This window comes from Brachycentrus maculatus, unplaced genomic scaffold (genome assembly GCF_059751285.1).
Source record: "Brachycentrus maculatus isolate JH-2025_06_01 unplaced genomic scaffold, ASM5975128v1 h1tg000055l, whole genome shotgun sequence".
In the NCBI taxonomy this organism is placed as follows: Eukaryota; Metazoa; Arthropoda; class Insecta; order Trichoptera; family Brachycentridae; genus Brachycentrus; species Brachycentrus maculatus.
Window position 1 is genome coordinate 3762630 of NW_028280809.1, and position 279871 is coordinate 4042500.

At 32.5% G+C, this 279871-nt stretch overlaps 12 protein-coding genes across 19 annotated transcripts; 9 read left to right on the forward strand and 3 right to left on the reverse strand.

The window, feature by feature from the left end:
• The first annotated feature begins 284 nt into the window (after window positions 1-284).
• LOC148311908 (retinol dehydrogenase 13-like) lies at window positions 285-19161 on the forward strand. 4 transcript variants are annotated; one of them, XM_088278193.1, is made up of 7 exons: window positions 285-611; window positions 1981-2100; window positions 10607-10728; window positions 14668-15030; window positions 16189-16310; window positions 17719-17933; window positions 18873-19161. In XM_088278193.1, exons 1-7 carry the CDS (start codon window positions 580-582, stop codon window positions 19000-19002), a joined length of 1104 nt encoding a protein of 367 aa, XP_088134319.1. In that variant the 5' UTR covers window positions 285-579; the 3' UTR covers window positions 19003-19161. The 4 variants fall into 4 exon arrangements, with proteins under 4 accessions (XP_088134319.1, XP_088134321.1, XP_088134322.1 ...); XM_088278195.1 differs by lacking the exon at window positions 285-611 and adding an exon at window positions 1053-1187; XM_088278196.1 differs by lacking the exon at window positions 285-611 and adding an exon at window positions 1136-1246.
• An 11284-nt stretch (window positions 19162-30445) lies between these two features.
• Window positions 30446-35149, forward strand: LOC148311909 (retinol dehydrogenase 11-like). The gene is made up of 5 exons (XM_088278198.1): window positions 30446-30835; window positions 31590-31952; window positions 32837-32958; window positions 33727-33941; window positions 34708-35149. The coding sequence occupies exons 1-5, from the start codon at window positions 30718-30720 to the stop codon at window positions 34838-34840; spliced, it is 951 nt and encodes a 316-aa protein (XP_088134324.1). The 5' UTR covers window positions 30446-30717; the 3' UTR covers window positions 34841-35149.
• Window positions 35150-39362: 4213 nt separating this feature from the next.
• Window positions 39363-43937, forward strand: LOC148311910 (retinol dehydrogenase 12-like). The gene is made up of 6 exons (XM_088278288.1): window positions 39363-39560; window positions 40334-40696; window positions 41159-41280; window positions 42526-42740; window positions 42983-43114; window positions 43235-43937. Coding segments are annotated over exons 1-6 (951 nt in total). The 5' UTR covers window positions 39363-39442; the 3' UTR covers window positions 43236-43937.
• Window positions 43938-44503: 566 nt separating this feature from the next.
• Window positions 44504-53741, forward strand: LOC148311911 (retinol dehydrogenase 11-like). 2 transcript variants are annotated; one of them, XM_088278199.1, is made up of 5 exons: window positions 44504-44733; window positions 48625-48987; window positions 49968-50089; window positions 50982-51196; window positions 52475-53741. In XM_088278199.1, exons 1-5 carry the CDS (start codon window positions 44616-44618, stop codon window positions 52605-52607), a joined length of 951 nt encoding a protein of 316 aa, XP_088134325.1. In that variant the 5' UTR covers window positions 44504-44615; the 3' UTR covers window positions 52608-53741. The 2 variants fall into 2 exon arrangements, with proteins under 2 accessions (XP_088134325.1, XP_088134326.1); XM_088278200.1 differs by having other exon boundaries at window positions 50982-51202; window positions 52475-52589.
• Window positions 53742-55964: 2223 nt separating this feature from the next.
• Window positions 55965-63767, forward strand: LOC148311912 (prostatic acid phosphatase). Its single transcript, XM_088278204.1, has 6 exons — window positions 55965-56326; window positions 57147-57242; window positions 57346-57585; window positions 58595-58895; window positions 60131-60345; window positions 62402-63767. The coding sequence occupies exons 1-6, from the start codon at window positions 56108-56110 to the stop codon at window positions 62546-62548; spliced, it is 1218 nt and encodes a 405-aa protein (XP_088134330.1). The 5' UTR covers window positions 55965-56107; the 3' UTR covers window positions 62549-63767.
• An 837-nt stretch (window positions 63768-64604) lies between these two features.
• Past1 (putative achaete scute target 1) lies at window positions 64605-86717 on the reverse strand. 2 transcript variants are annotated; one of them, XM_088278201.1, is made up of 4 exons: window positions 85406-86717; window positions 72590-72760; window positions 70776-70974; window positions 64605-66143 (listed from the first exon to the last, which is right to left on the reverse strand). In XM_088278201.1, the coding sequence occupies exons 1-4, from the start codon at window positions 86628-86630 to the stop codon at window positions 66125-66127; spliced, it is 1614 nt and encodes a 537-aa protein (XP_088134327.1). In that variant the 5' UTR covers window positions 86631-86717; the 3' UTR covers window positions 64605-66124. The 2 variants fall into 2 exon arrangements, with proteins under 2 accessions (XP_088134327.1, XP_088134328.1); XM_088278202.1 differs by lacking the exon at window positions 64605-66143 and having other exon boundaries at window positions 70772-70974.
• A 291-nt stretch (window positions 86718-87008) lies between these two features.
• LOC148311914 (uncharacterized) lies at window positions 87009-104563 on the reverse strand. The gene is made up of 11 exons (XM_088278289.1): window positions 104343-104563; window positions 102853-103185; window positions 100806-101084; window positions 93971-94234; window positions 92663-92852; window positions 91731-91894; window positions 90710-90865; window positions 89838-90002; window positions 88851-88967; window positions 88590-88778; window positions 87009-87343 (listed from the first exon to the last, which is right to left on the reverse strand). The coding sequence occupies exons 1-11, from the start codon at window positions 104395-104397 to the stop codon at window positions 87162-87164; spliced, it is 2094 nt and encodes a 697-aa protein (XP_088134415.1). The 5' UTR covers window positions 104398-104563; the 3' UTR covers window positions 87009-87161.
• A 17961-nt stretch (window positions 104564-122524) lies between these two features.
• Window positions 122525-223965, forward strand: LOC148311915 (dual specificity protein phosphatase 10-like). 2 transcript variants are annotated; one of them, XM_088278219.1, is made up of 5 exons: window positions 122525-123660; window positions 139546-140214; window positions 191252-191392; window positions 195020-195253; window positions 220725-223965. In XM_088278219.1, the coding sequence occupies exons 2-5, from the start codon at window positions 139677-139679 to the stop codon at window positions 220949-220951; spliced, it is 1140 nt and encodes a 379-aa protein (XP_088134345.1). In that variant the 5' UTR covers window positions 122525-123660; window positions 139546-139676; the 3' UTR covers window positions 220952-223965. The 2 variants fall into 2 exon arrangements, with proteins under 2 accessions (XP_088134345.1, XP_088134344.1); XM_088278218.1 differs by lacking the exon at window positions 122525-123660 and adding an exon at window positions 138891-139064.
• Window positions 223966-243490: 19525 nt separating this feature from the next.
• Window positions 243491-248098, forward strand: LOC148311916 (uncharacterized). 2 transcript variants are annotated; one of them, XM_088278291.1, is made up of 2 exons: window positions 243491-243586; window positions 246506-248098. In XM_088278291.1, exon 2 carries the CDS (start codon window positions 246517-246519, stop codon window positions 246799-246801), a length of 285 nt encoding a protein of 94 aa, XP_088134417.1. In that variant the 5' UTR covers window positions 243491-243586; window positions 246506-246516; the 3' UTR covers window positions 246802-248098. The 2 variants fall into 2 exon arrangements, with proteins under 2 accessions (XP_088134417.1, XP_088134416.1); XM_088278290.1 differs by lacking the exon at window positions 243491-243586 and adding an exon at window positions 245333-245596.
• Window positions 248099-248684: 586 nt separating this feature from the next.
• On the forward strand, window positions 248685-252781 carry LOC148311917 (dnaJ homolog subfamily C member 17). The gene is made up of 3 exons (XM_088278206.1): window positions 248685-248863; window positions 250155-250776; window positions 251436-252781. The coding sequence occupies exons 1-3, from the start codon at window positions 248789-248791 to the stop codon at window positions 251630-251632; spliced, it is 894 nt and encodes a 297-aa protein (XP_088134332.1). The 5' UTR covers window positions 248685-248788; the 3' UTR covers window positions 251633-252781.
• Window positions 252782-254437: 1656 nt separating this feature from the next.
• Cog2 (conserved oligomeric Golgi complex subunit 2) lies at window positions 254438-261153 on the reverse strand. The gene is made up of 6 exons (XM_088278205.1): window positions 260995-261153; window positions 260689-260916; window positions 258941-259787; window positions 257604-257830; window positions 256223-256692; window positions 254438-254932 (listed from the first exon to the last, which is right to left on the reverse strand). The coding sequence occupies exons 1-6, from the start codon at window positions 261070-261072 to the stop codon at window positions 254656-254658; spliced, it is 2127 nt and encodes a 708-aa protein (XP_088134331.1). The 5' UTR covers window positions 261073-261153; the 3' UTR covers window positions 254438-254655.
• An 892-nt stretch (window positions 261154-262045) lies between these two features.
• alphaSnap (Alpha-soluble NSF attachment protein) lies at window positions 262046-272223 on the forward strand. The gene is made up of 6 exons (XM_088278220.1): window positions 262046-262253; window positions 264169-264365; window positions 265877-265956; window positions 266319-266504; window positions 268751-268924; window positions 269408-272223. The coding sequence occupies exons 1-6, from the start codon at window positions 262162-262164 to the stop codon at window positions 269555-269557; spliced, it is 879 nt and encodes a 292-aa protein (XP_088134346.1). The 5' UTR covers window positions 262046-262161; the 3' UTR covers window positions 269558-272223.
• Window positions 272224-279871: the final 7648 nt, after the last annotated feature.

The following is a 279871-nucleotide window of genomic DNA, read 5'->3' on the forward strand; positions in this document are numbered from 1 at the left end:
GTAGTATTAATATTATAATTTTGAAAATATGTAATACAACAAATTTCAATATAAATACCATTTAACCTGAAAAATTAATGATAAATATTTCGGCGGGTGGATTCGACATTCAGCCGCGGCGAAGTCACGCCCAGCCGGGAACTTAGTACTTCTAGCCGTTTACGTCACTTCTGGCCGCTGGCGAATATCACTTCTAGCCATAAAAAATCGAGGCAGTTGGCGGTCTTTATATAAATTAGTTAGTCTGTGGTTCAAAGTAAACGTCAACGTATACGTAAACTTGAAAGGGGTTAATGTCAAGTACCGCGAGTATACTATAATTTGTGTTGACGTTTGTAATCAGTTTATGATGTGTAATATGTTGCCTTTTCATGCGGCTTGAATTGAATTTCAGTTAGAACAGGACGCCGATTTCTATTTTAAAAAAAATATATTATATTATATCATAATAAATTGTATTATTTCTTATATAATATTTTGTACTTATAAGTATTTTTCATATTTATTTATAAAAAAAGAATACTATATATTTTTTAGTGATTGCAAAGAATTAGTCGTTCTACATATATTAGATCTAAGATGTGGACCATATTTACATCGGCTTCTATAAGGTACTTTGCAAAATAATGTGGACAAAATTAAAATTTGTTTTGATAATAACCAATTCTTTAATTTTTCCTTAATTAAAGCCTTTTAAAAGAGGTGGTTGGACTTTCTTCTGTATTTTTTCCGTGTTCCTATAAAATAGGGCATGTAACGGCCTCAAAACCACAGTTATTGGGCTATGCAATCTTGATTTTAATTAAACCGTTTATCAAATCAATGTTAATTTTATTTTTTATTGTTCAGTTAATTCTGAAGTATGTATTTCCTATTTTGAAGGTTTTTTTAAACTTTAATAGTAATAATAATAAAATAATTGTAAAAAAATACTATATACCTTTGGTTATGGGATCTTTGACTAATTATTGGCACAGTAAATGAGTTGTTGGCACCTTTTTCCTTGCTTTTGAAAATGGAAAAAACGTATTTATTTGTTTATTAGTCAGACAAAGACATAAAACATTTTTTAATAGTTTTAATTTTAAAATTTCTGCTTGACAAAGGCTGTATTGTTTAGGGTTTATAAATGCCCATAAATTTTATGCTGCATATAAATGGAACAATTGGAAATACCTTAATCATTGGTAGGTAATATAGCCATCCACTAATCATTCAGCCTGGTGCCAATCCCTTATTCCATTCGGTAATTTAATTTAAAACAATTTTATTTATAAAATTAGAAAATTTGGTGCGTATTGTGCATTGTACCACTCACAACATAGCACACAAATCCTTGGGCGACGAGGACTATAATACATCATATTTAAAAGTATTGATAATTGTGAAAATTATTAGTGGAAAAAAATAACATTTATAATACAAACTAACATTTATTTTCTGTTTGATTTTATATGTGCTTTTAAAAAACAATTCAAACACCTTGATTGCAAAAAAAAATCATAAGAATATCATAAAACCATGGTCAATGTGATATATTAACAAATAATTTTACATAAAGAAGGATATCAACATTATAATAGTCCAGTTTATGTATCTATTTTGTTTTCAATAGTCGCTGTAATACTTTTTTGGTTTTGATGTAATTAGTGTGAGAAGGAGGACAATACATCACAGTTTCTCCTTTGTCGAATTTGATATCCCATCTTAGTGATAATGTCTCTGTGAGATGTATCTACATCTCCCTGTGAAAGATCATTCGTTATTAATTTTAAAGAATAATCTGAAGCTCTGCCTACTTCCTTTCTATCGCTTAATAAGCTCTTTTTTATTCTATTCCCTTGGTCGATCTCTTTAAATTTACATGAATCAAGTATTGTAAGTAATAATGAGTATTTTGTATAATAGGATTATAGGTTTTGTTTATGTCTGTGCTTGTAAGAGTATTGAAAAATATAACATAATGTTGAATTCCTCTAGGATTATCTTATCACCGGGTCATTTGAAAGGTGCTATGGCTTCATCGAAGTATATTGTTCTACCAATGAACAACCTACAAATTCTACAGTATTCCCAAAAAGCAGGTGGATTTGTGAATAAGTATGAATTTTCAATATCTTTAAAATAAATGAAGATTTATCAAAAGGTTTAGCAAATATAGCTTAATTTCACACTAGTCTGCCTTAAGACACTTGCACTTTTAAGTAAAATAAATAAACCATGGTTTATCGTGTTTCTCTAAGTACAGTTGAACTTTGGATTATATAATCCAAAGTTAGAGTACTTAAGTTCCACCAGAAAAGAAAGACATTTATAAATAATATAAAAGTTTTTTAAATTCTTAGGGACAATTATATTGTAATTATTGTTTCTGGGCTTAATATGTCGTAATATGTTATGTATCTACTCTTATTAGTTGATTTCAGCCGCATTGCAGAGTCTCACGATAACCCCGCAATGGCGACTGAAATGTCAGCTATTATGTATTTTGTAATAGCTTTTAAGAGTATTGTAAGTATCTTAATAGTTAATATTAGTCACCGTTGTGGGGGCTAATGGCAACCCTTACACGGGCAACTGAAAAGTCAGCTTTTGAGAGTATTGGCTGACAACGACATAATAACATAGAAACAACATAATTGCAAGGTAATGGGCCCTTTTTTATTATGAGATCAAGGGATCTTGCATCCTTTATGTCACTGTGACCATATTAGGTCTATTATGACCTTGCCAAATGGGCCCTTACTAATTTTTTTTTACTTGACTTGTAAACGAATAAGACAGAAATTTTTATCACTAACCTTATGATGATTTGAACCCAAAAAACGAGCAAAATTACCACTTGGCTCTTCTAGTGTTACAAAATGTGTGGTTTTTACAACTTTGAATCCATCCGATGTTTCATAATGAAAAGAGGTCTAGCCCACTGTGCCAAATCAAAATATGGCATGATTTTAAGGACAATCGTAAGTTAATTTCGGAGCAAAGAATAACTAATTTGTATAGTTTGGAGTGACTTACGTCAAGTTACATTTTTACAGTACTTTTAATAACATAAAGATTGAAAGTTAAATAATAAAAAAATAGGATGGCCAAACGTCGAAAATAATCGTTTCTCATTGGCTCTAATATCTTATTTTAAAAAGGCCGCCAAACAACCCCTCGCCAGTGTGGCCATCCGACGAAAAATATCGCCGTTTGGTGAAAATGCTTGATAAAATATTAATAATGTAGGTAGATAGGTAGGTATTTTGCTGCACCTTTATTTTATTTTTATTTTCTCCAAAGGCACTCACACATGGTACTTCGATTCGACACACATTTTGGTGTCCATTAACCTTGGCCATGGTTTTCTTTTATTCGCTCGGTACATTCACTGGAAATTAAAAGATGATCAATCGGATTTTTTTTGTTTTTTAGTGATTTAAAAAGTTTTTTTTAAATAACAACTTGAGCCAATTCTACAAGATGCAAAGCTGTATAAAAAATACTTAACTTTAAACTTTGAGTCGGGGTTTTGGGTAATTTTCTTTTCGCTGCAGTTCAGGAAGTAAGACAGAACACCTTTTGACAGAAAAATAAAAGTTCCTGTGCTCGTAGAAAACCCATTCCAATCGGATTTTTTCATACATAACCAAACACCTGATAGGTGACAAACTGGCAGTACACAACGCGGTCCTGGTTCCAACCCTAATGTATAGAAGCGAAGCATGGAGTTGGTAAAAGTAGGATGAAAGTAGGCTAAATGCAATCGAAATGCGATCTCACCGACGAATGTGCGGCAAAAGGATGTATGATAGATGTTCGAATGGTTGGTTTGGACACGAATGAGTGAGGAAAGCATGATGAAACAAATTTATGAGGCGAATGTAGTTGAAAAAAGGAGCAGAGGAAGACCGAGGAAAACATGTCTAGATCAGGTATGTCAAATACTTGAAAGTGGCCTGGTCAGGTGTCGAAATAATCGGCGGGTATGTATGAGGAGATGCATGAATATGGAAGAGGCGAGGAATGTTTGCAAAGACAAACAAGGTATGGCATTCTATTACCTCTGCCTACCCCTGCTGGGTAGCGGCGTGATGGTCAATTTAGTTAGAACCAACAAAACCAACTAATTTAGTTAGAAACAAAAATGTCAGCAGCCATCAAAATGTAATGTTAGCATTTTATCATTCTTGAAAAGTTTTTAAGCTTCGTAAAATTAGTAGTTATCTAGTGCTTCGAGGTAATTTTAGACGCGTCTATTATTATGGTTGGTGACTGTAGATTACAAATAAATTGTGATGTGGTAGTACATCCGCCGCGCGAGTATTTGTCGGTACGTCTCGCGGTGCGGTCGCCTCGTCTGCCCAACTTCCAACCGGTCAATCAACATTTCGGCCAATTACAAATACGCCGAATGGAAATAAAACAAAAAAGTGAAGACCACGTTATTTCGGAGTTATTTTACTTTGTTAGACAAATATAGCAACGTAGGCGTGTTTACGTTTGAAATTTTTATTTGAGTCAATATTTGGATGGTCGTGATTAAGTTGGTGTGATCTACAATTTTTTTACCGGCAATAAAAAAGGTTCGTGCATTTCATACATACTCATGTACAGTTTTAAAAGTTCATTGCCAAACTCTGTATTGAAGCTATATATTTTTTCATTTACAAATTAATAGAAGTATTGTATTATGAAAAAATCTACTAACGCCGTAACTAACATAATATGTTATAGTATATTTTATTCATAATATGTAGTTTAATTCGTCTTAAATAAACTTACTACATATTGTATACATAATTTAAAATGTTCGCAAACTGTTGCAATCGCAATATCTCTTTTTACATATTTAAAAAAAAATAATTTCAATTTTTTTATCTTTTTTTTTTATCTTTCAAATTTTTTTTTATTTTTATCTTTCAAAACTCTAAGATATGAATAAGATAATTTAAAAAATCTTCCTTTTAAAAATAAATAAGTGCATTGAGTAACGTATCTTATCAGCAAAGTTTGTACGTAAATTATCGTGAATCGGCATATTATCACTTCATAGTTATTGTTTTCTAAGGGCGAATCAACCAGACCTCAAATTTGGATAATCCTGAAAAACCAAAAAGTACACTGTTAGATCCGTGCTTATACATGTGATTAGTTTTTTTACAAATGTGTTGTCATGTCGCTCACTCCTTTCAAGAACGTCATAAATTTAAAAATCGTCAATTTTCAGTTGTGCATGTTTTTGGAATGCCCATAAAATGTACTATATCCCAGCAAAAGAGGCATATTTTTTACTTAATATTTACCCGCTACAGGGCAGAAAGTATTTTTTTGCATTTTGAAGAAAGGGTATTGTTTTTTTTTTTTTAATATACTAAATATTTTTCAGATGCGGAAAAAAACTTCAGGTTTTACCTAAAAAGATCTGTTGCATAGTTAAAAGTTCAATAAGTGGCTTGATATTTATTTTTAATACATTACGTTTTATTTTGAAACTTTAAAAACGTTCTCCTGAAAAATCAAGTTTTTTTATTTATGTATGACGTTCTTGAAAGGAGTGAGCGATGTGTTAATAATATCTTTACTGGTTAAGCATGAAGTTTTTTCTCGTAAACTAGTTTTAGTTTTCAAGCTAGTATTTTTATGTCCAAGGGTGTCATTTTGTATCTTCGTAGGCTAAAGGGTTGGAAGTGGGGTACAGAATAGAAGAACATAGTCAAACGTGCGCAAAAAAGTATTTACGCGGGACATTTTCTAGTTAGATACTAGCTCTATATATTTAGCAAACGAAGAGAGAAAAATCACTATGACAGTATGAATTCATCATATCGCAAGAAAAATACTGTTATATAATACTGTTATCCGGATTTGAATCCAGGTCCTCTGATGTCCGGTCAAGTGCTTTCATCCGCTAGCTACCCAGTCTATCCTACCCCGACTGATTCCTACATTTATATATTTTTTTAAAGTTTAATGATAATGATTGAGCTGGCAAAATAGGCTCATATACAAAGAAAAAAAACATTGCGCCATTACTAATTTCTCCCTTTTTCAAGACCCACCCGCAATGTCATGGAAATTTCATCTTATTTAAAAGTATCAAATTGATTGCAATATTTATGTCAATAATCATTCGTTTGTTGACATCTTGAGGCCAGGGACACAAAGTGGGTACAATATCGAACAGATTAATTTAAACAAAACTTTTTTTTCGCATTTTCAACACCCTCTAAACAAAATGTTTTGGGGGTGTTCCTCGTATTATTGACCAGGGCTGCTTCTTTCAGTGACTGAGATGATGAATAGCGAGAAGTATCGTCCAATTCTACTGGAAAAGATACAACCAGAGATACTAAAACGAATGTCAAATGGTAAAAGAATATTTCAGCAGGATTTAACCCCCTGCCACAAAACCAAAAAAAATATGAAATTTTTCACACAAAAACAATGAACTGTGTTGGACTAGTTAAGAATTTTGCCAGACATAAACCTAATTAAAAACCTATCGGCAATCTGTAAGAATCGGCTCTCCAAAATTGATTGCACAACGGTGGAAAAGCTCATTTTGTCCATAATTCAGGTATGGTTTCGAGACGAAAAAATTGCACCCACGTGCCAAAACCTTATATAATAGATGCCAAGAATAGTAGAATCTTTGATTGAGCCCAAATGAGATCATATTAAATATTAATTTGTGATATAATCTGTTCGATACTGTACCTACATAATCATCACCCGCTCTAAGGGGGCAATGAAATAAAACCGTTTGAGAACGAGTTGTTCAGACGATTATTTTATAGATTATTGTACGCTTTATCTTAGGTTACGTAACACTTTAATCTTGAATATGAATATCCACATATACTTATTGATAAATTCTCAACGATGGAAGTTTGTTCTATTTTCAATTAGAATAAACAGTTTTAAATAAACCTTATTTGGTGTTACGACTTCATCTGCTGTTGTATATCTATTTATACAATACAGACAGTTGCATATTTTAAACTTTTACCTACAACGGACGTGCGCCCTCTTTTTACTCTCGACATTTTAATTTAGAAACTTAAATTTAGACCACATTTAATATTATAGTTTCCTCTCTAATGCAAAAAAAATCAAAATAATATATATTTTTATTAAAGACTTAAGGTAGGTACTTAATTTGCAAAGATCATAGATATTTTATATTATTTATTTGACTAACCTTTTTAAATACACATTAAGAAACGATACTTAGCGAATTTGTTGAGAATTGCATTTTGTCGATCCAAATTATCAGAAAAATAATGTAACCAATAAAACAGATTGGTTTTTTACCAAATAGAATTTAAGCAAAATTTACAGACTCATGCAGATAGATAACGCCTTTCTAATAGACTTGAAATAATATGCAATGGATCATTCTCATGATGTGTTCTTATTGGCTAATAAATTAATATGAAAAATCACAAGACTATCGGTAGGTAACATTCTTATTGAAATCTGTAGAGAACTAAGGGAGATATGAAGGTTTAAACTTAAGATATTTTAATAAAACGAAAAACGGACACCGTCATCAAATTTTACGTCATCGGGTGTGTTATGGGGCGTATCTTATTATGTATCTACTTTATAGAGATGTAATAGTAGTAGTGCGGATACGTTTCTGTGACGTCATTCGTTACCAACTTACGAAAACAATGTTTTTATAAAAAGCGAATTTTGCAAAAGAAAATGCTGAATGAAAATATTGATTATATCGGCTGTTATAAACACAAAACGAGTCTTACACAATCCTTTATAGGTTGAGTATGTTAAATTAGATATTCCTCCCGAGTGATGATACCCTATTATTCCGACATTTACAAGAACTAAAGAAAATCTGTTTTGGATAAAGATCATCATTCTCTGCATCGATAAATTTTGAATTTAAAAAAAGTCTTATTATATGCATTTGACGAATTTATTTCAATAATGTAATGTGCTAAATTTAAAAACATTTCTGAGTATAATTTATTGGCACGTAGTCCAAAGAACAGACAATGTCTCTATTTTAGATTATTAAGTCTTAAAAGAATATCACAAAAATTATAAGTAGTAACAAAAAACAGGGGATTGTAAAAATTATCATGTACAAAGATACTTCGAAGAGTTTATTTTGTAGCAAAGTCTTCACAGTAAGATAGTGAATATTCAATTGTATGAGTGCAAAAATCTATTTTAACGATTTGTTGTAATATGTTTTATAATTATAATTTTCGCAACCCTTATCCGTACCCAATGGTGCACAGGGCACCGCATCTTATAGAAGCAGTGTTATCTTGATAGTAAATACATAGAGAAAAGATGATCAGTCCTGCGCTTCAGGAACCAGCCCAAAGTAATATTAAAAAAATACACGAGTGAAAAATCGGCTTTATTTATTTTAACTCCCCTTGGGAATCGAACCCAGGACTTCCAACATGGTAGCCACACTACCGTGTAGACAGACAATAGGGTATTATCATTCGGGAGGAATTTCTAATTTATTATACTCTGCCTATAAAGGTTCGTTTTGTGTTTATAACAACCGATATAATCAATATTTTCGTTCATCGTTTTCTTTTGCAAAATTCACCTTCGTGAAAACGTTGTTTTCGTAAGTTGGTAACGAATGACGTCACAAAAACGAATCCAGACTACTACTACTATTACAGCTCTATAAAGCAGATACATTAAGGGATACGCCCCATAACACACCCGATGACGTAAAATTTGATGACGTATAGCAGTGTCCGTTTTTCCTTTTATTAAAATATTTAAAGTTTAAACCTTTATATCTCCCTTACTTCTCTACAGATTTCAATTAGAATGTTACCGATAGTCTTGTGATTTTTCATTTGAATTTATTAGCCAATAATAACACATCATGAGAATGATCCATTGGTACGGTATTACCTAGTTAACTAACATTTATATAGTTTATAATCATTCATAAGAATGCCAAAGGTGATCTAGCTGGGAATCTTTAATATTAACGATGTCTCTTTCAACGTTAGGTATATGGTCAATGTAAAGGATTTTTAGAAATGCCGCAGACAAAATGTGGATGTGATTTAATGTGATGTGTTTAATATTCAAATCCGTGGTTCACAGGAATCACACGGCAGACTAAGCTCCGATTCCCTAAATAACTGTTTAACATAGAGAGACTTACTGTGTTTTTTATTGTCAGATTTTGGTGTTTCAAATGATGAAACGATGACTCTATTCCCTAAAATTCAACGAAAAAAGCTTACCTAAAGAAAATTACAACTTCTAGGATTTTTTTACAATTTCAATGATAATTTTACTTGCGATACTATGAAATTGTAAGAGACCTTTTCACTAATTACTTTGTTACATCATATTAATATAGATATTTATTTTTCTCAACTTTTCCAATGGAAAGCTTGGTAATGAACCGTTGATGGAATATTAAGAATTCGAAAGTTTTGAGTTTTTTTGTGACATGCGATAGGTACTATATAAATATTTACGTGAATTTTTAGAGGTGAAAATATTCATGAAAGTGTATTGTCTGTGTCAACATTTTTAGTAGCACACAGTTACCAGTAACTTTATAATGACATATTTTATCATTTTATTTTCATTTTATGCAATTAATCACGAATATCTTTAATATATACAAAAAACCATTTTTTATTTTTATTTTTATGGCTGATATTTGATTTGATCTGGCGTTTGGTAAAATATACATACTTTTATTTTTACCAGCGTATTTAAAGAGTGGTAGGTACGTATCTTGATTTCACCGAATAAATAAGAAAATAAAATGGCTGTTAGCGACCTTGTCACGAACGCGCTTTACTGCACGATTAGCCATGCAAAACTCAAAAAAAATACCATGTATTTTGTCGATAAACAAAACTACGTATGTCGCATTTTACACAATACGCACATTCCTATGGCATACTAACAATACTTGGGCGCGATTGTACAGGCGCGTCTATATTGGCAGCCGGACCCACATTATCTTTTCAGGGAAACGACGTATCTTGCTATCTCCTTCTTTATACAAGCTGACGGGCATATCTCGTAAAATGTTTTTAGTTGTTTGTCAATCGGGAATAGACGGCCGGCAAGAAAAAAATAAATAATCCTTTGGTTACCAGGACTTTTGAGGTTACTATGCTAGAAATGCTGCGACTTTAATTTTTGTAATATTACAAGTAATTTTAAGATATAAACGATCCTTTAATCCTAAATATCGATGTATAACTTATTGGAGAAAAAAAATATGAATCGAAATTTTAACACAACCCTGAAAAAGCCCTTGCATACTGTCCAAAATGTATCTGATTTATTTATAAATCATGACATCATATCCAACGGATCAAGTATTTCTCGCTAGAGTACCGAAAGCCGATATATCGGATTTTGATAGTCAAAGGGATAAAATAGGATAGCATGATGATTAGAACGTCGTATTCCTGAAATGCGTCTGCACAATCACTCCCTTGTTCCTGTATTCATGAACAACGCCATATTTCGTGTGCGTCTGAAGGCGTTATTATTTTTTATATTGTTTTTATTATCTAGTTTAGCGATGTCCAAGTGTACGCTTTTATTATTACATTAATTGTATTAATTCATTTTGTAGAGTTCGAGAGATGTTCAGCGGAAAGTGTTACAGCAAGGCTCGCCTCGATGGGAAGACGGCGGTCATTACAGGATGCAACACGGGAATAGGGAAGGAAACAGTGCTGGATATCTACAAAAGGGGTATAATAATTATTATTTTATTTGTGATTATTCAGTGGAATAATTATGTCAAATGTCCATAAGTGCCAGTATTTTTTTGTATGCGGAAGCAATAAAACGAGGCACTGTGCATTGTGATTCGCTTGTAGAGGGGAATGGTTTTTGGAAAACAAGACTCACAAACCAAAATACGATTATTTTTTCAATATTTATCGTTGTAAAATATGATTTGTAGAAATAAAAAGACTTTGTTTTTTGATCCATACACTTTTTTTTTTATTAAAAACCAATTAGTTTCGGAAACAACCTGTTGCCCTCTTCGGGGTTTGTTTTTTTTAACTAAAATATATAAAACAAACCCTGAAGAGAGCAACAGGTTGTTGCCGAAACTAGTTGGTTTTTAAGAAAAAAATGTTATTGGATCAAAAAACAAAGTCTTTTTGTTTCTCCAAATAATACCATATACGATACTTACACTTTATCTTTATAAATTAGGACTATTGGCGAATGTTTAAAATACCTCAGATACGCGAGATACGAAAAGTGTTTTCATTTACGTGTTCAATAAGAGGCTGAAGTACCACTAAACAAAAACGGTTTTGAAGGAATGAACAAATCGTGTTGAATTTACATAATTTGTTCTCGATTTGTGCACGTGTTTGTAATGACATGCGTGTAGAACGCCATAATACCGTGATTATCAAAATAATCACGGCTTTTAAACGGCACAAAAAGCGTTAATACGATTGTGACGTAGGTGAAATATACGATTTTCTTAGTTGATGTTGCTAATGAAACCGTACTTGTTTAGTGGTACTACCCTTTTTATAGAAGACGTGTACGGAAATACGCATACGGATTTTGGAAAGCGACAATCGCTCATGGCGAGTCGTCGTTGATAACTGCAAAAGACATGCGGTCGAGTGTGGGCGGAATGAAATTTGTGTGTTGAAACTGCAAAATGTTTGACTCCGACTGCTTCAAGCTGCTACTCTGTTTTCGGCCTTAATTGAATCAAAACAACACAAATGTAATGACTGGAATTTCCACTTTTAAAATATATTTACGTCGCAGCTTCAGAATGTTTATGATAACTCCTTAAAATGCCAACATCCACCTTCCTCTAAATTGTTTTTGATTGTCAAAACAAAACAGGTTGTATTATTTGGAAGTAGGTACCTAGCTGTTCCAACCCGTTTCGGCATAACAATTATGTTCAAACAAAACAACGCGTTTTATTTATTAATCCGCCATTTTTTTTAATGGCGGATTCTCATCCGAGAGTTTCCGCAATAATATGGTGTAGGTACCTATTTATTACATCATAAGCTTTTTCACGTTTTTGCGCATATACATGTATTATCATAATTTTCCGATTCCCAATAATATTTGAAACATAAATTTAATTTTATAGGTACTTATAAAATTTGCTTAGTTAATTCCTTTTTTAGAATTTGCCGTGCAAGAATGCTGTAGGTATGTTTGTATTACCTCTTTATTTGTTTGTAAACGAGGCTTGTACTTCCAATACCCACTATTTCCATCCGCTGCCAGCATTTACATTTATTGAAATGAAAAAAAAAACTTTATTACGAATGGTTTAAAAGAAGTTTCCTAAAGAACTTGTAGATGATTCTATAATATAAATGTGACAATGATATATTTTTAAATTAGTTAAACTGTTTATAAAAACGTATCCCAATTGTCTCGTCGTCAACTGTCATTATTCTCTCAATTATCGCGTTATTTTCGTACAGATATATCCCGTGTGCTAAAATTTTTCAAAGCCATTGAATTTTTTTACATCTTGCATGCGTTTAGCTACCGTGCTGGAAGTCCCGGTTCGATTAAAAAACAGCTGTTTTAACCGCTATGGCTGCGCCATCCATTGAACGTAACAGCAACACACGCAATACTGAACATTGATCATGGCAGACAGCTTGCTTCTTGACAGATGCTGTCACATAGCATATTATCATTTTTGATTGTTGTTGATTTCATTGGTCCACAACCATTCTGAAATGAAATATATTAGAAATGTGTTTCCTATTTTCTTTCATTTCCATTTAAGTAGTCTGACTAACAGCGACGCGTGTCTGGGTAAAGGTAGTTTAAAAATAACAGGTTTTGTGACATTCCTGGTTTTCGTCCCAGTGTTTTAAATTTATATGTATAACTTGTAATGATTGCAAATTTAAGTATTTGCACGGTGAGAATAATACATGATAATGACTTACTATGGTTTCATCATTATAATCTCAAGGCTGTCAGATTTACCTAGAACTTGGAGCTTGCGTAAGTACTCGTATGGTGGGATAATGGTCGCGTGTTTACGAGTAGGTACACACTGTAATTACAACTTCAATGTCAACAGAAAATAATCAGGTTTCAGAGCTAATTATGGTCATTGTAAATATGAACATTATTTTACAATACGGGTTTTTCAATTCAAATTCTACGTTTAACAAACCAAATTGGACGTCTAAGTAATCAAATTTTGTCAAACAAATCAAATCAAAAAGATGTTTTACAAAAAAACGTTATTATGACGTATTTTGTAAAAAAAAAGTTTTTAAATATATTTAAAGTAGTACTCATGATTCAAAGCAGTGTTAAAAATCTTGTCTGAAAACTCCAGTACACATCGCGCGCACAGACTATGACAGCGCGCCGCGCAGGCTTGCCAACTTGACGACCAACGCACTTGCTAGTCTTAGGTATAAAATATGTGGGCAGCTATTCACACTGACTGTACCTATATGTAGTACCTACAAATATGAATATATTTTGAAAAATCTAACTTTGTTATAAAGTACAATATAACAATTAATTTGATTTGTAAAACGTACAATTTGATTTGTTTAACATCCAATTTGATATGTTAGGCGGCCTATTTGGTTTGTAAAACGTCCAATTTGAAGAGAAAAACCTGTAATAGTGTTTTTTTGTAATACCTATAAATTATGTTACCTATAAATCTGTACACGGGCCTCAAAATAACCTGATTAAAATATGAAAAATAGGACCCGTAAGGGTTATTAAATATTCTTCTGACTCTGCTTGCTCCCAATGGTGGCAAAGGGCACTAGTTACTTGTGTGCTAACTCGATCTTTGATCATATTAATACAGCATTATCATATGATCAAAGATCGTACTGCGCCCCAGATTCTTGAGAGGTGTTTTAAGTTAGATATATTTGAGCTTAAGGCGAAGGACGTAAGTGCTATTTGGGAAAAGAATTGGAGGAGGAATAGTAGATAGGAAACGAAGAATAGTAAATAGGAGGATTCAGTTTATCAAATGTCGTTTTTTAAAATTTTACTTCATTAAATTTAGATAATTAGACCAATATTTTTAAATGTTAAAATGTGTAAAATAAAACACTTTTGACTCAAGTTATTGTTTTGATAATAGTGCGCTCAAATATAAATATTTTTAGTTTATTTACCATTTAGAGATTCCTCACCAATTCAATGAAAAAATAAAAATGTATTCTCATAATACTTTGCACATTGACAGCCACCAACAAAATGACGGACAACACCTGGTATCAGGTAACTATAGAATGACAGGTCATGGATGTGTTTGAAAGAATTCGTTACTAATTTAATTAATTTATTGTAACTACAGACAGTTGGAAGAATTCCATATTGAATTGTTGGGTAATGTATCCAAAATTAAACAAGGTTTATTGGATTGAATTCTACATTTATTTATGTATATGTTAATACGTGACGCGTTTCGCCTTATTAAGACATTATCGAACACGCGAGTGTCTTAATAAGACGAAACGCGTCACATATTAACATATACATAAATAAATGTAGAATTCAATCCAATAAACCTTGTTTAATTTTGGATATATTACCCAACAATTTAATTCAACTCAAAAAATATTAAGGTATGTTTTGAGTTAAAATTTCTTGCATTGTTTAAATTATTGATGTTTTTATTTATAGGTGCTCATGTTGTTATGGCATGTCGAGATCCGTCCAAAGCCGACAGTGCTATGAAAGATATCCTCTCGAAATGCGAAGGAGAACAGGGTCTGGGGTCCATCGTGGTGACAAAGCTGGACCTCAACTCTCTGGCGTCCGTCAGGGAGTGTGCCAAGCACATACTTGAAACTGAGCCCAAGATCAACCTTCTCATCAACAACGCCGGGATCATGGCATGCCCGAAGGGCACAACCGAGGATGGGTTTGAAATTCAGATAGGAACCAACCATCTCGCGCACTTCCTATTCACGCTAATGCTGCTCCCCAGAATAATCAGCTCCAAGCCGGCTAGGATCGTCAATGTCTCTTCGAGAGCTCACGAATGTAAGTGTTCAAAACTCAAACCAAATTCCTTCCTCTTTACAACATTTTGAGTGTGTCCAAATACTTGTTCACAAAATCCGGATTATCTAGATTTTGTCAACAAGTATTTGGACACACTCAAAATGTTGTAAATGAATTATCTGGTCAAATTATAAGCTTAAATAATAAAAAATGAAAATGGCATTTTCTGGCGTTTCTCGTGTGTGTGATTATAATCCAGGATTCGGACCTCACATACTAATATAAGAGTTTCTGCTTAGTAAAAAGCTTCTTTACATCTCACCAATATATGTCTGTAGTGAAGTTCTAGTGATTCAAGAACAAGGTTTCTAAATTGGTTCATATATTTATAGAACTTCCAAGAATTTGAGTAGTGTGGTTGTCAATAATGGGTAGAATTAGTGAATGTTACATGTGTTTAAAGTGATTACTTAAACCAGCCTATGACGGTCGTCAGCCCCGTAAATGCCCAGACTTCCATATTCATCTTCATCTTTGATGAGATGTCAAAAAATAATATCCTTCTTCTTTTTTCATACAATCACATTTACAAATATTTTGAGTCATTTTATCCCATTTTGTTTTACGGCTAAAAATATTACACATTGTATTAAATTATTGTCAATCTCTGTGTAGAAGTGGTTAGTGCTGGAGATTCCGGGTTCAATTTCCAGAATGGTCAAAATAAATATTAGTATTTTTTTACTATTATAGTTCTCAACTTAAGATGAAACATCTACCGTTTTCATAAAAGAAGGTGGAAGTCTGGGCATTACAGGGCTTACAACCTGGCATTTGGGTGACATACATAATCACTTTATATGCTTCTGTAACGTTTACCATTTTGCCCATTATTAAACATCTATATTGCATTAATTTTTGCTTAATATGCATTTAATGGGTTTGGACTAATAATTAAGTGTAGGGCACAGCAGGATAAACTTTTCTTAGTCTGATTGATTATCATGATAACATTGCATCAAGTATATAAAAAGAAGAAAAAGAAGACTAAGTTTAAAAATATCTACTGGATTGTTTTCAAATAATACCAAATATTATAGAATTGCAATTGTGTTAATTCTTTTTTATTTTATTTGTTAAAGTAGTAACATAGTACATATTTTATTGTATAATATTTTTTATATTTTATTCTTTCAGATGGATCTATTAACTTCGATGACATACATTTTGAAAAGAGAAGTTATAATTCCGTCACGGCCTATAGTCAGAGTAAACTTGCCAACGTTTTGTTCACAAAGGAACTAGCTAACAGATTGAAGGTTATTAATCTATTCTCTTACTTAAAAAAAGACTGATGAGAAAACAAAACAATGATTGATCAAATGAGGTTCTGAAATTTTCTGCTCTGGAATAGCGTTTTTTTCATCTAGGGGCCACAGACAAAATTCAACATTGAGTGATAACACAAGAACCATGACATATTCCATATTTTTTCTTTTAATGTACAATGGGTTTAATTTTTACATTCAAATTCCTAATGCTCTAATTTTTACATTGATATAAATTAAATACGAAGTTGGATAACTAATAATTAAAACATGTCATAGAGCATAATGTCAGCATTAATTTTTTTAGTTCATAGACAATTCTTCATATAAATACAATGAAACCTATATCTATCATTCCTCGAATAATCGTTTTCCCGGATATGTCGTTTATTTCTTCTACCCCAAATTCATTTCACACAAAAATAGATCACATCGATCGTTTCTTTATCACCATTTTACCGCATTTATCGTTTAAATTACGCTTCATATTTGATACATTTTGTTTATGTTTTTTACATTCTTCATTTTCTCAATTTTGTTACATTTGACGACAATATTCCAAAGTGTGGGATAGAAACTATCGAAAGCTTGTATAACGCAAGGTTGACAGATACAGCGGAAGAGGTCAATATTGACGAAGAGAAGCCGCTGCCTGTGTCTTCATTTTCAGAAGCATGCACACTCTTTGAAAGATGGAAAACTTTCTACTACGCACAATTAATAGCTGATGCCGAAAAAAATATTATTTTCATAGCCAAAAATATACCATTGGTATCAATGGTTATGCAGATTGGGAGAACGGTATCATTACTCGATCGTATCTCCTTGTGTACTGACTTCTTAATCCTGGATTCATTGTTTTCCCGCATTCATGGTTTATTTCTAAAGGTCCCTTTAAAAGATATGGGTTTCACTGTATTAGAAAAATGGTTATTAATTATGCTCTCTCATTGTTATGGTTTCTAGCCTCTGTTTCTATTCATAATACTATTATTAAAATTTTGATTATGGACTAGTTATTTTTAATCACAATATTTATTTTCAATGTTGATGATTGAAATATGAAAAGTATGTATAATATCCTGGAGTAATGAATATGAAAAGGAAAATTAATATGAATATGAAATGAATATGAATATGAGTAATAAATATGAATATGAAATGAATATGAATATGAGTAATAAATATGAAAAGTATGTGTGATATAATAATCTGAAGCGCAGGACTGATCACTTTGCCTTTATGTAATTAACAATCAAGTTCAAGAAATAATAAAATAAAAATTCCGGCTAATGGCAAGTGATTCATCGATAGTGGCAGGGGTAGCACTACAAGCAGGTAGAGGTCCAGTGGACCCTTCACTCACTTCAACTCTGTGTGACTGTTTACCACATTGCAGGCCAACAACATAGAGGGAGTGAATGTTTATTCCCTCCATCCCGGGGTGGTCGCCACGGAGCTGGGAAGGCATCTGGACAAGTCGCTATTCCCTGGAGCAAGGCTGTTCTTCAAGTTGCCCAAACTCTTCATCAAAACTCCCAACCTGGGAGCCCAAACCACCATCTACTGCGCGGTTGACGAGAAGTGCGCTGAAGAAACTGGACTTTATTATAGGTAGCATTTTAGCTACATTGAAAATCCATTTTAGCTACATATCTAAAAAAAAGCATTACATTAGGGCCATTCCTTAGAAAAGCAAAGACTGGTGCAAGAACTTTTGTAAGCCAGTTAGAATAAATATAGGAATAAAATGCTTTTTTGAGATATTAAAAATCTTAATACTTCTTATAAAACGATACATAATTTCATTAATTGATTCGGCAGTCACTTTGTGGTAATATCAATCCATCTTCATTTAAGTTTTACTGGTAAATACCGCTATTTCTTAAAATGTATTGTGACACGTGTTTCGATACATTCCGCATCATTTTCAAACACCGTGATGTGGAATGCACCGAAACAAGTCTCACAATAGATTTTAAGTAATAGTGACATATGAGTGATCGAGCGAGCCAAGTAATTTACTCTAAACAAATTTAGTATGTTAAGCCATGTCTAAATTTCATAAGTCTAAATAAATAAAAATAAGAAACAGCTCCTACCTTTCTTCATCTTTCAACATCCCAAGGACACAAGTTTAAAATTTAGACTTAGTTTCACAAACGGTGTTTGAAAATGATGCGGAATGCATCGAAAAAGTGTCCAATAGATTTAAAGAAATAGTGATATTTACCAAGAAAAATGTAAATTAAAAAATGGATACATGATTTCATAACTTTCTACCGTATGCTGGTCATATAGTTTTGTCTCCTGCTATCACAAAACAGTATCAGGTATCGATGCACAACTGTAAATAAGCATCCGTAGAAAAATATTGAATAAATTTACTTATACCTGCTACCTTTATAGATGGGCGCCCATAGAGAGATACCTACTAAATTGCCATTAACATTTGCACAAATTCTTGCTACCAGCTAGTAAATAATTGACCTGTTGCCTGTACAGGTAATTTTTTTTTCATTTTTATCCTTTAATGTTTTTATTTTATTTCAGTGACTGCGTTGTAAAGAGGCCGAGTAAAAACGCTCGTAAAGCGGACTCAGCTGAAAAGTTATGGGAAGAGTCATGTAAAATGGTAAACATTGGCGACTGGAACCCCTTCACGGCTGAAGATAAAATTTGAAGAGAACCAAAATAATATTATGCTGATTTTTTTTCTTCGCAGGAGATACTCTACCAACTGTTTTACAGCACGAATCTCAATATTACTTAATCAGTTTCCTTACTGACTCTCATTATTAAATAGTCCCTGATTGGTTATAAGACCCGAAAACCAAACCAATTACAGTAGAATCGCGATATAACGAAATCCAAGGGACCAAAAAATATTAATTCGTAATAACGAATTTCCACATATAACGAAATTTAAAAAAATCATACTAGGTATGTATATGTTACGCGCCGTCGCAAAAAAATGTTGCGCGGCTTCACAAAAAGATCTCAAGTTCAGCAAACAAAGGAGGAAGGGGGCCATAGGGAACTGAATACCTACAATTTTCGTCAGTTTTCTTATTAACCTTACGGTGATAAAAGAGCCGCAGTAAACGATGATACTCGATGATATTCCTAGTTGTTTTTACTGATCATGTAAAAAGTTGAAATATAACAATTTTGTGATGTTGGGTTTGGTAAATATGTATCTGAAAATGAGAAAAATCATTTTCAGATACATATTTACCAGTACCCGCCATAGCCGAGAACGAGTACGGCTTGTGCGCTTCTGACGGCCAGTGTTGTCAGACGTCTAAGAGTAGTTTTCGGTATTGAGATTGCGAAGTTACGAAACTTGCTGAAGTTTTTTTTTTTATTTAAACTTTTTTTTCAAAATTTACGCGATGAATTTATTTTCCCCGTCGCCAAAAATTTCCTAAAACCCGTTTAATTCCTTCGTAATCCTTCAAATTCCATTTCATCTCTTTATTCCTTCAAAATCCGTATAAAACGGACAATACGTATTTGTCCAAATTTGTCCGTCATACTTAAATCCGTAAAAAAACAGACAAATCCGTATGATCTGGCAACACTGCCGTACGTACTCTGCAGTATTCGAAGGTTTTCCTTCACGCGCGCGCTTGCATACATACACACGGACACACTGGAAAACGTTTGGTATTGATGATTCTATCAAAAGTTCGCAACTAAAATGAGATCGTCCGCAGCGAGTTGTTTTTGCCTAGAATTTCCACTCATGAATTACATGAAATTATAGTAACTTTAAACATAAAGAGTAAATCCACTCACGAGTAGGCATAGGCTATGAAACTTATAAAGTTGAAGCCTGAGTAGGGACATGATAAACGGTGTTGCATAAGCCGTAGCTAGATTTCAGAGTCACTTGGACGTTAGGTAATTCAAAAAAATAAAAGAGATCGTCCGAAGCCGAGTGCGCGTGTACGTAAAGTGCAGCACACAAGCACACTCTGAGAAACGTTTATGTATTGGTGATTCTATTCCCAATTATAATGCGATTTATTTATTTCCGTCGCTGCAAATGAATAACTTTATATTATAATACTTTTATATAACACGTAAAAGTATTACGGAGGAACACAAAAATTCCGAGCCCGTATCTATTATATTTTATATTGATATTCTATTATATCCCGTATCTATTATATTTTATTACATAAAATTATAGTAACTTTGAACATAAAGAGTAAATCCACTCACGAGTAGGCATAGACTATAAAACTTAAAAAGTTGAAGCCTGAGTAGGGTCATGATAAGCGGTGTTGCATAAGCCGTAGCTAGAATTCAGAGTCACTTGGACGTTAGGTAAATAAAAAAAATCGCAGCAAACTCACTGGTGTCCCGCAGCGGGCAAAAATCCAAATTTTACAAAAATCGCTAAATCTTCCAAAGTATCAATTATTTTTAGATAAAATATCGAATTCACACTTACAAGATATTGTTCCACAGTATTGTGTCTTTTAAAGTATAATTTTGTTTAAATAACGAGAGTACTCCGTAATATCATATTTAGAAGAAGGCCTTAAATATCATTCTAATATCTGGATAAGTATGTACTTATAAAATCACCTTTGTGTAGGGCAACGTTGCAAAAATTACTCTTATAACTTATAACCAGTCGAACTTTTATTTTTGTGCACTAAACTTACCCGATACTGTTTTGGTGGGTGTTTTATTTAAATTTTTAGATCAATGAAAATTTAATGAGATAAAAAGACGGGTGCAATTTGCAGATTATTATTTTATACCATTGAAATACGAAGGCGGACTGTAATTTGAGAATTTTAATAGCCCACGGAAATAATTTCATTGAAATAAGAAGAGACAGATTACAACTAAAGAATTATTATTGCTAATGTAAACCATTTCACTGACTCGTTGACTCTAATTACTAATTACTCAGGATGACATTTTTATAAAATGATTCGTATTTAAATTACGAAGGAAGGTACTTACCGGGAACAGCGGCAACCACTTCAAAATAATCGTTAAAATTGTTCACTTAAAAATCACCATTAACATTATTCACATAAAATAATCTTTAACATTGCTGACTTAAAATAATCTTTTTCATTGTTACTTAAAATAATCGTTTATTTTCCCCTGTTTAGTTTTAACATTTCTTTCACAGTCTCGTATAATTATTTTGGCCAATGCATCAGAGTGGGAAAATGCATCTTCCGGTAATTCTGGTCTTCCTGATACGTATCGTTGGAGAACGTCTAAGGCATGAAAAACTTCGGAAGTTAACGGTAACGAAACAGACGAGGTTTCATTGCTTTCCTCATTCAATGTTTCATTATTGTCCTCATCACTCGTCTCAGATGCTGTAATGGGAGGCACGGGAACATAAACATCAGACGTAATCACTTCACGGTCGCAAGAAATAAACTCATCGTAACTTGTAGATCCCAACAAAACTATTTCACCCGTTGTTAAGTTCGCTTGGGGGGCGTCAATTTCATCTACGGGCAGCGAAGAAAATCCGCATTTTTTAAAACAATTCGCGATTGTTGTAGATGTTACCGATTGCCATGCTAAACTCATAGCTCGACATGCATCCAAAACTGTCCATTTTCTTAAGTTTTCCGCAGAACAGCCATTGTTTACCTGTATAATACAGGAACGCAATAGACTTTTTCTGTAATGGCTTTTGAAATTCTGTATAATACCCTGATCTAGCGGTTGGAGTGCACTCGTAGTATTGGGAGGTAGAAACAAAAATTCTATGTTTGGCGCAACAATTTCCGGCGCGTAATGTGCTGAACAATTATCCAAAATCATCAGTATGTTACGATCTTGTGCTGCCATTTTTCTCTGCATCATAATGACGAAGGTCTTAAATATTTCCCGCGTCATCCATGCTTTTTTATTATGGAAATAAGTAACTGCGGGAAATGTGCTAAAAGTAAGGCCTCTGAAGCATCGTGGTTTTCCATATTTTCCGATGACTGTGACCTTTACTTTATCGGATCCATCCATATTTGTACACAACGCAGCCGTCAGGCGTTCCTTGCTACGTTTTCCTCCGTGGCATTTCTCTCCTTTGAGAGCTAGTGTTCGATCTGGCATCATGTTATAAAAAACACCAGTTTCATCCATGTTGTAAACATTTTTTGCGTCGTATTTCTCCCAAATATGCCGATTGTTCGTTATCCAGCTCGAAACTTCCTCTCCATCAACTTTTTGGGAATCGCCACAAACCGCGAGGGAAACAATGTTGTGTCGCTTTTTAAAGCGATCTAACCACCCAATTGATGCCTTAAAATCAATTCCCATCTGATGAGCCAACGACTTTGCTTTTTCAATCAGCATTAAACCAGATGTAGATATATTCGCTGATCGGATTTGGGAGAAATACTCGAACAATTTTTCTTCCAATTCTTCAAATTTGGCAGGCCGTACACGCTGTTTGGAACCGTTCGCCTTACATCTATCAAATGCATCTTCAATCTTCTTCCGATTTTTAAAAATTGTAGAGAGAGAGGAAACCGGAATACCATATTTTACGGCTATCTTGCCTTTACTGTCCACTTTGTTGTCGATGTCCTTCAATATCGTAATTTTTTGTGCGATAGTTAAAGTTTTGCGGGAATTATTACGCCCTGAAGCCATTTCAAGTTTCACAAAATTTTGGGAAATGTACTTTAAATAATAAATTACGCTACACTAGTATATGTATACACAGATTACACAAAATGCCGTACGAAAATAGTCCACTAAATATTTGAATGAATTTTAACGATACAAGTTTACGCGAAAACAATCGTCAAGCGAAAATGAATTTACGTAAATATGCGTTCCGAAGCGGAACAAACTTAACCCCACAGACGTCACACCGAGACTGACATTCAAAGATTAAATCACGTTCCCAATAAGTACATATTGTAATTTTCGTAGGGATACTGTTTATTTTTCTCAAATTTTGGCGGGTGGATTCGACTTCCAGCCGCGGCGAAGTCATGCCCCGCCGGGAGCTACGTCACATCCAGGTGTGGATTTTGGGCGGACTCGGCGGTTTATATACAATTAAGCTAGTCTGTAATAGAAACTTTTAACCGTTCTGGGTGTCAAAATACCGCCGCGCGCCGCCGAAAAGGCGATAAATGTGGAATTGTGTACTTGGCTATTTTTATTTTCTTATTATATACTTTTACTAAATGTAAAGCTGTACAATAGGGTGAGCCGATGACGTTTTTTGGCGAATTCAACAATGAAAGCAGTCTAAAAATTTGCATTTTGTATTGCACATAACGAGAAAAATATTTTTTTAAATATTCGATACTACTTTTGGCCCTCAACCAGAGCTCAAAGTTTTCGGAAAAGCCATTTTTTGCGCTTTACCAGCTGTCATTTCGTAATTAAGTAATTCTAATTAAATGTTACGATATGTAATATACTTTACTTAAAAAGCACATAAAGGCAAAAGTTGCAATTTACATTGTTATAAATAGGTAGCGTTGTTTTAGTAAGTCATTATATCCATCAGTATTTGGCCGGCGCGCGGAGCTCTAAGGAATCGGTAGCGCTGTCCGTAATTTTCTTTAGATCCCTGTACTATAAAAATGAATTTTAGAATATTTTATAATTTAAAAGTTAAAAATTATCTTAACAAACGATTAAAGTTATTATGAGTTCATCTAAACCCTGTATAAAATAATACTAGATTTTGGTTTTTAGCCACTTTTATTTTTGAAATTTTTCTCGAACCGGTTTCAAAAAGAACTTTGTTATCTTCAGGGATAGACATGTACATGTATATTCCAGAAGACAACAAGGTTTTTGCCGAAACCAGTAGGAGAAAAGTACCAATAATGGATGTGGTTAAAAACAAAGTTCTAGTTTTATTTTATAAAGTTTTATAAAATGTGCCACAAAATATATGCCAAAAATATTCAAGAAATAAGCTAAACCCGCTACTACCATAGACGTAGTGATGTAGATTTTCCCATATTTGGCGAGAATTTTTTCATCGAAAAAACAGATGAATTTCAAAAACAAATCGAAAAATTATCGATTATCAAAACAAGGTTACAACACCTTTGTCTAAAAGAAAATGGAATTAATATTTACAGGAAACTACAGAATCAGTGAGTTTAAAATCATTTCCTGAACCCACACCATCCAAGAGGAAAACTTTACAACTTCCTGCTATAACAGGTGTGTGTAAACGATTTGGTTTTTCAGACCGATGGGTTGCAACTTTGACTTTGTTGTTCAAAAGACTACAAGCCATATGTACTTCACCAATATTTGGAGCTGGCAAATATATTTCAGATTCAATCTTCAATGATTTTTTGAGCAACAGTTTGGAGCTTGAAAATATTCAATGCCTAAGCTGCGATGGGATTGTATTTAATACGGGCTCGAAAAATGGAGCAATTCAGCATCTATAATAAATATAGAATATACCATTACAGTGGTTTATTTGTGAATTACCTACATTCTAATGCATTACCGTTTTGACATTTATTTACCCATGATGGTCCCACATCTGATCTTCGGGGAAATTCTAATCCAACTGGAAAAGCTTTAAGTTTTGTGAATGGTTATCTATTATAGATTTTTTACTGTAACTGTAAACCTACTACATACTCTAAGCTGGGACCATATGTGTCAATCTATTACTATCGAACATTGTTCACCTGAAATCGTAAACCAACAACCTGGAAAAATGGCACACTCTCGATAACTGACAACTGTTTATTTTAAAATACACAAATAATTGTCAAAGTTTACGCTTCAGTGTGGTTAATTGTAATAAGAAAACCATAGGTTAGTGCAATTTATGTAATTGAAATAATAAGTATATCCGGAATTTTGGGGATGATTTAAAATCAAAAAAGATTCTGTCATTCAAAGGAATGCTTTTTTGTTCATCCTCGAAACTCAGTTTCAACATTGTTATCGGATACCAGAAGCTATATCGGGACCTAAATTTGAGAAGAATCATCGAAACTCGGAAGAAGACAGATGCTAACCTTAAGGTTATTTAAGTTACCAAAGCTCAATTTTCAAGCTACCAACTACATAGAAATAATAATTAGGGTTAAATCATAAGTTACACAACCACCAATCTTAATTAAAATATCGGACAGCTTTTAAGAAATGATTTTAATAAATCGAAGATCAGTTTTTACTATATCCTCAATCCCTTGTTACATGTAGGCCTTGTGGAACGCCGCGTAAAAATGGTGACAGAAGCCTCGATAACAGTAACTGGCCCGAAAGCAAAAGATGGTGTTATACGAACGAAAATGAAGTACAGGACTAAAATACCATCATTCAATAGTAATAAACAGTGTGAATCATAAAAATTACTTTTATTTTCGCACTCTGCTTTATATAGAAAAATCTGTGAATTCCGTTTTTTTTATGATTTGAAAAATAAATATAAAGCCAATTTCTAAATTTAAAAATGCATTTTTATTGCGTAATGACTCTTCTTTTATTGATATAAAATTTTTTCTTGTAAAAATTAAATTTCATATTTTGTGGAAATTGAGGATATCGCTGAAAAATATCAAAACGTAAAAATTTCAATCTTGGTGTGTTTGTCGTTTTTAATTAACATAATGTATTTAAAATAATTTTAATTGTTTGTAAAGATAATCTTCAATTTATACTTAATCACACTTAAAATTCTAACACATTTCAAAAGTACCAGGATCTAAAAAAAACACAGAGAGCGCAACCAATTCCTTTGAGCGTTTAGGGCCAAAAGTAGTATGGAATATTTTTTTTATATTTTTACGTTATATGTAATCCAAAATGCAACTTTTTAGACCAATTTGTCTTTGATATCTAAATTAATATTTTTTTTCATACATCAACGGACCACTCTACTGTACAATTCCCGAATAAAAAAATAAAAAATAAAAAAAAACCGTCTGCATACGGCAGATGCTGCGGCGCCGGCGCGGCTTTGAAATATTTTTATATTTTAACATTTTTATTTCGTTATAAATGTACATAAATGTATTGGCATTTGTTTGTACGGGACAAAAGTGATTTTGTTATACATACATATTAATCATTATATAAATGCATTTTTGTATGAAAAATTGGTTTTAGGAATTTTTTTTTCGATGTACGTCATTAGATACGATAGAATTTTCACAGTTTTCTTATTAACCTTACGGTGATAAAAGTGCCGCGGTAAACGATGATACTCATATGTATTTTGTACACAATATGAGAATGTGATTTTAAAACCGGAAAAACGTGAATATTCCTAGTTGCTTTTAATGGCCAAAGTTGAAATATAACAATTTTGTAATGTTGGGTCTGGTAAATGTTATCATAAAGTTATTCATTTGCAGCAACGAAAATAAATAAGTTGTAAAAAAATCGGGATTAAAATCGCCAATACACAAACGCTTCTGTGTTTGCGCGTGTGGCGTGCTTTGTAAGTATGCGTGCATGTCGCACGTCGTAACACGTTACTCCGCCAGTACTCATAGACCAGTAGATTGTCTTGCACGACACTACGCTTTTTTTTAAATTACCTAACGTCCAAGTGACTCTGAAATCTAGCTACGGCTTATGCAACACCGTTTATCATGTCCCTACTCAGGCTTCAACTTTATAAGTTTCATAGCCTATGCCTACTCGTGATTGGATTTACTCTTTATGTTTAAAGTTACTATAATTTAATGTAATTCATGAGTGAAAATTCTAGGCAAAAACACCCGCTAGCGACATTACGCCGCGTTTATAACGGCCACTTAGGGCGCTTGTCCACAACCCGGAATTCCGTGTAATTTTACTGTCTGGCACGTCAGTGAGCGTTTTAAAATGACGATTGGCTTGTGACTTTGTCCATCTTTCTTCGGATCGGAGCTCTTGATCGGTGCGTGAACACGTTGCGCGTAAATTCGATCGGAAAATCGTAGTTTTAAAACGCTAACTGACGTGCCGGACGGTAAATTTTTGACGGTGTAATTCCGTGTAGTGGACAAAAGCCCTTACGATGTAGATAAAAGACGGATACAATTCGAGGATTATTATTGTCAACAGAATCATTTCATTGAGATAAAAAGATGTCTACCATTGAGATAAGCAGGTGGACTGTAATTTGAGAATTTTTATGGCCCACGGAAATAATTTCATTGAAATAAGAAGAGACAGATTATAACTGTGTCGCCTACTTTCAAAATCCGCCAGATCCATATAAGTCGAGTTTACAAAAATATGCCTAATTTATGTCTCAAAGATTTGTCTATCTTTAGATAAAATATTATAAAATAAAGAATTTCCCCATTTTTTTGGAAAGTTTTTCAGTATTTAAAAACAAAAAAAACACGAGACACAAACCGATAATGACATAATCTTAATTTTTTACCTATCCCCGCTCTCTGATTGACCGATATAGGTCAGAAGGCGAATTTCATGAATATATCGGAATTTGAAATACAACACTGTTTTTAAGTATTTTTTAGCGGGGTTTTCAAGTACATAAATTTTTTAAACAATGAAACCCAAAATTGGTATTCCGATAGAGTATTTATTTTAAAATCTTTTAAAATTGGATTTGGCGGATTTTGAAAGTAGGCGACACAACTAAAGAATTTTTATTGTTAAAGTTAATCATTTCACTTACTCATTGACTCTAATTACTAATTACTCAAGCTGGCAGGATATCGTATTGAATTACTTTTTAAAATCGCCATAAAACCATCGGTATATGGCGCGGCGCCGTGGCGGCGCGACTTTGAAAAATTTTTATCTTAACATTTTTTATTTCGTCATAAATTTACATAAATGTATTGGCATTTTTTCGTACGGGACAAAAGTGATTTTGTTATACATATTAACGGGATTTCGTTATATAAATGCATTTTTGTATGAAAAATTAGTTTTAGGGAATAAATTTGGTTTTTTTTTTCGATATACCTCATTTTTCGATATATCGCGATTCGTTATATCGCGACTATACTGTACATATTTGACAATCTGATGTATTGATTTTTTCATGGAATTCTGTGTGTTTTATCTGTATCTGGTCATCGCTTACAGTGGATAGATAATGCATTAACTACGTAGTGACGATAACTTTTAGATGGCTTCTGGGTATTTTTTTCCAAGATAAAATTATCTTTACTACACACATAGCTGAAATTGGCCCCCTGAAAAAAAAATACCATGCACAGTTTTTACAAATATATATATATTTTTGCTGACAAGTTTGTTTTATGTTTTTATAAAATCACCTATATGTTTGATTTGAGAACTATATAAAATTTTATTATCTTATGTCGGAAATGATTTTTTTCTTTTCCTACAATATTGCTCCCGGCTGAGTGCAGAAATCTGACATTATCTATTGTATCCTTGAAAGCTAATGATGCAGTCATATATACTTTGTCACCCATGTCAATTTCCATTTTTAATTTCAAAGGCATATTATTTTGTGGTATAAAATATTATGTTAGATACTTTTATGTACTTTGAAAGTAATAACATAGAATAAAAACTCAAAATATTTAAAAAAAACATCCATAGCAATTGTATATTTGATTATTATACAAGTTCTATTACATATTGTAATATATTTATAATTATTATATATGCTTTTAAGTTGAAAACTCGTAATTGTCAAGTAAAGTGTATACATTTATAAATTTTTTCATCATATATTCATATTCTGACTATTTTAAATGTCAATATGTAGACATCAAATTCCTCATAATAAACATGTGTTATTTTTTGTTATTCCCGATACCCATTTTAAGCTTTACTTTAAAGTTAACGAAATGCATTTGGGTGTCCTATTGCACTATTGCTGAAAAGTGTTATTAGTTTTTTATTATTATTTTGATTCAAATATTGTATTTAAATGTTCAATTCATTATACTGCTATATGTTAAACATGCAAAATAAATATATATAATAAAGTATATTAATCAAGTAAATTTATTGTAAGGAGTTGATGTAAAATAAAAGAACAAATTAATTTTATATTTGAAAAAGAAAATGTAAGTTAGTTTTACAATAAGCTTTACAAATTATGGGTTTAGTTAGAATGGTGCTTTACACGTTCCAGAGTGTGTTATGAATAAAATTTAAAGGATTTTTTACAATTTAAAAATAAAATCGTATTGTCACATTTAATGACTTTCTTTTCACAAACCTATCTATATAATGACAAGGTTAACTTAATTTTATGAACCTGTTAAAATGGTAGGTAAACGAAATTTTGATACAATTATTTTGCTATGGAAAATAATATATCCGTAAGGTGTGCGTGCGTGCGCGCGAATGTGCGTGCGTGGGTGTGCGTTCGCAGGTTAGTGCGTGCGTGAGTGAAATATCTTAGAGGCGTTCTGAAAATTTATCGCGTAATACCCGTATCGTTGATTCGATTGGAGAATGACATTGCCGACGTCATTTTTTTTAGACAAAAAATGTGGGGGCCGATGGACCTGGTGAAGAAATAGGTCAAAAGGGTAGAAATGTAACTAAATACAGGTTTACCGGTTCGCTACCGCGAGCGCGTTAACGATATTCTTTAATAATAATGTATAGAAACATTTATTAGGAAGATCAAGAAGTACTAAAATATCATAACTCACCGATATTATCAAATTTACAGTCATTTTTCTAAATGCTTTCACATTTTTGTTGAAAAAAATCACGGCCTGCTGAGTACGGTACCTTCTGGCTTGAAAGGGTTAAGCCAGGAGACCATAGCAAAATGGTTGATATGTTTTTTTTTATAAATGTCGCGTTTTTGACGTAAGTAGCTGCGGCCTGGCTTCCATTTCGAAGTTTAGAATGAAATGTATACATCAGTTTAAATACCTGCTTCGTTTGAAATTGATATTATTCTAATTTTATAGTAAATTAAACAATCATTTGAGTTGAATGAGTAGTGATTTATTTTTACTTTCGCCGCCCGTTTTCCTATTTGCTGCTGAATTTTCATTTCTAGCCGCGGGTTTTTAGAGGAGTCGGCGCTCTGTATATAATTTAGTAGCGTGAATAGTAATAGTCTATGCTAGTCTATGAATCTGTGGTACATAATCTTTGTGTCTGTGGTGTGGAATTCGAATCGATTCGAATGTCATGTGGGTGTGTCTGAGTATCTATGGCTTGTTTTTCTAAATATTATTATCGTAATCAGTAAGCGATGTCTCATTGAACTATATAAATTAGTCAAATTAGTTAGTCTGTGCATTGAACGTCACTAATTAGAAAAAATACCCACGCATTTCTTGTTGGAATCAAGCATGAAATTAATACGAATCCTACGCACTTAGAATATAATCTAGTAAATTAGTATAATTTGACTAAAATACTGCGTTTGAACGCTCATAATACAAGCTTGTGTTGTAGTTTCTAACTAAAAGTATTAATAAGAATTATAATGCCGTTCTTCAGTGGGAGATGTTATAGCAATATTCGGCTGGAAGGGAGAACTGCGATAGTAACAGGGTGCAATACCGGAATAGGAAAGGAAACTGTTTTAGATTTTTACAAAAGAGGTGAGAAAATTTGAATTATTTATTTAATAAATATTCGCTTCCTTTGTGGAGCATGTGGAGGCCACAATCTGGTTCTCGGCTTTGCTGTCGGCTGATATCTCTTTTGCCACTTATACCCATACAAGACAAAACTGTGTCTGAAGGAATCTAGGTTTTCCCTATTCTTTTTTATGATTACACGAAATCTTATCATTAGTGGACTATGATGAACTATTATAATCATTCTATATATTTTTTAGAACACTAAGTTCGTAAGATTTGGAAATATCTTGACTTTTCCTTAAATTGCTTTGCCAATGTCCATATTACCGCTAGAATGGATCCTTGATACGGTTATAGGCCATACTGTGTTCGAATCGCATGAATGTATGTTTTTATTTAAGAATTATATTTATTATAACTACATGTTATTTCTACTTTATAATTACTATGTGGTTTATGCATTTACATATTATAAAAGCATACTGATTGCATATAAATAAATAAATAAAAAAACAGACATAGACAGCTATATTTTTGATGTATTTAATTATTTAGAATTATTTAACACAATAAATTTTTGAAACAAATAAAATTTATTTTGTAATAAATTTTTTTTTTGTATGTATATTGATAAAATATTTTCATGACATTAGTGGCCTGTTGCAAAATACAGGAATAAAGTAGTGGCATATTTCTTATGACTCGGAAGTTAACGACACTACCACATGACCGCAATGTAAGTAATATAACCAAAATAAAAATTAATTTTTAGGTGCCCACATTGTGTTGGCTTGCCGGGATACAGCAAAAGCGAACAATGCCATTGAAGATATACAGAAGGCGTGCGAAGGGCAGGAAGGGCTGGGATCCATGGTGGCCGCCAAGTTGGACCTAAACTCCTTGGCCTCGGTGAGGCAGTGCGCACGACACATCCTGGACACGGAGCCGGCCATCCATCTTCTCGTCAACAACGCCGGAGTCATGATGTGCCCGCAGGGGAAGACAGAGGACGGCTTCGAAACTCAAATTGGGACCAATCATTTAGCGCATTACCTGTTCACACTTTTACTGTTGCCGCGAATGATCAAATCAAAACCTGCTCGGATAGTGAATGTCTCATCTTTGGGACATAAATGTGAGTTATATGACGACATGATCTTTTTAAGTAAAATTACAATAAACCATAATCATTTCCTTCATTTATATATTTCCATTTTCATAAAATACCTCAAGGGGTCTTTGATTAAACTTATATAAAAATCTGTGATTCAGTTCAATTGAGAACAAAATTATTTGAATGAAATTGCAAACAACTGCGTTTTTTTTTCTTCTTATTATCCAACTCTCACTGTTTCCAACTGATGGTGGAAGAGCATTCTATGCCAGTAGGCTAGAAATAGCGAAGACACTAGCCAAATTTAGTTCGCTGATTACCCATGGTGATTGTTGTAACTGATCGACCCGTGAGACATATTGCTCGCTCCTTTCAACAATGTCACAAATCAAAAAACTTGATTTTTCAGGAGAATGTTTTTAAAGTTTAAAAATATAATACAATGTATTAAAAATAAATATCAAGCCACTTATTGAACTTTTTACAGTGCAACAGATCTTTTTAGGTAAAACCTGAAGGTTTTTTCTCCATTTGAAAAATATTTAGTATATTTAAAAAAATAATTAAACAATACCTTTTCTTCAAAATGCAAAAACAACACTTTCTGTTCTGTAGCGGGTAAATATTAAGTTAAAAATATGCCGCTTTTGCTGGGATATAGTACATTTTCTGGGCATTCCGAAAACATGCACAACTGTAAATTGACGATTTTTGATTTATGACGTTCTTGAAAGAAGTGATCAATATGTCACCGTCATGGTATTCAATGTCCGGGGATACAATATAATTACTGTAACATATACCACAGGACTTGTGCCTCTCTTTCTCGTACAACAGATTTAATGTTTATGTAAACATATAAATTACGTTTAACAAAAAAATATATTTAATGCTTTTGTTTACAGTTGGATATATGGATTTCGAAGATTTGTTCTTTGAGAAAAGATTTTATAGTTCTATTGCAGCATATAGTCAGAGCAAACTAGCAAATGTATTGTTTACCAAGGAATTAGCTAAAAGACTTAAGGTAATTCTTTTGAACATTTGTTTAATTAATTATGCACATTACATTTTAATATTCACATAAGATGTGTGACCAATATACAGAATGACAACATTATATCATAGATGATAACACATAATTATGATTTTTTTTAAAAAGAGAATCTTTTTGTGTTTTTATTATTTACACAAATATTACAATTTTGTGAGCCTAAGTGGCTTTTTATTAGAAATAGGTATCAAATTGTGGTAGAGTGGGTTCGAACCGAGTAGCTCTGACTTAAAAGTCCGCAACACTAACCACGAGACCACAACCCGACCATGTCGTAAAATATTATGCAGCAATGACCATTCTTATATACAAAAGAGACATAATAATGAATTTATACTATGGACATGTAGAGCGAATGGATAATTAAGAAAGTATATTTTGCGAATGTGAACGGGAGAACAGAATGAGGACGTCCTAAAAAGACTCGGCGTAACCAGATCAATCAGAACCTTAAATCTGGTGGTGTCAAAAGTCTACGTAATCATAGTGCATGTATGACGAGATGTATTGATGTAAAGGGAGCGTGGAGTGTATGTCAGAACAGAAGAGTGTGGCATTCCATCCTTTCTGCCTACCCTTGCAGAAAAATGGCATGATAGCAGTCATAAAAACAATATTATCTACTTAGACTGAGATATAATAACTTATGCATTATGTTCAATTTATTTATATTCTTATACATAATAACCCTAATACCCCATTTGAGGATAACAATGATGGTTTTTACTTCTTTTTGTCCAGGTAAATAATGTGGAAGGTGTAAATGTGTATTCCTTACATCCCGGATCTGTGAATACAGAGCTCGGGAGACACTTGGACGATACATACTTCTATGGATTGAGTTTCCTCATGACACCCATCCGATATTTCCTCAAGTCACCGGAACTCGGAGCCCAGACTACAATTTATTGCTCTGTTGATGAGAAATGCGCCAATGAGACGGGACTGTATTACAGGTAGGGGTAGTGTTAATCCATTACAACATTTAAATTTATTTTCTAGACATTTCTACTTTTACTATCATAAAAAAGAGACTAAGCTCTTGTGCTCGGAGAGGGACTTACACTTACTATTTATTATTTATGTTTGTTGGTAATTAAATTTATATTTATTATAATTATTTTTTTTTGTTTTATTTATATATATATATATATATATATATATATATATATATATATATATATATATATATATATATATATATACACATATATATATATATATATATATATATATATATATATATATATATATATATATATATAAAAAACAAAAAAAATATATCATAGTCGTACAGGAGGAAGTGACCAACTACTAAAACGTAAAATGTTCAGGAGGGCCATTTAAGTCACTTTTGCTTGGCAAGAAAATAAACATCAATGCAGTTAGTTATTTTTAGCAAATCAATATATTATACTTCCATGTTTCAAATCCTTTGGGGATTTTTTTCAGGGCTATATTAAGCTAGTAAGATATCAAATAGTCAATGATCACGTTTTTTTTCAAAATGCACTTGGTCACTTTCTCCTGTATGACTACGATATATGTACATACAAACTTTATCATTAAATATATATACAAACATGAAACATATTACTAGATTGCATAATAAAGTGATAGAATACTACTAAATCTTGGTCAATATTAGCACTTTTAAAAATAAAATAAAATTACTGCTATTTGTTGAGTAATCTGTACATAAAATATTCCTATTCATTTCAGCGACTGTGTGGCAATAAATCCCAGCAAAAATGGAAGTGATCCCGTGTACTCAGAGAAGCTTTGGAACGTATCATGGGAATTGGTGAAGCTTGGAGATTGGAATCCATTTACCACTCAGGATAATACTTTCTAGTCATTTAACATGTTTTTCCTACTTTACCAATTATTTTTATAAAAGTACTTTTATAATTGATTGATTTAAAATTATACAAAAAATATTATGATATCCATGTTATTTTTTTACCTTAATGTTGTACATACAATACATAAGATATTTTTTATAATTATTTTTGTTACATTTTAGACTTAAGTAATTGTTTATTGGCTTTATTTTAATAATTGGGTTGTGGTCTGTGTCATGTTTTATTAAGAAATTCCTACTGTACCAGTTATTTTTATAAAACTTTTATAATTGATTGATTAAAAATTGTTCAAAAATGAATTGATTGTATTGTTATTTTTTTTACTAAATATGCATACATAGGATATTTGTTTGAATTATTTTTGCTTCTGTCCGCCTCCGTAGTGTAATGGTCAGCACGCTCGGCTACCGTTCTGGAGGTCCCGGGTTCCGTTCCCTAGGGGGGTAAAATAAATATAAGTGATTTTTTCACTGTAATATTTATTCAATATTACCATGGACTGTTATCTGAAGCGGAGGGCTGATCACCTTTCCTTCATGTGTAAACGATCAAGATAACACTGCGTTTATATGACACAGTGCCCTATGCACCATTGGGGTGCGGATAAGGGTTTTATTATTATTATTATTATTATTTTTGCTTCATTGTAGAGTAAATCGATTGTTTGTTGGCAATATTATAGCAATCAGGTTGTGGTCCTGTGTGAGTAGTGTCCTAAGACAGGGTTTTTGAATTCAACCTCCACTGTCATGTCTCAATTCCTATTTTCACACACCTGAAAACATGTCAATTTAATTTATTTTTTTCTTTTTTTTTTTCAATTTCGGTATATGAATTTAAGTAATAATCTTATTGAATATAATGCAAATAAATGTCTTTTTCTTCTTCTTTAGCTAGAATTGTGTCCTTTTATTCTCGGAGTCCGCTCCTGGGAGGTGGAAGACCAGCTGTCTTTCCATCGTTTAGGTGGTCTTTTACCTCTTATGCTGCTGTCTGCTATTCTCACCACTCGATCCGAACTTGCTCTTCCCACATGATTTCTCCAGAAACGTCTTCTTGCTCTTCCCCTTTGCACAACATCTTCGACATCGCAGATTCTTCTTATTTCAGAGTTTCTTGCTCCGTCGCGAAGTGTTAGGCCCGCAATGGGTCTCAAAGGTAAATGTTTAGCAATGTAATACAAACAATGTAATAAAAGCAATGTAATACAAACCAATACATATTTAGAAAAGCAAAAAAAATCACCAATCATCATAACATTTTGAGTGTGTCCAAATACTTATTCACAAATCTGGGCTATCTTCAATTATAGGAGTTATTTTTCATATTAATTTTTGACATCTTAACAAAGATGAGGAAGAATATGGATGTCTGGGTATTTACGGGGCTTACGACCGTCATAGGCTGGTTTGAGTGATCACTTTACACACGTGTAACATTTACCAATTCTACCAATGATTGACAACCATACTATGTACTCAAATTCCTGGAAGTTCTATACATATGATCCAATTTCGAAACATTGTGCTTGAATCACTAGAATTTTAATAGAGACATTTATTGGTGAGATGAAAGGAGCTTTTTATTGACCAGAAACTCTTTCATTTGTATGTGAGATCCGAAAACGTAAGGTCGTAAGCCCCGTAAATGCCTAGACTTTCATATTCTTCTTCATCTATGTTAAGATGTCGAAAAATAATATCAATCATCATCACCAAGTGTTCCATACCCCTGATGTCATCTCATTAGTCAATTCCTAAATAAGTTTTTTATTATTATAAAGTACCTACTGTACATATTTTATGTATGCTATCAAATCATGAGTCATATTAAAGACATTGTCAAAACATATGAACACACATACCTTATTTATGTTCATTTAATCCATTCAATAAATCAGTATTTATTTTTTGTGTAATTAACTTTTGGACCTACAAATTCATTGAAATGCGCATGTGTCTACTAACCCTTTGGCTCCATGTTTTTTTCAGAAAATTTCCCATCAACTTCAAGCTATTTTTAATGTATTTCCTGAAAAAATATTTGTGTGGAAAAAAAAGATAAAATTGGGGGTTTATGAATAAAATATATATTTTTTGTTATGCAAGAGATTTATTGACAGTATTAATTTTTTTATTTAAGTTATTAATTTTTATGATCATGAATTGTATGACATTTTTTAAAGCAGTCTTCGACATGAAGCCCAGGTTTTCTTTCGTAAGTGTCACAAGCGTTCGCTTTCTCCCTTTTTGGCTGTCACGGTCTGAACACACTAGACAGTCTCTATGATTTCTCGAAATGAAGAAATAAACGACACATCCGGGAAAACGATTATTCGAGGAATGATAGATAGAGGTTTCACTGTAATCTGAAATTACTACTGGTTTGTTTCTTATATCATTTGAATTGGATTGTTATGGTGTCGTCCTTTCTCTTCTTATCATTGATTGGAAAGCTGACTATTGTAACATGCTTTTTACCTGCACCCACCCCAAGCGACTCTGAACCATTTCCCCCACATTCCTGATAACAAAGGAATGGTCAGATAATAAGACAGTATTTCTAGAGTATTCATTTGATTCTTACATTAAAAAAAATAGCTAAACCCTGTTCATAAAAATGTCTGAGAAAAAAATGGCCACACAAAGTGGACATAGGAGTTGGTGGGAAAAACCCAATAGCCACAAAGTGTGGACATAGGGAGCTGTAAGGGTTAAGCTTCAATGCTTGTTTTCAATTAATTATGTTATTCTATATTGACGTAAAAGTTGCGTATGTTTTTATTATAAAGGTAAATATGTAAATAAATTACCATGTTTTCTGTAGGGCGTGCATAAGTTTAGCTTTTTAAAACGCTCAATTTATTCCTACATGTATTTTTATACGTATCCTAATTCTTCCTCTCCAACATAGAGTACGTAAGCACTCAGGTGCATATAGGATGGTAATATTATCTGGATCATTAGTAAAATTATATGTTCAGGTTCTCCTCTCAGGATTACGTAATTTCAATAATCTGAACAAAAACCCATATTTTTAAAAAAATAGTTATAATTTTTTTTAAAATTGTTTTGGTTTGAAAATTGGAAATAATTTCATTTGACAAACATTTTTACTTAGCACGGATTTGGATTTGAGAAGAGCATTCCGAAAAAAAATTTAGAAAAACAGAAATAAACAAGGAAAATTGTTGTTGAAAATTACCAGACAGCATTACGGACTGCATTTGCACCAGTTACACATAATGATAAAAGCTCGTGTTGAATTTACTAAGTTAAGGATAAGAATGCAGTTTTTTAGTGACAGATAGCTTATAGTAATATTCGACTGGAAGGAAAAACTGCTATAGTAACAGGGTGCAATACCAGAAAAGCAAAGCAAACTGTTTTATATTTTTACAGGGTAATATTTTCAGACTTCGTGGCTACCGTGTATGGGCTCCCTGGTTTTAATTTATTTAGAATGTATGTATGTATGGTATTATACAATTTTATTTTCTAATTCTAGTGAGAATGTACATACATATGTATGTACTATAGCAGCGTTTCCCAACCTTTTTTGACTTGCGTACCACTTGGTAGTACATCATGCTTAATTGTACTGCTTTGTTATTCTATTTGCTTTATAAATTTTCTACAGTGACTATATTTCCCAAATACCCAATTTATTTAAGTTTTAAAAAAACAAATATTCTATGTTTTTTTATAAAAATGAGATATTTGAACTTTACATATTACAAGGTTTTTTCATTTTTAAATAATAGGTGCCGAAGGTCATTTCTTGTCGAAATTTTAAACCAGGACATTTAAAGAAGTATTTTTTTTAACAAACTAATTTTTATAAAAAAAATAACAGAATAAAATTAAATTATTTACAAATAATAATAAAAATTTGCCGCAGCAAACTTTTTCCAAAAATTACCGATATGAATAGAAAATAGACGTATATTTCATTTTTGCAAATTTGCAGTAACGCCTCAGGCAAAATTTTTGTTATAAATATAAAAATATTAATGAAGTTGTATTAAAAAATTATTTGATTACCAAAATTTTCTATTTATTATCGAAAATAATAGTTATAAAAGTATTTCTTAAGATTGTAATACATTGTTATCAAGTAAGAAGTTTTTAAAATTTTTAAACAAATTTTACGAAAAAATAAGCAAAATAATTTGAGGAAAATAAACTTAATGAGATCCTTGTGCTTCTTGATATTTTTTTCTGATTTTTTAGAAACTTTTTATGTCTGCCTTTACTGATTATTTTTCCCATATCATCAACTACCTACTCGCGTACCACCAGTAGTACGCTGCACTATTGAATTCTATTATAACGAGTATGCATAAAAGTTTTTTCAGTTTTCTTGGTAAAGAAAACACGTAATGATTTCATGTGAAAAACATTTTATTTATCTATGGACTCAGATTTGACAAGAACATTTCAGAAATTAATTTTAGAGAATAAAAAAATTGTTGTTGAAAATAACAAGAAAATTATACAAATCAAATACTGTGTCAGTACCAGTTAGTACGCTTATGATAAAAGCTTGTTTTGTTGTTACTAAATAAAAGAATACTATTATTTAGAATTAGAATGCAGTTTTTTAGTGGGAGATGTTATAGTAATATTCGGCTGGAAGGAAAAACTGCTATAGTAACAGGGTGCAATACCGGAATAGGGAAGGAAACTGTTTTAGATTTTTACAAAAGAGGTGAGAAAGTTTGTATAATTTACTTAATACATATCTACCTCCTACGTGGAGTCTACAAGCTGCCTCCTGGTTCTAGTGTCGGCAACTAGTTCCTGTCTGCTCTCCCGAGTCATTTCCACATTGGGAGCTTGATTACCCTTTTAGGAGCGTGGCATACCCATGGGTTAAACAAGCCCTCTCACCCGGGAATCAAAACCGGGACCTTCAGAAGAGTAGCCGAGCGTGCAGACCATTACACTACGGAGACGGAAATTATATTTACATTGTATTGCCTACAGATATTGTTATTGATGAATGATTCCGTGATACGGTTATCGTCTATCCGGTGTTCAAATTGTGTTTATAAATTATCTTTCTTATAACTACATACATGCTTTTTCAATACATATTAACTGCATTGATACATATTATGTGTACAAAGCATATTATGAAAGCTTATTGAGGGCATATAAAAAAAACCCAATATTCGTTTGACGTTTTTATCCTCAATGACTAACTAACTAACGTAGTTAGTCATTGAGACCATATAAAAAAACCTTACAAAAATTTGAGTAGAAAGTCATATTTGATATTATTGTAAGAATTTTTTATCAAAACAAATATTTTCATTCTGTTCTGTATACAAATATTTATATGTTATGATATTTCCATTGACATGTGGCTTGTTAAAAATATAGGAATCAAGAATGTGAGAGTGAGTGACTTGGATCTTGACAACACTACCTCAGGACTCTAATGCGTATAATATTGCCAAAATAAATATTAATTTTCAGGTGCCCACATTGTGTTGGCTTGCCGGGATACAGCAAAGGCAGACAATGCCATAGAAGATATACAGAAGGCGTGTGAAGGGCAGGAAGGGCTGGGATCCATGAAGGCCACCAAGTTGGACCTAAACTCCTTGGCCTCGGTGAGGCAGTGCGCACGACACATCCTGGACACGGAGCCGGCCATCCATCTTCTCGTCAACAACGCCGGAGTCATGATGTGCCCGCAGGGGAAGACAGAGGACGGCTTTGAAACACAAATTGGGATTAATCATTTAGCCCATTACTTGTTCACACTTTTGCTGTTGCCACGAATGATGAAATCTAAATCTGCTCGGATAGTGAATGTTTCATCTATGGTACATAAATGTGAGTTATATGACGACATGATCTTTTTAAGTACAACTACAATTTACAATAATCATTTTGTTAATTTTTATACATATTTCCATTTTCATAAAATACCTCAAGGGGTCTTTGATTAAACTTATATAAAAATCTGTGATTCAGTTCAATGGAGAAGAAAATAATTGAAATGATATTGCAAACAAATGCATTTTTAATTTGCTTCTTACTCTCACTATTTCCAACTACTGGTGGAAGAGCATCCTATGACCTTGGACTTACATCAGCAAAGACGAATTAGTGGGCTGATCATTCATAACTGCATCATAACATAATGATGCAGTTGTTGTAACTGATTAGCATGTGAGACGGATCTGTCACCTTTACGGTATTGAATGCCTGACGATGATATATATTTTTTTATTAATTTAATATGTATATTGCTAAGTTTAAAAAAAAAAACAATTATTTAATGCATTTTTACAGATGGATATATGGATTTTGAAGATATGTTTTTCGCGAAAAGATTTTATAGTTCTATTGGAGCATATGGTCAGAGTAAACTGGCAAATATATTGTTTACCAAGGAATTAGCTAAAAAACTTAAGGTAAAGAACAAAGTTTTGGATGTTTGTTCCATTATTTATGCACATAAAATTTCTATATTCTCATAAATTGTATTACTAATACACAGAAAGACATATAATATAGAGTCGACCATAATTTTTTGTTCGATAATTGATCACTCACATATCGTGAAATCAGTAATTGCTACATTTAAACATTATTATTTAAGGGCTGTAATGAAACAAGCCATCAAGGCAACTGACAGAGAAAGTGGGCCTACACTTAAAGATTTTTGGAGAAATTACATTGTAATTGTACAGCATGCAATTAACAAAATAGGAGACTAACTTGGAAAAAATTATGCCCACAAATGATTCGCGATTATCTAAACCCAGAAGATTCTCAGGAAACTATTACAAATTAAATAGTTTCAATCACGAATGAAGTAAACTTGGACATTAACAACTAACATGTTGATGAGTTAATCCAATCGCATTCAGAGTTTTCGTCCATTGAATACCTAATTGAACACCAAAAAGCAAATAAAAGAAAATAAATGCGAAGAGATAGTGAAATTATAAAGACTTTGACGATAAAATATATGAACCAAGCCTTCATGCATCTTGATAAACTTTTGGCTATCATGGATGAATATGATCCCAATACAGAACGCATATCTCAAGTACGTAGGGCAATCGTAAAAGTCACAGGATGTTATAGAATTCTCTATAAGGAAAAGAAAAAATGCGGGGTAACAATCTCTGATGAATTTGAGAAACAGATTTCTGTGTCTCAATTCGTTTCGTTATTCAATTATGTATGTATTTATGTGATTGATAAGCAAATACTTAACTGAAAATACTCACACCAATGAATTTATAGTATGGACATGTAGAGCAAATGGATAACGAGAGAATGACTAAGAAATATATTTGGCAAATGTGCACGGGAGAACAGAATGAAGACGTCCAAAAAGACTCAGCGCAACCAGATCTATCAGAACCTAAAATCTGACGGTGTCAAAAGTCGTGGGTAATCGGAGGACATGTATGACTAGATGTATGGATGTGAAGGGAGCGTAGAGAATAGAAGAGTGTGAATTTCCATCCTTTCTTCCTACCCCTGCAGCTAAACAGCATGAAGTTAGTCGTAAAACCGATATAATCTACTAAGACGGATAAAATATCGTCTCATTTGTTACATTCAATTTCATTGTTTTCTTATTCACAATAATCCTAATACCCTATTTGAGGATAACGATGATGGTTTTACTTCTCTTTGTCTAGGCACATAATGTGGAAGGTGTAAATGTGTACTGCGTACACCCCGGTTGTGTGCAAACAGAACTCGTAAGGCACTTAGATGAAACATACTTCAGAGGAGCGAGATTCCTCATGAGAACTATCCAAAATATTTTTATATCACCTGAACTCGGAGCTCAAACTACAATTTACTGCTCCATCGATGAGAAATGCGCCAATGAGACAGGACTGTATTACAGGTAGTGTTAATTTTAGTCCATCGTAATCACTGAACTTACGTCTAAGAAAGTCTATTATTAGCAAATATATTACTACATTTCATTTTACAAGTAAAAAAATACATTTAAAATCTTGGCTTATATATCAGGGTAGCAAATATAAGAATCCTTTTCCAATTTAAAGTGCAGGGTTTATACCATATATAATAAATTGCTACCGTTTCTTTAGTAAGCCATATTTCAAATATTCTTATTCATTTCAGTGACTGTGTGGCAACAAATCCCAATAAAAATGGTAGTGATCCTGTATACGCAGAGAAGCTGTGGAATGTATCATGGGAATTGGTGAAGCTTGAAAATTGGAATCCATTTACCACTCAGGATAATACTTTCTAGTAATTTATCACGTTTTTCCTACTTTACCAATTATTTTTATAAAAGTACTTTTATAATTGCTTGATTAAAAATTGTACCAAAAATATTACGATATCTATAATCCATTTTTTTACCTTTAGGGGATATTTGCAAAGACAGAACTCGTTCGCCGGCCACCGCCGAAGAGGTATTTCCACGCTCGATTAAAAAAAAATGTATTACAATTTTGTTTGTTTTTTAGAATATATATAGAAAACAAACGTTTTTATATATTTTATTAACTCCTTACCTTTCAATAACTCTTTTCTTCTCAAAACCATATGATTATTTCGAAAAAAACGTATTTTTTCAATACAAAAACGTTTTTTTAAGAAAAAAATCTAGATTTTAGAGAAAATTAAGTTGTGAGTTGTCGAATACTGGGCCTTAGTGTTGTAAAAACATAGGTTTTTTTTATAATTATTTTTGCTACATTGTAGACTAAACTAATTGTTTATTAGCATTATGATAATAATCAGGTTTTGATCCTGTGGTTAGCGTCCCAAGGCAAACTTGATTCTTATTTTCTAACAGACCCTTTTATTCTTATTCATCGGGAATTATACTGATTAATTTTTTTTATTAAGTACCAAATACTGACATGTTTTATACAAGTATCTGTAGTTTTTGTTGTTGTATTCAGCTTTGGACTCTCAAATTAAATAAAATATGTATGTTATCTTTATTCTACATTGACGTAGAAGCTACCTTTATTTTCAATAAAAAAAATGTGTTCTTTGTCACAATCGCAAAAAAGTGTTAAAAACTTACCTTGATATTTTATATTAAATCAATTATCATAAATCCACTTTTTATTCAATTTTACTTCGTAAAAGTATTTCCACATTTGTCCAAAGAGTGGTTCTTCACTTGAACCTTATTCACATCCAGTGGTGCATAGGGCACTGAATTGGATTGATGCAGAGTTCTTACCTGATTGTCAGGGCAAGGTGATCAGTTCTGCAGTCAAGGTGCCAATATCTTCAGCATTGTGGTTTCAGATTTTCTTTCAAAGCCTCTTCTTTTAGATGCTTGTCTGCAGGTAGGATAGTAAGGATAGGGAAGGTAAATGTGAAAAATACATCACAAACACCCAGACCGATTGAAAATAAATCTATCTTAAAAAGAATTCATTAAGCAATTGGCGGAAATCGAGCCCGCGATGCCAGTTTCTCAGTCGGGCGTCTACCAAACTAAGCCACATCGCCTGTACTATAGAATTCTATTCTATTGACTATGTATACCAGGTGTATACATAAGTTTTTGCCGGTTTTCGTAGTAAGGAAAAAACGTAATAATTTCACATGACAATAATTTTGTTTACGTACGGATTTGGATTTCAGAAATAAATTAAGAAGAACATTAAAAAAAACTGAGGAAAATTGTTATTGGTAGAGACTGGGTCAGTACCAGTTAGTACGCTTATGATAAAAGCTTGTGTTGTATTTACTAAATAAAAGAATACTATTATTAAGAATTACAATGGAGTTTTTTAGTGGCAGATGTTATAGTAATATTCGGCTGGAAGGAAAAACTGCTATAGTAACAGGGTGCAATACCGGAATAGGGAAGGCAACTGTTTTAGATTTTTACAAAAGAGGTGAGAAAGTTCGAATAGTTAACTTAATACATATCGGCTTTCTACGTGGAGCCAACAAGCTGTCTCCGGATTATACTGTTGGTTGCTAGTTTTCGTGCACCCTTCCAAGTTATTCCCACATTAAGAGCTTGATAACCCTGTTTAGGAATATGGTATACCTATGGGGTACAACAAATCTCTGTCTAGTTTTTATAAATCACATTTTTAATCAAATTAAATATAACCGATATCAGTGGACAATTTCCTATGATTTTACAGGAAATTGTCTCAGAAAGATCTCATAAAACAACTAATGACTGGTTATAAGCCCAGGAAATGCCTTGATATTCTTATAAATTTCTTCATCGCGTTTGTTTGCTGTTAAAAAATACTAAAGTAAGATAGTAGTATATGTAAAGTACTAAATAAGCAGTGATGGGATTCAAAATTTTCAAGAACCGGTTCGCTCTTTAGGTACTACCCTTAACCCCCCCCCCCTATAAAAAATAGTTTTATATTTTTTATTCTGCACATAAACAGAATTACAACTGAGAATGCTCTAAATATAATAGTAAAAAGCGAATGAGAATGCTTCAAATGACAGTCGGTGCGCAAAGATATAGAAAGATAGAAAGAAAATGACAGTGTACAAAAAGTTACATAGTTGTTCAAGCACATTCAATTATGTACTATCCAATATGCACCCTTTTATAAAGAGCAACTTCATTTCTTAACTAAGGTGGGTGACCCAAATAAGGCCTATGTCCTAATAAGGCCTATTTTTTAAATTTCCCGCTTCACGATTTCAAATGGCCATCAATGTTTGTAGATGTGTGCGTGTACATTAACTAACACCCCTAAGCACAGCAAGTGGCCCGTGCCGCGAGCATGTTGGAACCTACAGTCCAAAACAACAATGATGCGGAGCGCGCGCTTGTTTTTATAAAATTCTGGCAGATTAAGCAGTAAGTATTTTTATTTTTATTTGTACACGGTGTGCTGTGTTTTGTCTATAGGATAATTATACGTGTAGCCATCTCCTCACATAAGTCAAAAAGCTGTAATATCGGTGTATTCCATACAATTGTTGTTTTGTTTACCCATGTGCCATGCCCTAATAAGGCCTACAAAAAAAATGTAAAGGCCTTATTACGGCACAGGTACAGGCCTTATTAGGACAATGTTTTATGTCGGTGAGAAAAGTATCACCAAGTGTGACTTGGAATTGAACATAAACCTGAAAGCATTTCAACATCGATGAAAATTAATTGTCGCATATCTTTGCATCATCAGCAGGAAGTTCTGACAGCCAAAGGAAGAAAGAGAGTTCATCAAATAGCGAATGAGCATGCTGAAAGTGTGACTGCGGAAATGCTATAGGATCAGCTATTTCGCCAATGATATTGTTCAAAGGCAAGAGACTAAAGCCTGAATTCCAAGACAATTTACCTCCAGGCTCTCTGGTGAAGATGACGCCAAAAGGAAGTATGACGACAGAAACTTTCGTAGAGTTTATTAATCATTTGCATAAGTACAGAACATCAGGGCCATGTTTTCTCATATTTGACGGTGCAATATGCCACCTGGACTTTACTATTGTCGAGGAAGCTGAGAAATATTGTCTTACGTCAAATACAATGCACGAGTTACAGCCCATGGATAAATCTGTTTATCGTTCTTTTGAGCATCATTGGGACCAAGAGTTGATTAAATACGTGAGTCAGCATCCCGAACGAACCCTTAACAAGACAAGCTTCAACGTCATTCTCTCACAAGTATGGCCGAAATGTATGACTGTTACCAATATCTCGAATGGTTTTTGCGCTACAGGGTTATTTCCATATAACCCGGATGCTATTCCTGAAGAGGCGTTTGCGCCCTCTGCGTTGTCAGAACTTCCAAATCCTACAAACAGTGAGAATATTGCTGTCTTATCTGATGAATCCGGGGAACAGGAGATTTCAACTGCAAATGTCGAGATGGGCCAGACACAGATTCTGAGAATTTGCCACTGTCCTTGCTCTTAAAAAACAATCTAAATGCTGGAACTCCACAGAAGATAGACTATCAATCAACCACGTGTGAGATTCATGAATTTTTACCAACTCCTAAGTTTAAAGTTGTAGCGACTGCTCCACGCAAGAAGTCTCTGAATTACAGGGCTCAAGAGGTTACAAAAGATTTGTTTGGCGACAGTGCTACGAATTCCATAAAACAGATTACTGTACCATCGTCAAGAGTAGAAGATATTTCTGGTACTTCATCCATGATAAAGATTAACATAAAGACACCTAAATCAGCGTCAGTTACTCCGAAAGCGAACTTCAGTAAAGACTGCTTCTTTGACAGCAGATAAGCTTACGGAATCTAAACCAAAACGTCACGATAATAAACCTTCTTGGTACTGTCCAGCTTGTAAAGAAGATCGAGTTGATGATATGCGACAACGTCTTACTTGTGGCGTTTGGTATCATGAGCTGTGTGTTGGACTCACACCCCCTGATCAAATATTTTACTGTTCAGATTGTTTAAAAAAATATGAAAAAGCTGATTAATATAGTACTTTTACATGATAAATAACTCGTTAAATCTGATCTAAAATGATAAAAAGTAATTAATGGGATCACATAAGATTTAATATACGTATTGAAAACGTTTTTTATTCATTAAGAAGTTGAATGTTTACTTGTTTTTAATTAGGCTTTATTAGGACACAGGGTTCCCAATAAGGCCAAAGTGACATTTTAGTTATTTGTGTTCACAAAAGTGTGATTTTTGTGTTTAAAGCAATTTGGTTTCAATTATTACAAAGTTAAATAAATAAATATTTATACTTTAAATTATCAGTGGATTGTTATTATAAACCCACTAGTTAGCCTTATTTGGGTCACCTACCTTACTATGAGTTATGAAAAAGATGCTGGATTTTCTATCGTATTTTTTTATGTATTAAATGTTTCTATCTCCTTCTGGCCCAGTGGGAGACCGGTTAGTTATAGAAAGGAAATTACTTGTACATTTTTGAATATATAATATATATCTTTCACAATATTCTTTTATTAAGTGCAAAATCTTAACTGAATTTTTCCACTATTTAATTTTTCATCTTTCCGATATTTTTTCTCTTCGTGAGGTTCAAATATTTTTACAATGTGGCGGACCAAGTAAACCGAGCGTACTCCGATACATGATCTCAATCAGAATATTGTGGACAACAAAGGGTTAAGGACTGGTTCGGCGAACTCTAAAAATTTTAGGCACCGGTTCCGTTGTGAACCGGCTGAATCCCACCACTGTGGCGCTGTGGCATAGTTGGGTAGACGCTCGACTGACATCGCAGGTTCGATTCCTGCCAATTACAAAATGAACTCAATCTTGAATATATCTATATTTACATATAAAATTGGTCTGGTTGTTTGTGATGTATTTTTCACATTTACCTTTCCTATCCTCACCATCCTACCTACAGACAAGCCTCTAAAATAGAAGGTTTGTGGATTACTCCTTAAAAAATTGTTATTTCTAAATAATTCTGTGATAGGGTTCTGTGTTCAAATCGTGTTTGTAAATTATTTTTCTTAAAACAATATGCTATTTTCAATATTTATTAACAAAGCAGTTAATGTTTGTACGAATCATATTATAAAAGCCCGTTGAGGGTGTATAAAAAAACGTTAACAGAAAGTCATATTTCAAATTATTGTAAGAATTTTTTTAAAAAACATCAAAATAATTCAGAACAAATATTTTCATTCTGTTATGTATACAAATATTTCAATGTAATGATATTTCCAGAGACATGTAGCTTGTTAAAAATATAAGAATCAAGTTGTGAGAGTGATTTGGAAGTTGACGACACTACCACAGGACCCCAATGCAAATAATATTGGCAAAATAAATATTAATTTTCAGGTGCCAACATTGTGTTGGCTTGCCGGGATACAGCAAAAGCAGACAATGCCATAGAGGAAATACAGAAGGCATGCAAAGGGCAGGAAGGGCTGGGATCCATGGTGGCCACCAAGTTGGACCTAAACTCCTTGGCCTCGGTGAGGCAGTGCGCACGACACATCCTGGACACGGAGCCGGCCATCCATCTTCTCGTCAACAACGCCGGAGTCATGACGTGCCCTCAAGGGAAGACAGAGGACGGCTTTGAAACACAAATTGGAATTAATCATTTTGCCCATTACCTGTTCACACTTTTACTATTACCACGAATTATCAAATCTAAACCCGCTCGGATTGTGAATGTCGCATCTAATGCATATAAGTGTGAGCTATTTATTTAATAAAATTAATCTTGTAATAATGTTTTACTGAAAATTCTTGTTTTGTCATTTTTATATCTGTATTTTCGCTAAATAATTCCAGGGTTCTATAATTTAACTGAAACAAAAATCTGTGATTAAGTTGAATAGGTCCCTTCTGATCACTACCTTGCCGTGGTGTGGGTTTTGCGAGTTTTAATGATTTACCGGGCTACATTGGTAGTACTGTAACTGCCAAAAGAGATGCTCTTTTGGTGGTGTTGAGATGACAGACAAAGCAAAAAACAAGGTTGAGCCGACCTCTGAGTGGTCTTTAGACTTGCCCCGGGAAGGATTAAGGTTTTGGCCCAAATATGCAGTTGCCCCAATAAAGTGTTGTACCAATAAAATGGAATATACTGACTTTACAAACTGACATAATAGAAGTATGACATATTAATAACAATGATTTTTAAATAAATACTGCGAATAAAGCGTTTTTTTGTAGAATTTAACGGAACACGTGTTTTAAAATACACACAATTACAAAAATGTATTATTTAATTAAAATATCAACTATATAGTTTTTACCACATAAATTTTTTGTGACCAATGACCGGGTTTCGGCATAACTGACATCATCGGACTGGTCTGATGATGTCGGTAAGGACAAAACCCGGTCACTGGTAAAATTAAATTTATTATGTGGAAATAACTATATAAAGTTGTTATTTTATTATATAAAATGCAGTTCCACCAAGAAATGTCAGCACAAAACTTAAATCTTATAAAAATTTCTTAATTCAAAAACTTCATATATTAATTTTCAGTTTGCTTTATATCCTGCTTTCCCATTTTTTGTCTTATTTACACAACACTTTTGAGTTTTATACTTTTACATCCTTTTTATGGCATGTATCACCTGACAATGGTGTTTTTTATTAATATTTTTTAAAAGTATGTACCTTCATGATTCAAATATTTTATTTTATGCATTTTTCACAGATGGACATATGGATTTTGAAGATCTGTTCTTCGAGAAAAGATTTTATAGTGCTGTGGGATCATACTGCCAGAGCAAACTGGCTAATTTATTGTTTTCCAAGGAATTAGCCAAAAGACTTAAGGTAATTCTTATACATTTTAATTTGAAAATCTCTGTTGTAGATGGTGGCATGATATCGTTGCCAATAATGCAATAACAGGTAACTCATTTTCCTAGGGTCATTTCCATCTGAATTATTTTTCATTTGCAAAAATAACATTAAAAAACAGCATGAAGTAAGGAACATATTGCAACATTATTATAATTGATTTTTTCAGATTGTTGTTACTGATGCCATTAAGGCAAGTTCAATAATGATTTTATTTTTTTTCCTAGGATTTTCATTTAATTTAATCGCACTCGAGTTATGGTTCTGTACCTAGTGTCACAGAGTTTGAGTCAGTGACTCTAAGTTTAACTCAATCCTGATTTTCAAACACAAAGCGCTTAGGCTTATCTGAGAATGGTATTGATTTGACTTCTTCTCTGTCTTATTTCTCATTACTGAGGTTGTGACTCCTGTGGAAGCAATGACTTTTCTCTAGTTATCCCTTGACTGCGCTGCACATAGCGCTCAAACTACGAGGTGTGGGGATCTTCCTCTCCCTCTCTTCATCTCCAGGCTACCGATCACAACCAGTCGTTCCAGGCTATCCTCGTTGCCACGCTCAACGTGTCCAAAGAACTGGAGAATCTGTCGGGTATAGACATTGGCATACAAATATTTTAAATTGAATCTATTTTAATTCATGTAAAAATATAAATAAATTCTGCATCAAATACTAAGATCTATCAATGTCTGATGTTATTCCTATTGAACCCCATTAACGGGATTTCAAACATCAAAAGGGAAATCCTTTTTATCCCCCTTATTTCATCATAGATTTCTACCTACGGATTGTAATTAGTTTTATTTTATGTGCTTATTAAATAGATGCTCTATTATGATGGATGATTGTTTTTCTTTTTGTTAGGCAAATAATGTGGAAGGTGTAAATGTGTACTCTGTACACCCTGGAGCTGTGTACACAGAGCTTGGGAGATACTTGGACGCAACATACTTACGTGGATTGAGTATTCTCTTGATACCTGTCAAATATTTCCTCAAGTCACCGGAACTCGGAGCTCAGACTACAATTTATTGTTCCGTGGATGAGAAGTGTGCTGATGAGACCGGACTGCATTACAGGTGATGGTAATGTTAGCCCATCGTAATCACTGGACTTACAACATGGGCACGATGTGGCGTAAATTCACCTACTTTTAAAATCTCCTTTATAACTTGCACTTCTAAGGTGATGTTGATGCAAAAACTTAAAATAATTATTTGTTTAAAAACTCTATGGCCAAGTTCAGTTAAAGAACATTGAACACATTCATACATAATAAGGTGTATATGTAGATTTCAATACTGCAATAGTGCTTCATATTTCTTATGGTGAACTTAGATGCACGGAACTAATATATGTAGATCGCACTTTCTCAAAGTTGCTGTATGACATATTTTTTTTTTCCAAAATGCAAACTTTATCGTTTTTATCACAATTAAAGAGTGCATTCAACATTTAACAAACTCTTATCATGCACACATCTCAATGCACTTTAAGTTGCATTTAATCTTTGCCATCTAAACATGTGACAACAAAATAAATATGTTCTCAAATTTAAGATTAGCCAAAACCACTTTAGAGAATTTCTGTTTTATTATATTTGTGCATTTACTATCAAAATTCCATTATAAAATTTATAACTTGTTGCATAAGTTAAAAAAAAAATTATCTCATGTTTCCCATTCATCAATAAATATGTATATTCCATCAAATTTTATATTGTATATTTAATTTGATCTGTACCTAAAGTATTTTGTCACATGTATTAGCAGATCTCGTTTTCACAAAGTGAATAAATAATTTTAAAATATTGGCAGAGCCAAGATTTTAAAATAATAATACATAAAATCCTAGAGACTACAACTAGGTAACTCATTAATAAGCTCTGTTGAGAAAAAAAAAATTCAATGCATTAAGATATTCATATATTTGATGCATACACAGACTAGAAAATTAAGTTATATTATGGTTTTAGTGGTCAACCCTTAAACATAGATTTTGAAGTTACCTAGTTGTAGTGATTATCACACTGTGAATATTTTTGTAATTTAAAGTGCAGGGTATGGGGGCCTGTGCACTACCCGGAATTTCATCATCCGACAGTCCGGTTTTGAAAAATATAAGCGACCATGACAGTTTAGCGTGATCAAATTTGCGTTGTTCACGCACCGATCTGAAGAAAGATGGACCAAAGCACAAGGCAATCCAAGCCAATTACCGTTTCAAAACGCTAACTGAAGTACCGAACGGTAAAATTGCGTGTAGTGCACAAACGCCCCATATGTGCATAACAAATCGCTGCTTTGTATTTATTTAGTAAGAAATACAGGTTTTTCAAATATATGTATTCATTTCAGTGAATGTGTGGCAATAGATACCAGGGAACATGGTAGAGACCCTGTGTATGCAGAGAAGCTGTGGAACGTATCATGGGAATTGGTGAAGCTTGGAGATTGGAATCCATTCAGCACTCAAGACAATATTTTCTAGTTATTTTTCATATATTTTTAACTGTTAAGGTATATCTATTGTGCCAATTATTTTTATATTATTCATGTCACAATAGAAATGAGGTCTAGGCATTAACAAGGCTTATGATCTATCATTGACATGCTTTGCTTTGTCATGTTAAGTGGTCATGTACAATTTATGGTATGAAGCCGAAAGCTATTTACTTTACTAAGTTCTCAAACAATGATAAAAAAAGCATAAACAAGGTTGTTAATTTTATATCTTTATCCGGACCTTGACGACAGTTGTGACCAAGATTTGCTGCGTCCTACGCCTTATCTCTTCATTCTTCACAAAGTCAAACCACCGCACGCCTAAGATTCTCCGCAACTTGGTCACAACTGTCGTCAAGAAAAGGCGATTCAGTTGGCTTGGCCATGTACTCCGCATGCCTCCTGAGAGCCTTAATCAAGCTTGCCTCTTTTACAAGGCATCAGGTTCGCGCCGCCCAGGACGACCACTGCTGACAATTCGTCGGCAGTTCTCGTCAGAACTTCGGGAAGCGGATCTGACTTGGGAGGATGCAAGGGAGCTGGCAGCCGACAGAAAAGCCTGGAGACAGTTTGTGGACTCCATATGCTCCACCTAGGGAGCGGATATGGTTATTATTATTATTATTATCCGGACCTAATGATGGTAAGAGCACGCCATCTAGTTGATACAATGCTGATTTGGTTATATGAAGTGTATTTATTATGTGAAGGTGATCAGTCCCATCCAGGGTAATATTGAATAAACATTAAGGGAAAAAACACTTAATTTAAATTTAAATTTTTAATTTCCAGGGGTAGTAAGGATTGTTTATTTAAACCCTTCTGTAAATTGAACCCGGAACCTCTAGCAAGACAGATGTGCTAACCACAACACTGATGAGGCGGATAATTCCTATTACTTGCCTGATAAAGTGATAACTTGTAACTAGCCTGAAAATCATATCAATTTTTTTTTTTTAAGTACTTATATTTCTTTTATTTGATTAGTTACTATTTTTTGTAACTCACCTTTGGATGGATAAATTATTAAAATATGCACGGTTTTTTGTTTGATGACTTTTTTAAGACATAGCTTTAATTTCAGTATCATTTTCATTATGTTTAATACGTTAACGTTATGGGGAGCACCAGTGACCTCAATCAAGAGCTATATAAAAAAAATAACTATGGAACCCATTGTGAAATAAAAAAATTAAATAAATTAAATGATTAAAATACATTGATCACCGTTTTTTTTTGTGAATTTCAAAATTGACAAATTATAGTGTTGGCGTTTAACGTGTTAATGTTTATGTATTACAATAATAAAGACAAATGTTGAGTTGAACATTAGCACTGGCAACATATTTAAAAACATTTTTTTCGAGTCCCCACCTTGCTAAATTATTATTATTCTTCTTATTGTGTAGGCCTTGTGGCCTGTTTTTAAGAGGGATTAGCCTCTTGCGATGTCGATTCCCAGGTATTGATCCATCTCTTTGGTGGTCTGCCCGAGAGGCGTCTACCATGGGGTTGGCCGTACAGTGCGATGTGGGGGAGTCTGGATGGTTCCATTCTCCTCACATGCGTGTACCATTGTCTTCTTTGTTGCCTTCCCCACCTAACGATATCTTCGATCTCGCATATTTCCCTGATCCTGGAGTTTCTTATTCTATCTCGAAGACTCTTGCCTGATATGCTTCATAGAGTCTTCATTTCTGACACTAAGCGTGTTTTTTGTGACAATGGTGTCAGCTCTACTTTCGATCCCATATGTCATGATGGGTCAGACATATGTAAGTTTAGTTAAATAAATTATTTCTTTATTTATTTACTTAATCTGTTCATCGAGTTACCCCAGACATCATTTCGCTCACTCCTTTCAAGAACGTTTTAAATAAAAAAACTTGATTTTTCACGAGAATGTTTTTAAAGTTAAAAAATATAATACAATGTATTAAAAATAATATCAAGCCGCTTATTGAACTTTTAACTGTGCAACAGATCTTTTTAGGTAAAACCTGAAGGTATTTTCTCCATTTGAAAAATATTTAGTATTTTAAAAAAATAATTAAACAATACCTTTTTTTCAAAATTCAAAAACAACACTTTCTGCCCTGTAGCGGGTAAATATTAAGTTTAAAATATGCCGCTTTTGCTGGGATATAGTACATTTTCTGGGCATTCCGAAAACATGCACAACTGAAAATTGACAATTTCTGATTTATGACGTTCTTGAAAGGAGTGAGCGATATGTTATAAGCATGTTTTGGAATGCATTATTTATTTAATTCAACCTATTGCAGTGGCTGGCCATTGTTATTTTTGCTTTATTGTCTTTAGAAATCAAACATTGAGATGATACCCACTAACACCTGTGCTACAAGGCGTATTGTACAACAATAAAATCATGATAGCGAGAAAGTATGTATGTATGTACCTATAGGTAAGTATGTAAAAAATAAACGTGATCTCTGTAGGGTAACCACAAGTTTACCTTTCTAAAGAGTTTCTAAGTAATTTTTTTATTGATTTTAATTGATAATGGATGTCTGGCTATTCATTCTGGATGGTTTGACTGGTTTCAGTAATCACTTTACCCATGAATGACAACCATATTACTAAAATTTCGAAAGTTGTGTATATTTTAATTGATAAAAGTTCTTTTCAAACACATTTTCCAATACAAACTTCAGGGTTCATATTTAAGTTTAAAAATCAATTAAATATAACAGAGACTTATACATGTCAGATTCTTTTTTCGAACTATTCCACTTAAGTAAAAATATCTGAAAATATAAATCTCATTAACTTATATTTTTTACATCGGTTATTTCATTAGCAGTATTTTTAGTGTGTATTTTTTTTGGTACTTATTTTCAACAAATCACGTTTCTCGCACACATTATATACCTTTGTTAAACCTAAAAATTAATGGAGTAACGACTTTCCACAAGAAGTCGTTAGGAAATTCGGATTTTTAATTCGATTAATAAACGCTAAATGGCGAAATAACCAGGGAAACGATTTCGACCCGTATATATTTTATAACCTACAAAAAGTATCAAAATACTATTATGAAGGATAATTATTTTTGAAAAAAACCGTAAAATATGTTCAACTGAAATTTCCATCATGTATTTGAAAGTATATGAAGTACGCAGATTTAGATTTGAAAAGAACGTGTCGAAATCGTAATAATGTAATATAATGAAACGTTTACATTTAGAAGAAAATTGTTTTTGTGCAATAATCCACTGTTGCGGAGTGATAAGTAGTTTTGTCCCGCAGCGGAGATCAAGAATGGCCAGCCGAGCGTAGCGCTCGGCTTTACCGATTGCAGTAGGTAACTTTCAACTTCGACGAGTAAAATAATAAAAACGTCATGCGCGAGTGAGGTTTATTCTGTGCCGCCTTTTAAAATATTCATATTTAATATAGGGAAAAGCAAAATGCGGTGATCCTTAAAAAAATATTGACGTCAACTTAAATAAATTATAATTTATTATGAATTTGGAGTTCGATGCGGGTAACAATTCGTGGAACACTGACGGGACGACCGGACAGCAGACTTGGAAGCGGTTTGTGTTCGGAAAAAATAAAGTGATGGTATTTGCCGTAGGGACGTTCGGCTTTGCCGTTTGTGTGTGTCTTCTCGGATTTTTAGTGTATTCACAAGAGCCGGAGCCACCAAATACAAAAAACACTTTACAGTTTGCTAGCATAGTAAGTAGTAGTAAATATATATCGTTACGAAATCATACGTTTCGAAACATGATCAACACGCGCCAAAACTTACAGCTGACAGTTGATGTCGTAAATAAGTGCGGCAAGTTTGAATGAACCGCTGCGCTGTTTACATTATTGACATTTGATAAAAACAATAAAAAACATTGTCAAATATAATAAAAAATGAACCAAATAATTTTATTTTATTTTAACACACGAACGTCCGTCTCCGTAGCGTAGTCGTAAGCGTGTTAGTGTTCTATGCTAGAGGTCCCGGATTTGATTCCCATGGGAGTCAAATATCAGGGACTTTTCACCTAAATACTGTATTTATTTTGTATCAGCAAAGGACTGATAAATGTACTTTATTGTAATTAACGATCAAGATAACACTAGTCGGTGCGTTGACTCTCATCTATCAGGCAGCTTCCCATTAACTGATAAGTGATGCACTTTTTAGGTTTGTTATACCGTATTTATAAGTATTTTATCTTGAATTTAATTGTCAAAATGTTTTTTACACCAAAATTACGTACGTAAACAAAGATGGCTGATAACAGTAGTCAATTTTTCGGTCCATAGATGTCAGGCAAAAATGTGTGATTTTTCAGTTTTGTACATTTACATATTAATGAATTTGGTTCAATTTCAATAGAACGATTTTCATTTTAGTGAATATTTGAAATTAATATTTTTATTGAATTTGAAATTCATTCAACTTAATATTTATATAATTTCCTTCATGAATTATTAAATCCAATGTTAATGCAAGTGTTCTGCACTAAATGCAAATTATGTACTTTTAAAATGTTTCCAGATTTTCAGACATGGCGCTAGGAGCCCAACCGGCACCTACAACAGTGACCCATACAAGTATTATCATTGGCCAGGTGGTCTGGGCACCCTTACAAACGTGATTACAATTTATTTTGCTTATTTTAAACAGTGAATGAAGAATCCAATGGATTCCCAAGTAAGCCCAAAGTTTCCTTTAAAATTTAATTTTTTTATTCCAGGAAGGAAAGCTCCAACTGTATAATCTCGGTCGTACATTAAGGAAGGAATATGGTTCCTTTTTACCGGAAGAATATCTGGAAAAGGATATTTATATAATAAGCAGTGATTCTTCGAGGACTATATCCAGTGCATCCACATTGCTCGCCGGGCTGTATCCACCAATAGCAAGTCAGAAATGGCATCCTTCAATTCCGTGGCAACCTGTTCCTGTGCACACACTTCCAAGAAATATTGATAAGGTATTCTGCCACTTAAAGAATTTCCCGGCAAAATATATCAAGAATAATAGGAGCTTGTGTAATTTTTATTATACATATTTCAAGATGTAATATGTATATTTTCTTCAATGTGAAAACATATGCAGTTGTATTTATTATTGTCCTCACATTAGTTCATAGAATTCATTATGTTTCCCTTATTGAGCTTACATAATTTCTTAATTATGTTTGTCAAATTGATCCCTAATTTTCTGTATTCAAAATAAGTAAGAAATGAGTATCTGATTTTTCCTGATTGCAATCTACACCTAGTATGTTTATTGTTCATCTTCTGTTGCTTAGTCAAAAGAGCATATGTGACAAATTGCAACATTTCAGGAAACAGTTTTTATGTGCTATAAACTTAGTTAAGTAGTTTTGTTGCTATGCTATTTTAAAATAATTAAGTAGGATAAAGTCTTGCCAATATGTTGATGTACATGACTACCTAACAAAAAGTTAAGTGCATAATGGGTCTCCTGAAAATTGGCCATTTGTCACTCACATCCTTTTGGATGGCAACGGTTGATATATATTAAAAGTCTTAATTGTCTGTTTTTTAGTTAAAAGTTATGACTGCGTGATATATCTTAAAATATTATGTTTATTTTTATATCCATAATATAGTACACTTACTCCCTTTTATAACATTGAGATAAGTACCGCGTTGTTGGAGAGAACGTTTTAAAGGGTAAATGTTTTAAATTGTGTTTTTATTTAATAAAGACTCATTTGAGTCATTCCCGCTGGTTAAAATGTAAAAATAAAATTTAAAACATTAAACCCTTATAACATTCCCTACGATAACGCGGTACCTATCTAAAGATTAAAGGGGGGTTTACTTTGTACACAGTTTCAGTTACAATAGCATTACTAAGAGTTTCTTATAATATTCTGTATTTACAGCATTTAAAAAGACTTTTCTCCATCCTCCTTGTAATTAAAGTAAGTTTTATAATATTGAATATTTAAAAAGTCGTAAAATCTCCAGATTTTAGCCATCAAGAAGCCTTGCAAAGAGGCCGCAGAGCAGTATGCGGAAATAAATAAGTTACCGGAAATTGTGGATCGTTACCAGAACCTGTTTGATAACTTGACTTTCAACACAAACCAGACCATTCAAGATGTCTTATCTGTAGAGTTGCTGTACAGCGTATTGCAAATTGAGAATGAACACGGAATGAAACTGCCCAAATGGACGAGGGATCTATTTCCCGAGAAACTCAGAGAAGCTACCTGCACCAGCTTTGAAACATTCACCTTTAACGCTTCATTAAAACGGCTTCATGGAGGTAAATCTGGTCCATGATAAAACTCTCAAATACTTTATTGTTCTTCAAACCTTCATCCGCACCCCAGTGGTGCATAGGACACTGCATCATATAAACGCAGTGTTATCTTGATCGTTAACGCATGAAGGAAAGGTGATCAGCCCTCCGCTTGAGGTACCAGTCCAGGGTAATATTTAATAAATATTACAGTGAAAAAATCACTTATATTTATTTGCCCCCCTGGGAATCGAACCCGGGACCTTCAGAACGGTAGCCGAGCGTGCTGACCATTACACTAGGGAAGCATTTTTTTTTCAAATACTATTAAACTGTTACTTCTAACTTACTTTTCATTTGATTCCCAATTATTTTTCTGCTACCAGTATCACTGCTTATTTTATCAATTTTTGAGGGGTTGAAATCACACACATTTTGAATTCATTAGCTTTTATATGATTTTGCATGATTATCATTATATCTTACAATAATTAAAGAAAACACTTCGTTTTTTACCACTTGAGTTTAATTATAGACTACATGTTTCAGAAGCTAAACTTCCATCATTCAGGTCTGTATAATAACTAAAATATAAAATATAAAATATAAAACAGACATACAGACCTGAATGATGGAAGTTTAGCTTCTGAAACATGTAGTCTATAATTAAACTCAAGTGGTAAAAAACGAAGTGTTTTCTTTAATTATTGTAACATGTCTTACCACAAAGTTAATGCCGAAACAATAAATAAAATATCATTATATCTTCATTTATAATTGACATCACATGCAAAGTAGATACTTATGAGCTTGATGTTTTTCAATCGTGTGACATAAGTGCTTGTTTGACCAAGTCAATACATTTAGACCTCACTTTGCTTCGTAGATACATTCCAAAAGATTCCTCGAAGTTTAAACAAAATTTAAATTTACAAAACAAGAAATTACCTTTTAGAAAATTTAAAAATGATTCTCTGAATAATAAAAAAATACAACACAATTTGAAAAAATATGAGCCCGGCGAAAATGAGTCTTAATTCAGTAACAACGCAAAGCGAGGTCTGAGTGCATTTATTTACTCTGAGTTTGATATTTTGAATATCACAAGTTGTCAATGTATAAATTATTCTGTTGTAGAATAAAAATAAAGCATATTAAGCTATCTGAACATCATCTAATCCTACTATAAAGACTCTACGTCTTCGGTTTGTGTGATCAGATGAAGCTTATTTAAATAATATTCTATTTTTCCCATTCAGGACCACTTCTAGGTGAGATATTAACAAACATGAAGAAAAAGCACGAAGGTAATCTGCAGCCAGATCGTAAAATGTTTTTATACTCGGGGCATGACCTGACTATTTCTGCTCTGTGGAGAACACTTGGATTTGAGGAATGTTTGCTTCCGGAGTATGGAGCAGCTTTAGTTGTTGAAATGCACTCTATGCCGGATACACTGGATTCTGAGATCAAGGTAGGTCATCTTATTAACACATTTTGTATGGGTATTTTTTAAGCCTGCAGACCGCTGGGGACGGGATTTTATAGTTGTGTTCATACAGTTAAGACCTTAATAAAGAGATAGGTACATAATATTCATATAAAAACATTGGATAATTCCTTCTCTTCTACCTTTGAAATGAGGGTGGCGCAGAAGATAATTATGCCCTTGCCATCCTTAAGCATCAATCGACGGAACGGATAGAAATACCATTCCCATCCTTAGGGCATTTGTGCACTACACGAATTTTTACCGTCCGGCACTTCAGTTAGCATATAAAACGGATGATTGGCTTGTGCTTTTGTCTTTCTTCGGATCGGTGTGCTCGATCGGTGAGTGATCAGTTTAGCTTGATCGATATCACGCACACTGGCGCGTGATATCGATCAAGCTAAACTGTAGTAGTAGCGTAGTCGCTTTTATTTTTCAAAACCGGACTGTCAGACGGTAAAATTCCATGTAGTGCACAAGCTGCCTTAGGGCATTTGTCCACTACACGGAATTTTACCGTCCGGTTTTGAAAAATGAAAGCGAGTACGACAGTTTAGTGTGGTCGAATTCACGTGGTTGGTTCACGCACGAAGAAAGATGGACAAAAGCACAAGCCAATCATCGTTTTAAAACGCTAACTGACGTGCCAGACGGTAAAATTCCGTGTAGTGGACAAACGCCCTTAGTGTGTTAATTTAATTATTAAACTTGACTACCAAATTTGAAAAAAATGCAGAAGGAGTTCTACAGACTCTCAGCGGACTCCTAATTGATATAGTCTGTTGCCATGTTTGTTAGCATACAGTACCTACTAAGTGTTAAACATGTTTACCAGTAACTCACTCTGAGTTGAATATATGTTCATTTGTATGCATGACATAATTTTGCTACCTTTTTGGGTAATTTTTAAGAATTGGCACAAAAATTACAATAAAAAAAAATAATAAAATCTTCATTTAAATGCATATTAACACAATGTCGTCGGGACACGGCATTTGCCATTTTTCGCGGACTGTCGATCAACTGCGGGACACGTCAAATGCCGTTTTTGTCGATTGTCAGTTTTCGGCAGGAAACGGCAATATACGGGTTTGTTATCAGCGTGAAATAAACGCCTTGAAGGGTAATTTGCTATCTGGGTTCTAGTCTGTCGACGTTATTTAAGATGTCTTATTTGAATTATTTGTCCGGATTGGCTAGTGTGCCGCATGTAAAGGCATCGTCAGAAATCTAAAGTTTTTATGCGATCTCAATCTCCAGTTTAGTGTGAGTCATTTCACGTATTGGACTATTTTTCAGACCGCTCGCACTGTTTTGTTTACTGTTTGGTATTTTATTATTTGAATATATTAGCATTGTATAGGGAATGATAACTCGGAGGGGAAGACTATTTTTTAGAGTTTACAATGCCTCTAAAAATTGTGAAATACGGAATACTTAATTAAAAATGATGATATAATCAAAGCAATTATAATTTATTTTTGATGATCAAATGTCATACATGATTTGTTTGAAAATTTGAATCGAAAATATTATTTGGTTTAGAAATTGTGTAAATTTTAAGAAAGCGATATATTTTTGCGCTAATCGCGAAAAACATCCGCTATGGGCTAGAGTCTATTGTTCAAAGCGCCCGACTACAATGTGTTAATGAGGTTTTCTATTTTTCATTTTACAAAATGTTACAATATGATACATATGAGACATCTATATGCAGTTAACAAATAGTTGTTGCATCTGGATGCTATATTTTAAATCAAGATTGAACTTTGATTAAATATATTCATATATGAGATTACTATTCTTCTCATATCTTTCATTTTTGTTACATGAATATATTAATATATTCATGTAACAAAAATGAAAGATATGAGAAGAGAAAGATGCATATGGGTCTTTATAGAGTGAATATTTATATGTATGTATCTAAAAATTAAAGGTTCTTATTACTCCGTATTATATTTATGATTCCGTTTGCATTATTCCGGCTGATTATTTTAAATTCATATTGTATTATAAGTTGTATTTGTTTTTACAGATGCTGTACTATAATAACACAAAAATAAAAGCTCGCGAACTACAAATACCAAATTGCGTTCCTCCGTGCACACTGTCTCAGTTACAAAACGCCACTTTAGACCTTATACCAACTGACTGGGAAAATGAATGCAAAAATAATAACTAAGACCCATTTGATTTTATTAAGACGACATTTGTGATAAAATAATTATAAATGAGATTTTATTTGAAAAAATAATGACAGAAGACTGCAGTTTTATAAAGTATTACTTAGTGAAGTTGATGAAGTTACTATAAATAATTTTAAACCAAAAAAAAATTGAGGTTTTTTGGTTTATTTTTCGGTTTTGCTGGTTTTGTAGAATTGTGTACTTCAATTTTATAGTTCAGTGATCAACTCTTCACATTCTCATGATGTATTTCCCAAATTCATAATTTATAACTATTGAGTAATTTTGTTAAACAGATGACAATAAATAGAAAACTATCAAAATTATATGTACCGAAATTGTTTGTGGCAAGGGTGTAGAAAGTAATAAGGGGAGTAAGTCCTAATGATCTCTGAGTCAGACAATATATCTGAAGACCATGGCCATCAATAAATAGACATTTGTGTCAATGAATGCTGTCTGCAATTCCCCGTCTGCTGGATCCAAAGGCTTCCCAAGAGGGGCAATTATACCGAGGGCTGGGGCCAGTCCTCCCATATACTCCGCTGTCGTCATAAAGTGCCTGGCTGCTGAGGAACACCTCCAAATCCAACAGGATTTGGCCGGCAACGACACCAGAGTCAACAAGAAGAGCAGGAGCACTGGCCGCCATCTGCAGCTGGCCATCCACAGATGCTGCTGAGGAACACTTCCAAATCCAACAGGATTTGGCCGGCAACGTCACCAGAGTCAACAAGAAGACCAGGATCACCCCCCACTATCTGCAGTTGGCCATCCACAATGACGAGGAACTCAATAAGCTCCTCTCTGGCATGATCATCGCTCAGGGAGGTATCCTGCCCACATCTTGGCCAAGCTCCAGCCCAAGAAGACTGAGAAAAAGGTGCAAAAATCCATCGGCTCATCTTTTCCCCCCCAGCCTCCACCTACTGGACAATCCGAGACAGATTGACATTTTATTTTCTTATCTATCATTATCATTATCAAATCATTATTCACATCTTTATACCCACGCCCTTGAGGTAGCATTTGAGTCAAAAACTAATCATCTAATTCATAAAAATCACTTGATTCACACATCATTATTCAAAACTTTTTTTCCAAAATTCATCTTGTTGGTTTAAAATTATTTTTCAAGTACTTATGTTTTACTATGCTTACCTTTTATATACCTATGAATTTTTAAATAAAACAATGTTACTGTGTAAAGAAAAATATTTTATTTATATAACAACATATTTATAATTTGCATAAAACTAAAGTGAATTTATCATGAGGAAATGCTGTTCAACTGAACTTCTCATAATATTACATATATAATATCAATCTAGTATAGAATTATGCCATGATTTTTAATGAACAATTTAGACAACAATGAATGACACAGAATTAGAAAAAAATGGTCATTAAATTTGAATATAAGGCAATTTATGAGAGTGCGGTACCCTTCATATTGATTGTGTTATTTTTTTATATATCACAGTCGTCGACATGATTTTATCACTCAGGGGAAATATTTGATTTAACAAATTTAATATTGAGAAATTTATTTCTATTTTTCTTTGTTCATCAAATACTTGATTTATCATGATCAAATGAACGGGAAAGTCGATTATCCGCGATATCTAGTATTTTAGAAAAAAATTCTAAGTAGCTTCAAAAATTATAAAAAACAAATATTTCTTATTTTTATGCGCAGCTAATATTCTCATGTCCTTTTAAAAAATGCTGTTTGATGTGTGCTCGAAATAATAATGCTTCGAAAATTTTTTAATATTATTTGACTAACCAGGAAAGAGATTATCCGGGAAATTAAAATTGAAAATAAAAAATAAAATTACAAAATTGGTGATAAAATTTTGTTCCAACTTATTTACCACCCATCTCGGTAAACAGAGAGTTTGCTATATTTTAAAATTCAATAATTTATTCATGAGTAAACGCATTTTTGGGAAATTGTTTGAAGCTATGCTAGCTTGTAATGACTTCCCATCCCTAACACATAATGGTTAGTCCGTTTTCATTTAATTAAAAATATAGATAGTTTGATAATTTTTATCTTCCTTATTTTATTACAGATTTTAATTAGAATACTACCAATTATTTTGTATTACATTTTAAATGAAAACCCTGGCTTAAATATTACCATCGAAAGAACTGTAAACTTGAAATTTCAAAACGCATAATGTGACTTCTGAATAATTAAATTGAATTAAAGACGTTTATTTTCTCTTGTGATTTTTTATTTTTAATTAAAAGTTGAATACTTTGATTGGCTTTAAAAATAACTCGTATTTTAAAATACCGAGTTAATAAAATTATATTTAGTAAAATATAACACGTAATTTATACTAGATTGATGATAAAACATAAATTTATATAAATTTAAACAGTGAATTAAACTAAGAACGCATTGATACTCGAAATAAAGATACTTTATCGTGTTAACAATGGATTGTCTTCAATTTAGGTAACAATCAATAAAACTAATTAAGAATAAATAATACAGATAGTTTGGCTAAACAGATTTGTGAAGCATAAAACCAAAAAGGAACGACAAAAAAGTGATATGCCAGAATTATACATATAAAGTAAACGTAGTAATATATTTCTTAAAACTTTTTTATTATTAAGCGATTTTGTCTCTGTAAAAGCTCTAATATTTTAAATATTACCATATAAAAATTGGTGTCAGGATAAAATTACGCAGGAAGATATTACATATGATAAAAAATGAAGGAGACTTGAAAATGATGAAGAAGACCTGCGTTCAAAAAGTCATTTAAAAAAATGCTATTATTTTTATAAGGTCTTCTTTTGACACTATCCGCACTCAACATTGAATAGAGGACTGAAAGGTATTAAAGCAATGCTTATTGAAAGCGAGGTGATCAGTCCAGGATGATATTAAATACATATCACTTTGATTTATTTTCAATCACTCGGAATTATACGCAGGACCTACAAAGTTCTTGATAAACCAATTTCCCTTTGCGGCAGTTAGATTAAAAATTTCTCAGATGCTTTTGAGCAATTTAAGTAATATTTTTTTACCTACGCAGTGACCAAATTTTTATTCATTTCTTAAATACAGTAAAAACAATATTATATTATTGAAAAAAAAAGTAAAGTACTAAAGTCCCAAAAGGTTGGCGAATGGAATTTATTCCTGCGTAATTGGATCATATAACCATAAAAATTCTATAAGTCTTCACATATGCGATACCGACCTGAAATCTGTCATGTATGTATTTACTTAACACAAATTTTATATACAGGAGTACGATTCATCAATCAATATCATCATCCACAAGCGGTTATGATTTACTTATCAAAAACTAAATATTTTTACACAAACATATTCAGTACGTAAAGCTTTATCCAAAATATATTACAATCTGTTCCGTACATGTAAACGTATCAATGAAATATAAATGGCTAAATTACAAATGAAGTGTGTATGGGATCAGCCTCTATTCATGTATATCCATTGTGAGAGTCGACACTGTTGTCCATTCGTAGTGAATTCAATGAGTCCCACTCACTGACCACTCCAACATACTCCTAGTCATCTATTCCAATACTTCTTGTCTGCGCAAACACAATCCACGTTAGTCATCAGTCACAGAGTAATTTACAGGGGACAATCTCCTCATGCCAGTATAAACACATTATTATCATAATGTACCTCGGTCATATCATAACTGAGGTATTAAAGCAATTTTATTCAACATAATTTTATTCGAGGGCAATTTTTAAATAAAAAACAAAAACAACAAAATTAATTTGCAAAACAAAAAAAATAATTAATTGTGCGCTTAGGCATTGCAACATTCCTCATTTACATACGAAAATTACTGCCATTAAAAATAAGGGCATATTAAAAGTAATTAAATATGGTGATTCATAAAAATATAAGATAAAATTAGTACAGGAAATGAGTCAATTCAGCATTATTGTTAGCAATACGAATGATTTAAGTGCGATATATTACTATTAAGTTAGATTAGAAAAAAGCAATCGATACATGCGTGTTTCCAATAATGTGGAAGTTTATTATCAGCGATGGCTACTTACTATGAGGATGCAGACGATAACCTTCTCATACTTAACCGTTTCAAATATGCATTTCCTAGTGAGCTATTATGTGGCCGACAAGCAAGCGTGGATCATTCATTACAATCTGGAGCAAACGGGGACTTCCTGACCTGTTTGTATTCATTTTACATCTGACCATGGCTCATTGTGCCGATCCGCAAGGTAGGTAGTGGTCATTTTGCATAACAAATCATTATATCCGAAGGCGAGACCATATCATCGGCGTAAGGTAGATTGTACAACTTCTAATGTGTGCATAATCAGAAGATTACCAACAGCAGTAGGCACTTAAAATAATAGAGACTTAATTCCGTCTTGGAACCGGTAAGCATTAAGCAGTAGATGGATATTAGTTGTGTATTACTATTTGTAATCTACACAATTTTATTTAATAATAATAAAACCCTTATCCGCACCCCAATGGTGCATAGGGCACTGTGTCTTATAAACGCAGTGTTATCATGATCGTTTTACTTATGAAGGAAAGGTGATCAGCCCTCCGCTTCAGGTACCAGTCCATGGTAATATCGAATAAATATTACAGTGAAAAAATCACTTGTATTTATTTTTACCCCCCTTGGGAATCGAACCCGGGACCTCCAGAACGGTAGCCGAGCGTGCTGACCATTACACTACGGAGGCGGACAATTTTATTACTAACAATTAATTTTATTTACTAAACAAAAAATGTATGTATAAAACCAGAGTTTTTTTCTCCATGTAACGCGGTGGAACGGTGTTCCGGCACCTTTTTTCAGACATTTTTTTTTTAATTATCAAAATCAATTAGACGAAACAATGTTTGCGCTTACGTAATTACAATCTTTATTTGTATAATTCGTTGAAATGATAGGAAAAGTTGCTTTAAATTTAATTTAAATGATATGCAAATATCAGGTTGTGGTCCCGTGGTTAGTGTCGCTGACTCTTAAGTCAGAGTTTCTCGGTTCGAACCCACTCTACCACAATATGATACCTATTTCTAATAATGAGCCTCTTAGGCTCACAGAAATAGTATGAAATCGAAATATTTGTGTAAATAATAACAAACAAATATTTATCTTTATATAAATAAATAAAAAATTGTTTTAGTAAAAAGCTTGACATGAAGTGAGTTCCGGGACCTTTTTTGTTTAAAAAAAAAGCCCTGCATGAAACAAATACATTTTTATAATCATAAATTATTTCATCTGCATTACTAATCAACAGAAAATTTCAGATTAAATTATAAACTGTCGCAATGACTAACATTACAATAATAATAGTAATAAAAATACAAGAGAGAAATAATTATATAATACACATACCTGTTTTATATGAATGTGTGATTGAATTATTGAACAAAGTGTGTAGCAAATATAGTTCATGCAACATGCAAATGACCCTGGTGTATTGTTAGCTTCACCCACATTCTGCGCTATGGGAAGTTGGTCATTTGAAATTTGTATCGTTTGTGGTCAGCAAAAATATACCAATCTGCATACAATAATGACTAACTGAATTCGTAACTTAACCATCTTACAACTCCATTCAACTTTGCACTTCCCATTACTTTACGAGTAGTTTCTATATCCTTAAAATGACATCTAGAATATATTGTACGGCTATAAATGCAATCTGTGTTCAATTATTTATCATTCAACAATATTAATTTCTGTATTGCGATATATATAGTGTATTTTTACGTTAAAATAATAAACATTTTTAAATATTGCTGTTTGGTATCCAATACCATAAATGAAAAAAAAAACTTAAACAAATAATTAAATGAACTAAACCTGTTCGGAAGACCTATGTTACAAAATATAGTGACCTTGGATTTTTGTACAGATTCTGCATTATTTTAAATACAACAAAACAATGATTTTGCAACTTATATAGTTTGAGGTAAAAATATATAATTTTGTATTTACACATAAAAATATAATTGCTTAAAATAAAAATGGTTTGAATGGAGAAAAAACTTTTTTTCTCTTTAAAAATTATTTATTTATTGTGTTTGCAATGCCTGATAGCAAACAATGATATTTTAACATAACGATAAAACAAAATAATAAACAATTTGTGTAACTTTAATCGTTAAACACAATGGAAAGTTAAAATACTTGTAAAGATTATCAGCAGAAGAGCTTGAAACAGGTAAAATAAAACTATTAGAATGTTTTATTAGCATTTGCACTTAGAAATAAGTATATGAAAACTACAAAAGCTTCATAATAATGCAATAGTAAGCAAAATACAATATTCAGAAAAACAATTACTATTATTAGTTAAGATATCTACAATTAATTATAGTTGATTATATTTTTTCCTTGTAGCATTCTTATTTAATGATTTTTGGGAGCAATTTGAGTGAAACACGTTGGACTATTCTTATGAAATCGAAAAATTGGTGGAGATATTGTGCCGTTTTTATTTGCTTGCTTTTAGATGGCAAAGATGGTACAGGAAAATCAAAAAATGACTTTGCCATTTAATTTGTAAAAGGCTAAGCCGAAGTTGAACACCACCTTCTGCTCAAAATTAATGAAGAAACGCATCACACCATATCTTATTCTTAGCACATTGTTTGCGGGAAATGCTTAAAAGTGTCTTTTACATACTGTTGGTAGAGAGCCGGATACTTACTTTTGGTAGATCGCGAGATGCCAAAAAACATTGTACAGATCGGAAATGCGTTTGTGGTTACTTGTGATCAGTATACGACCCTAATTAGTATACCAATTAGTATACTAGACCCTAATTAGTATACCAATTAGTATACTAGACCCTAATTAGTATACCAATTAGTATACTAGACCCTAATTAGTATACTAATTAGGGTTGGGGTTGATGACAAAAATCACCAGACAACAATGTGACACAACCATAAAAATGTTTTGTACTTATATTTTGAAAAAAAAATCTAATGAATTATGCAAATACAAGGAAAAAATATAATTGATCCTAAACGATGCCATAAAGATGGCTCTTCCATGATTTTGGACAAGAATCCTAATTATTATAAATTTTCGCTGAGGTACTAATAACTATGATACATAACTGTCTATGCACAATTGAATGCAGTTGTTACACACATGTGTTACTGTTTAAATTATACTAGGTGATTAAAAGCGATTAATGGTAATTAATAGTACAATAGCAAACAATATTCCCAATCAACATTTTCATATTCAAACCACCACTGATTTTATAAATAATGTTACGTTTTCCTTTAAACTTTTTTGTGACAAAAAAAGAGAAAACTATATTGCAGTACAATAGGGTACACATTATCTGCTTTGAAAACAACTTCAGATAGTAAGAAAATAATTAAAATACTATCAACGCTTTTCTTGACAAAGTACAGGATACATAGTTTTCTTATTTTTTCTCTCTTAAACTAACACATTGAGAAGGCAGAAATTGTTTTAAAATATTTAAGAATATTCTTAACATAAAGAGTTAGTACCAATGGAGCCACCTCCTGTTTAATTATGAAGTGTTAGTTAAAGCAAATACATCAGAGTATATTAGAGAAAGATACAAACAAAAGATCCAAATATCTGTATTGCCTGGGTCACAGGTATTTTATACAGTTATTTTAGAAATAAATGTGTATTTATTAGAGTTCAATATTATACAATATGAACGCAATATTGTATCTCATGAGACAATTCTCAATTACATATATGGCGCAAAGTATATTATAAATGTAGCTCCAAATAAAGTGCCCAGATAAGGGTTAATTAGTATTTATTTATTTTTTTAAATTCAAATATTGTCTGAAAATGTTAATTTCAGGTTAGTAGTAGTTTAAACGTTTGGTTTTGTGAATTTAAATGCTGATAATGAAATAAATAATGAAGGTAGCACTTTTATCGAAAGAATGAAGGCAAAATTGACATTTCTTCCGTTCTTTGTAAGATATATACATGTATTGGTATACACCCATGTATTGGTAGGCTCTATAAATATATAACTGGAAAAATTATCAATAAGCTTAGTAGAAATTGTAAAAATAATGATTATTAGTATTATTCATCAGTGGCAAGGAGTTAAATATGAAAATTTTGCTATTAAAATATTAGTATGTATAAATGCGTGTGATGAAACTGGTGAGGTATGTTTAGTGAGATGTCTTACTGCTTTTTGGATGGCGGAACAAGATGGCCCGGCAACTCCGTGGGCAGATCGTGGCCGTCAATCTTTACGCCGATGAGATGCATCGCGAGCGCAAACTCATCAATGTCCAGATGGCCATCCTTGTCGATATCGGACAGTTTCCATATTTTGCTAAGGACCGACTGGGGTAATTTGGACTTGACCATTTCCGACTTTGCCGCTGGAAATCGTTCATTCAAGATATGAGTCAACACAATAGAAATTAATTAAACCTATCAAAACAAGAGTAAAAATGAGAATACAAATATGAACAATTTCAACAATGGGAACACAAAATTTGTTATCTTGTATCATTCGTATTGGAATTGTAAATACATTTGAGCATATCATAGCTATTATGTGTATGTAGTTGTTTTTGTATAATTTATATTTGAAGCACTAACCTTGTGATTTTCCATTTTATAATTAAAATGTAACTTTGTTTTAAAATCACTATAAATATTTATAGTGATATTCATAATTACAAAAAGTTGTTTTTGTAATTATGAATATGAATGCTGCCATAGGAACTACAACAGCATGCTTAATTATTATCTACTCTTTTGTGACAAGCTGTTTTTGAGGGGTATAAAAGAAAAACCGCGACTTTCCAACAACAAATTACAATTATACTTCTATTAATTATACATATTTATATTTTAAAATATGAATCATTTTTCAATATAAAACTGCTAAAATATGCTGTTTTTATTCAACATAAATATAGAGATAAGTATTTACTTTATTTATAAAAATTATCAATTTGGGCGTTGCCACCAAGGTTCCTTAATCTTAGGTTTGTCAGTATATAGGAGTGGAAATATAAACACATCAAAACACCCAGAGTAAACGACTTCAGCAAGGTGCCTATCAAGATTATAAACATGCTAACCTAATCTATGCACACATAAATGTGTTTTGAAGTACTTAATCTCTTCATGTGGCAAATAAAAAGTTCTGGAAAATTTTTGCAGATTTTTAAAATTTTCATGCATCGCCACTAATGTCCGCACTTAAAAGGATTTGAAATCAAATATCTAAGAATAAGTTCAGACAGTATTGTCAGTTAAAATATTTCTGCTGCCCCAAAGCAAAACCAAGTACAGTGGAGGTTGGTTATAGAGCGGGTTTGTGAGGGTCCGATCTGATCCGCTTTATATGATCACTGCGGTATAAATGAATTGTCTAAAACTTTGCCGAATTGCATTCACCTATACAGATTTTGGGACATGCAGGGCTGAAATTTGATATATTTTAGTTGGAAGCCCACCAAAATATTACTTAATATATTAAATGCTGAAATCAAACACCGATCTTTTGCGTCTACTAAGTTGCATTTTATTGTAAAAAAAAACACATTAAAATCAACTTTATGACAAATGTTTCACCTAGTTATGGCATTTTCAAATGAATGAACGACATTCGTTTGAAAATACCATAACTAGGTGAAACAACTGTCACAAAATTGATTTTTTATGTGTTTTTAAAAAAAAAATTAAATGCAACTTAGACTCAAAAAAATCAGTGTTTGATTTTAACATTTAATATATAAATTAAAATGGAGTTCTACAAATTAAACTCCAAATGCATAAATAAAATATTACTTGACAAGTACATTAAACTTTGTTTCTTTAAGGGTCAATTTTAATTTGCCTTGCAGTACTTGTATATGGCAAAAAAGACCTGCGGTATATCCGAATGCGTTATAAAAGACATGTTATAACCGGCTTCTACTGTATTTACACTTCGTACCGAAATTTGATATTAATTTAGGATTAAAATAAATGTGAGCTTACCTCCGCCGGATAATTTCCCGTCGACTGGTCCCAGAGAAAAGAACAAGTCGTCGTATTTGGGTTTTTCTTTATTGACGATCCATTCCGCGTCACCGTGTCCAGCGTCCACACCCTCTCCTCTCTTGTAACCGAATGGGGAGACGGTGTCTTCAATGCCTTCAAATGCTCCACCTTTCAAAGTGTATTCAACAATTAAAAATCTGAATGATTCTGAAGTAGGATGATTCTGAAGCAACATGGGTGGCCAACCTTTTCAGCAGCCAGGCCAGATTTTAGAAATGAGATTTCCTACCAGGCTGTAAAACATTTCTTTTATTTTTAATTAATGTTTTACTTAGTAAATAACACTATTTCTTAAAATCTACTGTGACACGTGTTTCGATGCATTCCGCAGCATTTTCAAACACCGTAATTACGGTGTTAAAATATTAATTAAAAATGGATAGATTTTACCACAAAGTGACTGCCGAATTAATTAATGAAACATTTCTTTTATTATTCAAAGCAAACAAGAAATATAAAAAAATGTGTGATATGCTACGCGGGCCACAAGTAGACATTTTGAGTGTGTCCAAATACTTATTCACAAATCTGGATTATCTCCAATTACAGGAGTTATTTTTCATATTATTAATTCCTGTAATTGGAGATATATCCTGTAATTGGAGATAATCCAGATTTGTGAACAAGAATTTGGACACACTAAAAATGTTGTAAATAAAACTGTTCAAATTATAAGCTAAATTTTTTTTAATGAAAATGATATTTTCTGGCGTTTCTCATGTGTGTGATTATAATCCAGGATTCGAACCTCACATACTAATATAAGAGTTTCTGCTTAATAAAAAGCTTTTCTTCATCTCACCAATAGATGTCTCTAGTGAAGTTCTAGTGATTCTAGAACAATGTTTCTAAATTGTTTCATATATATAGAACTTCCAAGAATTTGAGTAGTGTGGTTGTCAATAATGGGTAGAATAGGTCAATGTTACACGTGTGTAAAGTGATCACTTAAACCAGCTTATGTCGGTCGTCAGCCCCGTAAATGCCCAGGCTTCCATATTCTTTTTCATCAAAGATGAAATGTCAAAAAATAACATACATGATAAATTTTTAAATCACATTTTACTGATTCTGTGACAAATGTAAAAAAAACAGAGTATCATATGTTTTGACACAATGTTCCCAAATGTAATTATTGATATCGCTCACTCCTTTCAACAACCTCATATTTCGAAAATCTTCAATTTTCAGTTGTGCATGTTTTCGCAATGCCCAGAAAATGTACTATACCCCAAAGTTGAAAGCGGGATATAGTACAATAATTACCCGCTACAGGGCATGTTGGTGTTGTTTTTGCATTTTGAAGAAAAGGTATTGTTGATAATTTTTTTAAATAAACTAAATGTTTTTCAAATGGAGAAAAAACATTCAGGTTTTACCTAAAAAGATCTGTTGCACAGTAAAAACTTCAATAAGTGGCTTGATATTATTTTTTGACATCTCATCAAAGATGAAGAAGAATATGGAAGTCTGGGCATTTACGGGGCTGACGACCGTCATCGGCTGGTTTAAGTGATCACTTTACACACGTGTAACATTCACCAATTCTACCCATTATTGACAACCACACTACTCAAATTCTTGAAAGTTCTTTATATATGAACCACTTTAGAAACCTTGTTCTTGAATCACTATAACTTCACTAGAGACATCTATTGGTGAGATGTAAAGAAGCTTTTTTATTAAGCAGAAACTCTTATATTCGTATGATAACTCCTGTAATTGGAGATAATCAAGATTTTGTGAACAAGTATTTGGACACACTCAAAATGTTGTAAGTGGCTTGATATTTATTTTAAATACATTTTATTATATTTTTAAACTTTAAAAACGATCTCCTGAAAAATCAAGTTTTTTGATATATGACACTTTGAAAGGAGTGAGCGATATGTGTAATATACATTGTCGATTTTATTTACACACATCCAATCATTACGTTACTCATTTCTTACTTGACACAATGTACTCTAGTTTATGACATGAGTCCAAACTCTAACTTATTAATTTAGATTGATAAATGTTATGTCCCAGGAGCATTTAGAACAGTGGTTCTTTAACCTGGGTTCGAATGAACCGCAGGGGTTTGGTGAGTCAGTCTCCTGGGTTCGGCAGATGTCAAAACACACTTATTAAAAAAAAATGATATGATGGAAAGATTGATAAAGACATAGAAAGGAGAGTGAATGCTGGGAACAAAGCGAATGGTTCACTGAAATCAGTTATACCAAATAAAAACCTATCAGCGGAAGCTAAACTGGCAGTGCACAACGGAGTCCTGGTTCCAACTCTAATGTATGGAAGTGAAACATGGAGTTGGCAAAAGAAGGATGAAAGTAGACTGAATGCAGTCGAAATGCGATCTCTCAGAAGAATGTGCGACAAAACGATGTATGATAGATGTGCGAATAGTAAAATGAGGAAGTAATGCAAAGCTGATTATCGATAAAATTAAGAAAGGTGTGTTGAGATGGTTTGGACATGTGGAACGAATGAGTGAGGAAAGAACGGTAAAACAAATTTATGAGGCAAATGTTAGTGGGAAAAGAAGCAGAGGAAGACCGAGAAAAACATGGCACGATCAGGTATGCCAAATACTTGAAAGTGGTCAGGTTAGGAGTCGTAACAATCGGCGGGTATGTATGAGGAGATGCATGAACGTGGAAGAGGCGAAGAATGTTTGCAAGGACAGAGTGGTGTGGCGCTCTATTCTCTCTGCCTACCCCTGCGGGGAAGCGGCGTGATGCTTAGTTAGTTTAGTTAGTTATATTAATTTATCCAGTGGCGGGATTCAGCAGGTTCGCTAGAACCGGTGCCTAAATTTTGCCGAATTCCGATTGAGATCATGTATCGGAGCTCGCTAGGTTTACTTGGTCCACAACGTTGTAAAAATATTTGAACCTCACAAAGAAAAAAAAAAATTGGAAAGATGAAAAAAAAATAGTGGAAAAATTCAGTTAGCAAAAAGAATATCGTGACAGATATATACGCTTCAGCATTTGGAGCATTCTCAATTGTTATGTGAATGTTATGTTTATGTGCAGAATAAAAAGCAAACAAATGAATAAATGTAAAAACAATTTTTTTATACAGGGGGGGTAGGGGTAGTGCTCGTAAAGAGCGACCGGTTCTTGAAAATTTTGAATCCCATAACTGAACTTATCCAATATATCTAGTATATTATTTGAAAGGAATATATCAATCTAGCAATAAAAATAATACAAGAGCTCAAACGCTAAAACAATGCCCGCACTACGCATCGTACATTTTTTTTACTGGGATAGGACTTCAAATAAAACTAACTAACTAACTAACTAACCATCACGCCGCTTCCCCGCAGGGGTAGGCAGAGAGAATAGAGCGCCACACCACTCTGTCCTTGCAAACATTCTTCGCCTCTTCCACGTTCATGCATCTCCTCATACATACCCGCCGATTGTTACGACTCCTAACCTGACCACTTTCAAGTATTTGGCATACCTGATCGTGCCATGTTTTTCTCGGTCTTCCTCTGCTTCTTTTCCCGCGAACATTCGCCTCATAAATTTGTTTTACCGTTCTTTCCTCACTCATTCGTTCTACATGTCCAAACCATCTCAACACACCTTTCTTAATTTTATCGATAATGCTTATCTCAGCTTTGCATTCCTTCCTTATTTCACTATTCGTACATCTATCATACATCGTTTTGTCGCACATTCTTCTGAGAGATCGCATTTCGACTGCATTCAGTCTACTTTCATCCTTCTTCTAATAAGTCATAACAAATGTACTAGATCTATTGTCATAACGTGTCATCATTGCGAAATGTGATTTACGAAATCGGAGAATCACACAGAATAGGGAAGTGATAATTTCCTGGCTACACTGCCGCCCGATTGTCGAATTTTAACTGTCGTGCTGGTGCATTGTGATGATACCTTTCTTATTATTTTAATCTCTTCATACTATGTCGAGCAAAAAAATAATTGATTTTCCAATTAAGGGTTTGGTGAACGCGCATATGAAACTGGTGGGGTTCAGTACCTCTAACACAGTTTAAAGATTATTTACTGTTCTTTAGTAGAATCCATATAAAGATTTGGAATTTAATCTTTGGGACATTCGACGGAAAACAAATTTAAAAATGGTTTAAAATCTGCACTATTCCATAATCAAAAAAATTGTACCCAGTCATATATATAATCAAAGGGACAATCCAATCTTGATATATATATAAACATTTAAAATTACTGCCGGTACGTGGAATATTGTGGATGAGTATCATCGTTGAACAACAAACTAGACAAAAATATCGAAATCTTCTAGTACACAACCATGATACACGATTTACACACAACGAGGGTTTGATAGTCCCGAGAATTAACAGTAAATATAGGAGTCGAACACTGCAATATATCGTTCCGAACATTTTTAATTTGTTGCCGACGGATGTTAGAGGTCAAAATAAAATATGGAACAAAGGCAAAATAAAGGAATGGGTAAAATAATAATGTAAAGTAGTTTAAATTCTTAATTTTTCTCTCTTTTTTGTGTGTATATTAGGTTAAAATGGTTAAAAACAAAAAAAAAATAATGCAACAAGAACTCCACCGACAAGACACACAAGGTGGCTTGGTGGGTCTTTGCAATTTAAAAAAAAATGTTTAAAATTGTTCTGTAAATAAATGTATACAATTAATGTTAATAAAAAAAAAAAAAATACAAAAAGTTAAGGACCACTGATCTAGAAATATAACCTAAAATTAAGATAGTCGGTATTATTAAGATCGTATCAGGACTTACGATAAAGTCTAATAAATAGCAACAGGTATTTCAATATCTACATTACCTCATATCGAGATAAAAAAAGTTTAAAGGTAGGTAATGTTATCAATCACGAGACATCAATAGTCATATTAAAGTAGATAGTGATTTAACAGTAGATGAAGTAGTAAAAATTCTCTTAATATCATAATAAAATGTTCAGACGTATTGTAAAAAATGCACCTAATTATTTAGCTACCGAAACACCTACATAATTGCCTTAGTGTGAATATTAAAAAAAATGCTTAAAAGTAAAAAAAGTAAAAACTCGGTTCTTATTTTTTCACAGGATTTGATTTTTATTTTTTTAGATGCGCGTTTTTTTTCCTTGGTTATTATGTACACGGTTTATAGATCAATTAGTGGATTTTTGTTTCTTCAGAAAAGGAAAAGAAAAATTCTCAGTTAAAGAGAAAATATATAAATAACACGAACCGTTATTTACTTGAAACATTACTAGTTACTATAATAATTTGCTTTGTATATTGTTTCAAGAACTTAATTAGTTTGGTATTCTATCCTTTCCGCATTTGCCGCGATGCGCGACGATTAGTTGTTGTTTTTTTATATTTTTTAAAGGAATAACCCGCAAAGCATGTCATAAACACCCAGACCAATTAAAAATAAATCTTTTTAAAATTTATTTTGCCAATCAAACCCACGACGCCAGTTTCGCAGTGGAGCGTCTACCCAACTACACCATAGCACCTGTTAAATTTTTTCAGCAAATTGACAGAAATAAAATGATTCAAACTTAAATATAAATCATGTCGTCATGCAATATTGGGGGCATTAGTAAATGTTAGGATTTATTGAAGAACGTAAACCAGATAAGATAAAAATATACGACTACTGATTAATATTACTAATAGATAAAACGTTACATAAATGCGTATCGTATGCAAGTACCTTTGGGCGACGTTATCTCAGAGCGGGCGTCCCATCAAACGCCGTATTACGTATGTTACAGTTAAATATCAATGACAAATCAATACTGAACGAAATCATATCTGCAGAAATTATATTTCACAAATGAGTGATTCCATGTTTCAAAAATATATTTTATTATTAAACCATATCCGCTCCCTAGGTGGAGCATATGGAGTCCACAAACTGTCTCCAGGCTTTTCTGTCGGCTGGCAGCTCCCTTGCATCCTCCCAAGTCAGATCCGTGTCCCAAAGTTCTGACGAGAACTGCCGACGAATTGTCAGCAGTGGTCGTCCTGGGCGGCGCGAACCTGATGCCTTGTAAAAGAGGCAAGCTTGATGGCGGCTCTCAGGAGGCATGCGGAGTACATGGCCAAGCCAACTGAATCGCCTTTTCTTGACGACAGTTGTGACCAAGATTTATATACCCTTGTTAAACACTTAACAGTCGAATTTTGGCAAGAAAATTAGCCAGTGCAAGAAATCGTCACTAAGTTGAAACAAGACTGCCCAAACACTGCTCGGGTTAGTCAATAAAAACAAATACATAACATATTTGGCTCGGGCAAATCAGAACCGAGGAGATGGAATACGATTTTCCCAAGCAGCACTCGGACTTATCATTACAATGCAAATTCCTTGCCCGAGTCACATTCGGGCTAAACTGGGTACTGGTTAGTAAGTAAAATGATAGGTATGAAAAGATAAGTATGAAAATCGGTATAAAAATTAATTTTGATGGGCACTAGGTTTGCAATCTTAATTTCCACTTTAAATTGTTTGGCCATTTTTTGTTTCAAGTCAAATATGGATAGCTAGATTAATGTTTATTTCTTCATTAACAACTCTGGAAGAAATTCCGTTATAATGGTAATTATTTGTAACTAACTAAAACTAACTAACCATCACGCCGCTTCTCCGCAGGGGTAGGAGAGAGAACAGAACGCCACACCACTCTGTCTTTGCAAACATTTTTCGCCTCTACCACGTTCACGCATCTCCTCATGCATACCCGCCGATTATTACAACTCCTAACCTGACCACTTTCAAGTATTTGGCATACCTGATCGTGCCATGTTTTTCTCGGTCTTCCTCTGCTCCTTTTTCCAATTACATTCGCCAATTATTTGTATAAATTAAATTCAATTATCTGGTACACTTGCATCAAGTGTGATCAGATAGGTACTATATATATTTTTATTTTATTAACAAAATTCAAATATCTATATGAAAATACAGAATAAAATTGTGCTGTTTTTCTATACAATTCTGCAGAGTATATTATATTATTTTGCTCAAAATAATTCAGATAAATAAATATAAGAACATATTGTTCTACTAATATATCTTTCAGTTCACTTTAGTGACGAAAATTGGTGTTTATAAAAAAAATAAGTTGAAATGAATAAGGAAAACTAATGATTAAGTAAGGAAAACTAATGATTAAGTAAGGAAAACTAATGATTAAGTAAGGAAAACTAATGATTAAGGAAGGAAAACTAATGATTAAGTGAAATTAAATTCAAATAGTAAGCAAATATTTTGGTCACTGTCTATCTTCACTAGGTACTGTAAATATCTGAATTGTGAACATTATTAAATTGACTTTGAAATAATATTCTTGTTCATGAATTCCTTATTGATTATTTGCAATATAAACTTACTTAGCGTTTCTAAAAATTATGAATAATTTAATGAAATATTGATTTTTTGTTATTTTTGGATGAAATTTAAATAATACTATTTTTAAAGTATTGATAAATTAAATATTGGTAAGTGATTAGCCAATATAACCGTAGGGATGTGACGTCTGGACCCTTAACGGTAACAAAAAAGTCATGGGTATATTGTTTTATATCAAGATGTTGCGGATATTTTGAAAGGACTGAACAACAAATAAAGAAATATTAGGTAAAGGCGTGAAAACCTCAATCGAGTGAAAAAAGTGGAGTAACTGCCTGGGACGCATCATGAGATATGACCAGTATTATTTTTTCTAAGAAATAAGGACATCAGATTACCAAGGATATATCGCTCACTCCTTTCAAGAATGTCATAAATCAAAAATCGTCAATTTTCAGTTGTGCCTGTTTTCGGATTGCCCAGAAAATGTACCATATCCCAGCAAAAGAGGCATATTTTTAACTTAATATTCACCCGCTACAGGGCAGAAAGTGTTGTTTTTGCATTTTGAAGAAAGGGTATTGTTTAATTATTTTTTTAAATATATGAAATATATTGCAAATGGAGAAAAATCCTTCAGGTTTTACCTAAAAAGATGTGTTGCACAGTAAGTTCAATAAGTGCCTTGATATTTATTTTTAATACATTGTGTTATATTTTTAAACATTAAAACGTTCTCCTGAAAAATCAAGTTTTTTTCATTTATGACGTTCTTGAAAGGAGTGAGCGATATTATTAGTCCATATTTTATTTAAATTTAATGAAAACGTGATAAAATAGTGCGTCTTCTAATATTTTCAATAGTTATTCGAGGTTAGATTGATATCTCAACATAGATTACAAATCAAATGACTATCAACTCAAATTACTTGTTATTAACCCTTTGATGGGCGCAATTTAAGTGCTATTTTTCGATCCTTCAAACTGGTTTGATGGCTATTGTAAAAAAAGTGTGTTAATAGCTGCAATACAATACAGAATCGACTGGAACCCGCTAACGCATTACCTAGGTTCAAGGCTATTGAATAAAGTAATGAACACATGTGGTATATTACATTCTGCAGATGGACATGTGGAGGATACTCAAAGACAAAAAAAAACTGTTTACTATTATGGATATTGCGTTTTTATAGCTAAGGTGTGTTGATATTATGAAAAAATTTAATAATACATAGGTGAATTTTATACTGAAACTGTTTATACTTATGCAAATATGACCTTAACCTAGTTGTTGCTTTGGCTGTAAGTAAGTTTTGCTGTAGTAGTAATTTGATAAGGAATATAATTCGTAATAGGTTTCCATTCTTTAGAATTTTATTGCATATTATTCTTACTATGATGAGGAAAAACAATGTTTTGTTTTGAATTTATTTGTAAATAGCGTATTAAATAGTCCAATCGCAGTATAAACAGCCTATTATTAATAGCACGCTAATTAATAGACGTTATAGAAAATAAGTCACTATTTAAAAATCTGAATTTTCTGGTGTATTACTTTTGCCCTGTATTTAATTAATGCAACCCGTTTTACAATGTTCAATGAAATTTCCAAGAATAAATTTGGATAAGCTACATAACTTCTTGAGTTTTTCAAATCTGTCGCTTGTTTAAGAAACGTCACTTTGTCATTTGGTTTTTTATTTGTGCAAATAATTGCTTTTTATTGATTTCATTAAATGTTATTGTTTTTAATCGTTTTGTATAAAAAATATTGATTAAAAAATGTAATTTTACTCTTTGAAAATGTAACACATGATACCTGAACTAAAAATGAATGGCACAATAACAAGTTAAAAATGCGTGACAAAACAGGAAAATACTTTTTTTCACATTTTAGAGATGTTTCTGATAAAAAATTACCATGAATATTTTTTTTAAAATTCAAATATAGGTAGCATTGAATTTCTTCATTAAAATCATAATAACAAACAATTTGGTTTGATAAAATTAAATTTAGTGAAACATGCCCTTCATAATAGTAATATTATATGACTAGGTTTTCACTAATAATTATTGGAACAAGGCCTTGAAAAATAGATAATCTGCTGGACACATTTAACTGTGATGTAATTGAGTATCACAGATATTCAAACATTGTAGAGCTTGAATAAGATATATGTTATATTAACATACAATTACGGTCATCATAGACAAGAGTTAGTGATACGAGCATTTAAATTATCTGCTGTATCAAAACATATTATATACTGTCTCTATTTAAAGATACGAGTTAATATTATCACGAGATGGTACATAAAACAACATATTGTTACAGTTACTGTACATTTTCTACAGCACAAATGGGTCAAGTAGCAGAAAAGCAGTGCAAAAAGCAGATGGTCCGAATCGATACAAACATTTAAAATGTATAATACCGTGAAAGTGATTATGGATTTTCAATGATTCTAAGTACACCTCTATATTCGTTCATGTAAAAAAATGTTGTTTAATAATTCAGTGGTGTTAAGCCGTAGTCAAACAATTGCCACATTTGTATTTTGTATAAATAATAAAATAAAAAAAATTGCAGTTCAATTCTATTCATAAATTGCAACTATTCATAAATTAAGATACTAGAAGAAGAGAAAAATAAAAATGATCTCTCTGTAACTAAAATTTGATAAATAAAAAAAGAACAAAATGGTCTGCATTAAAAACATTTTAATATGGCCCATATTTTGCACAAAATCGTAAAATAAAGTGTGCAAAACTGTGTAGGTTTGTATAGAGTCAGATATACTGATGTTAAAATTTTAAATTTGATATTGTAACTACTCTATCTATGTAAAAGTTTTCATAAAAAGAAATTCAGTTTTATGCAACAAAAAATAACAAACAAAAAAAACGATTTGATTCATTATTAATACTAAAAATGTTGTTAATAGTAATGTGCTAATAGTAATGAATTGAGAATCACTGAACCCTGTAGTGGGTGGAACTGATTTAAGGCATTGGAACAAAATCAGAATGTTGAAATGGAGAAAATCTGTACCGAAAACAGACAACAAATTAAAATTGGTAAGAAACAGTCCACTTCGATTAAACGCTGTAAAATTCTGGAAACTATAATTTAAAAAATTATGTGTCACACATGAACAAGCAGCTACCTAGAAAACGGTGTTAATGGATTTTTAGAAGTAGCCAACTCAACGGGAAACTTACCCATATCTTAAATTTATTCACATAAGCATGAAAACAATATAATAAAATCGTCAAAAATACTTTTTGATACAAAATTATTCAAAAACAATAACATTGCTAAACAAATTAGAACACGTATTTTATTTTTTATTATTTTAATGGCTGTTGCGTTAATAAAAATCCAAATAATGAAAAGATGTGCTATAAGCAATATTTTGTGAATTTTAAAGTAGAGAAAGAAAGCTCAATGTATAATAAACTTTTGAATATTTTGATTTGTATTTTTCAAATAGTTACATTTTTTTATCCAATTTAATAAAATTTCTATACATTTCTACTTAATACAATCTTATAATTTTAGTTGTGCTGAGCCTATCCAAAAAAGAGACTGAGCTCTTATGCTTGGAGAGGGATATATATATATATATATATATATATATATATATATATATATATATATATATATATATATATATATATATATATATATATATATATATATATATGAAATTATTATAGAAAAATTAACAACATATTTTTAAATTCTAGAAGGGTTCCATTTATGTTATATTTTTGTGTTTTCAGAATGATATTCTCACTATTCACTTTGTTTAAGTCACTCAAACTCTAGCTGTTGACAACTGGTTTCGAAATCTGTTCATCTAATTGAACCATGCAGGTCAATTATACACTATAATTGGCTTGAAAAGGGAATGGATGTTCCGAAACTGGTCGCCAATAACTCGTGTTTAAGTGTTTAAAAGAAAGTAAATAATGAATAAAAGTGAAAATATTACATCATACTACAAAATATAAAATACTTTTAAAATATGGCCTATTTTGTATTACTGAGAAAATTAAAGACAACATTCAATGCTTTGCTTTATGATCCATTAGGTAAGAAAAGAAAAGTCATTTACATAAAATAAAACATTCTATTCAGCCAATTTTAAATAAAATGAGGTGACTATCTGAAGATGAAGCCAACAGATCTAATCCGTTGCAATAAAATTATTGAAGTCATTAAAAATCTAAAATACAGATAATACGAGCATGTTCATATTTCATATATGGGTAACTGCTAAATATTGTATGTTCTTTTCATACTTCAGAGAACACAAAAAGAAAATGACAAGAAAGAAAGTACTCTGCACAAATGTAATAATGTTTGCTTGTGACCTATTTTTTTCATATAAATATTTATACCAAATCCATAATTAAATCGGTGGGGTCAAAAATTAAAAATGCCAGAAAGGTAGAGTAAATTAAATTAATTTCAATTTAAGCACAAACAATAAATATATTTATTTAAAAAATTTTCAACCGTAAAATAATTTGGGGTGGCTATGGTTTTGCCCGCCTCCGTGGTGTAATGGTTAGCGTGTTTAGCTACCGTTTTAGAGGTGCCGGGTTCGATTCCCAGAGGAGGAAGTGAAAATAAATATTATTAATTATTTTATTCTAATATTCATTCAATATTACCCTGGACTGGTACCTGAAGCGGAGGACTGATCACCTTGCCTTCATGTAAGTAATAATCAAGATAACACTGCGTCAATACAACGCAGTACCCTATGCACCATTGGGTATAGATAAGGGTTGGAAAAATTGATTTTCATATGTATTGTAGTGTCTCTGTTTATACGAAGTTGCACAAAATTGCTTTGCTTTATACCCTCATCTATTTCTGTATTGTATAATATTTATAATTATACAATACAGAAATATATTAACAAAAGAAAAAATATATTTATAACTGTCCTTGTAAAATCACCCTTCATAATTTACGAAGCAATTTTTCTTTCTTCTTTAACCACCCTACCCTCGGGTTATTTTCTTAAAATCATATTTTTTTTCTACAGAATTAAGAAAATATATATTTTTTGCCATAATAGGTGCTTTTAGGACGGAACTGATGCACTTTTTCATTATCGTGTTCCCTCCCTCTGTCTCGCATTAACTATTTTTGGCACAGGGTTTAGTGCAATGGTGCGGAAAAAAGACGCATATCACGTATGTGTAGGGTGGTTGAGAAGCTAAGAGGTATTTTTTCGATCCCCCTGTATATCATTGTATTAAATATCAATTACATTAACAGGATAGAAATGAAGTGGGTAAATACACCAAAGTCTAAAGTAGAACTGTCATGCAAATATTTGCTACGAATATGGTGAAGTGATAGATAATGAATACACAAACCTTTGATCATAGGATCCGTCACCGTCTGGGATTCTTCTTGAGGAATCATGTCCATGAGGTGCGCAATATCATCGGCTAGCATTTTATCAACCACTTCCAAGAGTTTTATTTTCAGAGTATTAAATTTAGTAAAGTCATGGTGCATCAGGTTTTCTTGCATTTTCTTAATTTCGGGGAAATCTCCCGGTGATATTTGGTGTTCCCTTTGTATTTTATCATAAATTTGTCCTAGATTTTTAATTAGCTCCTTTTTCTTTCCGTCTTTTCCGAATACAGATGGCATATCTTTTCGTAACTCGGATATGATGTACGCGTGCACTTTGGCTAGCCTCGCTCTCTTGATGAGATCGTTCAGTTTGCGGAGAGCGGCGTTTCTGGGCAGACTCTGCATGTCTTTAAATAAATCGTGTTCTTCGTCCTCGAACAGGCGACGGTTGACATCGTACCTGAAGGGCTGGTCCCAGAAGGAACCGATGTACACTCTCGCTACTTCCGGAGTTTGAAGGACTTTCCCCAGTGACCACATGAGAGCTCCGTACACTCTCATAAGCTGCTGATGATCCACCATATCGGCTTTATTTAGAACGATCCGGATTTTGTCATCGTGCCCCCTCAAGGCTTCGATGGATCTGCGAAACTCGTCGGAAATATCCAATTTATGTGCATCGAATAGTAGAATAATCCTGTCCACTCTTTCCGCGAACCATTCTAGCACACCGGTGAAGTCGTAACCTCGGTCTACTCGCTGCTTTTCGCCGGACAAAATCCCGGGAGTGTCTATAATAGAGATACCGTTCAACACGGGAGAATTTAAAGTCGAGCACTGGAATCGGTTGAGAAAAGCGTTTCCGAACTTGCTTAATGGTCTGAACTGTTTTTTGGGGTCCACTACGAGAGCATTTCCAGGTATTATGCCTTCTTTATCATCGTACATGACCGCGATAAAGCGGTCGGTTGTCGGCTCGGGACCGATTCGGATCCCGGGAAAATCTCTCTCCAGGAGGTATTTAATGAACGTCGTCTTACCGGTGGAGTATTGTCCGACGAGGAGGATCATCGGTTTGGCGACGAAGTCCGGATCCTCTAATTGGGGTGAATGAAAGTCGTGGAATTGGTAATGGGTTTCCAACGGTAATAACTTTGATTTATAAATTCTTTTGAGTCCTTCAACCACATTTTCGATGCTTTCCGTTTTCGGATTTTCCTTTGATAACCAACTAAACATATTGAAGAAACTTTCGAACACTGCTCCAGATCTGACAAATGTTTGACGTGACTCAACTGCGTTCCTTCCGCACTAACTTCACACTTCTTCAGGCTAATCGTAAATGATCTCCAACTAACTTCACGTTGATGATAAAAATGGGCGTGCTTGCTTATCTGACAGCTGGAAAAGTACCTACCTAGAACTATATTCGATGGAGCTTAGGAAGCTAGTACACGGGCGTTTTCTGCTTTCGGAATTCCGAATGGATGACTCAAACAAAAAATTCAGATTCGAAATATTTTCCGTCAAGAAAAACGACTATGTTTCATGCATCAGGCATTCCTAAAATGGAATATGCCCATGTAGATCACAATACAAGAAATAAATAAAAATAAATGTTTTTAAAAGTGGATTTATTTTGCTTGTACAATAAATGTGCTTAGTTTTGTTATGTATTCATTTACAAATAATTTTTTTTAAATCAATATCTCAGTAGATACAAATTTATATTTTAAAAAATGTTTGAACTTAAATGATGATAAAATTTATCTATGCTGTAGTTGTTTCTATTTCCCGTTCCTTGGATCGAAATGAATTTCTGATAGACTTTGCACGGTACCGAATATGTTTTACAACTTTGGTCCTGTGTATTAATGATATCATTATAAATGACAATGTTATAACAATGATAAAATAAAATAGCCAGGATACTGCATTCCAACCAAATGAACCTGAAAATGAATGAATTAGAAAAACATATTCATACCATGTTAGTAAATAAATTTATGTCTAACATCTTGTACATTTGCGGGATTGATGCAAAAAAGCAATATTTCTTAACCAATCGAAACAGTCTTGCAAAAATAACTTTATTCATACTTATTTTATCTGTTTGATATGCTAACAAATATTAATAATTGACACATTTTGATTATTTAAACGAGGAGAGTAAAGGATAAGAAATCAGGAGATGAGTTGTGATGAGGGGATTAAAAGCAGTGTTAACACTTTAACGACCGCATGTAAATGTATGAGATATACACCTATAACCACACGCTTCGGTAATTTTGTCGAAAAATTAATCTGTAATAAACATAAAGGCAAAACCATATATATTTTCAGAATTTTCTGGATTTTTTTAAACTCCTGGAGTTCCACAAAAGCTATGATTGTTTCGTGGAGTGTCGGTGTCTGACCAGTCCATACCATCAACATCCCCATCAGAATCACTCAAAACCATTCACATAACCCGAGAACCTCTAGCTTTTTAACTATTTCAAAACCACTATTGGAATCACTATCTACTTTACTGTCACTTCTCTCAATATCACTAGGATCTTCTGAAAAAATATCTAAATAAATTCAGTCGGACCATAACAACATATCACAGACTCTTAAGATAAGATTTTAAAAGAAACAAACATTCATGAAATCAACTCGTAGCCATCACAAAAACCTTTTTAAGTAGCGAGAATTTATTTTCAAATGAACAAATGTCTTGATTTACTCAATAGATCTCATTGAGTAGGACGACTTATAAACCAGCGTTAACGCGAGACCAGTCTTTAGTTCAAATTTTAGTTCAAATTTCCACGCAAACATGGGACTGGTCGTTAAGGTGTTAAGATGGATAGACATAAATATAATTTAAAAGTTGTACACTCTATTTAAAGAGAATAAGCAAATTTGTAAAAGGGCAAATTATCTTTAAATCCAGTACTTGGTTAATATAACAATGTTTTAACCTGACCAATATTTAATATATTTATTTAAATTTCATTGTTTTTTTTTGTTGCAAATAAACTGTAACAGAATATATATATATTTATCTTAAAATAGTATTGCATCATCTGTCTGAAGACAAAAAATTATGTATTAGTAGCAAAAATCTTTCTACTTGTATACTTTTTTTATGCATGTTTATAAAGGAATTGAAATGAAATGAACAGATAAAATTTATTTAAAAAAAGTTCTTACTAGAATATGTCTTTTTAATGAGTGTCAGTGTATCACTATATTCTTCTGCAATTATATATGGTTTCCCGGCACAAGTCCATGTTCCAAAATCCAAATTATTTTTAGTATCTATAGTAATCTGGCAAATCCCACGTTCTATATCAGTACCATTTCCGTAATATTTGTGGTCTCCATATACTGGCCTAACTCCTGTAAAATGCATGCAGAAATATTAAATATGTTCATATTTTCTAATACTATACTAGAAGCCTAAAGTTTTACCATATCCATCAGGGCGAACGAATCGACAGTATTCCAAAGAAGAGTTATCATATGTCCTACAACCAATAGTAAGGCTGTTTGAAACTCCGTATTTGAAAAATGCTACAAGTTTTGATTCTGAAAATAACAATATGAATATTAAATATAATATTTTTTAAATGAATAACTATTTTTAGTAGCTTGTCTGCAGGTAGGTTAGTAAGGATAGGGAAGGTAAATGAAAAAAAACTTATCACAAACACCCAGACCAATAGAAAATAAATCTTTCTTCAATTAATTTTGCAATTCGCAGGATTCGAACTATGCCACGGCGCCTGTCAAATTGTTGCTTTGTTTTTTAGAGTAAACCATACTATCTCAATGATATGATATAACTCTCAGATTAGACTCTCAAATGTCTCAAGATAACACTCAATGCAAAATCAGAACAAAATAATGATAAAAAAATTCTTTCAAGACATGGGGGGCTAGTGGGAGTAGCGTGAGTAGAGGGGCCATATACAATTGGAGTTCAAGAGCACCAAACAAAAAATATCGACATTTCTCAGCAGTCAGTATCAGATGTAATTAAATAACACATCGACAAAAAAATCACTAGTACTATTCAATTTAACAAACGACCATCGCAAGTCTGTCATGTATGAAATGCATGTCTTGGTGAACAAAATGCTCATCTCCATGTGAATAGTTCAATAGATGGGCTTAGTACTTGTAAACGAGCATCAGCTAGCCGTCCAACTATCGAGTGACAGTCGGTTATGATGTGTATGAATTCTACATATCTAAATGACATAGGTGCAACCAGTGCCCTCTCGTACTCTCCCGTCTGGGATTTTTTCTCAGATACTGAAAATGTAAGACGACAACCTTATTTGCCATCGGCTTCGCATAAGTTTTTGCACTTGGTCAACCTCGCGAAGCTTGCGTCAGCGGTGATACTTAATTAAAACTATGTATAAAAAATATATTCTTTTGTGAACTATATACCGAAAATCATAACTGGAATTTCTTGCTTGGTATCTTCAATACCCGAAACTCCCATATTACAGGTCCAATTTCCGGAGTGTCTTAGGCTGGCGTTGTAAATTTTAATCCCACATTCTCCAAAATTAAAATCGTTTCCTATAAATTCATAATCAGGATAGACGGCACCTAGAAATAAGCAATATATTACAATAAAAATAATACAAAATGTAAATAAGCAATTTAAAGGTAAACAGTAAAGATTCAGTATACAGTGTCTATCTTCAAATGGTTTTAATATTTTATATATGAATTTTTCATTTTCATTTTTCAACACTAAGGGTTTTCTGGGCTATTATAAAATTCATGATATATTGATACTTATCCAGTTTTATATAAAAAATCATAGCTACATATACTGTTAATATTCCATTTACCATATAAGAAAGGGTAGACACTACCACTGTCAAGTGTATTTCCAAAAACTGTTATTTTGGTAGCTTTCAGTTTTATCTGTCACTTTTTTGTGCTAGTTTTAATTACAATTTAGATTAATAATATAGTGCAATTCTTTACACCCTGTTGCTACATAATCTGTGACACCTTTAATAACGTTTACAATGCATTTGGCACACAGTATGTGGCAATATGTATTTCATGTAAAATTTAAAATATTCTTTTTTGATAGAAAGTATAAAAAAATGTAACAATGATGAATATTGTAATTCCTTAATAATGTAATTCCTTCTGTTTGCAGAAATGTTTAAATTTTTCTTTTTTGAGCTCAACATAGTAACATTAATAAGTATGTGTTATTATGTGGTGTCTAAATAATACTTTTTGATTTTTTTTTAAAAATAAAATTAATGCATTAGAATAATAATTAGTACATTTACCTGGTATGGCAATAAACTGAGTTTTGTTAGGCGATTGGAACCAGCAGTATTCAATTACATTTGAAGTTGAACAACGCAATTCAAAACTTTTCCCCACAGTTTGCATAATGATATTGTCATTTTCTGGGTTGGTATCAGTAGAATTTCCATTGAAATCTTAAATTAATAAAAATAGTAAATACATATCTGTAGTTTAACATTTTTCATATATTTAGGAGTTACTTGTATGGACACATATTATCATTTTTATTATTTCAATAATAATATTTCTGACATTTTTGATGATTGTAAATCCAAAAGGTCTAATGTTCAGGAGAGACAGATAGTAATTTTGAAAAAAAAACTTATAAAGTAACAGTAAGGGCATTCCGTGTCCACTACACGGAATTACACAGAATGTTACCGTCCGGCACGTCAATTAGCATTTTAAAACGACGATTGGCTTGGATTGACATGTGCTTTTATCCATATTTTTTCGGATCGGTGCTCTTGAACGGTGCGCGAACATGTTGCGCATAAATTCAATCACGCTAAACTGTCGTAGTCACCTTCATTTTTCAAACCAGACTGCCGGAAGGTAAAATTCCGTGTAGTGCACAAATGCCTTAAGGAGGCAGTTTTTTTGTTAAGTAAATGTTCAATAATTTCATACGTATTTCTTTAAAAAAGTTGCATTGAAATATTTGAAACGTAACAAATCAACTATAACAAAGAAAAGTCACTGCCATTTCATTTTTTTTAACATACACCTATTGATATTTTATATGATGTCAAAATGCTTTTTCTTACCATATAATTTTATGTAATATCTAATAATCTAATCCATGCGGAATGATATTTGGTTGACAGTAAAAGCTGTCATTTCCCTAAAGAGGAACATGAATTTTATGGGTATGGCAGTCATAAATAAATTTTATAAAAAAAACATTATTATAGAAATTACAATAATGATTAAAAAATAATTGTGGTAGGAAGCCTTTATAAACTTTACATAGATAGCTTAGAAATAAAATAAAAATACCTATAATATTGGGGTCATCGTGTTGTAAAATATTCACAATTCCTCCTACGTCTTGCTTATCAGCTCCATGATTGATAACACATTGCCAGTTTTGAAGATCCATTATCTCTGCATCTTGTATTTTTATCCCGCAATCGACAATGGTTTTATTTTCATTGTTAATACTATAGGAAGAATATTTGATCAGCTACATATATTTTATTCCATAATATAAATAATAAATCATGTTTCTGAGTTACCAACTAAGTATAACCATATTATAGTCTATATAAGGATAAAATGTACCCCATATCAATAGTAATGGTATCATTAAATCCTTTATATTTTTATTTAAAAAAATAAAAATGCTAATTCATCAAACTGTTCACGGTCTTATTAATTTAATTTCCCAACAAAGCTAATATGATTTAATTGATTCAGCAGTCACTTTGTGGTAAAATCTATCCATTTTTAATTAATGTTTTAATGGTGGTATTTACTAAGTAAAACATTAATTAAAAAAAGCTAATATGTATGTAAAAGAGTTGTAGTGATTACCTTTCGATATATAGTTTGAATTCAAATCAAGTTGGCCATTTACCAGTTTTTTTATGTATTTATTTAAACACACACATTATTGTAAATAACATTTTGAGTGTTTCTTTCTCTATTTTCCCCCATAAATCAGTTTTTTTTCCTACAACCTGAGTTCTTTATAGTCCTAAAATATAGATGTGTGTTGCTCTAGAGGGGAATTGCGAGCTAATAATACATCAGTAAATCAATGAATCGTTGAATCAGCAAGCCAATGATCACTTCAGGGTTTGTGAATAAGAGTCACTCAATAATATATGAACTGATTACTAAGATCTGGTTTATGAAGTACCCGTGTCTACTCAGAACAATATGCTACTGTGAGATAATAACCCGACCTTTAAGAATCAAATACTTACTATTTTCCTTTTCCAAAGTATGTGTATCGTCCATTTCCATAACCCGGCGCCAGCATAAAGATTTCTCCATCAGCTCGTACCATCCTACAACTGTTTAATGAATCTGCCATCAATGAACACAAGACCTTTACTTCCTTATTTTCATAGGATAGAAAAACTTGTGTTAGGACCTTGTCGGAACTAATTTCACCTGAAAATAGAAATACACATCAATAGTAAAAAAAAATCTTCTTCTTCTGAGTCGTCCATAAACAACCATATCTTATCGATGTGGTGATTACTCAATTGTGATTATGTGAAGTGCTTAGAACAATGACATTTCTATTAAATATGAGAGAAAATAGAGGAGGAATATTTGGAGGTGGAAAAAGAAAATCACAACAATGGCTAGGGTGCTAACCCTAGCATACCCGTACTCGTACTAGCTTGTGTGAGTTGTTTACTGCTAATTTATATGAGTACTTTTATTGAGTATTAGAAACAAATGTACATTTGCCTTTTCTGGGGCTAAGTCAAAACGGACTTCTTACGGAACTTGTACACATTGCTGTGTTCAAATCCCTAAAAATTGGAAGAGCGCTGTTTTACATCCTTGAGTGCCCTAGAATTTTTTTTCTTAGTTTCTTCTCCGAATCAGTGAATTTGTGAATCAGTGAAACACTGAGTAATGAATCAGTGAAACACTGAGTAATGAATCAGTGAATCAGTAAGCCAGTGAACAGTTCAGTGTTTGTGACCAAAATTCCCCAAGAGTTGGGATCTGGTTACTCAATCAATAAAAATGGATCATTTAAATCTGGCCGTTGCAAATAGGACAGAGTTTTTTTTGCAGACTTAACCTTTCCTAGAGTATGGACGTAAATGAACGTCAGTGCAAATTTTTCGCAAAGAAGTATCAACGTTGATGAACGTAGAAGTCTGTGTGTCAGTTGGATGATGTAACTTGTATAGCAATGACATCTGTGGATATTTGCATGTAATTTTGTCATATAATAAAACCTAGAGATGGTAATTTTTATTTTATTATTTTTACATAATTCTATCTTCATAATAAATACATTTTGTGATTTTTTTTCGCTTTAAAAGAACCCACTCTTCCAGAGAAAGTCGGACATAAATTATTGTACTCCCGGAAAGATTAAAAAGAAATTTACCATAGAGTAAAAAAAAAAACATACCATTGTATTATTTAGTTCAATTTTAGGTGATGGTGACTTTCTTATTATCTGTTCATAGTAAACAAAAAACAATATAAGTCAATTAGCAAATGTAGTTTAATTAGATAATGATGAATTGTAATCAAGTTACCTGGCTGATTCATCTTGACAGAAACATTATAGGTGTAAGTAAGTAGTTTAGTCAGGTTTGGCAGACCCACCAGAACCTTCCATTGACCGTGATGGGCTTTAGTAACTACATTCAACTTGAATGAACATTGTTCCTTCATTCTCACTTGTACAACACCAGTTGGATCCGTCGCTTGACAGTATATAGCAGATTCGGGACCAAATTTAATCAACGGAGAAGATCCAAAGGCCAGATTGTATTCAGCTTCCACAAACTTTGGAATTTCTGCAGTAAATACATTGTAAAAATAACAATATTATTGATAAAATTAAGAAATATGTGTTGGATGGTGTGATCATGTGGAAAAAATGAGTGAGGAATGAATGATAAAACAAATGTATGGGGCAAATGTGAGATGGAAATAGATGTAGCGAAAATCCGAGTAAAACGTGGCATGATTAAGTACTTCAAATACTTAAAAGTGGAAAGTCCAGGAATTGGAGTAATTGGCGGTATGAATAGGTCCACGAATGTAGAAGAGACGAAGAATGTTTCTAAGCACAGAGTTGTATGAAAGACGAAAATATTTGTCTATTCTAGCCCAAAAATATACATATATCAGAGCCTAATTCTACAAAAAATGTATGGACAAATTAAAGGATTTTTAAAAATGTATTTTTATTTTACAAGATATATGAGATGTCTCAACAATTTTGATGGAAAATCTTTTTTTACAAAATGAATAAAGATATATGAGAATTTAATATATGAGAGTAAAGATAAATGAGAAAAAAGCTATGGAAGGTCTGAGTATGGGGTAAGCAGTAAACTTATCCAAGGCATAGCATCCTTGTACGAGGATAGCACTGCATGCATAAGGGTTAGTGGTTCATTTTCATCCTGGTTTAGCATCTCTAAAGGTGTTAAACAGAGATATGTAATGTCACCGTGGCTGTTTAACCTGTACATGGATAATTACATGAAAGAACTGAAAGATTTAAATGTTGGAGCTAGAATGAATGACTGTCTGTTGCCTTTTGTATGCTGACGATGCTGTTCTTCTTGCTGATAGCAGAGAAGACCTGCAGGCGTTTTTTTTTTTTTTTTTTTATTTATTATTTATTTATTTTTATAAATCACAATTTTTAACATATATTAAAAATAAAAATAAAAAGTAATTTTGCAGAGACCCACCAAGCCACCTTGTGTGTCTTGTCGGTGGAGTTCTTTTTGCATACATTTTTTTTTTGTTTTTTAACCATTTTAACCTAATATATACACACAAAAAAAGAGAAAAATTAACAATATAATCTTTTTTACAATGTTCATAAAATTAACTCTTGATCATTTACCCATTCCTTTATTTTGCCTTTGTTCCATCTTTTATTTTGACCTCTAACATCCGTCGGCAACAAATTAAAAATGTTCGGAACGATATATTGCAGTGTTCGACTTCCATATTTATTGTTGATTCTTGGGACTATCAGACCTTCGTTTTGTGTAAATCGTGTATCATGGTTGTGTACTAGAAGATTTCGATATTTTTGTCTAGTTTGTTGCTCAACGATGATACTCATCCACAATATTCCACGTACCGGCAGTAATTTTAAATGTTTATATAACAAGATTGGATTGTCCCTTTGATTGTATATATGACTGGGTACAATTTTTTTGATTATGGAATATTGCAGATTTTGAACCATTTTTAAATTTGTTTTCGTCGAATGTCCCCAAGACTTAATTCCATATCTTATTAAGGATTCTACTAAAGAACAGTATATAATCTTTAAGGTTGGTTTAGGCAGGATAAAGTACAACTTATAAAAAGTACTCCCTAGAGCCCGCAGACGATCACAGAGTTTTATAATATGCGCATCCCATTTGAACTTATTATCTATACATAAACCTAAATATTTAAATTCGCCCACAAATTCAATCCTATCGCAACTACAATTTTGTTGCTTTTTATTGTGCAAACAGTCAAAATTGTGTGCAATAATATTACCTATCTGTGCAAATTTGTTTGCAAAGTGAGGTGAACTAATAAACATACATTTAGTTTTCTTTGAATTGATTAAGAGTCCAAAATCATGCGCCCATTTTAAAAGCTGATTAAAATCATATTGTAATTTTTCTTTAGCTTCTAATGGATTTTCACTTTCTATGACTAAAGCTGTGTCATCGGCGAACACAAATCTATTTACATATTTAAATATTTTTTTCATCAGTGAGACATATATTATGTACAGTTTTGGTCCTAAAATCGAACCTTGTGGAACTCCCGATAAATATTTTTTGTCTTTACTGAGAACATTTTTGATTCTGATTTTCATTTTTCTCCCCGTAAGATAATTTTTAAAGAAGTTTAGCAATTTTCCCCTTATGCCGATTGATTCTAATATACTGACCAGTTTTGCGTGACATATAGTGTCGAATGCTTTAGTAAAATCTATGAAAATAACAATAATGTGCTTTAAGTTATTTAAACTACAATTAATTTTATCGGAGAATTTTTGCAGCAGGTCATCACAACTGTTTTTCTTCTGAAATCCAAATTGATACTTGTCTATTATTTCAAATTTTTCCAAATATACGTCTAGATGAATCGATACATACTTCTCCAAAATTTTTTCAATTGACGATAGTAATGAAATTGGTCTATAATTATTTACGCATGAGTGGTCTCCTCCTTTATGTATAGGTCTTATTATACTATATTTTAGTTCGTCTGGAATTTGACCACTGTCCATTATTAAATTAATAAGGTGAGTTATAATAGGAGCTAGAAATAAATTATATTTTTTAATGTCGTACATCCTAATGTTATCTATACCTGTTGTTTTTGTGTTTTTCATTGATTTTATAATAATTGCGATTTCGGGCACCTTGGCTCTCGGCAAGTACATGGAGTGTGGTCTATGATCGAGTTCCATCTTGCTAGTTTTAATTACACATTGATGAGTTAGACTATTAACCCCCTCCTCGAAGAAATTTGCGAACTCTTCGGCTACTTCCACAGCTGACTTCGTTTTCATAAAATATTTTTCTAAGACAGTGTCACAGTCCGCTTTATTTTTTCTTCCCATCGCTACGTTTATTTCATTCCATGTAGCTTTGATGTTACTATAGCAGTTTTTAAATTTTTCATTGTAATACGCAGCTTTTGTTTTCAAAATAATCTTATTAATTTTATTTCTATACAGTTTGTATTGCTCTTGAAACCTTGTGTTTTTTGGTGAATTTTTCCATCTTTTCCATAACATATCTCTTATTTTGATTTTTTCTATTAAATCAGGATTTACCCACGCTTTTCTTCCTGTATTATTATCTTTTCTGCTCTTCAATGTTATTTTGCTATTTTCGTATACTTCATTAAAGAATATTTTAATTTTATTATAAAGAATACTTGGATCAGTTTCCGTTAATAAGAGATGCCACTGTATTTTCTTCATATTTAAATCGATATTTTTTTCCGTGAGGTATACATACTGTTCGTGTTTACTTTCTTGTTTTTTCCTGGAAGTAGAGATGGAGACGGCAGTCATGTAGTGGTCAGCAATAGCGCACTCCAGAACACAAGCTTGTAGTAGTACGCACTCCCTATCACGCACATAAATATGGTCCAAACACGAGCTAGTCGTGATCTGTTGTATGACAGCTTCCCTAGTTGTGTCATTTATGCATCTTGTCATGCCATGTGATGCCATCATATTTTCATATGTCATAACAACGGCATCCTTAGAGTCCATCAAATTTATGTTGATATCACCAATAAATATTATATTTCCTTTTTCTTTAATATTTTTCAACAGGTTATCAATTTTGTTGATGAAAATTAATTTATTCGTTTTGGGTGGCCTATAAATCGACAACAAAGTAAAAGTTTTTTTGTTTTCTAACGTTAATGTGCCCCCTACGCACTCATACTCACTTTCGAGATCATATTTTGTTTGAGTAAATATTATATTATTTTTTATATAAATAATAATTCCACCACCCTTTCTTTTTTTTCTGCAGTAGTAAAAAGTATTGAATCCTTGAATATTAAATAAGTTAATATCAGTTTCTTTTATGGATATTTCGCATATAGTAATAATATTAATATTATTTATACATTTATTCAAAATAACGTTTAATTCATCCCAATATTTAGCAAGCGATCTTATGTTTAATTGAATGCACGTGATACTATTACTCTGAGTATTTTGAATCCATTTATTCAGACAAGTTGATCGTTCAAATTTCAGGTTACTTATTTCTGCCTCATCCATATAGTCATATAACCAATTGTCAATATTAGCAATATTGTATTTTTGCTCTCGCCCTTTGTTCCATCCTTTTCCTCAACGGGCATTCCGCACTGAAAGCCGTGTGCCCATTTAGACCTTGTGCACAGTTTACACATTTTGGCGATGTCGCCGCATCTTGCTTGCTTTTGCATTCCTGCGCCTTATGTTCCCCTGCACAATACGAGCACGTCAGTTTGCGCTCACAAAATCGTCTAGTATGTCCGTACATTAGGCACTGTAAACATTGCACCAGTGGCGTCTCGTCTTGTACCGTGATTCTTTGGAATCCTATGTTTACCTTTTCCGCCTGTACAAGATCTTTCCAAATAGTTGGATTAGTTTCAGCAACAACATGACATAATAGATCATTTCTAGTGCGTTTTTTGTATTTAATTTTAATGTCCGTTTCACTTATACTTTTTAACTGTTTGTTTTGTTTTATCAAATAATTTATAAAATCTTCTTCTTTGGTGTCATTTAGAACATTTTTAAAAATCAGCAACGGTTTCCTCTGTCTGGCTTCTTCCACTTTGATCTTACTGTTTGTGGATTTGTTAATGGCTTGTTTAAGCGTTTTACTATCCTCTTTACTTCCACAACTCATAATAATTTTTTTATTGGCCGTTTTCCTGAACTCTTCCACACCTACGCCTAGTTCACATACATTAATATTTGTTTTTATGACCTTGGCAATTTCGCTGCTATCGTCTTTTGGATCAGTTGATGATATTATGAGTGTGTGTCTTGGTTTACTTACATATACTTTTTGGTGACAAAAGTGTATAATGTGTGCAAGGAAAGTGATTTATTGATGAATGGTAGCAAATCCAAGATTATGGTTTTTGAAAGAGTAGAATGCAGATCTGAATGTGAAATATTGGTAAACGGAGAGATTTTGGAACAGGTAGATGATTTTGTGTATTTGGGTAGTATGTTTTCTAGGGATGGAAAGATTGATAAAGACTAAGAAAGGAGAGTGAATGCTGGGAACAAAGTTAATGGTGCACTGAAATCAGTTATAGCAAATAAAAACCTATCAGCGGAAGCTAAACTGGCAGTGCACATCGGAGTCTTGGTTTTAACTCTAATGTATGGAAGTGAAACATGGAGTTGGTAAAAGAAGGATGAAAGTAGACTGAATGCAGTCGAAATGCGATCTCTCAGAAGAATGTGCGACAAAACGATGTATGATAGAGGTACGAATAGTGAAATAAGGAAGGAATGCAAAGCTGAGATGAGCATTATCGATAAAATTAAGAAAAGTGTCTTGAGATGGTTTGGACATGTAGAACGAATGAGTGAGGAAAGAACGGTAAAATAAATTTATGAGGCGAATGTTAGCGGGAAAAGAAGTAGAGGAACACCGAGAAAAACATGGCACGATCAGGTATGCCAAATACTTGAAAGTGGTCAGGTTAGGAGTCGTAACAATCGGCGAGTATGTATGAGGAGATGCATGAACGTGGAAGAGGCGAAGAATGTTCGCAAGGACAGAGTGGTGTGGCGCTCTATTCTCTCTGCCTACCCCTGTGGGGAAGCGGCGTGATGGTTAGTTAGTTAGTTTTAGTTTATGTCTATTATTTAATTTGTCTAGAATGCAGATCTTTTTAAAGATACTCTGGAGTCATATTATGCGTTGATTTATAACATAACCAGAAAGCATAACTCGTGTAATTCGTGAATTAATCACACAATTCAATATAGTTAGGCCTTCACATTCATTAATGCACAGCTTCATCCTCTTCTCCTTATTCTAACCTTTATCCACAACCAATTGTACATTATATGTACCATATTGAGAGAGTATTATCTTTATTGCCACATAAAAGTATATTGATCAGTCCTGCACTTTAGGAATCAATCCAAAGAGTAAATAATACTTACAGTAAAAATTACATATATATATATATATATATATATATATATATATATATATATATATATATATATATATATATATATATATATATATATATATATATATATATATATATATATATATATATATATATATATATATATATATATATATATATATATATATATATATATATATATATATATATATATATATATATATATATATATATATATATATATATATATATATATATATATATATATATATATATTTTGACCCCCCCTAGGAGCAAAATCTGAGGCTTCCAGCAGTGTAGAGAAATGCGGTAAACATTACATAAAATAAAATACTTACCCATTTCAATCATTTTTATATAATAAACCTTTCCACCTCCGTAGTGTAATGGTCAGCAAGCTATGCTACCGTACTGGAGGTCCCGGGTTTATTCCCAGAGGTGGGTCAAATAAATATAAGTGATTTTTTACTCTAATATTTATTCAATATTACCCTTGACTGGTACCTGAAGCGGAGGGCTGATCATTTTTCCTTCACGTGTTAACGAGCAAAATAACACTGTATTTATATGACGCAGTGCTCTTTGCACCTTCGGGTGCGGATAAGGGTTTAAAAAAGAATAGAAATGAATAAAATAAAAACTTTTCCTTAAACCTGTTTGCAACATTTGCATATTTTAACAAAAACATACCCTTCACTGAAATTTGCACGAGGCTTCTGTAAATGATTTGTTCCCCGCGAACTCTGATTATCCACGAACCATCTATATCGCTTTGTACATCACTGAATGTAATATCACATTCGCTACCGATGTCCATGTTTAACCTTTCATCCGGAGAAACTCTGTCACTTGTACCGGGAGCATAATATTCACACATTTTAATTACGGGAGGAACCTTTGACATAGTTAGGTGGACGTTTTCTCCTCGGTATACTGATATTGAATTTGCAGGAAGCACATTGACATTTTCTGAAATAAAAGCATAGGGTACATATGTGAAAATTATGATACATACAGGGAAACTGAGGTTAATGCAATTATTTTGAAATTTATATTAAATAATTTATAATCACAATATCATGGGTGTGATGGTAAAAAACGTTAAGTCGAAAATATGCAATTTTGACTTGATAATGCATATTATAAGGTTTTCAATGTTCTATAAACTGGCAAAATACACTAAGCAGTTTAAAATGTCATATTTATATGGTTTTACAAGTAAATTCCACTTTTAGTTAGAGGGTACTTTATTCAGGCTAAAAACTTTAAATAACAGGGATTATTAAAATAGGAGTTCTTTTTTATTTTTTACCAGTATACCCACGGTATGTTATAGCTCTGGCTAGAACACAAAATAGGGAAAAACAAGAAAATTTGAAACGGGATTTGCACAGCTTTTTCTACCTGGAATTTTACACTTCTTTTTCAAATCATAATGCGTTTGAAATTTGTGCATTCATAAAAAAATATGGCGGTGCCAAGTTGTTAATTTGTATGTGAATATTATCAGTTTATAACCAAAAGATAGAGATTCTAGTTGTATAATGTAGATAATTACATTTTTATAAAATAATTGTCGGTGGATAAAGAATCAAGTATTCTTCTTTGAGTCATTTGAACCCAAATGATGCTTAGGGTACCGCATCGAATCAATACAGTGCCAACTTGATTGGAAGGTGGGGTGATCGTTTTGTGTTTCAGATCTGAGATGGCATTGGTGGAAAAGTTCAGGGTGCAGTACATGGAAAAGAAAATTGAGGAGGAATAGTAGCTGCTACTGGAAAGGAAATGGAGAATAGCTGTGTAACTTGGAAATAGCCATTTTGTATGAATTTGCTTATACAAGTATCTTAGTTATTCGCATATAAATTCCATCTATGATTTTAGATATTTTTACTTATTTGAGAAGATAATTACCACCTATAACCAGCTCTCCATTAACAGTTTAACAATACATACATTTTGAAGTTAAAATCTAAATTATGAAATAAAGAGTGGTAATAAACATGCTTAAGTGTTTCATTGTTTGAATAAAAGATACAGAAAAAATAAATGGCAGGTAAATGTATATGTATAGTATTTAACCACTTAGCAGTCGAATTTTGGCGAGAAAATTCATCGGTGCAGGAAATCATCACCAAACAACTCCAAACAGGACTAACCGAACACTGCTCGGGTCAGTAATAAAAACAAATATCGCTCACTCCTTTCAAGAACGTCATAAATCAAAAAACTTGATTGTTCGGGAGAACGTTTTTGAAGTTTAAAAATATAATACAATGTATTAAAAATAAATATCAAGCCACTTATTGAACTTTTTACTGTGCAACAGATCTTTTTAGGTAAAACCTGAAGGTTTTTTTTCCATTTAAAAAATATTTAGTACATTAAAAAAAATAATTAAACAATACCTTTTCTCAAAATGCAAAAATAACACTTTCTGCCCTGTAGCGGGTAAATATTAAGTTAAAAATATGCCTCTTTTGCTGGGATATAGTACATTTTCTAGGCATTCCGAAAACATGCACAACTGAAAATTGACGATTTATGATTTATGACGTTCTTGAAAGGAGTGAGCAATATGTACATAAATATATTTGGCTCCGGCAAATCACTACCACCAAGTTTGAGTACGATTTGCCCGAGCAGGACTCGGAATCATCAATGCACCACAAACTCCTTGTCCGAGTCACACTCGGGATAAACTGGCAACTGGTTAAAGAAATACTTGACTTACCTTGGACAAATATGTTCAAGTCTTGACTTTCATTGACCTCCGATACATTATCCTTTCTGAGTGAAAACAATGTCCATGTCCCAGAGTATGACACATTCATCCTGTATATACTGAATCCACAATTAGAAAATATGGTAAAACTGGATGTTTCAATATTTGTGTCGGTCAAATTTGCTTCACCACCGGGAAATAATTTATAAACAGCTCCTTGCGGCGTTTTGAGATGACAAGTTTGAAGTGTTTCGGTTCTGTTTGTTGGTAGTTTGTGGGATATTTTATCTAGTTGACTTGATGTCAGTAATATGTCTTCATATTCAATATTTATACCGGAAACTGCCAACAAAAAATTAATAATTAAAAATTTCAACATATTAAAATAATGCAGTAAAAATTTATTAATTCACGCAGTTATTATAAATTAAATGTCGTCAAAGTTAGAAAAATATTTCCAAATTCTAGTTCTCCTTTGCGATAATTCGAAATAATATTTCGGGCGAAATAAAAATATCTGAATATTAACAGAAAAAACGTGTTTTTTTTCAAGTTTTTTATTCAACTGATAAAATTTTCCGGTTTCTTTTGTTATTTTGTTGACAAAAAAAAAGGATTTTTGAAATATCGCCGGATATCATTTTACCTATAAAAATAGAGTGATTTAAAAAAATATTGTTAATCATTAATAACTAAACATTCGTCTGGCGGACTACGCAATGAAAAACGTGAAACTTGATCAAAAGTATTTATTAAAAATAGGAACCGGCTACATGGCACTTAAGTTTGATTTATTAGGAATGAATGTAAGAGACATTTAACAATAAATCACTATTCCGCACAGCTACTACATATGTCAATATTGTGCGATCCACAAATGGCATTGTATCTACAAATATAATTTAGTTATCTAAGGTTAATTCGAAAATGTATAATTTTTTCAATTTGGCCCCCTTCCATTTCGAATTAATGAGCTTTAACTGTATTGAACACAAAACAAAATTTCTTTTAAGAATGCATGTTTTCTTTATTTAAAGCATCAACTTTGCGATCGGACAACAGAATGTTACTGAGACTTTTGTCTACCTGTTACGAGACGTAACCGTCTCTTCGCCAGGACAATCACTAATCCCGCATGCACCATTCATACACTATACCATTAAACTATTTACACACTTACACTTACACAAAATATTAATTATATGCGTTATTAGTCTGTCCGAAAATCAACATGCTCTGAGGGTGTCTGCTAAAAATATCTCAATGAACTGTGAGTAGGGGGACTAAAGTGGGTAGTGACAAGTCTTGTAATTTACCCAATGATAAAACGATGAAACGCAGTCACTGGTCGAATAAAAAAAATATGGAAAAAACTATATGGTTAATATTTTGTTATGTAAAATTCAGTTTCACCAAGAAATGTCAGTACAAAACTTGAATCCATCAAAATTCTTATAAAATAGATTTCATTGGAGATATAAAAAATAAAATCAACTCACCGTTCATCCATAATGCTGTTAAAATAAGAAATTTTAATATGAATTTAGTCTCCATTTCTTTGCGAAAAATAAAAACTACGATACTGACCAAAAAATTAATACGCAATAAAAAGGAAATCCAGCAGTGACTGATAACCACTTCGAATATATGATACCAAAATCATATTAAAATGAACGTTGTGTGCTTTGTTTTATTATCTTTTTGCTTTTATCTTTTAGTTGGAGATTATGATAATATGTTAGCTGTAAGGCCTATATGGCTTGAACACAGTATAATCAGGTATACTGAATTCAAGCAATTTTTGTAATAATTTCATGTAGGATTTTACCAATATACCTAGTGCGTCATTGTTCTCTTCGTAAGAGTATACTTGCAAGCCTAGTGCGTCATATTACTCTTCGTAAGAGTATACCAAGCGCCTAGTGCGTTATATTACTCTTCGTAAGAGTATACTTGCACGCCTAGTGCGTCATATTACTCTTCGTAAGAGTATACCAAGCGCCTAGTGCGTTATATTACCCTTCGTAAAAGTATACTTGCACGCCTAGTGCGTCATATTACTCTTCGTTAGAGTATACTTGCAAGCCTAGTGCGTCATATTACTCTTCGTAAGAGTATACCAAGCGCCTAGTGCGTTATATTACTCTTCGTAAGAGTATACTTGCACGCCTAGTGCGTCATATTACTCTTCGTAAGAGTATACCAAGCGCCTAGTGCGTTATATTACTCTTCGTAAGAGTATACTTGCACGCCTAGTGCGTCATATTACTCTTCGTAAGAGTATACTTGCAAGCCTAGTGCGTCATATTACTCTTCGTTAGAGTATACTTGCAAGCCTAGTGCGTCATATTACTCTTCGTAAGAGTATACCAAGCGCCTAGTGCGTTATATTACTCTTCGTAAGAGTATACTTGCACGCCTAGTGCGTCATATTACTCTTCGTAAGAGTATACCAAGCGCCTAGTGCGTTATATTACTCTTCGTAAGAGTATACTTGCACGCCTAGTGCGTCATATTACTCTTCGTAAGAGTATACTTGCAAGCCTAGTGCGTCATATTACTCTTCGTAAGAGTATACTTGCACGCCTAGTGCGTCATATTACTCTTCGTAAGAGTATACTTGCACGCCTAGTGCGTCTTATTACTTTTTGTAAGAGTAAACTAAGCGCCTAGTGCATCATATTACTCTTCGTTGGAGCATACCGACATGCCTAATACGCCATTTTTACATCCTTAAAGAGAATGTCGACCGTTTAGTGCGTCAATTAGTCATCATAAGAGTATGTCGACCGTTTGGTGCGCAGAATTACTCTTCGCAAGAGCATACCGCCCGCCTCCGTACTATAGTGATTAGTAGGTTACGCTACCATGCTGTAGGTCCCGGGTCCTATTCCCAGGAGGGGGGAGGGGTCAAAATAAATAAAAGTGTTATTTCACTCTAATATAATATGTATATATTTAATATTACCCTAGACCGGTATTTGAAGCGAACCTTGCTTTCGTATAGTAAACGATTAAATTAAATTTGAATAAATTTTATGCTCTGCCCTATACACTATTGTGTGCGCATAAAGGTCAGAAAAAGAAGAAGAAGAAGAGTATACCAACATATAATTTTTTAAATATTTATACCGGCTATATTTTCATCGTATGCTGGTACGGTAAGAACACCAGCTTTCACTTGTTAAATTATTCAATTAAATACATTTACAAACATTCCACCTGATGCACATATACAGTAAACCCCCCTATAACGTTGAGATAGATGCCGCATTACCGGAGGGAACGTTATAGGGGATAATGTTTTTAAATTATATTTTAATTTTAAATGACTCATGTAATTTCCGATGGTTAAAATGTAAAAATATAATTTTAAATATTAACCCCTCATAACGTTCCCTCCGATAACGCGGTACGTATGTCAAACGTTATAGGATAGTTTACTGTATTCAATACATGTACACTTCGACATATTGGTTAGGGGGAATACCTTCCGCTATTATTGTGAAGTAAATAGTTCACAGCTTTTTATTATTGCATGTGACATTTAATCACGCACAAGATATTAATTACCATTAATAAATAACCTTCGTTTGTTATTATCTCGTAGTCATACAGGAGAAAGTGACCAATTGCATTTTTTTACAAAAACGTGATCATTGACTATTTGATATCTTACTAGCTTAATGTTGCCCTGAAAAAATTCCAAAGGATTTTAAACTTGGAAGTATAATATATTGACTTGCTAAAAATGACGAACTGTATTGATGTTTATTTTCTTGCCAAGCAAAAGCGACTTAAATGGCCCTTCTGAACATTTGACGTTTTGTTAGTTGCTCACTTTCTCCTGTACGAATAAGATATGCTTATTAGACAGGTTCAATATTGTTTTTTTTTTTAATAATATTATTTTGAGGTGACTAGACATGGCCAGTACTGAGGAGATCATTTAAAGTTGTTAGTCGGCATTGATATCGTGGTGTGTCCTTTTATGCGTACAATTTGTCTTTGATTTGAGCTTTGATCATCCTCCTTTCCCCTTTTATTCTCTCCCTTCCCTCTTCCAGGTATTTTTACAAATCGCTCACTCCTTTCAAGAACGTCATAAATCAAAAATCGACAATTTTCAGTTGTGCATGTTTTCGGAATGCCCATAAAATGTACTATATCCCAGCAAAAGAGGCATATTTTTAACTTAATATTTACCCGCTACAGGGCAGAAAATGTTGTTTTTGCATTTTGAAGAAAAGGTATTGTTTAATTATTTTATTTTAAATGTATTAAATATTTTTCAAATGGAGAAAAAACCTTCAGGTTTTACCTAAAAAGATCCATTGCACAGTAAAAAGTGTAATAAGTGGCTTGATATTTATTTTTAATACATTGCATTATATTTTTAAACTTTAAAAACGTTCTCCTGAAAAATCAGGTTTTTTGATTTATGACGTTCTTGAAAGCAGTGAGGGATATGTAAAAACACGGTTTGCAAGATTTCCAGCTTTGACTCTTGCGGTCTAGAAACATGTCACATTTAAAAACGTCATTAATTGTTTTTATTCGCACAATACAATTACAGATAGTTTAAGCCTCATTATCTCAATTATTAATTTACTGATTTTAAAAAGAATTTTACCGATTGTCTACAGATTTTTGTATTAATTTACTAAACAATAAAATAACACGATAATAGCCTATTCTTATCGTGTTATCTCTCTACGTGATGTTTGATAGGATCTTGAAAACGTTGATTTTTAGAAATAACAACGTGATTTATTTTGAAGCCTGAGAATGTTAGTTTTCGATAATAATATTCTCGACGAATAAAGTCCGATCTGAGTCAAAGTCAATATTTGAATTGAAAATGACGTTTTTTGATATAATGAAATAAAATAACCCAATAATTTGGTAATGTGACACATTTATATATATATATATATATATATATATATATATATATATATATATATATATATATATATATATATATATAATATAATATATATATATATATATATATATATATATATATATATATATATATATATATATATATATATATATATATATATATATATATATATATATATATATATATATATTTACTCTATAGTTTTCAATAACTTTTTTCTTTTGAAAACCATATAAATATTTCAAAGAAAAACTTTTAGTGTTACCTGGATTTAGATAAAATAAAGTAACGATTTAATGAATACAGGGCCTTAATGAAAGGTTTATCATATTTTTAGAATAAATAGGCATCGACAGTTGAACACATTTGAAAACAATTTTATTTATTTATTGAATTTCAAAATGTTGCCTCCAACGAGTTTTCCCGTGCCTAAGGCACATTTTCAAATATATCTATATTTTTTAAATTATATATATAAAGCTGTGCCTAACTATCCTAACTTACCCGCGTATGAAAACGTAACTAGTACCTACCCTACCTTTCTAAGTAGTACCAGCTTACCTTACTACCTACCTCTACTGCCTCCCCTAGTATACCTAGCTTACTTTACTACCTACCCTAATTAATGCAAGCCGCTGCATATATATGTAATACCAAACAAACCATTTGAACATTCCTATGATGTAGAACCGCGTTTAACCAATATACTTATGTTATGTACGAGTATATACAATATTATTTTTGATACCTATGGTAATCGAACCCTGGGTCTTCTTAGCACAGTAATCAAAAGCGTTAATTACAATACTAAAATTATCAATAATTCGTTCTATGTCATTTCATTGAAGTATTGTAAGTAATAAATGATTCCAAATATAGTGGTACTAAATCCATCCATGATGGCTACGTCATCATTTACTTTCCATGGGGTGTCCAGACTTCCCGATTTCCTGGAATGATTTACATGAATGTTAAATAAAAATTCTTTTTTTACCCTAAGTTTCATTTCTATTTCTTGAACATTTATTAATTTATCTATTACATTCACATAAAAAAAAAAACTGTAACTGAAAATATATTCGGGAATTAACAATTTAGAAAAAACATTAATTGGAATAAACTTTCTAAAAGTACAGACCATATTTAAAAAAAAATGCACACCTACAATTTAGTTTATAATAGACATATAAATCCAGAACCCATGTTGATTTTATTGAGATTTTACTTCTTCTTAATTTCTTGAAAAATCAAAAATCGCCAATTTTCAGTTGTGCATATTTTCGAAATGCCCAGAAAATGTACTATATCCCAGCAAAAGCGGCTTATTTTTAACTTAATATTTGCCCGCTACAGGGCAAAAAGTGTTGTTTTTACATTTTGAAGAAAAGGTATTGTTCAATTATTTTTTTAAAATATACTTAATATTTTTCAAATGGAGAAAAAACATTCAGGTTTTACCTATCTTTTGCACAGTAAAAAGTTCAATAAGTGGCTTGATATTTATTTTTAATATTTTTCACCATATTTTTAAACTTTTAAAACGATCTCCTAAAGATGTTTTTTTTATATATGACGTTGTTGAAAGGAGTGAGCGACATTCTTGAAACATTAAAATGTTAATTAATTAGGTACATGAAATTATACTTGTTTTTTTTTCTTTCTATATGACTTTAAATTACAAACTTCAATAGTATTGTGAAAACGTATCATTTTTATTTTTATTATGTCCAGGGAAATATGGTAACCGTAGTTTTTTTAACGACATCCCATTCCACCGCCATGCCGTGAATGGAAGACTTGAAAATAGACCTTACGTGAACGTACATAGTTATAAAAGGCACTAGGGTATATTGTAGTACATAACAGGGGTAGTTTAGCGCAGCCTAAAAGGAAAACAAAGGTTACTTAAATGTCTACAGCAGGGATTGGTTCTCAAACCAATGGAGGCAAATTATTCAATTTGTATTTCTATAAATTCGTTTACTTATTTTCGTATAGCGATGATAATAAGAATGCTATAAGAAAATACATATAGCCAAGTATCTCATTCGCTCTGTGAATCAAAATGGCTTCGTGAGCAGCGCATAAACCTACAATATCTCTCACTTGTGAGAAAAACCAGAAGAGACACACACACACACATATATATATATATAAATATAATATATATATATATATATATATATATATATATATATATATATATATATATATATATATATATATATATATATATATATATATATATATATATATATATATATATATATATATATATATATATATATATATATATATATATATATATATATATATATATATATATATATATATATATATATATATATATATATATATATAAGATTGATGGGAATGAATTTTACTGATTTATATTTATAAACATTAAAATAACTTACAATTATTCAGTAACAGGTTACGGAAAAAATTTAATCTTTTTGGGTTTTGAATCTTTTAACGACGTAGATAGGTCTTTACCTAATAATTATTTTATTGTTTATTATTGAAATGCTTTATTTTAAGTTAAAGAGTCGGTAATGGAAATAGCTGACTTAAAACTAAATACTTAAATAATTACTTTTATTCGTAAATGAACTTATCTTTAAAATATCTATGAAATAAACTCGCTTTAACATCTTTCGAAATGTTATCGATAATGCTTATCTCCGCATCGCATCCTTTCTTTATAGCACCATTCGAACATCTATCTTGTTTCGTTTTGCGACACATTGACACATATCGCTCACTCCTTTCAACAACGTCAAATGTCAAAATACTTTTCATAGATTTTTCAGGAGATTGTTTTTAAAGTTTAATAATATAATGAAATGTTTTAAAAATAAATATCAAGCCACTTTTTACTGTGAAACAGATCTTTTGGGGTAAAACCTGAATGTTTTTTCTTCATTTGAAAAATAATAAGTACTTATATTTAATTAAAAATATTAAATAATACCTTTTCTTCAAAATGCAAAAACACTTTCTGACCCGTAGTGGGTAAATATTAAGTTAAAAATATGCCGCTTTTGCTGGGATATAGTACATTTTCTGGGCATTCCAAAAACATGCACAACTGAAAATTAACGATTTTTTTTTATATATGACGTTGTTGAAAGGAGTGATCAACATGCGACACAGAACGAGGTATTGTTTTTTTTTCTCCATAATTTCAGATGGTCATGTTTTTTTTATCAATATTTATCTAATTCAGTTTTAATGATTTATAAAAAAGGCAATAATTTATATTCTAAATTTATTATGGGAAAAATTGAGCACCTTATGTATCATGTTGTAAAACGGTGAAACGTATTGATTATTTTACCACAGGGTAGGTTTTCATGGGGGTAGGAAATAAGCCCTACTTCTGCGGCTTAGTTCGGATTACCCCACCGTGGATAACACACGCTGTTAAAAAAAAACCCCGTGCATCAAAATAAAATGTAACTGAAACATTTTTGTTATAAAAACACTGGAATAATCGATTTCATACTAAGGAAAATAATTTTATCTCATAGGTGGGTACCTATTTTACGTGATATTAAAAGTACCTACTTTATTATAAATAATATTATTCGTGCGGCAATACAATATACATACATTGTATAAATCAAATAATATTCGAATTTCAAATTGTATTTTTTTGTAACAGTACTTATTTACTTAAAACATTTTGAGTGTGTCCAAATACTTGTTCACAAATCTGGATTACCTCCAATTATAGAAGTTTTTCACATTATTTTTGACATCTCATCAAAGGTGAAGAAAAATATGGAACTCTGGAAAATATTATCACATTAAATCTACAATAATGGAATTAAATCTAACTGGAATATCCCGTGTCGAGGACATATTTTGTGTTAATTATTTTATGATTTCATTTTTATTTGTTTGTCACGCGTTCAAGAATCGTGCAATCTTAGATGATGTGGCCGAAGGACAAGATGTATTTCGTTTCTACCTATTTTCATTTTCGATCGATTGATACCACTTGACTTTATGATTTTTTTTTGCTAAGTATTTAAAATACTTAGCAAAAAAAAACTTAGCTTCTCTCCTTTCAACAAAAGTCTATGTGTGTATCAGGACACACGTGGTGATTGTGGCGTTCCATCCTCACTTCCTACGTCTCCAAAGAAGAGGCGTAAATGCCAGGCGATCAATTAATTCTCTAGATCTAGATCTAGCAGTACGATATGACGTAAGTGACGGAGCTCAGGATAAAGGATATAACTGCTATATATAATAAAGGCAATCGGGGAAGAATTTTAGATAATATAAAGAAATTAGGAAGAGGAAATCGTGAATTCCGGCATTTTAAGTAACTAACATTCGGAAATATTTATAGTAATTATAAAAAAAAAAACAATTAAATATTTATTCAATAAGACCCTGGACTGTTACCTGAAGCGGAGGGCTGATAACCTTTCCTTCAAATGTTAACGATCAAGATAACACTGCGTTTATATGATGCAGTGCCCTATGCGCCATCGGGTGCGGATGTGGGTTTGGAGAAGATGATTTTTTTATTTATTTATATGATAGATACCTTAACAATGTCGCTGTGTTTGTAAACCTTCGCAAAAATAGCAAGTAAAACTTCAGTAGTAAGTTAAGAGAGAAGAAAGACTTAGAATTACCAATAAAGTCTTCATCCTTACATATCTCTTAAATTTCTCATTCCATGTAGCAGTGATATCCATCAACCTGAGAATCTTTTCTTGTGACATCTCTATTCCTGTCGAATATATTCTAATCCTTTATTCAAAATATGGGTCGTAGCACTGATCAACCTACCTTCAAGACATACCTACTCCTATATATACGGGGGTCCTCACCAAAAAGTTTCATTTCCAATATCGCACAAAAAAATCCAATTTGTTTTGTTTACTGTATTCTACAGAAATCTTAATTAAAGTTGCGACAAAACGTGATCAATACTGAGTTGAACCAATATGAAATCATAAAAACGCAACAAAATGTAACAATTTTACTAGCTAGAATTCCTGATTACTTAAAATCATAACTAACTAACTAACCATCACGCCTCTTCCCCGCAGGGGTAGGCAGAGAGAATAGATGCCACACCACTCTGTCCTTGCAAACATTCTTCGCCTCTTCCACGTTCATGCATCTCCTCATACATACCCGCCGATTGTTACGACTCCTAACCTGACCACTTTCAAGTATTTTGCATACCTGATCGTGCCATGTTTTTCTCGGTCTTCCTCTGCTTCTTTTCCCACTAACGTTCGCCTCATAAATTTGTTTTACCGTTCTTTCCTCACTCATTCGTTCTACATGTTCAACTTAAAATCATTTATAATGGAAATGTAACTTTTTAGTGACGACTTCCACATATGTACAATCAAGTTATTGCTATAAAAAATGTGGTGCCTTGTTGCTAAGTTACTGAGTTAGCCAATATTACTTTTTAATTCAAAAAAATATATGTTACAAATAATATATTTAATTGAATAATTTACTTATCTCTTACATGAAGTTATGACAAAAGTAAACAGTACCTACATACACACCTTACTCATTCGAAATTCATAGAAAAAATATTTCAAAAACACATATCGCCCACTCCTTTCAACAACGTCATATATCAAAAAACTCGATTTTTCAATAGATCGTTTTTTTTAGTTTAAAAATAAAGTAAAATGAATTAAAAATGAATAACAAGCCACTTATTGAACTTTTTACTGTGCAACGGATCTTTTTAGGTAAAACCTGAATGTCTTTTCTCCATTTGAAAAGGATATTTAAAAAATAATTAAACAATACCTTCTCTTTAAAATGCAAAAACAAAAAAACAGTTTCTGCCCTGTAGCGGGTAAATATTAAGTGAAAAATATGCGGCTTTTGGTGGGATATAGTACATTTTCTGGGCACACCGAAAACACACACAGCTGAAATTGTACGATTTTTGATATATGACGTTGTTGAAAGAAGTGAGCGATATTGCACTAACTGTCATCCGCATTGTGAAATAGTTCGTCAACACTATTCGGCGATTGCTCAATGTTTGAACATTTATGTCGGTGGAATTCATCGAGTGCTTCTGAAATGGGTGATATTAGCAGAACCGTGAATTGTTCGACGATGAAAGTTGGTGATAAAAGAAAGTGCTCGGCTCTCGAGGAACTCGGTGAAGAAGAGTTGGCTAAAAAGAAGGCGAATGGATGGATCACCGACAAATGCTGCCAGCCCCCCGCTCAGACTTGTAAGTATTGTACCATTTTTTAAAAAACCAGTCTTATTTTTTTCAATACATGATTATTAACGAAATATGTATTGACTCACTCATAAAAACTCCATCGTCACAGACATTTATATAACACAACGTACTGATGGATCACTGAATTTGCCTTGCACTGACTTGTAAGTACAGTATAACCTTGATATAACAGACTAATTGGGGGGAGAGGGTGTGCGTTCAAACCGAAAGTCAGTTTTATAAAAATACTGTATTTAGACTACCATAAATAAACCATACAAAACGCAAACACAATTTTATAGATTGTCTTCAAACACTCGTGAAGTGACGCGCTTGCTTTCGGTAATCCTGCTTTGAAAAAGGAGTAAAGTTTTGTTTGCACTTTTGAAGTATGCTGTTTTTTTTTAAACTCCCTAAAATTACGAAAAAAGCTTATAATATAGTTCAACTTCGTTATCTGACAAATAGTCATTGGATCGTCGGATGTGATTTTAACACTGATAACTTCATGACCGCTTAAAATTGTTTACATGCGGTGACATTTCAATTTAAGCATGTTTAATTTTTTTTAAAAATTTTGGTCAGTTATATCCAAAGTTCGTTAAATAGAGGTCCGTCATATCGAGGTTTTACTGCATTGTATTTAATTTAATTATTTAAAAGAGTCTTATATTTTTAAATACTTTATTATTATTATTAACGAATTATGTATATGTTGTAACGCATTCATCATCACTTATTGATATAAAAACTATTATTTATTTTATAATATTTAAATGATGAAAATATTGCTCAATATATAGTAATGTATATTGCGGCTTATTAGGCATAGCTTGGTTAAACTAAATGCGGCTAAATTTGAACACAAACTCAAATGTGTATTAACTATGAAAGTTTCAGTAAAATGTATGTTTTAACTTGCGTATGTTGGAACTTCGTAAATTTGATGAATTCTGTATCAGTATCAAATATACCTTTTTTCTATCAGAAATTGGAAAAAAATTCACTACCCAGCTTCTTGATAAATTACGGCAATATTGAATACTATTTTAAATTGTTATGAAATTGTATAGTTTAATTTATGTAAGTTATAACGATATGTTTGTAATCAGTAAACTTCATAATTTCTCTCTTTTCCTTTTAAATAATAAAGAAATGTTAAAAAATCGGCACCCTTACCAAGTTAAAAACGCATAATGTTTCGACTCGACTGTTTTTTTTAACGGAAGACCAATAGAGATTATTACAAACTGATACTTTTTTGTATATCATAGAAAACTAATACATTGTAATTTAAGGCTTTTATCAGGGATATTAAAATACGAAAGTAAAAATTTACTAGATTTATATTATCCACTGACACTTCGTGATGGAACTGCATCCCCAGTCTGATGATGTCGGTAACGACGAAACCCGGTCGCTGGTCAAATAAAAATAAAGTGGAAAAGCTAAAAATATTAGTTTTAATCTAATAATATATAAAAATTTACTATAAGTTTGCTTACGAATTAACAATCTTTTGTTGCTAACCGTTTTTTTTCTTCATTTATATGTAACAAGCATTTAGGATATATATAAATGTAAAAATATATATACTTCTATATATATATATATAAATATATATATATAAATACATATATATATATATATATATATATATATATATATATATATATATATATATATATATATATATTTATATATAAATATATATATATATATATATATATATATATATATATATATATATATATATATATATATATATATATATATATATATATATATATATATATATATATATATACATAATGTGTATATTTATTTATTAAGAATTTGCTAAATCACTCTTATGAGGTATATCAAGAATCTAATACTATGCAAATACTGCCACATTGTTGTTCCAGCATGATTAATTAATTATTATAATTTTATCTTCGTTAATCAAAAAATTATCCATCAGTAAAAGTGATAAGATATTAGAGAATCGTATAAAAACTTATTAAAAAGAGTTTTTTATTGATATATGTACTCTCAATGCCAAATGCACCATTGCAAGCGGATAAGGGCCAGAAGATGAGAGAAATGCCTTTTTGTAATGTTACAGGTTTTTTTAAAACTTTAAATTAGACGTTTTACAAACCAAATTGGTCGATTAAAAATCAGATTGGATGTTACATTGTATTTTATAAAAAAGGTATGAATTTAAAAAATTATTTTCAAAGTAGTACTCATGATTCAAAGTAGTATCGAAAATCTTTTCTGAAAACTTCAGTACACATCGCGCGCACAGACTATGACAGCGCGCCGCGCAGGATTGCTAACATGACAATGAACTAACTTGAAATATGTCGGCAGGTATTATGCAGTACTAATATGAATGTGTATTTTTAATTTATTTTTTTAAATACCTTTTTTTATAAAATACAATATAAAGTCCAATTTATTTTAAGGCGTCAAATTTGTTTGAAAAACGTTCGATTTGATGTGAAAAACCTGTATATAGCAATGTGTAAATAAAATGGAAATAATCTAGGAGTCAGTGGATTTAGGTTCGATCCCACTCTGCTACAACTTGGTTCTTACTTTCAAACGCAACCTTGCCCGTAAATAGCACGGAATTGAAATGTTTATGTTAGAATACAAATGTAGGTATGTTTTGATTAGACTCAAACACGGGGGAAAATATCGAGCGCCTGTGGATAGGCAACCTGCGTTGCAGCATGACTCACTCCCGTGGACGCGCGGAGTTTGTACCTGTACCTACCGTTTATCAAACATACGTATACACACCTACATTTTAATACACAAGTACCTACTCTTCGGGTATAAGTAATATATATCGTGAATGTATTATTTTTCCAAGTAATTTAAAAAAAATATATTTTATTTAATATAGTTACATTTTTAATACAATTTATACAAATGGAAAACTTATAATTTTAGTTTCGCTGTGCCTCTCCAAAAAAGAGACTGCGCTCTTGTGCTTGGAGAGGGACTTACGCTCAAAGTTTATTGTTTTATTTGATTAATGGTATAATTGTCTTTAAATAATAATAATAACTACATTTTGAGTGTGTCCAAATACTAGTTTACAGATCTGAATTATCTCCATTTAGGAGTTATTTATACATTTTCACATGTAATTTATAATAATAAATAATAAAACCCTTATCCGCACCCCAATGGTGCATAGGGCACTGATTAATATAAACGCAGTGTTATCTTGATCTTTTACATATGAAGGAAAGGCGATCAGCCCTCTGCTTCAGGTACCAGTCCAGGGTAATACTGAATAAATATTACAGTGAAAAAATCACTTATATTTATTTGACCCCCCCCCCTGGGAATCGAACCGAGAACGGTAGAAGCCGGCTACAATGAGCTACATAAAAAAATTAAATCGTGTTTTTAGGCTGGTCTAAGTATATGAATATTATCCAGGATTCGGACCTCCTATAGAAATATAAAACGTCTCTGATTAATAAAAGCTTTCCTTATTTCAACATAGATGCCTGTTAGGAACTCACACATTTTTAGTGTGTTCAAATACCTGTACACAAATCTGAATTATCTCCACTTACGATTTATTTATAAAAAAAAAATATTTAAAGTATAAACTACATACTTTTTTTAAAAATCATTGGGTCAGGCGGGTCTTAAGTTTTTTGAATATTATCCAGGATTCGGACCTCCCTTCCAATTATACAGAGTCTCTGATTAATAAAAGCTTTCCTTATTACAACAAAGATGGCTATTGTGAACTCATATGTACTGTGTCACGAGATTGATCAATATATCTGAGTTCCAAAAATTTAAGTAGTGTGGTTATCAATTATGGGGAGAATTGGTTAATGTTTCACGTTTGCACAAGATTCTGATGAGACTCATACCTTGTCCTCAATACGAGGAACTTTGTCTTTTCTTGTGCTTCTAGACACTGCAAGAAACATAAATTATGATTTTATTCATTTTAATTTAATTTGTTTTTATTTTTTAACTATCGCAAGATGTGTAATCACAGAGTGGAAGGGCATCAAATAAAAAGAAGAAAAATAATTCCTTTAATTGATTCGACAGACTCTTTGTAAATTAAAAAAAAAAATTAAGCCGTTTTTAATTTAAGTTTTACATGGTACAAATATACCGCTATTTAAATAGTGGTATTAACCAAGTAAAACATTAATTAAAAATGATAAAAACAATGTTTTAAAACATGCCAAAAATAAGTGAAGACAAAGTATAAGGAAAACTTCGCAGATGTTGAAAACATTCAAGCTCTAGTATCTTACTTCTAGTACTTATTGATCATTCATTGTTATTTCCGTTCATTTTTTTCCTCAACATAGTTTAGCATATAAAATAACGACATAAAATTTACAATAAAAGAAAAAAAATATTTTAAAACATAAAAATCCATATTCAAATCCAAAATGTTTTTCATTTGGTCACTATTTGTGTATTTAGAAGAACATTGTTTTATATTATATATTACAAAAGCAAACAGATAAAACTTCAAAATGGTGATGGAGCCGTGTTTATTTTAATTCGATTTTGTCAATTATTCTTTACCCAATAGATTATCCTTTAAAAACAAAACAAAGTATGACGAAAGTATCGTTTTTTATATTGTTTTTTTTTTTCGATTAAAATGTTTTAGAATCGCTGCTTTCGATTATACACCAAATTACTGTATAAATATTAAAGGTTGGTTTGATATTCAGAAATACTTATACTTGAAATAGAAAATGTATCGCGTGACTTGGAAAGTCGGTCTAGAATTGGAAAACACGAAACCAAATAGAGAATTTCTTTTCTTTATAATTTACGGCAATCTTTGTAAATTAATAGCTTACGTTAAATATTCAGTATACTAAGGAATAATATTATATTGAGTTGTATTGTTTTACATATTTCCTAATGGACACGGTCAGTAAAATATTGTCAATTTGCTTGCATAATTGACAGTTTTTAATTATTTTTTTTTCTCTTAATTTAATTTCTTTTGCATTATACAAACCTGACATAAATTCAAATACAAAAAAATATGAATAAAATAAAAATACAAAAAAAGATCCCACAAAGGCATGGCCCATGTGTGGGTATATAATATAATTTAGGTCATAGTAAAGGGCACTGGCAAGAATACAATAGGTATTATAAGTAGAACTAGAATAAAAGTGTTAATATAAAATAATAAAAAAATACTTGACTATCAGAAAACAAAAACAATATTTTTTTTTTTTAATTCAACTTTTTATCAACATTTTGTAAGTATTCTGAAAATTTAATTTTTCTACTACCCAAAGTTAAATAATTTGGATCGAAAAAGCTCAAACGAAAAAAGTTTGGAAAAAAATAAAAGAGGCCTACTTCCAGCAATAGAGAGATAGCTGACAACGAAAAAGAAGAATAATGTACATACATGCGTAGAGTGTAGGGACAAACCCATAATCTTTTAGTACACAACCATGATACACGATTTACACACAACGAAGGTTTGATAGTCAGAAGAATTAACAATAAAAATGGGAGTCGAACACTGCAATATGTCGTTCCGAACATTTTTGATTTGTTGCCGACGGATGTTAGAGGTCAAAATAAAATATGGAACAAAGGCAAAAAAAGGAATGGGTGAATGATCTCTTGATCATTATGTGAATTTTGTGAAAATTGTAAAATGTTTAAATTCTTAATTTTTCTCTCTTTTTGTGTGTATATTAAAAATTATTATTGGTTAAAATTGTTAAAAACATTAAAAAAAATGTGTATATATTTTAATTTTTTTTTTTAAATAGTGATTTAAATAAAAGAAAAAAAAACTCTCCAAGCCGCCAGACTATAAAATGAATTACCTACCTCTTGTAAAAATGCTTCTTCTCCAATAACTTCCTGAGACATTTTTATCTATCATTAGAATCCTAACTGTCCCTAAACTCCCTTTTTCCTTTGCCTTCCTTATTATCATCTACTACTACTACTACTACTACCATCACGCCGTTTCCCCGCAGGGGTAGGCAGAGAGGATGGAACGCCACACTCTTCTGTCCTGACATACACTCCTCGCCTCCTTCACATCCATACATCTAGTCATACATGCCCTCCGATTACGCAGACTTTTGACACCGCCAGATTTTAGGTTCTGATTGATCTGATCGTGCCAAGTCTTTTCCGGTCGTCCACGTTCTGTTTTCCCTCTCACATTCACTTATTATCATCAATTTGTTATTTATATATTTTTTAAATGTTTAAGTAGGTACTATCTACCCTCTGATTGCAAACAGCTATATACGGTATCAAACGTTTTGACCAATATCACAAGTCTGTTTTCGGTTAATTTTGACATATTTCTTTTTGGCAATAAGTCTGCCAATGTACTTATTTCTTTTCTGTACATGACGTTTAAATAAATAAATAAATAAATGAAGAGAATACATTTTATTTACATGGGATAACACCTCTGGATCAACGATATTCCACGTGGGCTGAAACATATAATATAACTAAATGAAATGTCTATAGATGCGCACTGCACATCTTTTGCATTTCTTAGGATGCATCATCGATAGAACATGTGGGATCAATCAATCTGTAATCGATTAAATTACTCCTGCGAGTAGGAAGAGTTCGGCAAATGTATTCTCGACGCGGAATATGCGTTTATTTGGCTGCTCTCTTTTGAAGAACTGTTGAAACCACAATTAGCAGCTGACGCGAATCTATTTGTATCTTGGAACATAATGTTGTGAGGGAGATATATCTGACTAGAGATGGCAGAGGAGAGGAAGGGATCGGTGGTTTCGGAACTATTCACCTACTTGTTCGTTTATATTTTAACGAAAAAAAACAACAAAAAATTAAGCTTGACGAAGAATAAATACATGTATGTAGTAGCGTGCACAGATAATTAATTAAGTAGGCAGTAGAGGTAGGTAGTAAGGTAAACTGGGACTACTTTCTAGGGTAGGCAATAGAGTTAGGTAGTTAGGTAAGCTAGGTACTACTTAGTAAGGTAGGATAGGTACTGGTTGCGTTTTTATATGTCACGCGGGTAAATTATATAATCCTGTTCTTATAATCTCTATTGTAGATCTAGCCTTAGATATGTGGAACTATAGTTAGGTAGACTAAAATATCATATATTTTTTATCATTGTTTTGATAATAATGTGATCGTTAAACAGCCATTTAGATAACTATTTACGTCATTTTATTAAATTTAATAAATATTTATTAAAGTTTGTGTTACACATGTGTAATGTGTAAGTATCTGTCTTCAAAATAAAAAAAATGAATCGGAATCTTTCGCATAAGGTAAGAGCGGTAATAAATAACGATCAAGCGAACACTGCCACGGCATCGCGTAGGTCCGATAAACCAAACTAGGACACAAAATGACAAACCCTCTTCTAGTGGAACGGAAGGTCTATTGATGACAGTCAACAGTCCGGCTTCTCCTGAGGAGTTTTACGTGGTTTTCTCCTTGCAATTATGAGAAAATGCTGAGAAGTTCCCGATTGGCCTACACTTGATTATCCCTTTTGTTCGAAAATATTAAAATAAAACTTTTTTTTTACTTAGAAATAAAAATCCACTTAATGATCTATAAACCTTGTACATAATTCATTCATTTCATTCAGACCATTATCCGCACCCGATGGTGCATTGCATAATATAAACGCAGTGTTATCTTGATTATTAATACATGAAGGAAAAATGATCAGCCCTCTGCTTTAGGTATCAGTCCAGGGTAATATTGAATAAATATTAGGGTGTTTTCACTCAAACAATCACTTATATTTATTTAACCCCCCTGGCAATCGAACCCGACACCTCCAGTACGGTAGCCGAGCGAGCGACCATTACACTACGTAGGCGGACCAAAACATTTTTTTTGTCATTTGTACATAATAAGCAAGATAAGTAATAGATACAACTCCCATCTAAGAAACAATCCGATGCGGTTTGTGCACTAGGAGCGCATAGGGGCTACAAGAAAACGGATTTTTTGACATCTCATCAAACATGAAGAAGAATATGGAAGTCTGGGCATTTACGGGGCTGACGACCGTCATAGGTGATACTTTACACACGTGTAACATTCACCAATTCCACCCATTATTGACAACCACACTACTCAAATTCTTGGAAGTTCTATATTTATATTTATTTATTTATACGGTACTATTATACCATTTACATAATAAGAGTAAAGAACACATCAATTCATCAAGTTGTTTTAAACTACTTACATGTTATAAATGTTATAAAAAGAATAAAAATAAAATAAAACAATAAAAAAAATTGTTATAAAAATAAAATATTATATTGAAAGTAAACAATAACATAAATAAACTAAATTTTCAATCAAAAATGACTTTCTCTGGGCCAGGAGCCAATCCTGAAACATACGTATTTGGACACACTCAAAATGTTTTTAAAAAACGCATTTGTTGGAGAATAGCTCTCATTGTTGGCCGTAACGAGGTAATGTAGTTCGAAATACTGCAGCCAGTTAGTTCTCTAGAAACAAGTGCATTCTGCATCGAAAGTCCCCGTTACCGCCCGAGTGCACGAATCCCCGAGCACATTAGCGCTTATCAGCGCAGAGATAGCTGCAGAAGTTGTGCGGATCGGCCATGCACGCGGCGGCTCCGCGGTCCGCGCGCCGAATGTGTCTCGCGGTGTATTTTTATCGCTTATATTTATTCGTTTATTACTGCCGGTGACGACCGCCAGGGCCGCCTTACGTCACCGTTTGTAAATACACATTTTAGGCGCGGAGATTTTTAACCTCAACTATCGCAGAACTTCGCGTCCCCCGTCGGAGGAGCATTATTCCGTTTGTTTTCGCCGTTTCGCTTTCCGTTTTGCGCGTTTCGAATCCGAATAAAGTGCGACCCGCGTGAATTACGGCCGGATTGTCGACTGTTCACTATGTCCGAGGAAAATAACGCAATTTCACGACTGTGCGCGGTGTCCACGGCGGGAAAAAGTGTGGAAATTCGCGGAAATAAATCGCCCATCGACTCCGATGGTTCCGCGAGAAGTAAATACTTCGCCGCTTTCAAAAAATAACTCATATTTCACCTTTCGAGATTGTATAAAGTTGTGAAAATTTAAATCATATTTATTTCACCCGTTACGAAGAATGCAAAGCATAACTTTATTGACCAATTGCAAAGAGAGTATTGTGAAGAGATACACGCCAAAAATAGATCAATTATGTAAATCACCATATCAGCTGTGTGCCCGATGACGGAATGAACTAATAATTTTTCATAGATAATTGAATATTCTCCGATTAGCAAATAAGAGTAAATCATATTATTATGTTAGATAATGAATATAATAGGTAGCAAATTATCGTACAACTCCGAACAGCGATTATCGGCAAGAAACCGAATGCGACAGTTCTCGAAAGTAAGGGAATAAATGTATAAAAAAACGAACGAACTTTTACGATAAAAATTAAATCATTCAAGTTAAATATTTCAACAGTCATTAGACGCGTTGGAGAAATTTCAAGGAGGATAAAGGATGTCCAAAGTTTTGGAGGTGCCAGGGTGCAATAAAGTGAGAGAGGTTTCGTTTGGTAAACAAAGTGACGTCATCGGTATCACGTGGCGCTAAACCCACAACAGCCGTGGATTTCAAACAGCCTCTTTTGGGTACGTAGAAAAGCAAACACGCAATATTTTTTAATACATTGTATGACACCTTGATGTTTCACGTACTTATCTTACAGGCTTTACACGTATGCAGAATTTAAGCAGTTTAATATAATGTGAAGTAAAATTGATATTTGTATAATTTTGTGTCTGTGTGTCTGAAGGAAATTTCCAACAATGGTCGGTTGAAGAGCGTCAACTCGGAGCAGCTGTTCACACAAAACGTTTTTTTTTCTTCAATTATAAATCCAACAACGTTTGACTTGGCTTCACAAATAGCTGACGTTGATTTTTTTACTTAAATCTAATACTCATAAAAAAACAATCAATAAATACCAAAAAACCTTCATATCACAACTATTTTTTTTTTATCTTTGACTCGAATATTTCGAATATTATACTCGATTATTGCCTAAAAAATTCTCCTTGCCTACTATGTACAAGGATTCAAAGCATATTCAGTTTATATATCTTAAAAACGATAGTGAATGTGTGTGGCAAATCATAAATGGATAAGGTTGATTCCTAAAAACTATACAATAAATCAAATGAATTCAACATCTTTCTTTATCAATAAAATTTGTCACATAGTTAATATTTTTTTTTTCGTATTGTCATATTTTCAAAATAATTCACCACTTAATCTGATAGATTCTTCTGCCCTATTGCCTCATAAAATTTTTATCAACTGCATACCTTTTTTCAACTCGAATACTAAAGCAATATGTGAAACAATGTATTATTTTTACAACAATTAAACACTTGAACATACCACTTGATGAGTTTTATTTATATATACGACTAGTTTCGAAAACTTACAGATGTTTTCATCTTCTTCTTGTTTTACCAGAAGATGTAAACATCTGTAAGTTTTCGAAACTAGTCGTAAATATAAATAAAACTCATCAAGTGAATATACAATTGAATATACCACTTGATGAGTTTTATTTATATATACGACTAGTTTCGAAAACTTACAGATGTTTTCATCTTCTTCTTGTTTTACCAGAAGATGTAAACATCTGTAAGTTTTCGAAACTAGTCGTATATATAAATAAAACTCATCAAGTGGTATATTCAAGTGTTTAATTTTTAAAAAAGAATCAAGATGTCATTCCACTAAGTTAATGCCGAATCAATAAATAATATAAACAATGTATTAATACTTACGATTTTTAACTCCTTTATAGTTGAATTAATTTCCTTGGATAAAATAATTGAGTGCGTCAGATAGTTCAGAAGACATAGATAATTATTTTTTGAATTTTCTTTACCTTGTTTAGTTATGTGCAGACAAAATTTAACCATGTTAGAAATAAATTAAATCTTTAAAAGCATATTATGTGCGGAAAATACATAAGAAAATAGTAATTCCGTCAGATGAATATTCAAATGACATATTGTGGTTAGTAGGTACGGACTAAATTTTAAGGAACAAACTAGGCAGCACTAGTGCTCACTTGTAGCATTAGTGCTAAAAAGCAAGAACTAAATTTCAATTTGCATCTTGAATAAATACAAAATATGTCAACATATAAAAATGATCTAGATGACTCAATTTAATTGAAAAATCAAGTCAAACTGGAGAATCTAATAGATCTTGTATTGAACAATATTGTGAAACGTTAAATTTTTAATGTACCTAGTGGTCTTTATACCCATCTTGGATAAAGATTAAAGAGAAAGACAAAGAAAGTATTTATTTTATAAATATTTTTTTATAGTGGAAAATTAAAAGTGGTTGTATTAATTTTCATTACAATACACGTAGGTATGTGATATATATATCCTGGCTCCAACTGTAATGTATGGAAGTGAAACATGGAGTTGGCAAAAGAAGGATGAAAGCAGACTGAATGCAGTCGAAATGCGATCTCTCAGAAGAATGTGTGACAAAACGATGTATGATAGATGTGCGAATAGTGAAATAAGGAAGGAATGCAAAGCTGAGATAAGCATTATCGATAAAATTAAGAAAGGTGTGTTGAAATGGTTTGGACATGTAGAACGAATGAGTGAGGAAAGAACGGTAAAACAAATTTATGAGGCGAATGTTAGCGGGAAAAGAAGCAGAGGAAGACCGAGAAAATGGCACATGGCACGATCAGGTATGCCAAATACTTGAAAGTGGTCAGGTTAGGAGTCGTAACAATCGGCGGGTATGTATGAGGAGATGCATGAACGTGGAAGAGGCGAAGAATGTTTGCAAGGACAGAGTGGTGTGGCGCTCTATTCTCTCTGCCTACCCCTGCGGGGAAGCGGCGTGATGGTTAGTTAGTTAGTTATGTGATATATATTTTCTCCATATCCCTTTTTTAAAATACGATGTCCTAACGTTCGTTCGGCCAAGTATCCGTCGCCCAAGTGTATTTTGGTATATTTGAGAGTGCCATTAATAACAGAAAAACATGTCAGAGTTTTCCACGATTTGTTTTGTTATATACATGTTATATGATAAAATAAAAAAAGAAAACTTAATTTTTCATTTTAATTTTATATGACCAGCGACCGGGTTTAATCGTTACCGACTCAATAAATATTTATAAATAATATATGTGTCCGCCTCCGTAGTGTAATGGTCAGCACGCTCGGCTACCGTTCTGGAAGTCCGGGGTTCGATTCCCAAGGGGGGTAAAATAAATATAAGTGATTTTTTCACCGTAATATTTATTCAATATTATTACCCTGGACTGGTACCTGAAGCGGAGGGCTGATCACCTTTCCTTCATGTATAAACGATCAAGATAACACTGCGTTTATATGACGCAGTGCCCTATGCATCATTGGGGTGCGGATAAGGGTTTTATTATTATTATTTATTATAAATAATATTGTTTGTTGAAATCACAACAGACATGAAGAAGAATATGGAAGTCTGGGCATTTACTGGTGACTGTTAAGTGATCACTTTACACGTGTAACATTCACTATTCTACACATGATTAAAAACCACACTACTCAAATTTTGGAACTTCTGACATGACACAGAACATATGAGTTCACAACAGCCATCTTTGTTGGATTGAGAAAGCTTTTAGCACAGACCCCTTTATTCGTATGCAAGATCCGAACACGGATTATTTTACACACCGGGAAACGCCCGAAAACCTGTTTTTTTATGCAGATTATACTTTGACCAGTTCACAACATTTTGAGTGTGACCAAATACTTTTTTTACAAATTAATCTGGGTTTCTCCAATAAGGAGTTATTTAGTAACTAAACTAATAATCTTGTTTTTTTTTTAAGTACTAGGAAACGCCTGAAATCTTGATTTTCAGTTTTTTATGCAGCTTTTTCTTTGAACCATCTCACAGTAATTTTGAGTGTGTTCAAATACTTGTTCACAAATTTGGATTTTATTTACTAAAGAGTTGTTAGATAATTAAATTAAAACATATTTCATTAATTGATTCAGCAGTCACTTTGTGGTAAAATCTATCCATTTTTAATCAAAGTTTTCATATACGGTGTTTGAAAATGATGCGGAAAGCATCGAAACACGTGTCACAGTAGATTTTATGAAATAGTGGTATTTACTAATAAAACTTTTATTTAAAAAAAAAATAGTATTTATTTAATATAATTGCATTTTATTTTATAATATTACTTGCGCTGAGCCTCTCCAAAAAAGAGAGTGAGCTCTTGTGCTTGGAATATTATTTATAAGTACGTGACCACTTTTTATTACGACCATTTATAACGTATAAAAATATTCATTTACTTAGTATTTGAGCTGTATCAATTGGATGGGTACACAAAAACCTAAACGTTTGGAACAATGTATGGTACCCGCCGATGTCGGGATGTCTCAAAGGCTCAAACTCTGGTGAAACCGGCATTTCATAAACCGAATCTAAGCAAAAACAAAGTCCTGTTGGGACCTCAACGGTAAATTTAAGAGATTCAATTTGCGAGTAAAGAAGAATAGGATCTCTGAGACGATAAAATTACAATACAAAGGAAAGTTTTAAGAAAAAGTTGACGAATCGCCGTTTGATAACGGCCGTCCATCCGTAAGCTACTGAAATATTTTCTCTGTATCGAGTTTGAGAAAAAACACTGGTACGGCGGCAGCATACCTAATGTGTGCGTTTCGATTGTACTAAGCAAGTACTTACAAAGACCGACAAACTAAAAAAACACAATAAATAATTATTTCATTTAAACCCTTATCCGTCTATGCAGTCCGCCTCCGTAGTGTAGTGGTCAGCACGCTCGGCTACCGTTCTGAAGGTCCCGGGTTCGATTCCCAAGGGGAGTAAAAAAATATAAGTGATTTTTTCACTCTAATATTTATTCAATATTACCATGGACTGGTACCTGAAGCGGAGGGCTGATCACCTTTCCTTCAGGTGTAAACGATCGAGATAACACTGCATTTATATGACATAGTGCCCTATGCACCATTGGGGTGCGGAAAAGGGTTTTATTATTATTATTATTATTGAACCCTTATCCACACCCTATGGTGCATAGGGCATTGCATCATATAAACGCAATGTTATCTTGATCATTAACACGTGAAGGAAAGGAAGAAATCGAAGTCAGGACCTCCAGTATGGTAGCCGAGCGTGTTGACCATTACATTACGGAGGCGAACAATAATCATAAGAATAAATTATATTACCAACAGACATGAAAAATAAATTAATAAAAAGTGTATTCCTCTCCAAGCACAAGGGCTCAGTCTCTTTGTTGGAGAGAACTACGTTATTAATTTTAGATTCTAAAATTAGATTGTAAAATTAGAAATGTCTGGAAAATGAATTAAAATTACCAAAAAAGAAATTTTTGTGTTTTTTCCGTTGATTTATGATAACGTTTTTTTATAATTATTTTAAACGGCTAATTTAAGGCGGGATATTCGATAGCCTTCAACTTATTTTCTTAAAATATACCCAGGTAACATTAAACGTAATTGAATTTTTGCTAAAAATATCGTTTTTGCGAGGAAAAAATAAGGGTTTCTTCGAAATAAATACATGGTTTTGAAAGGAGGACTTATTGAAAGGTAAGGAGTTAAAAAATTATAAAAATATATTTTTTTAAAATATATGTAGGTATATTCTAATCTAATTCCTGTTTATATTCTTTAAAAAAATGTGCGCCGAGACACGCCTGGGTCCTCGCGCAGCCGGTCGCGCAGTGAATTGCATTATTTGCTAGTTCACCTTAAATTTAGATTATATAGTTTGTGGCTATAATAAAAGATTCGCTGTACATGAGAACGGAGGACATATTTGATATTACGTACGCGTGTAGCATGAAGACTAAGACCTGCTTATACTTGAAGAGTATTTGCACAAACCCAAGAGGTTCTTTTCTGTCATTTCGACTATGAACAAACATTTTATTTTCTTTACTTTTTTCTAAAACCAAATTAAACTTTATGAAATCTAAATCGGTTGCTTCATATAAGAAAAGTTGAATGAATTGTTTGGCACTGTGCTGTGCTGTAAATCCAGATTTTTGATAGTTTTTCTTTTCGAACATTTCCAGTAAAATCACAATATTTAAATTTTACAAAGAGAAGAAAATATTTTTGAAATGTGATCTTCTTAAACATGCCAATCTAAAATTGGATTAAATTAATAGTATTTTTTGAAGCACAGTATGTTCATAAAACTAATTATAATAAAAGTACATTTATGAATACCTCTGTTCGATCAATTGACACCTAAAATAGGTATTATTATTACGATTTTTTAAGTAAAGTATACTATATTTTGAACAAATAATAAAATATCTGCTTATTTAATGATATATAATGTTTTTTTTTACTTTTTTTACAAATAATCAAAATATTGATAGCGATGAATCGATCATAGATAATGTTTATCATAAACACGTTACAAACTTCATTATTTTTGATTGATTGTAAAGTGTCTTCATTTTATATCAATTTTACCATCGACGTTTTTCATAAAAGATTCACGATAAGTCATTTATTTATTGACGGCTATAGTCAATTTTTATAAATTAAAAATAAAATGGTAAAAGTAGAACATAAAATGATTTACGAGAAGAACCAAGCGATCAGAAAGGTACATAAAGTTAAAAAAAAACGCTTTATAGGTTACTGTGTACATCATTCTTCTAACTTATAATTCACCCAAAAACTATTTTTTTTATTACGTAAACGGTGTTTTGAGAAGAAAAAAAAACAATTACGTCAAATGTTACCTGGGCTTAGAGAAAATAAATTTGCGAATCATCATATATTGGGCCATATCGCTCACTCCTTTCAAGAACGTCATAAATCAAAAAACATGATTTTTCAGCAGAACGTTTTTAAAGTTTAAAAATATAAAACAATGTATTAAAAATAAATATCAAGCCACTTGTTGAACTTTTTACTGTGCAACAGATCTTTTTAGGTAAAACCTGAAGGTTTTTTCTCCATTTGAAAAATATTAAGTATATTTAAAAACAATGGTCAAACAAGACTTTTTCTTCAAAATGCAAAAACAACACTTTCTGCCCTGTAGCGGGTAAATATTAAGTTAAAAATATGCCTCTTTTGCTGGGATATAGCATATTTTCTGGGCATTCAGAAAACATGCACAATTGAAAATTAACGATTTTTGATTTATGACGTTCTTGAAAGGAGCGAGCGATATATATCATTCATAGGGTGAACAATCCAGTATCTGATAGATAAACAATAATTACTTTTTTATGAGGAAATTTACAGAACATTTACATAAATACATTAACATTAGTGAGTTACAAAAAATGGGTATTTGTAACATTCCAGTTACAAAATTTCTCAAATGTAATTTAATATTAATACCTGGAAAAGGGACGGGATCGGGAGGAAAAGGGAAAAAGAGAAAAATCAAAGCTCAAGTCCAAGACACATTACTTATTATTTTCTGTTGTTATAAAAAACACGTTTAAACAGAAAATAATAAAGAATGGCCTATTATTAAATTTAAATACAAGTTTTTCACCCTTGAGTTTCGAAATCTATATTAAAATAATTAATTTTAATATTATTAAAATCCAAATAACGTAGGTAGGGAAATACGTGTGTCGTAGATGCATACATAAATGTATACCTGGGGATCTCTGATGTGTTTACAGATATTATACTATACTACTGTGACAGATAAATATTCGCTTTGTATGGAAGGTGATATCATGATGCCGTCATCCTAATATAACTAAGGGGAAAATTTATATACATGCATTTTTATTTTAGACGTGACCTAAGATACGCTGCATTTAAATACACAAAGATATAAAATAAAACGCAACTTTGTTGAAAAGTGTTGATTTAAGCTGTTAGGTGCTTCAAACAATTACCAACGTAGGTTGATATGGGCGTATCTCATATAGACGAAGCAATTTATGGATAAGGAATGTAGTCTCTGAGCATTAACAGGGTTTATCACTTGTCAGCGGCTGGCTTAAGTGATGAAATTCACCATGGTTTTTGAACATTCGTACCATTTGATTTTCGAAACTTGTTGATTCAACACCCATTAACCTGAAATATTTCATTTTTTCCTCCGTCGGCAACATATAAAAAATGCTCCAAAGTATATATTGAAATGTTCTACTCCCATATTTATTGTTAACCTTTGGAACCATCAACCTTTCGTTGCGGGTAAAGCGAGTATCATGGTTGTGTACTAGATTTTTTTTTAAATATTTGTGCTAGTGCTATGTCGTGCTCTTAAAATCTGTCACAAAACAAACAAATGAAATAGTTGGCTTGTCTCCTTTTTTCATTATTTATTTCAGATTAAATTTACATACTTTAGAAAAAAAATCATCGTAACAAAATGCGAATGTTTAAATGGCGACATTTCTTTGTTTCTGCAAGGTGAATAGTATAAAGACATTAAAAGGACATAAATTGTGCGGCTTTCTATCCAGAACGCCTCTGTTTGACAGCCTCTGTTTGTTTGCTTTTATTATTTTTCTTTTTTTGTGTCCGGTGTCGCAGACTGCCGTTTATTATTCCTTGCAGCATCTCAAATGCATAATGCATTCCCTCGTCTCTGGTGAAAGTTAAACAGTACTTTATCTCGCTAGTAAAGGGTTACAAATTATGCATTCAGTAACAACATGTGTTTTTGCGCCATTGTGCTGTGCCTTTTTACGCCAATAAGACGAAAGAGTTACAGATACGAAAACGCTTTCCAGACCACCTGCAGTAGCACCTGTTTTAAACATAAATACGTAAAGAACATTCAGTCAAATAAACCAGTGTTCCGCAAACTTCTTCTGTTCAAGGTACACCTGCCAAATCAAGAAATTTTAAAGGTACCTACACCAAAGATAAAAACAAAGTTTATTTAATATTTATTAATTATTAAAATTTACATGATGTAAAAAATATATATAATTGTGCTCAGTTAAGCACGGCTCTCCAAACTCAAAACACAGTAAGGGACATTTTTTTTGTATTACTTTTTTTGTTGTTGCATTTTTGGACTAGTTGTTTCTACTTGGACCAAGAATGCAAAAAAAAATACTACAAAAATGGCCCTTAATGTGATTTAAGTTTGAACAGCAGACCAGGCTTATGTTTAATGCAAAATCTAAGCCTGCTAAACTGAGCACAGGCTATCAAAATTTTGAGCAATTGTTGATAAGGCTGCTCTCATATCTTTGTTGATCGTCCTCAGGCGTTCTTTTTTTTTGCTAAGCAGTTAGAGTTGAAAATCTCAATTCGCATACGTAAGTCGTGGCAAATGGCAAAAGAATTTCAATGGCACGCTTTGAACGCAGTGGATGTTCATTTTTTATATGCAGCCAAAAATGTGCTAGATCTGTTTCGGAAATTTTCAGTTTTAATGTCCGATCAGTTTTTAGCTCCATGAATTCTTCTTGCTCGTTTATCGGTAAGTGATTTTTTTCGAGGCACGACAAATAATCACCACGGTACACCAGTGTGCCGCGGCACACACTTTGCGGAGCACTGAAATAAACGGACCGCAAGGAAAATAATGAGACGAACCACGACGCGTAATAAGGCCTAATTTACAACATTTTAGTGTATCCAAATACTTGTTCACAAATCTGAATTATCTCCAGTAAGGAGTAATTTTTAAACTTTATGGAATAAAACAACTTTGTTTCAAAAAAAATTTATTGCTACACTTTTTCCAACCGGTTTCGACAAGAACCTTGTCGTCCTCAGGGTTTGTGTACTAATTCTAAAACATTGAAATAGGTACTCATAGTTAGGTTATAGTTAATTACCCTTCCCTTACGATACCAAAAACTTCCACTCACTCCGTACACCATATGAAAATATGATTTAAAAACGGGAAAAAACTCCTAAATGTTGCTTTCATTGAGCATTGCGCAGCGAATATTTTTTATTGGTACACTTTTCCGGTTGGAAAAAGTGTACCAAAAGCGGTCAAAACAAAGTTGTTTTATTTTATAAAGTTTATAAAATGTGTCACAAAGTATCTGCGAAAAACATTCAAGAAAAAGTATTTTTTAAAATGATTTTTGACATCTCAACATAGATGAAGGAGAATATGGAAGTCTGGCCATTTACACGGATTACGAGCGTATTATACGGATTACGAGGAGCCATTTATACGGATTACGAGGCTTGACCATATCAGCTCCCTAAGTTGATATGGCCAAGAAAAACTTACTAACTAAGAAAGTCTTACTTACTATTTAACTACTTACTTCACGCCGCTTCTCCGCAGGGGTAAGCAGAGAAAATAGAACGCCAAGCCAATCTGTCTTTGCAAACAATCTTTGCCTCTTCCACATTCATGCATTTCTTCATACATACCCTGGGATACGTACATACTATGGGGATAGCCTGTGCGTGGGTATACAATGCAATACACTATTTGTCTTTCTTTGATATGAAATTAAATTATAATAAATTCTAACCAGTAATTTTGTGGTAAAACAAGAGGAACACTAAAATTTTTTTTTTTTTATCCTTTTTAATTTTTGGCTGATATGTATATCCAAGAATCTGGAGCACAGTACCAATCAACTTTATTATTATTTTAATTAATCTTTATTAAAGTAATAATAAAGAGAGTGCATAGGGCAATACATACTATAAACGCAGTGTTATCTTGATCATTAACACATGAGGGAAAGGTGATCAGCCCTCTGCTTCAAGTACTCCAGGGTTATATTGAATAAATATTAGAGTAAAAAAATTACTTATGTTTATTTGACTGACCCTGGGAATCGAACCCGGGACCTGCAGTACGCTAGCAGAGCGTGCTGACCATTACACTACGGAGGCGGACAATTTTTTTCAAATATAGGCTGATATATCCAAGAATATGGAGCAACCAATCACCTTTACATATAATTGATGAGTCTAGATATATCGCTTGCTCCTTTCAACAACGTCTTTATAAAAAAAAACTTGATTTTTCAGGAGATCGTTTATTAAGTTTAAAAATACAATACAATGGATTAAAAATAAATATCAAGCCACTTATTGAACTTTTTAGTGTGCAACAGATCTTTTTCGGTAAAACCAGAATGTTTTTTCTCCATTTGAAAAATATTTAGTATATTTAAAAAAATAATTAAGCAATACCTTTTCTTCAAAATTGCAAAAACAACACTTTTGCCCTGTAGTGGGTAAATATTAAGTTAAAAATATGCCGCTTTTCCTGGGATATAGTATATTTTCTGGGCATTCCGAAAACATAGACAACTGAAAATTTTCGATTTTTATATATGACGTTGTTGAAACGAGTGAGCGATATATACTCGTAATTAATGAGCAAGGCAATTCCGCTTCGATCCGATCCAACACCGGGTAAAATAAAGATATATTTTTATTGTTCCTGAATGATGAAAGAGGTGTTTTTTTTAATGTAATGACAAGATGGTGTAGGAAAAGATTAATGGCATTTGACAGTTGAATTGATTCTGGTGGTCAGAAAAATCGTTAAGAGGAGATTAGATTGCTATGTTGCTCATCAATAATGCTTGGGCATACCGTTCTGAGTTGCCAAATATGCCATTTCATGACCCATTAACACAACATGTCATCAATCGCGTATATACTGATTTTTCTCATACCAGACAACTGCTGCTTCTTTCATACCTAAATAGTATATAGCCTTACTTTTTACAGAGTATGTACATATACCGTAATATAACCATAGTAGTTAGTACATTTGTTTTTAAACTTTATAAAATACAACTACTTTGTTTTAACCACTTTTTATTGATACACTTTATCCAACCGGTTTCGATAAGAACCTTTTCATCATCAGGGTATATTTATGTACTAAATTCTAAAAAAATAAAATACTCATATAACCTATACCCTTCCCTTACCAAAAACTTCCACGCACACCATGCACTATATGAAAATCAATTTTAAAAATTATGATTTAAAAATATGATTTAAAAAACTCCTAAATGTTGTTTTTATTCAGCATTGCGTAGCGAATACGTCAACTCCAAATGACGATGACATTTGTTTTTCACTGATTGGAAAAGTTATGAATGATTCAGATCTCAACAAAAAAAAAACTATTACATACCCATTAGTGAACAAAGATTTGAACATACTCGAAATATCATGTAATGAATAAAATATTTCACAATATTTTGAGTGTGTCAACATAGATGAAGAAGAATATGGAAGTCTGGGTATTAACAGGCATACATTTAAATAAAAGGGTCTCTGCTAAATAACAGCTTTCTAAAATCATATTTTTTTTTCATTTATTTGTTAAATATTTATATATACATATAAACATGGCTTTTTTAAACAAAAAAGGTCCCGGAACTCACATCATGTCAAGCTTTTTACAAAAAAAAAAATAATCCAAATTTCATTAAAATATCCATGACAACGCCATACTTTATCATTTTAACGAATTATGTATGTATAATTGTAATTTACGTAAGCACAAAAATTGTTTCGTCTAATTGATTTTGAGATTTAAAAAAAAAAATATATCCTTGAAAAAAGGTACCTGAACGTCGTTCCATCACGTTACATGAAAAAAACCCTGTATACATACATTCATTTACAAATTCATAAACATAATTAACATGTTTTTTTTATGACCCACCAAGCTACCTTATGTCCACCAAAATTTGTTCTAACTTGTTGTGATTACTGTTAGAGCAGGCTTTGAACTTTTATTTATAAAAAAAATAACCGTTTGTATGTGCGCACTATCCACTTCTTCACACTCGTTTAGCCTGGCACTATATTTTTTAATCACTCACTGGAGTATCACTCTTGAAATAGCGTTAATTTCCTCTGTGATTATTTGCTTTAAACGTCCACGCTGGCCATGGCAATGGTTTGTAAATTTAAAGCCTGGTCTGTAATTTAACAGTAATTTTAAGAAGTTTGAAAGAATTCTGGGGTATTAATTTTAAGTTTCATAAAGAAAAACCATCTGAAAAACCCCTTTATACACGCAAAAAAGAAAGATGTCAAAAATGTAATAAAATATTTGTTTGCAAAAAGTGATTCACGGGTGAAAAATAAGATGTCTTTGGAACAAAGCAACTAAATTCGCATTCTTATTCTTTGTATACGTTTTAGTGGTTTATGGTATGACAAATTTAAAATCTTGTTAAAATCTCTTTTACACGATATAATTTGTTGCGGCGTTGACAGGGCGACCAGTCACAGAGCCGTTAATCACGCTGGCCGGATGATTAGCATGCTCGGATGCTGCGATGCACCCGACGAGAGACGTCCCGTTAAATTGTCCTCGAGTCATTTTGATTCCTGTCTCAGTGTAATTGCACTTGAGTTATTCAAACATGCATTTGGCCACCGATGCGGCGGGCCGATGTATGCCATTCCCGCGCGGTGACTAATCTAAGATTAATCACAGTCGTTTACATTTTATCTGCGATCAACTGGACCATGTTTCGATTAATAATATTTCGGTTATATAGATCACCGGTGCATGCCAGGTCTTGTGTATCGCTACCCTGTTGGATAATAGTGACCCGTGACTAATGGAGCGGTCAATTTGCTGCGCTTACTGCACAGTATCGTAATGGGTAGCGATTGACATCTTAAATTTTAACATCTCATTAGCATATGAATATGGAAATCTGGGTATTTACAGGGCTTACGACCTGGTTTAAGTGATCACTTATACACATATAACATACATCGTTCTATCCGTGATTGACAACCACTAAAATTTACATTAAAATTTTTATTTTATTGAAACCAATTTTTTTAGAACATATGCATATATGTATGTATTGTACATATATGTATGATATGATTCATACGAAGCTTCATTTGCTAGTTCTCGGTAGTATCTGTGGTTGACTTGAAAAAGCTTAATTTAGCAGAGACCCTTTTAAATGTTTTCAAGGGAGACGCCTGAAAACGTGAATTTCAGTTTTTACTTCATGTCTTATATGAAACGACTTACGAATCATGTCATATAATATATATATATATATATATATATATATATATATATATATATATATATATATATATATATATATATATATATATATATATATATATATATATATATATATATATATATATATATATATATATATATATATATATATATATATATATATACATATGTATAAAACATACATACGAGTTGCAAAAAATCCAACTCTTTTTTTTTAAGAGTCATGATGGAGCATGGATCTAAAAAAGGATGTAGGTTGTCACAACTCAATATGTCTTGTTTTCTTAAAACAAAGGGTTTATAGATCGTCGTGATTACTTTGCAATTAATAAACAGTGGTTGTTGTGACTGATCCAGAACTCTTCTTTGTCTGGATCTAAATAAGTCGATGATTCACACCCAGCAATTTCTGATCGTACGTTTATGTTGGCAGACTCTTCAAGTGTGTCGCCTACTTTCAAAATCCGCCAGATCCATGTTAGTCGATTTTACAAAAAATGCAAAATTCTCCGGGAAACATTCATGTTTAAAAGATTTGTCTATCTTTAGATAAAAAAATTATGAAATAAAGAATTTTACAATTTTTTTTTTAAATTATTCAGTATTAAAAAAAACACGAGACACAAACCGATAATGACGTCATCTTAATTTTTGACCTATCCCCGCTCTCTGATTGCCCGATATGGGTCAGATGGCAAGTTCCATGAATATAGCGGAATTTGAAATAAAACACTGTTTTTAAATATTTTTAGGAAGGTTTTTTTAAAGTAATATATTAAATATTTTTAGATAATATATTAAATATTTTAAAGTATAATATATTAAATATTTTTAGTAAGGTTTTTTTAAAGTATATTAATATTTTAAATAATAAAACTCTCAATTGGCATTCCGATAAAGTATATATTTTAAAATTGGATCTGGCGTATTTTGAAAGTAGGCGACACAAATGTGTTCATGAATGGAGTCTCTTATGTCTTCTCTTAGGTACCATATTTTTACTATGATATTCAGGCGGTCGATTTCAATGCATAGAAAATGTGCTAACTGCGTAGTGTACATAACTTTGATTATATTTTTCAAATTTTATTTGTATGCCTACTTTATTTAGGAATTTAAAACAGGTTGTCTACGGCCTATTATCCCAAACAGAGACATCTCCCAAAGATTTACAGGAATACATTTATATATATATATATATATATATATATATATATATATATATATATATATATATATATATATATATATATATATATATATATATATGTATATATATATATTTATATATATATGTATATACATATATATATATATATATATATATATATATATATATATATATATATATATATAAATATATATATATATATATATATATATATATATATATATATATATATATATATATATATATATATATATATATATATATATATATATATAATATATATATATATATATATATACATATTTTTATACATGTATTATTAAAAAAAAAACGGGCGTGAAAAGACGTCTTACCTCTACGGCGGTCGGCCGGTGAATGAATTCTGTGATGCGTTGTATCTACTTAATAGGGCATAATCCCCTAGGTTACCTTAAATATCAAATGAGCTTATATTTATATTACATATATGTTTGTATTATATAATTGCATTTGAGGTATAATGGTGCATTTTAAGTGATTACAAACATGGTGATAAATTTACACGCTGTTCTAGAAAGTTTGTAATGATACAAATATTTTAAAAACACACCTGTAATCAACAATTAGCATGTTTAATTATATACAATCACATTATTTCTAATATATATGAGACCGCTGACAAAATAATTTACAGATGTAACGTGTGTCGTTTTTTGTGGTGGTTTCTTTGCGTTCATATAGTAAAACTTATTCTGCAGACGCGCTACGAAAAACTGTGTGAATTTAATTGAAAATAACTCCGGCATTTTTTATTGAATCACCAAGCAATGTACAACGGCGAATTCTTCAAATCTTTTGCAAAATGTTCGTTAATTTTTTTGTGAGAGTGTAAAATTTAGTGTAGTCTGCCTCCGTAGTGTAATAGTCAGCACGCTCGGCTACCGTGCTGGAGGTTCCGGGTTCGATTCCCAGGAGGGGGGTCATATAAATATAAGTGATTTTTTCACTCCATATATTTATTAATTATAACCCTGGACTGGTGCCTAAAGTGGAGGGCTGATCACCTTTCCTTTATGTGTTAACGATTAAGATAATACTGCGTTTATATGATGCAGTGCCCTATGCACCACTGGGTGCGTATAAGGGTTAGAATGGTCTCTAATGCATGGTATTGACTGGCAGTATGCATGATTTATATGTTAAACCATATGGTCTCTAATTCATATGTAGTGACTGTTAGTATGCACGATTTATATGTTTTTCTTCTCAGACAAGTCGGAATCCCTTTACTCTCTAGAATGAGTTTATCAATGATTTGTACAATAATACAGAAATATATTTATAGGGGGCGCGGCGAGCGGTGGCGCAGTCCCTGCGGTGCGGCGGGAAAGGGGCGGTCTCCAGCTGAGGCTGTCTCGGAGTCTGAGCTCCCCGGGCCCCATTCTGGCCCCCCTGAACTTCAAGCTGGCCCCCAGCATGGCGCTGGACCACCGCGTGTCCCTCACCGACTCCATCCTCTCCCTGAAGGAGCAGAGGCTCTCCCAGGAGAGGCTCAACCTCGACCAAAGACCGGAAACCAGGCTGAAAGACTTCAAGTCGGACAAACCGAGCTACGAAAAGACTGGAATACACTCTCCTCCCGCTGACATAACGACCAAAGTCGCCCCTCTAGACGCCGACGCGCTGAGAAGAAAATTGGAGAGAGCGACTACTCCATTCCTCATAGTCGACTGTAGGCCATTCCTAGCCTATAATGTGAACCATATCAAGGGAGCCATAAACGTGAACTGCTCCGACAGATTCAACAGAAAGCGACTGCAGCAGGGAAAGGCCGGGTTGGCCGACTTAGCGACCAGCAGAGAAGGGAAGCAGCTACTGAAGGAGCGACTGTACAAGGAGGTGGTCGTGTACGACGAGTGCTTCGAGGATATAGACAGACTCCCCGTTAGCCATCCTCTGTTCCTGGTTATTACAAGTCTCATCGATGACGACCGGGAACCAGCTCTGCTTCTCGGTAAGTGTTTTTAAAACAAACATTTTATTTTATTTTGTAACTTCTGTTAACCGTTACTGGTCCAATGTCGAATCTCATTCGACATTGATTTTTTGCTCTTAGGTCCCATGTCGGATGTCATTTTTTTCATCATTAGTATTATTTATTTAAATTCCAAGCCTACATTTTTGTCACTCGTATCTATTACAACAGTATGTGGAGCAGAGGACAAAGGATTTTTTTTCCAATTGGAATAATATTTTTTTTTAATTTTTGGGGGACCGGAAAGGGTTAAAGTTGTGTGCACATTTGGTTGCGGAAAGGGTTAAAGTAGTGTCCACATTTGGTTGCGTGTTGCGTATATTACAGTTACTGATAAATTTTATTTTTTAATAAAAAAAACTTAGCCTGGAAATGTATATATATTGATTTGGCGTTCAATTTGTAGAACTCCATATTAAAATTTAAATAGTAAAATCAAAAAATAATAACGTAAAATGTTACCTGGATTTAGAAAAATTATGTTGCGACTTAACGAATAATTCGCCAACTATACTTTATTACTATGAAATTTATTTAAATTAATTTATATTTTATTTATTGTTTCTGCATTAACTTTGTGGTAAGACATGTTACAATGATTTTATATTTTATATTTTAGTTATTATACAGACCTGAATGATGGAAGTTTAACTTCTGAAACATGAAGTCTTTAATAAAACTCAAGTGGTAAAAAACAAGTGTTTTCTTTAATCATTGTAAATTAATTTATGATGTAAATTAAAAAAAAATCTAAATATGACAATGATATCATTCGACTTGTTATAAAGAGTTCCCATCCTCACGGAAATACATGTGGAATGAATAAACCCGATAAAAATATTTTTCATAAAAGTCATGTAAAAAATATTTCGTTTACAAAAGCCTTGAGCTGAACAAAAGTTACGAATTTTTGAATTTGAGGACATGTAATAACGTATTGAGAACCTCAGAGTAGAACGAAAACTGAAATCTGGTGTCGATAAGTGTAGAGAAATGACCTTGCTGTAATGATCTATCCACGACATGAGTTTAGACATTCAGCATTTAGCAATCATGATGTCACTAACTCATCCACGTGTTATTTCTGTACTGGGCGGTTAAGCCAAGTTTTTGCACTGTGTTACCGGTTTTGGTAGCCTTTGGGAATAAAAATTCTTCCGATAAGAGATGCGTCCAGAATAAGGATAATCGTCTATCGGGAATCGAGTCCTTTTATCTTTTCGGTTAGTTTATTTTCCAAAGCGTTCTCCAAAAAAGCTCATCAATAATTTATGCAAATTCTAAACTCTTACATCAAGTTTACTTTCTCTCTCTCTCTATCATGTAAATGAATATTTACATAATTATAATTAAAATATAACTCTGTTTTAAAATCACTATAAATATTTTAGTATAACTTAATTATAATGTCTACCGGTTTCAAAGCTAACCGCTTCTTTTTCAAGACTAATTAATACTAAAACATGAAAAAGAAGCGGTCAGCTTTGGAACTGGTAGACATTATAATTAAATTATAATAAAATATTTATTCTGATTTAAAACAAAGATATATTTTGATTATAAAATGGAAAACCACAAAGTTATGTCTTAAAATATAAATTATAGGAATATTTACATTTTATAGAGTACAACTCAAACTTTGTTTTTAACCACTTTTGTTTTTATTATTTATTTCTCCAATTGGTTTCGACAAGCACCTTGTCATCTTCTTTAATACATACATCGCTCACTCCTTTCAACAACGTCATAAATCAAAAATTGTCAATTTTCAGTTGTGCATGTTTTCGGAATGTCCAGAAAACGTACTATATCCCAGCAAAAGCGGCATTTTTTTAACTTAATATTTATCTGCTGTTGTTTTTGCATTTTGAAGAAAAAGTATTGTTTATTTTTTTTTTAATAAACTAAATATTTTGGAATGGAGAAAACATTCAGGTTTTACCTAAAAAGATCTGTTGCACAGTTAAAAGTTCAGAAAGTGGCTTGATATTTATTTTAATTACATTTTTTATTATTTTTTAACTTTAAAAACGATTTCCTAAAAAAATCAAGTTTTATTTATATATGACGTTGTTGAAAGGAGAGATCGACATATCAAATGAAAACACTAAAAATATTGTTAATTAGTAATTTAAAATATCTCTTCATAAGTACTCACCGATTATTTCAACTGCTGACGTGACCACTTTCAAGTATTTGAAATACTTGATCATGCCAAATTTTCTTCGGTCATTTTCCGGTTCTATTACCAACCACATTCGCCTCGTAAATTTATTTTACCATTCTTTCTTCACTCATACAGTAGGTACTAGGTAAATCAGTTTGCATAAACGACATTAATTTGAACTTGAATCTCTATAATGGTGACTCTGCGGAATCATACTTCCATTGTTGTTTACCTTTGCCAAAGCGAGGAGATACATGCTTGTATGTTAGTACACCTACCACATATCAGATAACGTACATAATAAACATATAATTAGTTACATAATACAAGTTCTACGATGTACCGTGTAGCCATTCGTCGAATTATTACTCGACACTTCCCAATGCGTATTTTTTAAATAACCTAATGTTCAAGTAACTCTGAAATCTAGCAACACTGCTTATCATGACCCTACTTCAACTTGGCTTCAACTTGGTAAGTTTTATAGCCTATTCCTACTAGTGAGTGGATTTACTCTTGAAGTTTAAAGTTACCATAATTTTATGTAATTCATGAGTGAGAATTCTGGGCAAATATTTGACTGACTGGGAGCTATTTCGTTAAAGGTGTGATTTTACACAATTCAATGATTCTATGTTAGCAGTGATGTTACTTAGATGTGGGATTTTACATCAATGATTTTATTAGTGAGTTTACATAGGATATGAGTATATTTAATTGATGAGTCTAGATATATCGCTCACTCCTTTCAAGAACGTCAAAATCAAAAAACTTGATTTTTCAGGATAACGTTTTATTAAGTTTAAAAATATAATGCAATGTATTAAAAATAAATATCAAGCCACTTATTGAACTTTTTATTGAGCAACAGATCTTTTTAGGTAAAACCTGAAGGTTATTTCTCCATTTGAAAAATATTTAGTATATTTCAAAAAAATAATTAAACAATACATTTTCTTCAAAATGCAAAAACAACACTTTCTGCCCTGTAGTGGGTAAATATTAATTTTAAAATATGATTCTTTTGCTGGGATATAGTACGTTTTTTGGGCATTCCGAAAACATGCACAACTGAAAATTGACGATTTTTGATTTGTGACGTTCTTGAAAGGAGTGAGCGATATGTATATTTTTTAGGCAATTACACTATTGCAATAGCAAATACACGATTGCATATCATGAAAAAGATCCATTAACGATAAGGAAAAGGGAAAAGTGTAAAAAACTAACTAACTAACTAACTAACCATCACGCCGCTTCCCCGCAGGGTAGGCAGAGAGAATAGAGCGTCACACCACTCTGTCTTTGCAAACATTCTTCGCCTCTTCCATGTTCATGCATCTCCTGATACCTCTCGCAAAGGGTAAAAACGGTTAATAATAGTTTTGTCACATAATAGCGGATTGCGTAACAAGGTTATAAGTATGTCGCGTTATCGGTACGAGGTGTTATTAAGTGTGTACTATAGAATAGATAAAAGAGGAACATAATGTCGAAATAAATGTAGAAATAAGTAAATAGAATAGAACTTGAGCCGTGAGTGAAGTAGTGTATTCGGTCAGCAGATTATTTGTGGCGGTGACTCACGCTGACTTTCACATATCAGAGCGCTTCAGATGATCTTCAACTGTGGTGCGGGTGTCTTAATATTTTTTTCATTATAATTACTTTTTACAATGCGTGATGAACGTCTCACTAGGCAGAACCCGTGACGAGACGTTCATTTACTTCATAAAGAGAATATTATTTTGAAATTACAAATATATATTTCTTCTTCTAACCCTTATCCCTGCGATTCCCAGGGAGGGGGGGGTTAAATAAATATAAGTGATTTTTTCACTGCAATATTTATCCAATGATACCCTGGACAGGCACCTGTGGAGGGCTGATCACCTTTCCTTCATGTGTAAATAATCAAGATAACACTTCGTTTATATGACGCAGTGCCCTATGCACCATTGCGGTGCGGGTAAGGGTTTTATTATTATTATTATTATTATTATTTAACTTTGAATATTTGAATTTCCGTTGGAGCATAAAAAAAGATTAGGTGGAGAAAAAAACTTCCTGATATTTTCAAAATAAAAATAAAATGTTAAGAAATATTTTTAAAAAAATTATACTCTCCTACCGTTAAACCTATTTTATTGTTTGTTCATCGTCGTTTTTTTGTTGTTGTTAACGTCCACCTCAGTTTTTCATTAATGTTTATTTTTATTTCGTTTTTTTATGACAGAAATTTTACCTCCCGAACGCAGTTTTGTCTTCGCTGGGTTACACTAAGCCAGATTATCCATGCAGTGTCACACACTTTGTCAAAAGGATTTTCACAGAAGACGTAATATAAAGTACTAGACCATTAATTAAGTGTCCACTTTTATGAAGTGCGTTTAAACAACATTTCTTATCGGTATGTTGATCATTATTACAGACGCAATATCTAATCTCTATTTTGAATTACGGAAGGTCGTATCAGTTTATGCCGAACCTACTAATTGATGCAAAACGCAGATAATGTGGTTATGCTAATTGCCGCTGTATTGGTTTTTGCAATAAAGTTTATTTTTGTTTGAAGATTTCAATGCCATTTCAATGCCGACGTCATGGAAAACTACCTTAGCTACGTCATGATGTTGTATCACCAAATGCACCGACGCACGCGCGTTTTAATTTATTAATCAGGTGTGTTTGTTTATAAGTGATGGTATTTTATTCACGATAAAGCTTCTCTTTTCCAATGACAATTTTTTTTTCGATATGCGTGCTGTGCTCACAGATATTAATTCAATCTTTCCCAAATTAAATTCAACCTTCCTTAAAAAAATTCAACCTTTCTTAAATCAAATTTATTGATTCTTAATTCAAATTAAACCTTTTTGAAACCAAATTCAACTTTATGCAACTAAAATTTATGTTTTATTAATTCAAATTCAACCTTTTTCATAACATATTAAATATTATATTTCAAACCAGCATTTTTTTCAAAATGTCTTCTGATAATTGTGTGTATTTAAAAAAAATGTCATCTAATAATATTTTTGGAATAATTAAAATTACACATTTTCAAACAAATGGATATTTGAATTTTAACGATTGATAATTTAAGTTGTTGTTTAATTAAAATAATAATAAAAAGAGGAATATATATACTCACACGTGTGTGGATATATATATACATACATACATATAAATATAAAATATATATATATTATATATATATATATATATATATATATATATATATATATATATATATATATATATATATATATATATATATATATATATATATATATAAATATATATATTTGTGTATATAACGTGGTAATATTTTTCTTCGTAAATTGGGTGTAAATAATATGTAAAGTGGGTGTATAATAATAAAATAAACAATGTGTTGCTTTGTAATTAAAGAAACGACAGTAAAAGTTTATTCTTAATTTTAATCTTTACAATAATTTTCTATCTATCTGATTCTGTCAGTTAACAATATTACTTTTTTCTATCTGATGTCTTTTGTCATCTGGTGGTAGAACTGTTTTATGTAGGTACTATTTGTAAGTACTTAATAAAATGTATAGGTAGGTACCTAGGTATTTTATTACATATATATATATATATATATATATATATATATATATATATATATATATATATATATATATATATATATATATATACATATATATATATTTATATATATATATATATATATATATATATATATATATATATATATATATATATATATATACATACATACACACGCACACACATTGTGTTCTTGCATCATGTATGTACTTAAATAGTATTGTACTGTGTTTAAAATATTTGTTTTGGTCAGGTCTAAAAGAATAAATCAAAACAAATTATTGCAAAGTGTTGTAATTATAGATAAAAAGTATTAGAGCTGAAAAATAAAACACTGTAATCGAATTTTTTGAAATATCTTGCACATGACGATAATTTTTTTTAAATACCAAACCACCAAAGTTGTGTCGTAAGTTAGTAAATTGGAAAAATCACAATGTTAGTGGTACCATGCAGTTTTTTTACGGTAGATTTTTCCAAACAATACATCGATTCTATGCGTTAACAATACATTCATTCTATGCGTTGGCCCATGCATCGTTGAGTGCGTATAAGGGTCAGAAGAAGACGTTTTACGTTTCACGCTTATTATCATTATTTTTTACAAAAATGTAGATACTGGGTTTGTCGTTACCGCCATTCTTCGCGATGGGAGCATTGAGTTCACGCGTCCCACATATCGAGCGTATTTTGGTTGTGTGACTCAGTTCGACCTGAGAGACCCACTGTTATACCGGTGCAAGTCACATTTTATTAATTTTTTTGCATTTCATTTTGGGTCCGATAAAAGTGATGTATGATCAAAAGCTATACATAGTCAGATATTACTCGATGACTCAAAATAATTGCAGCATTTATGATGAATTCGTGACTACATGAGATTACGTTTATCTTTTCTTGGATTGAGATCATTACGACATACTGTCCTTCAATAATCTGTTATTTACTTCATCATTTTTCTTTGAAATATATTATTAATAAATATATATATATTTTTGAAATATTGCCAAAATACAAATATTAGGTGCTCCATTTAATCCAATTCATTTTGATTAATTAATTGTTTTATTTTCAATCTAATCGTATTTCTATAATGGCAATGCTTGAAATTTTTTTTTTGAAATGTGATATTTTCATTTACAGCTTATAAGTATTTTCTATGTAATAACAAAGTCTGGGGTAAATACAAATATATATATATATATATATATATATATATATATATATATATATATATATATATATATATATATATATATATATATATATATATATATATATATATATATATATATATATATATATATATATATTATATTAGTGACATAGGTAGGTTTCAAAATATCAGTATGACCAGATTTCATCTGAAATTTAACATATTGTAGAAAAAAAAACATATCTACAATACTAAAAAAAACAAATATGAAATTTAAACAAAATTTTATAATGTTTCAGGTTTAAGAAATGCATTCTATGATATACAATATAATTGCGAAGACCGAAGGTTCGTACTTATAGATCGAAAAGGTGTGACATAACAGGCAGTTTAAAAAAAATTGCTTCTGTTTTTTCGTATGTTAAAAATAGAAAGCCAGAATGTTTTATAATGTAAGTAACTATACGTTACACATCTTAACAAAGGTATGACGAAAATACGTGTCTAAATACCTTGACATGTTGTTAAAATCTCGGCAGCATTCGAAGTAGTATATATTTTAACAAGCTTGTGACAATTTTCCGTGAATTCTCTAACTGTAACTCCTTCGGCAGATATCTTAGGCTTCTCAAATGTGGTCACAAATAACCTCCAATGTGTTGAAACAATATGAACCTACATTTTCACTTATTCCTCTCTGACGAACGTGATCGCAGCTAATTTTTACAAGTAGTAGAAGTGTGGATAGTAAAATGATTTAAGAAAAAAGTAATGCTAAATAGTAGGAACAGTCATTTTTAAAAAGAAATATTACCGTAAGATGAAAAAAAAATCTACAACATTTTGAGTGTGTCCAAATACTTGTTCACAAAATCTGGATTATCTCCAATTACAGGAGTTATTTTCATATTATTTTTTGACATCTCATCAAAGATGAAGAAGAATATGGAAGTCTGGGCATTTACGGGGCTTACGACCGTCATAGGCTGGTTTGAGTGATCACTTTACACACGTGTAACATTCACCAATTCTACCCATTATTGACAACCACACTACTCAAATTCTTGGAAGTTCTATATATATGAACCAATTTAGAAACCTTGTTCATGAATCACTAAAACTTCACTAGAGACATCTATTGGTGAGATGTAAAGAAGCTTTTTATTAAGCAGAAACTCTTATATTAGTATGTGAGATCCGAATCCCGGATTATAATCACACACATGAGAAACGCCAGAAAATACCATTTTCATTTTTATTATTAAGCTTATAATTTGACCAGATAATTTATTTACAACATTTTGAGTGTGTCCAAATACTTGTTCACAAAATCTGGATTATCTCCAATTACAGGAGTTATTTTCATATTATTTTTTGACATCTCATCAAAGATGAAGAAGAATATGGAAGTCTGGGCATTTACGGGGCTTACGACCGTCATAGGCTGGTTTGAGTGATCACTTTACACACGTGTAACATTCACCAATTCTACCCATTATTGACAACCACACTACTCAAATTCTTGGAAGTTCTATATATATGAACCAATTTAGAAACCTTGTTCATGAATCACTAAAACTTCACTAGAGACATCTATTCGTGAGATGTAATATAATAAAAACACAAATATTTCTTTACAACATTTTGAGTATGCCCAAATACTTGTTCACAAATCTGGATTATCTCCAATTATAGGAGTTATTTTTCATATTATTTTTTGACATCTCATCAAAGATGAAGAAGACTATGGAATGCCCAGACGTCTATATTCTTCTTCAAAAATAATATGACAAATATTTCTCTTTTTATAATTCATTTCTTTCTGTTTTCTCACAAAATTTTACTATCCATGCTTCTACTTGACTAAAAATTAGGCAGTTCATTAGTGTAAGGTATAACAAAATTAATTTTTTAAATGCACATTTCCGTGTCAGGGGGTTCCATCTCATCTCACTACATATAGTAGTTAGTAAGAAAAATAATAATTAAACCGGTAGCTTAGTACTCTTATGAGTCAACGGAGCGTAATTCCTTACATCCTATTTAGGGCGCAAGTCGTTCTCCGCTGACCAAACTATGTTCAATCATTGAATAAAGGGACAGTTTAAGGGTCACTACTCCCTATTTGACTTCATCCGTGACATTAAAACAAAAGGAAATGCACATAACTGTCGGCCTGTATTAGGGACATCCGCCTTTCTTGTCTAATTTCTTCAATTAGCTTTGTCGTTGCAAGACACAAGCACGATACCCTCTTTGTGTAACGTTTATTAGATCACCATGTTTTAAATGTCTGTTTATGTATTCTATTTTAGCACGATCCTATCCCATTAGATTTTTTCTAAATTAATTCCATGACCCTTTTCTTTGAGGTAACTTCGAAATGTTGTGTGTACTGTAAGACGATGTAAATATACGCGTATATGATATAAATGATATTAAGTGGAAATAATAGTTTGTATTTAATGTAATGTAGGCTAACTGAAGAAATCAAAAATTAAAAAAATAAATATAACTACTGTGACCCATAGACAACCATTTTAGGAACTCAGGCTGTTTGTTACGTAGAGGTTTTGCAAAATCGTTCCTTTTAATTGATTATTTTCATTTGATTATATTTTAAAATAATATACTATTTGGCCTACTGTCCTTAATGAATACTTTGATAATTTTCCTTATTTTACTAATTTTTACAATCTTTTTTTAAAAAGTATAGTACGTGAGTTCTAGAAAATTATATTGTGTCCATAAAATATAGTTAAAATGTAATCTTATTTCAAAAAATATGATTTAGTTCAATTTTACACGTTCTGTTATTTTGTAACTTACCTTTTTACTATTTTTTCTCTGCCTACCTTTTCCACTGTATTCAAATGTATATTATTACATTTACTAATTTAGAATTTTAAATCAATACTTTTCCTTAGTTTTATATAAATAGATATGTATGTTTAAAATTAAACATATCCATCTCTAATTGAAGTCCTACCTCTCTACTACATCATTCCTTCATTAGTTCATCTACCTTTTCCCACGTAATTCACAGTTCCATAAATAGGCAATATTGCAATTGTTCGATCATTTATAGTGTAATTTAAAGTTTTTTATTATCATTTTAAACACCTGCAAAAGGTTTATTACGTTTTACCAAGATGACTGGTCTGTTTGTAGTTGGTTGGAAGATATTACCTTAAAAATAAGCTAACTTATGAACAGATATTATTAAGTAAATGATACGTATAATTTTATATATGTATGTAGGTCTTTTTGGCTGTATAATATATAAGTAAATATAATAAAATGATATTTTACCATTTTATATGCAGCGTTTTAAACTGTTAGCTATTGTTCTAATAATTAAATCAAAACCTCGTAACAAATTATTGTTTCCCTGCCAAAAACTGCATACAATCAATTAACACGATAAACTACTGTTGCTACTGAAGCGTTTCGTGACGATTCGTATCGATATTGCGCGGCTCATCTCTATGCGTAGTGGCGCGCAAAACGGAAGCAGGGAAAAGCGCGGGAATCTCCGCCAAATTGACAGTTGCTCGCTTCTGTTTTTCACTCCACTGGCGCCGCCCTGCGACGTGCGGCTGAACTACAGAAGGAAAATTCTCATTAGTATTTACAAGATGGCGGGCATAGGAAATGTCACGTATGTTACAATCGATCACCTACCCGGATAATCATGAGGTTTTATAATTACTTTTTTATTTTCAAACACAGAATTCATTCCACCGGAGACTACCGGAGAGGTCACATTTTAATGGAAATTATATTGGATATATTTTTTTTAATATGTAAAGACAAAATATATGTATTTAAATATATTTTTTAAACTTTTTATCTTTCAATAACTTTTTTGTTTTCAAAATCATAAAATTATTTCTAAGAAAAACTTATTTTAACAATGCAAAAACTGTGTTTTAAGAAAAAAACAATTAAGTAAAGTGTACCTTAACCTTGTAAACCTGGATTCAGAGAAAATTATGTTGCGACTTAATAAATACTGGGCTTTAATGAAAGGTTTAACATATTTTTAGAATAAACAGGCATTGACAGTTAAATAAATTTAAGAATGAATTGCCTTATTTTTTATATTTTCTCTAATCAAAAAGAGAATTAAGAATATCTATATTGTTGCCACCACCGAGGTTTCTCGTGCCGAAGGCACATTTAACAATATTTATTTTCAAAATATTATGGACGAAAATTGTTTAAAAAAAATATAAATTGCCTTAATTATGAAATTTGTAGATTTTAACCATTGTAAGAATCCATTCGTATCATAGTTGAAATTTTTATGAATGAAGAATTTTTGCCGATTGTATTGACATCAGAATATCTTTTAAATAATTTTCACGAAGCTCCACGTATTGTTTCTTTCTTCTTTTGTTTTTTTTTCTCTTCAAATTGGTGACAACTTTTTTTTATTTACAATGATATTTAAGTATTTATTTGTTTGACTGTATTCTGTCAAATCATTTTAAATCTACAGGAAAAAACGCATATGAAGTAGTGTATAATGTTTGGTGTAAAAACAGGGATTCAAGGGGCAATTTCCATGATAATTTTCCCCCTTAACACAGTCTCATTGCAATTTCCCGGAACACAAACACTCATGCGATGTTTTCTTTAGAATGTTTAGAGTGTACGTACCATTTACGTTTTAAAGTGAATATTTTTATTCCTGTATAATGGAATGTCTTCGTATATCAACATTAAAAATCAAGTCTTTCTACGGTTCATGTGTTCGCCACGGCTGATAAAATCCTCTGAATGGAATCGTAACAGGAAATATTGTCATTGACGAGGAATTTATTCAAATTAACTTCTCAACAATACCTACATATTATTTACACACAATATATATATATATATATATATATATATATATATATATATATATATATATATATATATATATATATATATATATATATATATATATATATATATATATATATATATATATATATATATATATTTATAAATATACACACACACCGGGTCGGAATGATATTCGTTATTTTCAATCAGTTCATCTTTTCACCGGTTCATCAAACATAAGTTTTTGATGTCAAATTATCAATTACATAAATTTGGAACTAGAAAAAAAATATACTTAACCATTTTTTTTATGAGAAACGATTTTCTTTAGAGAAGTTGTTATTTAATTCGGTAATACGGTATTTAAAACCAATCGCCCATGTTTATTTCAGACCGATATACCATATGTATAATGCATACACATTCAACAACAAAAATAAATGTATATAAATATAAATAAATATATATATAAATCTATATATATATATATATATATATATATATATATATATATATATATATACAGTATATTGTATGTACACATATATGTACATTATGTATATAATGAATTAATGTTAAATGAGTTATCATACATATTCATGATCATTCTTTTAACATTAGTTGACTTTGGTCAATCGTGTGTAATTTAAAATATAAGAATTTATCATCTCGTTTCTTTGAATGTAAGAGTGACGCCGGCTCAAAGTATGCAGATTTTTAAGGTATTTTCACGTCGAAACGCTGCTGAAAGTATCCTGTGCGTTGACAGTCAGACACACGAGGAATCCTAATGACTCCTGATTACTGATTCGTCATCCTTGCCGAGAATCTCGGCTCTCAAGGACATTGTGCTTACTAACAACTAACGGCTCGACGTTGTAGTAATCTCTTCGGAGCTCAGGGCTCCGAAACCATAAAACTTGCACAGTTAATTCTAATTATTTACGATTTTTGTATATTGCTAGATTAGCTTGATCATCTAAGAAATTTGAACTCTTCGTGATTTTTTAATGTTATAAATATTTAAAAATAAAGAATAAAATGTGGAAAATGTCTATTAATTTATTCCAATTGGTACGACCTTTTTTGTTTTTATGTATTTACATATTATGTATAATACTACGAGAATTTTCATTGTAAAGTTAATACCGAGTAAAATTTATTGAGTAAATCAACGAAGAACTACAACATTTTTTTAAAATTTTCATTATTTTAAAGCATGGTTTTTGTTCAATAATAAATAAAACGTGCAATTTTACAGTACGGGGGTTAAAATTCTACGGATTATAAATATTATGTAAATTTTCATGGTGTTGGTAAACACAATTATCGAATTTTATTAAAATAACCTTAAAGTCTCATTTATCATGTATTTATTAGTTTAATTAGGTTGTAATATGTCCATTCAACATAATACGGATAAAAAAATAATAATAAAAGACGCCATTTTGAAAATTAGTATGTGGTATCAACTGTTCAACTGTATTCAACTGTTAGTGGATCTGAACAACAAAAAAACGAACGTGTTTGTAAATGCTTGCCGCCGTACAATGGTTTTCGACTCCTTACTAGGAGGTCGATCCGGTACAGGTGCAAACACACGGGTGACGTCAGGATTCCGAAGAATTTTTATGAGATCCTTTTTATTTGATGAGGTCGGGTGAGGGAGGGGGGGGGGTATGGGATTTGCGAGAAAACTGATTAACGACATATTTATAATATTATTATGATCTCACCATTTTTATGCAAATTGACAAACTTCATTCGATTCTACTAAACCGGCTGTAAAGATTTTATTCGAGACTTCAATTGCCGAATTTGGGAAAAGCTTGTCTCCCAGAATATTGAATCATGAATAAAATCCTGATGTGATTATTAAGTATTATTTTTTATGTCTTGTATTAGGGGCACACACACGCAGTGTATCATATAATGCGATGCTATCTTGGCTGTAATTTACATGGGCTACACAATTTTTGGTGATAATCATTATTATTGAAAAACCTTATATTGATGATGATTAATGATGACCTCTACAGGAATCAAACTCTATACTTCAAAAATATTCTCAACTCAAGACGGCAAAAACTTGAAACTGTTCTATAAAAACTGTTTCTCGAAACAGTTATAATAGTTTTGTGAAACAGTTGTTCCTATCTTTAAGTTTTGTTTTGCAAAATTAATTATTGATTTTTGATTAGGAAAACTTCTTAACAACCATTTTTTATCTCCGATAACGCAAATATTCGTTGAGAAGAGCTAAGCTTTTTAATTTATAGTAGTAGCTTCGGAAAAACTGTCTTTTTAATGAAGCAATTGCATGATTCGAAACTGTTTTCTTTTTTAAATAGTTGCGGGATTCTTATTGTTATTTTCAAACAGTTATTTTTTAAATACACTTTTAAAATATATATTTAATTAACCTCACTATTAACTGTGAACTTCACGGGTGGACACTCGTAAACTTGCAGTTGATAAATGTTCTTTTACTCTAATATTGAAATGTATCTTTGTTATTCCCATTTCAATGGATTGGCAAACAGAATATTGAGATCGATGGAACATATCGCTCACTCCTTTCAAGAACGTCATAAATCAAAAATCGACAATTTTAAGTTGTGCATACTTTCGGAATGCCCAGAAAATGTACTATATCCCAGCAAAAGCGGCATATTTTTAACTTAATATTTACCCGCTACATGGCAGAAAGTGTTGTTTTTGTATTTTGAAGAAAAGGTATTGTTTAACTATTTTTTAAATAAACTAAATATTTTTCAAATGGAGAAAAAACCTTCAGTTTTTACCTAAAAAGATCTGTTGCACAGTAAAAAGTTCAATAAGTGGCTCGATATTTATTTTTAATACATTGTATTATATTTTTAAACTTTAAAAACGTTCTCCTGAAAAATCAAGTATTTTGATTTATGACGTTCTTGAAAGGAGTGGGCGATATGTAAGTACATATCATTCGCACTCGCATTGTATGGCTTCGTATAGATATTTGAATGATATTATTGCTTTTGTCTTATGACTCATCTCAGAACAAGGGACCCAAGTCGTGACTTTTCGACAGGGGGTTTGCGAGTTCTTGTACAAGTATTTTTTGATGGTCACACTCTTCTCCGTCGGGTTGAATGGACTTTATCGATATACAGTATTAGATTGCTTATGAGCAAATTGAAAAAAAAGATCAGTTTTATGAGATAATAAACATCATATTTCAGTTTTTATTAAATGGCAAGCTATTTTTTTTATCAATGTCAATCTGTTCCTACATTGGTATGAAATATAATATACAAAAAAACAAATCGCTCATTTCTTTCAACAACGTTATACATATATAAAAAAAAACTTGATTTTTCAGGAGATCGTTTTAAAAGTTTAAAAATATAATACAATGTATTAAAAATATATATAAAGTCACTTATTGATCTTTTTACTGTGCAACAGATATTTTTAGGTAAAACCTGAAGGTTTTTTCTCCATTTCAAATGTATTTAGGATATTTAAAAAAATATATAATAAACAATACCTTTTCTTCAAAATACAAAAACAACAATTTCTGCCCTGTAGCTAGTAAATATTTAGTTAAAATATGCCGCTTTTGCAGGGATATAGTACATTTTCTGGGCATTCCGAAAACACGCACAACTTAAAATTGACGATTTTTGATATGACATTGTTGAAAGGAGTGAGCGATATATGCCCATTTGTAGAGCAGTACATTTTTATTTTCACAATTTTCAAAGATGCTGACAATTAATGTCATTATTGTCAACGTAAACACAATTCAGTTCAGTTCAAGCCAAAATCGGCGTCTATAATAACTGTTTTACTACCCATCTCACCGCTTTCCCGTTGGAATAGGGTTTGTATGATAAAATCACAACTTAGCTAGTTGTGTTTTATCATACAAATCAACTAACTAGCCATCACACCACATCCCGCCGGGGTGGGTAGTGAGAAAAGAACGCCACATCAATCTGTCTATGCGAACAATCTTCGCCTCTTCCATATTCATGCATCCACATAACCACCGATTATTCCAACTCATAGGGCGTTTGTGCACTACACGGAATTTTACTGTCCGGCAGTCCGGTTTTGAAAAATGAATGCGACTACGACAGTTTAGCGTGTTCGAATTTACGCGCACCGATCCGAAGAAAGATGGACAAAAGCACAAGCCAATCCAAGCCAATCATCGTTTTTAAACGCTAACTGACGCGCAGGACGGTAAAATTCCGTGTAATTCCGGGTATTGCACAAACGCCCATACATAACGATTGTCCAAAGAAAATAAATATAATTTTGTGTTTGTTTTGCATCGTTTATTTATATCTAAATTGCTGCTTAATCTGCATTGTTCTTATAAAATATAATCATTTATTTTAAACTTATTTTTATATAATGAACTTTCGGCTTTAAGGGGATATTAGCTAACACAGGATTCAATCCTCCGGAGACCACCGGAGAGGTCACATGTCTGTTAATGGCCGATTTTTGTAAATAATGTATATTGTATTTTTTGTTTGTTTTTTAACATCTCACCTTTCAATAAATCTTTTTTTTTCAAAACCATATAATTATTTCAAAGGAAATCTAATTTTTTTAACGCAAAAACGGTGTTTTAAGAAAAAATCAGTTACGTAAAATACTATTTAGATATACAGAAAATTAAGTTGCGGATTAACGAATACTAGGCCTTAACGGACACCCCCTTCCCCCAATTGGACCGTTATATCGAGGTTTTACTGCACCTACAAATTCGCAATGTTGACATAACCGCCCAAAAGATCGATTCACAATATTATCTCCGTGTCGACTCTTTTGTTAGTGAGAGCAATAATGACCCATTTCACAAAGTATTTCGCGTGAGCGTTGTAACAGCGTGAAGATCTTCATACCCATAGAAAGGTATGGCGTGACGTCATTATGACATAATCCTTTCTTTTATACATCGATTTTTTTACTGTCACCTCCCACTAGTTTTATTATCTCGCCTCAATATACCTTGCCCTCAGACAAAAACGGATCAAGTCAATTTACAGTGTATTTATAGATTATAAAATAAAACAACTTTGTTTTAACCACTTTTTATTGGTACACTTTTTCCAACCGGTTTTAACAAGAACTTTGTTGAAAAAGCTTCTTTACATCTCACCAATAGATGTCTCTAGTTAAGTTCTAGTGATTCAAGAACAAGCTTTCAAAATTGGTTCATATAAGTATATAGAACTTCCAAGAATTTGAGTAGTATGGTTGTCAATAGATAATGGGTAGAATTAGTGAATGTTACACGTGTGTAAAGTGATCACTTAAACCAGCCCATGACGGTCGTCAGCCCCGTAAATGCCCAGACTTGCATATTCTTCTTCATCTTTGATGAGATGTCAAAAAATAATAAGAACCTTGTCATCATCAGGGTTTATGTACTAATTCTAAAACATTGAAATACTAAAAGTTAGGTTATAGATAATTACCCTTCCCTTACGATACCACGCACTCCGTACACCATATGAAAATGTGATTGAAAAAGTGGATTTAATAAACTAGAAAAAACTCCTAAATGTTGCTTTTTTGAGCATTACGCAGCGAATACGTATACGCCGGATGAAAAAAGTGTACAAAGAAAAAGTGGTTAAAACAAAGTTGTCTTATTTTATAAAGTTTATAAAATGTGCCACAAAGTATCTGTGATAAACAATCAAGAAATATATATAGTTCATTATTTCATCCATTTGTGTTTACCCGACTACGCTCATGATAAGGATTGTTCCAAGATTTCCCACAAATTCTGTCACAGTATCAAAGAACTAAAATGGGTTTATTACTTTAAATAATAATAATAATACCCTTTTCCGCACCCCAATGGTGCATAGGGCACTGCGTCATATAAACGCAGTGTTATCTTGATCGTTTTACGCATGAAGGAAAGGTGATCAGCCCTCCGCTTCAGATACCAGTCCAGGGTAATATTGAATAAATATAACAGTGAAAAAAATCACTTATATTTTTTTACCCCCCTTGGGAATCGAACCCGGGACCTACAGAACGGTAGCAGAGCGTGCTGACCATTACACTACGGAGGCGGACGTTATTATAAATAAATGTACTTTTTAATAATATTAGTTTATTATAAATAAATCGTTTTTAATATATTAAGGCGATCGCAGTGTATTTTTTATAGATATTTTTATCAGTTTTGTACGATATATTTATATTTATGACATTTTCATATTGAGTTAATCAATAACTAAGAATCGATTTTTTTAAATATACATCAATGCAGTAATCTAATTTTTTAGGTTTTTTTTAATCGAATTTAAAAAATATATCATTTGTAAGTAAAGATTTCATTGTAAAATAAATATAATATGTATGACAATACTATGTATTAAGGGGGTACTCGTAAACACACAATTCAGTAAGCGATCGGCTGCGCCCCCACACACAATAAAAAATATGCATGTATTGGTTTTTATTTTTTATATATTTAATAAATAATGAAAAAATATTTTACAATTTATTTTTAGATCCTTACCTTTCAATAACTCTTTTCTAAAAAAAACATATATTTACTTAAAAGAAAAACTTTTTTCAATTCATAAACAAAATTCTTAAACAACAATGCTATTACCTTTTATATTACCTGGGTTTAAAGAAAATTAAATTTATTAAGGCTGTAGATACGTACATTGACCTGTATTAGCGCTATTTATATCTGAAAAAAAAAGTACTACTTTTAAATCTTCTGTTTTTGAGATATTTCGTATTGCAATATCACTTTTTATCATTACAAATGTTTGTTTATCAAATAAAGATTTTTTTTCATTGTCTTGGGCGGTTGTCGGGACACCATTTATCATCATATAAAAGCACAATACTTTTAATACCATGTATGTATTTTTAAAGTGCAGATTATTCAGGATTTAGAGGGAATTTGCAGTTCCAAGTCTCTGCCCATCTACGAGCTTTGAGTCATTGTGTAAAGAAACACAATTAAATTATTTTTAAATCTGACGTTTCAGTGCCTACTACAAATACTTTGATACTGTTTGTTAAAAGTCATTGTTTCAATTTATAAACAGTACTCGTAAGCATGTAATTTATTAGCATATTTGTTTATAATAAATATGAACATATCAGTTTACTTAATACATTATTGATTAAATTATAAATAATGACGATATCTCTTAGGGTACAATACGATATGGCGGTGCGTCAAGGGAATTGTTTAACTTAATCGTATACAATTACATATTATTATCAAATGATAAAATATTTTAATTGACTCATGTGTGATATTGGACACCCGCTTTATCATAAAAAATGGATTGTTGTTTTCACTTTTGTGACAGTGATTTTATCCATAATTTTTAAGTTTGACAGCCATTTTTGGTATTCAGAATAGTTTAAAATTTACATATGTAGTCAGTTGGACTAAGTTGGACTTTTAAAACTTAAATACCTTGAATTTTAAAGTTGGAAATTAAGATACTTCAATTTTGTTGCAGTTTTCACTCCCAAATAAATTTAAAATTTTTTTTTTATCCATTTTTAAAAAATAATATCTATCTCTATATATGAGGCGTCTAATTTGGTTTTTAAAACATCTAATTTGAAGTACAAAACCTATCTTCTTTTATGCTGAACAAATATTGGATTGGAAAAATATACGATACCAAAAATGGTAAATCGCTGAAATATCCATTTATTTGACAACGTTTTCACTATCCGTCTGTTTTATTATTTGTTCTTGTAATCACGTTTTGAATTAATCAATTGATTATACGTTGCAATGTTTTTCAGTAAACATTGTATTTTTATTGTATCTTATGAGTCACTTGTGTTTACATGTTATTCTCCGAGTAATCCGGAACCAGCGTTGTTTACTTTGAAATATATTATTATACAGGGACATTAGTATATTTTTATTAATCATCGCTAAATTAGTTCATACAAATATTTACGCTATGCGATTATTGGGTATCCTTTCCGACTTGCCTGTTTTAAGAAGCAACTAAAGTTTTGTATACCTAGAATTTCGGGTAAAACCCACTGGTCAAATCGAATTTAGGCTACCTCATAGTGTAAAAAAAAGTCGGAACCAGTTTTTGTAAAATAAAACGCCATGTGACGTACTAAAATTAATACAAAATAATTTTGCTAATTAAAATACTAATTATTGGTTATATACGATTACCGTAATAATAACTTTATATAATTAATATTTGAAACACTAATTTTGTGATTTTCCATTTTGTAATTAAAATTTAACTTTGTTTTAAAATCACTTTAAATATAGTTACATTTTAATAATAAAATAACTTTATATTTAGTTCTACGAGTATTTTGTAAAGTTTTCGCCAAAAAAAGTTATAGGTACAAATGTAAATTTATAAAAAAAAGTATATCCGCCTTTTCTACAAAAAGAATTGTAACCAAAACTGTATATTTAAAAAAAATGTATTTAATGTCGTTACAAAAATATTACAATTGAATTGATTTGCTTGATATTTCTACTTTTAACATATCTTAAAACTAGTCTCACATGTATTGATAATATTTTTTAAACGTAAATTTTATCACCTTTACATACTATCAAATGCATTACTTGTGGTACATTTTCATTAACTTACTAGTAATAGAATGAAAATATACCTCAGTAGTCGTTCAAAATAGTAAACTTTGTTTTTATTATAATTTTTAATAGCTGTTAATCTTATATAATATTTCAATAATTCATTTTATTTAAATATTCATATTTTTATGATCCTGCATGCCGGAAAGGCTTCACGTTTAACATACTTTATTATTTTGAAAATTATTTATATTGATTTATAATATAAATATTTTTTAAAAAAAACACAGTGACGTCACTCAATTAATTATAAAGAGTTCCCATCCTCACGGAAATACACGTGAAATGAAGAAACCCAGTATGAAAAATCACAAAATCACGTTATATAATATAAAGTTAATTTAGTTTCAATTCATTTGTATTAGGCTGAAGTATTCATTGTTTTTTTTCATTTTAAGAAAAATGTTTTTAAATTATCTATTAATTACGGGATTTCCTCATGTTATATATACATACTATAATTAAATAAAAATGAAACAAGAACCTTTATTTAAACAAAATATTTATTTTATCAATTAATTACAACATTTATTATTGTCAAATAAAGTTACTCGTTTGATTACTATTACGTCTTAAACCCTTGATTTCTACTTATGAAATAGGTTTTATATCCAAATAATGCAGGGTTTCTTTAATTTTCAACAAGGAAAGTACTCAAAATTTATAATTTGTGTAAATAAGGCGCAGTGTAAATTTGTTTACGTAAGTATGCCATAGCAAGGGTAGAATTCCTCTAGAATCTGTATCCTGTTAGATTTTTTTTTATTATTTCTCCAGTTCCCCTTTTCCCTGAGATCATTACCAACACCTGCTAAAAATCTCAGCAGTGGAAACACTGGAATGAAAACACATTAAGTCTTCTTAGAAATACCATAACGTAGGTTGCTGGGAAAACTTTTGTTTTTTTAACTATGTGTCTGCTGACGATTCCGTGAAAACTTATCGAGTTTTCACTCAGTAACGTGAAATTTATTAATTGAAAAAATAATAATCTCTCTTCTAAAGGTAGAGATATTCAAGTAGTTTTAGGGTAGTGAAAATACTAATATAAAGTATTTAAATACCGGTTTTGAATAATTTCTAGAGATTTAAAATATCACATTATTTTTCATAGTGTTGGTAAAGATATTCATTAAATACTATTAGAATATCAATTTTTAATTTAAGTTTTTACTTAGTAATACAATTTTATTTATTGAAAAGTATGATTATTGTTCTGGGGATAAAAATGTGTAATTTGAGATGCATGAATTATTTCTAGAGATTTAAAATATCATGTAATTTTTCATAATGTTGGTAATATTCATTATATTAAAAAAACCTAAAAGCCGAACTCACCATGTACAATATAACAAGTCGAGTGCTCCTGTATATGCAAGAATGAATAATAAATAATAAAAAACAATAGCGTATGTGATGACGTGTACGGTATATCACATGATTAACTAAAAAGGCTAATTTCAAATGAAAAAAGCGCACTGTTTATTTTATTTAGATTTAAGGTAGATGAATCAGGTGTATATTCAGAATTCAATACGTAAAATATAGAATGAACAAACACTGAAATTCGCGTTAACTGTCATTCTGTTAGAAAAAAATCAGTATTAACAATACATGTTAAAATATTATCAAAATTAGAAGTACATATACGAGTATTTAAATAGTAGTGATTTTGAATTGGAAAATATTTTTTTATTTTAAAATGGTTCATGGTTTTTAAGGAATTTATTAGATTTTTGAGAATTTATTATCATTTTGGTGTGCCAGAGGTCTATAAAATCCTTTCTGCTGATGAGAAAATATGGAAAGAAAAAACAGGATCAAAATTATCATCGCCGATGAACATCGTTCAGAAATTCATTTATCATCAAGTACTTTAATATGTTACTATAATACGCTAAACTTAACGATTTTTTTTACGAAAACCCACCAAAATCAACCGGTGTATATATTTTCTATTTGACAACTTATTATATCGTTTGTAATGCTTAATTTTTAATAACTTTTTGTTTAATCTTAACTGTAATTACGATTTTATGCAATATTGAAATTTATAACTCATTTTTACAATACCATTTCGCTTTTAACCTAGTTTTCTACCTCTGAGTACGTTTGAAGTGGGAGTACGGATGTAAGATAGAAACGGTTAGAAAAATTCTTGTAATTTTTTCATCCAGATCATAATTTCACCGAACAATGGAGTTATTTTCATAAAATACATTATTTATCAAAACTGGCAGACAATGTGGACAATTAAAGCCGAGCATTCGTTTGTATTTTGCTCTTAGAAAGCAATTAGCGCGGCATTTCTCGAGATATTTCAAGACGAGTTGTCATGGGTCATGGACCAGTGTGTGTATGCAAAACAAAGCAACGAGAGTCACGTACACACAGACGATGTATCGCACACTTGTGTAAATACATCCCGAGACGTCCAGTCATCTCCCGAGTTCCACAAAGTCTTCGAAATGAAATTAAATCGGATTCCATAGTGATGATTCTCTTCCCGCTGAATAGCCCGCAGACTCTTTGGGTCTTTGATCAGACTCTACGTCTGGACAGCGCACTCCTTCCGCCTCAGAATGGTCCTAATATAGTCCTACAATAATTAACGGCTGTCATCTTACACGCAGTTGTTTTCACCGGAAACTTCCAAAATATAACATGACAAATCGTCTTTAGATGTTTGAAATAATTTAACGGAACATTTAAATTTTATATTTTTATCGGCACAAAGCTGTTGTTTTGTATTTAAATATTCAGCACAGTTATGTGCTATTTTAAGGAAATACAAAGGGTATTGTTTTAGAAAATTTAAATTCTTACATTTTTTATACAATTTAATACAATTTATATACATTTCTACTTAATACATTCTTACAATTTTAGTTGTGCTGAGCCTCTCCAAAAAGGAGAATGAGTTCTTGTGCTTGGAAAGGGAGTTTTTTCTTATTTTTTATAGTTTTTATGTTAAATTTTTTTGATAGTATCACGTAAAAAATATTACTTTATATCCATTATAATAGATTCTAGGATAATATCCATTGTACGTGACTATTGCTTCACCCTTCCATTATGTTTTACCCAAATTCTATTTTTTTTAAATAAACAGTGGTATTTTTTACACTATTTTCTCAAACCCGTTCTATTGGGATAAAGTTCTTTAAAAAGCTCGATTCAATTCATATTTACTTACAAGACTACAGTGGACTGACTTTTAGATTCATTATTTATAATATCGCTGACTATCATTTAGATTCTAGTCAGATTAGTATGTTGATTATAATTTATATATAGACTTATCAAAAATAATATCGTAAAAATATTTTAAGATACTTACTCCTTTAATTCAGTCATTGTAAACCACGAAAAATTACTATTTCAGTTCAACACGATTCACACGTGATCTCTCTGAAAAAAAAAATAGGTTTATTAATTGATTCGGCAGTCATTTAAGTTTTACTTAACAACATTTTGAGTGTGTCCAAATACTTGTTCACAAATCTGGATTATTACCAATTATAGGGTCGTAAGCCCCGTAAATGCCCAGACTTGCATATTCTTCTTCATCTACATATGATGTAATGTCAAAAAATATTATGAAAGTTTTACAAAGCAAATATCACAATTTCTGAAAAGTATTTTGACACATGTTTCGATGCGTTCCGCATCATTTTCAAACGCCGTATTCCGGTGTTTGAAATTGATGCGGAATGCATCGGAACACGTGTCACAATGGATTTTAAGAAATAGTGGTATTTACTTGGTAAAACTTATTATTTTTTGACATCTCATCAAAGATGAAGAAGAATATGAAAGTCTGGGCATATACGGGGCTGACGTCATAGGCTGGTTTAAGTGATCACACGTGTAACATTCACCAATTCTACCCATTTTTGACAATTCTTGGAAGTTCTATATCTATGAACCAATTTTGAAACATTGTTCTTGAATCACTAGAACTTCACTAGAGACATCTATTCGTCTTTGATGAGATGTCAAAAATAACTCCTGTAATTGGAGATAATTCAGATTTTGTGAACAAGTATTTGGACACACTCAAAATGTTGTTAGTAAAACTTTAATAAAAAATGAATAAATATCATAATGAATCACAATAGGTTCAAGTACAATCTTTCAGGCAGTCAATGTGACCGCTTGACTGTTCTTCTGTCAAACCGACATCCGCGGTTTCAAACCCTGGTTTTTCAGAGACACCATTAAGGACGTAATTTGTTTTAGTCTAAAAAGCGGTGTCGAAATAGACTTTCCTTGAGAAGGTGTGTCACTACTCGCCAGACGAGTGGAATATTTTTTCTATTGCACAAATACGTCACGAGACGTCACAAAGATCCAAGCGGGCGATGATTCTGGGTAAAGATTTGTCACGGATTTTGTATCACGTGACGCCCCTAATATAGCAACACGCCGATACTCCTCTAACCGCAATTTTCCAACGAAAAACATAACGGAAAGTATATTTGGAAATGCGTAATCTCTTAAATGGGAGATTCCTTACATTGCCCTAGGGCTGAAATGCAGGTAAATATACACAGCTTGTTTTATTATTAATCGTGTAAAAGTTTTTACTAAACAAGTTATGAATATACTACACAAATTTAGTGACTACGCAAATGAATTGAATGAAATATGTATAAACATAACTGGATGTCAAGATTTTTTTATTGATGTGCAAGATTTATATAAATAAACTCCCCTTTTCCTTTGCCGTCCTTATTATCATTTTTATCAATTTGTGTTATTTTAATTTCAATTTGTAATTTATGTTTTTTTAATGTTTATGTACTATCTAGCCTCTGATTGCAAACTATCTTAATTATTTTATTTACTAAGTAAAACTAACTAGGTGTTTACGAAATAAAACTTTAATTAAATACGGATGTTTATTCTAGCTAATAACAAATTTTATTTTAATCTGTGTTGGGAACAGGAGGGATAATCTAGTGTGGGTATGTATATGTATTTTGTTATGTCCTCGTGTATTATGATTGTGAATTTCTTTGTTAAAAAAAATATTATCCGTAGGATGAATAATTCGGTGTCTGATTGTTCCTATGCTATAATGCTAAATATTATATATCCAAAGGTGAACGCAACCTGCAGTTTTCACCTGGTTTGAGGTATTCTCGCATCCGAATGTGATGAAATATTTTCACGATATTAAAGGGTAGACTTCAGTCTTCAATATTTAATTGAGAATTCTCGGAATTCCAACGGGGTCAGTATTCAATAAATTTTCTACGAAACATGTCGTGCAATTCGCGTCCTTCGTGAGAGAGAGAACACGTGAGCACGTCACACATACGTAATGTGTGATGTGTGTAGGTGTACATGTATGCCAGGTGTAATATGGACGAGTTCGATGAATAAAGTCGAATGTGAGTAACATTTTTACATCTCAACATAGATGAAGAAGAATATCGAAGTCTTGGTATTTGCAGAGCTTACGACCTGTTAGAGGATGGTTAAGTGATCACTTTCACCATTCTACCCATTATTGGCAACCACACTACTCAAATTTTCTGAACTCCTATATATATTGATCAATCTCATGGCACAGTACATATAATTTTACAATTGCCATCTATGTATGTTGGATTGAGAAAGCTTTTATTTAGCAGACTATTTTTTATTATTTTTACATACCGGGAAACGCCTGAAAACATGATTTTTAATTTTGTTTGTAAATACCTTATAATTTAACTAGTTATTTTTACTCACATTTTTTTCTATTCCACATACAACAAATATTTTACCCAAATATTTCATTTCGCACACTTTTTCAATAATTTCCCCATATTATATTTACATTCATCATTAGGCTTTACCATAAATATGACGTAAAAATGACATTACTACTGTTTGGGAAAAGAAATGGAGGCGAAAGGCAAAAGTCCAAATAGTTCAGTATTTTTTGGACTTATGTACATTGATTGATTTATGAATCACTCAAATAGAAAACATAAATCATGTAGGCATTCACTGCTGAGGGTTATCTTAGTTCAATTATGATTCACGCCGAGATCCCTTACACAGAGACTACTGTGTTATTTTCTTCTCGATATGCAGTCATAATTCAAACATTTATTATAAATAAATGTTTGATAATACTTCGCTGAATCGTTAAACAATTACAGTGATACGATTGTGCGAGTACTTGAATGAGTCATTTGTTGATACTAGGACTCACTGTTTTCACTTTTATATTTGGACTGACTTTTATACACTTAATTGTATCAATATCCTGCTAATTATTCAGAATTATTATTATTTAAAGGACTCACCTACATATTTGTGTCGTGTGCATTAATTACTGACATCAATTTAGACTCATGTGGACTTCATTAAGTATCAATTTATTGTATCTACATATGTATGATTCATCGAAAATCGTCTAAGACGAGAAAGTATGGCGAAAAATCTTTTTTTGTTGTTTTTTAGAAGGAAATTGCATTTATTATTATGTGCAAGATTTATAGATATAAACTTCCCTTTTCCTTTGCCGTCCTTATTATCATCTTTATTAATTTATGTTTTTTTAAATTTCAATTTGTAATTTATGTTTTTTTAATGTTCAAGTACTATCTAGCCTCTGATTGCAAACTATCTTAATTATTTTATTTACTAAGTAAAACTAAATAGGTGTTTACGAAATAAAACTTTAATTAAATATGGATGTTTATTCTAGCTAACAACATATTTTATTTTAATCTGCGTTGGGAACAGGAGGGATAATCTAGTGTGAGCCAATCAGGTACTTCTCAGCATTTGCTCATTGCTGGGAGGAAACCATGTAAAACTCCTCACGAGAATCCGGACCGTTGACTGTCGTCAACAGATCTTCCGTTCCAATAGAAAGAGGTTCGGCATCTAGTGTCCTAGCTTGACGATTAAAACGATTAAAATGAAGAAATAATAATAATAATTAAGTTAAATAATTTACGTGGTTGAAAAAGAGAAAAAGGAAGATCGAGGAATACTTGGGTTGTATTTCAAATACTTGAAAGAGGTCAAGTCAGGAGTCGGAATGATCAGCGTGTATCTGTGAGGAGATGCATGAATGTGGAAGAAGCGAAGATCGTGGGTATAGAATATTGGTGTAGCGTTAAATTCTCTCTGCCTATACCTGCGGGGTAGTGGCATGATGGTTAGTTGCTTTGTGCGTTAATGCTAATGGATTGTTATAACATGGTTTTGCATTTATAATGTTAGTCTAAAAAAACCAATAAAATACAAGGTTAACGTTTTCCTATGAAACTTTAATAAAATGATGAATCAATCGATTAAAAAATGGGGATAATTCGGTAATTATGTAGTGGTGAAGTCATTCACGTCGTAAGTAGGTATTTAAACATAGGTTTTACGCTAAGTATACATATATGTATGTATACAACGTAATATTACGTAATAATCCGTAATTATGGTATAAATAGGTACTTTTTTTTTCTAAACCTACCATCCACCCGCAGCGGTTATAAAGTCCTGGGGGACTCTTTGTCAGCAGCGCATAGAGGAATAATTTTAATTCATTCTTAAGGAATATAAACTCTATGCAGATTAATGAGGGGGGAGGAGGATGTATGGATAAAGCTCGACACTTTGTCTTCACCCTTCAGGATCCCTACACCTATTTAAAAAAAAAGAATACAGAAGAAAAGAGAGAAAAAAATTCAATATTTATAAAACTTATATTTAAGGTAATGACTTAAAACTAAAGTAACACAAAGATCCATTAATAGGTACGATATACATAGGTACACATAATGGATGATACTGAATGGTAAAGATGTACCAATACAAAAAAAAAGACAATTTCTGCGAATACACGAGCCGCGATTTCCCATTCAACACATGAATCGCTCACTCCTTTCAACAACGTCAAATATAAAAAAACTCGATTTTTTAGGAGATCGTTTTTTAATGTTTAAGAATATAATAAAATGAATTAGAGATAAATATCAATATTCCACATATTGAACTTTTTACTGTGCAACAGATCTTTTGAGGTAAAACTTAAAGGTTTTTTCTCCATTTGAAAAATATTTAGTTCATTTAAAAAAAAATTAAACAATACCATTTCTTCAAAATGCAAAAACAACACTTTCTGCCTTGTAGCGGGTAAATATTAGGTTAAACATATGCCGCTTTTGCAGGAATATAGTACATTTTCTGGGCATTTCGAAAATATGCATAACTGAAATTTGACGATTTTTGAAATATAACATTGTTGAAAGGAGTGAGCGATATGAGCAATGCAATTAAGTTCCCCGACAATTTCATGCAATTATATACAATACAACATATTATCTCTTAGCAATGTTTCGATTAATGATCAATTAAAAAAAACATTCTCAACATACATACAAACGGAATGATTAATGCTGGCGTCAATCGTTGAATTATTAGACAATATTTTCCCGATGAATCGTCATAACAACCGTCTGAAATCGATTCATCCAATTACATGTATCGTAATTAGAGTTACTTTTGTTTTCTAATATGTTGTTCATTATTATACATTGATGTCTGACTCAGTTGTATATTATCAATTTCAATAACTTATTTAAATTTTCATGATAAAAAACACGCTACTTCATGAAATTAAAAAAAAATATCATGAAGTATTTTTTATCGTTATCTGTTACGTAGTTTTAGAAGGAAGATAAAACAAAAACTACCAATAATTGGTGACTTTAAGAACTTTACTTAGTTTTTTCTAATTTGAACTAAATTATATTAATGCCAATAAATAATATTTTCATAATTATTTTAAATAATAATCAAAGTTAAAAAATACGTTTTGAAGAGTATTAAAGTGGTATCAAAATGACATGGAAGATTATACTGTGAAATAATAAATATTATATATCAGAGAAAATGGGAATTTGAGAAAATATTAGGGGAAAAAATCATGCTATGACCATATAAGATCATATTTAACTATCCAGTATTTTTATGTACCATTTCAATATTCTGACTGAAATGTATTTTGTTGTTACATTGTACGGCTGTCCAAACTTAAAACACAGTAAGGGAATAATTGTTTTGCCATACTATTTTTTTTCATTTTTGGACTAAGTAGATTCTACTTAGTCCAAAAATGCAAAAAAAATGTTTTTTGAAAAAAAAGTCCCTAACTGTGTTTTAAGTTAGACAGTCGTGTATCTTAGACATATTATAATACCATATAATAGTATATTAACTGAAAATATCAATTAAGTAGATTTTCTATGTGTTATTTCCGTTCCTATCAAGTAGATTTTACTTATTTTTTTTTAAATGTTATCATTTTTATATGTAGACATATCGTCAAGTAGAATTAGTTTAAACTAATTTACCCCTTGAGGGAGTGATCGCGCCAACGAGTCCCTTTAAAGCTTTCAAAAGTTCGTCACCTGGGTTTCCCCGAGTGAATGAACCCAAGGCACGATCAAACATAAACCAATTTTACGTAATTTCCTTAAGTTGTACTGGAAATAAAGCGTTTGACTTAACCTCTTTTACGTTGTGCCCTAAAAATATTCTACAAGCCGACAAAACGTGTTAAAAGGAAATATTTTTTATGACTAAAGGAAGAAGGATGTAAAAAATAATAAATGAGTCATTTTAATACAATATTTCATATCATCTGTTACAGGAAGTGGGGGTCAGAAATGTTGAGTAAATGTGTCCATTTCGGAAATTACAATCCCATGATACTCCCGTTTCTACGAACCTTGATGACACGTACTGTTACTATCATTGCCCTTGCCATGGAATGATAGATCAATACGCAATTCATTGGGAATTATTAGGGCGTAGGGTTAATGCATAGTTTACATACTGGCTAGTTGAGTCAGTCGTTAATACAAGTATGCATATATTTTTTCTTCTGAAAATTTAATATATTAGTAACAGTCTAAATTTACGACCAAATTTACTTTACTTATAACCCTTATCCGCACCCAATGGTGCATAGGGCACTGCATCGAATTGACGCAGTGTTATCTTGATCATTACTTACATGAAGGCAAGGTGATCACTCTTGCGCTTCAGGAACCAGTCCAGGGTAATATTAAATAAATACTACAGTGTAAACTCACAAATATTTAGTTCCATCCCCCTGGGAATCGAATCCGGAACCTCCAGCACGGTAGCTAAACGCGCTGACCATTACACCACGGAGGCGTATAAAAATTAGAAATGGGTTAAGGGCGGTTAAACCCGCAAATCAATTTTCTTTAAACCCAGGTAAACAAACACCCTGACCGTATTGAAAACATAAGTTTATATACGTAATAAATATATGGTTTAAAAAAAATGAAAAATAAGGAGTTAAAAAAATGATACTGTATATTCTAAAAAAAATATTCCAATTTATATTCTAAAAAAGTGTGCGCTGAGACACGCTTCTCGTGCAGCCGACCGCTTACTGAATTGTGTGTTTGAGTGTACCCCTTTAAAGAATCATCTCATATAAATAATATAATTCGTATTTTTTAACAGCGTGCATAAGTGACTACGGGAACTAGCCACCCAAATATAATGTGTGTTAAAAAAATGTGAGAAATTTTAAATTAAAATGCATTACTGCTTCTTTTTTATTTAAACTAAGAGCTGAAAAAATAACGAAATCATTGTAAATAATAAAAATGACAGCAAAAGGTCCATAGAAGGCCACACTTAACATTGATAAAACATTTTGTTTAAAAAAATACCTCATAAATTTCCATTTAATAGTTTTTAAAAAGGTTGTTTTTAGAAAGGCATTCAGAAGACGGATTTAAATTTTGATGTGAAAAAACATAGTGGTTTTTAACTGGCAGGGGGCAATAACTGAACGTTTACCCTATGTATATTATAAAGAAATCTCCTTTGTATGACTAATACCACGTTATATCATATATTGCTATCAATTTCAAAATAAATAAACAAATAATATTAGTCACACCCTTTCAAACTTCTTGGATTGCAATGCATTTTGAAAATTAACCCATTCGTCACTAACCGCAAAAGGAAAACGATGAAATCGCATTAATTTAGCATTATTTTGGAATTATTGCGGGGGTGAGATACTTCTGGTTAAAATTAAAACTTTTGGGACTCCAACCCTGTTACTCCAGCCACAGCCTTGAATTTCGTCTTTTTAAACTTAGGGCTGAAAAAAGTAAAATAAAACTTACTGTATATTAAATTATTAAAAAAAAAACACGTGTATGATACCAGTTAATTAGTTTTATTTCATTACACACTAGTTTCGAAAATTACAGATGTTTTCATTTACAGATGAAAAGTAAAACGAAGGAGAAAATAATATTTAGTTGTGTAGGTTTATAGGGTAATAAATAGAGGGAGGGGTTAAGGATTGGGACTTTTTGTAAAAAGGAAACAAAAATAATAATGGTGACGTATTTTGAAAAAGCATATTAATAATTCACGTTTTATCAGAATTTAAATTTTTCTTATTATTCTTCTTATAAACCTTATCCGCACCAGATGGTGCATAGGGCACTGAATCATATAAACGCAGTGTTATCTTGATCGTTAGTTGACACATGATGGAAAGGTGAACAGCCCTCCACTTCAGGCATCAGTTCAGGGTAATGTTGAATAAATATTGGAGTGAAAGAATCACTTATATTTATTTGGCCCCCCTGGGAATCGAACCCGAGACCTCCAGTACGATAGCCGAGCGTGCTGACCATCACACTACGGGGGCGGACAAATGATTAAATTTTTATATATTTCTAAATTTTATAAAATTGTTTCTGACTTGACCATTGTTTGTAACTGATGGTAATACGGGAATTATAATTCAATGGAATATCAAATTCTCTCAAACATTAGTAATTATATATTTTCCCCTTTTTTAATTTGATTTTCAGACCTGAATCGTTCATTTTATAAGCCAATTTTTTTTTAATTTATAAAGATTGATGTGGTGTTAGTATTATTTGAAGAATATAATTCTCAATATCCCTTAGGATTCCTGTTCATCCTTCGAGTTTTTTTTATATAAAGGTCGTTGATCGGGATGGGTTTTGTAACATCCTTCTATCCCGTTATTCGCATTCGGGACTTCAAGGAAAATATATCTGAAATAAAAATAGGATCCTCGAGTTTCTTAGAAGGACCATACCCATGATGACTTGGGTACGTTATAATAATATAAACCCTTCCTCTTGGATATACGTTTATGGCGAAAAACCCTTTATCTTGTGTCGTAAAACCGTTTATAAATGTCGTAAAAAGTAAAAACGATTATGTCTACAATTCATAGTCGTTTCTAAAATGTTCGTAGTCTTCGTGAAAACGTATTTTGATTATACATATTTGTACATATTTTCTTCTTATATTGTACGGCTGTCCAAACTTGAACACAGTAAGGGATATTTTTTTAAACTTTTTTTTTGCATTTTTGGACTAAGTATCTACTTAGTCCAAAAATGTGAAAATGTTGATAAAAATGAAATGCACATACAGAAAACCTTGCTGACCATTACACTACAGAGGCGGACAAGTTATTATATAAGTCATTTATATTATATTATTTTTTGACATTTCATCAACGATGAAGAAGAAAATGGCATCCATATTCTTCCATAATCCATATTCTTCTTCATCTTTGATGAAATGTCAAAAAATAGCATGAAAATAACTCCTGTAATTGGAGATAAAACAGATTTTGTATCAGTATTTAGACACACTCAAAATGTTGTTATTTAAATTATTTTAAGCATTTTAATGTTTTTTATTATTTTGAATCTCTAGGAAGGATATTGAAGAAATTAGTTCCCAAATATTTAAAGTTCTTATTTATTGTAACTGCAGACAGTTGGTAGAATTCCATATTGAATTGTTGGATTAATACGTGATTAATACGTGACGCGTTTCGTCTTATTAAGATATTATCAAACACTCCTTGACAATGTCTTAATGTGTTTGATAATGTCTTAATAAGACGAAACGCGTCACGTATTAACATATACATAAATAAATGTAGAATTCAATACAATAAAACTTGTTTTATTTTGGATATATTACCCAACAATTTAAAGTTCTGTTGGAATTGTTTGTATTGCATTTTGGTATTGTCAATTCATTTTGATATCTCGAAGATTAGTTTATTAAATATGCATATAATGTGCAAGTTGGCCGGCTATTGCAAGAATGCCTAATCGGGGTTGTTTTTTTTTGTATCCCTGACGTTGGTCGGCAGATGTTTATACCTGAAGGCTTGTAATAATATCTGCTTTTAGGATAAGGCTGACTCACACGAGCGTATTCTAGATGAGCTCAGAGTTCGGATAATGACCCAGAGATAACGTCACCGTATTGTCCATATCGGTGAATTGATGAGGTCCCATAGTCAGAAATAATACGCCGATACCACGACATTACCATATACAAATTCTACATTATGCATTTCGACAAATTTCCATACCCTTATATTGAATTTCAATCGTGTTTTTAGTGAACAGGATGCAAATCGCTTGGTCACCGAAATGTAGATTCGGGATCAGCATTCTTGGGATAAAAACATATTTTATTTATTTATTTAAAATATTTCTTCACTACAAATATATTGTCAGACGTATTGCTGAGATGTATTAAACTACTACTACTACTACTATCACGGCGTTTCTTTGATGGAACGCCACACTCTTCTGTTCTGACATACCTTATCACTATTTTTTTTTAAATATATAATTAAAATGATTTGTTTACAACATTTTGAGTGTATCCAAATACTTGTTCACAAAATCTGGATTATCTCCAATTACTTATCAGTATTTTTACATACTTTATCTTACATACCTTATTGGTATTTTTTTTAAATATATAATTAAAATTAATTGTTTACAACATTTTGAGTGTGTCCAAATACTTGTTCACAAAATCTGGATTATCTCCAATTACTTGATTTCAGATAATCCAGATTTTGTGAACAAGTATTTGGACACACTCAAAATGTTGTAAATAAATTTACTGGTCAAATTATAAGCTAAAATAATAAAAATGAAAATAATATTTTCTGGCGTTTCTCATGTGTGTGATTATAATCCGGGATTCGGACCTCACATACTAATAGAAGAGTTTCTACTCAATAAAAAGCTTATTTTCATCTCACCAATACATGTATCTAGTGAAGTTCTAATGATTCAAGAACAGCGTTTCGAAATTGGTTCATATATATAGAACTTCCAAGAATTTGAATAGTGTGGTTGTCAATAACGGGTAGAATTGGTAAACGTTACACGTGTGTAAAGTGATCACTTGAACCAGCCTATGACGGTCGTGAGCCCCGTAAATGCCCAGACTCCCATATTCTTCTTCATATTTGATAGCAAGAGGTAACAAAAAAATAATCATATGAAAATTAATTGTCTTTAGTTATTTTCTTTTATACCGTATGAAGGTATTTCCATTTAGGTAAAACAACGAAATGCACGTTGGGATTTTCAAATGAATGTAGATGTTTTTCCTCAATATCGCCGTTACTGAGATTCGTTGTAAATATTTTGAGTCATCTCCGGATTAATATGATTCAAAATATTTTAAGGGTACGTATTATAATGTGACGAAATAAAAAAAATCATTGGTCTAGAATGTGACACATCTTCATACTCGCACTAAATGCTGGTACATCCTTAAAACGAACCTACTTGGACGAACGTACCTACCTATAATATAAAATAACATTATATATCGCTCACTCCTTTCAAGAACCTCATAAATCAAAAAACTTGATTTTTCAGGAGAACGTTTTTGAAGTTTAAAAATATAATACAATGTATTAAAAATATATATCAAGCCACTTACTGAACTTTTTACTGTGCAACAGATCTTTTGAGGTAAAACCTGAAGGTTTTTTCTCCATTTGAAAAATATTTAGTATATTTAAAAAAAAACAATGCCTTTTCATCAAAATGCAGAAACAACACTTTCTGCCCTGTAGTGGGTAAATATTAAGTTAAAAATATGCCTCTTTTTACTGGGATATAGTACATTTTCTGGGCATTCTGAAAACATGCGCAACTGAAAATTTACGATTTTTGATTTATGACGTTCTTGAAAGGAGTAAGCGATATGTGTTTACTTTAAAATTTATTTACTATTTATTTACTTTAAAAATCCGCCAGATCTTATTTTATAAGATTTTAAAATACCTATATACACTATCGGAATGCCAATTGTGGGTTTTATTGTTTAAAATAATTATATACTTGAAAACTCTGCTAAAAATACTTAAAAACAGCGTTGTATTTTAAATTCCGCTAAGTTCATGGAACTTGCCTTCTGACCCATATCGGCCAATCAGAGAGCGGGGATAGGTCGAAATTAAGATGACGTCACTATCGGTTTGTGTCTTATGTTTTTTTTTTAAATACTGGATAATTTTAAAAAAATATGGGAAAATTCTATATTTTATAATATTTTCTATAAAGATAGACAAATATTTTAAACATAAATGTTACCAGGAGAATTTTGCATTTATTGTAAAATGGACTTACATGGATCTGGCGAATTTTGAAAGTAGGCCACACATATGTTACATCCATTTATTTTTCACACTCAAGTTTTCATCCCTGTAAATATTTTTTTAACTTAAAAAAGTAAACATTTAAACTAATTAACTCACTATCACACCACTTGCCGCAGGGGTAGGCAGAGAAAATAGAACGCCACACCAGTCTATCCTTGCAAACATTCTTAAATTTTTCTTCATATATGCATCTCCTCATAAATATATACAATACTATACATACCCGTTGATTATTCTCCTGACTTGACCACACCTAAGTATTTGAAATACTTGATCATGCCAAGTTTTTCCAGTTCTTCGTCTACTTCTATTATCAACCACATTCCCCCCATAAATATTTGTTTTACTGTTCTTTCTTCACTCATTCACATGTCCAAACCACTGGACACACCTTTCTTACTTTTAATTATTTTTCTAAACATTTTAACATTTAATATATTTGTCGTTATATTTTGTTGAAGGTAGATTACAGTCGTTTTGTATACAATTTCTTCAGCATTTCGTTTACGATTTTCTGCCTAAAAAGACCATTCGGAATTACTCATTCATATTTCTACCATATGTGTTTTCTGATTCATTATTTTCAAGTCATTGTAGACTTCTAGGCTCTTCTGTTGATAAACCTCATGAACATGCATGAAACTTTTCAAGGTACAGTAATTCTGACTATAGGATTATGACATATAAATTGTCAATCTAAACTTCCAGTTAGGAGTTAAACGACCAATGAATGACGTGAAAAAATATTGTATGAATTTAAGTTAACATTAAACTAGCAGTTTTACTCTGAGGAAAGGTTAGTAAATATGTTTAGCGGCTAGCTAATTATGAAACTATAGTTATGTGACGGTCGTAAATGTAAAATTTCTAGAATTACATCGGTGACCGCAAGAAGTGATTAATCAGATTGATAGAGGATCAGTGTGTCATATCAAATGTTGCACACCAATGTGTAATATTCAAAGGATTACACGCAACTTAATTAGAGCTAGTATGCACTTTTTTTCGGAGGACATAAAAATTAGAAGTGCCGTTTTGCTGTAACATCGCACGACTGCAAAAATTGTCGCGCTAACAGATCGATCCTCCAACATTAAACTATTGTTAGTCACAAACTGTAATCTTATAATTTCATTAATTGTTTCGTCAGTCACTTTGTAATTACATCTTATTAAATTAAATTATTACAAATTATTTTTAATTATAGTTTTACTTGGTAAATACCACAATAGTGGCATTTACCAAAGAAAACTTAAATAAAAAAAATGGAATTTTATATCTTGAATGTTTTTTGCAGATACTTTGTGGCATATTTTATGAACTTAATAAAATAAAACAACTTTGTTTTAACCACTTTTTATTGGTACACTTTATCCAACCGGTTTCGACAAGAACCTTGTCATCATCAGGGTTTATGTACTTAATTCTAAAGCATTGAAATACTCATAGTTAATTACCCTTTCCTTACCAAAAACTTTTATGTACTCCATACACCATATTAAAATATGATCCAAATAATATTTTTTAAATAATACATATTTTCGTATGGTGTATGGAGTGCGTGGAAGTTTTTGGTAAGGGAAGGGTAATAAACTATGAGTTATTGAATTGTTTTCTGTTAGTTGAAACTAATGATATAATGAAATACATTCGAAATAGATCAACACACTTAAAAATTACGGTTTGTAGCTTACGATATACGCGACATATGTATGGTCGAAATATCTTCAAAAAATATTTCCTCACAAAATCATGTCATAAAGTTTTCTTATTATTATCAATGTCAAAGTTGAACAAAATAGTAGATTAAATAGTACCAAACTCCACATATATGTATCCAGTATTGTGTAGCTAGAACTTACAATCTCAGGAATAAACCATGAGGAGATGTATGAATGTGGAAGAAGGGAAGTAAGTCTACAAAGACAGGTGATTATACGACCTTTTTTTTATGCGTACTACTACGGGGAATGGCGGGATGTGAACTTTTTTGTAAAAATTTTAATATTTTTTTTAATCGTACAATAAGTTAAAAAAGTCTTTCAAACATTAGCAATGCGTTTAGATAACGATAAGTGATTTTTTTACTGTAATATTTATTCAATTACCCTGGACTGGACCTAAAGCGGAGGGCTGATCACCTTTCCTTCATGTGTAAACGATCAAGATAACTCTGCGTTTATATGACGCAGTGCCCTATGCACCATTGGGGTGCGGATAAGGGTTTTATTATTATTATTTATTAGATAACGTTCGAAAGATTTTTAGATAGACATTTATTATTATTTATTTATTTTATATATTATATATTTATAACCAATATATTATTATATACATATTTATTATATTTATTTATGATTAAGGCTATGTATTGATATTTTTGGTGAAGTACAATTGATTTATTAATGATTCAAATGTTAGTAAAATATTCACAGCGCATATCCTTCTTTTTGATTTAACATTAAACAAAGGAAAGTGTGCATTAAAATATTTTATTATATTTGAATAAAAATCAACATACTTCTAATATTTCCAATTCAATTAATTTTTAAACGTTAACTATTTTTCATCCGTGCTTTCTGTGCAAGCTGATCCTAACCACAATTTGAAATAAAAATGAACGAGTTTAAGTTGACATTTGCGATTTGTGATTAGGTGGTCCTTTCAAGGAAAACGTCCCGGGAAATAATACCCACTCGACTTGGGTGTCCTTTGACATACATAAATAATATTATTCCAATCATTATGATCTAAATATGAACAAATCCGGCCGCAAAATGATGGAATTGCAAAAATAATGAGTATTTTTAATAAGAGTGACTCATTTGTTGAAAGTATGAAGTCATATTATTTTTTGACATCTCATCAAAGATGAAGAAGAATATGGAAGTCTGGGCATTTACGGGGCCGACGACCGCCATAGGCTGGTTTAAGTGATCACTTTACACACGTGTAACATTCACGAATTCTACCCATTATTGACAACCACACTATTCAAGTTCTTGGAAGTTCTATATATATGTATGAACCAATTTCGAAACGTTGTTCTTGAATCATTAGAACTTTTCACTAGATACATCTATTGGTGAGTTGAAAATAAGCTTTTTATTGAGTAGAAACTCTTCTATTAGTATATGAAGTCCGAATCCTGGATTATAATCACACACATGAGAAACGCCAGAAAATATCATTATTTTTATTATTTAAGTTTATAATTTGACCAGTAAATGTATTTACAACATTTTGAGTGTGTCCAAATACTTGTTCACAAAATCTGGATTATCTCCAATTAAGTAATTGGAGATAATCCAGATTTTGTGAACAAGTATTTGGACACACTCAAAATGTTGTAAAGTATGAAGTGTCATATTTTGTTATTTATTTGCTTCCGGATTAGTTCAACAAAAACAACAATGTGCATTTTAAATGTTAAAATCACATACTGGTTTTTAGAGTCTATTAAATTAAATTTCACTATTAAAAACACGTAAAAATAAAATTCGTGATAAATTAAATGTAAATACCTACACAGATTTCAACTTATTTAAAATACTCGATAATGTCAAATTTTCCTAAGCCTTCCCCTTGGAAAGTTTGCTATACGCTGGTTAAGTTATCGCTTTACACACGTGTAAAATATGACGAAATAGTAAAGTGAGCACTTAACCAGCCTATGTCAGGTCAAAAACCCTGTAAAAACACAGACTTCCATATGCTTTTTCATCTATGGTGAGATGTCAAAATATAAAAGTAACTCCTGCGCAGGAAAAACACAAATTTGTGAACAAGGATTTTGATACACAAAAAAATGTTATGAATGGGTTTTTTACTACAAACTGTGGGTGGATATTAGACACCATACGGATTAAGTATGTATTTAGTCTAAGGTAGTTACTATATTTCAGGAAAATAATAATTTTATGAATGGGGTTTTTACTACAAACTGTAGGTGGATATTAGACACCATACGGATTTAGTATGTATTTAGTCTAAGGTAGTTACTATCTTTCAGGAAAATAATGATTTTATGAATAGGTTTTTTGACTACAAACTGTAGGTGGATATTAGATACCATACGGATTTAGTATGTATTTAGTCTAAGGTAGTTACTATCTTTCAAGAAAATAATAATTTCATGATCTGGGGTATGTTATAAAATATTTTGAGAAGGTTGCAGGGTGTTTTCTGACTACCAAGGGTAGTCTAACCTACTGGGCAATAAATAGATGACTATTATGGATATTCAATGATGAGTCATCAAAAATGCATTGTCAAAAATATGTTGGTTCTTTTTATGAGTAACCGAGTAACTAAGCCCTCGCCTTCATAGCGTAATGGTAAGCGAGTTAGCCTACAATGTAGCAAGTCGCAGGTTCGATTCCCGATACGGTAAAAATAAACACTAATTTCATTTATGTTCCAGCAGTTAATGCCATTGATGTAATATCTATCAATTTTAATTTTAATTTTACTATTTACATATTCTAGTAAATATCACTTTTTGATAAAATCTATTGTGACACGTGTTTCGATGCATTCAGCATCATTAAATACAGTGTTCGATAACTGTGTTTTTTAAAAATATTTTATCTGAAGTAAAGGGTTTATCTCAGCTTATAAGTGAATATTTTTTTGTGAATATTGAAAGCATTAACTTATGAAAGAAATAAAAAGACTTTGTTTTTTTTTTATCCACTGTGAGTGGATCAAAAAACAAAGTCTTTTTATTTCTCAAAATAATATAATTTTATTTTTGTTTTGTAAATTGAAAGCATTGTTAACTTTGTGGTATCGTAATTTAACACTTTTCTTGTCATTCATCGTTCGCTTAATGTAATACCACTTAAAAACACTACTTCATGACTACCGGTTTTAAGTGTCATTCGAACATCTATCTAACATCGTTTTGCCACACATTCGTCTGAGGGATCGCATTTCGACTGCATTCAGTCTGCTTTCATCCTTCTTTTGCCAACTCCATGCTTCGCTTTCGTACATTAGGGTTGGAACCAGAACTCCGTTGTGTACTGCCAGTTTAGCTTTCTTAGTGTTCAAAGCATTATAAAATCTCTGTAATATGTGTATATGCCGAAAAACATTTTTATTTTCCCATACGCATCTATCAGATATCTTAAGTAGGTACATATTTATACAGATCTTTTTTATAGTTCCAAAATTTTAGTTTTTTCAAAAAAATTTACAAAATCATAATATTATTGATCGGTAAGGTTTTTTTTATGGGTTTGTATCTATAATTTATTGTATGGAAGACCGCCTCCGCAGTGTAAAGGTCAGCACGCTCGGCTACCGTTCTAGAGGTCCCGGGTTCGATTCCCAAGGGGGGTAAAATAATTATAAGTGATTTCTTCACTGTAATATTTATTCAATATTATTACCCTGGACTGGTACCTGAAGCGGAGGGCTGATCACCTTTCCTTCATGTGTAAACGATCAAGATAACACTGCGTTTATATGACGTAGTGCCTTATGCACCATTGGGGTGCGGATAAAGGTTTTATTATTATTATTATTATTATTAATATTTATACAATATTATTACCCTGGACTGGTACCTGAAGCGGAGGGCTGATCACCTTTCCTTCATGTGTAAACGATCAAGATAACACTGCGTTTATATGACGCAGTGCCCTATGCATCATTGGGGTGCGGATAAGGGTTTTATATGGAAGATTAAGGTGATAGATCGTGACTGTTAAATAACAATAATAAAAAAATCAATTGCACCGGTTTTATTTGTATCCCAATACAGTCTTTAATCTTATCAAAAGTTTTTTTTTGTGACCATATATGGTAATTTTAAACAATTAAAAAATACATTATCATTTAGTGATACGAAAAAATCTAAGATAAAAAAATAAAAGAACTATATAAATAAAACAAAAATGCGATTAATCCAATATTGCCTGTTGAATGCTGATTCGGGTGATAGTGGCAACGTCTCAGACATTGATTCTGAAGTATCGAGTTCAATCGCCGATGTGTTATTTTGTTTTGAATCCTCTTATCAATGGTGCATATAGCACCACATCAGAACAATGCAGCACTATTCTGCCTCCGTAGTGTAATGGTCAGCACACTCGGCTACCATTCTGGAGTTCCCGGGTTCGATTCCCAGGGGGGGTCAAATAAATATAAGTGATTTTTTTTACTGTAGTATTTATTCAATATTACCCTGGACTGGTACCTGAAGCGGAGGGCTGATCACCTTTCCTTCATGTGTAAACGATCAAGATAACACTGCGTTTATATGAAGCAGTGCCCTATGCACCATTGGGTGCGGATAAGGGTTTTATTATTTTATTATTATTATTATTGAATAAAAATTAGAGTGAAAAAATATTATTTTTTACTATGAAATCAAACAACCTTACAAGTTTGGATCCTGCCTTCGATTTGTGACTCAGGTGGTTAGTGCTTTTGCCACGAGGGTATCATACCCTAGTAATAACGAATTAATCATAATTGCAAACATATGTATAATGTAATGATTGGCACAAATAAGTCACCCTTAGGTACCTATCTAAGGGTGCCTACCTAGATATCGGGCCCAGCTCAGTCACTATGTGAAATGGTGTACCCTCATTAGGTCATTCTAATGACTCATTTATTTAAATATTTGTTTTCTGGTATCCACACAATTATTATGTTGTTATAAGTATTTAAATTTTAATATATTTGTAATCACCGTGATAATTATAATACGGTTTTAATGCATGTATTATATTCTAACTGTGAATTTTCTTTTTTCGGTGAGTAATAAAAGGATGTGACATAAGTTTTGTTGAATTGAATGAAAATTGAAAAATTGGATTGAAATGTTATGAAATAGAATATAAATATTGTCATATCTTCGATTCAAATAAAAATCAGTAAAAAATAACAAATATAAAATTTTCATTTTTGGTTTTAAAAACGTTCGTTTATCGATGAAACTGAAGGCAGTTCCTCAAGGGGCTTGTATACATACACGTGCTCTGTATGCCACACAATCTTGAAGGAGTAGGTATATGCACCTCCGAGTGCCCTAGCTATTGCTGCCATTCTTATTTACCTAGCTACTCTTCCTGTTCCATTCCTTTTTTATGTTTTATTACTTTTGTCATTCATTCGGATCCTCTTCGTTTACGTCATAGTAACTATTAAATAAATATTTATTTTCCAGCCCCATGTCTAAGAATCTATAGTTCAAGACTAATCAATCACCTTGCCTTCATCTAGTTCATATCTAGTTCATACTGCGATAACGTGCCCTATGCATTATATTGAGTGCAAATAGGGGTCAAAGTAGTTAGCTTAACTAGGCAGTATTTCATGATATTATTCTTACTATTACCAGTGGCGGTCGGCGTAGGTTTCGTTTTAATATGTAACCAGTGACGGCCATTTAAAAGTGTGAAGTCATATATATATATATATATATATGACTAAGTCATATATATATATATGAATAAGTCATATATATATATATATATATATATATATATATATATATATATATATATATATATATATATATATATATATATATATATATATATATATATATATATATATATATATATATATATATATATATATATATATATATATATATATGTATATATGTATATATATATATATATATATATATATATATATATATATATATATATATATATATATATATATATATATATATATATATATATATATATATATATATATATATATATATATATATATATACAACATCATTTTTTCATATTAAAATTATTTATTCCTCTTATTTTCTTTATTAACATTTGTTTTCTTTTAATTAATACATAAAAAAAACTATGAAAATGTACGTATTTTCTTGAATATACATACTGTTTATTAAAAATTCATAGATGTCCTGTTTTGAGGACAAAAATAAATGGTCACGTTAGTTATGGACCATAGATTATGGTACATAATATTTATGTATATATAAGTAGTATATGTGGGATGTTTTTAACATTATGGAGTAACTTCGAATTTACAAAATGTGAATATGAATTATTTATTGAAAAATATTTGATAAATACGATTTTGCTATCGGTTTTTAAATATGTATTTAAAAAAAAGAATTGCTTCTAGATCTAGGTTATACTATCAATATGTTTATATGGTAATAATAATAAATTTATAGTATGGTAAACAGAGTTACTGATAATTTTATGAATGAAACGTTTTGTCCGCCACTTCGGGGGCCTATGGCTAGCAACAGGAAATAGCGATAATGGAGTAGTCTGAATTATTACGATGAAATTTTTCGTAATTCATCCGGCGAAAAGTGCATCGCGTATAAAGTTCCTACATGCTCGTTATCTCTTGAATGGCCACAAGGCCGGCAATCCTGCGGGAAGCCCGCCATCGCAGGTGTCCTCTTCTCTCTCGCACCATCCGCGGTCCAGATGCGCGAGGAAGAGAGAAGATGAAAAAAAAACAATGAACTTCCACGGCATTTGCGCACGTGAAAACGCAAACGGCCACATCGCAGCTGACTGTTATGTTTATCTCCCTTTTACGCAACGCTGACTCACCGCGATCGTAGAAGCCGTCTCTGTCTAATCCCGGCCAATGGGAAGGCTCGGCGATGACACGCTCGGAGCGACTCTGCGTCTATCCACAAACGCTCTACAATTTTAGTTATTTACAAACCGTTCTCGGAGCGAGTTGCTAGCGCATATTTAGCTCCTCAAAGCCGAATGCGCGCCAGTTTACGTATCGTATTGACAAATTAGGTGTTTACATTTCTAACAGTGAAAGTTTCGAGTGTTGATTTGCAACTTTATACGGATTGATCCTTCTATACTTGGTTCGTTTTGTAGTGTAACAATTTTTTATGTAACGTTCGTAACGTTACGTGTTTCGTTCGTGAAGTGTTGTGAAAAACTGCTAAGATTCCGTCGATCAAGGGAGCTCGATCAGGAAGGTCCGTGGCTAGTGATTGTTCCGGAGTTAGTATGAGGATGAAAAGGCAGTCACCATGCTTGGTTCTGAGGTTTATGCCTCTCCAACCTGTCGGTACGTAATATAATCACCATCCCAATTAGACCATACCTTCTCCGACGTCTTTTCCAACAGCCTTCTGTAGGAATAAACTTCCGTTACCAATAGTATAGGATAGTGCCACATTCCATTACGAATACATTAAAGGAATCGCTGTACATCTGTTTTAAATAACATATCCAATTCAATTTACTGTCCTATTAATTACATATTTGTAAATACAGTTGATGTCCGACGTCTTGTCGCGGGTGCAAGGTTAATATAAAACGTTGGGTGACTCATACCATGTTGGAATATTTTGGTATGTTAAATTCCTCATTGAAAACAACTGCTTATTGTAATACAAACTGCTTGTTTCTAGGCAAGAGGAATGTGGCATTTTCACGTCATTTTTCGTTGCTCGCATGGCATAGAAATTTGACTATGAAGCTCTAGGCAAATGTAGATGACTTCTTTTGTCGAATTTATAGTCCAAATTCCCTCCTTTTTTTACGATAGTCATTTGTCACACCAAATCGATCTTAAGTCTTATTTTTAATGGATTCTTATCAGTATAGTTAACTGTCCATTATCCAAAAGGTTAAGAGAAAAGGAAGCTTGGTTAATATCATCTTTAAATCTATAAAAGATATATGGCATTATCCATTTTTACTATTTCGTTTAATGCAAACTTCTATATTTACTATTAAAATGTCTATGTATCTATGTATCAATTTATGCTTCATATTTTCTTTGCGTATACTTGCATGTAATTATGTGTTATGTACACATAAAGATAATAAACGCAATGTCATCTTGATCGCTGTTTAAGTCAGAGGCGTGCATTCTATATAGGCAGAAAAGCAGTGCCTACCCTGGTTAAAAACTCTGTGCACGCCACTGGCTTAAGTACATACATATGTGGAGATAATAATGATTATGATGAAGCAGTTACTTCATCCAGGTCGGAAAACTACTAAATATTGTGTTGACCCATCGGGGAATCGAACCCAGCACTTGGTGTAAGCAAGTAATACTTCTTATCATTGCCTATAAATGTAGATACCTACATGATAGTCAAAAAATCAATTAGTGACTAATAATGATCATAAATATATTGTTTATATCGTTTAAATGAGTCACGATTAATGGCAATATTGAATAAGCATCGATAATGCTGCCAGCTAAAAATATTAGATTCTATTTGATGTAAATATGGAAATTAACACAGGTGTTTTTAATTTTTAGCAGCACGCAAAAATATCTCCCCTGAATTTTATGTAAACACTGTTGTATTTTTTTGTTTGGTATTTATGTGTATGTATTGGGGAATATATTTATTGTTGTATTTAAAAAAATTGATAACCCGCAAAACCTCTACTAATAAAGGCTTGTCTGCAGTTAGGATAGTAAGAATAGGGAAGGTAAATGTGAAAAATATAGCACCTAGATCAATTGAAAATAACTAATATTTTATAACGTATGCGAAGAATAATAATACATTTAAAATAAGTAGAAATTCGCTAAATGCGAAAAGATAACGAGAGAATGATTAAGAAAGTATACATCGCGAATGTGAACGTGAGAACAGAACGAGGAAAGCCGAAAAAGACTTGGCACGACCAGATCAATCAGAACCCAAAATCTGCTGGTGTCAAAAGTCTACGTAATCCCAGGGCATGTCAGCTGTCCAAACTTAAAACACAGTAAGAGACATTTTTTTTGTAGTACGTTTTTTTTGCATTTTTGAAATAAGTAGAATCTTCTTAGTCCAAAAATGCAAAAAAAACGTACTACAAAAAAATGTCCCTTACTGTATATTGAGTTTGGACAGCCGATGTATGACTAGATGTACGGTTATGAAGGAAGCTAGGAGTGTTTGTCGGGACGGAAGTGAAACGGCGTGATGGTAGTAGTAGCAGAAGCAGGAATCCGATAAACTTTCAGTCATCTGCGATGCCCTAAAAAAATAGTTACATAAAAACATCAGGAAAATATTTGAAGACCTTGGTACAAAACCACACATGTCGCGAAATGTTTTTTTTAAGGAAACTGTAAATACTAAATATCTTTATTAGCGTATTATAAACATATTGTTTCCTTGATCAAAAATATTCCGTTTCTGCAGTTTTTTTGTAAACATTGAAAATAAATATCATTTTTTGTCCGAATTTTTTTAAGGCATATTTTTATATTTTTTAATTACTTAACATTTTTTCATGGCAACATTATTTATTATATATTTGTATGTAGAAAGAGTTTTTTTTACGAAATAATTTTTTAATTTTAATATCAATTTACTTTTTATTCTGTGACGATAATAATTATCGTCACAGAATAAAAAGTAAAATATAATGTTGTTATATACATAAAATAGAATAATAAAAAAGATAAAAACTGAAAGGATCGTGATTACCATATTTAGTAAGGTGTAAATTATTTAAAATGCAACGTTAAATTTATCCATGCATTATTTGCTGGGTGTTCTAAATAATTTTTAGCATTTTTAATGTAAATAAAATTAATTTCTTTTAAATTATAAATCTAGAATTCGTGCAGTTTTAAGTGACTTACGAGATATTGCTTTATGGTGCACTATATATGGATGAATTTTGAATTAAACACTACTTTAGTATTATATATCGTCTATCTGGTTGAAATGTAAAATTTCTTCCTCTTCAAACCCTCATCTGAACCCAATGGTGCATAGGGCACTGCATGATATGAATGCAGTGTTATCTTGAACGTTAACCGTTGATCGTTGATCGCAATGTAAAATTTAATGAAATAAAAAAATGCAGAATTTATCAAAATCAATAAAAAAAATAAGTGTAGCAACAAGTTATGATGATAAGATTTACTTTTTTTACGATTCAGGTGTAGAAATCAAGGTTTAATTTTTAAAAAAATTAAGTGTTTTTAAAATGGATAACCCACTGTACAGAAAATGTAAAATGTTTTATATCAATATGCCTATAGAAAAGATTATTTTTCCGACCATTTCTAAAAGTTTTTTTCTCTAAATGCGGACTTATGACACAGTAAATAGTATTTTTCCCACTTAAATATGCAAATATGTAAATCTAGTGTTACGTTAATATTGTTTAGGTGTATTTACATAATAAAATCGCTGAAATAGTGATGTTTTATTATTTGTCGATGCAAAACAAACGATTGGTTTCAGTGACGTAAAAGATTTCAACAAAAAAAACATTTTTTTCGTCGCCTGTATCAGAAATATATACACAAGTATAACAATATAACGTAACGTGCGCTTAATCCGCAAAGTGTCCAACTCGATTCGGCATAATTTTACCCAGTAAAGAGTAAAATATCGTAATCTAAATATCAAACTAAATTCATCAATATAATTTATATTTAAAGCAAAGACTTTGTGATTTTCCATTTTATGATTACAACATAACTTTATTTTATTTATTGTTTCGGCATTAACTTTGTGGTAAGACATGTTACAATGATTAAAGAAAACACTTCGTTTTTTACCACTTGAGTTTTATTATAGACTACATGTTTCAGAAGTTAAACTTCCATCATTCAGGTCTGTATAATAACTAGTTATTATACAGACCTGGATGATGGAAGTTTAACTTCTGAAACATGTTGTCTATAATAAAACTCAAGTGGTAAAAAACGAAGTGTTTTCTTTAATCATTGCAACATAACTTTGTTTTAAAATCACTATACTTAAATATTTTATTATAACTTAATTATAATGTCTACCGGTTAGCTTTGAAACCGGTAGACATTATAATTAAGTTATAATGAAATATTTACAGTGATTTTAAAACAAAGTTATACTTTAATTATATGAATTTACCAATGCCAAAAATACACTTCTTTGGATTGTTTCATACGTGTGGCGGTTAAATTACATTTTTTTTGTCTAGTAAGTTCAGATAGGGATTTTTTGGATTAAGTCTTATAAACATCATGCATATAACGCAATTTTTTATGCGTTCACATACTTATACAACAGTTTTTTTTCTAAAAAAAATTACAATTAACTTACCGGTTATACAAAATAACGTATAAGTATATATTCATTCATATAGTTTTAAAGCGGCATGTTTAGATGGCGTTTTGGTATTTACAATATTCGGACGCAGGAAAGCAACATACTCGGGTTCCCAGTCTGCCAGAGGATGTTAACTTGCTCAACCGGTCTCTTTAGTGAGCAGAGAGCATTCTAGTGGTTTGGTTCCACTACACCACAAGCCCTAGAAACAATACCAACGAACTGCCATCCGACTATATCCCGACCACTCACTGCACTGTTGTCATTGAGCAATCGTCATTTGTCCAAAAACATAGTACAGTCGTCATTTTACCGAAAAAATCTTTTTCCCAAAACAAAGGCGGCTAAATGTATAGTTTTTCTTTAACCCCTATCAGCATTAAGATGGTGTATAGGGCACCGCATCAGATACACGCGGTGTCAAGTTGATTGCTAATTACATGAAGGGAAGGTGATAAGTCCTGCGTTCTAAAATGATTAAAGGGACACAGATGACGCTGGTGTAGATGTTTAGGGTGAAGGATATTTTTGCTAAATGTATGGAAAATGAAATAAGGGATGGACAGTAGGTAATGAAGGAAGATAGTACCGTCAGAGGCGTGCTTTCCATATAGGCAGAAAAGCAGTGCCTATCCTAATTTACCCGCGTGACATATAAAAACACAACCAGTACCTACCCTATCTTACCAAGTAGTACCAGCTTACCTTACTACCAACTCTACTGTCTACCTTAATTAATTCTCTGTGCACGATACTGAGTACTGTGGCTAGGGCACTCGAGGGTGCATACTAGTTTTCATGCTAGCTTGTGTAACTTGGACACTAGTAAACTGTGGGAGTTTCGCCAGAAAAAAACAAACAGCGTATTAAATAATATTGTATATTTGTTTTGATAAAATAATGACCGTGATAAATTCCCGTCAGCAAAATTCAATTCCGAAAATAAGATGTTTTTTAGACGGCGAGTGTCTCAAAATAATACGTGTTATTTTCTCAAATGATAATACATCGTAGATGTAGAATGCGTCGGGTAAAAGCTCTCTCCTTGAATGTTCGCCTGGCGAAAATGAATCACTTGTATTTTTACAGCGACAAGTCGATGTCGATGTACCGATTGTCTGGTATGCCACATCTCTATTCCCCGCGCGGTGAGTCACCGCGACCTCGAGGCGAGATTCTCGAGGTCTTCTTTTGTATAGTCAGTACTCGCCACTGTCCAGGTGCGAGCCGCGAAATAGTGTTGTCCGGACCGATGTCGATCAGTACCTACTCCGACGCGACCTCACCATCCATAATTTCGATGTCGATTGTTCAATTCACGTAGATACATAACGGCGAGGTCGAATTCTATCGATTGTTTTGGTAATTGGATTATTACGACGACGATTAGAACTCGCGTGATGATACGATGCCATAAAATTTTCGCCGTATATAAATTATTATGCTGTTGTATATAAAATTCATTGAGTTGCGATTCGTAGAATTATCTGTTTTATTTTTTATTATATTGGTCCTTTACTTCCACGTTGTAATCGAACTACTTTTACGAATGGAATTTTAAAATACTATGAATAAATGCTGTAGAAAAACCTTTATCATTTTATGAGCCAAACAACCAACCCAGGGGACGATGGAAACGATAAATCGATACGATTAATAAATAGTATGTTGGGATAGTTTGGGCGTAGATTATACGAACTAACTAACTAACCATCACGCCGCTTCCCCGCAGGGGTAAGCAGTGAGAATAAAACTCTATACCACCCTGTCTTTGCAGGTTTCTTAGATTATACTGTGTTGGAAAATGGTGTTGAATGCATCGAAACCCGTGTCACAATCGATTTTAAGAAATAGTGGTATTTACTAAGCAAAGCTTAAGTTAAAAATGGTAATTTGAATGACAATATGATAATGGCTTGTAATTAGCTTTCTTTTTTTTATGAATGTAACTATTTTTTATTATATACCATTACTAAATGTAAAGCTGTACAATTCTCAAATAATAATTAATCCTTCTTTTTTGTTGCCAGGTGGTCACAAGGAGTTTCACAGACGACACCGGGAGTTGTGCGAGGATGCCCTCCTCCCGGGAGCGTCTCCCCCCGCCGCCACCCCCGCCTCGCCCTCCCTAGAGGGACAGCCCACCCTTGGCAGCCCAGTTGAGCCAGCCGGTAGGTACCATTTCAGTGCCCAGCTCGCTAATCCGAACGTAAATCGTGCAGTGGGTACTTCGGATTAGAGAGTCGCTCGGATTAGGGAGTCGTTCGGATGAGGTGTCGTTCGGATTATGGAGTGGTTCGGATTAAGGAGTCGTTCGGATTAAGTGAGTCGTTCGGATAAGGGAGTCGTTCGGATTAGAAGGTGACACTGGATACCTGTACACCAGGTTCAGCCAGCTGTAGGAGTGGACTTTCAATCAAAGGGTGTCGGTTGTGGTCCCGTGGTTAGTGTCGCGGACTCTTAAGTCAGAGTCTCTCGGTTCGAACCCACTCTACCACAATTTGATACCTATTTCTAATAACGAGCCGCTTAGGCTCACATAAATAGTATGAAACTGAAATATTTGTGTAAATAAAAAAAATATCTTTTAAAAAAAAAAATTCAAAAAAGTAAAAAGACTCTCGTCGGACCAATGAAAAGAGAAAAATGAGCATGGCAAAAGATTGTTACGTATCTGCAAATAATAATCTAAACTGTAACTAACTAACCATTTAGCCGCTTTTGATTAATATAAACCCTGATGATGACAATGTTCTCGTTGAAACCGGTAGGTTAAATTGTATCAATAAAAAAGTGGTTAGAACAAAGTTATTTCATTTTACAAAGTTTATTTCATATTAATTAAGTTAGTTTTAATATTCGCATTTAATTCGTATTGAGTAAGTACCAGTGTGTCCTTTGGGTGGGTACTGCTATTCAAAAAAAGATTGCCTCTTTGTTCTGTGGTTTAAGTGAAAAAAAATGCCGCTCCTCCGGCACAATGAATGACTCGAAACCTGTTTCTCTCAGACCGGCTGAAGAAATTCCAACAGCCCGTTGGACGATAATGGCTCATTCGCCATTTCATCTCGATTTTCTTTGCTTTCATTAATCTCGAGCAAGCGCTTACCTGAATCTCCTACTGCTGTTTGTAATTTGCGCTATTGGTAATTCGCTCACTCCTTTCAAGAACGTCATAAATCAAAAATCGTAAATTTTCAGTTGTGCATGTTTTCGTAATGCCCAGAAAATGTACTATATCCCAGCAAAAGCGGCATATTTTTAACTTAATATTTACCCGCTACAGGGCAGAAAGTGTTGTTTTTGCATTTTGAAGAAAAGGTATTGTTTAATTATTTTTTTAAATATACTAAATATTTTTCGAATGGAGAAAAAACATTCAGGTTTTACCCAAAAAGATCTGTTGCACAGTAAAAAGTTCAATAAGTGGCTTGATATTTATTTTTAATACATTGTATTATATTTTTAAACTTTAAAAACGTTTTCCTGAAAACTCAATTTTTTATTTATTTATGACATTCTTGAAAATAATGAGCGACTTGTGGAGGTCCTCACCAAAAAGTTGCTTTTCCGATATCGCACAAAAAATCTTTAAATGCAAATCTGTTCTGTTGACTGTATTATATCGAAATCTCAATTGAAGTTGCGACGAAACGTGACCAATTCTATGTTAAACCAATATGAAATCATTAAATCGCACCAAAATGTAACAATTTTACAAGCTAGAATTCCTGATAACTTATAATCATTTATAATGGAAATGTAGGTAACGTTTTGGTGAGGACTCTCCGCAATTGTTGCTTGCTATTTGTGTCCGTATTAGTATTCACAAATCGTACGCGGAGTTATCAACGATGATTCAGTAAATTAATTAGCATTTAATTACATCGGTGGAATGTAGAACAACAGGTACGTAAATTCCGTGGTTTATAGATTTCATTGAATCGATTGGAATTTATTTAAAAAAATTTTTTTACAAGGTGTTTGGTATACAGATCCAAATTTCCTGCAATAAATTTATGGTGGCACCCGCCGTGTGGCATGTTGCGCCATCTTGTTGAAACCACTGCTCTGTCACATCAATACCATTCTACTGAGGTACGAAAAAGTCAGTAATCATGGTTCTGTAGCGCTCTCCATTGACTGTAACATTCTTGCCGGCATCATCTTAAAAAAAAAGAGTCAATGATTCCGCCTGCCCATAAAGCACACCAAACAGTGACTTTTAATGGATTAAGGGCGTCTCGACAAAGGCGTCTTGGTTTTCTCCACTTCGAATTCGGCAATCTGCTTATTGACATAGCCATTTAACCAAAAATGTGCCTCATCAAAATTTTACGTTGAAAAAGAGGATCAAGCTGAATATTGTTTTCGGTCCATTCACCGAACCTACGGCGCGCATAATGGTCATTCTCTCTATTCATGGTGAAATGGCAAAACGTACTGACTACAAATCACATTTGACAGTATGTAGAAATACAGTTGATTTTATTTGATTTGATAGAAATAGATAATTTTGAATAAATACATAAATATACCTCTAAAAAAACACCCTATATACGTAATGTAACTTTTTTCTAGCGCCGTATAGCCTCAGATCGGCATAATCGATAATTGCAACGTTTAATGGATTTAAATACATTATCTGTAGTTTTTACTATACATGAATCACTCCCGATCGCCTTGAGCGTTGAACTTTTTTGTTTGTATTTATTAAACTGGTCATATAGATTTTGATTTTTTTCTTCCGAAATGATTATAGTATATTCGTCACGTGTGACTATGGACAGTATCCCCGTCAATACGTTTCATCCGAATATGTGAAATTAATAATCGCTGAATCACGTCATGTGATATGATGTCTGAATAATGTAACACATCATAGGATTGCCTAATAAACCTTCCCGTGAACCGTTTCGCGAGCATCGGAAGCATGTGGAATATTTTCCCTATGCGGTCAACGTTTCGTAGAAATTTGCGGTGTCATTTGGACCTCGTAATGTTCTATTTTTCTAAATGATTTAATAGGGCTCCTTGTAGTTAAAACGTCACACTTTGATCAATCTATTGTAACACAATAATCCTTATATTCTCAATGGAATCCAATTGGTTTAACACATGATGCCAATTTTTCCATGCATTTTTCATGAGTATTGTTTGGGTATTAATTTGATCCGGTGCTCAATTATTGCAAATAATGATAACTATTATTTGACAAATTATTTTGGGTCATCAAATACTAAGGAAGGTGTGTTGAGATGGTTAGGACATGTGGAACGAATGAGTGAGGAAATAATGGTTGAACAAATTTATGAAGCGAATGTAGTTAAAAGTGGGAAAAAGAAGCAGAGGAAGACTTAGCCGAGAAAAACTTCATCAGGTTATTTATTGTAACTGAGACAGTTGGTAGAATTCCATTTAATTTTTTTTATCAATAATGACATATTATCATATACTTATATGTAAATAAAAGTAGAATTCAATCCAATAACCTTGTTTAATTTTGGTGTATTACCCAAAAATTTATCAAGTATTTCAAATACTTGAAAGCGGGTAGGTCAGGAGTCAGAATAATTGGCGGGTATGTATGAGGAGATGCATGAATGTGCAAGAAGCGAAGATTGTTTGCAAATACAGATTGGTGTTGTGTTCTGTTCTCTCTGCTTTGTTTGTATCTTGGAGTAATCTGATTGTGTGACCGGTCTGCAGATGTCGACAACCAGGGTGCTGCCCTTCCTGTACATGTTGGTTAGTTTTAATGTACCTCGGAGTAATCTGATTGTGTGACCGGTCTGCAGATATCGACAACCACCCCGCGTCGAGGGTGCTGCCCTTCCTGTACCTGGGCAACGGCAAGGACGCCGCGGACCCGGCGCGCCTGCGCGAGCTGGGCACGACGTGCGTGCTGAACGTGACGTGCTCGCTGCCCGGCGCGCCGCCCGGCGCCGGCATCACGCACAAGCGCATCCCCGCCAGCGACTCTGGCCAGCAGAACCTCAAGCAGTACTTCGAGGAGGCCTTCGAGTTCATCGGTGAGTCTCCGTGTATTTAATAATAATCTATTTGCATTTATATATTTATTTCTTAAGGTGGAGACTGACCGGAGCATTTCGTCGTAACATCGCTCGCGGCGAGCATCACCGAGCATCCGAAACTATGGATAGAGCGCTCGATTCGGTGTACTGACTGCCTGAATGCTGGCATCGTAACGTGTTACGTTACGACGAAATGCTCCGGTCAGTCTCCACCTTTAGATATAAATAATAATAATAAAAATAATAAAACCCTTAGCCGCACCCCAATGGTGCATAGGGCACTGCTTCATATAAACGCAGTGTTATCTTGATCGTTTACACATGAAGGAAAGGTGATCAGCCCTCCGCTTCAGGTACCAGTCCAGGGTAATATTGAATAAATATTACAGTGAAAAAAAATCACTTATATTTATTTGACCCCCCCCCTGGGAATCGAACCCGGGACCTCCAGAACGGTAGCCGAGCGTGCTGACCATTACACTACGGAGGCGGACAAAGTAGATATAAATGTACATATAATTTACCTGCATTTTGGCTAATTAGGCATAGCCCGTGTTGAGCCGAAATACTTACATGTCGAAAAATACCTAAATGCTTAAGTACAACGAAAAGTAAAGTGAAGTTAATAGGATATTGGATAAAGCGCCATCTTCGTAAAAGACTACTTCAAAAACATTTAAGTTTGTCCGTTTTACCCGAAGTTCGTGAAATAGAGGTCCGTCATATCGAAGTTTTACCGTGATAATAATAATAAAAAACTTTATAATTTATATAGCGCCATTTTCGTAAAATACTACCTCATGGATATTTTAAATTTTTTACCGGATTTTTTGTCCGTTATATACTTCTATATATGTATTTTCATATATTTATATATGGTTAAATTTTGAAATATATTGCAATGTAATATATTGACTTGGTAAAAATGACTAACTGCATTGATTTTTATTTTCTTGCCAAGCAAAAGTGACTTAAATGGCTCTCCTGAACATTTTACGTTTTGGTAGTTGGTCACTTTCTCCTGTACGACTACGATATGTAAAATGCAGTCGTGTTTTTTTTCCTTGCCGTGCGATTTTGCGCCTCCGATCGGCTCCGTGTGTTGGCACGGAGCCGATCGGAGCCAGCACGCCGTTGCCGCGGCACGTCTTGGTTATGGTCATCTCGGCCGGTCTGGCCGCTACCATGTTTGCCCACGAGAATAGCGGGAACTCATCCCGAGGGGCGGCAGGCGGTGACTCACCGCCCAGCGCCGGTATTATTAATAGTCGGCGCGCCTCTGCCGCCGCAAATACCCGCTTATTCTGGGTGACTTTTGTTTTGGTACGGCGCGCATGCGTTGGTGGTCTCCGCTTTTTATATCGGAGTGATTTATCGGGTATTGATTCGTGGTGCTTTTCACCCACTTTTCACACTGTCACTTTCGTTTCTCTATGTCCGCTCTTAAGTGTGTTGGGTGTTATATTTTCGCCAGCAGGGGCGTGCATTCCATATAGGCAGAAAAGCAGTGCCTGTCCTAACTTACCCGCGTGACATATGAAACAGAACCAGTACCTACCCTACCTTACTACGTAGTACATAGCTTACTTTACTACTTACCTCTACTGCCTACCCTAGTAAGTAGTACCAGCTTACCTTACTACTTACCTCGACTGCCTACTCTAGTAAGTAGTAGGCCAGCTTACTTTACTACCTACCTCTACTGCATACCCTTATTAATTCTCTGTGCACGTCACTATATCGCCAGTATCGCTTTTCTCATTCTTCAAACCCTCATCCACACCCGATGGTGCATAGGGCACTGCATCATATAAATGCAGTGCTATCTGGATCGTTAATCCACGAAAGATAGGTGATCAGCCCTCCGCTTCAGGTCCAGTCCAGGGTAATAGGGAATAAATATTAGTGTGAAAAAAATCACTTATGTTTACACTTACGTCTCCCGCTCTCTACCAACGGTATGCAAAAGACGCTTTTAAGCGTTTGAAAACACTGTGTTAATAAAAGTATCTTGGAGTCTTATAGGAGTTTTCACGGGTGAGCAAATTTCTCATGTTACAAATTGTCAATTCTTCTCACGGACACAAATTCTCGGTATCTTGAGTTCAATAAAGTTTGTTTGGTATTTTCGTCTGTCCGATTCGGTGATTCATACATTATAATCCATCTTGCATAATAAGACTTTGTTACGAGTACGTAAAGAACAACTGAACGTGTGTACGCGACGGCTACCGTCTTCCGGCCGTCATTTGATATTCAGTCCGCGCTTGCTACCGGCTTTAATTCATTGTGAAACGCGAGATTTATCGGATCTCCTAAATGGAAACAAAACGCTTGTTATATGTAACAGTGCGTGGTGTCCCTTATCTTGGGCGTCTCCCTTTACATCAGATCTAGTGTCTTCATTCAAAGCTAAATGACCGGGTTTAAATGATGACAGCATTTTTTTGTGTTTTAAAAGCATTGCTTACTTTGTGGTATGGTAATATAACACTCTCTTTATCATTCATCGTTCACTTTGTGTAATTACACAAAGTGAACGATGAATGAGAAGAAGACATCACAACATTTTTGATCGAATGCAGAGCGGACACTGTAGCTAGAAAACACACGCTAAGAGTGTCAGAAATGAAGATTCTATGGAGTATATCCGGCAAGAGCCTACGAGATATAATAAAGAGTACCTACCAAGATAAGAGAAATATGCGAGATCGAAGATGTCGTTAGGTGTGGAAGGCAACGGATAAGATATTCGTGAGGAGAATGGAACCATCAAGACTCCCTCACACAGCCAACCCTAACATTTTGAGCATTGTGAGTGTGTTCAAATACTTGTTCACAAATCTAGGTTTTCTCCACTTGGGAGTTATTTTTACATTTTTGCATCAACATAGATGAAGAATAATATGGATGTTCGGGTATTTGCAGGGCTTATAACCTATCATAGGCTGGTTAAGTTATCAAAAAGCTTTCTAAATCCAATCATAGATGACTGTTGTGATCAATCAATCATGGAACGTCATTAGATTGATCATATATGTATGACTTCCAAAAAAAAAAATAGTGTTGCTGTCAATCATGGGTAGAATGGCGAATGTCACGTTTGTCGTCTTCGCGTTAATTTGCAGTGAACTTTTTCTCATCGATACGATTTCCGACGAAAGATCCATTAGTTCAATCGATCCGGTGTAGTGAACAGGTTCGCTTATGTGGATCTTCCGAATGATCGGATCACGCTCATCGCTGATTTGGATCCGATGTTTATTTTCGGAATGCGTATTATCTTATAGGTGTAGCCGTTCATTATTCTTACACCGCTACGAGAACCGCTAACAGGGTCAAAGAAACATAATTCGATGATTCATCCACCGAGAACTTTGCCAATCCGTATGTCCGCCGTCGGGTATGTGTGTGTATTTTTGACAAATTTTCCAAGGCTTTTCAAACTGTTTTTCTTTCTGACTCGTCTGTTCGGCTTTATTATTACATTGACAGGGCTTAGCGTCGATTATCGAATTATTTACTTTTAATCTATACGATTATTTATTTATTGCTTCGCTTTGGTATTAATCCATTTCGCTCCCATCCGCACCCATATGGTGCTTAGGGCACTGCATAATTAATCATTCATTGGTACATACATGCACAATATAAGGAAATAATTTAATACATTTGCCTTATAAATTTGTTTTACCACTCTTTCGTCACTCATTCGTTCCACACGTCCAAACCATCTCAACACACCTTTTATTTTATTTTATCGATAATGCTTATCTCAGCCTTGCATTCTTTCCTTATTTCACCATTCGAACATATATCACACGTCGTTTTGCAGCACATTCGTCAGAGGGATCGCATTTCAATTGCATTCAGTCCAGTTTACATCCTTCTTTTGCCAACGCCATGCTTCGCTTCCATACAGTTTACTTTTCGCTGGTAAGTTCACAACGGCGTGCTGGTACCGACACTAATGTATGGAAGCGAAACATGGAAATGGCAAAGGAAGGATGAAAGCAGAGTGAACGCTGTTGAAATGCGCTCCCTCAGACGAATGTGTGGAAAATCATTGTATGACAGAATTAAAAACGAAGATATAAGAAAGGAATGTAAGGCTGAACGATGAATAATTGAAAATATTAGGAAGAGTTGTTTACGGTGGTATGGACGTGTGGAGCGAATGGATAACGAGAGAATGACTAAGAAAGTATATGTGGCGAATTTGAGAGGGAAAAAAGAACGAGGACGACCGAAAAAGACTTCGCACGATCAGATCAATCAGAACCTAAAATCTGGCGGTGTCAAAAGTCTGCGTAATCGGAGGGCATGTATGACTAGATGTATTGATGTGGAGGAGGCGAGGAGTGTATGTCAGGACAGAAGAGTGTTGCGTTCCATCCTCTCTGCCTACCCCTGCGGAGAAACGGCGTGATGGTAGTAGTAGGTTTTTATTTGCTATAACTGGCATGCTAAAATTGTCCCTTGAAGCTAGATTATCCAATACTGTTTTGTTTGTGTCGCGTTGCGTTTTGCAGAGATCGGTCATTGTTTAGTTACAACGGCTTGTTTACATAACGCGGAATGCTGTTTGCAGAAGTCCTTTCTAATTCGCGTTACAGCCTGAAAACGTTACGCTACAGCCGATAGCGCGTGTAAAGCGATCGCTCCAACCGGAAAGCGATATAGAGAGACTCGGAATGCCGGCGGGTCTGCCGTCCCGCTCGCTCCCGCGCGGTGTGCGCCTGCTAGAGCGAGACGCCAGACCCGCCGACCTAGCAAGGTGACCGAGGCTGGATGGAAGGCCGCCCCGGCAGCCTTGCCTAGGACTCGCCAAAGTGTGCGTTCTAACAAGGATAATACTCCATCTCGCCGCGCAGGATCAACGATCTCTGATCTCTGATCTACGTGAGCGGCGACACGATTTCCAACTTTAATATTTTTTTTACCTTTTTTTATCAAAACGGCTTTTCGAATCGGACTTTGCAACATGTAAATATTTACATTTTAGGTATGTCCAAATACATTCACTTCAAACCCTTATCCGCACCCCAATGGTGCATAGGGCACTGCATTATACAAACACAGTGTTATATTAACACACGAAGGTGGTCAGCCCTCCGCTTCAGGTACCAGTCCAAGGTAATATTGAACAAATATAAGAGTTAAAAAATCACTTATATTTATTTGACCCCACCCTGGGAATCGAACCCGGGACTTCCAGAACGGTAGCCGAGCGTGCTGACCATTACACTACGGATGCGGACCAAAATACGTACTTGTTCACAAATCTGGATTATCTCCAATTACAGGAGTTATTTATCATTTTCCGACATAATCGTCGGGTATGCATGAGGAGATGCACGAATGTGGAACAGGCGAAGACTGTTTGCAAAGACAGAGTGGTGTGGCGTTCTATTATCTCTGCCTACTCCTGCGGAGAAGCGGCGTGATGGTTAGTTAGTAGACGGTTATAAGTCCTGTGAATAATAATAACAATAATTTTGGATGATTTATATAGCGCCATTTTCGTAAAATACTACCTCAAAGGCGCTTATACAGAATGGATTATGATATGGAAATGAAAATGATAAAAAAATTTATATTAAAAGTAAAACCTCGTCAATCCGCTGTGTTTGAAGGGGGGAAAGTGGTGTCGCCGTTTGCCCAGACTTCCATATTCTTCTTAATCTGTGTTGAGATGTCGAAAAAATAATCCCACAATTAGTTTTCTTCTTTGAATAATGTTTTACCATCCGTGCGAGTGCTCAAAGTATTCCGTGCGTGATTTATTCAGCCATTCATTCATACACTCCCATTGAGCTCGGGAGCTCCCTATTCATAAATTCTATTATCCTAAACGGCGCTTAAACACTGTTGGCCATATGTGCGCGGCTGCTGACAATTTGCACCCCTATCGTATACTTCTCTACTGCGATGCGACATACCTACTATCCCAAAGAGAGGGTTGGATTGCGTCAGGAAGGAGGTATTTGCATTTACATCCCCTGAGATTTAAAGCATCCGAGGGTTGTTATGCATACTCAAAAAAACATTTAAAATTTTGAAATTATTCTGATGACTACATTGTAATTTTTTTCATCCATATTTATAGCATTTACTTTGAGGCTTTCATATTTATTTTACAAAAATGTTAGTAATATTTGTATATAATCACTTAACGATCGATGAGTGGTTGTATACAAATATTTCTAACATTTTTAAAAATATATAGAAGTAAAAATGACTTACCACAAAGTAAATGCTTTAAATATTAATAATACTAAGAATAATACTGTTTTTTTACATAAATTTTGGTAACGTTAGTTAACCACTCGCCGAGATTTCAGTCCACTGGTTTCGATACGTACTCGTCTCTTCGTCAGGACAATCACTAGATTCTGGTATTTACTAAGTAAAAATTAAATTAAAAATGTATAGATTTTATCGCAAAGTGGCTGCCGAATCAATTAATAAAATCATTTGTCTCATTGTTATCACTTTTAAGCTATACGGGCTTAGCGCGTATTCCGCCGCAGGGGAAATGTTAGTTGTACGCGCCTGGCGCGTACGCACAACCCAAGTGCTAAGATTCTCTAAAGATGATCAATGATTAAATATGGATGTATGTGTATGTGTATAGCCGATGTAACCGAAATATGTGACCCGCGTGCACAGATTGCGGAACACGTGGCCGATGGTGAGTCAGCCGCTATATCCGGAGGCGTCAGACTCTCCCGCAGGATGAATGCTATTTGTAGCTAAGTAGGGAAACGCACTTCAAAGCGGGAGACGCTGGGACCAGCAGCTGCTGCTGCGTCGATTATAATAATATTCATTTTATTTTTTGACATCTCATCAAAGATGAAGAAGAATATGGAAATCCGGGCATTTACGAGGCTAACGACCGTCATAGAGTGATTTAAGTGATCACTTTTAACACGTGTAACATTTACCAATTCTACCCATTATTGACAGCCACACTACTCAAATTCTTGGAAGTTCTATATATATATATATATGAACCAATTTTTGAAACATTATTCTGGAATCACTAGAACTTCACTAAACTTCACTAACATCTATTGGTGAGATGAAAAGAAGCTTTTTATTAAGCAGAAACTCTTATAATTAACTTCTTATCTATAATTTGTTTAGAGTTTTTTCTTCCCGTGGGAACCGTTAAGCTATTTTTTTTACAAAATTTCGCCTTAAGGGCTCATCCCGTTTTTTCTTATTTACTAATATCTTACTATATACGAACTTTTTACAAGAAATTAGCTGTAAAATATGTGTTGTTTACTAAACAGAATACTATTCAGCACAAGCCAATCTATATTATTAGTCAATTGGGTCACAAATACACAGAAACGGTACGAGCTACCTTGTAAAGCATTATTTTTTTCGCTGAGTACGCGAATGTGACTCATTCGCATTTTGTGCCGCGTTGTTTTGTATTTATTTTTTTGCAAATAAATAAACAGGCCGGCCAACCTGTTCCGCAGATGTATGCAGTGCTGTTTGTTGTATAATGCAACTTGCAGCTTTAATGCCAAAGTAAACACACGCTGCAGCGAAATTAGTTATGGCTGTATTTGAACGCACTATCGTAATAAATAATGCATTTTCAGCCTTAAATGTAACGCCTGACCACATCTCGAGAATACACAATATGTATAACGAGAAATTGACGTGTAATTATTCAGACATTTCGCATTTTGATAGTCTACCAAATGCGATCGAATGCAAATCACAACTTTCCCATCAGTATAGTGATATTTAACACAAGTGTTGCGTAGAATAATCAATTTATGGTGTTTAATGTAGTATATTTTTTTAATGAAATTTCTCAGCCTGTGATTCGATAATCGATAATTGGACAAGCATTCATAGTGAAATTAGGCAGCGTCACGTTTAATGGTGAAATTTCAAGGACTAGGCACATTTCGTTACATGAGAGAGAAGAAAGATAAAGATAATATAGAGAGAAGGGGGAAAAGATTTATAAATTCCGACGTCACGGGAGTAGAGTAACAAAAGAAAACGTCGAATACAAAACGATACAAAGGGATAGAATAAAATAGTCTCTTTCATGATTAGACGAAAACACTACTCGACTTTCGGAAGCTACGTTTATGCTTCAATTGAAAAGATCTTATTAATTGTTTCGGCATTAACTTTGTGGTAAGACATGTTACAATGATTAATGAAAACACTTGTTTTTATACCACTTGAGTTTTAACCCCCGCCCCCTAACTTTCCCCTCTCCTTATTTATAGGACCATTTTATATTTTATATTTTAGTTATTACTCAGACCTAAATATTGGAAGTTTAGCTTCTGAAACTAGTAGTCTTTAATAAAACTCAAGTGGTATAAAAACAAGTGTTTTCTTTAATCATAGAAAAGATCTTACATTTGCTATTTCTTCGGCGACATCAATGATTGATTCCAATCAATTGTGTGTTTTTATGAGCAGAAACCTTTATAAAATATGTGTAAGATTCTCTCCGATTTTTTTTATATTGTACTTACCCGAAGACGCCTAGAAATATCATTTTTAATTATTTCATACTTTTATTCTGAGGAAGAAAAAAAAACATGTATGTATTTAATTTTCAACATTCTGCAGGACAGTCCCTAACAAGCTGTTGCTCGTCATCATACACCAGTGAACTATCCGTATTATAGACCTTGCGTCGATAATACTGTGAGCCATCACACGCAATGTGTTTGGTATGCGACACTTATCACGACTCATTATACTAATGTTTGGGCATATCACGGCGCATTCTGCCTGCATTACTTGTCAATGGTTACTCAGGTGTGTGTGAATACCTTGCCTGCATGTGTGAATTACCATATCCCATGTCTTCTCTCGTCTTTGGCCCCTTTAGACAGTTGTTTCAGCCAAGCCTTTAACTCGGCCACGAGAAATTTCAATCTCTCTTCTATTATTCATTTTCATCCGACTTTAGCCAGTTTTACGAGGGTATAGTTTCTCGAAATTTTGAGTTTTGAGTTTTTCCAAATATGTTATTGTTCACAAATCTGCTTTTTTCCAGAGATTAAAAAATGCAAACATAACATTTTTAGGAACTTCAAGATATATGATCATATCTAATGACACAGCACGTATGCTTATTAAACAGATAGTATTTTATATTGTAAAAAATAACTCATAAGTCGAGATAATCCAAATTTGTGAACAAGTCAAAATGTTGTGAATAAAATAATCTGGTCAAATTATAAGCAACATACAAAATTGAGAATCATTTTTTCTGGCGTTTCCCAGTATGTACAAATAATCCGGGGTTCATGGTCTCTGCAAAATAAAAGCTTTCTCAATCCAACATAAGATGGCTGTTGTGAATAAGGGTCACGTGTACTTTGTCATGAGGTTGATCATGTATCTAGGAGTTCTAAAATTTTGAGTATTGTGGTTGTCGATCATGGCTAGAATGGTGAATGTTGCACTTTGTAAAGTGATCACTTGACCAACTTTTGATAGGTCATAAGTCCTGTAGGTACCCAGACTTCCATGTTCTTATTCATCTATGTAGCGATGTCAAAAAAGACTATAGTTTAATAGCATTATTACTTAATTGACGCGTCCAATTTCCCTGTAAAGCTGATTAATATGAATGGAACAATTCTGTCTAATAAAACTGGGAAACGTTCTCAATTAATTAGTTCAATTGAAACTCCTATATTGCCTTCAGTGATGATATTTACATGAATGGTTGCAGTTTATGCTTATGACAGCGAATGTGTTTTATTTTAGTCTGATTCGTGGAATTGTGTTTTGTAAAATGTACTTCGGATTGACTGGTGATATATGTACAATAATTATATTAGTATTTCACAATCAGGGTAGATAATGTTACAAATTTGGTAGGATGAGTGTGTTTCGATGTTTCACCTGTGCCCGTCACACGTGGATATCAGATAAAGGGTTCCCCTCCCTATGCACTTATTAATCACCGCATATGTACATACTGACGAACGATAATTACGTCATTTTTTGTTATTTGTATTGCTTTATTGTGTATCCGCGACTTGGAAACGAAACGAGTCATTGTCACAATTTTCCTTGAAGACTTTACCGGCAATTGGAAGGACGGAATATTTTAAATAGGTCAAAAGTAAAATCGTGACAGTCTTGAGGAAAATCCTAACTCGAATCACCTACTTGGCTTTACAATGCGTCAATAGAACACCAGTACCATAATTGCAACGCCTCGACAGCTTTACCTATGAGTTATAAAATAATAATTACAAACTATGAATCAATCGTTTCAATCTGATTCATTGTCCATCGCGTTTTTACGCTGCACCTGATCGGTGTTTCACAGCGAGGGTGGCTTTTTAACTTCGATGCAATGAATCATAAAAATAACCGTATTTCGATTGTTTGGTAGGGGTTGTAAACAGATATGTCATTAATAAACAGGATGCAGTACTTGCGGCTTTATTGTTTCAACCCCTATTTTGTTCGGGGTGTATAAAGTTGAAGCTGGTCTAGCGATGCTGACGCATTTGGAGGTAATTGTTATGGAAATGCTCCGGGGTTCCTCAATGACTACAGCGTGGAATATGCCCTTATTTTGAGTTCCTAGAGAACCCCAACGTAGTACATTTGGAATGACTCATCCGGTGAATTCGGTCATGGGTCCTTTACAATAATGAATTTCTATAGCCGTTATTCGTGACGCAAACCCCCTTCGGGATATATGTCATATCGTCCCCTCCACGATTTCCAAATGTGTACAATGCAATTGCGCATTCAAAGGTTATAAACATCGAAAAATCCGTTAATTTTCAAGTGCCGAGAAGAATAAGATGTCATTGCTACCACATTGTACTTAGTAATCCTCGTACTTGTACTACATTCGTTTTTATTACCTTTTAATGGGCAATACTTAGTTCTCGCGTGTACCGTAAAATAAAATCAGTCACAAAAGTTAAAACAACGGAAACATTTAACCCTTTGATTATTTGCGCGACTCTCGCGAGATATATCGGATCTCTTACGTAGGCTTGTCAAACGCGATAAAAAATCACATCATCAATGTATCTTGATTGAATTACGACCACTTTGGAATATAACTCATGGTGCATGTAATAATTATTGACATTGGCGATGACGCATGCACAACGGTTAAACAACAATGAGCTCATAACGGATAAAGCAAATGCGCTACGGGTCCCTCACCATCCCGTGTTCCCTTTTATAACGAGGGGCCTATCGACAGGAACGGGGATTGTTACATCTGTTGCGCCGAATACTTACTCACTCATGTGATTAATATAACCTTTTTTTCTTAAGTTAGCTTATATTACAACTAATATAAACTATTATTTACACTTAATTTACATCATCTATATAAGTATATATTTATTCAATATTACCATGGACTGGTACCTGAAGCGGAGGGCTGATCACCTTTCCTTCATGTGTAAACGATCAAGATAACACTGCGTTAATATGACACAGTGCCCTATGCACCATTGGGGTGCGGATAAGGGTTTATTATTATTATTATTACATATATATATTTACATCTCCTTACAGTAAACAAAATATTTATTTTTAAATTCTTTCAGGCTCTTCATTCTTCATACATTCAGGCATCTCATCATACATTTTCACACTCCTATACAAAACAATTTTGCGACTCGGTTTTGTTCAACAATGACAGTCTTATTTTACCCTTATTTCTAGTAATATGTTCATGACGATTTTTGTTCAAAACTATTTTATCCTTAAAACATTTTCGTAATTTATCGTTAAAAAATTATTTGGACAAAAACTAGCAAAGGATAATGATTTATTTTGATCCTTTGGCAGACATTTAGTCTGTGGTGTTCTGCTCACGTCATCATTTGTGACACCATGTCTACAAAATCGCGAACGGAATATAGCAAAGTCAAATAGCGAATGGCGAACTGTCTGACTAACAATTCCATGGGAGAGGTCAGGATTCGTTGTCGTTTGAGCACGTTGCGGGACCAGATGTTTCTAAGCACTCCTTGTTATTTAGTGCTACTAGAATTATGTTATTCATTCTCTCTGGTTTTATTACAAACTCTTATTGATATTATTTTTTGACATCTCATCAAAGATGAAGAAGAATATGGAAGTCTGGGCATTTATGGGGCTGACGACCGTCATAAGCTGGTTTAAGTGAACCAATTCTAACCATTATTGACAACCACACTACTCAAATTGTTGGAAATTCTATATATATATATATATATATATATATATATATATATATATATATATATATATATATATATATATATATATATATATATATATATATATATATATATATATATATATATATATATATATATATATATATATATATATATATATATATATATATATATATATATATATATATATATATATATATATATATATATATATATATATATATATATATATATATATATATATATACATATGTATATATACATATATATATATATATATATATATATATATATATATATATATATATATATTATTTTTTTTTTTTTTATATATATATGAACCAATTTAGAAACCTTGTTCTTGAATCACTAGAACTTCACTAGAGACATCAATTGGTGAGATGAAAATGCCCAGACGTCCATATTCTTCTTCATCTTTGATGAGATGTCAAAAAATAATATGAAAAATAACTCCTATAATTGGAGATAATCCAGATTTGTGAACAAGTATTTGAACACACTCAAAATGTTTGCCTGGTAATCATACCTTAAGTGACCATACGTCCCGTTTTGAACGGGACCTTCCCGTTTTTTGATAGCCTTTCCCAATATACAACAACATATTTTTTTCATATTTATTCCTCTTATTTTCTTTATGAACATTCCTTTTCTTTTTATTAATACATAAAACTATGAAAAAATACAGGTTTTCTTGAATATACATACTTTTATGTAAAAATTGGGTAGATGTCCCGTTTTGAGGGCAAAAATAAATGGTCAGTTTAATCATACCCTTGAACTGTCGGTGGAACGATTGGATGTTTACAATGCAGTGTAGGATACCCGGCAATTGTAAATAGTGGCAACCAAGGAAAGTTGAACAAAAGGTTGATTACCTTCCTTATTTACTATTATCGTTATCGATGCGCATTAATTGATCATTTAGATGCCACGTGAATCGTGAATGCTTACATTATCCAACGAAATGTGGACACAAATACATTAATTACATTCTCTCTTCGTGAAATCATAACGCTATGCACTGCATATAAACTTTGTGCATCGTAGTTAGTAGATAGTTTTTTTTATTGTGATAAAGATTGTGTTATACAATGTGACGCAAAATGAATCTCCCTATCTAAAGATATTTTATTTATTGTTTCGGCATTAACTTTGTGGTAAGACATGTTACAATGATTAAAGAAAACACTTCGTTTTTTACCACTTGAGTTTTATTATAGACTACATGTTATTATACAGATCTGAATGATGGAAGTTTAACTTCTGAAACATGTAGTCTATAATAAAACTCGAGTGGTAAAAAACGAAGTGTTTTCTTTAATCATTCTATCTAAAGATGTTATAATTTTTGCAATTGGCTTCGTTAGTCAATCATAATTTCACCTTTGTGAACTAGACAGCTGCAGTATACAGGGGGCGCAAAATTAATCATCCAATTTTGTTTATGAATATATTTTTTTACCATATAAAAAAAAATTATGCGATGGAAATCTTTATTTGAACCTTTACATTTTTTTCTATTATGTGGAAAAGTGCCCGTTTTATGAATGTATTTGTATACTATAGCTGTCTAGTTCACAAAATTAAAATATGATTGATGTAGGACGTCATTTGTAAAAATTATAACACCTTCCGATGGGGTGATCAATTTTGCGCCACCCTGTATGTTACTTAATTCTGCTGATTGCACGGTGTTTAGTTCGCGGTCGGTCAAGTGACTCATTGTTATTTATCGGGATTCCGCGACTTCTTCTCGTTGTCTCAATTAATCCACGGAGATGCGCCGCGGCATGAAGGTCGCAGGTGTCGTATGGCCAAGGCCCCGCGCGGTTGACTCATGTCGATTTAATTACCTTTACATACGATTCCTATTCCTTCGAAACTTTCCACGTTGATATCCTCGAGTAACTGACAAACATGACTCGCTTGTGTAAAGTGCAATCGCGTTTTATCATGATAAGACTCGAATCAAACCAGTTTTTTTTAAATGTTGATAACGTCGGTAAGCGAGCTAATTAGTACAGTGCCAGCTCGCTAATCCCAACGTAAATCGTGCAATGGTTCGTTCGGATTATTGGGTGTTTAAAAAAAAAAAGATTTTTGAAATTGATCTTTATTTTACATTTTTATTTCGGTATTGAATGAGTATTAATAAATAAAAAAAACAATGAATGTATATATATATATATATATATATATATATATATATATATATATATATATATATATATATATATATATATATATATATATATATATATATATATATATATATATATAAATAATAAAACCCTTATCCGCACCCAAATGGTGCATAAGGCACTGTGTCATATAAACGCAGTGTTATCTTGATCGTTTATACATGAAAGAAAGGTGATCAGCCTTCCGCTTCAGGTACCAGTCCATGGTAATTTTGAATAAATATTACAGTGAAAAAATCACTAATATTTATTTTACCCCCCCTGGGAATCGAACCCGGGATCTCCAGAACGGTAACCGAGCGTGCTGACCATTACACTACGGAGGCGGACATATATATTTTAGCTTGAAATAAATCAGATATTTTATTTTGAATCAACGAACCTAACTGGTGTTCAAGGGCTAAATCTCTCATTTGTCTCAAAACCACCTATTCTATTCCTCTCTTCATGCCGAAAACTAGTATCATTATTTTTTTTAAATGCTTATCGTTTTGAAAATTGCTATCTTGTCAGCATCTCGCGTTTGTTCGCCATGTATCGGACGCAGTGAACGTGTTTTTTAGATTCGTCGGGTGTAACTGTTGCTCGCTTGGTTCTGTAAGTCTGCAGGCCGATGGTGTCCGGTGAGTCACCGCATGGTGCAACAACTGCCTTGCCGCGGGGTATAGAAAGCCGCCGACCGGCCTCGAACCGCTCGCCCGTCCCTCCCATGTATCTCCGCCATCGGCCGTGGGGCCAACAAGCCGCGGTCTGAGAGCCTCCAAATTTGTTTCAGTCAATTAAAAAAAAAACTGTATCTGTCGAAGCAGTAGAGGTTTTATGGATATTTTGGCTACTATCATCTTCACATTTTCGACGTCTGTTGTGTGGCAGGTAGTGGAAGATGAAAAGCTAAAGATTGCTAGTCCCTTGACTTTGGTTTATTCTATATTTCAGTTACTAGGAGCTCTAAGTGAATGTATGCTTGTACGGAGATCTGTTGTTGGATTGGTATTTTTTTATTTAGCAGCAAGCCTTTTATTTAGATGTACGCAAGATTCTAAAATAATTATTTTACAAAATGGGAAATGTATGAAAATATGGTTAAAATGTTTAATGCAGCTTATAATTTGGCCAGTTATTTTATTCACAACACTTAAAGTGTGTCCAAATGTTGTGACTATCATCTTCATTTACATTGGGTATTAAATACAGGCCTCTCCGTTTTAATCGTCATACCTTCTTCTTGTCAGCGGTCTTTTACCAGTTTTAGTATTCGTTTGCCTATTGATCAACTTGTCCAAGGTTTGCCTGGGTTTTCACAACCTGTCTTTGTACTAGAGAACTCTTGTATGGTTATGTCTTGCATTATTAAAAGAATGCATTTGATTATGGATGTAAAGGTTTCCAACCCCGGCACAAGATCTGCAAAAGGCAGGAAGGTGATTCAGACTCTAGTTTGACTATAGATACTCTCTTTACTCTACATTTACTATTCGCGTGTATTTTGCGAAGTTGCTCTTGGATCTTGCGCCAAGCACAGTATCTCTCTTTTATTTCCTATAAGAATTTTTCAGTCTTGGAGTTCTTTTGCTTTGTCCTGCTTGATCATCAATCTTGCGCAGGCATGCACCATTTGGATCATTGTTTATTTTATAATCTTCTCTTCTTCTTCTTGATGTAGGCCTTGTGGCCTGTTTTTAAGACGGCTTAGCCTTCTGCGATGTCGATAACCTGAGAATGAGCTGGGAAGCTGTCAATCCATCTCTTTGGTGGTTTGCCCGGCAGTCGTCTAACTTGAGGTTGTAGGGGAGTCTGGATGGTTCCGTTCTCCGCATGTGCGCATACCATTGTCTTTTTGGTTGCCTTCCGCACCTAACGACATCTTCGATCTCGTATATTTCTTGTGTTTTAATCTTTCATGTTCATATTAGCACTGCTGAGCGACCTTTAATGTTTACGCTTAATTGCTTGCAATAATTTCAATCTCTTTTCAGTTTCTTCTATCTTACTTAAATTCAGTAGTGCAACAGGTTAATCGATTCGAAGCAGGGTACACAATATACATAAGTGTTTTAATTTAGGTAAGTGGTTTACATATCCCGAATCTACTCGTCCTCACGTCACTAAATGTGTCACAGTATGTTTCCATACTAAATTATTAGCTTATCTTTAGTGTTTTTACATGTTATGTCTTTTCATGACTTATCAATGACAGCATACATAATGGATATTTGATATCTAAAAGTGCATACGTGTGCTGTAAGAAAATGTTTAATTTTTAAATTAAATATTTTTGTTTTCAATATTAATTTGGTACACGGTTCAAAAGACCTATCCTAGCTTTTAAAATAGTAAAGAAAATTTTCTCTTCAGTATTGTATGTAAAAATATTTCAGCCTTGGTGTAATGATTGATTTGATCGGTTTGCTCACATCACTAGTGACATCACCCGTTTGAACCATACTTTCTCGTCTATACAATTTCTTCAAAATACTCTAAGATGTTTATATTATTTTCTCTCTTAAAACAATATCCTGAAATTATGGACAACTTGAAAACGATGATTTGATCAAGGCTCTCATCGATGTACTTGTGAGTTGTTTGTTGAAGTTCCATGCATAGTTGTTTTGGCTTTCCGAACGTTGATAGCGGTTATGTGAACGTAACGGTTTTTTTTATCACATCGACAACTTTCAAGCATTGATAAAACGTGTATTACATTTGAAGGAAGTGGCTGCAAAATGCGGTGGCAACACGAATGTTTTCGATTTCCCAACACTTGTTTGCACCGACTGCGGCTGCGACTCTCAGATCTACTTACTATCAATAATTTATGACAAAACATCAGACTGGATGATGTCGGTAACGACGAAACCCGGTCACTGGTTTAATAAAATAAAAACAGAAAAATCTATATAAGTATGTACTCGTATATAAAAGTTGCTGTTTAACTAACCTCAACCAACAAACTGTAGTTTATTGGTTTTGAAGTATCTGCATACAAATTGAAGTTTAGTTTTAATTTTTAATGGATTTTTTTCCTCGGTCATGCCAAGTTTTCCTCGGTCTTCCTCTGCTAAATAAAATAAAATGCATAAAATGCAGTTCCATCAAAAAATATCAGCACAAAACTTTAATATAATTTATATTTGAATCACTAACTTTGCGATTTTACATCTTCAATATCAATATAAGTCGATAAAGAAGCGGTTAGCGTTAATTTATGTTTATGCGCCCTTGAGGTAGTATTTTACGAAAATGGCTCCATATAAATTATACAAAAATATTATCATTATATTTGTCCGCCTCCGTAGTGTAATAGTCAGCACGCTCGGCTACCGTTCTGGAGGTCCCGGGTTCGATTCCCAAGGGGGGTAAAATAAATATAAGTGATTTTTTCACTGTAATATTTATTCAATATCACCATGGACTGTTACCTGAAGCGGAGGGCTGATCACCTTTCCTTCATGTGTAAACGATCAAGATAACACTGCGTTAATATGACACAGTGCCCTATGCACCATCGGGGTGCGGATAAGGGGTTTATTATTATATATTATTATTATCATTATTATTAATATTATAGTTCAATTTTTGGAGTACCTGCATACTAATTGAAGTATAGTTTTTATTTTGAACGGAATTGTTTCTCAGTTCTTTAAAAGATCAAGTGGCTCTCGTTATGAACAGACTTCCTGTACGGAGAACGGAGTCGTGATGTCTCGCAACATCGGCGAGCTCAGACCGTATAAGGCCTTCTTTGTCCCAAATGTCACACGCTCTCGCGGGGAGAGTAGCTGTTCGGCTTCCTGCACATGTCGCTAAACCGGTACAGACTATACAGTCTGCAGTCTCAGGTACCTACCTACAGCCTGAATACATTCCTCTCTCGTTACCCAAGGTTGGGAACATATAAAGGCTCTCCATCCAGAATCGCTCGCGAGGAAATATACTTCTATATACTACCACTACCATCACGTCGTCCCCCGCAGGGGTAGGCAGAGAAGATGAAACGCAACACTCTTCTTTTCTGACATACACTCGTCGCTTCCTTCACATCCATACATCCAGTCATATATGCATGCCCTCCGATTACGCAGACTTTTGACACCACTAGATTTTAGGTTCTGATTGATCTGATCGTCTTTTTTGGCCGTCTTCGTTCTTTTCTCCCGTTTTTTCATAGTCATCCTCTCGTCGTCCATACCACTATAAAGAACTCTACTTAATCTTTTCAATTATCCCTAGTACCTACAGCCTTACGTGCCTTTCTTTTATATCTTCATTTTTAATTATCTTGTTCAATGGTTTCACATACATTCGTCTGGGGGAGCGCATTTCAACAGCGTTCACTTTGTTTCGATCTCTTAGCAATAACAGGGTATGTTACGATTTGTTTACACCGAAACGTTGAGACCTCCGACGAACTCAGATTCAGAACCACTGTTATAGAATATGAGGAAATATACACTATAGGCTATAAAGCCAGCTGGTCACCTTCGTAGACCCGAAGGTCCTGTTAATTGTGTTTCGAAGTCCTCGGATTATTTCGATGTCGGCTGCTTATAGATCAAGAGCCGTGAACCAACTCCGAATATTGCGGAAGCAGGAAGCGTCTTTTCATCTGAACCTATTAATCTCTCGAGCTTTTAAATGGTGTTCCTTGATGTTTTTATTGAACTATTCATCGAACTCTAAGGTTGCTCGAAAAAGATATATATTTCTTTTTTTTAAATCTCAACGTAGATGAAAAACAATATGGAAGTCTGGGCATGTACAGGGCTTACGAATTGTCATAGGTTGGTTAAGTGATCACTTTACACACCTGTAACAAATATAGCGGAAGCAGGAAACGTTTTCATTTGAACCTATTAATCTCTCGAGCTTTTAAATGGTCTTCCTTGATGTTTTTATGGAATCATTTATCGAACGTTTAAAGGTTGCTCGAAAAAAGACATAAATATTTTTCTTTAAACACTTCAACACAGATGAAAATTGATATTGAAATCTGGGTGTTTACAGGGCTTATGACGTGTCATAGGCTGGTAAAGTGATCACTTTACACACGTGTAACATTTACCAATCTACTCGTGATTGACAACCACATTACATTTTTGGAAGTCATACATAATACAGTATGATCAATGTCATGACGTTCCGTGATTGAGTTCACAAAAGCCATCTTTGATTGGATTTTGACAGTTTTTATTTAGCAGGGACCCTTTTATTTGTATTTCCATATTCTTCTTCATCTACGTTGAGATGTCAAAAAAATGTAAAGTAAGTCGAGAAACATAAATTTTTGAACGAGTGTTATATTCAAAATGTTGTAATTTTTATTTCAATGAAATACGTAATTATAACTTAACCCTAGAATACTAAACTCTCGTAAAAATTACGACGGCAAAATGACGATTCGTTGTGTGGGTATATTTTTTAAATGGCGAGAAATAACGGGCAGCTCGGACCGCCAACACAAGAATAAGAATACAAAAAAGTTTATTTTTATATAGAAATTGATGTCAAGAATACTCTCATATAAAAATATTGCGTCGCTCTAGACGCGGTATTTAGAGCAGTGTTCCGCCTTTTTATACGTGTGTAAAAAAGCGTGCGTGTCAACGTATGAATCACCACCAGGAATGGTTGCGGTCTGATCTAACCGGGTTCCTCATATTTCGTAATGCGTATACAGTATCGCACTCTACGCAGTGGACATACTCAGTGTTATATCGCTCACTCCTTTCAAGAACGTCATAAATCAAAAATCGTAAATTTTCATTTTTGCATGTTTTTGGAATGCCCAGATTTTCTGGGCATCCCAAGCAAAAGAGACATATTTTTAACTTAATATTTACCCGCTACAGGGCAGAAAGTGTTGTTTTTGCATTTTGAAGAAAAGGTATTATTTTTTTTAAATATACTAAATATTTTTCAAATGGAAAAAAAACCTTCAGGTTTTACCTAAAAATATCTATTGCACAGTAAAAAGTTCAATAAGTGGTTTGATGTACATTTTTAATACATTGTATTGTATTTTTAAACATTAAAAACGTTCTCCTGGAAAATCAAGTTTTTTTTATGACGTTCTTGAAAGGAGTGAGCGATATGTGGAGGTCCTCACCAAAACGTTACATTTCCATTATAAATGATTTTAAGTAATCAGGAATTGTAGCTTGTAAAATTGTTACGTTTTGGTACGATATAATGATTTAATATTGGTTTAACACAGGATTGGTCACGTTTTATCGTAACTTTTATTAAGATTTTGATAGAATACAGTAGACATAACAGATTTGCATTCAAATGATTTTGTTACATTCAAATGATTAATAAAGTAACTTTTAACCTGTGTTATATATGTCGGGTTGTGGTCCCGTGGTTAGTGTCGCGGACTCTAGGAAGTCAGAGTTTCTCGGTTCGAACCCACTCTACCACAATTTGATACATATTTCTAATAATGAGCCGCTTAGGCTCACAGAAATAGTATGAAATTGAAATATTTGTGTAAATAATACCAAAAAAACACAAATATTTCTCTTAAAAAAAAAAAAAAACACCAAACTTTGCGTTTCCATTACAATAATTTATAATGGAAATGTAACGCTTTGGTGAGGAACTCCACATATGTACTTGCTCAAATGGACTTCCAATGAAGGATACGTTTCTCAATACATCAACTACTGTGATTTATTTGTAACCTTATTGAATGTTTATTAGGTCTCCGAGCTATATCTTGCCTTTATGGATTCACCAATTGGTTGGGTTAGGCAATATACAGAGTGGCACGAAAATCATCACCCTACCGGAAGATGTTATAATTCTTGCAAATGTCGCCGTACGTCAATCATATTTGAAATTTTGTAAACTAAACAGCTACAGTATACGAACTTGTCGGGCAAAAATGTGTATCAACGCTGGCGGCAGCCGCTTGACAGATATCATCTTATCCACTAAACAGAAAAAAATGTAAAGGTCCAAATAATGATTTCCATCACTCAAAATATATTTTTTGTGTTTTGTAAAAAAAGTTATTCAAATACAAAATTGGATGATTAATTTTGCGCCACCCTGTTTTTATCTATTATAGCGCTCCATCGATCGCATCCATTTGAAACTGCGTGTCCAAATAGCCCGCCTTCATACAATGCGACATGCAAACATAAAAAATGTATTCCTTAGCCGTGTGTCACTATTCAAACATGACTTTGATAGTTTCTTCAGATGTTTGACATTTTTAAGCGATCATAAAGTTTTTTATTTAATTGTATAAGCAGATGGCTCGTGAATGGGTGGTATAAATACTTCCAAGGGTTAGTACTCACTCGATTTATATCCCGTTTATTCGTAGGTCGTATTAGATAGTGATAATAGATATGAATTAACCTCGGGATACTTAAACACGCCATTAAAATCATAAATTAATTTTGAATTATTTTATTTTAAAGGATTACCTGATATAATAACCTTAGAAGGCTATAAAAACAACATAATATTTAAGGATTACTGCGAGTACAGTAGCGTACAGTATCACGCAAAGACTAATGAACACATTTACCATATTTATGTATTAAATGTTAAATTAAGCACTTTTTTGAGTCTACTAAATTGTATTTTATTGTTGAAAAGACCTTCGTTTGAAAATGCCATAACTAGGCGAAACAATTGTCACAAATTTGATTTTTTATGTTTTTTGTGTTTTTTCAACAATAAAATACAACTTAGTAGACTTAAAAAATCAGTGTTTGATACACAACTTAAAATGGAGTTCTACAAATTAAACACCAAATCTATAAATACATCTACCATATTTCATTATTGGTTTTACTGTGGTATTGTATATTGATTGATCAAGATATGTGTGTGGACCACTATTTTTGTGTATAGTCAAGTTAGTTTCCCGCACCGTTGCGCTCTGATACCCGGTCAGATCCCGTTATTTTCTCTGGAATTCAATTTGTTGTTGTCGTTAAATTAAACGATTGTTTGGTTTATGACGTCACGCCATATGTCACATAAATAAATTGGTTCAAGTGTTTGGGCACTCGCTGTTCAATCAAACCAATAAATAGATCGATTATTGTTGCCCAACTCAATATCAGAGCGTTGCTTCAACAGATAAAATGAACGATAAATATAATATTTTTAAACACTCGCGTAGGTGAAGATACTACTGTTAACGTATCTATCGGTATCTTGAAACCGAATACATTTATATATTTATTTATTTAAACATATTACAAACATAAATCAAATGTAAAATATTCCCGATGAGTAATTTTCATTACTCATTTTGGGACATGGTATTAAGGTTAACAAGACTGAAAAACAAATAGGAAAACACTGGGCAAAATTTAAAATTTAAAACAATAAAATGTAAATTAAATAGACATATAAAAAAACGTTATTTTGGTGGTATTTAAAAAAAAACTATGCTCGAATTATATCTCTAAACCAGGAAACTATGAGTTCTGTTCAGTACGTTGAAAATTAGACGCGACTTCGTAAAACTAGGCGCTACGATATGTATTATAAAAGGTGTGTCGCATTGTAATAAATATCATAGTCGACCAGTCAACATCGCCTGAGTGGCATTGTGCCGTATTTCGAAACTTGTGCATTATACAATTGCTTGTTCTGCTGATAAATGTACTAGAATAGTGTATTGTTTTCACAGCAGTACATTTTTTAATTTGTACCAACTCTACGTGACTCATCGTTCGATTGTTTTATTGGCTTCGACATATTGGTTATTTACTATAATACTATTTTCGTGTGCAATCTACAATCTTCAAATTTGAAACACCTTTTGATTCGGTTGTCCTTATCGAATGCAATAATAGATAATAATACGATAGTCTATTGATAAACACATTTGTAAATGCTGAATTACACTGGGCAACAATTCTCGACTTTTATTTTGTAACTGGCATGAAAATACCTGATCTTTATGCACTTTGCATATCTGAATTAAAAAACGAAAGCAAAAAAATGTAGCACGCCAGATTTTTCAATTATGGATATTTTTTGATATTGACTAATGATTATCTCATTATTTATGTATAAAAATAAATAAACATATCATGCTATCGTATTCAATATTAATAAGTTAATATATTTCCACTGTTACTCCATAATTATCGATAGTTTGTTTTTAAATCCATTAGACCTAAGACTAAAACATGTCTAGATACTAACCACTACGGTATTACGGTTTCAACGTATGGGTTCCATGCACACAATAATATGACTGTAACATCAAAACTTGACGTGATACAAGCTTGTCACCATATAGACTTTGAATAAGAACGATTAAGTAATTCCAAATCAGTCATCAAAATTTCAGTTACAAAATCATTGTTGGCCAATGTAATTAGACAACTTTTTTTAGACAACGGAGATTTTACTATTACTATTTTTACAGATAATATCATTGTTTCATTCTTTGGTATATCCGACTTACCAGCTTTGTTTTGAATTCCATAGCATGTGCTTATAGAGTAATACGGAAATTGTACGGATGTAAACATGAATTCTTCGCTTCCACATGGATGACGGAGAACATTCTCCGGCGCCTTACCATATGAGGAGTTGTTCGATTGTTTCGCTAATAATTGGCTGTTTTAAATTTGGTCTTACAATCTATTCGTAATGTGGTTGCCAAGCTTCTTGGTTTGTCTGTAGTTGTTTATTTCACTATTTCATTCGGGGATCGATGTCAACAAGATGAAGCGATCATATGCTATCATTCGTGGTCATATTTGAGGTTAACGGTCGGGTATTTCCTGCTTCGATAGTATATCCGCCGTTCCGATATTCCATCTCCGAAAACGTCAATAATAACATTTGGAAAGTTTTCAGCCCACCTGATGATAATGAGTCTACGTTTAACCTGATGATGGAATGATTATTCCGAAACCGACAGTCATGAAGTAGTGTTTTTCAAAAGTGGTATTACACAAAGTGAACGATGAATGATAAGAAGAGTGTTATATTACCATACCACAAAGTTTAAAATGCTCTTAACATTCTTCATCTTCAAACCCCTATCCGCACCCCTGTGGTGCATAGGGCGCTGCATCATACAAACGCGGTGTTATCTTGATCGTTATTTCCTGCTCCGATAATATATCCACCTTCCAATACTCTATTTCCCGAAACGTCAATAATAACAGTAGGAAAGTTTTCAGCCCACTTGTGTTTACTGCAGAGCCATTCTGCAGCATCATAGCTAGCCGTGCGTCATCTCGGGGTATTAACAACTGAGCGATAATTATTCACGGAGAGGTGTTTTCCAAACTACGTACTCCGGCCTCACCTCTGCTTATCACTAAGTGCACACGTATATCATATCATGTGGAGCTTCTCGGATCTCAAAGTCTCGACGCGAGATCTGCTGACGTCAGCGGCCAGTCCTGCCATTATATCGAGAGCCTGTTTTGTGTCAGACACTCGTTTACAGAGAATTACGCTTCATTATGTTTACAATATATTTTATTGGGCTTACTCCGAAATGGCGCTTATTCATTTTCCATCTATAAACAATTCGTGGTTTAAAATTGGGTGTTTTTTCTAGAAGAAATACGTTTCCTGGAATGACGTTTTAGGGATTTGTAGAACTAACACTCTCCTTATCATTCATCGTTCACTTTGTGTAATACCACCACTTTAAAAAAACACTACTTCATGACTACCGGTCTCGGAATAATCATTCTTTCATCAGGTCAAATGTAGAGTCTACCTGATAATGAGTCTACATTTGACCTGATGATGAAATGATAATTCCAAAACTACTAGTAGTGAAGTAGAAATTTCAAGTGGTATTACACAAAATGAACGATGAATGATAAGGAGTGTAATATTATCTTACCATACCACGAAGTCCATTGGTCGTATTTTTGTTTTTTTTTCTTCATTCATTCATTCATACCCTTTTCCGCACCCCAATGGTGCATAGGGCACTGCATTATAAACAAGTAGTTGTAATCCGAAGTGAGCTGTATCATGTCAGATTGTTCTAACGTATCCTTTTTGTTTTGTCCACAGAGAGCGCCCGCAAGTCCAACACCCGAGTCCTGGTGCACTGCCAGGCGGGAGTCTCCCGCAGCGCCACGATCGCCATCGCCTACCTGATGCGCTACCGCCACATGAGCATGGTGGAAGCCTACAAGACGGTCAAGCTGGCCCGGCCCATCATCAGCCCCAATCTGAACTTCATGGGGCAGCTGGTCGAGCTCGAGCAGACGCTCAAGGCGGGCGGCGCGTCCTCCTGAGGCGCGGCCCGAGGGCCCGCCAGAGCCGAGAGAGGACGCCGCGGAAGGCGGAGGCAGAGAGCCCCCCGGGCCCTGCGAGCCCCCCGGGCTCTGAGGGCCCCGCAAGCCCCGCGCCCCGCCGCCTGAAGATTGGGGCCGGATTATTTATTCCTCGTCGCGAGGATGAAAAAACCCCTGAACTGATTGTAAAGTACCCACTAAGCGCTAGGTTAAACTGTATATACACTGTAATCCTTAGGAATCGTACGGGTTTGAATGATTAACATAATATTCGGTTAGGATTGTACAAATACTTGTTTTTACTTTTACTCAGTCTTTGGTCTTTATTGTATTTATTGTTGTATTGAAAATTCTCTTCGCGCCGCTTTGGGTGGTTATTGGAGTCGAGATATGTTCCGGTGAAGAACTCTGAGATGGAGCGCTCGTGCACCACACGTAATTTTACTGTCCGGCAGTCCGGTTAGCGTGAAAAAACGGATGATTGGCTTGGGCACTTGTCCGTCTTTCTCCGGATCAGTGAACTCGATCACGCTAAGCTGTTGTCACTTGTATTTGAAAAAAACGGACTTGCGGACAGTAAAATTCCGGAGAAGGAACTCGAACGGTGGCAGATCGGAGCTCTCGGAGACTCCGTTCTGCGCGCAACTTTCCAATACAACTATCGCGGTATTACTTTCTAATTATCGTTCATAACTAACCCCGTAGAAGTTACTTTATAATGTACGGATTTTGAGTTGTAATAGTCTTAAGGATAGGTTTAGATAGTCGATGCGCAACTTGGTACGTCGTACTGGCCGTTTACTATCGTACTTAATAAAATATTACGGTCTTATACGTTTGTCTATTAATTTTGATGTTGATTATGATTTACTGTGCGACCCGCGGGTTGCGCATCGCTGTGTCGGGAGTTTGTACCTATGAACAGAGTCAAAGCGCCTTTGCCGGCGAGAGAGAGAAGAAGAAGAACTGCCGGCAACGACGCTTTGTCGTGTTTGTACGACGGTGAGCACTTACCAAGTCTCCATCCCGAGTGTCGGGGGGAGCAGATTCTAGTCGTATCGGGATCCTAGGCTGTGTCGGCGCGTTGCGGGCATTGTGGAGCCGCAACAGCGCGCGAGGGGTTGAGTGATATACTGATATTCCAGTATTAAGTCATCGATACTCGCCGATAATGTATCTGTACTACCACGTTTTATCGTGTTAACCATGAGCCATATCATAATGCCTTATATGATATTGGGATAATTGCGTTTTATTTTCTAGTTGAGTCACTCGTAAAATAGATATAATTTATCCATAGTATAATGTATCGCGGTGAAATGTCATCATTTTTCGGGCTGGCTGGTGAAATCACAAGAATTTTATTTCCTCTTCTCCATTACTGGCTTCCCGAATAAACCCCTCAGGAGTGTTTGGCTGTCCAAACTTAAAACACAGTATGGAACATTTTTTTGTAGTACGTTTTTTTGTTGCATTTTTGGACTAAGTAGAATCTACTTAGTCCAAAAATGCAAAAAAAACGTATTACAAATAAATTTCCCTTACTGTGTTTTGAGTTGGGACAGCCGTGTTGTGGCCTTGTTTAATCAGGAGCTTGAATCACTCGTATCAGCCGTTTCGAGCTTCCACCGTTGGCCATTCTGCAGTTTCAACACAAACATTTCTGCTTACACTAGAGATTCGGGCTGTCGACGTGCAATCTTTGTCGGCAGCTGCAGTTGACGTGCGATCGATTTTGTGAAGAATTCAATTTTAGTATTGAAACTAAAGAATACCCAACCGCGGCAGCTTAAAACAATTAACCCCGATTAGCTCTAATTGCTAATGTATTGTGGTGCCTACCTATTCTACAATACATTTGGCAATCCTGAAGAAAGGTTATGAAAATATTACATAAAAAAAAAACTCATCCGTTCTGCGTTGCCGTGATTTCGTCCACTTATTTTCTCAATTTTTAAAATTATTCAAGTTAAAATTAATGTTTATTTAGTTGGAACAAAAATCATCTAACAATAAGTGCTGTTTTATTTTCACTTTACTGTTCATTTTGACTAAAGCTGTAAATTTAAACTATCCAAAAAAAAAATTTCTTCGATGTTGAATGACGGTTTCGTTGCTATAAACTATGCGGCTGTCCAAACTCAAAACACAGTAATGGACATTTTTTTGTAGTACGTTTTTTATGCATTTTTGGACTAAGTAGACTCTACTTAGTCCAATAATACAAAAAAAAACATACTCCAAAAAAATGTCGCTTACTGTGTTTTAAGTTTGGACAGCCGTATGGCGTCTTGTACACATACCGAACAATTCATCCCTTGATATGTTAGCAATTCACCTCGATACATTTTCAAAATTGCTTGTTTAGTAGAATCGGGCAGTTTATTAGATGTTCGATAGCTGTACTTATACCGCACATTCAGATGCCAAAAGTTAGTTAGGAATGGTTTGTAATAGACGCCAGAAATTGCCTTATTTTTCTCGGTGTGTGTTATCCCCTACGAGTCCCTTTTTGTGACTATACTCGTATTACCGATGTAGCGTCACAAGGAGGGAAGAATTGGGGGCGTTTTGAAGCAATTGACAATATATATACTATTAGCTGATGATCACGACCAGCCAACTGATAAATTAATATTTATATCACTACATTCTAGTTCGTAATAAATTAAAATCCTGAGTTATTAGTTTTAACTTTAGTTTCTTAGCTAATGTATAATGTGTAGATAAGTAAACATAAGGTTTATGATTTTTTTGTTTGTTCAGTGGCAGGTGGTCTTTATTTTATTTGGCTGTTATCCTAATTGAATCCACCGAGTAACAGATATCACTTTTAGAATGGTTGAATTATTATATTTTGTATTTTATCATTATCCGCTCGAATTTCGATATCAGCGATGTAAGTAAAGATAAATAATAACCTACTGAATGCCACAATGACTTTTCACATGTGCCTCTTTATTTGTTATTTTTAACATACCTATTTACATGTAAAATAAATATTATTTACATGACTTCTTTGTTTTATTTCTTATTTGTAGTTTGTGTTCCTATTTTGTTAAAATACCTAACCCAAATACACGAATAATCGCAGCGAAGTAAAAGGTTATAAATAATAATAAAAAATACTCAATATTATTCATATTTAAAGCATTTACTTTGCGGTTAGTCATTTTTACTTTTATATTTTTTTTTACAAAAATGTAAGTAATATTAGCATTTAACAACCGGTTTTTATGTCTACCGGTTTCGAGACGTACCCGTCTCGTCACAGGTTTCGAGACGTACCCGTCTCGTCAGGACAATCACTACCACAGAATGCAAACAACACTACCCTTGCATGCTGTGGTAGTGATTGTCCTGACGAAGAGACGGGTACATCTCAAAACCGGTAGGCATCCGATTCTCGGTGAGTGGCTAAATACTAATATTACTAACATTTTTGTAAAAAATATAAATATACAAAAAAATAGTTTCATCAAACTATAAAAATATTTGATTTGTAGGTACACGATATTACCTAAATATGAAAAAAAAACAAAATTTAAAAAAATAATAAAATGGGTTTTAGGTAAAAAAAAAAACAATTAAATTTATTATATTGTGTATCCAAAAATACTATGGGTCGTATGTTAAAAAAATATTCGGTTTTTTACACAAAAATACAAAAAATTGACAAAAATACAATATCACGATCTTTATGTAATAAAGATTTCATTACTAAGAATTCTATAAAGCAAAAAATATGCTACAATGGGTTTACACAAAATTCCATCTATTTTATACACAAAAATATCATATATTATAAGCACAAAAGTAAGGATTGGATATATTTCAGAAAATCAAGAGTTTTATACGCAAAAGTACCTATAGTTTTGTACACAAGTGTTGATGGATTTTACAAAGAAAACACCATAAGTTGGACCAACAAATGTTGATTAGAAATTTGGTAAATAGATTTTACACAAAACATTTTTCGGTTTATACATTCGTATAAACATGCCATAGTTTTATGAAGAAAAATAACATGGATAAAATAAAATGTTATTTTGCGTAAAATTAGTGTGAGTAACAAAAAAGTGACAAAATACAGTACAGTGTTTTTCTAACCCTCATCCGCACCCAATGATGCATTGGGCACTGCATCGTACAGTATGGGTAACAAAAAAGTGACAAAATACAGTACAATGTTTATCTAACCCTCATCCGCACCCAATGATGCATTGGGCACTGCATCGTACAGTATGGGTAACAAAAAAGTGACAAAATACAGTACAATGTTTTTCTAACCCCCATCCGCACCCAATGGTGCATTGGGCACTGCATCGTATAAATGCAGTATTATCTTGATCATTAACACATGAAAGAAAGGCGATCAGCTTTCCGCTTCAGGTACCAGTCCAGGGTAATATAGGGTAAAAGTAAAATAAACTTTTATACTTATTTGACCCCTCTGAAAATCGAATCCGAGACCTCCGGCATGGTAGTCTAGCGTGATAACCACTACACTATGGAGACGGACAATGATAAATTATATAAGTACAGAATTATAAATAAATGTTAAGAAAGTGGAACCTCTCATAACAAGTAATTCGCATAAAGAGCAAAAAATGTGAAAAAGTTGCTCTCTTAACGAGCGACATTTCGCATAGCGAGTTAAAGATAATGCTCGAGTCCCTTTTCACGACATCAACTTGTGAGCTGGGACTTTCGTGCTATTAAAAACAAAAAAAAAATGTTTCACCTAACGAGTAAGATTCTGGAACGAATTATGCTCGTTATAAGAGGTTCCACTGTACTGTACTGAAAATAAAATAAATTTGCGATAATATTTAGTCGTTTTCCCTACAAAAAAAAACACAAATCTAAGTGAAACAAACCATATATCGCTCACTCCTTTCAACAACGTCATATATCAAAAATCGTCAATTACAGTTGTTTATCTTTTCGGAATGCCCAGAAAATGGACTATATCCCAGCAAAAGAGGCATATTTTTAACTTAATATTTACCCGCTACAGGGCAGAAAGTGTAGTTTCTGCATTGCATTTTGAAGAAAAGGTATTGTTTAATTATTTTTTTAAATACACAAAAAATTTTCAGATGGAGAAAAAACATTCAGATTTTACCTAAAAAGATCTGTTGCACAGTAAATAGTTCAATAAGTGGTATTTGATATTTATTTTCAATACATTTTATTATATTTTTAAACTTTAAAAACGATCTCCTGAAAAATCAAGTTTTTCGATATATGACGTTGTTGAAAGGAGTGAGCGATATGTTGTTTTTGTGTTTTTATTTAAGTTTGAATGCACCATGAAACACATTTTTTCTTTGTGAAACACTGAAAAGTCACTTTAATGTGGTTAAAACAAAGTTGTTTTATTTTATTAAGTTTATAAAATGTGCCACAAAGTATCTGCGAGAAACATTCAAGAACTGAAAAGTCACCTTAAATTTCTCATTTTTTTCTCATTCTCAACAGTGTTTCACACGAAAAATTAACACATTTTTCTTTGTGAAACACTGAAAAGTCACCTGAAATTTCTCATTTTCACTGGTCAACCATTTTACATGATGATATACTTGTATCATCACCTAAGGAAGCAAAGTGACGCTAGATATATGACATATGACGTCATTTTCGACGCCAGAATTCCACCAATCATAGTTAATGGCCCGTCAAAAGACCTCGTCCGTAAAACCACGGCAGTCGATCGGGAGTACGCAGTCGCTGCTTTCTGCGGTGTGTCCGTTATTGTACCACCCCACTGTAGGGGAGATAAGGGAAGCATTTCCCATCAGCGGAAGGAAGGGGGGATGGAAAGGAAGCGGTGAGTGTTGAATGTTCAACCACTGTGACAGAGATTAGACTGCACGGACACGTGTTTGAAGACGCCGTGGATGATTCACTTATCAGCCGAGTACAGTATATAGCAGCGGTCGGGGAACCGGGGTAAATTACCCCAAATGGGGTAAAAATGATTCTTTTGGGGTAATAAGGATTTTTTTTTAGCTCGCTTTTTTATAAACGTGTTAGTATTTTTACAAACTTAAACAATTCAGAAATCGATTGAACGCCGAAAACTGTATTAAAATTGCTCTTATGTAAGAGCTCTTATGTAAAAGTTCCAATTTTGATGGAATTGTATCAAACATTAAGCAACATCATTTTTCCAAAAACTGAAAAGGAATCCTGAAAACCTGAAATTTTTATATTCTTTTTTGACATCTCATCAAAGATGAAGAAGAATATGGAAGTCTGGGCATTAACGGGTTTCTGCTCAATAAAAAGCTTCTTTTCATCTCACCAATAGATGTCTAGTGATTCAAGAACAATGTTTCAAAATTGGTTCATATATATAGAACTTCCAAGAATTTGAGTAGTGTGGTTGTCAATAATGGGTATAATTGGTGAATTGAACCAGCCTATGACGTTCGTCAGCCCCGTAAATACCCAGACTTCCATTTTCTTCTTCATCTTTGATGAGATATCAAAAAATAATATCAAAAATACTCCTATAATTGGATATAATCCTGATTTGTGAACAAATATTTGGACACACTTAAAATGTTGTAAACCTGAAATTTTGTTTGTCTATTACACACTTACTATTTACTTCAATATACCTTTTTTTTATTTTCCGTGTAAATTAATTCAATAAATAATTAATATTTAAAATATACATGGCTTTTCTTCTTTTCAAAATGGGGGGAGAGGGTAATATCACCTTACGCAAAAATATTTGGGGTAGTGGTTACAAAATACATTTTTGTAACCATTACCCCATAAATACATTTAAGGGGCTGACGACCGTCATAGGCTGGTTTAAGTGATCGCTTTATTAATTTCTTTAGGTACTTAGAGTACGACGATCGAAGATATTTTTATTATATTATATTTTTAACTCCGTAGTGTACTTTTGTCCACCTCCGTAGGTGTAATGGTCAGCACGCTCGGCTACCGTTCTGGAGGTCCCGGGTTCGATTCCCAAGGGGGGTAAAATAAATATAAGTGATTTTTTCACTGTAATATTTATTTAATATTACCCTGGACTGGTACCTGAAGCGGAGGGCTGATCACCTTTCCTTCATGTGTAAACGATCAAGATAACACTGCGTTTATATGACGCAGTGCCCTATGCACCATTGGGTGCGGATAAGGGTTTTTGTTTTATATATATTTTTAACTAATGTGGTATAATTAATTGATAAATAAAGGAACAATCAATTGTCCCTCACTTTAATAGCATGGGTGTACTTATTACATTTCCTTCAACCCTCTATTAGCAACCTGCCTGATCGAATATCCATGGATCACGAGAGTATACATCATTAGGAGATGATATCATCAGATGTTTGGAAGCATCCCTAACTCAATACTCACACCCCTATTGGGCCCGAGGGATGTAGGGGATGAAGGGAAATATTCATTTAATAAATTCACATAGTAAGTAAGTATACAACATTTTGAGTGTGTCGAAATACTTGTTCATCAAAAAATCTGGATTATCTCCAATTACAGGAGTTATGTTCATATCATTTTTTGACATCTCATCAAAGAAGATTAAATCATCATTCTTTTATGAGATGTCAAAAATCAATATGAAAATAACTCCTGAAATTAGAACTAACTAACTAACTAACTAACCATCACGCAGCTTCCCCGCAGGGGTAGGCAGAGAGAATAGAGCGCCACACCACTCTGTCCTTGCAAACATTCTTCGCCTCTTCCACGTTCATGCATCTCCTCATACATACCCGCCGATTTTTACGACTCCTAACCTGACCACTTTATTAGTATTTGGCACACCTGATCGTGCCATGTTTTTCTCGGTCTTCCTCTGCTTCTTTTCCCGCTAACATTCGCCTCATAAATTTGTTTTACCGTTCTTTCCTCACTCATTCGTTCTACATGTCCAAACCATCTCAACACACCTTTCTTAATTTTAATAATGCTTATCTCAGCTTTGCATTCCTTCCTTATTTCACTATTCGCACATCTATCATACATCGTTTTGTCACACATTCTTCTGAGAGATCGCATTTCGACTGCATTAGAGATAATCCAAATTTTATATTTGGAAAAAAAAATGTGTTGTCCAAAGTATTTGGACACACTCAAAATGTTGTAAACTGAAATTCTTAATGGCTACGGGCACTGGGGATTAATTGTGTTATCTACGAACGAAATTGTGATTTTCCACAGACCACTGTGGAATATTAAGGGAGGAAATCCAGAGAAGAAAACGTTTTGTCCAATCAATGTTTTTGGTCGAGCTCGCGACGCACGCCGCGTTTACTGAAGGGCTTTACGAACGTGTGTACCATATAGCACAAACATAAATCATCTCCAAGTGCTGTTACTCACCAGGCCCTTGATTGATTAATTGATTAGTCATCGCAATAATTACAAAGATCGTTGTAACGTGTAATTAGGGAAGAGGAGCGGCGCCAGAGATTAATATTGCTGGTGTACAAATAAATGCGGTGAGTAATGATAACAATATTTCTTATCATTAATGTGTAAATCTCTTTTTTTTACTATTTCTTTATTTTAAAACCTTGAATATATAAAGCGAGCATGCCTCTAAGGCGTGTATGTGTGTGTTTATATATATATATATATATAAATATATATATATATATATATATATATATATATATATATATATATATATATATATATATATATATATATATATATATATATATATATATATATATATATATATATATATATATATATATATATATATATATATATATTTATATATATATATATATAATATATATATATATATATATATATATATATATATATATATATATATATATATATATATATATATATATATATATATATATATACATATATGTTTATATATTTATATTGTTTTTAGGGATAACCACTAAATAATATCCGCATTTATTTCATTTCAGAGTATTTGCCGATGAATTCTCGACATTCATTAATAATAATAGGTGTAATTATCACATTGAAAAACCTTAAACTATAATTATTTTTGTATCTCCTGTATGTTATGTTTATAATCTAATCATTAAAAATATATATATATATATTAAAATTTAAAAAAAAAATATATATAAACTTTGTATTACCATGTTAGTATTCGGCTCAACACAGGCCATGCCTAAAGAGCCGTAATACGTATAATAAATGTGTATATGAAATGAATATGTATATTGAATGTATCTGTGTTATGAAAATAAATAAATAAATAAAATAAAATAAAAATACAAAAAAATACTGTACATTACATTGTTCGTCTCATAGTGTAGTGGGTAGCACACTTAGCTACCATACTGGAGGACCCTGGTACGTTTCCAAGGGTCAAATAAATAATAGTGATTTATTCAATATTACCCTGGACTGGTACCTGAAGCATAGGGCTGATCGCATTTTCTTCATGTGTTAACAATCAAAATAACAATGAGTTTATATGATGCAGTGCCCTATGCACCATAGGGTGCGGATGAAGGTTTGAAGACTTGAAGAAGAGTTTCCATACTAGAAGACGCATGAAAACATCATTTTCAATTTTAATAATATCTGTTTTTAAAATCAATTTATTTGAAATTCACAATAAGTGTGTACAAATCCTTGTTCGCGAATTTCCAAAATTTGTGACTCTTAAGTCGCAAATTCAAAACTTATTTTAGACACACTCAAAATATTGTCATTGCTTACATTATATCGCTCACTCCTTTCAACAACGTCTAATATGAAAAATCTTCAATTTTCAGTGGTGTATGTTTTCGGAATGCTCAGAAAATGTACTAAATCCCAGCAAAAGTGGCATATTTTTAACATAATATTTACCTGCTACAGGGCAGAAAGCGTTGTTTTTGCATTTTGAAGAAAAGATATCACTCAATTATTCTTTTAAATATACTACATATTTTTCAAATTGAGAATTAACATTCAGGTTTAACTTAAAAAGATCTGTTGCACAGTAAAAAGTTCAACAAGTGGCTTGATATTTATCTTTAATACATTTTATTATATTTTTAAACTTTAAAAACGATCTCCTGAAAAATCAAGATTTTTGATATATGACGTTGTTGAAAGGAGTGAGTGGTATGTAAGATAAGATGACTAAGTTTAACGTTACTGTCTAATCCAACTTTATTAATCGCAATCTTTGTTATACATGAAGTTTAATGACACGGTTGTATTTGTTTGATCAGTTCATGCGGGTGGTATGCAGTTCTTGTGAAATGATATAAGCATGTACATGTATATGCAAAAGGCTAATCGAGTGTAACATGTAGAGATAATAAATATATTATGAAAGTGCTTTATCGGTCAATAAGTTAGGGTTTATTGGAAGGGACAATCGACGCTGACTCCTTTCAACAACGTCATAAATAAAAAAACTTGATTTTTCGGGAGATCGTTTTTAAAGGTTAAAAGATATAATAAAATGTATTAAAAATAAATATCAAGCCCATTATTGAACTTTTTAATGTGCAACAGATGTCTTTAGGTAAAACCTGAATGTTTTTTCTCCATTTGAAAATGATTAAGTTTATTTAAAAAAATAATTAAAATATAATTTTAAAATGCTATTTATCCCTTTTCTTCAAAATGCAGAAACTACACTTTCAGCCCTGTAGCTGGTAAATATTAAGTTAAAAATATGTCGCTTTTGCTGGGATATAGTAACATGCACAACTGAAAATTGTCGAAATTCGATATATGACGTTCTTGAAAGGAGTGAGCGATATGTAGTGTACTCTGTTGAAGGTATACAAATATACGATAGTCGGGAGAACACTTGAGAATATACGAGGGAAGCCTTATCAAAAACATGGATTGGTGAGTCACAATATTCGAGACTTGGGTGTTCAACGCGTGGATTTCCGTTTGCGTGTTCAAAAGGAGACAATAATTTCACCGAAAAAGCACGAGTTTGTAACCAATACCAACTTTTTAAAATGTCACTCGTTGTATCGCGCACGGGTTTGTAATGGCATGTGTCGATTTCACAAAACCTTGTTTATTCCCAGGTGTTCAGCGTAAAAATATTTTCATTCATTTAAACCCTCATTCGCACCCGATGGTGCATAGGGCACTGCATCGTATAAAAACAGTGTTGTCTTTATCCTTAGCATACGAAGGAAAGGTGATCAGACCTCAGTTTCCGGTATTAGTCCAGGAATAAATATTATATATGTATATATATATGTAAAAATATTAAATATGTTTATTGATATACATAATTAATATTTTTGTTTTGCAGAATAAATTTTTTGTAGACGGGAGCTGCATTTATTATTTACTTTTCTTTTCATGTACATGGTTTATAAATCATTAAGTGAATTTTTTTTCTTCTAGCTAAAAACATGTTTTATTTTAATGTGTTAGGAGCAGGAAGGATAAAGTAGTGTTGGGAAATCAGGAACTTCTCATTATTTCCTCATTGCTGGGAGAAAACCACGTAAAACTATTTGGGAGTAGCTAAACTATGGACTGTCATCAACAGGCCTTCCGTTCCACTAAAAGGGGCTTCGGGATTTTATGTCCTAGCTTGGTTTATGGTACCAATGTCATTCATTATTTTTATCATGTATGATCCACTGTATGATGTATGATCAACTGTACGATGTATGATTTTTATCACGTATAATGTCTCCACTTGTCATGAGAGTTCCTTATGAACTAACATAGATCCGATGTCGGACACGTCCTCACCCAGGCTCCTGCAACGCGCTTCCAGCTGTTGTCTTCTGTATCTGACACCTCAATCCAAAAACTGACATGTATGGAAATATTTTTGTAAAGTGACGTATGCAGGCACTACGGAGTGTCTATTTTTTCCGAATAACTTTTCAAAATTGGTTTTAATCCAATGATTACAATAAAGGTAATAAAATAATTCAAAGATGTCATCAATTCGTATGTAATTACAAAATTATGATCGATTCGAGACGACTGACGTGAATCCAAAATACATTTATGTAAGTAGTGCTGCATTTTATTAAACAAGCAAACAGAAGTACGCATCTAGTACATGTACGTATTTGGTAATGGTATATGGCACCAAAAGATTAAAGTTATTTTCAAATACTCGGCTGTATCGAATTGCGTAAAGGCTTGTCGTAGAATCGTGTATCTTTCTACGTCTACAATATTTGTATAGAAGGCCACAGTGATTTTGTTTACACAAAAATGACGTCAACATGCATCACATCGATGCCAAACAGCGAAAAGGGCTTAATTTAGATTAAAAATAGCAAAATATGGACAGTGACGAAGAAAGAACGATAAATATTGGTAACGTTTAACACGTTACTGTGGAGTGTGGAGATACATATAACGGGTTACATTGGTGGATATAAAAGTAACAATGAAATGGTTCCAACAAGAGCGAATGAAAAAAGTCTCTTTCTTCTTCTTCTTCCTCTTTATTTAGAACTATGTCCTGTCATTCTCCGGTCCGCTCCTGTGAGGTGGAAGACCAGCTATCTCTCCATCGTTGAGTGGTCTTCCTGGGTAAAAATATCTTATTCCTATGAACAAAGTACTTCCATGAAATGGTTCCAAGAAGAGCGAACAAAACACAAAATGGTGCGGAATGCATCGAAACACGTGTCACAATAGATTTTAATAAATACAGGTATTTACTGAGTAAAACTTAAATTAATAAATTGATAGAATACCACAAAGTGGTAATTCGGACTGCCGAATCAATTAATGTTTGAACCTGACACTTCAATGTATGAAGTCAAAAATGTTTGAATACAGATTGGCGCGAACCTTGGAGTGGCGTTTCTCAGGAAGTGTTTTCACGTTGACACGTGTGAAAAGGGTCTTAGGCTGCGAAAAGTCTTAGGGGGAAACACGCTATAGGTGGAGGCTTAACGTAAGTTCTAATATTATTATTTTATGGTGCAGCATTGCACTATACTAGAAGCAGCAAGTAGGGGAGAGGCCCTCTCCAAACAGACCTATCTCCATCTCTGTAAACACAAAACGCATTATTTATCTTTACAAGGCGTGCCCAAATACCCTTCACATGCAGGATTAAGGTACATTTAGTCCTTGGTACTTGGCATTTTCTCTAATCGACCGCTTTACCGTAGTATTAATCTTGAGAGACTTACTCTAGTTTACTTTACTACTTACTCAGGACTTACTCGTAAGAGTAAGGTCGATAATAAGTAATTATTATCGACCTACTATTTTACTTTAGTATTAATCTACTTACAATATTTTGAGTTTGTCCAAATACTTGTTCACAAAATCATGATTATCTCCAATTACAGGAGTTACTTTTGCATTATTTTTTGACATCTCATCAAAGATGAAGAAGAATATGGAAGTCTGGGCATTCAGCTCATGACGGTCGTCAGCCCCGTAAATGCCCAGACTTCCATATTCTTCTTCATCTTTGATGACATGTCAAAAAATAATAAAAAAAAAAACAAAAAATCTGTTTATATTATTTTTACTATACAATCCCTGCATTGCTCCTATTCTCTTATGCAGCTGTGAAACATGGCACCTTACAAGGGCCCAGAGCAGCCGCGCACTTAGCTTTGAGAATATGTGTCTGCGAAGAATTTTAGGCGTGCGGTGGTTTGACATTATGAGGAGTGAAGAGATAAGGCGTAGGACGCAGTAAATATTGGTCACAACTGTCGTCAAGAAAGGCGATTCAGTTGGCTTGGCCATGTACTACGCATGCCCCCCGAGAGCCTTAATCAAGCTTGCCTCTTTAACAAGGCATCAGGTTTGCGCTGAAAATTTGTCGGCTGTTCTCGTCTGAACTTCTGGACGCGGACCTGACTTGGGGGGATGCAAGGGAGCTGGCGGCCGACAGAAAAGCCTGGATACAGTTTGTGGACTTTTTACTCCACATAGGGAGCAGATATGGAAAAAAGAATGAAAAGATACATTATTTATTGACATCTCAATATAGATGAAGAAGAACTTAGAAGTCTGGGCATTTATAAGACTTACGTGCGCATACTGTGTTACGAGTGTGATTAATATATCTAGAATACTAAAACAAAATAGTGGTGTGGTTGACAATCATGGGTAAATTTATTTATGCATGTTATATGTGTGTAAAATGATCACTTAACCAATCCTGGCGGTCGTAAGCCCTGTAAATGCCCAGAGTTCCATATCCTTATTCATCTATGTTGAGATATCAAAAATAATGTAAAAAATAACTCAACTTATTTGGATACGCTCAAAATGTTGTAAATGTATCATTCAATTAAATTCAAAGCTTTATCTGCACCCCAATGGTGCATAGGGCACTGCATCATATAAACGCAGTGTTATCTTGATCGTTACCACACGAATGAAAGGTGAGCAGCCCTCCGCTTCAGGTACCAGTCCAGGGTAATATTGAATTAATATTAAAGTGAAAAAATCAGGATGGAGTGTCCTATGTATTATTCAATGTAGATAAAGGTCAGAAGAATGTCGCCTCTAATATTTAATATCAACCTTGAAAAACAGTTTCATAAAAACATGTTTATTACTTGTTTTTGTATTGCTTATCTGTTTCGCTCAATTTTTTGTATTTTTAAAAACAATGCGCCTGATTGTAAAAAAATATCACATATTTAACTCATGATTTGACTGGGTACGAAAAAAAAACAATTTATTTTCAAATGAAATACTTCTGGTATTAGTCAGAAATATATTTTTGTAAAATTTTAGCATTGTTATGTACCGTTTGTAAAATATTTTTGAACGTCTGGGTAAAATACAATGGGATACATTGTTCAGGAAAAATTTGTAACTTTCAGCGTTCTAAATTATGTATATGAGTACTTCAATGCAAACGAATATCGGTCAGACTTGAAGTGAATCATCCTAAAAGACAATAACAGGAGTTTTTCAAACATCATTTGATAATTTGAAAAAAATAAAGACATAATTAGGTAATTTTTAATTTTCTGGGGTGAAGTTCAAAACCATGCTTATTTTGAGGTGCCTACTTTTTACATAATTTATTAGTGAGAGTTTATGTTAATTATGGGTTTATTTTTTATGAATTTCTTTTATTTCCTTTGCCTTTTATGACTATTCGTTTTAATAATTTTTAGGATTTCTACGTCATTGTTGTTAAATTCAAAAACCTTCCTACAGATATAAAAAAATAAGACATTTAAATGCTAAAAAATGTATGAAATGAATTACACACATATCAATCTAAGAAAAAAAATATTAAAAAAAATAGTACCAACAAACATAATAATAATAGTAATAAAACCCTTATCCGCACCCCAATGGTCCATAGGGCACCGCGTCATATAAACGCAGTGTTATCTTGATCATTTACACATGAAGGAAAGGTGATCAGCCCTCCGCTTCAGGTACCAGTCCAGGGTAATATTGAATAAATATGACAGTGAAAAAATCACTCATATTTATTTTACCCCCCCTGGGAATCGAACCCGGATCCTCCAGAACGGTAGCCGAGCGTGCTGACCATTACGCTACGGAGGCGGATAACAAACATAAAAAAATATATAATAAGAGTAAGTCCTTTTCCAATCACAAGAGCTTAGTATATTTATTGGAGAGAACTGCGTTATTAATTTTAAGATTGCAAAAGTAGAAATGTCTAGAAAATTAATTAAAAAAATAAAAACTGTTGTAACCATATAAAAATTAAATAAAAAACGTGATCATTATCTTTTAAATGAATTATGTTAAAGATATAATATTTTTTCAGAGTTCGCTAACCACCTCGTGGTCACCTTATAGTTTAATATTTTCATCTCTATTTCCAATTATTACCACTAACGCTTACCAAGCTTTATAATTGTTTTTTCTTTCTAATTTGAATTCATCTCGACACATTGGTACTTTGAACATGTTTGATAAAAAGGTCTGAGAGAATAGAGATGGGGGTGAAAGTAAGTAGTAGTACAGTGACTAGTAGTGACTCACAATATTAGATGCACAGGGGTGCAAATGAAAATACAGATAATGTACTTACTGGAGATATCAAACGCAGGCTATAGGGGTTGATATATGGTTTATTTGTGTATGCATGTCATCGTTCGGTGAATTATGCCGTCATTGTAAACACATAACAATTTAATGATAAGATGAGTAATTCAATCCATGAAATTTTTATTTTTTTTAATTCTTTTCAAGGAATCTCACCAACAATGTGCATTAAATGTGCGCACAAAATTCTTAATTTGTTTTAGTCAAAATTGTAAGAATGTGTTCATTTATTTATCTCAAGCTAATTACCATCGATATATTTATATATATATATTTATATATATATATATATATATATATATATATATATATATATATATATATATATATATATATATATATATATATATATATATATATATATATGTAAATATATATATATATATATATATATATATATATATATATATATATATATATATATATATATATATAATATATATATATATATATATATATATATATATATATATATATATATATATATATATATATATATACATATATATATATATATATAAATATATATATATATATATATATATATATATATATATATATATATATATATATATATATATATATATATATATATATATATATATATATATTATAATACGTTGTCTTCTTCGGGGATGAAAAGATAGATATATAGAAATGAAATAATGGTACATTTTTTTAAATATCTGTGAAGAATTCAATTATTAATATATTCTATAAATTTTCAGTTTCTGAGTAAGTTCCTGTTTCATTAAGTTTTGGAGATATTTACAGTAAGCCATCGACCAACATTAACTTTAAGAACATCAAAAACGCGTACTGTTTTTGATGTTCTTAGTTAATTATTTTTGGTGATTTAGACATAGGTTTGCAAAGCATTTTTATTTTGGATTGTAGTTTATTAAATTAACAACATTTCGAGTTTGTCCAAATACTTCACAAATCTGGATTTTTCATGCAAGTGATTATAATCCAGGATTCGGACCTCACATACTAATAAAAGAGTTTCTGCTCAATAGAAAGCTTCTTTTCATTTCACAAATATATGTCTCTAGTGAAGTTCTAGTGATTCAAGAACAAGGTTTCTAAAGTGGTTCATATATGTAGAACTTCCAAGAATTTGAGTGATGTGGTTGTCAATAATAGTAGAATTGGTGAATGTTACACGTGTGTAAAGTGATCACTTAAACCAGCTAATGACGGTCGTCAACCCTGTAAATGCCCAGACATCCATGTTCTTCTTCATCTTAATGAGATGTCAAAAAACATTATTAAATTAACATTATTATAGCAAGAATAACATTTTTATGCGAGTATCCTAGTTCTCATTGTTAAGTACGATATATTGTTATTTAGCGATACATACACGCACACATCTAAAGTGTCTCTACTATTAGTTAATATTGAGTATGTTAATACAACCCTATGATTTGCTACCCCCTCGATGACTCAGAAATCTCTAATTTTGTATGTAGATACTTTTTACAATCTACAAACGAAGCCACCCCTGCGAGTTCGTAAGGGATGGTGTTTAATACCATTGCAGTGCTAAAAAGCAAACAGAAGTACCTACCCGATGCCTCCACTGGATGGTGATTCATCTAAAACTTGCTATGACGCAATGGTGCACTCAACATTTCCATTTTATCCCAAAATGTTATTTAGGCCGGTTCTTCAAAAGAAATCTTCAAATATTTTTTAAAATAGTAGAATTTTTAAAATGCATCATTCAAAGTGTGTTTAAATTTACAAATGTGCACACAAAACAATTATTATTATTTTAATTAAAGAGAAATATTTGTGTTTTTATTATTTTCACAAATATTTCAATCTCATACTATTTCTGTGATCCTAAGCGGCTCATTATTAGAAATAGTTATCAAATTGCGGTGGAGGGGTTCGAGCCGAGAAACTCTGACTTAAGAGTCCGCGACACTAACCATGGGATCACAGCCCGACATCCCGATTTTAAAATAGTAAATATATATTTTAAACTGATATTGATGAAATATTTGTTAGCGTTACATCATCGCGTTTATAATAATGACAAACTTAAGAGAACAGAAAAATAATAGTAAAAAAAAAACAATGAAATAAACAAAAATTATGAAAAATATTACAGTAGATACATTTTGAAAATGGATTGTTACTTAAAATTTTCAAAAAAATTACGTCACACTGTAGTATGCACGTATATTTTATGATGTGACAAATTTTATTCAAAGTTTAAATAGTTTTAACAAATTTTATTTGATTTATTATAGAGAACTTAAACTCTAATCCGCTAGGACACAAAAGTATTGAAATATCTGTTAAAAATAAACTAAAATTTACAATTTCAATGTGTGATTTTGGTTATATATTTAAGAAAAAACTAATTTCAGGTTGAACAGATAAACAGTTTTGATGAATTGAAAGTAATTTAATAAATAACACAGTTTAATATTTACAGGAATAGCGTCAGTTCTTTTTTTATTGAATACAATATTTTTTCTTCTACCACCCTTTTTTACTTATATATTTACTGAAAATCTGTGTGATATTCTTTCCAATATAAAACAACAATTTACTTAATACTAAGGTACTATTTCAGGATTTCATTTATTGATTTGGCAGTCACTCTGTGGTAAAATCGATCCATTTTTAATTAATGTTTTACGTGTACGGTGTTTGAAAATGATGCGGAATGGATCAAAACACGTGTCTCAGTAGATTTTAAGAAATAGTGGTATTTATTACGTAACACATTAACAAAAAAAACTGTTTTAGGGAATAATAATAAATAACTGTACAGTATTATTTTTTGACATCATCAAAGATGAAGAAGAATATGGAAGTCTGGGCATTTACGGGGCTGGCGACCGTCATAGGCTGGTTTAAGTGATCACTTTACACACGTGTAACATTCACAAATTCTACCCATTATTGACAACCACGCTACTCAAATTCTTGGAAGTTCTTTATATATGAACCAATTTAGAAACCTTGTTCTTGAATCACTAGAATTTCACTAGAGACATCTATTGGTGAGATGTAAAGAAGCTTTTTTTATTAAGCAGAAAATCTTATATTAGTATGTGAGGTCCGAATCCTGGATTAAAGTCACACTCCATTTTCTTTTTTAATATTTAAGCTTATAATTTGACCGGATACAATATATATGGATACATAATTTACAACATTTTAAGTGTGTCCAAATCCATATTTTGTGAAAAAGTATTTGGACACACTCAAAATGTTGTAAACTGTAAAGTATTAAGAACGCGGTTTGAATATCCCGGCCCTGTGTGCACCCTTCATCCCTACAGCCAGTTTCCCAGATTAACGTCACAATATCTGACGTGTCCTGGACTATAATATTATGTACTGCTGATCCGGTGGTGAGTACTGAATACTGAACACTGAACACACCCTTTATAGCCGAATACACTATGGAAGCTTTTCAATTTTAAACCCCCAGTTGATTCACAATTTTAAGTAGGTACCTAGACATGCGCTGTGGCGTAGTTGGGTAGACGCTCGACTGCGAAACTGGCTCGATTCCCGCCAATTGCAAAATGAATTCAAGAAAGATTTATTTTCAATTGGTCTGGGTGTTTGTGTTGTGTTTTTCACATTTACCTTCCCTATCCTTACTATCCTACCTGCAGACAAGCATCTAAAATAGACGCTTTGCGGGTTATTCCTTTTATTTAAAAAAATAAATAAAAAAGACATTCGTTCGTACTACATAGGTAGGTTTATATATACTCGTACAATACTACTACCACTGTTACCGCTACTACTATCACGCCGTTTCTCCGAAGGGGTAGACAGAGAGGATAGCCACAGCCACATTCCTCTGTCCTGACTTTCTGTCCTTATTTTTTAAGAATTAACAATAAATATGGGAGTCGAACACTGCAATATATCGTTCCGAACATTTTTAATTTGTTGCTGACGGATGGTCAAAATAAAATATGGAACATAGGCAAAATAAAGGAATGGGTGAATGATCAAGAGTTAATTTTATGAAAATTGTAAATTGTTTATATTCTTAATTTTTCTCTCTTTTGTGTGTTTATTAGGTTAAAATGGTCAAAAATAATAATAAATATATTTAAAAAAAAACTCCGCCGACAAGACACACAATGTGGCTTCTTAGTGTGTTTTTTTTTTAATATGTTTAAAATTGTGATTTAAATAAATGTATACAATTTAAGTTAATAGAAAAAAAATGAAACCGAATAATTTCCTTCAATATCCTCAGGATAAAAAGTCTTTTGATGAATGACTCCTCGCTTCCTTCACATCCATACATCTGGTCATACATGCCCTCCGATCACGCAAACTTTAGACACCACCAGATTTTAGGTTCTGATTGATCTGATTGTCTTTTTCGGCCTTCCTCATTCTATTCTCCTACTCACATTAGCCACATATATTTTCTTAGTCATTCTCTCGATATCCATTCACTCCACATGTCCATACCACCTTAAAGAACTCTTCTTAATCTTTTCAAGTATCCCTAGTTCAGCCTTACCTACATTCCCTTCGTAAAATTAGTATTTGAATAACTTAATGTACCAACAATTGAATAAATTTTTAATAAAGCCTCTATCTTACAAACTTTTAAAGAAAAAAACTAATGAAGTGCAAAAATAACGTAACTCTAGATTTCCTAATAATTTAATATTACACAGATGTAAAACAATAGCAGCGTTAAATCATTATACGAACGTGGGAATTTAAAAAAAATAAAGTTCCAGAAAACTTAAAATCTATAAAAAATTATCAAACCCTTAAAACTAAATTTAAAAAACATATAAGACTCACCCCAACCTAAACTCCATACCGAGGAATATTTTATTTTTATTTTTAATTTACCTTATTTAAATTTACTTTGTTTATAAAAAAAAATCATAATTGTAAAACGAACTCCCTCTCTAAACACAAGTATCTACTTTTTTAAATTATATTTTTTATTTTATTTATTTATTTCATACATACATACATTTTTTTATATAATATTATTACGGCTTGGCCTGTGTTGAGCCGAAATACTTACATGTTAATATATATATATATATATATATATATATATATATATATATATATATATATATATATATATATATATATATATATATATATATATATATATATATATATATATATATATATATATATATATATATATATATATATATATATATATATATATATATATATATATATATACATATATATATATATAAATATATATATATATATTTATATATATATATATATATATATATATATATATATATATATATATATATATATATATATATATATATATATATATATATATATATATATATATATATATATATATATATATATATATATATATATTTATTATTATTTGTTTTTATTTTATTATTAGATTATATACGTTACATACAATAGATACAATAATAATATTAGAGAGGTAGAACCGTTATATTTAAAAAAATTGTATTTACCAACTATTTTGTATATTTAAATATGTATTGTGTAAAAAAAAAATCAAAAAAAAAAATAGTTTTTTTTGTTTTTCATAAAATCGATTATTTTAATCGAATAAACTTTAACCATTTTGGTTAAAGTTTATTTACTAGTCTGCTTCTGAACTAATACCTATTTTCATTGAAGATATGTAGTTGGGAGCCAGTCCATTCTCTCAAACAATACGGGCCTACAAACCAAGGGGAGATTTCAAAGAGTTTTTTTTTCCTGCCAAAATATAAAATGAAAGAGGGCGACAGCAGAATGATCTCACTAATTGAAATGAAATGTTAGCAGACGCAAGACAGATCCGAGGGGTCCCATGACTCATCCGACCTAAATTCCGACCCTCAAGTAGGTAATAATCTCCCAACAAAATAATTACGTTGACAACATTGACAAATGAAATCGGTGGAGAAAAAAAATATATTATCTGTATGTCTTCTTCTAACCCTTATGCGACCCAATGGTGCATAGGGCACTGCATCATATAAACGCAGTGTTATTTTGATCGTTAACACATGAAGGAAAGGTGATCAGGCCTCCGCTCCAGGTACCAGTCCAGGGTAATATTGAGTGAAAAATCACTTATATATATATTAGACCGATATTTTACGTTCGTATTTTATATAACGTTCTCAAAAACATGTTGTAATTGTATTAAAATGTTTTTAGTAAACATTTTTGGTAAAATGTAAGCTTTTTACGATAGTCCCGGTATAAGGTACAATTAAAATAAATTGAGTAGTCTAGGGTTAATTGCGTATTAAATCATACATTAACTGTTTTATACTGTTCATACTCTATGAACTCTTTATGTACTTACTGTTTTCCTTAAATTCTTTTCCTTATAAATATAAAATCGTTTTTATTTTCCATTATATTTTTATTATACGCATTTTAAAGTGATTTACACACAGTTGAACATTGATCGTTGACTTTTGAGTTTGGGACACCATATAAATGCTTGTATATTTCTATTTTTATTTTCAATGTGGTTTAAACAGTTGTCCAAAGGTGATAATAGTATCCGAATGACGTCATAAAGCCACGTGGCATCGTTGAATGGGCACGTGTGGAGATTCAGTACATCCCTTCCATCATGCGTGGGAAATTGGGGTGGGGAAATAACAATAAAAATTAAGTTGGCATTTAGATGATGTCATACATAGAATAACGTAACATAGTTTAAGAAAAAAACAAGTGATTGTCTTACATCCTGAATTATCATAAATAAAAAAAATATTTTGTGTAAGTTTTTCAACAAGCACAAGAATTTAGTCTCTTTTTTTGAGAAGCATTGAGTTACTAGAATTGCCTAACAGTCCAACACTGTTCTTCCTCACTGACTTGTACTTGTTTCCCAAACACTTTGAATATGTACCCAGACACTTCTTCTTCTTCAAGAACCCTCTGACTTCCACTGCTGGATATAGACCTCTTCCCCTTCTTTCCTTTTGCTCCAGTCGGTTGCTGCTTGCAGCCAGTTTTTACCCCCTACAGTGACTGTCGTCGCACCATCTCTTTTGGGATCTTCCGACACCTCTTTTGTTCTCCCAAGGTCTCTATTGTAAAATTGTTGAGGTCTATCTTATGGGATCTTGTCTTGCAATATGTCCTGGCCATTGCCATTTGAGTTTTGAGAGAGAGATCCATGATTGTGACAAAAAATAAATGAAAATATAAATATAAATATATATATATATATATATATATATATATATATATATATATATATATATATATATATATATATATATATATATATATATATATATATATATATATATATATATATATATATATATATATATATACATATATTATGTCCGCCTCCGTCCGTAATGGTAAGTGTTCTTAGCTACCGTGCTAGTGGTCCCGGGTTCGATTCCCAGGGGGGGGGGGTTGAAAATAAATATTAATGATTTAGCTCTCAAATATTTATTTAATATTACCCTGGACTGGTATCTGAAACGCAAGAGTGAACACTTTGCCTTCTTGTAAGTAAAGAGCAAGATAACATTGCGTCAATATGATGCAATGCCCTATGCATCATTGGGTGAGGAAAAGGGTTAGAAGAAGGATAATAAATATATTTTTTCTTGTTGTTAAATGCATATAAATTACATAAATGCATATTTTATCCAATATATTTTTTTATAAACTCTAAGAATTCATAAAAATAAAAACATTTTTTTCTTGATACCGTACAGACACCAATTTACTTACCATAGTAAAAAGATAAAGATATGATCGTACTCAAAAACATTTTCAGTGTATATTTTTTTTTGCATATACTTATAGATTTTTTTGCCGTTGTTAAATGCATACAAATAATATAAATGCATATTTAATTCACCGCAATTTTTATAAATTCCAAGAATTCATTACAAACATTTTTTTCGTGCTATCTCTACAGTTACCAAGTAACTTACCATAATGTAAAGATAAATATGTATTTACATATCGCTTACTCCTTTCAAGAACGTCATAAATAAATAAAAAAACTTGATTTTTCAGGAGAACGTTTTTCAAGTTAAAAAATATAATGCAATGTATTAAAAATAAATATCAAGCCACTTTTTGAACTTTTTACTGTGTATCTGATCTTTTTAGGTAAAACCTGAAGGTTGGTTCTCCATTTGAAAAACGCAAAAACAACACTTTCTGCACTGTAGCAGGTAAATATTAAGTTAAAAATATGCCGGTTTTGCTGGGATATAGTACATTTTCTGGGTATTCAGAAAACATGCGCAACTGAAAATTGACGATTTTTGATTTATGACGTTCTTGAAAGGAGTGAGCGATATATTAACGTACTCAAAAATAAATATTTTCAGTGTTTTTTTTCTTAATTTTTATTTAACCGTCAAACATAACGAAAATTGTGAGGCGCATTGTCAAATCAATAACTATGATGCCATTTTGGAAAATGGGGTCCATTTTCCGACTTCTTACAGAATCCGTCAGAGGGCGCGCATGCGCATCTCGCTCCATCTCAGATTAAACAACATTATCCTGTTTTCACATTGTTGACATTAACAGGAGAATATAACAAAGGAAATATCACGTGAATTTATTATATCAGAATATTTAAAATGGCAGACAATTCAAGCCACAGTAGTTACGGTGAGTTTTTGATTTATATTTATTTATAAAATGCAGTGTAGCGGTCTGTCTGTACGGTACAACATTGCTGTCATTTCGAAAGACAAAATATTTATTTTTTAAGCCGTTTTGTGATTTCTGATAAAACTATGCTTTGCTTTGATTAAAAATGTATGTAGCAGTTTGTTTATTTATTTATTATTTTTAAATATTTTCTTACACAAATCAAATCGAATTAAATGAATTTCATGCCTGAAAGATTCACTTTTTGTGGTTATTTTGTGGTAAGTGTGCATGTTACCCTTATCCACATTATGTAAGTGCATATAGAGCGTCGTATTGCATAGATGCGGTGTTAACTTGATCGTAAATTATTGAATTGATATTATAAAGCAAGGTGATCAGTCCTGCACTCCTGATTATTGAATCAAGGATGGAACAATATATTTGTTGGAATAGTTTTGTAAAACAATTATGGATAGGCCACTTGGGGTTGCATACCTGTACTGGACGTGGATGCCGCTAATGTGAACATAGTAAATGTGCATAGTAAATAGTTTTTATCGAGAATTTTGTTCAGACAATATTAGATGTTTGTGAACACATGTTATTTTAATAAAATTATTCATTTCTCATCATACATACACATATTTACAATTTTAATTCACAATATTGTGTCCTTACTGGGTTCTTTCTGTGCCTAGGGCACATTTTTCAGTATTCGTGACATTTGTTATATCTATGATATTTGTCTATCGTGAGACATGGAATCATGAATGACACGAACGAATGATACGATCTATTTATTTAAAACCTACCCAACCCCGTTATCCAATTATCAATATCTCTTTTATGCAAGGTTTCGCCTATTTAATAAGTATCATTACGTTGATTGAGTACCTGCTATAATTGTTTTTTTTCCCTTTTCAGGCTACGACAGTATGTCCACTCCAAGCGACGTTACAGAATCAGTGGACGAACTAAAGGCCAGGCTAAATGCAATGAAAAAACTGATGGGTGAACGGAGGGCTCAAGGTGCCGAGTCTTCGGAACTCTTCAGAGGAAGGCCTTCATCGCTCAAGGGAGCTGGCCTCATCACAGGCAACTTCCTGAGTTTCGTCTTCGGCACTGCACTTTGCGTCATCATCGGAGTATCGATTTATGCATTTTACAATTTGTACCACGCAGTTTTGAAACGGTTCCCATCAAAACACACGGAACTGTAAAAAGGTATTTGAAAAACCCAGGATTAAAAATTCCAATCTTTACACGTGTTCAATCCAACAATGTTAAATTGGCGTTCCACAGGTTAATTTCAAAGCTTAGGTTGTGGTAACGTAATCGTTGATAGAGTCTGCGTGGTCTTTGAGTTTCTGGACTGGACTTTAGGACTGGACCTCACTCTATCACGAAACAAAATTAGTAAAGATTTTCTAAATAGTGTAGCGTAAAACAAATGTTAACAATTGTACAATGATTATTACCGTATCGCTCACTCCTTTCAACAACGTCATAAATAAAAAAACTTGATTTTTCAGAAGATCGTTTCGAAGAGAGTTTAAGAATACAATAAAATGTATTAAAAATAAATATCTAGCCACTTATTCAATTTTTTACTGTGCGACAGATCATTCAAGGTAAAACCTGAAGGTTTTTTCTCCATTTGAAAAATATTTAGTATATTTAAAAAAATAATTAAACAAAACCTTTTCTTCAAAATGCAAAAACAACACTTTCTGCCCAGTAGCGGGTAAATATTAAGTTAAAAACATATTATAACATATGGGGATATAGTGCATTTTCTGGGCATTCCGAAAACATGCACACCTGAAAATTGACGATTTTTGATATATAACATTGTAAAAAGGAGTGAGCGATATGTTAATAATATTCTTTAAAATATATACATCAACTTGTTCATTTGATAAATTTTGTGTTGATATTTGACTGTAATGTTAAATAATGTAAAATTTATTACTCCACAATGATGAGATGACAGCACAGTAAGACCCAGCTTAACGCTGTTTTAGTATTATGCGGTATCCTTGACAATTTCCGAAATTGTTGCTTTGATACTCGCATGCAGTCTTATGGCTTGTTTGATATAATTCCAGATATTAGCATTTGCGTTTCAAATTGCCCTCGTTTAACGCTATGAAGTTTAGCGCTAAAACTTATTAAAAAGAATCCCCCGCGCAAAGTGGGGTCTTACAGTATTTAATTTTGATTAGAAGCATTATGAAAATCTACCTAAAATTAATAGATTTCATGCTGATGTTAATACAGATTCTGAATTCGTAATGATGGAAGAAATGATTTTTTATTAGTTTTATTTTTTGCACACCACCGTTCATTCCAATTTTCGAAGCAAACGGGATTTCTATATCACATTTTGCAAATCAGTAAACAGATTTTAAAAAGTTTCTTTTATTAGTTTTTTCTACGTTGTATTTTATATCTGTTGGATTCTGTATTATAAATAATATGACAATTGTAATAAATAAAAGACACGATAAACATTAATATATTTGTTTTTTAATGATGTATCCTACATTTGATTCCTACATGTCCTGATTTCCGATGTAAGGGAAACTTGGTCCCTTCCCCGATAAACAGCAATTAATTTAATTCCATATAATTTTTTTTCGTATAAATATATTTCGCGTAAATTTTTAGGAAAAATGGAATAAAAAATCGCAATTTATCATATTAAATATATGCTCATATATCAGAAAAGAACATTGAAGAAAAAAAGCTTAAAAATTAAAGAAAACATAATTACGCTTCTATACAACAATGGTATTGTGGACTACTTCTGGAAAAAAAAAAACTTATCGTTATTTTTTTAACAATATTTATGTAAGAAATGTGGAAGTACGTTTTATTTATTTCATATTGTTTTACGTCATGGTGGGCATTTTTCAAAATAACTTATTTGCCGTTGAGATTTGCAGGTTAGTTCCAAATTGGATAATATAAATTGTCTGTTTACGAAATAGAAAAGCGTGTGTAATTTCCGTTTTAATTTCTTTTACGATCGGTAGGTACTTTGAAAAACGTGTTTAATATATGGGAACACTTTTTACTTGATGTAAACATTTATTAAGTTGTCAACGTTTGTCAATATCGAACTGTCAACATTTCACCGAAATATTGCGTTCTTAACCTCCAAATATTATAATTGTCAGGAAAATTTTGCTTTAAATCTATAAAATGACGAAAAACAAAATGGAAGATACTGATTTGTATGAGCTCTTAGGAATCGATTTTAAGGCAGACGTATCTGAAGTAAGTATATGATTCTTTTCATTTACTATTTTTCCAATTTTAATACATTGGGTGATTTTATAAAAATATCCGTCCTGTGAGTATCATTGAGTTATTATATAAATGTGCCGGTATCGTAACGTTCCCAAAGTTATTTGTTATTTTGTGGTACTCCTATATTGTTTCTCTAGTTTGTTTCATCATCTTAGCTCCATAATCTGGGTCCATCTTTCAACGCTATATTTTCGGAATGAAATCTCACAAACCAGCTCGGTACTTGTCAGATTCCTCGAATCAAATTTTCAAGCTAGGTAATTCATTGAATTAGATCAGTGTTCTGCTAACTTTTTTCTATTCAAGGTACATCTACCAAATTAAGAAATTTCAGAGGGGCGTATTTACCATATTATGGTAACATATTTATGTTTAATGCGAATGTGAGCCTACTTAACTGAGCACAGGCAATCAAAATTTGGAGCAATTGTGTTATTTTCACAAAACTAGACTTTTTTCCGCGGCACATCAACTAATCACCACAGTACACCGGTGTGCCGCGGCACACACTTTGCGGAACAATGAATTAGATCACTTTATAACTTTTGGCTCAGTTATGGGTGTAATTAATTTTGTTAAAATGGCGCTTAGTGGTTCCTTCCGTGCATATTTTGTTGCAATACCTTTGTGCTATTTTAGGGGAAATTTGTGGTATTTGCATGGTTGGAATATCACATAACTTCAAGGCAAATAGCATGCCGTTATCATCTTTCCATCTTACGAGATTGATAAATTCATTTATTAATATGGTGTTTGAAATATTACAGAATCTAAACTGATAAAAATTTTGTCTAAAAAGCAGATCTTATATCGCTCACTCCTTTCAAGAACGTCATAAATCAAAAATCTTGATTTTTCAGGAGAACGTTTTTAAAGTTTAAAAATATAACACAATGTATTCAAAATAAATATCAAGCCACTTATTGAACTATTTACTATGCAACGGATCTTTTTAGGTAAAACCTGAAGGTTTTTTCTCCATTTGAAAAATATTTAGTTTATTTAAAAAAAAAATTAAACAATACCTTTTCCTCAAAATGTAAAAACAACATTTTCTGCCTTGTAGCGGATAAATATAAAGTTAAAAATATGGCTTGTTTGCTGGGATAAAGTACATTTTCTGGGCATTCCGAAAACATGCACAGCTGAAAATTGACAATTTTTGATTTATGACGTTCTTGAAAGGAGTGAGCGATATGTGAAGCAACCTAGTAAGTTTTGAACTTTGTTTGAAATAATTAATATGTTTAATTTTCAGATTAAAAAAGCTTACAGAAAAAAGGCTCTTCATTGCCATCCAGACAAGAATCCTGACAATCCTAAAGCTGCTGAGCTATTTCACGAACTCTCCAAAGCTCTAGAAATCCTAGTCGACACATCGGCAAGATCAGCCTATGATAAAGTTCTCAGTGCTAAAAAAGCCGCAAAGCTTCGTCATCGAGAATTAGATAGTAAAAGACAAAAACTAATAGAAGATCTGGAACGGAGAGAAAAGGAAGCGGAGAGAAAAGCAAAAGGAAATAAAACTTACGACGACAGAACAGATGAAGAAAGATTACAAGCAGAAATAAAAAGATTGCAGAAAGAAGGCTCTAAATTGCTGGAAGAGGAACAGGAGCGCATGAGGCAACAGATATTATCAGACGCTGAAAGATTTTCTGTGCCGGTCTGGAACTCTTCAGACAATAGAATCAAATTAAAATGGACAGTGTCTAAAGAAGACAGTGGAAATGGAGGCTATACTGAAGAATTATTACGACAATATTTAAGAAAGTATGGAGATATTGTTGCGTTAATTGTGTCTGAAAAGAAAAAAGGAAGCGGCATGGTGGAATTTTCAACAAGAGAAGCTTCTGAAATGGCGCTTGAGCTAGAAAAAGGTTTGTTATATTTTTTCCTTGTTCATATTTCTTAATTCTATATATTTTTAGGAACCACAAAGTTGTCGTCTATATATGTACTTAGCTTACATACACAACTTAACTGGATTTTACTTGTACAGAGTTATTGGATCAAGCGAATGTGCAGAACAGGAAGGGCGTTAACGTTTCGACAAAGTTTTGGATTCTTTGTTCAAATAAAATTGTCAAATGCGAGTTTTTGACAAATTATTTAGTTTTATATTTCTACAATGATCAACATTACAATTTAAAAGGCTGACTAAGATCTGTGGAAAGGCCCGCATATCACAATATTTGTACAGTAGGATCTTGACTATCCTGATTGTGAATATATCGTTTTAAACCGTATTGCTCATTTTCAAGAATGTTACAACTCGAATTTGAATATTCAAAATGAGTTACTAAAAAAGTGTTACGTTGAAAACCACAGCATTATGCATTTAGTTGTTATTGTACAATTACATATTCCTTCGAATTATTTTAAATGACTGTCTAATAATGTTAAAGAGCTTCAAATGCACCTTCTGAAAATTTACAAAATTGCAAATCGGAGATTGTGATGTTTTTATAGTATGTATCTCTTGGGATCTATTCAAGTATTCATTTGGTTATTGAAAATACTTTTGTTTAACTTTTAGGTTTGCCAGAGAATCCACTAACGCTGAAGTGGATTAAGGACAAAAGTGCTAGCAGTTTACCTACAGCAAGAGCACACGCTTCTAACTCCACTCTCGTGTCAGATATTGACTATGAAAGTCTTGTTATGAGAAAATTGAGACAAGCGGCTGAGCGACAGAAGCTTATTGATGAAATGATGAAAGAAGATGGAGAATAAAGCGTAAATTAATAAAAGTATGAGGATTTAAAAAATTCTAGAAGAGGCATTGTAAAGACAATTTAGATTTTTACATAATGTCACACAGTAATGCCCCGCTTAATACCATCCCTATTTACGCTGTTTTGTTATAACACTGTTTTAATAGTGTGGTTCAGTAATTCACTGAGGAACCAAAAAATGCAATCTTTTACTCGGGGATTTCCTAATATGTATTTATTTGGTTGCGTGTACTTCGTGTCGACTTCCAATCAGTTATTCCAATAAATTCAACAATACTGTTTTGTCATTTGAAATGTATTAGTTTTTTTAATGTATTATAATTGAACACTGCGTGCTAAAATGGCAGACATTCGTGTAAGTAAATTTTTACTACTTGTTTCATTTTGCTGTACCATTGTCGTTTATATATCGCTCACTCCTTTCAACGTCATATATCAAAAATCGTCAACTTTCAGCTGTGCACGTTTTCAGAATGCTCAGAAAATGTACTATACCCCGGTAAAAGCGGCATATTTTAAACTTAATATTTACCCGCTACAGGGCAGAAAGTGTCGTTTTTGCATTTTGAAGAAAAGGTACTGTTTGATTATTTTTTTAAATAAACTAAATAATTTTCAAATGGAAAAAAAACATTTAGGTTTTACCTAAAAAGATCTGTTGTTAGTAAAAAGTTCAATAAGTGGCTTGATATTTATTTTCCATACATTTTATTATATTTTTAAACTTTAAAAACGATCTCCTAAAATATCAAGTTTATTGATATATAACATTGTTTAAAGGAGTGAGCGATATGTGAAAAATATACAATGTATAAATATGTGAAAAATAGACCTCACTTAGCGTTGATTAGTTTAGCGCGCCATTTTGCTGGCACGGATTACTAGCAGGGTATTACAGTATATGTAGTTGAATTTTTATATTGGCAACATGTATTTTGACCCAAATATTAGATTTGACCCCTGAAGAATTGTTATCAAAACATACTACATATGTGTATATGGCATTTTATGGTATACATTCACAAATTTTGATTACGATCTGTTTACTATTGAGTATGTGATGTATAGCACCTTGTATATAATCCATTATGTATACAAATAAATAGAAAAAATAAGTATTATGAATAAATATTTATTTTTGTACAAATACCAACAGTGTTTTTTTAAATTTATTATTCAATATTTATTTATAAAAAAATCATGTATTTACACAGTACGTAGCATTCAAAGCTGAAATATATTTATCTTAATATTGAAAGAAACTGAGTATACCAAAAATATATTTACCATATTCACCACTACTTCTTGACTGTATTACACTAATGAAGATAGTGTAGCATTAATCTATCACAGTGATCTATCTATGCACCATTGAGTAAAGATAAGAGAAATAAGAATATACATCAGAATAATTTTTTTTAATAGCTTAACCTTCCCCTCCCGGTGATATGTATTTAATACAACTCGACTTTTCAAATGAGAATATCTATATAAAATAAAATAGATACGGGCTCACAATTTTAGTATTCCTCCGTTATATAATTATGTATTATAAGAAAGTATTATAATATATAAAGTTATTCATTTGCAGCGACGGAAATAAATAATTTGAGAAAAAATCAGGAATAAAATCACCAATACATAAACGTTTCTGTGTGGCATGCTTTGTAAGTACAGGCGCATGTCGTAACGTGTTTACTCTGCTAGTCCAGTATTGTGCAGATTGTCTTACGCGACGGTCGTGTCACTAAGCCAGCTATTACGGACATTTATGATGTCTTTCTTTATCGTTTGCAGGTAATTATCAGAGCTAATGTTACAAAATTGTTACAATTTTGTAATAATTTTCCTTGTTCTTAAACGAAATTTTCATATGATGTACAAAATACATATCACAGGTGCATGTGGAAGTTTTTAGCACCTAAGGGAAAGGTTAAGGCTGTTAAAATGATTCCGTACTCACTGTGATTTTAATATGACCCCACTGTTTATATTTCTTTTACAAATTATATTAGGTAAACGTCAAAAGAAAAAAAACCTTTATACACAAAAACATACATACAAGTTTTTGACTAACATTTTTGATAGATGGAAAATAAATATAATAACAGTTAGACATCTCAATATACTCATGCATATAGCCTCTAATAAAAAATATGTACAATATGTGTACTTATTTTCATCAATCTTGTCAAAACTTATTCAATTTACAAATGTGTTGAAAAGTTAAATCATTTGGTACGTTAACCTATGAATGCTAGGTTTTTTTTTAAATGACATAAAAATGCAATTTACCGTGAATTTTTGTTTGTTTTCAAACACGAAGTGGCTAAAATTGAATAAAAATGAAAAAAAAGAAAATATTAATAAATTTTTTAAGTAAAGGTTAATGCTAAATAAATGCGAGAAAATAAAATACTATATGGTTAAATTTATGTACAACTTGAACACATTTAGTGCTACATATACGAATCATCAGTGCCTTCTACATAGTAAAAATAATGCTGTGCTACATGGTAGATTTAAAAACTGTATAGAACCACATTTAACATAAATGCAATACATTATATATACATATTTCAAAATGTTTGCAATAATGTATTAAAGTAAGTTTACCCATGGTGAGACATTATAAAATGTAGGTCACAGCTTATAAGTAATCAGGGCTTTTTTTCATGTTGAGCTTTTTACTAAAAAATATATATTTAAAATATTCATTACAATACCATATTTAATAATTTTAACGAACTATATAAATATAGATTGTAATTACGTACGCGCAAACATTGTTTCATCTAATTGATTTTGAAAATTTATCCATGAAAAAAGGTGCAGGAACGCCGTTCCACCGCGTCACATAGAAAAAAGCCCTGTAAGTAATATAGACGACACTGGCAAAATCGATGTACCAAATTCACTTATTTTTGAGACTAATAAAAAAATAACATCTTTGGCCTAAGAACTAAAGAATATCATCTTCAGTTTTGTGTACAAATAGGCACTGGAGGTGAAAAAATACACTTATTGACTTGTATTGCTCTTGTTAGTTGCTCTTTCAACCAGCTCTGTCAATTCTTTTAATTTATCAACTTTAACGGATTGAATATTTAGGTCCTTCAAGTGTTGGCAGAATACGTCAACGTCGACCTTCAGTTGAATCCTGATCTTGTCGTCATCGGATACACCGAGTCTCTCCAGGTTGGATGTACTGGAGCGATCCCTGATGGATTTCAGCCGCTTCAAGGATTCTTCCGTCTTCTGTACAGATGTGAGGACATCATCAACAGCCACGTAATATCTGAAAAGATATGTTTTGACATCTCAACATAGATGAAGAAGAATAAGAATAAGTTTGGGCATTTACGGGGCTTACGAACGTCATAGGCTGGTTTAAGCTATCATTTTACACACATGTAACATTCACCTATTACATATAGACATAATTGACAACCACACTATTCAAATTCTTGGAACATCTACATTTATTGTTCAATTTGGAAACATGGTGCTTGAATCACTAGAGACATCTATGGTGAGATGAAAGAAGCTTTTTATTGAGCAGAAACTCTTTCATTTGTATGTGAGTTCCTAATCCTTGATTATAATCACATACATAAGAAACGCTAAAAAATATGCCTTTTATTAAATTATTTTAGCTTATAATTTGACCAGTTAATTTATTTACAACATTTTGAGTGTGTCCAAAGACTTGTTTACAAATCTGGATTATCTAGAATTAAGGGGTATTTTATATTATTTTTTGACATGTCAACATATATATGAAGAAATTATTATTTTTTTTTATCTATGTTGTGGATGTAAAAAATTAATATAAAATAACTCCTAATTGGAGATAATTCAGATTTGTGAACCAGTATTTCGACACTCTCAACATGTTGTATCTGAAAAGATGTTTAATTCAGTAATCACATTTCTTCAATAGGATATTATCAATGACAAAATAAACTAAAATGGAGTGATGTCATTATGTATCAAAAACTAATAATTTCCCCAATTCTCCATCTTGCAGTCTCTATAGCAAGGGCATAAATTATTGGCTAGCGCCATGGAAAAGAAGGTAACATGTTTTATAAATATAATTGCATATTGCTCACTCCTTTCAACAACGTCATTTATCAAAAATCGTCAATTTTCAGTTGTACATTTTTTCGGAATGCCTAGAAAATGTACTACATCCCAGTAAAAGGGGAAAATTTTTAACTTAATATTTACCCGCTACAGGGCAGAAAGTGTTGTTTTTGCATTTTGAAGGAAAGGTATTGTTTCATTATTTTTTTAAATAAACTAAATATTTTTCAAATAGAGAAAAAATAATCAGGTTTTACCAAAAAAGATTTTTTGTACAGTAAAAAGTTCAATAAGTGGCTTGATATTTATTTATTTTTATACATTTTACTATACATATTTTTAAACATTAAAAACGATCTCCTGAAAAATCAAGTTTTTGCTATTTGACGTTGTTGAAAGGAGTGAGCGATATGTCAACATGTAGTTCTTGTAAATGTGATGATACAATGTATCATCAGCTAACTGAAATGCTGTTATAATAAAATAAAAGACAACTTACTGTGATGTTATTATGGAAAACACAGCCTCTAACCAGTCGCATATATTTTCTTCTCCAATCAAACCTCGGTAAGCGTTGCTGAACTCCAAAGCTGATTTCATCAAAGCTGCTACGTACCCACAAGGCTTTGTGGGTATTTCCCTATTTGTTTTTCGAAACAGTCTCGGAATGTCGTTCAATTGTTTTAGGTGAATAATGCTTTCTGCGCTTATATCTAGCACCACAACCTTCTTTATTTGCGGCAAATGTGAAGACAGCAGAGATCTAGATTCCCATAAGCTGTTTTCAAGTGCGTCAGCTTGCTTCACGGGGTGCAGTCTTGTTTTGGCTATTTGTAATAATGACGGTAATGATTCAATCAATTTGATGATGTCTGCGTGAAGAAATATAAGAAATCTTAATTTATCGGCGTTACTTTTATCGGAGGAATTCTCATTTGTAGAATTGTTTTGATGTTCACCGGGCCATGACTGAAATAAGATAATTTAAGTAAATTTAAAGGTTTATACATTTTAAAGAATAATCAATAGGTATATTTAACGAAAAGGGACATCACAATATTTGTGAAAATTATATATTAATTTAATTAATTTAGGCGTGCGGTGGTTTGACTTTGTGAGGAATGAAGAGATAAGGCGTAGGACAATTGTCGTCAAGAAAAGGCGATTCAGTTGGCTTGGCCATGTACTCCGCATGCCTCCTGAGAGCCTTTATCAAGCTTGCCTGTTTTACAAGGCACCAGGTTCGCACCGCCCAGGACGACCACTGCTGACTATTCGTCGGCAGTTCTCGTCAGAACTTCGGGACGCGGATCTGACTTGGGAGGATGCAAGAGAGCTGGTAGCCGACAGAAAAGCCTGGAGATAGTTTGTGGACTCCATATGCTCTACCTAGGGAGCGGATTTGGTTTAATATATATTAATTTTCTGGAAGGTTTGCTCAGTAGTCACCCTATCATGGTAAGAGTTTCCTTCTTTCAGAATGCCATTACTCTGGCAAAAGAAGGTGAAGTTGACTTTGCTCTGCTATTGATTGCCTAGTTTTAAAAATAGTCAATATAATTTCTTTTAAATGAACTTTATTTTATATTTTAACAGGAAATCAATCCTGGATCACTTGAATTGAAATTGTGCATGCAAACCATTGCATTACAAAGATGGATATCTAGACAAACAAGAGTTGAAACTGGTGTCAATTTTAAATTGAAAAAGTTAAACTGATAAGCGCAATTGATAAACAAATCTGGAAAACCCATTTGTACAGTGAGGGTGTAAACTGTATGCCTCGAGTTGAGTTATGATGTCCTGCTCACTCTTTATATGATATATGTAGGAGAGCAGTAAAGAATTAATTATAATAAATAAAAAAATGTTAAGCATACCTGTTTGGCAGCAATTGACACCCATGTTGAATATCTAGAAAGTATTTGGAGACTAAGCTTCCAAAATCGATGTGCTAAAGCTAAAATAAATATTCCTTGAGCCCAACACGAAGTTAGTGATGTCCAACAACTGGATGAGGCTTTCAAATTAAAGTTTTCTTCAGCTTTTACAACATTTAATATGCTTTTATTATTGACAGGTTCGGATAATATACTTTCCAGTGATCCTGAAATGTTCATACATACAAACATAAATATACACATATTTAAAAGTTATAATATAAAGCTATAGAGTGGTAACTCCAAAAAAAGATTTTGAATGGTGAAATGGACAATATTAACCGGTTAACTGCCAAGAGCGTCTTAAGACGCATAATTTTCTGTGAACGTAGCGCCGCTCATACAAAAATTACGTCTTAAGATGCGCCATTTTAAATGGGCTTTTAGTAAAGAAAATCAATTATTTAAAATGTAAAAATATATTGAACGCATAGTGACATCTATTGAGAATATCTTTGTATACTTAGAATTGAAACAGAATTTGTTTTTACCACTTTAAACGTAAATTAAAGACAGCTTTGTTGTCGGAACAACTAATGGCGCTCAGGGTTGTCCAATAAACCCCGAGTTGCCGTCACTGTCGAATCTGATGACAGTGATTTTAGTGTCGATTCTGATGATTTTTAATTTTTTAAAATCAAAGTGTGTATGTGCATACTTTTAATATTATTAATTTTATATAAACAATTACTTTTGACATATAATTTAGTTTTCATATTTTCTTTGACAAATTTTGTGACAACTCTGCGCCATGAACAATTAATTTTATGATTATGGATAAAAAATGACTGAACGACTGGCGCGCTCTTCATTTATTTGGCAAGTTTTATAAATAAACAAATACACTTTTATTAACAATATGTTTAGGTTTTATTTTTGTCGTAAAATTCGCGGCATACTGGGTACCGCCATACATGTACCTGCCGGCAGTTACCGGTTAACCGGTTAACTATTAGTATTAATTTTTTATGTGTTTTTGTTAATAAAATACAACTTATTAGACACAAAAAATCTGTGTTTGATTTAAAATTAATACATAAATAAAAATGGATTTCTAAAAATTAAACGCCAAATCAATAAATAAATTAACTATTAGCACTGGAGTGTTTTTTTAAGTGTATTTTACATTGATTTCATGGGCAAAAACTTTCGCTTAATGAATAAGATGCTGAAACTAATTATGCTCGTTATTATAGGTTCCACTGTATTTTAATCCTATAACACCTAATTTCTTTTAAAATCCAAGGGTCAACGGTGTTAATAAAGATCATATTCACCTGCAATCTCTTGAAACCGAATTTGAAAGTAGACGGGCAAGTTCCATCGTTGTTGGAAACTCTTGCACTGTGGATGACTATAAAATAAATCTATGGATTTGCGACTGTTGAAATAATGTAAAAATTTCTGCACAAAATCCAAACTGTCGCTGTACCTGGAATAAAATAATTCCGGGTTTCCCGGCGCAAAGATTGAAGACATGTGCACCTCTATTCTGTACTCCACTTCTGGCCAAAAGCTGTTCAAAAGAAAATTATCACCTTCGACGGAATTCAATTTTTTTGATTTGCTCGTAACTAAGAGTGTGTCCTTTAATCGGGAATCAATAAACACGATTACATTGGAGAAGATTCCTTTTAAACCATCGGGATGCCTTTGTAATGCCGATTCACTGATGATGTCGTGTAATGCGGGTGAAATGACTTCTTTTCTCAATAATAATTCCACCGTTGAAATCTTGTCTAGTGTCGAAAATATTTGTAGACATCTTTGAATTTTGTCAACGTGTTTATTGTTCAAATTTTGCAGGAACATTCCGCCTAGAGTAGTTTCGAGAACATTGCCGATCTTTTCAGATAGTTTTTTTTGTTCTGCTGAAATGAACTGTTCGCATTTAGTTATGGTGAACTGTAGCTTATTGTATTCCGATGATGCTCGCTCGATGACTTCGGGTGAAACGGAGGTTTTGATTTCATCGTCGATGCAGAGGATATTTTTTAGATTAATTAATGAGCCTTGTGCTTGACTGAGATACTGAAGACTTCTTCTTTTTTCTCGCAGCAGTCTGCGCTGCTCTAACCTCCAAGAGAGTTCCTTCATTGCCTCGGATAAACATTCTCTAACATGCTGAAAAAATCACATTTTTAAAGATTTTCTAATAAAAATGTGCATTAAAATTATTCATTTTGTGTTAGATTGGCATTTTGTATGTTATAAATTGTGAGCATTCTACGAAAACTAACTAAGTCAAAATTGTTGTAAAATGAGTTGATATGACTAAATACTTTGTTTATTCTGAATCTCAGTATTAACATTAGAGTAATATTATAATTGAATTTGAGAATCAAATTCACAAAATTTGATGGGTTTCTCACGGTTGAAATAAACTTACATATGGAAAAATAACAAGAATTGACTTGGTTCATATGTGAGTGTAGATTTTTAATTGATGACATATTTCTTGGGTTAACCCATGGACTATTTCCATTACATGATATTTCGGCCACTATTACGTATTATGAATAATAATTTGTACATTTTTATGATAATTTTTTCTGTACATTTAAAAGAAATGTTGAAAATCGTGCACTTCAAAATATATTTTTAAAAAGTTTCCAACTTTAATACTTAACACGTTTTGAACGCCATGTGAGTTATATTTAACACATGCTGTGTTTGGTCAAGAGGTTGGGTGAGTTAAATATAACTCCAATTACGGATTGGATTTTAAGTTATGTGAATTAGATACGCTTCACGTTTGCCATGTAATGTAAATGTATGCACATCTGTGTGGCTCCCTGGACAAATTACCTAAGTTGGCCCAGATTTTTCTCTGAAAACTAATACTTGGCATTGCATTGAAATGAAGACTGTACGCAGTCTGTTTACAGTTGTGGCCCCATGGATCTTTTATTTTCTAATTTGGCAGCCAATGTGTTAATATTGTGTATGAAGGTAATAATGAAATTGATACAAATTAATGATTTTCTAAAAGTTCTATATATCGATGTTCATAAAAGATACTCACTAAAACTTCTTCCTTGAGTTGACCTAGCGGAGTTTGAATATTATTGATTTCTTTATCGAGACCTATAAGATTGGCTGAGAGATTAACAAAATCAGCATAATCTTTGTTGATTAATTCTATCATAGCAGATCGCAGAACTTTTAGATAGACTCCGAGATCATCTCGCATCGTTTCAAGCGAGCCAGCATTACGATGGTCATGTAAAAAGCCGTCGACTGAAAAATTATCCTGAAATCATTGAAATAAAAACATGAAAAAAAGTAGAGGTTATTCATTAATAATAAAATGTTAAATTTAAGTACTTACACCTAAAAACTGATTTTTGTCGAAGCATAGTCCCTTGGGACTTTGCGGGAGAGTAAATGGTTCGGATACTTTAGACATTCTGGAACATAATTCTTCAAATTATCATGCCGGATTTATTTTTTCAATAAATAAAAATTCAGCGAAACTGACACATCACAAATGTCAGATTAGAATTTTGTTACATTATATAGCCAACTTGAGATTTCCACTACGAAGTGTTGCTATGTTCGGTATCTAAGTGTAGGGTTTTGATCAAAATTTATTATTTGACTGTTGATGTTTTATATCGAGATACAAAATACAATAAAAATAATTGCACTCGGGAAAGGGTTTTTTAATATTGTTTTTCTTTTTAGTCGACAATAAATTTATATTTCGTATAATTACTACAATCTATCAGCAAACATTCATATCGTTCTACAATTCGTATTCATATTCATTTTACAACCTATGGAGATCGTTCAAACGGAACTATTTAGTGTGGTAGGTATTTCATTATTAATATGTAGGTATATAATTTTTTTAAGTTTTTAAATGAAACAAGAAAAAAATCCCCATCGATATAATTTTTTTTATTCATTATGGCATCAAGAGATAAATCAACGTTTTTCATGTAAAATTGTATACATAATTGTTGATATTGACGTGGGTCCATAAATGCATATTTATATACGCGGATAAATGTGGGCACATTTATACGAGTAACTCGTAGTTGTAAATATTATATAAAAAATTGTCCTGTACATATTTAAAAAAAAAAATTTAAATCCAGAATTTATGTTTATAATACATTTGTGAATATTAAATAACCATTTTGTTTTTACTAGATATATTAGTCTAGAAACAGGAGAGCGATACAATATCGATGGTGAAATCTTAATGACTTGCGAAGAATAATTAATTAGTTCAACCCTAATTTTATAAATATATTTATCTCATTCTAGCACACTTGGAAAATACGGCAAATCGATTTCTTATTTTCTATCCTGCTCCATCACACCGTTTTATGTACAATTTCCAGGGGTCAGGTTGGTATGAACGATTTCTGACTGGTTGGGTTTCGCACTTTTGTACAATATTCGCCGAAAAATCAGACATTTTGTCAATAAGGTGGAGTGTTTGACAGACGAAAATATAAATTAATCTTTATTTTTTAAAATATCAACTATGGCTGATAACGAGCAAAAAGCGATGCAACTTATGGCGGAAGCCGAAAAGAAGTTAACATCTTCCAAAGGCTTTTTTGGTTCTTTGTTCGGGTACGTTTCTATTTTATATTTCATTTATTGGAAATTATTTGCCTATTACGTTTGTACGTTGATGTACTGCGGAAAATGCTTTTAATTAGCTACCAATGTTCTAAAGGTGTTTTGCTCTAGCAGTAAACTTCCCTAAAAAATCGATTATTCTAGCAAGGTTGTTTTTTATTCCGAATTTTTGTTATTTCCTTTCTCTTAAAACTGTTATTTTAAAAGATTTCCAAGTAATAAATTCATCCTTCAAAATGATCTAAATATTTTTTTTGTGACGTAAAATGGTGATGACGAACTGTTGAGAAATGATCTCACCAATGACCCTTTCTCAATTTGCACTAGAACTAGACACAATACTTTATTCTATTGGCAAAAATCATTGTTTTTAGATATTCAACTCTAAATGTACATAACTCTATAATAACCACAGTATTTTACATTTTGTACTTAGAAGTGCAGTGGTTAACACGTTTAGCCATCATACAAGATAAAGATAGTCAACATAAAAATTTAATTGGTAAAATTAGTGAAAAATTTTTTTTGGACAGTTTATCAAAAAAAGTCAAAACTTATCCTTTGCCCTAACTTTGTTGAGACAAAACCGGATTATGATTTATTGTCCTTAAAATGGGGACATTCCTGAAAAAGGTTTCCTATACGACAACCGCAAATATTTAAATTGCAAGGAGTCAATAATTTATTTACTGAACGTGGGGATTATGTTCATTTAAAAAATAGCATAAAATAGCATTACGAATGACATGTTTTTAATCACTTCACACTCGTGCGCTGTTAGCTTAGCTTTCTCGTTAGATCCGCGCACTCACCTGTGAGCGCGTTCACTTGGCGTTATGTCCATACTTGATCACATTTGATATCTTGAAAAAAAAAACCTGAGATGCGTTTTCATATTTCAATAATAATTTTATTACTTCAAATGTCAACATGTTTTTTTTTTCATGTCAGAATTGCAACTCAGGAACCAATTTTATCTATATTTTTATCATATGAAAATTGTTTTTTTTTTAATAAGTAATAAATAATAAAAATTACGAGTACATAATTAAAATGCAATAAAAAATAGTTACTTTGTTTTAAAATCACTATAAATTTTTAGTTTTTAGTGCTTCAAATGTAAATTATTTAAAAAAAAAGATTCGTTCAATTAAAAAAAAAAAAATGGTGTAAAGTGGTTAAAAATATTTTTTTACCATTTCTCAAATGGAAAGGATAGTTCTGCATTATTACATTTATTTATTTATGATCAAAATTTTATATTTGTGTGTAAAAACAAAATTGTTACAATAAAATATCCAACAGAGTTACAATATAAAAGAAGAGAAAAATAAAACAAATGCCAGGAGTATAGTAAAATAGTATTTATTTCATCTTTTAATCCTCTGAAAATCTAAGCTTCTAATCCTTATCCGCACCCAATGGTGCATAAGGCATTGCATTTCATTAATGGAGTATTAACATGATATTGACAGGCACCGTAGTATAGTTGGGTAGACGCTCGACTGCGAAACTGGTGTATTGGGTTCGATTCCCGCCAATTGCAAAACAAATTAAGAAAGATTTATTTTCAATTGGTCTGGGTGTGATGTATTTTTCACATTTACCTTCCCTATCCTTACTATCCTACCTGCAGACAAACCTCTGAAAGTAGAGGCTTTGCGGGTTATTTAAAAAAATCATTAATCTCATGTCGGCTGTCCAAACTTAAAACACAGTAAGGGACATTTTTTCTGAAAAAACCTTGTTTTGAATTTTTGGACTAAGTACAATCTATATAGTCCAAAAATGCAAAAAAACCTTTTTCAAAAAAAATGTCCCTTACTGTGTTTTAAGTTTGGACAGCCGATTCGCTTCAGCGGACAAAAACATCTTGGCAAAATAACGATTCTATCTCATTTTTTAGTGGCGCCAACAAGGTTGAAGATGCGGTGGACTGCTACCAGAGGGCGGCCAACCTGTTCAAGATGGCCAAGAAGTGGAGTCAGGCCGGAGCTGCATTCTGCGAGGCGGCTGGACTCCATTCCAAGGCCGGCAGCCGACATGATGCAGCCACCAACTTTGTCGACGCTGCCAACTGCTTCAAGAAAAGTGACACAAATGGTATGTACTGATGACATTTTCATTTGCCAATCAATTATGCAATTTTTTTCAGTAAGTTAATGCATATTTTTGTTGATACTCACTTGATAGGCTATTTTTACTCAGGTGGGATATTGGAATTAACATAGGTTAGGATCTGCATACATCTAAATATGGTGTGAGTGACAATAACAAGATAAAGCTTGTCAGGAGTTAGGTCCACTCCATTTTTCTCTATGCTGCTGAAACATGGACTGTAAAAGTAGCAGAAAGGAGAAAATTTACGCTGTCAATGTGGTGTTGGAGGCTCATGCTCCGAATTCCATGGACAGCTAGACCTATAAACAAGTCCATTCGTCAGGAGTTACACTTGGATGGCTTGACTCTGGCCAATGTCTGTATTGACAGATTCTTCGGTTCTTTGGAAACGTTGCGCATGGCAACGTTGAGGATGGCCTGGAACAACTGGTTGTGATTGGTAGCCTGGAGGGGAAAAGAGGGTGAAAAGATCCCCCACACATTTTAAGCTGGACATGATACTTATATTTATATTTAAATACTTATATTTCAAGTACTTGAAATACGAAAAAGTGGTCAGGTCAGGAGTCGTAATAATCGGCGGGTATGTATGAGGATGAGATGCATGAATATGGAAGAGGCGAAGAATGTTTGCAAAGACAGATTGGTGTGGCATTCTATTCTCTCTGCCTACCCCTACAGTAAGCCGTGTGATGGTTAGTTAATTAGTTTTATAAAATGTTTATATAAATATAGACTTATTAATCTTAAAGTACAGGTACAGTACAAAATGTTATTATATTTTTACACAGACAATAAATATTCATTTGCTGTTATAAATCAATTCTGTTTTTAATGTTATGAATTCAAAGTTCGTGCTTCGAATATGGATCACATTTTCCAATCTGTAGTATCTAAGTACACTAAGATAATACCTGTATACTGAAATTTTATGATGTTATCACTTATTGCAAATGTAATTATCTGTGCTAACTCATTTTTTAAGGATTTCTCTTTATTTTAGTAAAATTATATTTAAGTAAAATTATATTTAAATTATTACATAACTTTAAAATGAATTCTCACTTCAGGCATATCGCTCACTCCTTTCAAGAACATCATAGATCAAAAAAACTTGATTTTTCAGGAGAACGTTTTTAAAGTTTAAAAATATAATACAATGTATTAAAATTAATATCAAGCCATTTATTGAACTTTTTACTGTGCAACAGATCTTTTTAGGTAAAACCTGAAGATTTGAAAAATATTAAGTATATTTTTAAAAAAATATTAAACAATACCTTTTTTTCAAAATGCAAAAACAACTCTTTCTGCCCTGTAGCGGGTAAATATTAAGTTAAAAAAATGCCTCTTTTGCTGGGATATGGTACATTTTCTGGACATTCCGAAAACATATACAATTGAAAATTTATGATTTTATATATATGACGTTCTTGAAAGGAGTGAGCGATATATGTACTGGATTAAAAAACTTTTTATTCTTACAATTGCAGAAGCCGTTTCCTGTCTTCTAAAAGCTATTGAAATTTATACGGATATGGGAAGGTTTACAATGGCAGCTAAACATCATCAGGTATGAATACATTTCGATATGAATATCACAATATTAGCGATACCGGGAAGTGCCCGCATTTTCAAAAGCTTTTAAAAGTTTATAAGAGTCATGCTTCAAAAGCATGATTTGTAAAAGTTATTTTTGTGATAGAACATAAAGTTTTATCAACCAACCACAGTAGCACAGTAGTAGTAGTGTACCAGTCCAATTGTGTCCAAAATCACTTAAAGGGATTTTAAAACAAAGTTATATTTTAATTATAAAATGGAACATCACATCATTGCTTCAAATGTAAATTATATACTTATATCACTTGCGAATAATGCAAAACGGCAAGTATATTTTCAGAAATACAGTAATTTCCTGTTTGTGCATTCCAGACTATAGCGGAAATGTACGAGAACGAAGCGGTGGACCTGGCCCGGTCCATCCAGCACTACGAGCAGGCGGCCGACTATTTCAAGGGGGAGGAGAGCAACAGCTCTGCCAACAAGTGCATGCTGAAGGTGGCGCAGTACGCCGCACAGCTCGAGGACTATGACAAGGCTATTCAAATTTACGAACAGGTAAATTGCTCTCCAGATTTTCTATTGACATTTCGACACATTGTTTGCGGGAAATGCTTAACACGTTCACTGCCTTAAAAAAAAACAATTTCTTAAAAAAATCACAGTTTTTTTTTCTTGTTTCCAGTAGTAAAGAGTGTCTTTATTACCAATTATTATTATTATTTATTTGTTGTATATTTGCCCATTTATACCCATCACACGGATCTGTGTATCCAACTCTTGCCAGCAGTGCATGCAATACACTGACACGTTTTGTATGTTGATGTGCGCAATCATGGATCTGTGTAGTAGGCACCATGCGCTAGACGCATGATATACAGATCCGTGTTTTAGGCTTCGAAAGTGTTAAAAGCTTCTTTTACATACTGTTGGTAAAGAGCGGGAGATGCTTATTAGCGTTCTATTTGCTTACTTTTGGTAGAGCGCGAGGGATGCCAAAAAACATTGTACAGATCGGAATTGGGTTTGCGATCACTTGTGATTAGTATACTGAGGGATAGGCTGCAGGCTGTCTGAGTATAATAAAGGTGGAGTTTGATGAAAAAACTGCCCGACAACGATGTGTTAACACACTATGGACGGGGAAGGTATTTCTACCCGTTCGGTCGATTGATGCTTAAGGACGGGAGTGTATTTTTACCTTCTGCGCCGGACTGTAATACATATTATGCGCTAGTTTCAATGGATATAAGTACATATCGCTCACTCCTTTCAAGAACGTCATAAATCAAAAAACTTGATTTTTCAGGAGAACGTTTTTAAAGTTTAAAAATATAATACAATTTATTAAAAATAAATATCAAGCCACTTATTAAACTTTTTACTGTGCAACAGATCTTTTTAGGTAAAACCTGAAGGTTTTTTCTCCATTAAAAAATATTTAGAATATTTAAAAAAAATAATTAAACAATACCTTTTCTTCAAAATGCAAAAACAACACTTTCTGCCCTGTAGCGGGTAAATATTAAGTTAAAAATATGCCTCTTATGCTGGGATATAGTACATTTTTTGAGATTTCCGAAAACGTGCACAACTGAAAATTGAAAATTTTTGATTTATGACGTTCTTGAAAGGAGTGAGCGATATGTGAAAACTGAATAGATCTACGTACATATATTTAATAAAACAAATTAGATATTTATGTGTAAATACATATGCGTAGTTACATTTCAAAACAAAGCACTAATTAATTATTTATATGAATTTATTTTTGGTAATTATAGATTGAATTGGTACTGATTTTGTTACATAATCTATAATTCGAGCATACTATTTAATAATTGTTCTAATTGTTGAATGAGACGTTTTATAAGCACGTGCGATGTCAGCCATCTTTTTATCTTAGTCCTATTTTGTTTTATAATTTTGACTTTGGTCTCCATTATCATGGCATGTCTTCTTTTATTATCAATTCGATAATCAAAACATTTGTTTGAAATCTTAGGGGTTAAAAAAAAACATTGAAAAAAAATTGTGCAAGTATGAATTCACGTAAGTCGAAATTACGTAAGTACGGTGAAACCTTTATCTATGGTTTTTTAAGGGACCTATTAAAATAAACTATGAATACGGGAAAACAATGAATGCGAGATTAAGAGATCAATACGCAAGTAGATACGACCGAGTAAATATACCGTCCTCCCAATCTGCATAACCATTCGTAGGCTAAAATTCTAAGAAGAATACATGTTTCAGATACAAATGAATTTATTTAAAAAAAAAAAATACAAACCTGAATAGAATTTTAAAGAATACATACTCAAGTTTATTGATCAAAATTTGTTTTTTAACAGTTTTATTTTCGTAAGTCAATAGTATATTTTCGGCTTTGCCAATTGTATTTTTTCAGCATCGGTTATTGAATGTGCGTTGTAGAAAGTTTTCTTTCAAAGAGTGTGCATGCTTCTGGAAATGCGGGTACAGGCAGCGGCTTCTTTTTATCAATATCGACCTCTCCTGCTATCGGTTACACAAGCTTTCGATAGTTTCTATCCCATACGTTGCTGTTGAACGTAAGAAAATTGAAAAGAATGTAAAAAAAACAGACAAAATTTATCAAATATGCAGCTTAATTCGAACGATAAATGCGGTAAATGGTGATAGAGAAACGATCGATGCGGTTTAGTTTAGTATGAAATTAATTCGGGATAGAAGAAATAAAGGACACATCCGGGAAAACGATTATTCGAGGAACGATAGATAGAGGTTTCACTGTATATGCATTTGGGTTTGTGTACTTGCAGATTGCCACGTCCTCGCTGGAGAGCTCCTTGCTGAAGTACAGCGCCAAGGAGTACATGTTCCGTGCGGCCCTGTGCCACCTGTGCGTGGACAGCCTGAATGCACAGCACGCCATCGAGCGCTACCAAGCGCAGTACCCCGCCTTCCAGGACTCCAGAGAGTATAAACTAATCAAGGTGTGTTTCTATTTACTCTTAATTGAATTACAAAGTGTTTTATATATTAAAAGCATTGATAACTTTGTGACATGGTAAAATAACAATCTCCTTATCATTCATTGTTCTCTTTGTGTAATACCACTTTTATAAACACCAATCCGATTTTGTCCGCCTCTGTAGTGTAGTGGTTAGCGTGTTTGGCTACCGTGCTGGAAGTCCTGGGCTCAATTCCCCTAGAGGGGAAAATTCAAAATAAATATGTGTTATTTTGTACTTGATAATCCATTCAATATAACCTTGGACTGGCAGCGTAGGATTGAAGCATAGGACTGATCACCTTGCCTTTATACAATTAACAATGAAGATAACCCTACATCGATACAATGCAGTGCCCTATGCACCATTGGGTGCGAATAAGGGTAAAAAGAAGAAGGTGGATAATACCAATTTGGAGAATGGTTCAATGCACATGTATAAAAACAGCTAATACGATTTTCGTAGGTTCTGACGGAGCATCTGGAGGATCAGAACGTGGAAGGGTTCACAGACGCGGTGAAAGAATACGACAGCATCTCCCGACTGGATCAGTGGTACACCAGCATACTCCTTCGCATCAAGAAGCAGATCAACGACAATCCCGACCTGCGCTGATTCTTCCCAACCCAATCCATCCTTGTGGCTCCTCAACAAAAAGTCAATGCTGACCCCTTCTGCCGACTCATTCTCCTCTTGATCCTGATTTACTACACACTCACATTCTATTTCGGCGTATCCGCATTCGAAAAGTGCAACGCGCCGGAAAACTTATCCCTCTTTTACAATTTCAAATCCTCTAACATCTTGAAGTCATTCATTGTTTTGCTTTCCGTTTTGGTGTTTCTCAATTACAACTATCACAAATGGAATTTCAAATTTCTCAAGGATAAGTTAAAAAGCGTTTTAGGTAAATGAGTGTTTTGTCTCTGTAGCTGTCGCACGTCTGACGACGTTCTTTTTCTGTCAAAATTTGACATTCTCTATTATAATGTTTCAAAGATATCAAAGTTGAAAAGATATGCACTGATCGGAATCTGGAGAGTGAATGTTTCAAAGCATTAATTTTTAAAAGCATAAAAAATGTGTTTTTATTTCGATTCAACATAATCTGAATACGATCTAATTGTTACTAATTCCCCACTATTTGGATGAAGATTGGACATAAATTAAACGCTAACAAAAAGTGTTTTCCAATCTCTTAACACATTGTTTACGGCGTTCCCATATTTGTGCATTTCAGAAACCATATGTTGCGGAGGTGTGGATATTTTTGTGCATTTTGGCTACCTTCCACTCTATATACAAAAATGTGTCTTAAACGTTCAATTTCCTGTCATGTATGCTTTGCTGCGTAGCGGATAGGTTTTACGATAATACAAAAGTCATCATTCCTTTGATGGAATTCAAAATCGTCCGCGTCAAATTAATTTCTTTGACAAACTTCTCCGTAACCAATGTGTCAGTAAAATTTTAAAGCATAAATTTTTCCAAGTCCAAATCTTTATTCACAAATACTGTTTTATTTTTCTTATGAGAGATTGTTCTCGAGATATATTTTAGATATCTCGACAGAGATAAAGTAACTTTTTATGAAATGGAAATATGAAAATCTGGGAATTTACAAGGCTTATAATCATTCATCGGCGAACTTAAGTGGTCACATTATACACTTGTATAACGTTTACCATTCTTATGCTACACTCATTCTAACTGTTACCGTTTCAAACATGGTCTGAATGGTATTCACTTAAGGCAGCTGGTGACAGAGTGTAAGTTCTGTAAATGCTTAGACTTCCATATTCCGTTCTCATACAAATTTACTTCATCTGTATCAAAAGATCTATAGTGTAATAATTTTTTGTAAGTAGCCATTGGGGAAGGAATTAAATATTTTATTTTACTTTGTGAATGGGTCGGTTAGTGTCTAAGCCACAACGATTAGTAGATTTAATACTTTCTCTAAGTTTAATTTTTGTTAATGCGTTTTATAATTTTGTTAATGTATTTGATATTTTATTTAAAAATTGATAATTGTTAATTTTTCTTCCTTAAACTTTATATTTGCAATACGGTTAGCTTGTTATAGTGACTTATTAATATGTATGTATCTTAAATTAACTATTCCTTAAGCTATAGTCATAGTTGATAAACATCAGTAATTTCTTTTGTACGGTGGCACATTTGATATGCGTCACACAGTCGGGGATGATCTTCTTACAATTCTTCGGAAAATGTCCGACGGTTGGAACGTAGGTTTAAGAGTAATGTTGAAAACGGCACCATTGTTATCGACGGAAGTTTCTAACTCTAGGTAATTGTGATAAATATTTTTGAAAAACTTAGTTTTGTCCTTTGAGCAGATATTGCAATGAAAATGTGAATGGCTATAATATTGGTAGCTAACTAATTTTTTTCTCTTGCATCAGGTAAATTGCTAATGTATATTGTAATAATATAGGAAATCATTTTAATTTCAAGCACATTTATGATTTTCGTGTAACTTGTATAAAGCACTCGTTAATTAAATAATGTTCAAGTAGGGTAACGACCCCGGTTATTGTCGTTTTAATTAGATTGGCTCTCTTAATATTAATTCCTACTAAACAATTTGTCATATCAATGTTATTTATCATGTGTTCTGTGAATTAATTTTCGGTTCGTTTTAAACTATTTATTTTCGAAAGTTTTTCTCATAATAACACAAAAAAAAAACTTTCAATGCTAGTTATTGTCATTCTACACATTTTAGTCTATATTGACATGCTATGGGTTTTATTTGGCTTGAAATATAGGATAGCAACCTGTTTTCATTGATAGACATAAAGCTGAATATTGTGATAGTTGAAATTAATGAAAAAAAAATTACGCTGTCAGAAAATCAGAAAATCCTTCTCAGAAACTACCAAAATCTTTAAGAAAAAAAATCATTATTGGTAATACTGTCAGTATTTTCATGGTATAAAAATGAGATACTGAAAATTTTGTATAATATCAGGTAATATTCACATATGCAGTAAGCGATGTCAATAACTGGGGCGGTGTTAACGACATCCCTGTTTACCCTACATTATTTGTAATGTATAATATTTATAATAAGGAAATCTCTTTTGTCGAGTTCCCGAATTTGATATTAGAATTTTGACATGAAATTGGTCAAAATAGTTGACTGTGCAATATTCTAAACGAGGTGAGTTACCATTTTTATTTTATTAACTCGGATACGCGTCATCCTAACTTTGTAACTATTTCGCTCTTATATTAAAATACACTATCACATACTATATATCTCTTTGTATTTCCATTCCCAATATAAATAAACATGCCAGGACTCATTTAGCGAGATGGGCGGCATTAGTAAGTCACAGACACTAAGTGAATACTAATTTTAACTGTAATTTCAGGTGGCAACCATTCACTTGGGTGAAAAATAATGTCGCCTTAATTCTTAAGAGTGAATTTCATCTTGGCCTACTTTATATGTTGAAAACCATTAAATGAAAAAATTTTTCATTAAATGAAAAAATTCAACCATTAAAATAGAATTTATCGATTTCAAAAATATATTTTAATTTACAAATCGCTGGTTAAATGCCAAAAGGCCACAACGCAAAAAAAAAACTCTTTATTCCAAAAATAATATCTAAATTGTCAATATTTTCATATTTGAAAAAGACCCCACGATTCTAGTATTAGAAACGTCCATTTCCAAATGTGAAATAATATTAGAAATGTGCGACAAAACGATGTATGATAGATGTGCGAATAGTGAAATAAGGAAGGAATGCAAAGCTGAGATAAGCATTATCGATAAAATTAAGAAAGGTGTGTTGAGATGGTTTGGACATGTAGAACGAATGAGTGAGGAAAGAACGGTAAATCAAATTTATGAGGCGAATGTAAGTGGAAAAAAGAGCAGAGGAAGACCGAGAAAAACATGGCACGATCAGGTATGCCAAATACTTGAAAGTGGTCAGGTTAGGAGTCGTAATAATCGGCGGGTATGTATGAGGAGATGCATGAACGTGGAAGAGGCGAAGAATGTTTGCTAAGACAGAGTGGTGTGGCGTTCTATTCTCTCTGCCTACCCCTGCGGGGGAAGCGGCGTGATGGTTAGTTAGTTAGAATCATGGGTGTTTTTCGAATATCAAAATGTTAACGATTTAGATACTATTTTTGGAATAAAGAGTTATTTTTGGCATTTAACCAGCGATATGTGTAAAACAAAAGAACGTGTATTTTTGGAATTTATTAAATTATCATGTTTTTACTCTCTTCTGTAAAATAAACTAATATGGAGATTGCTTAAGATTTTAAGCTGACAATAAGTTTGGATTATTTTCACACCCTTCTGGGAATTGCATCTGTGTTGAATGACCATTTTTTTGTGTTTAACAACAATTTTATATTTAAAAGAACTTCAATTACTTGCTCAAAATAATTCATATCAAATCCTGAAGATTTTCCGCATTCATTTTTTTTTAATGAACATTGATGATTTAAAAAAAAAAAATATTATCAAAATACATTACTAAAATCATCAGCTAATCGTCCTGTGCCTTTATAGAAGTGTCCTGTGCAAATATTTGAAAAAAACTGTAGATTTATTTATGGTAATGAATTCACTTGCATTCAATTTCACAATAAAACATATAAACACTGGATAATTTGTAGTGCTTAGTTTTCAATTACAGTAAAAGCTTGTTAATTTGAAAAATACATTGATTACTACAAAATAATTGACCCTCTAATGATTTTTTCTGTCGAAACTTACAATAAAAACAAACAAATAATTACAAAAAAGTATTTTATTAATCTATTCTACTATTCGACACGGCATCATATAGATCTTGGTCCAAGTGTTATCTTGATCGTTTATTGCATGAATGTAAGGTGATCACTGCTGCGCGTACAAGTCCAGGGTGATGAATAAATATGAGAATGAAAATCACCCATATTTCTTTTGACCTCCCTGGGAATCGAACCTGGGACCTTTAGCACGGTAGCTAAACACGCTTACCACTATACTTTGAAGGCGGAGAAAAGAATGCACTGTGAGCTTTTACTGTATACTTATTCTACATTAACTGACTTGCAAAAGCAACATATAGAGGCAGGAAGTGCTATAAAAATCAGGCCATGTTGTCACTATTATATTTAACTAAAAAAAAAACTAACTAATCATCACGCCGCTTCTCCGCAGGGGTAGGCAGAGAGAATAGAACACCACACCACTCTGTCTTTGCAAACATTCTTCGCCTCTTCCGCGTTCATGCATCTCCTCATACATACCCGGCGATTATATTTACAATCATATAATGATTTTGGATGGTACATTACATAAGACATTTGGAGCTCCTTGTATCAGCTACTTAATTCTGTTAACATATCTATTATTGGTTAACATTCTTTGCCTTAAATAATTATAAAAATAACCAATAAATATGCAAATATTTTTTACATGATGTTACATTGTGCTTTAAAGTTTAAAATAATAAAACCTCTTAAGATTTTTATGGCAGTTCAGAAATGGTCTGTTCAGATAATGATCCTCTGTACGTATATTCTGTAATTATTAAGATTACTCGTAAAAGTAATTTTATTTTAACCCAATCCTTGTATTTCAAATTATTCGCATCCATACTGTTGGGCGCAAAATATTTTTATTTAATTTACTATTTTAAACACAAAAATTGTTGAAATCCATTAATTTTTATCATAATAACGGGCATTAGTCACAGATCTTTTCAATAATAAATCATTTAGCCTTGAATCAGAATACAATATCAATTCAAATACATAAAATACATTTCTTTTATGTGTCTCTTCTATTATTATTCTCAAATGTGAGCTCTTAACACATTTAGATGGGTGTTTTTTACGCCTGCGGATTACTGGCGACAGGATTCGATAATTGTGTACATATAGTTAAGACCATAACAAAGAGATTATTGGTACATAATATTCATATGAATACATTAAATAATTCCTTCTTTTCTGACTTTGAAATGAGGCTGGCGCAGAAGGTAAAAATACCCTTCCCGTCCTTAAGCATCCATCGACCGAACGGGTAGAAATACCTTTCCCGTCCAAAGTGTGTCAATACTCTAATACCTGAAATCTCCGTAACTCAGTCTACTATTCTTTTAGGGTATTTCAACCTCAAACGGCTAGAAATACCTTTTCCGTTCTTAGTGTGTTAAGTTACTATTGCTTCATGTGGCATGTGCTATATATATATATATATATATATATATATATATATATATATATATATATATATATATCCGCTCAAATTGCCATTGTCTAATTTTATTAATTTACTAAACAATAATTTTATTTGGACTTAGATAGGTTTCAAAGTATAAACACATCACGATCTGAATACATACTCTGTTCTGAGAAATTAAGGGTTGGAATCCTGGACGAACCAGGGATCTCCAACATGGTAGCCAAATGTGGTAACCACTATGTCATGGAGGCAGACATATAGACACAGGATGATGATAACAAATGCATAAAGGAAAGACAAAGAGATATATTGCTAATATTATTTGAAACATTGGCTAAACACAGTGATGCCTCGCATAACGAATTTTTTGTTCGTCCATTACACGACTCGCACAATGGACACAGTAAGTCCTCTACTTATGGTATTTCGACTTACGTGAATTTGTACTTGCACAATTTTTTTTTTTAATTTTCGCTAGTTGTTTGTTTACATAAACTTTTTTGTTGATGGGATGAGAAAGAGAGAAACGGCACTAGCACTCCTCCCTCTCAGGTACATACAAAGTAGTTTATACTTAAATGTAACTCTGTATTTACACATAAATAATAATGTACGTATCTGAATAAATGATAACTACTAAAAATAATAATATTTTATTATAATTAATTAATATATGCATGTAGATCTATTCAGTTTTCACATATGTACTTATATCCTTTGAAACTAGCGCATACTATTACAGTCCATATCATATCAAATAAATCACAAATAATTTTTTTCGACTTACGCTATTTTTCGACTTACACGAAAACCTTTGGAACAAAAATAATAGCGTAAGTAGAGGACTTACTGTATTGTATTTCATCTTGTCGCTTCGGAAGCTTCACCTGACAATGAAGTGGTGGAAACAAATCACCAATCTCAACTGCTGCCATCAAGGACATCCTGACAAATCAGAGAGGTTCATGAGATTACCTATTCTCAATATTTAATCTCAGGTGAAGCCAACAGGATCAACGATATCTACAATGATACTCAGAGGGAGAAACAGACAACTTTGGAAATGTTTTTCAAGAAGCCAGCAACCAATAAGCAAAGGATAGAACAAGAGGATTTGAGTACTAAAATTTAAAAAATAAAACCGCCAGTATCTTTTTAATGTTACGGTACTATATTTTATGCTACAGAACGATTTTTTTACTGTGGGAAAACACGTTTCACATAACGAACTTGCCCCCGGAACGAAATAAGTATGTTGTGCGAGGCATCACTGTATAACAATCGGTTACAATTTCATTTAAAAGTTGATCAGTAACAGAGCCTCCCTAGTTTTATTATATTTTTTATCGATTTAACGAAACACATTTCGAGTGATCCAATGGGCATGTGATAACATATGGAAGTTTCCAGACTTATTCTACCAATCATTCCATTAGTTAAATGTCCGTTCTGAGAAATCTGTAGCTATTCGCTTGTCATTCACACTTATTATGATCTTTATGATATCTGTATGATATGTATTATGTATATCATAACATACAGATAAGGAGCATGATAAACATATTTGTTTGAATTGTATCATTAGAATAGAAAGTTCACACAATAGAGTATGGGTGTTTAGGATGTTCCTAAGCCTAGCCTAACCAGCTTTCTTTATAATATAGCAGTTAATGAAATGTCATTATATTACATATATGTGTTTATCCAATAAACATTGATAATTATCAACCTTTGCTCTTTTATTTATTTATTACAATCTATATTTATATATAGGGATCAAATGCACAGCGGACACCGCAATAACAAAAAAAGCGCTAAGAGTGCGCTAATGAAGACTGAGGAATATATCTGGCAAGAGTCTATGAAATAAAATAAGGAACATCAGGATAAGAGAAATATGCAAGATCCAAGATGTCGTTAGGTGGGGAAGCCAACGAAAAAGGCAATGGTATGTATGTGAGGAGAATGGAACCATCCAGACTCCCTTTCATTGCATTGCACGGTCAATCCCAAGGTACACGACCTCGGACAGACCACCAAAGAGATGGATTGACAGCTGGGAATCGACATTGCAGAAGTCTAATCCCTTTTTAAAAACAGGCCACAAGGCCTACACCAAGAAGAAGAATAATGAGAAGTATATTTGTAGTATCAGGTGTTACAATGATTAAAGAAAACACTTCGTTTTTTACCACTTGAGTTTTATTATAGACTACATGTTTCAGAAGTTAAACTTCCATCATTCAGGTCTGTATAATAAGATGTAGTCTATAATAAAACTCAAGTGGTAAAAAACTAAGTGTTTTCTTTAATCATTGTAACATGTCTTACCACAAAGTTAATGCCGAAACAATAAATAAAATAGTATCAGGTGTAATCAGAATTGCTAAAATCAGTATTTAACCTTGTTATGAAGTCGTCAAAAAAATAAATTACACCTGTACCCTATGCTCATTCAATTATAATCATAAAATTTATCCTCTTTTCTCCTAATTTACTGTCGCTCTGTATCACATGTACTTAAAATCCATATTAACCCATTCCGTTTCGTTACGTTTAAAGAAATTTCCACTTTTTTAAATCAAACTTTTAGTTGATAAATACCACTAATTCTTAAAATCAATTGTTACATGTGTTTCGATGCCTTCAGCATCATTATCAAACACCAGTGATGGGACTCAAAATTTTCAAGAACCGATACACCCTTTAGGTACTATCCCTACTTCCCCCTCTATGAAAAAATAGTTTTTACATTTATTCATTTATTTGTTTTTGATTCTGCTCATAAACAGAACATTCACATAACTGAGAATGCTGCAATTATAATAGTAGGTACAGATTTAAAAGTCAATTAAAAGTAATGTAACAATGTTTTAGAACATACATCATAACATATTCAATTTTTCAATTTTTCAATTTTTTTCAATTTATTCAATAATTAATATATACATTACAAACAAACATTTAAGGCGTATACATTAAAAAAACAAATTAAAAATTACACAAGAAGACTCTTGTTAAATGTGTAGAAGAATCTCGCTTCGGAAAACTCCTTCGGACACATGGAACAGATCAATATCCAATGTGATATTGTTCAACATAGGGGTAGCTCTTCCTACAGGCATAACCATCGGCAGGTTGGTCCTGTGTATAGGAATGTGAAACAATCTATGCCGACGCTGTCTTAGGTAACTATCGGGAACGTACAGACCAATGCTCTGGATAATTTCAGGATTATCGATCATACCGCGCAACAATCGATAAAAATGCGTAATCAAATACGCATTCCTTCTAGTCTCTAAACTATTGTAGCCAAGCATACCCTGTAACAAGGTAGGTACATATCTACATCCTACATGAAATAACTAAAAAAAAATAATGAACAGAGTACCTACATGAGAAAATAATTAAAAAATAGTTCAGTCAGTTTTATTTAAATACTTCCAAATTGCCTTTTGGTTGTCGTCTACATGTTTTGATTTTCTTTTTTTAATCTTAGTGTCATCAGCTATGTGATTACATTTGGAACTGGGTCCCAGGTATCTAATGGGAGTCCTATCAAATCAATCGTCATGAAATTAGCTACATTATTAATATTAAGACGACTTCTTTTATCTCCGATACATGATCTCAATCAGAAAATTGTGTGACAACAAAGGGTTAACTACCGGTCCGGCGAACTTTAAAAATTTTGTGCATCGGTTCTAGCGAACCGGTGCGAACCGGCTGAATCCCACCACTGTCAAACACCATATACGAAGCTTAGTCTAAATTTAAGAGTCGTGCCCTTGGAACATTAATGTCCATATTCCTACTGATATAAAATAAGAAAATAATCTCTCATCTTCTTTCAACGCTCCAAGGCCACAATTAAAAAAAATATAGGCTAAGCTTCACATAGTGTTTGATCGTGATGCTGAATGCCCCGAAACACGTGTCACAATGGATTTAAAAAAATAGTGGTTTTACCAAGTAAAAATGTAATAAAAAATCGATAGATATTGCCACAAGGTGACTGGCGAATCAATTTATTACCTACTCAAGGGTTATTTTCCGAGAAACGGGCAAAAATAACATTTTTTCTACAGATTTATGAAAACAATGTTTGTTATATTCATACATGAAAAAAATTGCCACAATAGGTGAATTTAGGATTTATGCGATTTTGTTATTTCAAGGTTTGAAAACCATTGTAAATAATATACCGTTTTTTTTAAATATTTTTTTTTTACTGTCATAAGTTACATGAAAGAATAAGTATCAGGTACGCATTTAATACTTTTGGCACAGATATGTTAGCGCGGAGGGTGCAGAAAAACGCGCGTATCACGTACGCTCGTATGTGTAGGGCGGCGGTTAAACATTTTTCCAAAAACAATATGTAGATTTGAAATCACTAAATTCCATCCGCTTTGTCTATGCTCAATCATTATGGCTGCTACAGACGGAGCCGGAATGCATATGGCAGCTGTATTTTTTTCTGTTTCGTCTCTGGTCCATCACGTTCATTTATGAATTTTAACACGCCGGGTGATCTCGTGTTGACGTTTGTGTCATAAATGTGAAAAAGCGGTGTAATATTAACCAATTAGTAGTCCTCGTCATCCCAAAATGCAAACGTGAAAATTCATACGTTGCAATATACATATTCATACATGGCTCCGTCTGTACTAAGCATCAAAATAGTTATGTTTATCATA

What these genes read in the sequence shown, in the direction of transcription:
- LOC148311914 (XM_088278289.1), bottom strand. Translation starts at nt 104,397, where the DNA reads ATGGAGACTAAATTCATATTAAAATTTCTTATTTTAACAGCATTATGG. An exon ending in CGTTCGCCCTGATGGATATG is followed by an intron (nt 88,779 to 88,850) that starts GTAAAACTTTAG and finishes TGCATTTTACAG; the next exon opens with GAGTTAGGCCAGTATATGGA. An exon ending in CATTAAAAAGACATATTCTA is followed by an intron (nt 87,344 to 88,589) that starts GTAAGAACTTTT and finishes ATTCATTTTCAG; the next exon opens with GTTCATTTGGTTGGAATGCA.
- LOC148311917 (XM_088278206.1), top strand. Translation starts at nt 248,789, where the DNA reads ATGACGAAAAACAAAATGGAAGATACTGATTTGTATGAGCTCTTAGGA. An exon ending in TTAAGGCAGACGTATCTGAA is followed by an intron (nt 248,864 to 250,154) that starts GTAAGTATATGA and finishes TTTAATTTTCAG; the next exon opens with ATTAAAAAAGCTTACAGAAA. An exon ending in GGCGCTTGAGCTAGAAAAAG is followed by an intron (nt 250,777 to 251,435) that starts GTTTGTTATATT and finishes TTTAACTTTTAG; the next exon opens with GTTTGCCAGAGAATCCACTA.
- LOC148311911 (XM_088278199.1), top strand. Translation starts at nt 44,616, where the DNA reads ATGGAGTTTTTTAGTGGCAGATGTTATAGTAATATTCGGCTGGAAGGA. An exon ending in CGCATCTAATGCATATAAGT is followed by an intron (nt 48,988 to 49,967) that starts GTGAGCTATTTA and finishes CATTTTTCACAG; the next exon opens with ATGGACATATGGATTTTGAA. An exon ending in AATTAGCCAAAAGACTTAAG is followed by an intron (nt 50,090 to 50,981) that starts GTAATTCTTATA and finishes TCTTTTTGTTAG; the next exon opens with GCAAATAATGTGGAAGGTGT.
- LOC148311915 (XM_088278218.1), top strand. Translation starts at nt 139,028, where the DNA reads ATGTACAACGGCGAATTCTTCAAATCTTTTGCAAAAT. An exon ending in CAGCCCAGTTGAGCCAGCCG is followed by an intron (nt 191,393 to 195,019) that starts GTAGGTACCATT and finishes ACCGGTCTGCAG; the next exon opens with ATATCGACAACCACCCCGCG. An exon ending in GGAGGCCTTCGAGTTCATCG is followed by an intron (nt 195,254 to 220,724) that starts GTGAGTCTCCGT and finishes TTTTGTCCACAG; the next exon opens with AGAGCGCCCGCAAGTCCAAC.
- LOC148311910 (XM_088278288.1), top strand. Translation starts at nt 39,443, where the DNA reads ATGCAGTTTTTTAGTGGGAGATGTTATAGTAATATTCGGCTGGAAGGA. An exon ending in TTCATCTATGGTACATAAAT is followed by an intron (nt 40,697 to 41,158) that starts GTGAGTTATATG and finishes GCATTTTTACAG; the next exon opens with ATGGATATATGGATTTTGAA. An exon ending in AATTAGCTAAAAAACTTAAG is followed by an intron (nt 41,281 to 42,525) that starts GTAAAGAACAAA and finishes CTCTTTGTCTAG; the next exon opens with GCACATAATGTGGAAGGTGT.
- LOC148311908 (XM_088278193.1), top strand. Translation starts at nt 580, where the DNA reads ATGTGGACCATATTTACATCGGCTTCTATAAG. An exon ending in TTTACATCGGCTTCTATAAG is followed by an intron (nt 612 to 1,980) that starts GTACTTTGCAAA and finishes GAATTCCTCTAG; the next exon opens with GATTATCTTATCACCGGGTC. An exon ending in CTCTTCGAGAGCTCACGAAT is followed by an intron (nt 15,031 to 16,188) that starts GTAAGTGTTCAA and finishes TTATTCTTTCAG; the next exon opens with ATGGATCTATTAACTTCGAT.
- Cog2 (XM_088278205.1), bottom strand. Translation starts at nt 261,072, where the DNA reads ATGTCTAAAGTATCCGAACCATTTACTCTCCCGCAAAGTCCCAAGGGA. An exon ending in AACTCAAGGAAGAAGTTTTA is followed by an intron (nt 259,788 to 260,688) that starts GTGAGTATCTTT and finishes TGATTTTTTCAG; the next exon opens with CATGTTAGAGAATGTTTATC. An exon ending in TTTTCCATAATAACATCACA is followed by an intron (nt 254,933 to 256,222) that starts GTAAGTTGTCTT and finishes ATATCTTTTCAG; the next exon opens with ATATTACGTGGCTGTTGATG.
- Past1 (XM_088278201.1), bottom strand. Translation starts at nt 86,630, where the DNA reads ATGTTTAGTTGGTTATCAAAGGAAAATCCGAAAACGGAAAGCATCGAA. An exon ending in GACGGATCCTATGATCAAAG is followed by an intron (nt 72,761 to 85,405) that starts GTTTGTGTATTC and finishes ACACTTTGAAAG; the next exon opens with GTGGAGCATTTGAAGGCATT. An exon ending in CGGGAAATTATCCGGCGGAG is followed by an intron (nt 70,975 to 72,589) that starts GTAAGCTCACAT and finishes AACGATTTCCAG; the next exon opens with CGGCAAAGTCGGAAATGGTC.
- LOC148311912 (XM_088278204.1), top strand. Translation starts at nt 56,108, where the DNA reads ATGAATTTGGAGTTCGATGCGGGTAACAATTCGTGGAACACTGACGGG. An exon ending in GTCTGGGCACCCTTACAAAC is followed by an intron (nt 57,243 to 57,345) that starts GTGATTACAATT and finishes TTTTTATTCCAG; the next exon opens with GAAGGAAAGCTCCAACTGTA. An exon ending in ATTAAAACGGCTTCATGGAG is followed by an intron (nt 58,896 to 60,130) that starts GTAAATCTGGTC and finishes TTTCCCATTCAG; the next exon opens with GACCACTTCTAGGTGAGATA.
- LOC148311916 (XM_088278290.1), top strand. Translation starts at nt 245,566, where the DNA reads ATGGCAGACAATTCAAGCCACAGTAGTTACG. An exon ending in TTCAAGCCACAGTAGTTACG is followed by an intron (nt 245,597 to 246,505) that starts GTGAGTTTTTGA and finishes TTCCCTTTTCAG; the next exon opens with GCTACGACAGTATGTCCACT.
- alphaSnap (XM_088278220.1), top strand. Translation starts at nt 262,162, where the DNA reads ATGGCTGATAACGAGCAAAAAGCGATGCAACTTATGGCGGAAGCCGAA. An exon ending in CTATTCAAATTTACGAACAG is followed by an intron (nt 266,505 to 268,750) that starts GTAAATTGCTCT and finishes GTGTACTTGCAG; the next exon opens with ATTGCCACGTCCTCGCTGGA. An exon ending in GAGAGTATAAACTAATCAAG is followed by an intron (nt 268,925 to 269,407) that starts GTGTGTTTCTAT and finishes CGATTTTCGTAG; the next exon opens with GTTCTGACGGAGCATCTGGA.
- LOC148311909 (XM_088278198.1), top strand. Translation starts at nt 30,718, where the DNA reads ATGCCGTTCTTCAGTGGGAGATGTTATAGCAATATTCGGCTGGAAGGG. An exon ending in CTCATCTTTGGGACATAAAT is followed by an intron (nt 31,953 to 32,836) that starts GTGAGTTATATG and finishes TTTTGTTTACAG; the next exon opens with TTGGATATATGGATTTCGAA. An exon ending in AATTAGCTAAAAGACTTAAG is followed by an intron (nt 32,959 to 33,726) that starts GTAATTCTTTTG and finishes CTTTTTGTCCAG; the next exon opens with GTAAATAATGTGGAAGGTGT.